The sequence below is a fragment of the Prionailurus viverrinus genome, chromosome A1 (assembly GCF_022837055.1).
Source record: "Prionailurus viverrinus isolate Anna chromosome A1, UM_Priviv_1.0, whole genome shotgun sequence".
Lineage (NCBI taxonomy): Eukaryota > Metazoa > Chordata > Mammalia > Carnivora > Felidae > Prionailurus > Prionailurus viverrinus.
The window spans coordinates 200481613-200769970 of NC_062561.1; the positions used below are offsets into that span (position 1 = coordinate 200481613).

General features: G+C 37.8%; 3 protein-coding genes, 1 long non-coding RNA gene and 1 pseudogene across 7 annotated transcripts; 2 read left to right on the forward strand and 3 right to left on the reverse strand.

The window, feature by feature from the left end:
• Positions 1 to 3142: 3142 nt before the first annotated feature.
• LOC125173011 (40S ribosomal protein S29-like) lies at positions 3143 to 3318 on the reverse strand. Its single transcript, XM_047871749.1, has one exon. It carries the CDS (start codon positions 3316 to 3318, stop codon positions 3148 to 3150), a length of 171 nt encoding a protein of 56 aa, XP_047727705.1. The 3' UTR covers positions 3143 to 3147.
• A 21472-nt stretch (positions 3319 to 24790) lies between these two features.
• Positions 24791 to 138087, reverse strand: NDUFS4 (NADH:ubiquinone oxidoreductase subunit S4). 2 transcript variants are annotated; one of them, XM_047867389.1, is made up of 5 exons: positions 137968 to 138087; positions 97829 to 97907; positions 60460 to 60632; positions 46471 to 46544; positions 24791 to 25008 (listed from the first exon to the last, which is right to left on the reverse strand). In XM_047867389.1, exons 1-5 carry the CDS (start codon positions 138063 to 138065, stop codon positions 24905 to 24907), a joined length of 528 nt encoding a protein of 175 aa, XP_047723345.1. In that variant the 5' UTR covers positions 138066 to 138087; the 3' UTR covers positions 24791 to 24904. The 2 variants fall into 2 exon arrangements, with proteins under 2 accessions (XP_047723345.1, XP_047723354.1); XM_047867398.1 differs by lacking the exon at positions 137968 to 138087 and adding an exon at positions 127339 to 127373.
• LOC125170712 (uncharacterized) lies at positions 49649 to 64924 on the forward strand. Its single transcript, XR_007154076.1, has 3 exons — positions 49649 to 49945; positions 61369 to 61412; positions 64180 to 64924. It is a non-coding gene; the product is annotated as an uncharacterized LOC125170712 (long non-coding RNA).
• Positions 72706 to 73052, forward strand: LOC125172898 (prefoldin subunit 6-like; annotated as a pseudogene).
• Positions 138088 to 195690: 57603 nt separating the features above from the next.
• On the reverse strand, positions 195691 to 202534 carry FST (follistatin). Of its 3 annotated transcripts, none has more exons than XM_047878346.1 (6): positions 202015 to 202534; positions 199950 to 200141; positions 199299 to 199517; positions 198738 to 198962; positions 197842 to 198069; positions 195691 to 196880 (listed from the first exon to the last, which is right to left on the reverse strand). In XM_047878346.1, the coding sequence occupies exons 1-6, from the start codon at positions 202097 to 202099 to the stop codon at positions 196798 to 196800; spliced, it is 1032 nt and encodes a 343-aa protein (XP_047734302.1). In that variant the 5' UTR covers positions 202100 to 202534; the 3' UTR covers positions 195691 to 196797. The 3 variants fall into 3 exon arrangements, with proteins under 3 accessions (XP_047734302.1, XP_047734312.1, XP_047734293.1); XM_047878356.1 differs by having other exon boundaries at positions 195691 to 197144; positions 197842 to 198072; positions 202015 to 202526; XM_047878337.1 differs by having other exon boundaries at positions 197842 to 198072; positions 202015 to 202525.
• Between the last annotated feature and the right edge of the window lie 85824 nt (positions 202535 to 288358).

Consider the following 288358-nt stretch of genomic DNA (forward strand, 5'->3'; position numbering starts at 1 on the left):
GCTTGAACTCATCAACAGTGAGATCATGACCTAAGCTGAAGTCAGACGCTCAACTGAGCCACCCAGGCACCCCTGTTTCTCTAGAGCTTTCAGTGCACTTTTGCTAGTTGAAGTCTGCCTTCAACTAAAATTATACTGTTTCACATACAGGGCAGATAGTTTATAATAGAATATTCATAATGTCTCCCTCCTGTGCCTTATTAACATTGCCGTCATTCATTTCATTCATCTATGTGTCATAACCTCCCAGTGCATTGTTACTATTTATTATAGCTTTAAACAGTTATCTTTTAGATCAAATAAGAAAAGAAAAATATTCCTGGAGGCATCACGATCCTGGACTTTAGCCTGTACTACAAAGCTGTAATCATCAAAACAGTATGGTATTGGCACAAAAACAGACACATAGACCAGTGGAGTACTGTAGAAAACCCAGAATTCGAACAATAAATGTATGGCCAACTAATCTTTGACAAAGTAGGTATCTAATGGAAAAAAGGCAGTCTTCTTAGCAAATGATGCTGGGAGAACTGGACAGCAACATGCAGAAGAATGAACCTGGACCACTTTCTTACACCATACACAAAAATAAACTCAAAATGGATGAAAGACCTAAATGTGAGACAGGAAATCATCAAAACCCTAGAGGAGAAAACAGGGAACAACAACAACCTCTTTGACCTCAGCCACAGCAACTTCTTACTTCACATGTCTCTGAAGGCAAGGGAAATAAAAGTAAATATGAACTACTGGGGACCTCTTCAAGATTAAAAAACTTCTGCACAGTGAAGGAAATAGTCAACAAAACTAAAAGCAACTGACAGAATGGGTGAAAATATTTGCAAGTGACATATCGGATAAAGGGTTATAGATCCAAAATCTATAAAGAACTTACCAAACTCAACAGCCAAAAAAACAAATAATCCAATGAAGAAATGGGCAGAAGACATGAATAGACACTTTTCCAAACAAGATATCTGGCTGGCCAACCGACACATGAAAAAATGTTCAACATCACTGATCATTGAGGAAATGAAAACCAAAACCACATTGAGATACCACTTCATACCAGTCAGAGTGGCTAAAATTAACAACTCAGGAAACAACAGCTATTGGCAAGGATGTGGAGAAATGGGTACTCTCTTGCACTATTGGTGGGAATGCAAACTAGTGCAGCCACTCTGGAAAACAGTGTGGAGGTTCCTCAAAAATTAAAAATAGAATTATCCTATGACCCAGCAATAGCACTACTAGGACCTTATCCAAAGGATATAGGAGTGCTGATTCATAGGGGCACATGTACCCCAATGTTTATAGCAGTGCTTTCAACAGCAACCAAATTATGGAAAAAAGCCCAATGTCCATCAACTGATGAATGGATAAAGAGGATGTGGTCTATATATACAGTGTAATACTACTTGGCAATGAGGAAGAATGAAATCTTGCCATTTGCAACGATGTGGGTAGGACTGAAAGATATTATTCTAAAGTGAAATAACTCAGAGAAAGATCTCATATGTTTTCACTCATATGTGGAATTTGAGAAATTTAACAGAAGACCATGGGGGAAGGGAAGGGGAAAAATAGTTTCAAGAAGAAAGGGAGGCAAACCATAAGAGACTCTTAAATACAGAGAATAAACTTAGGATTGATGCGGGAGTGGGGGTGGGGGGAGGGAAATGGGTGATGGATATTGAGGAGAGCACTTGTTGGGATGAGCACTGGATGTTGCATGTAAGCAATGAATCATGGGAATCTACTCCCAAAGCCAAGAGCACACTGTATACACTGTATGTTAGCTAACTTGACAAAAAATTATATTAAAAAAAGAAAGAGAGAAACATCCAATTTTGTTTTGCTTTAATCCTTCTATGATACTCTTCTGCTTCTCTGATGTTTCTCTGATATTTATATATATGCCAAATGGTCACCACAATAAGTCCAGTTAAATTTCATTACCATACATAGTTACAATATTTTTCTCATGATGAGAACTTTTAAGATCTACTCTCTTAGTAACTTTCAAACATGTAATACAGTTTTATTAACTATAGTCACCATAATGTACATGACATCCCTATGACTATTTTATAACTGGAAGTTTGTAACTTTTGAAGCTATTCACCCATTTCACCCACCTCTAACCCCTTGCCACTGGAAACCAATTTGTTTTCTGTATCTATGAGCTTGTTTTGTTTGTTGGTTTGTTAGAAACCACCTATAAGTAAGATCGTACAGTATTTGACTTCTTTAAGTTAGTGTAATGGCCTTGAGGTCTATCCACATTGTTGCAAATGGCAAGATGTCATTTTTTATGCCTGAATAATAATCCATTGTGTATATATAACACAGTTTCTTATCCATTATACATTGATGGACACTTAGGTTGTTTTTGTATCTTGGCTATTGTAAATAATGCTGCAGTGAACATGGGGATACATATATCTTTTCAACTGTTTTTTATTCATTGGATAAATACCCAGAAGTATAATTGCTAGATCATATGTTAGTAGTACTTTTATTTTTTTGAGGAACTTCCATGCTTGTTCTCCATAGTGCTATACTGAAACACATTCCTACCAACAGTGCACAAAGATTCCCTTTTCTCCACATCTTCGCCAACATTTGTTATTTCTTGTCTTTTTGATAGTAGACATTCTAGCAGGTGTGAGATGATAGCTCTTTGTGGTTTTGGTTTTCATTCCCCTGGTAATTAGTGATGTTAAGCATCTGTTCACCTACCTGTTAGCCATCAATATAGCATCTTTGGAAAAAATATCTAACTCAGATTCTCTGCCCATTTTTTTAATTGAAGTATTTTTATTTTATGTACAATGAGTTGGGATTAAGGTAACTTATCCCAACTGCAGTTAAGGTAGGTATCTTGGATTACCCATTCAAGAAAGTTCAGGGGCACCTGGGTGGCGCAGTCGGTTGGGCGTCCGACTTCAGCCAGGTCATGATCTCGCGGTCCGTGAGTTCGAGCCCCGCGTCAGGCTCTGGGCTGATGGCTCGGAGCCTGGAGCCTGTTTCCGATTCTGTGTCTCCCTCTCTCTCTGCCCCTCTCCCGTTCATGCTCTGTCTCTCTCTGTCCCAAAAATAAATAAAAAACATTGAAAAAAAATTAAAAAAAAAAAGAAAGTTCACTTAATCCAACTTAATGAAGCCTATAGCCTTCATGTATTGACAGAAACACTGGCAGCACATGTTAAGGCCATATTTCTGGATCAAACCATGCTGGTTTGAGCAGACAAGACAAGAAGAAGAATCCTGGCCAAATTTCCTTGGATGGCTACAGCAGAGCTGCTGGTGACCCATCTTGCTTTCTTGGATGCAGTGAAACAAAAGGGGTCTCTGCCCATTTTTTAATTGGAATTTTTCCCTACTGAGTTGTATGCCTTCTTTATATATTTTGGATAGTAGTAGCTCCTTTTCAGACATATGATTTGGAAATATTTCCTCACAGTTAGTAGATTGTGTTTTCATTTTGTTGGTGGTTTCCTTACTGTACGGAACATTTTTAGTTTGATGTAGTTACATCATTTATTTTTGCTTTTCTAGCATTTGCTTTTGGTGTCAGACTGAAAAGTAATGCCTTTTGGGGCACCTGGTTGCCTCAATTGGTTAACTGTCCAACTCTTGGTTTCTGCTCAGGTCATGATCTCACATTTTGTGGGATCAAGCTCCTCACTGAGCTCCATGCTGACAGCACAGAGCCTGCTTGGGATTCTCTCTCTCCCTCTTTCTCTGCTTCTCTCCTGTTCATGCGTGCTCTCTCAAATTAAAAAAAAAAAAAAAAAAAGTAACGACTTTTGCCAAGACTGATGTCAAGGAGCTTACTATGTTTTCATCTAGGAGTTTTATGGTTTCAGGTGTTGTGTTCAAGTCTTTAATCCACTTTGAGTTAATTTTTTATGTGCCAAAAGATGGTGGTCCAGGTTTATTCTTTTGCATGTGGCTGTCCCGTTTTCCCAACACCGTTAATTGAAGAGACCATCCTTTTTTGATTGTGTGTTCTTGGCTTTGTTGTAAATTAACCATATTTACATGGGTTTATTTCTTGCCTCTCTATTTTGTTCCATTGATCTACGTGTCTGTTTTTACACCAATACCATTTGTTTTGCTTACTATAGCCTTGAAATATAATTTGAAATCAGGGAGCATGATGTCTCCAGGTGTGTTTTTCTTTCTCAAGAATGGTTGGCTCTGTGGGGTCTTTTGTTTTTTCATATAAATTTTAGGACTCTTTGTTTTATTTGGGAAAGCTGCATTTGAAATGTTGGTAGGAATTGAATTGAATTTGTAGATTGCTTTACATAGTGATGACATTTTAATAATATTAATTCCTCCAGTTCAGAAACATGGAATATCTTTCCATTTATTTTTGCCTTCTTCAATTTCTTTCATCAGTGTCTTAGTTTTCAGTGTATAAGTCTTTCACCTTCTTGGTTTAATTTACTTTTAGGTATTTTATTGTTTCTGATGTAATTGTAAAATTAATATCTTGATTTCTCTTTCTGATGGTTGTTAGTGTAGAGAAATGCAATGAAGTTTTGCAAATTGATTTTGTATCCTGAAACTTCACCAAATTCATTTATTGGTTCTAACACTTTTTCATGGAGTATGCAGGGTTTTCTATATATAATATCAACACTAGGACTTCCAAAACAATATTAGTAACAGTGGTGAGAATGGGCATCTTTGTCTTAATCTTACAGGAAAAACTTTAAGCTTTTTGCCATTGAGTATAATGTTAGTGTGGGCTTGTCTTATATGGACCTAACTATGTTGAGATAAGTTTTTCCTCTTTTACTTTTTCCCTACTGAGGGATACCCACTTTTCCTCTTTATTAAAGTATAGTTGGGGGGTGGGGATCATAGCTTATACACAATGTCACATTAGTTTCAGGTATACAATGTAGCAATTCAAGAATTTTGTCCATCATGCTATGCTCACAAGTGTAGCTACCATTTGTCAGCATACAACATTATTACAATACTTGACTGTATTCCCTTTCATTCCTATGATTTATTAATTTCATAACTGGAAGTCTGTACCTTTAGCTCCCCTTCACCCATTTTGCCCATCTCCTCACCCCCTCCCCTCTGAAAATCACCAGTTCTCTGTATTTGGGATCTATTTCTGCTTTTTGTTCATTTTGGTTTTTTGTTTTTGTTTTTTTGTTGTTTTCAGATTCCACATATAAGTGAAACCATATGGTATTTGTCTTTCTCTAAATGACTTATTTCACTTAGCATAATACCCTCTAGTCCATCCATGTTGTTGCAAATGGTTAAGATTTCATTCTTTTTTTATGGCTGAACAGTATTCCATTGTGTGTGTGTATATGTTATACACATACACATACATATGTACATATATATGTATACATGTATGTACATATGTACATATATACATGTGTGTATATATACATACACACACACATCACATCTTTATGTCCTTTGTCCATTTGTCTATCTATGGACACATAGGTTGCTTCTGTATCTTGGCTATTGCAAATAAAACTGCAATAAATATGGGGTGCATATATCATTTCAAATTATTGCTTTCATTTTCTTTGGGTAAGTACCACATGAATTACTGAATCATATGGTATTTCTATTTTTAATTTTTTGAAGTACTCCATACTATTTTCATAATGGCTACACCAACACATTCCCACTACCAGTACATGAGGGTTCCTTTTCTTCACATCCCCACCAACACTTGCTTTTGTCTTTTTTAAGTTTATTTATTTGTTTTGAGAGAAAGCATGAGCATGTGCATGAGTGGGAGGGGGCAGAGAGAATCCCAAGCAGGCTCGGCACTGTCAGTGTGGAGCCTGACATGGGGCTCAAACTCACAAACTGAGAGATCATGACCTGAGCAGAAACCAAGAGTCAGATGCTTAACTGACTGAGCTACCCAGGTGCCCCTCCCAACACTATTTTTTGAAAGATTGTCTTTTCTCCATTGCATATCCTTGCCTCCTCTGTCATAGATTAATTGACCATATAAGCATGGGTTTATTTCAGGGCTCCCTGTTCTTTTCTATTGATTTGTGTGTCTATTTTTTGTGCCAGTACCATACCGTTTTGATCAATGATAGCTATGTAGTACATCTTGAAATCAGGGACGGTGATATCTCCAGCTTTGCTCTTCTTTCTCAAGATTGCTCTGGCTATTTGATTCTTTGGCGGTTCTATATAAATATTAAGATTATGTGTTCTAGTTCTGTGAAAAATGCTATTGATGTTTTGATAGAGATTTCATTGAATTTGGGATTGTTTAGGGTAGTTTTCATATTGTAACAATATTCTTCCAAAAATGAGCATGATATATCTTTCCATTTGTTTATGTCATCTTCAATTTCTTTCATCAATGTTTTATAGTTTTTTGAATACAGATCTTTCACCTCCTTGGTTAAGTTTATTCCTAGATACTTTATTCTTTTTGGTGCATCTGTAAAAGGAATCATTTTCTTAATTTCTCTTTCTGCTATTTTATTGTATAGAAATGTAATAGGTTTCCACGTATTAATTTTATATTCTGAAACTTTAATTAATTCATTTATTCTAATAGTTTTTGGTGGAGTCTAGGATTTTCTCTATATAGTATTCTAGCATCTGCAAATAGTGACAGTTTTACTTTTTCCTTACAAATTTGGATACCTTTTGTTTCTATTTCTTGTTTTATTGCTGTGGCTAGGACTTCCAGTAGTATATTGATCAAAAGTGGTGAAAGTGGGCATCTTTGTCTTGTTCCTGATCTTAGAGGAAAAGCTTTCCATCTTTACCCATTGAGTACTTTGGGTTTTTATCATAAATGGATGTTGAATTTTGTCAAAGGCTTTTCCTGCTTCTATTGAGATGATTGCATATATTTTACCTTCATTTTGTTTATATGGTTATCACATTGATTTAGGGATGTTGAAACATCCGTGCATCCTTGCAATAAATCCCACTTGATAATGGTGTATGATCCTATTAATGTATTGTTGGATTCAGTTTGCTAAGATTTTGTTAAGAAATCTTGTATCTATGTTCATCAGAGGTATTGGCCTATATATAATATTCTTTTCTTGTGGTGTTTTGTCTAGTTTTGGAATCAGGGTAATGATGGCCTTATAAAATGACTTTGGAAGTGTTCCATCCTCTTCCATATTTTGGAAAAGCTTGAGAATGATTAGTTTTAATTCTTTTGAATCTTTGGAAGACTTCACCAGTAAAGCCATCTAATCCTGAACTTTAATTTGTTCGAAGGTTTTTGATTCCTGATTCAATCTCCTTACTAGTAATCAAACCAGTCAGTTTTTCTATTTTTTATGATTCACTCTTGATAGGTTGTATGTTTCTAAAAATCTACTTCTTCTAGGTTGTCAAATTTGTTGGCATATAGAGTTTGTAGTAGTCTCTTCTGATCCTTTGTATTTCTACTGAAGCAGCTATAATGTCTCTTTCATTTTTCATTTTATTTATATGCCTTCTCTTTTTTTCCCCTGGTGAATGTAGATAAAGTTTGTCAATTCTCTGTATCTTTTCAAATATCCAAATGTTTTCAAATATCCAAATATTCATTCATCTTTTCTATTGTCGGTTCAGTCTCTATTTCATTCATTTTTATTTTGATCTTTTTTATTTCCTCTTATTCTACTTTAAATTGGCTCTTTTTCTAGTTCCTTAAGGTATAAAGTTAGGGGGTAAGTTTATTTGGAGATTTTTCTTGTTTCCTGATGTAGACATTTATTGATAGAAACTTCCTTCTTAGAACTACTGTTGCTGCATATCATAACTTTTGGTATATTCTTTCCATTTACCTTTGTGTCTAGATATTTTTTCATTTCTCTTCTGATTTCTTCTTCGACCCATTGATTATTCAGTAGCTTATTGCTTAATCTCCACATTTTTATAAATTTTCTAGTTTTCTTCTTATAATTAATTTATATTTCCATACACAGGAGTCAGAAAAGTGCTTGATATGACTTCAGTCTTCTTAAATTTATTAAGACTTGTTTTTGTGGACTAATATATGATTTCTCCAGAAGAATGTTCATTGTGCACTTGAGAAGAATTTGTACTCTGTTGCTTTTGGATGGAAAGTCCTTGTATATCTCTTTCAAATCCATCTGGTCTAATGTGTCATTTAAGGCCAATGTTTTCTTAGTGATTTTGTCTGGATGATCTATCTATTGATGTCACTGGGGTATCAAATTTCGCTACTATTATTGTATTGCTTTCTAGTTCTACCTTTACATCTGTTAATATTTACTTTATATATCCATATGCTTCTATGTTGGGTGCATGAATAATTACAAATGTTATATCCTCTTGTTGGATTGATCCCTTTATCATTATGTAGTACCCTTTGTCTCTTACTATGATCTTTGTTTTAAAGTCTGATAAGTCTACCTTTCCCCACTTTCTTTGATCTCCATTTGCATGGAATATCTTTTTCTACCCTTTTACTTTGTATGTCTTTAGATCTGAAATGAGTCTTTTGTAGGCAGCATATAAATGGGTCTTTTTCTTTTTTAATCCTTTCAGCCACTGTATGTCTTTTGTTTGGAGAAATTAGTCCATTTAAATTTAAAGTAATAATTGATAAATATGTACTTATTCACGTTTTGTTGTTTTCTAGCTGTTTTATACTTCCTCTGTGCCTTTTTCTCTTGCTCTGTGCCTTTATAGTTGGATGACTTTCTTCAGTGGTATCTTAGAGTCCTCTCTGTTTTGTGTATCTACTATAGGTTTTTGTTTGTGGTTACTGTAAGGCTTACATATAACAACTTATAACAATTTACTTTAATCTGATAAAAACTTAAGTTTGAATGAATTCTAAAGTTCTACATTTTTACTCCCCCCCCTCCACCAATGTTTTATTTTCTGCCGTCACATTTTACATCTCTTTATCTTGTGTACCCCTTAATATTATAATTATGTTTACAACTTTTGTCTTTTAACCTTAATACTAGCTTTATAAGTGATTACTCTGCCATCTTTGCTATATATTTACCTTTACAAGTAAAACTTACACTTTTATGTTTTCCTGTTATAAATTAGTGCCTTTTATTTCGGTTTAGAGAATTACATTTAATATTTCTTGTGAGGCTTAGCTTTTGCTCGTTTGGAAATTTCTTTATCTCTTCTTCAATTGTGAGTGACAATTTTTCCAGTTAGAGTATTCTTGTTTGAAAGTATTTTTCTTTCAGCACTATGAATATAGCATACTATTCTGTTATGTTTCTGCCAAAAAAATATGATTGTCTTGTGAGGTTCCCTTGTACATAACAAGTTGCTTGTCTCTTGTGGCTTTGAAGATTCTTTTCTTGTCTTTGACATTCTAATTATAATGTATCTTGGTGTGGGTCTCTGGGTTCATTTTATTTGTAACTCTCTGGTCTTCCTGGATCTAAATGTCTGTTTCCTTTTTCAGATTAGGATAGTTTTCAGTAATTATTTCTTTAAATAAGTTTTCTGCCCCTTTCTCTATTCTTCTTCTTTTGGGAGCCCTATTTTGTGAATATTAGTCTGTTTGGTGTTATCCTATAAATACGTTAACTATCTTCATTTTTTAAAATTTATTTTTCCTTCCCTGATTGGATAAATTCTACTGTTTGTCTTCGAAGTCATTGATTCTCTCTTCTGCTTTATCTAGTCTGCCATTGAGTACCTCTAGTGTATTTTTTTTCTAGTGTATTTTTCAGTTCAGTCATTATATTTTCATCATCTTGATTTTTAAAATTTTTTTAAGGTTTGTTTATTTTTGAGAGAAAGAGAGAGAGAGAATGGGGGAGGGGCAGAGAGAGAGGGAGACACAGAATCTGAAGCAGGCTCCAGGCTCTGGGCTGTCAGCCTGGGGCTTGAACTCAGGAACTGTGAGATCATGACCTGAGCTGATTAACCAACTGAGCCACCCAGGCACCCCCAGACTATTTTATTTTTAATGGCTCCAAATAGATAAGGTTGTTCCTGAACTTTTTTTTTTTTTGTATGATCTACATTTTGACATTTGGCTTTTGTTGTTTTCTTCTTTAGAATTCTCTCCATATACCTCTTTGAGTGGTATAATCTAAAGCAGAATGAAATGTGTATGTTCTTCTTTGGAAGTTTAACTGAAGCAATTCTTCAATTTATCCTTTGTTTAATACACAATGAAATTGCATTATGTACTCCCCAAGGTGCTTCCGTATCGTTACATGTTTACTTATTTCATATTGAGCTATGGTCCTCTCTGATCCTTCTCCTTCTTACCACTGACAATTTTCTTCTTTCTTATGTAATGTTCAATCATTCCCTGTCTTACATTTGTATAATTTATAATCCCCAAATGTACTGCATTGTGTGTCCTTAGATGAATTGTCATTTGTAAGAAAGACTAAAGCATCCTTTAACTATGGCATATATTGCTTTAGATTCACATGGAAATCCCTAAGACTCATTTGTTTTACATCTCTAAGATGTTTTCCCCCATTTAATGATTGTAAACTGGTATCAAGACCAGTTTTGTTTGGTTTTCATTTGTAGGCTTTACTTGAAATCGTATTAACACTTTCAGATTGGCTGGCTCATGTTTTGTCAATTATTCTCATAATTCCATGAAAATCATTTATTTAGGACATCATTCTCCTCACAGGCCCAGAGTGCAGGAGACCAGGAGGCAGGACTGCCACCACCTTGATTTCAAAGGGCAGTACCAATGCCTAGTGAAACTATAGGAATAGTCATCTAGCAGAGTCGTGGGGAATAACCTCCACACTGTGGAGAAACATAGCACGGGCATAACCACTGCAAAGAGCAACAGGTGGGCATGATCTCTGAACGTGGGGGTAATGTTGCCATACCAGTAGATCTGGAATATAGGACCTCCACCCCAGTGGGTCTAGAGGGTAAAACATGAAGCCAAAGTAAATTATTCTTAAGCCTTAAGGTTTAACATTTCCCTTGTTAGGTTTTGGACTTACTTGGGACCCAGGTAAGCTCTTTTATCTTTCCTATTTCTTTCTTTTGGAGTAAAATGTCTGTCCTGTGCCTGTGCCTGTATTTTGGAAACATAGAACTTGTTTGGTTTCACAGGTCTACAGGTAGAAGGAAATTTGCCTCAGGATGAATGATACCTTTAATCTCACTCCTATTTGGTTTAGATGTAGATGAGACTTTAGAGGTGATGAGGAAACAGCTTAAGGCTTCAGGGTTGTGGGATGGAATGAATGTATTTTGCATACAAGAAAGGCATAAAAGTGTGGTGGTGGAGTGTTAAGGAATGAATGTTTGTGTTTGTGAATGTTTGTGTTCTCCCCACCCAAATTTATATATTGAAATTCTAACTCCCAACACGATGGTATTAGGAGGTCATTGGAAGGCAATTAGGTCATGAGCTGTCATGAATGGGATCTGTAAACTTATAAGAGCCTGGAGAGCTGTCTCATCCCTTCTGACATATGAGGATATAGCAAAAAAACAACTGTCTATGAACTCTAAAGTAGGCCGGCGCTCACCAGAACCCAACCACGCTGGCACCTTGATCTCAGACTTCCAGCCTCCAGAACTACAAGAAATATATGTTTATAAGCCATTTATTCTGTGGTAGTTTGCTATACCCATCTGAACTGGCAAAGGAATATAGTATATAAACTCCTGACATCAATTAATCAGAGACTACAATGCAGCCATTCATGGAATCTATCACTGTTAAAGAAAAATGATGTTCTGAAAAGATGCTCAATGTCACTCATCATCAGGGAAATACAAATGAAAACCACACTGAGATACCACCTCACAACAGTCAGAGTGGCTAAAATTAACAACTCACGAAACAACAGATGTAAAGGATGTGAAGAAAGGGGAACCCTCTTGCACTGTTGGTGGGAATGCAAACTGGTGCAGCTGCTCTGACATACAGTGGGGTGGTTCCTCAAAAAATTAAAAACAGAACTACCCTATGACCCAGCAATAGCACTACTAGGAATGTATCCAAAGGATACAGGAGTGCTGATTCATAGGGGCACATGTACCCCAATATTTATAGCAGTGCTATCAACATCAGCCAAATTATGGAAAGAGCCTAAATGTCCACCAACTGATGAATGGATAAAGACGTGGTGTGTGTGTGTGTGTGTGTGTATACGCACACACACACACACACACACACACACACACACACAATGGAATGCTACTTGGCAGTGAGAAAGAATGAAATCATGCCATTTGCAGCAACGTGGATGGAACTAGAAGGTATTATGTTAAGTGAAATAACTCAATCAGAGAAAAACAGGTATCATATGTTTTCACTCATATGTGGAACTTGAGAAATGTAATGGAAGACAGTGGAAGAAGGGAAGGGGAAAAAATAGTTACAAACAGAGAGGGAGGAAGGCAAACCATAAGAGACTCTCAAATACAGAGAACAAGCTGAGGGTTGATTGGCAGGGTGGGTAGAGGGGAAAATGAGTGATGGGCATTGAGGAGGGCACTTGTTGGGATGAGCACTGGGTGTTGTATGTAAGTGATGAAGCACAGGAATTTACCCTCAAAACCAAGAGCACACTTTACACACTGTATGTTAGCCAATTTGACAATAAATTGTATTTAAAAAAAAGAGAAATGATGCTCATACTGAAGACATGATGGTTTAAAACTATAAAGATAGACTCAGTTCCACCTTGTGACTATCTTCTTTGGCTTTAGACAGAATATAATTTCCTTCATGTATACATACTTTGTTATTATAAGGATTATAAAATCTCCATATTCAAGCTCTTGAAGTTTTAGGAGTTGATAATTATGTATTGATAATGAAAAATGTCAGCAGATATTACATTGTAACCTATTGGCAGTTTTCTCTAGGGATTTCACATAAGAGTAAATTTGAGTTAGATATTAACAAATCTAACTATCTCATATCATTCCGTATCCATATATTATTTCATTGATTTTCCATAAAACCATTTAATTGAAGTATAATTGACTTACAGTTTATATTATTTTCAGGTGTACTAGTGATTTGACATTTATACATTATGGAATGCTTATCATGATATGTGTAGTTATCATATAAAGTTATTACAATATTATTGACTATATTCCCTGTATTATTGACTATATTCAAGTATCCATAACAGGTCAGCTAAGTCCTATTTATTAATTATAAACACAATTTTAAAAGTTAAACTGTATATTATTAAGTCCTACTCCTACCTGTAGGCATCCTGATCCTCCTTTATCTTTCTCCCATTATGATTAAGGTTAAAAAAAAGTACTTAAATACAAACTCTAGAAGGCACACATAAATTTAGCCTAATGCCTGGCCACAAATGAATGATGTGAATTTTCATGAAGGAGAGTGCTCAACATTTATGAAGTATCTATGAGTGCTTATTTATTCAATTTCATTTGATAACACCTAAAGTGTAGAGGTCAAGTATAAGTGTCACATCTGACTTTTGATCTAAAGATTGTCTTAAGAATACCGTGCTTTTTGTTTTCCTCCAAAGGGATACAAAAACTGATAAATTTATTTATTTATTTACTTGTTAATTTTTTACTGATTTTTAATTGAAGTATACTTGACTTATAGTTTATATTATTTTCAGGTGTACTAGTGATTTGACATTGATACATTATGGAATGCTTATCAGGATATGTGTAGTTATACAAACTTATTACAGTATTATTGACTATATTCCCTGTGCTGCACTTTATATCCCCATGACCTATTCATTCTATAACTGGATGTTTGTACCTCTGAATCCTCTTCAACTATTTTGCCCATCCTCCCTCCCTCCCTTTTGTGTGACAACCACCCGTTTGTTCTATGTATTGAGTCTATTTCTGTTTTCTTTTGTTCATTTGTTGTTTTAGATTTAGTGAAATTACATGGTATTTTCTTTTCTGTCCTATTTCATTTAGTATAATGAAATGAACCCTCTAGGTTCATCCATGTTGCTGCAAATGGCAAGATTTCATTTTTTTTTTTTTATGGCTAATATTCCATTGCATACATATACACCACATCTTGTTTATCCATTCATTATCCATCAGTGGACACTTAGGTTGCTTCCATATCTTGGCTATTGTAAAGAATGCTGCAATAAACATAGAGGTGCATATGTATTTTTGAATTATTGTTTTTACTTTCTTTGGGTAAATACCTGGAAGTGAAATGACTAGATTGAGTGGTATTTCTAATTTTACTTTTTTGAGGAACCTCCATACCGTTTTTATAGTGACTGTACCAACTTACAGTCTCACCAACAGTGTAGTTCCCTTTTCTCCACAACCTTGCTAACACTTGTTATCTCTTGTTTTTTTGATACCAGCCATATTGGCAGGTGTGAGGTGATGTGTCATTGTGGTTTTGATTTGCATTTCCATGAGGATTCCTGATGTTGAGCATGTTTTTCATGTGTCTGTTGGCTATCCGTATGTCTTCCTTGGAAAAATGTCTATTTAGGTCCTCTGCCCAATTGTATCCGGTTGTTTTGATTTGTTTTTTTTGGCATTGAGTTGTATTAGTTCTTTATATGCTTTGGATATTAACCCCTTACTGCATATATCATTGGCAAATATTTTCCCTTATCGAAGTATTTTGCCTTTTTTGTTTTGTTGATCCTTTCCTTTGCGGTGTAGAGGCTTTATAATTTGGTATAGTCATTATTTATGTTTGCTTTTCTTGTCTTTGCTTTTGTTTTCAGATGTGAAAAGTCACTGCCAAGACTGATATCAAGGAGGTAACTGTCCTGTGTTTTCTTCTAGGCTTTATGGTTTCAGATCTCACATTTATGTCCTCAATTCATTTAGAGTTTATTTTTGTGTCTGGTGGCAGTAAGAAAGCAATCCAGTTTACATGTGGCTGTTCAGTTTTCCCAACACCATTTATTGAAGAGATGGTCTTTTCCCCATTTTATATTCCTGCCTCCTTTGTTACAGATTAATTGGCCATATAAGCATGGGTTTATTTCTGGGTTCCCTATTCTGTTCTATTGATCTTTGTCTATTTTTGTGCCAATACCATACTTTTTTGATTATTATACTTTTGTAGACTAGTTTGAACTCTGAAATTGTGATACCTCCAGCCTTGTTCTTCTTTCTCAAGATTGCTTTGGCTTTTTGAGCTCTTTTGTGATTCTATACGAATTTTAGGATTATTTGTTCTGGTCCTGTGAAAAACGCTGTTGGCATTTTGATAGAGATTTCATTGAATTTGTTATTGCGTAGGGTAGTATGAGCATTTTAACAATATTCTTCCAAAACTTGAGCATGATATATCTTTCCATTTGTTTGTGTCATCTTCAATTTCTTTCATCAATGTGTTTCACCTCCTTGGTTAAATATATTCCTAGGTATTTTATTCCTTTTCAATGAAATTGTAAATGGGATTGTTTTCTCAATTTCTCTTTTTATTTCATTATTAGTATATAGGAACACAATAGGAGCGCCTGGCTGGCCCATTTGGTAGACATGTAACTCTTGATCTCAGGGTTGTAAGTTTGAGCCCCATGATGGGCATAGACTTTACTTAAAAAAATCTTAAAAATGCAATGGATTTCTGTATATTATTTTTTTGTATTCATTTATAAGTTTTAATCTATATATTTTGGTGGAGTCTTTAGGATTTTATACATAGTATCATGTCATCTGTAAATGTATAGTGGCATTTTTACCGCTTCCGCTTACCATTTGGATGCCTTTTCTTGGCTTAAGCGGGCCAAACTTTATCACAGTCTGATAAAAATGGGCATGTGACCATTCTAGGGAACTGTTCAAAAGGAGAGGCCTTATGAAGTGTCATTGTGATAAAACTGGTTTTATAAACTTGTATAAGATACTCCCTATCCTGCAAGTTTCAATTAGATCTATTATCTTTGAAGGTCCTTCTAAAATGTAATCATTCATGTACCTACCGATAACTACATAGTGCCAAACAAACCGGTCAGAGAGATTGACCATTTAAGGAGTGAGGTAGTTCTAGGACACTTTTCATGGCTTTTCCCATGTTTTGGATTATCTGAGTGGGGCCTAAATGTAATCACAATGTCCTTACAAAAGAGAGGCAGAAGGAAATTTGACCTAAGGGTAAGAAGGTAATAGGGCAACAAAAGCAAAATATCCTTGGCTTCGAAAATGGAGGAAGGGGCTATAAGTCAAGAAAGGGAGCTCTAGAACTAGAAAAGGCTAGGAAATGGATTCTCCTCTAGATCTTGTGTAGAGTGTCCTGCCAACACCCTATTTTTGGCCCAGCAAAACTGATTTTGGAGTTCTGATCTCTAAAACTACAGAATAACTGTGTGTTATTTTCAGCCACCATGTTTGTGGCAATTTGATATAGCAACCATAAGAAACTAATACAAAACTAAATAGCCTTCTACTGATTTGCAGAACCACATTATCCTTATGAAATTGCATCTAATTTTATTCAATTTCCTTTTCTGATATTCTAGTAATCTTGCTCCTAAGCACCTAGCAACCTACAAAGAAGTATGCAGCGTGTTAGCTTTATTAGACATCCCGTTTCATTATAAAACAAAACAAAATCCTACATTGGCCTCCTCTATTCCTTGTTTGCCACATCTTCCTTTTTGCTTACCAAAAATATTTTTCCCAAGGGATTGTCCTTGACTTCTCACTCTTCCTCATAATCCTATACTTGTCATTCTATTCATTGCCATAGCTTGATTACGTACAGCAAATTCTCTAGGCCCATCTGTTGATCTCCAGACCTACATTTCTAATGGTCTGCTGTAAATCTTCAGCGGGGTAGCTCATTGGCATCCAGCATTCAACATAACTAGAAATGAATTCATCATCCCGTGATAGATTTATAAACAGAAAACCAAATCACACCAGGAAATGAATGTTTCATCAAATAAGGCATGTTAAGAATTTTGTTTTGTTTTGTTTTACACAATAATGGAAAACTAGAGAAGTATCTGATTTGGGGGGTTTTGCAGATGTCAATTTTGAGTAATATTTTTCAGCATTTCTTCACTTTGCTTTGTTCCAACCTAGTTATGGTGCAAATGACTGCAGGAATGGAAAATCTGAGTTTTAGACTATACTGTATTTAAATTGTAACAATACAGTTTTCTCAAGTTTCAAAAACTTTGTATATGCTTGCTTTTCTATTATCAAATGCTCACAGATCATGAACTTCACCCAGTGATGCTTTGACATCATACTGAGGTTTGTTTTCATGTCTAAATCAACTTTACTGAGGTATAATTTACATACACTAAGATGTACTTATTTTAAGTATAGAACTAACGGAGCACTTTCTAAGGTATAGTAAGGAAAAATCAAAATAAAAAAGAGTACATATGCTCCCTTTTGTGTAAGAAAGGAAAATATAAATATGTATATATCTTTGCTTTTGCAAAATGAAACATAGGAAGGATAAATCAGAAAATAAAATTGGTTAAACTGCATAGAGTAGGTGAGATGGGACTCCTTGGAGTACAACTTTTTTTTTTTTATTTAATGTTTATTGCTGAGAGAAAGACAGAATGTGAATGGGGAGGGGTAGAGAGAGAGGGAGATAAAGAATTCGAAGCAGGCTCCAGGCTCTGAGCTGTTAGAACACGACTCAGGCTCAAAACCCATGAACCATGAGTTCATGACCTAAGCCGAAGTCAGATGCTTAACTGACTGAGCCACGCAGGGCCCCAGAGTACAACTTTTTAATACAGTTTCGATTTTTGAACACGTTATACTTTTAAATATTAAAAAAATTTTTTTAAATGTTTATTCATTTTTAAGAGAGACAGAGCATGAGTGGGGGAAGGGCAGAAAGAGGGAGACACAGAATCTGAAGCAGGCTCTGGGCTCTGAGCTGTCAGCACAGAGCCCGACGTGGGGCTTGAACTCACGAACTGCAAGATCATGACCTGAGCTAGAGTCTGATGCTTAACCGACAGTCACTCAGGCACCCCGTAATTTTACATATTTTTTAAAAATCACCAAGAAAAAACACATAGATGAATGCAAAGGAACAAATGAACCTAATTGTACATGAAAATTGACAATGTGAACATTTAATTCAAGTAACTTGGGACACAGTACTCTCTGTGTGAGTTTTTATCTGAAGACAAGAATTGTGAAGAAATCTTGAACTTTAACTGGTAGCTTGTTACTGGTGGTATTAGTGATTTTAAACCAGTTTTGAGTGTATTGTAGAGTAAATGAATAATGCATTGATGTTAGGTAGCAGGATTCTCGTTGTGAGAGAAGGGTGATAAAACACGAAATGGGGTATGGGGTGCAGAAGAGCAACTCTGAGCAACTAGAATGAAATTGGAGATTGTGTGTGTGGGGGGGCGGTGGTTGGACAGTGATCTTATGTGCCACCAAAAGTGATTCTTTGAGAGTATAAAATCATTACTGATGTTAAGTATGATCACTTAGTTAAAGTGGTACATACCAGACTTCTTCATCATAATTGTTTTTTGTAGGCTTCATGCCCAGAGCAAAGCCCAACATGGGGCTTGAACTCATGACCCTGATATCAAGACCTGAGCTGGAATCAAGAGTCACTTAACTGACTGAGCTATACAGGCACCCCCATAAAAGTACTTTTATCTCTTTTGGCTAGTAAGTCATTTATGGATTGATTTTTGAGACTGCATAAATTCTGTTTTCCAACAAAGTTTCACCAGATTGTTTTGGCATTCTTTGGATTGTTACCAAAATGTTTAACTTGAACCTTTCATGAGGAAACAATGAGAGAAATCCAAATTGTGAAACACTATGAAATCACTGGCCTGAAATCTTTAAAATTGCCCAGTGTCGTGAAAGAAACAGTTCAGCAGGTGAACTGTTCATGATTAAAGTAGAGTACATTTGGGGCTCCTGGGTGGCTCAGCTGGTTGAGTGACCTACTTCAGCTCAGGTCATGAGCTCACGATTTGTGAGTTCGAGCCCTGCATCAGGCTCTGTGCTAACAGCTCAGAGCGTGGAGCCTGCTTCAGATTCTGCATCTCTCCCTCTCTCTGCCCCTCCCCCGCTCATGCTCTCTCTCTCTCTCTCTCTCTCTCAATAAAACGTTAAAAAAATTAAAAAAAGAAAAAAGCAAATTCAATGCAAGATTATTGATTGGATCCAGATTTTAAGAAAATCAGTGCAAAAAACAATATTGGAGCAACCTCGCTAGATCAGAAAGAATATTGTTCCATTGTATCAGTGTTTAAATTTTTTTTATTGTGATAATGCTATTATGGTATACAGAAGAATGATGTCTTTTTTCAGGAGGGACACACCCTTAAGTATTTAGAGGTGACATCATGATGTATGCATCTTAGTTTTAAATGAAACTTATGTGGTGGAAGGGAAGGAAAATACATGTGACAGAACGGCTTAAAAAATATTAGAGTCTTAAACTTAAAAAAAAAAAGCATTTAAAAATAACTCTTTGGGGCACCTGGCTGGCCTTAGTCAGTGGAGCATGTGACTCTTGATCTCGGGGTTGTTGGTTTGAACCCCACATTGGGTACAGAGATTACTGAAAAATAAAATCTTTAAAAAGAATAACTCATTAGTGCCTGGTGCAATTTTTAGATGGGTGTAAACAACATCGATACAAGCAGCTATTGACTAGAATCCCAATAAATACCCACTAACAATTTCAAAGACGTATCAAGTGAAAACCAGGAGAGTAGATGTATGTATGGTTTGTATTCAGAATCCTCTAAATAATCAAACTGACCGTTGTTTATTCAGTTTTCTCAGGAATGAGTGAGCCTTTGTGGAAGACAAACTATAATTCTTACTCTTCTAGACATTTACAGTATGACTGGAGAGATAAGTTAGATTTATAAAAATACAAAAGATAAATATTAGAAAAATCTAAACGTTAAAAAACAAAGTTAAATTGTCCATTAGGTATCATGTTATAGAAAAATGTCATGGGAAAACATACACTCAATTAAAAAGTGTTCAATACTAAATTTTGTTTTAGAAAACATATGTACAGGGGTGCCTGGGTGGCTCAGTCAGTTAAGCGTCCAACTGTTGATTTGGCTCAGGTCACGATCTCATGGTTAGTGAGATTGAGCCCTGCATGGGGCTCTGTGCTGACAGTATGGAGCCTGCTTGGGGTTCTCTGTCTCCCTCACTTTCTGCCCCTCTCCTGCTCACATGCATGCTCTCTCTCAAAATAAATATTTTATTTAAAAAATATGTGTACATTGATATTGTAATTTGTTTTCTAAAAAGAACATGTGTATGTAGGGAATAGAAAAAATACATGCACACCAATTGTATTACAATGGCCATCTTGGAATGGGAGGAATTTGTGATTATACTCATCTTTGAATTCTATATAGATCAAGTATTTTTTTAAATTTTTTTAATGTTTACTTATTGAGAGAGAGAGAACAAGATGGGGAGGGGCAGAGAGACTGAGGGAGACACAGAATCTGAAGCAGGGTCCAGGCTCTGATCTGTCAGCACAGAGCCCAAGCAGGGCTTGAACTCACGAACTGGGAAATCATGACCTGAGCCAAAATCAGACGTTTAACTGAGCCACCCAGGTGCCTCTAGATCAAGTATTTTTGCAACACTTTTGTAATCAGAGTACAAATATTTTATTTTTTATTAAAAAAAAATTTTTTTTAACGTTTATTCATCTTTGAGAGAGCATGAGCAGGGAAGGGGCAGAGAGAGGGAGACACAGAATCCAAAGCAGGCTCCAGGCTCCGAGCAGTCAGCACAGAGCCTGGAGCCAGCTTCCAATTCTGTGTCTTCCTCTCTCTCTGCCCCTCCCTGCTCATGCTCTGGCTCTGGCTTTGTCTCAAAAATAAATAAAACATTAAAAAAAAAAAAAGAATTCTAATACACAGTTTAAAGTACACAGCAATATATGCTAAGCACCAAACTGTCCTGTCAGTTCTGTCAGAACGTCATAGGGCTGGAGCACTGAAAGACCTCTTCCTTCAAGATACAGAACTCCCACACAATGTTGTAGTTTCCTGTATACGACAAAGTGCTCTTTGGCCATTGTGAATATATCATTTGATGTTCACCTATCCCATTAGATAAATTCCTCCATTTTGGAGATGAGGAAACAGGAGATTTAGAGAAACTTAATTAACTTTATAGGGATCACTGAGTGAGTGGTTGAACCATAATTCAATCTTTACTCATTCAAAATGACTAGCGTTGCTGGCAGAATAGAAGCTCCCACGTTAGGTCCACAAGTAATAGGAGAGCAGGGACCTTGTCAGACTTGTTCCACTGTGACCCCAGGGTGTAACATAGTATATAATGTAGTACATATGTTATGTTAATGAATAGGTCACTTCTTTGTCACTACAGTTTACAACTAAAAACTAGATAAACTGCGTTTCAAATTCAGTCAATAAAGGCAATAGCTTGGTATCTACAATTGAAATGATAACGCCAAAATTTTTACATTAAAATAGTGTGAAAAAGTAAGACAAATTTGCGGCAATAGTATACTTTAGTAGGACTATCATTGGTAGAGTGTTTTTTATAAATTTTCTTTTACATACAGGTTTACTTAACATAAAACATATACTATAAAAACGAGGGCTGTCTGGGTTATTCTTTCTTTTCAGATCTGTCATACCCCAAAGGAAAAAAAAATATATTAAAAAACAACAAATGGGGCCCCTTGATGCTAGTCTTACAGAAATAAATTATAAATTATACTAAATATGATTATAAAAGTCACTGCATGGGCAGCACCTATATAGGATAATGAGAAAGATGGAAACAACCTAGAAGCAGAGGCTCACTGATTTATTATGTAAAAGGGACCAGATATTGCAAGAGAAAAGAACAATACTGAATTTTTTTAGCCAATTCATGAGGTTGCCTAGGAAGTTAGTTCTACTAGAGTTAACAGTCTAGTGCTGTATTTGTTAAAAGCCAAAGTTAAGGTGGAATGCTGTATCTTTTTTTGAAGAAAATTTGCCTGTATTGCCTTATTGTATGGGATCAAAGTAGGTTTATTTTACTGAAATTTAAACTTATATTCATTGAAGTATATGTGGGTTTTTTTGTTTTTTTGAGAGAGAGAGAGAGAGAGAGAGAGAGAGAGAGAGAGAGAGAGGCAGGCTAGGGGAGAAAGAGTGTCTCAAGCAGGCTCCACACTCAGCACAGAGCCCAGTGCAGGGCTCAATCCCATGATGCTGGGGATCATGACCTGAGCCGAAAATAAAAGCTGGACACTCAACCAACCGAGCCACCCAGGTGCCCTCTATGGAATTTCTTCACAGCCATACTGTAACATTTTGCAGAGTTTATAGCTCCCTTGAAATAAAATTCTAATTAAAATCACATTAAAATATATTTCAAGCTTAAAATTACAAGATCTGAATTGTAATGTATATTTATGTCTATTTGATTATACAAATAATACAACCTTATGGTAATACATTTCAAAGTTGAAAGACCCAAGACTCGACTCTCCCACAATCAGTGGTAAAATCACATTACTGCTTTCTTACGTGTTTTTCCCAAAACATTCTAGGTACACAGATGTAATAAGTACCTGCTGCTGCACGCCCTCTGATGTTATCTACTATTGCTATTTTTTTTCTACTTAGCAATATATCTTTAACAACATTCCAAACACATAGATTTTTTTTTTTTTTTTAGTATTTATTTTGAGAGAGAAAGTGTGCATGAGCCGGGGAGGGGTGGAGAGGGGAGGGAAAGAATCCCAAGCAGGCTTTGCACTGAGACCAACATGGGACTCATGATCACAAGATCACAATCTGAGCTGACATCCAGTGGGATACTTGACTGAGCCACCCAGGCGCCCATCTTGTTTCTAATAGCTGCATAATATCCCACCTATCTCAATTCCTCTTTTAATAAACATTTAGATTATTCCAGCTTATTAGTTATTAGAAACCATTCTGTAGTATCTTTGTACAGTCACTTCTGTGTATATCCATGGGCTATTTGTCTAGATGAGGCTTTTTAGAATTAAATGGAATATACAGGGGGTGCCTGGGTGGCTCTGCTAGTTAAGTGTCCAGCTCTTAATATTGGCTCAAGTTATGATCTCCTGGTTTGTGAGTTCGAGTGCCACACTGACCATGTGGAGCCTGCTTGGGATTCTCTCTCTCTCTCTCTCTCTCTCTCTCTCTCTCTCTCCCTGCTCTTCCCCTACATGTGCACATGCACTCTCTCAAAATAAATAAAAATGGAATATACAGTTAACATTTTGGAAAGAGATTGCCATTATGGCTCGTCAAAAGAAGATTGTACAAATTTATACTTTGATGTGTCTTCTTTGCTGGGCTAGGTCAATGTGGTATTAGTGTTTTAAGAAATATAATCATGAGAAAGTACATAATTAGTATATAACTTTCAAAACATCAAAGAATTTGGGGCGCCTGGGTGGCTCAGTCAGTTGAGTGGCCCACTTCGGCTCAGGTCATGATCTCGCAGTCCGTGAGTTCAAGCCCCGCATCAGGCTCTGTGCTGACAGCTCGGAGCCTGTAGCCTGCTTCAGATTCTGTGTCTCCCTCTCTCTCTGGCCCTCCCCCGTTCATGCTATGTCTCTCTCTGTCTCAAAAATAAATAAACATTAAAAAAAAATTTTTTTAAAAATCAAAGAATTTATTAGCAACCCAAAAAAATCATCTGCCACTGATCATATTTCTTTATAACTAAAGTAATTAAAAGTATGGGATGTGAAGACAGATATGGGTTCAAGTCCCAGCTTTGGCATTTAGGACCTGTGTAATTTTGAGTAGGTTATTTAGTCCTTTAAGCCTTGATTTAGGTCTTTGCAAAATGGGGGAAATAATAGTGCCTAACAGAATTATGATAAAGATTAGTGTAGAAACTGTTTAACGAAGAGACTGACAGGAGTATGTGCTTGATAACTCACAATGGATGACCTAAATGATTTAACACATAGCATCTATTTACTTCTATTTTATAAAACCAATAGTGAATACAAAAAGATGTCCATCAATGAACTGATTATTTTCTTGGAGTCTTTGAATTCTTAAGAATATAAAATCTTCATCTGAACCCCTCACAGTCATGAACGTGAAATCCTGGGCAGAGTTTAGTATGTAACACAATTCATTTGGATTCAAACTTCGAGATATAAAGTTCTAATTAAAGAAGAACTTCAGTAATGAGATTTATCAACTGCAATGTAATCTTGAATTTCTCTAACCTAAGATAAAACAAGGGAATTTCTAAGACAGCATTATAATGATGATGGCTGGTAATTTATAAACAATTTTTCAGGGGAGCCTGGGTGGCTCAGTTGAGTGTCCGACTTGAGCTCAGGTCATGACCTCAGGTTCACAGGTTCGAGACCTACATTGGACTCTGTGCTGATAGCTGAGAGTCTGGAGCCTGCTTCTGATTCTGTGTCTCTCTCTGCCCCTTCCTGTTTGCGGTCTCTCAAAAATAAATAAACATTAAAATAATTTTTAACTATTTAATTCTATTTTATAAAATTTTATTTATTTTTGACAGAGTGTGAGTGAGCAAGAGGCAGAGAGTGTGGAGCCTGGAGCAGGGCTTGAACTCACAAACTGTGAGATCATGACCTGAGCTGAAGTCGGATGATTAACCAACTGAGCCACCCAGGAGACCATTATAAGCACTATTAACTTGAGAATGGCTATAAAGAACCAAGTGTAAAACTCAAATTTTGCTGTTGATTTCAAGCATTCTTTTTAATAGATGTTAAATACTGAAATTACCTAGAAGTATGATCACCTCAAATCTCCACTATATATAGGAAATATATTCACTTTGAGACTTAAAACAAACATTTAAAATAGACACCACAAAATGTATCTGTGATTAAAGGTCGAATTTATTAGGAGATTAAGAAATGTATTATACATGGACTATAAATACTGCACAGCTGACTTTATTCACAGTCAAGCACAGAAATATAGTCAGTGCCAACCTATTTTGTGGATACTCTTGTTCTTTTGTTCCAAGAAAAATTTGCACCGTAAGACTTGGACTTGGGTTTTGGAACCTTCTTCTCTTCAATGTCATAGCTCCACCCTAGAAAACAAAAACAAACCCACAGAAACAATTAAAGAGGATACCTCAAGAGCACAGCAAGCAGAAGCTAACTTTCATAAATTTAATGTTTATTTATCAGGAGTGCAGTTCAGCAACCTGAAATAAACTTAGTAATGTGTTCCCTTATAATCCTGTGCGATAAGAGGGTCCAATATATTGTCTGAAGATGATTTACCATATCTCAAAAGTGTGACCCATGATTTGACTTCTCCTTGCTCAATATTCCTAATTCAATTATCAATGGTTACATATTCGCATAAAATTTTACATTTCTCCAACATTTAAGTCATTTAACATGTGACTTAATAGCTGCAGTAGGGAGCATTAAACAATATAACCTGTTTCACTGTTTTCTAAAAACTAGTGCCTTTACAACAGTTTGGATCTCACTGGAAGCAATACAGGAAACATAGTTATATACTTATTTATACAAATGACATAGTTGTAGCAGACCATAAAAGATTACTTGGTTCAGCTCTCTGGACTTTGACAGGCTACTGATTAAATACAAAAAAAATTTCAGCATTTGCTTCAAGTGCTATCTATTTAGAATCCCAGGGACATACTTGATAACAATGCACAATTTCTGCCCTCACCAAAGGCCCATTGGATCAGAATCTCTGGTAGGGGGCTGGGACTGTTTACTTCCATGTTTTCTGCTGTAAGTCCAATTCTTCAGTTCTTCTAAGGTATGGAGAACAACTATTCAACATGCTCCTTCTTGAAGATGTAATTAAGTCATCTTTCTATTCCCTAGTCTGAGAAACCTCTTTTACTTCATAAGATTCATTTTCCATACCTGTAATTTATTCTATCTGAGGGCTTTTTTCAAATAACTCCTCTTGAAACATGTGATCCATGGCTGAATCATGTAGCCATGTATAAAATGCCCAAACTGAATAATACAGGTCTAATTAAGTAAACTTCTTGATCTTGTGAGTCATGAGTTCTAGTGCCTCTTGGTGAGTATAGAATTTGCTGCCACAAAGCTTTCATTCAATAGCCCCTTAGAATGCAATTTTGCCACAAAAGTGAAGCCTATGAAAATCAAGTCATCAAAGTATATTACTACTATTGTCTATTTCAGTGTCCAAAAAGAGGAAATAATTAATAATTCCACTGCTAGAACTCCATCTTCCATGAAAGTCTACGTGCTATGAGGAAACTGAGAAGCAGGAAAGCAAATGTAACAAATGGTTTAAAAATACAAATGAGGGGCACCTGGGTGGCTCAAGTCAGTTGAGCATCTATCTGACTCTTGATTTCAGCTCACATCATGATCCCAGGGTCGTAGGGCTGGTAGTTGTGCTGTGCGCTGAGCATGGAGCCTGCTTAAGATTTCCCTCCCTCCCTCCCTCCATCTACCCCCCCCCCCCCCGCCCCGCCTCTTGCCCCCTTCCCTGCTTTTGCTCTCTCTTTAAAAATACAAATACAAATGAAACCTCAAAATCCAGGACACAAAATATTGATTCACTTGCTTAAACGTAACCTTACTTTCATAGGGTAAAGTTTTGAGTACTTTTTAATGTACTAAAACTGGAAAAAAAAAAATCAAAGCTAGGTCTTACTTTAAGAGGATCTGAACATTAACAAGTAGCTATTTGCATTTCAAAAAATGTACTAAGGGGCCTAAGAATAGTACCTACCTCATACGTTGTCATGAGGTTTAAACAAACTTACTCATGTGAAGTGCTCAGAAAACACCTGGCCCTTAATCATTTACTGATTCTATGAAAAAGGTACTTTTCTAAAACTTTTATATGAATTAATATTAAGTCCTTTATATAACTGAGGAAACTGAGGCACAGAGTGGTTAGGTAACCAGCACAAGCTCACTCAGGAAGGGACAGAATGAAGATTTGAACAAAGACAACCTGATTCTGGAGCCTGTGCCGTAACTAATACTGTGTCTCTTGTGTTTACAGCAAGCACATGATAAATGTTCAGCTATTCTTTCTCTCTCAGATTTACCTGCCAGTTTGTAGCTACACATTTTTTAAAAAAAATTTTTTTTTTAACGTTTATTTATTTTTGGGACAGAGAGAGACAGAGTATGAATGTGGGAGGGGCAGAGAGAGAGGGAGACACAGAATTGGAAACAGGCTCCAGGCTCTGAGCCATCAGCCCAGAGCCTGACGCAGGGCTCGAACTCCCGGACCGCGAGATCGTGACCTGGCTGAAGTCGGACGCTTAACCGACTGCGCCACCCAGGCGCCCTAGCTACACATTTTTTATATGAAGTATTAATGTAAATAAAACTTTCATCACACTGGAACCTAATAATTTTGAATTAACTATAGAAAGGAATTTTGTAAGCAAATTAATACTGTAAACTGAGCATAACTTTAACATTATAAATTTCTCAAGCACCTCCTACATTAGCTAGCAAATGATGCTGTGAACTATAAAAAATACTCAATTCAATAAAGCAGGTATAATGATATTTACTCATTTGCTATTCATTTAATGATTGCATACTCTGTGTCAGGGACTGTTTAGACACCAAAGGTAAAGCAGTGAATAAACTCCCAAACTTCTTTAAGTTAGTAGAAGAGAAATTAATAAATGCACAGTATATTAGGTGCTAATACAGTAATAACTAAGATAAAAAAATACATATTATATGCTAACAAGCACTAAAGAGAAAACACTTTAGAGAGGGTGGACAGGGAAGACCTCCCTCCTTGAGAAGGTCACATGTGACTGAAGACCTGAAGGAGGTCAGAGAGTAAGACAGGTGGAGGTCTGGGAAAGAGCTTGCAGGCAAAAAGAACAAGTACAAAGGCCTGGAGGCAGGAGTGAGTGTCCCTGGTATTCAAAATCCTGTGCTAAGTGCTTTCAATGTATTTTTATAGAGTTTTAAAACTGAGATCATAGGTTGCTTGGCTTATGGATTAGGCATTATATATACACCCCGATTTTGTATTTAATCATGAGGAAAAATAAAACACAGGGAAGACAAATAAGCAGCATAAAGCCACACGGCTAAGTGGCAAAGCCAGAGTTTTCACTGAGGTTGACTTTAAAACTATGCACCCAACCACCTCATAAACAAAACCTTTTCTTTAGAAGCATCTTATAATTGCAATTTTTATCTATTTCACACCCATTTCCTTTCAATCTTTGTGATTTTGTGATATTTTTCCCCCTTGATTTTTAGAAATGTGTTGAAAAGACTGTTTCAAGAATGCCTGGAAAGTCTATGTCCCTCATACATGTCCCTCCATAGCCACCCAAGTTGTGGAGAAAGGAAAAGGTTTCTAGAGAATTGTCTGGTTATATGGACTGTTGGTAAGTCACCTACCCAAGGCCTCCATGATCTCTTCTTGCCAAGTGATGGGTGAGAGTCCCTATGCTCCCTACTCTGTCCCCCTCCCCACCGCCTCTTCCCAACACACTCTCCAGTCCAATAAAGACATTATACACGGACAGATACCTGATAATTACGCTCTCATTTACATGGTTAATCTTTCAACCTTCAGGGAGAAAAAAATTTTTTTAATGCATCAGAATGCAGACATAGCTCTATTATCTGTTTCATTCATGGAGTCTCAAAATGCTGTTAGGGTCACTGCAATGTGAGAAGACTGGGATTTTGTACACATGAAAGAACAACTGGTTTGGGTTTTCTCCTGGTAACTAAGGAGTGACCTGGCTCTTAGAAACTGTGAGCCAGATTATAGTTGCTGTTGATGGTGATAACAACAATAAATAGAAGTATCATTATAGGGATTGGAATGTGGATGGGCAAAACACCCTGGGAAAACAAACAAAAACACACATGGAAGAAACCAGCATTTGCTAACAGTGTCCATCTCTATGTTATTACTCTACCACAGCCACCTGTGATGTTAGGCTATATAGGGGAAAAAGTCTATTCTCACATTTTTCTGGGGAAGTAATTTTGTTCTCAAAGATGCACAAGCAACTAAGCTTCTCTGATTAAGTAAAAGGAAAGGGTTGGAGGAAATCTAATGATAACTCACAAGAGACTGAAACTCAAGTAAGAGTCTACATAAATCTCCTTTTGGATTTTCTATCCATCATGGAGAAGATATAGATCTGATGCTGTGATGAAAATTTGCTCTTTTTTGGGGAACTGTATCAAGAGTCTGACCACATTTCCAAGCATCCTTCTCCCAAGTGTTTACCTTATAATGCCTGGATCAACAAATTTACTGGTTCCACTATACTTCATATGAGAATCTTCCCCAAGTTATTTATTATAATATTGTGATAATATGAAGGCTACTGGAGCAAGCAGTAAGCCTTAGCTTAAAAGATAACCATAAGAATAGCACCACACTTGAAATGGCATTAAACATTTGTACTTAATGGGTAAGGTACATGAATTATGCTCCTTTTCTACCTCCTTTTTGAAAGTTCTTGAAAAGAAAGAACAACAAAAAGAACATAATATAACTTGCAAGAAACAGAACGTAAAAATTTAAGAATGGAATTTTATTTGTGAAATGTTTAAATTTCTGTAGGAATTTGCTTTTCAACACTCATTTTTTTTTTTTAAAGAACTCAAACTTGAGTTTCTGAATGAGATCATGGAAGTGAAAACACCTGCACTATCTGAAGAATGCTTATTCAAAATGAAGATGTAGTCTATCTATGACAGTGGTCCCAATATGTTGTTCCATTAGGACACTGAAAACCACTCCTTACTCTTCCCAGCTGTGCAACAGATGATCAAAGCAACTGAGTCCAAAGCAGCTGCCCCAGGGATGGGGTAAGCTCCTAGGGCTGCTGTCACTTCCCACTGAGGAGAGCAGCCATATGGCACGGATTAACCACAAATCCAACCACCAGCACCTAAATGATGAGAAGCTGACTCCCTTTGCTGTTTCACACACTGGAATGCTTTCACAAAGATATTTTCATCTTTAAGCCCTAGTATCAGAGAAGTACCTCTGGCAAATACTCTAGTAAACATAAAATGTGACCTGTAATATCTCATGCTTAATTTCTTTTTTGGAAATATGCCCACTTATTTTGTTGATCTCCAGGCAGTGGTTGGGATACTCTACTTCCTATGATATGAATGTTTGGGGTAATCTTTCAAATGTACCTAAAAAAGCCCAAGGCCCCAAACTCAAAAACCAACCACATAAGGCCTCTGAACAAAACCAGACCACAACAATTAACTTGTGAATTCTATGTATGAGACATAAAAATTCCATTCAGTTTTATTTACAGAACCATTTTATTTATGGTCCAGTAATGCAAACTATTCATCGGTGCTTTTATTGCTTGTGAAATATGTTACCTCTAATAACTTTGGTTCAAGCCCTATAAAATGTCTTTCACCTGTAACAATCTAATCTCAAACCCTGACATTAGTTCGGAAGTGAACAGTTTAATGATTTTTCCTACTGTCCATTTGTGTGCAAAGCAAGAAGCACAACATAATTTGGCACAAACTGACATAACTGGCGGTCATTGCTAACAGAGGCATGGGATGAGAATAGCAAAGGCTTTGGGAAGCCAAAGAAGGTATGTTGATACTTGGAAGGTTTCAAAGTTCCTCACCAGGCTATGTACCCATATTATGCCTGAGTAAAAGCAAAGCATAAACTTTTCAAATATAATTTAAAAGAGGAGGGGGTTGATAGCCTTTGAGGAATTTCACTTTAAAAGTCCCTCTACTTTGAAATTCCCTAGTACCTAATAAGTATTTGGGGGGTGGGGGAGTTCAGATTAATTTGAAAGTATCTTAGATCTTCTTTTAGAAAATATCATGGAGGAGAAATAACGTTGGGATACACTAGCAAAGCAATTCTGTCCACAAAAATTATATGAACTTATTTAAACAAGCAAATAAGGTAAAAATGTGAGGCACCTGAAATATTTATTAGATTAGTAACACCCTACACCTGCCACAGCTGCAACACCTCAAAATAAAATCCCACCTTTGATGTGATAGTCAATGACCCCCTTAAATTTTATCTTTTCAAATAATATAGTTGCTCTACAGTATTATTTTTATTTCCAAAGCAGTAATTGGAACCACATTATTCAGAATTTGCCACAAAACAAACTGGTTTGTGTTCCAAAAGTACATGTGAAAATCAGTCATTAGAAATTGAGAACACATTTTTTCTAGAAAAAGAAACTATATAACAGTGGTAAATGTCCAAAAATCAATGAGATGTTAATGTAATTGGTTTGGGTATGGTCTGTGCATAGGAATTTCCAAATCCCATATTACACTAGGCACCTCACTAAGCCACCATGTATATATAACACGACTGCCAAGAGAAAAATTATTTCAGACCTCCAACAGGAAATCTAAGTATCTCTCCCTCACCCCCTCTAACATGTCTATCTTTGTCTCTCAGGTGCCTCAACAGGTCAGGAGTCAAGCCGAATACTTCCCAGGCTACAAGACAGCCAGTACCTACGACTGGGGACTGAGAAGAAAGAGTTATGTAGGAAAAAACTGGGCTTCACCAGAAAATAATGTAGTATCTATAGTATACCAGATCTCAGCCCTGATCATGGTCTTTGAGTTATTCTGAAACCCTGTAAAATGTAGGTACAAACAGTCCTCATAATTTGTGGATTCTGTATTTGTGAACTTGCCTACTCACTAAAATTTACTTGTAACCCCCAAATCAATATTCATGATGCTTTCATGGTCATTAGTGACATGCACAGACCTTTAAAATTAGATTCACCCAACATACATGTTTCCAGCTGAGGTCAAGTAAGGTAATGTTCTGTGCCTTCTTGTTTCCAACCTCATATTGTAAACAAGTGTCCTTTTCGTGTTCTATTTACAGCCACATTGTTTGTATTTTTTTCCTTGAGGATTTTGCTGTTTAAAATGGCCCCACAAGTATAGTGCTTCAGTGCTTTCTAGTGTTCCTAAGCACAAAAAGGTTCTGATATGCCAGTATGTGTATCGGGTAAGCTTCACTCAGGCATAAGTTACAAGTGCTGTTGGCTATGAGTTCAAATGTTCATGAATCAACAATATACATTAAATTAGGTGTTTTTAAACATCTGAATGGAATCACATTTTAAAAAGGTTACATATTGCTTGGCTAACAAAGTAGTGCGATCAGGGGCTTGCAGGAATTTAACTTTGTATTTTCCTAGGAGCAGTATTTCCGTATTTGCTAATTTAGTGTTTGTTGGGACTTTATAGATCATAACTATCATGAATAATGAGAACCAACTGTAATAGATACATAAATTCTGTCTGGTGACTCCACCCTACCCCCTCTGAAAAAAAAAAGTCTGTTTCCATTTGTAATTCATCTCAAATTTCCTTTATATAAATTTGTGCCATATTGATTTTTCCTTTGAATTGGTTACAATATCTGCCTGGCTCCCTTATTTCATACTAAAATAAATTTAAATGAATTTAAATAAATTTTAAAAATGTTCATTTATATCTATATTAGAGTCATGATTTTATCTTTTCCAGGAAATTCTTTTAACAATTTTGGAGGTCCCATTGAGACACCTAATAATAGATCCACCAACCAAAACACCAGAAGTTGCGTGCCTTATTTTAAGCGCAGGTATGTCTTTTCTTGGTAAATACAAGAGAACTTTGCTGACTCTCCATTTTTCTAATTTTAACTTTGCTCTCTACTATGTTTGGAAATTGGTTTTATGGTCTAATTATTTGATGATTCCCTTAAGTGAATTAATGGCTTTAGAGATCTATTCTCATTTTATTTATTTATTTGTTTGTTTGTTTATGAGCTTGCAAGCATGAGTGGGAGGGGCAGAGACAGAGGAGACAGAGAATCCCAAGCAGGTTCCCTCCCCTCTGTCAGCAGAGACCCATGTCAGTCAAGAATTGAAGAACCAAGAGATCCTGACCTGAGCCAAAATCAAGAGTAGAAAGTTTGAGTGAGCCACCTAGGTGCTCCTCTATTCTCATTTTAAATAGGGGGAGAAAAGACAGAAAATCTGGTTTGTTGGTCTTTGAGGTTTATTTGACTCAAACAAATGAAGAATTTACACTCACTTAGAAGAGAACAGCTCTTTAGTATGGACTAGTGAATTTCATAATTCTGTTAACTGTTAAACCACGACTGAAATTTTAGAACTGAAGTTGTAAGCTCTCTGTGACTATTAGTCTGTCTACATGTCTATTAATTCAGAAGGGCCTTTACCTCTCATATGTGTGGGTAATGTTTTTCTACCTCTACATGATATTAATGAATTAGATTACAAAAATCTCTTTTAGAGGCTCTGTTCTGATTGGCTTATAAAGAAAAATAAGTGCTTGTATAAGTATTCCTAAAAATCTTGGAGCACCTGGGTGGCTCAGTCAGTTAAGCTTCCGACTTTGGCTCAGGTCATGACCTCATGGTTGCTGAGTAGTTCCTGACTTCGAGCCCAGCATCAGGCTCTCTGCTGTCAGTGCAGAGTTCACTTCTGGATCCTCTACCTGTCCCCACCCCTCTGCCCCTCCCCTGCTTGCTCTCTCTCTCTCTCTCTCAAGAACAAAAATAAAAGAATTCTTAAAATTCTTAGAAAACAAGGAAATTCAACTTCTAAATAGTCTTAATGTGCTAGATTTTAAAAAGTTTTCTCTCCCCCCCCCCCCCCCCAATTTATGTGAAAGAGAGAGACCACATGCAGCACAGAGAGAGGGAGAAAAAGAATCCCAAGCAGGCTCCATCCACAACATCAGCACAGAGCCCAACTGAGGGCTCAAACTCCTGAGCTGTGAGACTGTGACTTGAGCTGAAATCAAGAGTTGGATGCTTAACTGACTGGGCCACCCAGGTGCCCCTGAAGACCTAAGGAACGTTTGTTTAAGAATTCAAGTTTAGATTAACATAGGTGAATCTGGGGTGCCTGACTGGCTTGGTTGGAAGAGCGTGCCAGCCTCGATCTCTGGGTTGTGAGTTTCAGCCCCATGTTGGGTGTAGAGAATAAAAATAAATTAAAAAAATATATATATTGATGAATCTTTGGCAAACAAGACAAATTTAATAATTTTGATTTAATAAAAGAAGCTATGTTTTAATAGTGTTAAATACAACACATAGATCTTTATTCTACCTCGATATATTCTTTGTGAGCTTATATAAATTTACTGATCGAATAAGCTAGTATTACTTCTGCTTAATGTTTATTATCCTAAAACATATAAATCTGTGTTTATCCAAAATGATTCATTATTCTGGTAATTTTAACAGTAATAGTTTTGTAGTATGTCACATTGAAACTTAACTTCCAGGGGCACCTAGGTGGCTCGTTGTTATGTGAATTTCTACGTTTTGCTAGTTTACGAAAATATTGGTGTGTAACAGTTTTCAATGATCTCTCAGTTTTCTCTATGAAATCCAAGTAACTTTCATTAAAAGATACAATTAATATACATGAATCAAATTCTACTAGAGCGGTAGTGGCAGAGTTGCAACTTGGTATGCAAGGTAATGAGATGTGTTTCTATTTACCAATGGAAAAAGAGAACAGTTAGTATAGAGGCTGCTTTTAGGCAACCAACTTGAACACTGGAAACCTGATCAAGGCAAAACGGCCCACAGTTACCACAGGGCTGAATGCAAACAGGCTCCCTAAGTGACCCACATCTAAATAGCCACAAGCCCTAACTGACCAATTACAACCAGGCACAGTTCTGAAGATTACCAAAAAAGGGAAAATTCTATATTCCTTCACTCTGTCTTGTAACTGTGGCCCCTCACCACCACCGCCTAGGAGACAGTCTCTCCTTCGATGTCCTGCCTGCTGCTCCCTTGAAGTGTATTCAATAAACTTCTGTTCTGCCTTGGGTGAATTCTTACACTGCTTGCACCACTGGCCTCTGCCTAATTGGGTTGCCCCACATTTGATGACCTCCCCATCTGATCCGGTCCCCTCACAGTTAGGTCCTAAAGTAAATAACTGTTCCAGAATCAGAAAGAAAATGGTGAAGGACATAACCTGAATGAATACAGAAAGTTATATAAGATTTGTAAAAAAACCAAAAAACAAAAAAAACCCCACTTTTATTTGCCTTACATGTCTAAAAAATAAGTCTGAAAGCTATGAAACGTTTACAATCTTCACAAAGTTTGCTAAGTTTTGGTAGGCTTATTTCACTAGTTCACTGTTCCCTGCCTCAACATGAAGGGTTAATTCTTTTGTCTCATCTGCCTAGATTTCAAAGGTTCTGTGGTTTACCACAATAACCTTATATGTTTTACACATATGAACCCTATATGCTTTACGTCCTTGATGACTTCTGTGAGAGCTCAGGTTTTTTACAGCTACGTTACCTTTTATGTTTGTAAGTTTTTTTTTTTTAATGTTTATTTACTTTTGAGAGAGAGAGCGCGCGCGCATGAGTGGGGAGGAGCAGCGAAAGAGAGGGAAACACAGAATCTGAAGCAGGCTCCAGGCTCTGAGTTGTCAGCACAGAGCCCAACCTGGGGCTTGAACCCACCAACCAGGAGATGGTGACCTGAGCTGAAGTCAGATGCCTAACCGACTGAGCCACCCAGCGCGCTTATGTTTGTAAGTTTTATCCTCACTATGAAGTAAGCAGCCAAGTACTGTTTGTCTGGCACCCGTGATCCTATTCCTATCCTAAGTGTGCAAATCTACAGACATTTTGTTTTTTGCCTCCTCAAAATAAAAAAGCCTAAATGTAAACTAAAACATTCAGATTATCTTTGTACCTAAAACTATCTTTGAGATTCCCAGAGGGCCTCTGGAAGATCACAAAGATGTATTCTTTCAACCTTGTGAAAAGAGAGGAAATAACTAGGTTTATTTGACACGTTATTATTGATGAGTAGCATTACAAGAATTATCAAGTCAGAAGAGATGCTGAACCCTCCTGAGGTTAAATGTGTATGGGTAAAATATTATTAAATATAAATATTTCACAAATTTATGCTATATGCTAAGTATAGGTTCTCAGTGCCCTCACTGTCCATGCTGTTACTTATCAGACACAATTTCAGTTTTCTTTAAAAATAGCAACTTGTGGAGGCGGGGGGGGGGGGGGGGGGGGGGGGGGGGGGGGGGTGAGAGCACATGGTGGCTTAGTCGGCTAAGCATCCCACTTAGGCCCAGGTCATGACCTTGCAGTTCATGAGTTCGAGACCCACATCAGGGTCTGGTGCTGACAGCTCAGAGCCTGGATGGAGCCCTGCTTCCTATTCTGTGTCTCCCTCTATGCCCCTGCCCCACTGACACTCTGTCTCTCAAAAATAAACATTAAAGAAATAATAATAACAACTTTGTTGTATCTTCCTTAGTTTGGAAATCCTATCTCCTAAGGTTAGTATATGTAAATCAGAATCCTCTCACTTATCAATGGTGTTTTATTAATACACAAATGCTTAGGACCTACCCCAGACTTACTGAATCTCTTTACTTGATTTTCTTGATATACTTTTGGTATATTCTTACTATAATGTTTGGTGCATTCAGGAAATATATCTCAGGATTATTATATTTCTCTGGAAGTATTATGTTCATCCATTTTTATAAATTAGATGCACATTCACTGTCTTCTTTGAAAAGAGTCTTTAATATTGTTTACAGATATTTTGTCTACAACATTTTTGGTATGACTTTAAGTTGCATTATCCTTGTTACAAATATTTCACTTCTGAAATTTACCAGTAATGTTAACTACGGCCATCTTAAGTCTTTTATCATTTATGGATAGATTGTTTTGTTTTACTCTGATGCTTCCCTGAAAGCTCCCGAAATCAGTTACAGGCCTGAGTGCTTTGTCTTCAACAAGAGAGACTGCCTCAGAGCTCTGTGAAGGACTGTTATTCCTGGCTTTAGGCTTCTGATGGCATAAATAATTGTAAGACCAGACCAGTGGACTAAGTCAACATTTCCAGAACTCTAGTTGAGCACCAGATAGATTAATGATCCAGTGAAACAAAAATTAACTATATAGGACTGAATGCACTGATAGGCCTAAAATGTTCTATTTTCTGGACATTTAAGGAAGTCCTTTCCCTTTCTTCTGAGGTATCTACAATTTAGTAGACTCTGTTTTGTAAACTAAAATTTATATCATTCTTAAATGACAGGAGTCTCCCTGAATGACCCCCTACAGAATTTGGGAACTCTTATTAAATATTCTTATATTCATGGTAATACAGTTATTTGTACATGTTCAATATGTCCTTTTTATTAGAACATTAGTGTAAACAATGGTTATGCAATGAAGGTTTTACCTCGATCGACATATTTGACAATGATGCTCATTTAATCAGATATGACCAGACACTTTAAAAGAACTAAAGTTGACTTTATGAGGCCAATGCTTACAAACTCCTTCCAGGAAAAGTGGCCTGGCACCAGGCTTACAAAGTTCCCCAAGGTAGTAAAGAACCTTATTCTGAGGACCCTAGGATATTTTGGGGACCTTGAGAAGGGAGAAAGAATTTGCCTAAATTAATAGGCATCACACAGAAGAAATCTGGTTGCTAGTTATTGGCTGTGAAAAGTCTAATCTGAGATTCCTTATGAAAAATTTCACAGCAAAGCAAACTTACAAAAGCTTACATGGTAAAGAGCAGAACTGCTGCCCCCAAAAATGCCTTTTTGGCATAAGGATTATTTTGAGCTTGTTATTTTTCAGAAGCAGTAAAATCTCTGAAAATGAAGAAATTGGCCTTTTGTGAGGGACATTTACATTTATAAGGGAAATCTCCATTTGTAAAGGTGCCTCCCACTCAGTACTAGGAAGAGGAGGAGGACTAAAACTTGGGAAACTCACCAATGGAGAAGTCTTGAAATTAAATCTGCATAACAATTAAACCCTTGTTTATGGTGCTTTGCCTGATAACCTCCAAACTCACTCTCCCTAGCACCGCCCCCCCCCCCAATCTTTTGTCTTTAGCTGGAGATAATACTTAAGGTGGTGGCAATGGCCATTTTGGAATTACTCAGTGTTCCTGGGTATATAGGAGGTATAAATGTTATTAAACTTGTTTGTTAATCTTTTCATTATGGGGGGGGGGGGGCGGAGTCTCAACCAAGAACCTAGAAAGTTAGAGGGAAAATTATGTTTCCTCTCCTACTGTGGCAAATTAGGCATTCTTGCTACACATAAATAAATAATCAGGTCATTTATTAGCCCAACATTTTGTGATCATAATCTTTCTTTATACTTTTTTTAATCGTAAAAGGGGAAGAGTGGAAACAAATTCTGTTTCAGTAGAAAATGGCATTATCTATAGCATGCCCTCCCTACCCCTTCCAGGTTAACAGATTCCAGCTTAATTCCTTGTCTTTCGGCTATTTTATTTCTTTTTAAATTGTATGATAGATATGCAAATTATGTCCTGTGTCCTACTGGTGGTGATTTAATTAACTCCCCTCCCCCACAAAACCTCCATCTGTCTCTATTTGCATTCCTTTTTTCTACATACTTTGTGCTGTTTTGACTTTTTGAACTGGTTATAACATCTATCTACTTCCTTTATATCACATGATAAAATGAATCCTTTAACAAGAACTTTTGTATCTGTAGGAGTCATGATTCCTAGCTTTCAAAACAAAGGCATCTTTTAACAGATGTGTGGATGTGAGGTTGAGAGAGACCCTCATTCGAAGGTTTAAGTTAGGTGGAAGTCCAGACTTTGCTGATGGGGTCTACTTCTGGGATAATTCTAAATCCTACCTCCTTATTTTCCTGAATCAAGGGCTCGACCTGTCTACTTCCTCCCCTGTTCTACCTTCTATTACTTTGGAGGCAGCTTTTCCTCTCCAACAGACCCACTGTGGACAGAATGCAGTTTCACAGTTTATCCTCTATCCTCCTGCTCCTGAAAGAAACCCTCCACTATTTTGAGAATTTCAAAGAGTTTTTATAGCTAACAACAATGAGAAAAACACAGGGGGTAAAATGGCCTACCAGAGGAAAGTCACAAAGTTTCAAATCAGATCAAACAGGGAAAAGGCCATTTCTGGTTTTCATTAGCATGTAAATGGTAGTAGATCCTAGTCTTCGACCATTTTTCCACAACTATCTTACTCCTCCTCTCACTGTGATGGATGCAGCTTCCTTCTCCTCCCCGCCTTCAACCACCTCAGGAAACACCAGGAAAAGACAAAAGCCACAATGGGTGAGAAAGGTGGGTCTTTTCAGTACACAAAGAACTAAAGTAAGGTTCATCTACATTTCAGAGGAAACCCCAGATACTCTTTTCTCTTTTTACAAAGAAAGGTTATCTTTGAAGAGTTCCTCTGGAGTATTTGCTGAGCTCAAAGAGGAGACCTTCAGGATGAGGCCCTGGGGTTAAACCCAAGACACCCAGGGTATTTATATTTCCTTTACTTAGTGTGTATGTTGCGGGAGGTTGAGAAGTAAGATTTGGCAAAGGGGAAGGTAAGGAGAAGAGGGGAAGCCACAGGGAGAATAGTATTCGGTCTCTTCTCCTTTCCCACTCCCTAATTCCACAGAACTTTGAAGAAGTGAGGTATGGTAAGAAGAGAGACCTAAGCAAAACAGAAGCGGGGGTCGGGGGGTGGTAGTTATAGGAGTTATTAAAAGCAGGAAGAAGAGAGCTTCTTTTAGTCTCAGAAGTATATTCTTATATAAAAAGATGAACCTGCACAATACCTTATTTGGTTAAGAAACTGAAAATAGGCGATTAATGGGATTTTGTGGTATACTCTTGGTCTCTCTTAGCTACTTTATTTCATCATTATATTATGTGTAACATAAGATTTCCACTTATCCTTCATACTGGGTAAGAGTAAAGAATAGAACTATATTTCTTCAATATAAAATGTGAAATCCTCAAAGTTGGATAAGGTTTTCTTATTTCTTATATTAACTACAGAATATAAGTAAAATATTTAGAATCTGTATACTGATGTGGAGAACAAGGCAAAAGAAAAAAAATTACAATTCCTTAAAACTTACAACCCACTGACAAGTACTTGGGACAGGCAGGGTGACCTTCCTCCAGGAACTCAACTGCCTTAATGTTAATACTTTGCTAGAAACAAAAGGCAACCTTAGCTTGACATTACCCCGACCTCCAGGATACTGTAAAAATCTCTTTGGAAACTTCCTTTATCTCTATAACCCCAAGATATATGTTAGCAATCATCCTCCAAGCATAAGGCCTACTGATACACGTCTGAAGGGTCTCAAGGCTTAAGTTTTTACTAGACAATAGTAAATGACCTTTTCCTAACAGCAGCCCCTCAAGGTCTTCGAAATCTTGTTTCCAAATTCCTCAGAGGCTTATGCTATCCTGAGCCCCCTCCCAACTTGAAAGTGCAGCTATTTCTGCCCATGGGTCCCTATTTCCCTGCTTTAATAAAACCACCTTTTTGCACCAAAGACATCAAGAATCTTTGATTATTCGTTCCCGAACCCCAATATTTTCACATCATATAACAATGTATATTCTGTATACTGCTAAATACTATAGATTAGTGCTGTCCAATAGAAACAATGTAAATCACATATAATTTTTTTTGAACACCAGAACTTTAATGATTGTAAGGAGTGATAAAATTTGATACAGGTTATAATGACATTATATTTGATTTTTCAAGGTTAGTGAAATTATACCTACATTAATAATTCTGAATGTCCTATAGGTACATTAGGAAGTATCTAAAATAAGGCAAATATAATGGAGTTTAATTAACAAGTTCTCAACTATTATGATAGCTTTCAGAATAGCAAAGTCTGTAATTGACCAAGTTGAATGAACATTTCCTTTTTGTATTTATATATAAGAGATACAAAAGAAAATAATATACATTTCCTGCGTATATCTATCTATAAGCCTCCCATATAAGACTTCTGTAGATAATCCTGCCTGATTGTCCACTACACCCATGCTTATCTCAAGCTACAAGGCTCTGCATAATGACTCTTGTCTACCCCCTACGTCTCATTTCCTGGAATTCATGTCCTCTCTCTGCCCTAGCTGATTCTTCTAGCTCCTTGATGCACTCTTTTCTACCTCAGAACAGATTATTTCTCTCCTGCTCTAGATCCTACTTTTCCAAATCTTACGCCTGAAAGGCCATTCAGGGAAGTCTCATCATTCTTTTTCTTTTTCTTTAAATCATCATTGATTTTTGCTGTCCATGTTTTCAGAGCTTCCTTCCTTCTTTGGTGCCTAAACTGGGTTCCATGGAGAGAGAGAGAAAAGTACCTGTTCAACAAGTCTGTCACACTTTGAATCCTGGTAGGTATATTGTGCCTCTGATCTGGAAGACAGAACTTCAGTAGTTCTAATAACTTTTGACGCTTAACCAAGAGGGCTCAAGCCCAGTCCATATGGCAGAAATGTAAATGGATGCATATGGTTGGTATATCACTTCCTGTATCATCCTCTTTTTATTTTCCACAGATGAATTTTCTCATTGAAAGCACCTTCTGAATCTGGCTACGAAACAAAAACTTCTGAGCATATGAATGAAGTTCTGTATTTTCTGGGGACTAAACATGGATTTTCTGTAGTAGCTAATGAACACTATTTTATCATTCCAGATTTTGCTGAATCTAATCACCTAAGCAATATTCACAGTCCTTTAAGAAGCCAACATTGACAAAACATTGGAGCTGATGTGAGTTTTGGATTATTCTTCCTTTTTTACTAGCTCATGTTTATAGTCACTCCAATAGGATAGGGATGCAAACATATAAACAGGTTATCTGGTTGAATCACATATATTCTAAAATTTTCAGTTTGTTTATAATCTTTACACCCAATGCAGGGCTTGAACTCATGAGCCCGAGATCAACAGCTGCATGTTCTTCTGACTGAGCCAGCCAGGTGCCCCAGTATAACTTTAAGCTTTCTAGTAGCCACTTTAACAAATGACTAAAGAAATAGTAGGAAAAAAAAAAAAAAAAAAGAAAGAGGTAGAATTTATTTCAATCCTCTTTTCCTACCCCAATACATAATCAATATAAAAACTTAGATATTAACACCAAGTCTTTGAAATACAGGGAATATTTTACACTTACAGCACATTTTAATTTGCACAAGACACATTTCAAGTGCTATACAGACACATGTGGCTACCATATTGGACAGTGCTGACCTAATGATTAAGATCTACTAGCAGCATAGTATAAAAAATACTGCACTTGAAATTTAGGAACTCGGGCTCTATCAGTTAAGAGCTATGTGATTGATCTTGGTCTTGTTTTATTAACTTCTAGGCCTCTATATCCTTAAAAAAGATTTTAGAACAAATAACATACACCTTGGAAAACACCTCTAACATTATGAAATCATCATCTTAAGTACACTGGGATATACTTAAGTTTATCCATTAATAAACTCAGGATAAGCTCCAAATTAGAAAAACATTGTATTTTACCAACACATCAGAATATAAGAGATTGTTAATCATTCTACTACAATTTCCTTTCTCCAGATTTCTAGTTACAGGGAATTAATTATAATAAAAGGCATAATAAGTAGCCAAATAAAAGTGATTTACAGAAAAGTTAAAACATGATTTGGAGAACAATTTATAAGACATCCAAATGTATAGTTCAAACTCACCAATATTTATTGAGCACATTAAAAGATGAGTGGAACTGGATGTTTTTTCCCATGTAGGTGCTTATAATCCAGGATAAAATATTAAGTTTGATAAAATATTAACAGTCTGAGTACAAGGACAGGTCTTATTTAACTACTGATCCCCAGACCAGCCACCAGTGCCAGCAACAATAGTGTGTGATGGAATGCAACACAAAAAATACAAAACAGTACTATAAAAGCTGTAAGAAAGGAATAAATCATTGTGGGAGTTAAAAGGAAGAGAGAAAGTGTATCCAGTAGGGGGTGGGAGATGGAGGTGGGAAAGGAAAATAAGAAAAGGGACCGAGAAAGAGTTAATGTTTAAACTATATTTTGAAGGTTAGATCCCAGTTCTTGACAGCAATAAGTATGAGAAAGGGAACAGCATGAGTCAGGTTATAGATGAGAGAAAGGATCTAGCAAGCCTGGTGATAAGGGCAGAAAGAAGAATTGGGACACAGTAAAAGAAAGCTAGGTCAGTGCTCCAGTGATGTTAGTGCTTACATTGTGAACTTTATCAGTTGAGAAGCATATTTCTTAAGCACAGGCCCTACACGATGTCTGAATAAAGAATATTTTGGATTTAGAAAACGTCACAGAGGAAAGGGTGTTGGTATTCAGACAGTGTGTGTGTGTGTAATGGTTTGGACCATGGGTCAATAACTATTTTCTGCAAATGGCCAAAAACAAAATATTTCTAGACTTTGGGGGCCATATGGTCTCTATTACAACTCTTTAACTTTACTATTGCAGCTGAAGAGCAGTTAAAGACAATACATAAATGAATGACTACGACTGTGTTCAAATAAAACTTGCTCATTCACTTATAGGTATTATGACCTTGTTAGCTAACGTTACTTAATGTCTCTAAAACCTCAGTTTCCTTGATCTACAAAATGGGGATAATAACTGTTCATGCTTCATAGAGTTGCGTGAGGATCAAATGAGAAGGATGAAAAGCACTAAGCATAGTGACAAACGCATGCCTTATTAGCTTTTGTGATGATGATACTCATTACCTGAGTCTGAAATATAATTAGAAGGCATTAAAAATGGTTTCTAGGAAGCAAATGAATCTGGAAATCTTGTTCCTCACTGTACTCATTCTCTACAATACAATCTTTTACGTCAAAGACATTGATGGTCATGACTTTTCTTAAAACCATTTAAAAGTAAGGGAAACAAAACTAAGAATGGGATGAAGGGTATAGGTTGTTCATTTTTGGAATAGTCCCCGAGTATATAAACTAACCTCCTATTTCCAGATATGCCCAAAAGGCAAACATTTAATAGGATACACTTTGCCAGGTTTTTTTTGTTTATTCATATCAACAAAAACACATTTTCCCCCTAGAGCATATAATGAATAAGGTACTGGGCTAAAAAGTAAAGAGCCATAACCTTATGTCTATAGGCTTTGTGCATTACCCATCCAACTTCTCATTTCAAAGATGAAGATATATGTTTATCAAAAGTATAGTGAAACATGACTTGCTCAAGATCTCCTGTGAAGCTGACAGTTATGGAATGAGAATCCTAATTACCAGCCTCTTAATCCAATATTCTTTACATATTAGTGCTTCTAAACCATTTCTTCTTAATGTTGTTACTAACCAGAACATTGGTTCACCCAACCTTCACCAGCATTAGTTCACAATGGAATGATGTTAGGTGTGGGAGGAGAGGGGATCCATTTGTATGTCCCCACCATTATCCACCCACCCAAGAGAGGCAAATCAGAATGGGTAAGATGTGGGTAATTTGGGATTCTGTACCGTTTCAATGATTTGCTGCCTCAATAACTAGAGAAATAGGACTTTATAAAATCTCTTTACATGATATATAATGCTGAATGTTCAATAAATGAGACAGATCACAAGTACTACAGTGAATTCAAGGGATAATCAGTGAGAACTCTCTCAGATGAGTAGAAAGATGTATTTTAGAAAGTCAATTAATTTTACCACATATCACATGTCCATTATATAGGTTTTGTGCTAGGTGCTGAGGACAAAGCAGTGACTGAGACAGATAGAATTCCTACTACCTTGTAGGTTAAAATTCCTGACCCACTATTAGTCTACAGTATTATAAGATACTCTCCATTAAACTTTTTTAAGTTAACACTGTTTACTGACTTTGATAATGTTCCTCAGTTTTCTTTCCCAGGGAGGTAGAAATCAAAGTGGGAAAGCACCTGATTTCAACAGCAGCAGCTAGTTCACACCTGCAATTCACATGACAACTGTAGTCATGCAGTCCTGGTGACCACTTAGACATTAACCAGAGATTTAACAATTTAATTAGATTTCCTGTTATTAAACTCACATTACAGACCTCAAATGAATAATTTTCAAGGTGTCAGACATGAAATATGGTAGGCTGCAAAGATGGAAAACATTAATAGAACTGCTTTTGATAAGCTATATTACAGTTTAATTAAAAAGCAATTTAATTTAAATCAAAATAATATCTTAAAGACTATGACCACCATGAGAATAATTATGTAATTAAGAAATTTGGAAATTGCCAAGAACATGTTAATAAGGAGCTTCATTTACAAATTTTTTTTTTAAGTTTTAAAAAGCCTACTACAAAGTCTAAGATAAACTTATGTACAATTATAACTTAACTATGTTCTAAGCACTTCTATTAATGAAGGCAATCCTCAATTCCCACTGTACATAGGAGAAAATGGAAGCACAAGACATACAAATAATAGGACACCAACATGAATCCAAAGGCCAGGCAGTTTGGCTTCACACTCTTAATCATAAGCTACATAATACTAAGGGTAAAGTGAATATTTTAGATAATAATATATGTCAAATATGTTACAGAACACTAATAATCTTTTACATTGATCTACTGCGTTATAGTAACAATATACTTAAACAGACATGATCTCATTCAAATAGACAGTTTAGATTCAAATTCAGTTTGACCAACTGGAACGAAAGAATGCATTAGGTACAAATATATAGTAGTGCTTTTAAATCCAAAGGAGACAAACAGAAATATCAGATGGAGAGAGGTAAGGGTCAGAACTAATAAGATACAAAGTAACTATTAGGTAAAAGGTACCGGACTAGGTACACTATGACTTAACGTTTTCTCATGGTTGAAGTCATGGTACTTAAGTCCATTATGAAATTAATCCAAATCATATAGCTTCAGAGTAGCATAACAAGGATCAGAATTCAGACTGGACTGACTCCCATACTGACCACCATGTTGCATGGCTTAACAGAAAACGAGGAGAAAAGAATTGGCATTTTCATTGATAGCAATAGCAACATAAAGAAATTTTAGGTGGCTACCTCAAAAACTAATACGGTCTTAGGCTGCATTAATCTAATATTAGAGTTCAGATTATGCTTGGTACTATCCCCACCATATCTAGAAAAGTGGCAAACATCTAGGCTTACATGAAATTTTATAGAGAATAAGGTAATGATAACTATTTTTCAAATAATGGAAGAGCTGTTAGGCAGAATTATAGATTTGAGATTTTGGCTCAAAGTAATAAAGAAAATAAAAAACAGAGGTATCAACTGGGACAGGCTATCTTATGAGATGTTCAATGAGTTCAAAAACCAAACGTTAGTAATTCTGCAGAGGGAGCCATAAACAAGGTAGGAGTAGGAGAAATAGTTTTTCTCCCTGCTTCTATTTCAAATTAGGGAAGTTTGGCTTTTATGTGTTATGTGGGCATTCTATTTTAGATTTTTTTACATGGGGGAGGTGTTTTGATGGTGTAAAAAATCTAAAAACCACGGGATTAGACAGACCTACTACAAGATTTCTTTCAACTCAAATTCTGTATTCCTGACTGATTTTGATTAAGGTCAAAAACATAAAATCTTACTTTCATTTTATTTGTCAAAGCAAAACAAATATAACCTAAACATACCATTTTTTTCTGCAAAGGCAGCTGCATCTTCTTTAGTACTGAAGGTCAGAACCATGTTGGACAAGGGATCAGCCCTGTAAGAGACCATTTTTTTTCCAGGATTTAACATTAAATATATATTTTAAAATATATATGTAAAATCAACTAAAATGTTTAGAAAATAAACAGCTGCTGTATGAGATAAGTATACTACTGATGAAACACCTTGTTTCAAACAGTCTCTTTAAAACTTAACTCTTTGAATGTCATCTTTTCCTGTGTTAAACTGAGATTTTCTAACCTGTATTGTCAAATTAAAAAATTTGTAACTGCAAGGGTGCCTGGGTGGCTCAGTCGGTTAAGCGTTTGACTTTGGCCTCAGGTCATGATCTCATGCTTCATGGGTTTGAGGCCCCTCTTGGGCTCTGTGCTGACAGCTCAGAGCCTGGAGCCTGCATCATATTTTATGCCTCCTTCTCTCTCTGTCCTTCCCCACTTGCACTCTCTCTCTCTCTCAAATATAAATAAAACATTAAAAAAAATTAGTAACTGCAAAGACATTCAGCAATTTTTTTACTCCTTAATAAAATCATTTATTCAACTCTTCAAAAAAAATAGAAATGAATTAAAAAAAAACAAGAGAATTCTTAAACTGACCTTATAAATTTATTACCAAGAAAATTACTGGTGAGTGCAACTGTAAGTACTACTATTACCCCCCCCCCCCCAATAGATGGCAACAACACCCACTCTTCTAATGAACCTTCTATCATTATGGGCAATAAGCATATGGCCACATGACAAAATAAAGCTCCAAGAATTGACATCTAATTGAGTTCCTCAATCTAAGAAAGGGTAATATTTACAAATCTACACAGACTCTTCACAAGCTGCCATACATATAACTTCAGAAATATCAGTTTTATTAGTACATTTATAAAAAGGTAGAACACTGTTTGCTACAAATGTTTATTATGAATCTCTCAATGGTGAATATAGCATTCCGTGAAACATCGTGTAGAAATGTGGAACGGGCACCTGGGTAGCTCAGCCGTTTGAGCATCTGACTCTTGATCTTGGCTCAGATCATGGTTTCTTGGTTCGTGGGATCGAGACTCACATTGTGCTCTGGAAGCATAGAGCCTGCTTGGGATTCTTTCTTCCTCCCTCCCTCCCTCTACCCCTCTTATGTGCATGCCCAATGTCTCTCTCTCTAAAAATAAATAAATATACTTTAAAAATGTGGAAGTAAAAAATAAGATTTAGGAAGTAATATGGATAGTGGGAAGGTATGAGATATACACTGAAGAGAATATATGGGAAGCAGCCCTCAATGAAATGAAGATTCACAAATTGCTGAAGTTGCAGTCATCCACTATGGTTACTGTTCTGGGGCTCCTTATGAGATCCTATGATATGTATTCTTACCATACCACTTCCCCCACCTTGTAAGCAAAAGAACTTCATGTTAGTTAGCCATATTAGCACCAATAATGAATAATAATTTTATATCGATCCCTCCTCTTCAAAGCACATATGATTTCTCAGTTGATAGTTTAGAGAAACTATACTGAGAACAAAAGGGTCAACAAAGGGTGCCTGGGTAGCTTAGTCAGTTAAGCGTCTGACTCTAATTTCAGCTCAGGTCATGATCTCATGATTTGTGAGTTCGAGCCCCATGACAGGCTCTACGCTGACAGTGCAGAGCCTGTTTGAGATTCTTCCCCGCTCACTCTCTCACAAGATAAACTTTTAAAAAATACAATTGTCCCGGGGTGCGTGGGTGGCTCAGTCAGTTGAGCACCTGACTTTGGCTTAAGTCATGATCTCACTGCTGGTGGGTTTGAGCCCCCCACATTGGGCTCTGTGCTGACAACTCAGAGCCTAGAGCCTGCTTCAAATTCTCTTGTCTCCTTCTCTCTGCCTCTCTCTCTCTCTCTCTCTCTCTCTCTCAAAAATAAACATTAAAAAAAAATAAAAGAAACATCCTCTATTAAAAATAAATGGTCAACATAAATATGATCCAGTAATTTGGTGAGTGTTGTCATTCATGTCAGCTTAGCTGAGAATAGGAAACAAAACAAACTGTAGGAAAAACTCAGGAGCCAGGAGCTCTCCTTTCTGCAAAGGTGGTACAGCTTTTATTCTTCTCACTTTATTTATGAAGAATTACACACGTAGGTTAACAGTAACAACTTGTATCAGTTTCCATCCTTTTCCTTCTCTGTCTACTATGTTGCGCAATTCTTCTCTAAGTATGTTGCCACCACCAGTCACACCACCAGTCACCCTTTCTCCTTCCTCAAACTTCCGATTCTTTCCTAACTAATCTTTCTGCCTCCTTTCCTGACTCCAATCTACCCTTCATCTTGTTGCCAGATTAATTTTCCTAAAGTTCAACTCTCAAACTCATTGTCCAACTTTAAAATTTAAAATAGTTCCCACTGTCTACCAAATTAATTTCAAAATCTCCTACACTTTGGCACTCAAGCCCTTCTACAATATGATCAAAACCCACACTTTCCAGTCTTCTTCTTAATTATTTCCCTTGAAAGTAACAAACAGTTCAAACAGATTGCTAAGTGTTCCTCTGAAGGCAACCTATACGTTCCCACCAGCTGAATCTGTTCCTTCCACTAGGAATACAGAGGGAGACAAGAACACATCAGCATATCAAAGTCCATCCCAACCATCTCTCGGTCTGCAATGAATACCAATCTTTTACATGAAGTCTTTTACAGTTTACCCTCCTCCATCTATAAATAATCTCTTTTTAATCTTTACCAAATATAATCTGTACTTCTATACTTATTTTAAGTTATTTTTTGAGAGAGAAAGAGGGAAAGAGAATCCCAAGCAGGCTTGAATGCGGGCTTGAACCCACAAATTGTGAGAGCATGACCTGAGCTGAATTCGGATGCTTAACTGACTGAGCCACTCAGGTGCCCCTGTACTCCTATTTTTAAACTTGATTTGCTCAATTCCCAATTACTGAGGTTCCAATTTGGATAATGGCAGATTTACCTGTCATTAAAATCAGACTTACCTGCCTAACAATTACATAATTATAAACTATGGACAAAACAAAATGAAAAACCAACTGTTTGAAGGGAACAGAGTGACCAAAAGCAGGAAAGAAAATGAATTGAACATTGGAAAGAAGGGAAACACAAGGGTTTAGATAAGTTGATACTGTTTTTTCCTTAAAGGTACTCTCTGGTGTAGATAGCTAGGACCATCAAGAAGTCAAGCAGAAAGCCAGTCTTATTAGCACAAGGAATCTGGAGAGAGTGTTTAGGATTGCCAGAGCTGCTGGCAAGTTAGGGGAAGAAACAGTGAAAAGGAATCTGAAGAGGAGGGAAATTCTGAACTGCACACAAATGGACAAGACTCTCAACAACTGAGAAGGCTGAAACAACTAAGCAGAGGTTTCAACTGCTGTTTACTTGCTACAGGGAAGACTAAGTCTGGAGTCCCACAGACTTAGAAGGACTTGGTAAGTACTTCGTACTTTCCAACAAAACCTCAAAAGAGCCATGCCTTTTTATTTTCTAACACTGTGTTCTAGGGCTAAGACCAGAGTAAAATTGAAACAGACCCACCCTAACAAAGCAAAACATATATCCTCCATAAATTCAAGGTAATCTATCAGTCACTGCACTGTCTGCTAAAACAAAACTTATCTCATAACCAGCGTCATTAACTGAATAGGCATAAGGATAGAGAATTAAAGAATGGTACTGAATAGAAATTCATTTGATCAGGGGTCAATCAGCATATTAATATGAAGTCATAGGTTCACCAAGAGATATGTATAAGAATCTTCATTTTAAGTATTATAATAACCCCCAATTGAAAATTGTTATAAAAGATAGCAGGCCCAAAATGGAGTCATTTGTGTTTAGCAAATCAAAACTTCATAGCTAATTGCAATTTCAATCTCTCTCAAGAATGTAATCTTAAAATAGTCAATCTGGAATAACAATCAGAGAGATGAGGAAATCTGCTGTTTCCTTATCCTTGCCTCCTATATTTTGCACAGCATTTTGAAGCTTCTTTGTATATGCTAGATGGAATGCTGCTGGATTCATGAATAACTGAATACAAGCCAATTTGATCTTTAAATTTACTCAGTTGAATTTTGTTTTTAACAGATTTGGTGGCAGCTATGGGATATGAAGCAAACTTCTGATGGCATTTAGGGACAATGAGAAACAGGGGAAGTACCCACGAATCCTTTTGAATTCTTGGTCTTTTTCACTTTTTTTTTTTTTTTTGAGATAGAGAGAGGGTGGAAGTGAGTAAGGGGCAGAGAGAGAGAAGTACAGCTCACCCCAAGTGGGGCTCAAGCTCACCCAATGTGGGACTTGAACTCATGAACTGTGAGATCATGACCTGAGCCAAAATTAGATGCTTAACGACTGAGTCACTCAGGCACCCTTTTTTTCCACCATTTCTAAGAGTCATGGGTAAGTTCCTGATTCTGATCTCTGCTCTCTTTGCGTCAAGCTCCAAACCTAATTGGCTTACCAGTAAGTTCCATGGGAGCTGCTGGTAGTTCAGGCCACAATTCTGGTTTAACTGTCTGAAACCCCAGGGTCCTTAATTCTGTCCCAAGACCTATGGGGGAACTGTCAATGGCAGTTGCAGTTTCCCACTGATGTGGAGCCTCCAGTACCCATTTGTCGGTGTCTGCTCGTTCAATCCTTTCCCCAGTCCAAGGTTTCATGATAGAAATTACTGGCGGTGCACACAGGACTATCCCATGGCCAGAGCACAGTACTATCTCTTGGTTATTGCCAATATAGTAAGGTATACATGTTTGATTGTCTTGTTTTGTGTAAAGGTTAATGTTAATGGGGATGATGGAAGCCAAAAAGCTGCAAAAATTGGTGGGAACATGTTAGGCACTTAAAAGCTGTTAGAGCAATCGCCACCTAACTCAGAGATCCCCATGTTAGTATAAGTCGGCTACAGAATGGATTAGATTGACACTAAGTCACTGTCAACCTCAAGAACATTTCTGTGCAATGAGGTATACTGCAAAACACCATAAAACCCCCAATGCAGCAGCACATCCCTTACAAGTATCCCTTTCAGTTTGGTTCTGAGAGACCCAAAGGCTTAGCTAGAATAACAACAAAAGGGAAGGGATCCTTAAATTCTAAAAAGTTAAGCATGCCACCTTCTGACACACCTGCATATTTTGTCTCAGAAGCTATAAATATCTACAAGATTGTCAAAATGTTATTAGAGACAACCTAGAATTAATTACAATGGCCATTATGGGGAATGTTACAATTAGATGAGATCATTCATTTAAGAAATGTACTTGAAAACAAGGGTTCCTAAACTGAACAAACAGAATGAGATATCTATTTTAATTGGTATTCAGAAGGTTCCAAAATGCATCAAGATTCCAAAAATGCTTCATTAAAAAAATGAAGCAAAAGACTAATGAAAAATTAAAGACACAAGAGGTACTTAAAAAAAAGACAATAAAACTCCTACTGCTCACCTCAAATCTTCCTTTCCCTGCGTACTCAACACTCTACTAATCCTGTATCTGAACTGCCTTTCCACTCTGAAGAGAATATTAAAAGGTTATCTTTTACAATAAAAACACCTGAGGTTGTGGGGTGACTCTCTTTCACTCATTGGTCAAAGACTAAATTAAAACCATAGTTAAAAGAATTTTAACTATGGACGATCCCCAAAAGTTTTCTGAAGAAGTTATTAGAGCCAGGTTGCCAGATCTTGTCCTCTTGTGCACATGTTGGTGGGACCTGGTAAAGCCCAAAAATGGATGCAGGAAGCAAGATGGTATAACCCCAAGGATGATATCCAAGATCCTTAACCTTCAATCTGGTCCCCTCCTGGACTGGAAAAGGTTCACAGAACAGCAACCAATCTTTAAAAGCCATTCCTAGTGTCCCCCTCTTCAAACATGTACATTTATTTATTATTTGTATATTGTTCAAACATGCAAACAAACAAAGATGAATCTGTTACAGACTTTAAGCCCACTTGGAAGCTTTCTTCCTACAGCATTCTGGGGCTCCAGAATAAGAATAAGGTCACCCAACTTGCTCTAGCTGCTCTATTTGTCAATGGAGTATCTCCTGAGATTAGTGAATTGATAAACAGAAAACAGGATGGAGACAACTGACTGACTGAACCTGTGACCATAGCTGAGCACTTTGAAGGAACTTTGAAACAAGACCACAAACAAAAGTCTGCCAAGATACTGGCCATAGAGATATAATAACTCCAAGGCCAGGCACCTAAAATAACACCTAGGTCCCCCACATGATACCCCCCCCACTAGGGGTCCACAATCAAACCATGGCCCAAGTGTTGATGTTTCATTTGTAATCAAACGGGACAATGGAAAAAATGTGTCTTCAAAGGTCCTATGTAAATCTGTGAACATCAACTCAGTGAAGTAGATGTCTCCTCCAGAAAAGTAAAAAGCTTTAGCCATCTGAACAAGTAACCTTAACCTATACCATCTACGAGAAAAACAACTTAGATCCAACTTCTTTTATAACTAGTGAGTTGTGTATTACTGTACCTGATTGACGGCTGTAATTTATTTTTCTTCGAAGTTTATTTATTTGAGAGAGAGAGAGGTAAACCGAGAATCCCAAGCAGGTGCCATGCTCAGTGCAGAGACAGACACAGAGCTAAATCTCAGGAACTGTAAGATCATGAGCTGAGATGAAATCAAGAGTCGGATGCTTAACTGACTGAGCCACTCATGTACCCCTGTGCAAGTAATTTTAAAATAGAAGTTAGAAGTTCTACATTTACATCTGTCTGTATGTCTATGTGTCAAAATATATGTGTTACAGATAGGTGGATTTTTTAAAATCTCTTAATGGTATTGGTAAAATTAATTTGTAAAAGAGTTCTATTTAATTGGCTTGAAGAAAATTAAGCACCTCTATAAATTAAGGCATTCGTAAAATTCTCAACTATACAATAGAAACTCAAATGCTTTTCAGACTCATGTGATCTGTGAAAATATTCAGTATCAAAGCCAATTTAAGTTTGTTGGCTTAATTAAAATAGGCATGTCTTTAGAATTATCAATAGTGAATATAATGCAGACATACAACTTTTATTAACTTGGGTTTACTAGTCCACGTTCACATTATCTGTTACAAAACTTATCAGCAAGAAAAATAACTTGGGATGATGAAATTTCAGAAGTGATCTAAACAAAATTTTTAAGAACAAGTGAATTACAGAGATGTAAGCAGGATAAAGATTTTTAGATGAAATTTTTTAAGTTTCCCAAATCTTTTTGGTAACCCGAAACCTTAAAGTTTTGCTAAGTTAAATGATGGTGAATCATTACATATCTAGATCATTTGCAAATAAGATAAAATACTGAAACATTTAATTACTGAATATAGGTTTATCTACTTTACCTTCCTTTTATAGAGGAACTCAAGGTTTTTGGATGTATTAGTAAATATGTTTTGTGCCTGAGAAATTTACTATGAGAAAACATGTGTTCCCAGATATAACAAAATTATGTCTGCCAATCTACAGAATGCTAGTGTAAGAGACAGTTCATAACTATTTGTTTACTTCCTTATTTTCATTAAAAAATAAGAGTTTTAGGGGTACCTGGCTGGCTCAGTCAGTAGAGAATTCAACTCTTGATCTCAGAGTCATGAGTTCAAGTCCCACATTGGACATGGAGCCTACATAACTTTTTTAAAGGTTTTTAGGGTTAAAAATTCTAACATATGTAATTAATGCCACTAAGGTTTGTGGAAGAAAAAGAATCTTTGGACGAGTATTAGGCATGGTCAAGACTGGCTAAGATTAGAATAAATTTCAGTGAACAAGTAAGCTAGTAAGATTAGAATGTGGTTTTTCTCTCTGTTAAAAGGACAAAATTTTCTTGGGACTGTTGGTCTGCTTTTGATAAGAGATAGTAAAAAAAATTATTATTCCTTTACCGTTTTGACTAATCTGCCTAGAAATCAAAGATTTTGTCTTGTCAAAATAATTTCCTGTGTTTCATGTTGTTTTTTTATCACACCTTTAGTTACTTAAATTTAATTACTTCCCTATTTAAAAAGTTAAGCTTATTGTTTTACAATAATCTAACTTTTTTTAAAGTAGGCTCCATGCCGCAACATGGGGCATGAACCCTGAGATCAAGAGTCATGTTCTACCAACTGAGCCAGTCAGGTGCCCCCTAATTTAACATTTTGTATTTGCTCTCAGAGTCTTTAATTGTCCCTATGGTTAACTGGATAACTAAGTATTATTTCACACTAACCTACGATCCAACTTGACCAAGTGTTTTTTAACCCTTGATATTTTTTATCAACTTTCCAAAATTCAAACTCCAAATGAAGTATTTTTGACCTTGAACTAACTTTAAGATTTTTCTAGAGGGTCTCCAAAAATTGCAAAAGATTTGTATTCTCTTCTTATAAAAAGGGAGATGTTAAACTAGTTAGGCTTATTTGATATGTTAGGTGACAGGAGAAGCCATGTCAGATAAAATAATATTAAGCCTTCTTTATGTAATTTATATAGGTATGTACTATAAGTTTTCTAAAATTTCTAGAAATCTGATGTCCTGGTGTAATGTTATCATTCATAATTCTACTTCTCTTAAAATGTTGTGTAACACAATAACCAAATTTCCTTGTCAATTCCATTTACAGAGATACGTTGTTTTACTCTGATGCTTCAGTGTTCCTAAGAAAGTGCTACCATTTTCAAGGAGATTCATGGAAAGGATTTTGACAAGTACAGGTTTCTTTTTTTTTAAAGATTTTTATTTTTTTAAGTAATTTCTATACCCAATGTGGGGCTCAAACTTACAACCCTGGGATCCAGAATTGTATGCTCTACCAACTGAGCCAGCCAGGCGCCCTGACAAGTACAGGTTTCTCATAACTAAGATCATAAAACTAAACTGGGTAGGAATTTCCAGAACTATTAGAAAAAAATGGATTCAAGAATTAATAACATGGTGGGTGCTGGCTGGCTCAGTCAGAGCATGCAACCCCTTGATCTTGGGGTTGTGAATTTGAGCCCCACATTGGGTGTAGAGCCTACTTAAAAAAAAAATAAAGGATTAGTAACATGGAACTGAGTGGACTGATAAAAATTATAATTTATAGAACTTCTTATCTGAAAGACTGCTGGTTCTTTAATGTTTTGTTTTTCCAGACTTTGCAAACTTTTTCTCTTAAGCTATTAATGATTTACAACAATTTGGTTAAGTATACCTTTGTAAACAAAGATGAAACTCTGAAGTATTCTTTTCATAGCAATATAGCTAGTTATTTACAGAACTTCAATAAAAGTCCTTGGGGCACCTAGGTAGCTCAATATGTTAAACGTCAGATTTTGGCTCCAGTCATGATCTCACAGTTTGTGAGTATGAGCCCCACACTGGGCTCTGTGCTGTCAGCATGGAGTCTGCTTTGGATACTCTGTCCCTCCCTGGCTTTCTCTCAAAAATAAACACTACAAAAAATTTTTTAAAAATCTGTTCTCCTTATAACAAGACACAATTGGAAACACTGGCTATATCACCAAGGCCTTTTTTAAAATTTTAATGTGTATTTATGATTTTGAGAGAGAGACAGATATGAGTGGGGGAGGGGAAGAGAGAGAGAGGGAGACACAGAATCCAAAGCAGGCTCCAGACTCTGAGCTTTCAGCTCAGAGCCCAACACAGGACTTGAACTCACAAACTGCAAGATCACGACCTGAGCCAGTCGGATGCTTAACTGACTGAGCCACCCAGGCGCCCCTACCAAGGCTTTGATAGGAATGATTTTGCAGGTAAAATCTGATGGCCAGTCCCTTGGAAGCTTTTCACAGTTCGAGATTCCTTATGAAATGTTTCAGCAAAGCAGTGTTCAAAAAAAACTCATATGGTAAGTCACTATTCTCACTGCACTTATGTAAACAATCAGGCCAAGTTTACTGCCGATTAGTTTTACTGTGTTTATCTTTGGTTTTTAAAAAAAATGGAGTTAATTGTAGAGCATAATGTTTGTACCTTTTTAAATGCTGGATCCTAGCCCTATGAACTATTTTTGAGGTTTTGTTGTATTCCTATAAACTAGACTGGATCCTAAATTTTTCTAGTTTCATCAATTATCTGGCTACAACTCTCCAAATTAATATTTTCCATTTTCCCTCACACTTGGAATCACTGAGAACAAAGACTGCCTTTGAATCTCCTCAGAAAGGGCTCTACTCGTTCCTCCTCACCACCTAGATGGAGCCGAACTTCAAGGACTAGAATCTCAGGCACATATTTCACAGCTGAAAAAGGCTTTGCCTAAGATCTAATAATGTGCAAAAGCTGGAAACCTTCAAATCAGATTGAAGAAGAGAAGTAGGTGACAATGATGTAGATTACTTCCTCCCAAGATCCCAGATCAAGACTTCATACGTTAGCTAAAACCTTCTCTTCTTGTCATCAAAAACTCTGGTCTATATATTAGAGAGCCCTTGGTCCATTTCCCTGTCTTTAGTTAATAACCTCAAAACTTGGGGAACTTTGCATCTAGGTTCTCTATAAAGAAAGGAATACCAGGGCGCCTGGGTGGCTCAGTCGTTTGAGCATCCAACTTTGGCTCAGGTCATGATCTCGCGGTCTGTGAGTTCGAGTCCCGCATCGGGCTCTGTGCTGACAGCTCAGAGCCTGGAGCCTGCTTCGGATTCTCTCTCTCTCTCTCTCTCTCTCTCTCTCTCTCTCTCTGCCCCTCCCCCACTCGTGCTCTGTCTCTTTGTCAAAAATAAATGTTAAAAAAATAAAAGAAAAAGAAAGGAATACAAGGAAAGGGTAACCAAAATAAAACTGCCTGTGTAGTCTACAGGCCATTAAAATATAACTGGCTTCCATGGCTGTCACTTTCCAGTCTGGAGCCACAGATTAAAATGAGAATTACTGGGAGGCATTCAGGATTCACTTCCTTTGGCAGGCAGGGCTCTAATTCCCTGGTCAATACCACCTGCTGTGGATTACTTCTGGGGAAGCTGAAACTAGTTACATAAGATCACCTAGAAAGCCACTTGGCATAAAACGGTTGACTCTTTCCATGGAGTCTTTGACTGAATTGATTTTGATTGGTTTGCATCTTGGAGACCATGGTTCTAAAGTCCCATCCAAACACTGGGAATTGTCTTGTTTATTATAATCATACTAATCCTTCCTGGAATGATGTATCCTCTCAAAAACTTTAAATGCATGTTCCTATCCTCTACCCAACAAGCAAATAATCTTCCTAAGACTGAAAGGAACCAAAAGGGGGCACCTGGGTGGCTCAGTCAGTTAAGCGTCCAACTTCGGCTCAGGTCATGATCTCATGTTCCATGAGTTTGAGCCCCACATCAAGCTCTGTGCTGACAGCTCAGAGCCTAAAGCCTGCTTCAGATTCTGTGTCTCCCTCTCTCTCTGCCCATCCCCAGCTCATGTTCTTACTCTTAAAAATAAATAAACATAAAATAAATTAAAAACAAAAACCAAAAAAACAAAAAGAATGACCAACTTAAAAAAATTAAGAACCTGGGGCACCTGGGTGGCTCATTTGGTTGAGCATCCGACTTCAGCTCAGGTCAAGACCTCATGGTTCATGAGTTCAAGCCCCGCATTCGGCTCTGCGTTGACAGTGCAGAGCCTGCTTGGGATTCTGTCTCTCTTTCTCCCCCTACCCCGCTTGCTCTCTCTCTCAAAATAAATCAATTTAAAAAAATAAAAAAAAAAAAATTAAGAACCTGAAGCTGTGGTCTGTCACAGACACTAAGACCTGTGAATACCACCCAAAGGATTAACAAAAGCTGTGAGAGGGGCACCTGGGTGTTTCAGTCGGTTAAGCATCAGACTCTTGATTTCAGCTCAGGTGATGATCTCTTGGTTTGTGAGATCGAGCCCCAAGTCAGACTCTGAACTAACAGTGTGGAGCCTGCTTGGGATTCTCTCTCTGCTTCTATGCCTCTCCCTGGCTCCTGCTCTTTCTCTCAAAATAAATAAACATTTAAAAAAAGAAAAAGCTGGGAGAACTTCAAAGTGGTAGCTGGGAGTGATGCTAATGCCTTTAATTTTGATGTTATCTCTCAGTTATGCTGAGAGTCTGATTTAATTTTTTAAAAAATCAAAATAGGCTCAAAATGGAGTCATTTGCGCTAAGCCTCACATCGACAAAGCAAGACTGCATACCTAACTGTAATTTCAACCTCTCCCAGAAATGTAACCTTAAACTAGTCAATTCTAGAATTTCCCCATCAGCAATAGTGAGGTAATCCACCCAATAGACCAGACCCCCTTCTGTCTGCAGAGAAGAGGTAATCCATACTTTCCCTATCTCTGACCATTCTGCCAATTAAAGCCTTCCATTTTGGGGGTGCCTGGATGGCTCAGTCGGTAGACTATGTGACTTCTGATCTCAGGGTTGTGAGTTCAAGTCCCACGCTGGATGCGAGATTAAAAATAAAATCTTAAGAAAAAAAAAAAAAGTCTTCCATTTTGTATAGTTCTTTAGAGTTCCTTTCTATTAGCTAGATGGGATGCTACCTGATTCATATATCACTGAATAAAGCCTATTTGATCTTTAAATTTATTAATAAAACTACGCAAATACCATTAATAAATAGTGCAATGGATGAATCTTGCAAATAGAGGAAAACATTAAAATCTCATGTGACTTAAAGAGTAATCACAGCATTTAAAACACTGAATACGGACACCTAAAAAACTGCCTATATATCATCTTGTCAAATAAAATATAATTGTATTTAAACTGCACATGGCAGACATTTTTAACAAAAACTCCCCCAGGTACATTGTAAGAAAAGATGTTAAATATCAGACTTTTTTACAGTTAGACATAATTTAAACTGATAACCACCTTCAACTAAAGACTGGACACATAAAATGCTCTAGGAGTCTCAATAAGATTGACAATTTTCTAGCTTATCTGGCTGTTTTCTCTAGGAGCAGCAACAAACAGCAGCTTTTATTCAATTAGAGGCAGTCCTGCCATTTAACATTTGAGTTTTATTCCACCACAGAGATTTACGTTACTGACTTCATTGGTGCCACCGAATTTACAACCACTTTATTCCAATGCACTATAAATTTGTTAATCACAAGATCTCAGGAACTTGCAAGTTTCCCTCAAAATAGCTAATTTCTTTTTTTTTCATTAATGCTTATTTATTTTTGAGAGAGAGAGACAGAGCATGAGCAGGGAAGGGGCAGAGACAGAGGGAGACACAGAATCTGAAGCAGGCTCCAGGCTCTGAGCTGTCAGCACAGAGCCCGACATGGGCTCCAACTCATGAACTGTGAAATCATGACCTGAGCCAAAATTACACTCTTAACCGACTGAGCCACCCAGTCGCCCCTAATTTCTTTCTTTTCTTAAAAAAAAAATCTATTTACTTATTTTGAGAGAGAGCATGTACAAGTGGTGGAGGGAATGAAACAGAATCCCAAGCAGCCTCTGCACTGTTAGCACAGAACCTGACTAGGGGTCTAAGCTCACTAACCATGAAATCATGAACTGAGCTGAAACCAGGAGTCAGACGCTTAACCGACTGAGCCACCCAAGCACCCCATAATACCTAATTTCTAAACTCACTCTTCTCCTTACAAACAACAACAAAAAATAATTTATACGTAAACAAAAGTGTCATTAAATTATTAACACTATTCACACAGTGTATCTTAAACAGCTTGGGACCATGCTAACAATGCTTAGCGTCAGCCATTTTTATCCAGTAAATAGTTCTCTGAAAAGACTGTTTCTTTGATTTTTGTGCTGGGCCACCCTTACATGAGCATTAAATACATATTCATGTAAATATAATATATAGGTCTATCACAACATTATACCTACAAAAATGGTCTCAAAAAGTATTGTCAACATATTGGATTTACAATTTAACATATTTAAAAGGAAAACCCACACAGAAAAAGCAGAAACAATATTTAAATTAAACCAAAGTACTCACGTTGATGCCCAACCCATCAAAGGATTTTCCCATCGCTCCCTGGTATCAAACTCCATCTTCCATTTCTTTGTGTTGTTTACTCCAGACTGCATGTTATTGCGAGCAGGAACAAAGATCCTGACTTTTCTAGTTTTGATATGCTCTACTGGAACGCCAGTTAAAGTAGTGATATCCTACAGAAAAAGAAGCAAACACATTTCTAACCGCTCACATACACTCTGATGTACTTTTGCTGCTTTTTATGTTCATGCAATTCTATTCAGACTTATAAACTGGGGTTTTTAGCTTTCTGACTTCACTACTCTGCTTTTACCATATAAACTGCTATTTTAATATCTGGAAAAGGTATACTGGGAGGAGTGTTAGGGTACAGTGGGAAAGGGTTCATGAAAAAAAAATTAGGTCCCTTTTGTCCAATAAAGCATTGATAATTTCTGAAGAGTTTGCTGGTAGAAGAGCCTATAGACTCTTATTTCATGAGCAGGTGTAACTAGTAAGCAGAGAAAGAATGTGAATGGGTATTAAAATTAAGGGGAGGGGCATTTCAGTGGCTCAATTAGTTAGGCATCCGACCTCAGACCTCAGCTCAAGTCAAGATCTCAGTTTGGTCTGTGAGTTCAAGCCCTGCATCTGGCTTGCTGCTGTCAGCACAGAAACCGCTTCAGATCCTCTGTCCTCTTCTCTCTCTGTGCCTCCCACGCACGTGTGCTCTCTCTCAAAATACATATATTTTTTAAAAAGTAAGGGCATATAAAAAGTTACTTTTAAATAGAAAAAAAAATCTATTATCAGTGGTTTCTGTATCAAACTGCTTACAAGAAGTCATTTCCTTCAGGGGAAGGCCTAAACCTTTTGTTAAATAAAATCAATTATAAACTTTAATTAGCATTTTGATTTATCTCCTTTTAGTGAAATCTACTGAAAAGAACCCACACCAAATTTATTCTGCAAAGGTAAGCCATAAAAGTTACAGTTTTTGCAGAAATGTGATATGAAAACAATGGTAACTTTCTTGATTCTCTTTTTTTTTTTTAAATAATTTTAACAAATGCTCAAAGTGATAAATGCCTACAATTTTGATGCCCCAGATTAGACATATTTGTCAAACATAGTAGCAGTCTGGACACAAACAATAAAGTAATTCAGAGTTTAAGTCTCCTTTCAGTAATGGTAGAATATTTGATCAAAGTAAGATCATATCAGGGTTAATCATATTCTTACAAATGAAGCATTTTAAAACCATGGTTCACTTACTAAATTTTTAAAAACTGGTTAAAAACAACAGAGTTAACATGAAAAAAATCACCAAACTTGTGAAAACTAGAAAATTTTGTGAATTTCTATTTCATTGTAACATATCCCCTAAAGAAGACTAATGTTAATTTATAGTTCCACTCTAAACAATGCTATGGACCAAATAATTACTGTCAACACTTAGTGTGGCAACATATACTGGGAAAATACTAAGCGCATTTCTGACTTCACTAGTCTTCCTACTCACAGATTAAGAAAACACTGTTTAAAGTTATTTTAGCTGGCAACCAATCTTCTGCTTAACACAATACCTTTCCACCTGCACCGATAAGTAGGTGTGGTTACTTTGTCACAGCTTGTCTGTTTGGAGAAACTATCAAAATAATCCATATAAATATTTACACAAATACGCACTTCTAGTATGTGCCTACATTTAAAAAGTTTCTTAAATAAAATAAATGCAATTGGTTCATAATTTCTAAATGTATGAATATAAGTTTTAATTGGTAATTTTTAATCGCCAAGTTTAATTTCAAAGGAATTTCATGTTTTATGACATTTGTTCACTTTCTGAAGCATATTTCTCTACTCAAGAGCTTAAAAGAGACTCCTGGGAAGTCCTCATTGCTTATTTCTTTTGAATTCACTATAGCACTTGTAATCTGTCATATTATTATTTAATATTACATATCTTTATATTAAAGTCCTATTTCCTCAGCTAGAGTTTAAGTGGTATATAAATAAACAATACAAGTGTGTTACAAAATTACAGGGCGAGGCACCATTTCCAAATTCCACAGCAAACCCTCCATAAAAGTTCATAAAAAATAGAACTATAAGTTAGCTACTCTTTGCGACTTACAGGAAAGGAGACATTAAACACTTATAATACCATTTAGCTCAGGAAGATGAGATTATAGGGAACAGATTTACTTTTTCTTTACCTTCTACATTGTGATGTATATATATGACAAAGTAATAGAAAATAAAACTTTTTAAAAAAAGAAACAGCATTTCTTGATTTGTACTATTAAAATAGAAGGGGACAGAATGATTTTTTAGGATGGAAAATCTCTTTTAGTGGCTAAAATGTTACGGAGCTCTTTCTATTTTGAACAACTACCAGTGCTTCCATAGCTTCTCCAAGTATGACATTTTTTTAATTGATCTCATCCCCCAATTTAAAGTTGGCATTGGCACAAAAAAGTTTCTGAATTTTGAAGCCCAAGTTGTTCTGACAAAGTCCCTGCTCTTGCCTGCAGAAGACATGTAAGGTGCCGCAGCAGAGTTGAGCTGCTGCCAAAGACCGAGAATGAAAAGGCTTGGCATCTCTCACATACTTGACACCTAAAGGGCACAGAAGCTCTAAAATTCCTAGTCCCTGTAGGCACACTCTCAGTCTAGACAAACTGATTTCTCACACTTTTAAAATGCATTACGACACTATTGTTATCATTTCATCCACACGGCTTCAGCTAGTGACAGAAGAACCTGTCCTTTAAGCCACATTTCAATGGACTAAAAGCTCCCACTCCAAGATTCCATTAAAACAATGTAATACTTGAAAAGAACTATGAAGCACTATGTTGAAATCTTCACTTGTGTCTTGAATTCTTTGCTCTCCCTCAAAATAAATAAATAAAACATCTGCAAACTAAACTACATTGAACTAAAGACATTATGTCTAGATTTCTATTTCTGTATTGCAGTATTGGATCACCGGTGGTTTTCTAAAAAGAAAACCCTACTTATCCAAATACTTTGCTGATGTCAATATTGCCTTTAATAGATTTCTCATTTTATTGGCAAAATACGTATTTATAAATAACAATTCATAATTTTCTATGACTACAAAAAAGCTACATCACATTGGATGAGAAGCCTTCAAGTTTTTACCTAAAGAAACTCAACACTCACTAGCTAATAATTATGTATAAATTCTCATAAATCAAGTTATCCTTTAGATAATATACACTAATTTTCTGAGTTTTAAAACTTTTAATTTTTAAACAGTTGAGTCAAGCATAAAACCTGTATTCCAATTATTAAATAATGTTACTATCTTAATAAAATTTCACAAACACCAATCATATGTACCATAATGCGATCTTAAGAAACGTGACTAATGATTCATAGACTGAAGGGCATTCAGATAAATATTTGCTCCTGAAAAGATGCACCTCACAGTTCCAAAGTTCCTCTCTTTCAGCACCATCTCCTCCACAGTCTTAAATTCTGGAAGAGCTTACAGCTGACCTTCTATCTCACAAGTCTACTTAAACGGAAGAGGAATTTAAAAAATCATTAAGAAAGTATATGCCAGTAGATGTAAATGAACTTTATTCTTTCAAATACCAGTTTCCATTATAAAATATTTGTTTTCCATATAAAAACTGTATGATTCGGTTATCAACTGTCCCCATTTATGTTGTGTGAATTCAACTTTTTTTTTTTTTTTTAACAAAGGAAGCAGGGAACAAGCAATGGGAAGTTGGTGTCAAAATGCAGAAAAACCTCCCAGCAAGCTTCTTGCAACCACCCAGGATTTAGAGTCTTGCTGGTCGCTCTCTTTTCAATACCAGAATTTCACACATTTCAATGACTATTATGACTTCAAAGAATCAAATTTTCATCATTGTCCGTCATCTGCCGGTTGATTTGTATAAAGGAGTTCTTCTGCATGCACTCCAAACAAAAGCCTCCTTACTTTTGTGGTTATATATCAAGTTTAAAAGTTTTGTTTGTGACAGTTGTGTCTTTGGTAAATTAGGGTAACACTGAAGGAGTGCAGCTGCTCTGCAGGAACCTCCTTTCTGGCACCATTTCACTTAAATAAAAACTGAATAATTAGCTTCTGCCTTTATTAAACCACAAAAATGCCACTGGCCTTAGTAATTACTTCCAGTTGCCCCACCCACTTAACCTTAATAGTTTACACTTGTCATAAGGAGAAATAAATGAAAAAGGTTTTCACCACTTTGGTGAATTTTTGACAGATCTCCCAGCACATCCAGAAGAGCCAAAATTTTAACCAGGTTTCTGGGTAATAAGGTCAATAAATTGCATGTATGGATCGATGTTGAAAAGTTTTAATAGAGCACATGCTGGAACATTAAGTACAAATACTGCTTATAGAAACTTGTTCTACTGCAAGCTTTTAGTTACCAATTATGTATTTAAATTTATTCTAGGGCTAAAACTGATCTAAATTTGAAGACTGCGTTTATATTCTACTTCAACCATGAAAGATGTTAAAAAAAAATCTGTAATAAAAACTTCCTTTCAAGTACCCTACAGATACTTTGCACAAGAAACTCACTAAGTGGTCTCATAAATAATGAAGGACAGTTTACAAAATAAATTTTATAGTTTGAACAATATAAAGAGTTGACAGCATAACTATAGGTATTTACTTATCATGGAAGAACTTTAAGCACTTCTAAAAAGTCAGTGGTCATCAAAATTCAGATACAAATAAAAACTGTAAAAATACATTAGAGGTGTGCTAGTAGAACTGACTTTTGTTTGTCTGTTAAAGCAACACATTGATGTGGGAATCCAACCAGGTAATGAAACAAGTATTGGAATGCAACATTACATTCTGTATACTGGGCAAGGCTATCACGGAACCAAAAGTTCAGTTTTAAATAAAATGCTAAGATAGAAACAGTAACACGCAAATGACTCTGAAAATCATGTAACACATAATCAAACTAAGAATTACACATAAGTATCAATCCCTAACTATTTTCATTACTCCTAGCTCTTTGTGAACAGGAGCAATGGTTAAAAGCAAAGGGCTGAGTCAAACTGGGTTAGAAGAATACCAAATCACAACTTTGGGCAAATAAACTTCTTTTCATTCACCATCTATAAAATTAACTAAATGAAGTAAAATGAGGACTAATGTATATAAAGTGCTTACCTTAGACAATAAAAAGAATGTATCTCATTTACTCAACGTATTTTTTGGCACCTACTATGTATTAGTTACTAGACATAATGCTCAAAACAGTACAGACATCATCTCTGTCTCATAAAAAGTAATATTGAACTTTTTAAAAAGAACGGAGTGAATAAGTAATGGGAAGCTGGTGTTAAGATACAGAAAATCTCCCATCTTCCTTGAAAAACGAGTTAGTAATCAAAATACAACAAAGGGTTTTGTAATTAGAGTCCATAAGCTGCTTCAAGTTTGAAGGAGAGAAAAATGTAGCTTTTTAAAAACAAGGGCTGAAGGTCCCATTTGTTGTACACATCAAAAACACTGAGTAAAATATGTTAAATGCGTTGTGTTAAGTATGAAAACACATACTGATAAGCCTACAACATTCATGAAACTGAAAGAATAAGATATAATTTACTTTATTTCAACTCAAAATGAAAGATCCTATTATGCCAAGTTATCCATGCCAGAGGCTGCAGGGGATATAAAGACAAAATTTTATTCCTGAATAAGTTTACAATTTGTGCACCCATGGTAGGGGTGATGCGTGGCAGAAATAACTAAATAATCACAATGGAAAATACAATATTGGTTAAGAGAAAGCAAGTAGGATTCAGATAAATCTGGAGGAACCCAAGGACCACCATTTGCTACCTATGCAGTACTGACGAGTTGCTTAAACTCTATGTCCATTTCCTCCTTTAAAAACTGTATCACAGAAGCTATGTAATAGCACTGTTTGGTAGGATTAAATAAAAAAAAATTAATCAAATTTTAAAGGTGAAAGAGTATCAGAAAATATCTGACCAAAGAGGGACAGAGACGATGATTCCTTCAAGATACTTAAGATTTTAACGATACTGGTAAACACTTAATAATATTAAAGAGAAATTTATAAAAATATATCCATATGGTTAACACCCTAGCAACCGTTTTCTTAACTGTTTTACCTACCAATAAATATCCATATACAATTCCACTTTACATAGTTATAATAATACAGTTATTTTGCATTGATTCTTTTGACCTAGTTTTCATATTTGTTTTAATCCTTATTAGTAGTCTATTTAAAAAAAATTAATGCTTATTTATTTTTGAGAGACAGGCAGAGTGTAAGCGGGGGAGGGACAGAGCGAGAGGAAGACAGAATCCAAAGCAGGCTCCAGGCTCTGAGCTGTCAGCACAGAGCTCAATGCAGAGCTCGAACTCACAAGCTGTGAGATCATGACCTGAGCCGGTCAGACGCCCAACCGACTGAGCCACCCAGGTGCCCCATAATCCTCATTAATAGTCTATTAAGTTAATATGTCACAATGTCTTAGCCAATTCTGTCAATGAGCCCTCTTACTAAACTACAGACGCCAATGGTTAAAACCAGAAATAGACAAGACTGCTTAACTCACACTCTAACTAAAACGTATTGTGGTTATTTCTTACTGCACTTTCTTGAGGCATTGACGAAGACATTTTGCAATGACTAAACATTCCAACTGCCAGACCAGAAAGGCTCGAATAGTAAATGAGTGTCTAGAAGACCATACCCTACACATCCCCTTCTCAGACCATGATCATGGGCTAAACACATACTGAATTCCACCTGTGATCAAGAGCTCTCTGCTTGCTTTCTTGCATGGACCACCCCCCACCACAAACTTTCCCTATAAAACTCCAGGTATCCATCTTGCCAGCAGAGAGGTAGGTTGTTAAGGCTTGAACCTGCCACCTCCAATGGCTGCTGGCCCCTGAAATAAATTTCTCCCTTTCTTTTTTCCAAACCCTTATCTCTTGAGTTATTGGCTTCTCTTGCAACAAGTTTGTTCAGCAACAGTGTTGGCAAACGCAGCCAGGAGCTATGGTTCCAATTTGTCCAGCCCCCTCAGGAATCTCCTGGGATGGAGCAGTTGGCTGAGGCAGTGCACCAGGACTCACCCATTCATTTCCTGAGCTAGTGGCCATGATAGATCGATCAGCAATCTCTCATTATTGAAAAATCACACTGTCTTGTTATTATTGCTTTTCCAGTATACTGCAATGAAAATCCCTGTAACCTAATTCCTTTAATCACAACTGAGGGTAGAACTGATAAAGTCCAAGGTTATAAGAATGTTCATGGTCCGTAATATGTCATCAAATTGCTTTCCAAAACTGTGGTCAAATTTTGTATTGCCACCAAAAGGGAAGCCAACTTCCATTTATCCTCTCAAGGCACAGGTATATATTAATTGGCTTGGATTTATTTAGTGTGCGTTCTTCCACGCAAAACTACAGAAGATGAGTTTGGTTTTTGACTTGTAAAAACATACCAAAAATTTAACAAATTTTCCTCAAAAATGACCTAAATGATGTTATATTACTTTATAAGAGCAGCTACCAAAAGAAACCGCCATGAAAAGGTTAACACTCATCTAAAATCTAATTAACTGCCCAAAATATAACTCTGAAACATCACACAATCTCTTTGTAATTGTAGGGGCCAAGGGTAGGCAACACCAATATGGGTCAATTTGGCATGGACATCATTTTGAACTAAAAGCAATCAAAACCCAGCACATTCAGGAAAAGCTCTTTACCTCTAACTGCCTATTTGTACTAACTGCCTATTAACTACCTATTTGTACTAACTGCCTATTTGTACCAGAAAGAGAGCTACTAACAGAGATTCCTCTTTACCTAAGAAATGTATCTATATAATAAGGCAACTCTTGTTTTTTTAAACATCTCCTCTTACCTTCCTGCTAACAGTCTTTCTTCCCTTTGTATCCTCAGATTCCCACCCTCTCTTTAGCTCAAAGAGGCATCATGTTGCTCAACTGTCTTTGGAACTCCAAGGCTATGTGAACTGCCAAATGTACACCATGAAATGTTATTGTCTCCTGTTAATCTGTCTCATGTCAACTTGGTTCTTGGTCCATCCAGAGGGACCTTGAAGGGCAAAATAAATTGTTCCTTCTCAACACAATGGTGTGCGGATAGCAAATATTTTCAGATTTGTTCTGTATATAGTTAATTTTGTAGTACATGATTTAACATATGGCATAGCCAAATCAAGTCTACTAATCAGCTTTTTTATGAGAGAATGCTACAATTTTTTAAAAATGCTAAAACTTTCCCCCCCCTCAAATCAGGAAAATTCACTGGGAGACTTCATTTTTATACAAGGAAACACACAAAACAATCTTTGGTTTCTATTAATTTTGAAACAACTGAAAGTTACTAAAAAAAAAACCAAAAAAAAAACATGCCTCACAAATTAAATGATCAATATTGTGTCAGTGAAAACCAACATGCTTCTCTGAATCATTTTGAAAGTTACTAAGCTAATAATTTTAAGAAGAAAGCTATAATAATAACGATCAACTTTGTAACAGTTAAGGCAACTTTTTTTTTTCTTTTTAATCCAATACTCCAGAAGTTTTGGGATTTTTAAATCACTAGGTCATGTAGCTATCAGGCATGTAGGAGCTTTTTCAGAAGGCGAAATAAAAGGACAAAAAAGTGTGGCCACAGAGCACTTGGAATAGTCTGAAAAGATCCAATTTTTTAATCCAACAGTCCTCCTCATACCCTGGTAATAAATTAAAAGGCTGACATACACACAACATACGTTAAGAACTATGAAAACAAAAGCCATAGCAGCAAAGAACCAAATATCAAATAATTGTTGAAAAAATATCAAAGCAAAGGAACAGAAGGTAAATTAACTTCTTAAAATCAAGAAATAGTTTAAGCAATAAATGAAATTAATTAAATCTGCAAAGGAGGCTGGAGGTAATAAAAAATAACAGATCCAAAGCTAAATGGTTTTTTTTTAAGATTTTTTAAAGATTTATTTATTTTTTAACATTTATTTATTTTTGGGACAGAGAGAGACAGAGCATGAACAGGGGAGGGGCAGAGAGAGAGGGAGACACAGAATCGGAAAAAGGCTCCAGACTCTGAGCCATCAGCCCAGAGCCCGACGCGGGGCTCGAACTCACGGACCGCGAGATCGTGACCTGGCTGAAGTCGGACGCTTAACCGACTGCGCCACCCAGGCGCCCCAAAGATTTATTTATTTTTGAGAGAGAGAATGCAAATGGAGAAGAGGCAGGGTTGGGGCGAGTAACAGAAGATCTGAAGCAGGCTCTGCATTGACAGCAGTGGCAAGCTTGATGAGGGGCTCGAACTCACTAGCCATGAGATCACGACCTGAGCTGCAGTCAGGCACTTAACCAACTGAGCCACCCAGAAGCCCCTAAATGCTTCTGTTTAACAAAGCAATATTCAAGAGGCAAAGATGTGAAGATCAAACTAGACTGTGAGGAGGCACATTAAGATGTGTAAGACAATTCCTTGTTAATTTAGAATAAAAGTGAAATTACCCAACAGAAGTCTCCTTTCTGACTCAGGAATTGACAGTCAGTTAGCTGAAAGTACTAGTGACGACAGGGGACCACCTAAGTAAGTAAATATACACACACGTGTGCATGCATGTGCACACATATACATTCACACCTTATACATTGTATTTTAACTTAAAAAGCATACATGTACACTCTTCTAATAATCTGATAATAGGGCCAGTATTTTTTCTTTGAGTATGGGTCCAATGATTAGAATTCTAAGTGTCGTTTCTTTGACAAGTTACCAGGAAAATAAGTTAATTTATTAGTTTGGGGGTTTTTAAATGTGAAGTTAGAATGCAAAGACATTTGGGAAACAGAGTCCAAAATCTGTCTAGAATTTTATGATTTCCTTTTTACATTATAATCTTTTGTAATTGTTTCACCTCCACCTAATTTGACAGAATTCATTAAAAATTCACCATCATCAGGGTGCCTGCGTGGCTCAGTCGTTAAGCATCGGACTTCTGCTCAGGTCATGATCTCACAGTTCATGAGTTCGAGCCCCACATCAGGCTCTGTGCTGACAGCTCAGAGTCTGGAGCCTGCTTCAGATTCTGTGTTTCCCTCTCTCTCTGCCCCACCCCTGCTTGTGCTGTGTCTCTGTCTCCCAAAAATGAATAAATGTTTTAAAAAAACTTTTTTTAAAGAAATGCACCATTATCGTCTTTTCTTTTCTTTTTTTTAAATGTTTATTTATTTTTTGAGAGAGAGAGTGTGTGTGAACAAGTGGGCAGGTGCAGACAGAGAGGGAGATAGAGAATCCCAAGCAGACTCCATGCAGTCAGCACAGAGCCCGATGTACGGCTCAAACTCATGAACCATGAAATCATGACCTGAGCCAAAATCAAGAAATCAAGAGCCAGATGTTTAACCAACTGAGCCAGCCACACAGGTGCCCCTCCATTATATTGCCTTTTCAAAGTATTCAACAGAACTGTCACAGAAAGAACTCTTTGTCCCCTATATAGCAATCAGATCATAGTATTCAATTAAATTATATAATCACAATTTCAAGGAAAACTAGCATAGAAACTTATGGAAACAAACACAACTGGGTCTTGGTAAGCATGACTCAATTACTGTGAGCTGAAGTCTGGCTGTATACTAAAATGAAACCTAAATTCAGCCACAGTATGTAGTGTGTTGGGGTGTCATTAAACATGTTCTATGTTCTATAGAAAGAATTGAGAGAATCAGTACCTGAACAAACTGTTAAAGGTAGTTTAAAAAAAAGTACAGGTTCATTAACAAAGCCATTATTGTAAAAGAATCATCACAATGTAGTATGTAAAAGGACTTTCACTGCCATCCATGATGGAATTAAGTGTTACCAGACTACTGCCCTTGACATATAAAACTGGGAAAGTTACTTTAAGCACTATTTTCAGATACTGGACAACTGGATGGTAGGCAGAATCATAGTGTAATCCCTGGAAGGAGAATTCATGATGTAGTCCTTAACTATCTCAGCTTTATGCCTGGAAGCACACTGCAGACCATGGCGAAGCCTAAGCACAACACAGTAGTTAGTATCAGAGCAGAGAAAGTAGGATTTAGGAGCTTAGGGTTGCTGAGGTAACAAACCTTTTTGAGGCAGAGTTCTGAAAAGGAGCAATTACCCAAGATAAATAAAAGGCATCCAAATTCTAAATAAAGTAAAATTATCTCTGTTCATAGATTTATAGGACTCCATACACACTCACAAAACCTGTTAGAGCTAATGAACAAGTTCAGCAAAGTACCAAGATACACACACACACACACACACACACACAAGCACCCCAGTTGTGTGGTTTTTTTTAACTTTTTTTTTTTTTTAATGTTTAGGTATTTTTAAGAGAAAGCACAAGCAAGGAAGGGGCGGTGGGGGGGGGGGGGGGGGTGGTCACAGGATCCGAAGCAGGCTCTGTGCTATAGCAGAGAGCCCAATGTGGGACTCAAAACTCACTAACCACAAGATCAAGACTTGAACAGAAGTTGGATGTTTAACCAACTGACACACCCATGCGCCCCCCAGTTTTGTTTCTCAATGCTAGCAATAAAGAATATGAAAAGAAAATTAAAAAAACAATTCCAATTACAATAGTATTAAAAAGAATAAAATACCTGGGAATAAACCAAGAAGGTGAAAGACATGTACACTGAAAACTACAAAACACTGTTTAAAGAAATTAGACAACACAAAAATAAATGGAAAGACATTTCGTGTTCATGGACTGCCATGTCTTAATATTGTTCAGATGACAACATTACCCAATCAACCTACAGATTTAATGCAAACTCTATCAAAATCTGTTATGTTTTCTGCAGAAACAAAAATTCATCACAAAATTCATATGGAATTGTGGCCTCAAAACAAATCTTGAAAAAGAAGAACAAGGAGGACTCAAATATCTTGATTTCAAAACTTATGTAAAGCTATAGCATTTGAAATAGTGTGGTACTGGTATAAGGACAGATACAGGGCAATGAAATAGAACAGACAGCCCCAAAATAAACTCTTGCATATATAGTCAACTGATTTTCAACAAGAGGCCAAGACTGGTATACTTCAATTAATAGTGAAGGGAGAATGTCAGGCAGAAAGGCGAGTTCAGGAACCTTCCAGAGTATGAGACCCAGAGCCCCTCTCCCAACTCCATGCAGGCCTTCATCCCTGCCATGGCTAAACGAATCCACAAGAAGCTACAGGGAGAAGTGGAGATATCAGCAGCTACAGAAGGACCTGAGTTAAATCCATGTCTGGGCAGCAGAAGCCTGAGGTGCAACTAATAAAAATAATATCTTTAAGGAGGAATTGGCCCTGCTGGTTCAGTCCAACACGGTCTTTAAATTTCTGGGTCCTGTGCTGGTCAAAGAGGAGACGGGAGAAGCTTGGGCCACACAGTGGGAAAGAGGCTGGACTATATCAGAGCTGAAATTAAGCAATACAAATCCCAGCTCTGGGATCCTGAACAGCAGACCGCGCTACAGAGAAGACCCTGGCTCAGGTGCAGCAGGAGTTGTAGTGGGCCCAAGTGGCCACGGCAAGGGCTTCTAGGAAGGACTAACCAGGTGTGGGGAGCAGGGGAGGAGAGGAAATGAGGCAGCTCTAGGGTCTATACTGTAGCTAACAAAATGTGAAAACACCTGTTTTCTGACCAGTCACTTCTGTCATAATTGTCTCCATCCATTCCCTGGGCCCTGTCCACTTTATATATACACCACCTACATTACTCCATCAGGTCAAAATTCTTGGAACTGGAACCTCTCTGTGGCAGAGTAATCCTTCTTTCTTTATTGAGACTGAAATTAAATGTCTCAAACCTACTTCTTGTCTGTATGTGCAACCCTTAATTCTCCCTTATCTTGGCTGGCAACACCTCTATAGGAAACATGAGAAAGGCATTTACAACACAATTGTTGGGAAGGTTAGATGGGGGGAAAATAAAAGTACCAAAACCATTCAATGAAGAGAGCATATCCAAAGCCAAGGAAACTGCATATCCAAATGCCTATGAATGAAATTGGAATCTTACCTTATAGCAAATACAAAAGTTAACTCAAAATGGACCAAAGACCTAAATGTAAGAGCTAAAACTATAATACTCCTAAGAAAACACTGGGGAGTGGGGAGGGGGGTTGGCGCACCTGGGTGGTACAGTCCGTTGAGCAACTGACTTGGGCTCAGGTCATGATCTCATGGTTTGTGAGTTTAGAGACCCGCGCCAGGCTCTGTGCTGACACATCAGAGCTGGAGCCTGCTTCGGATTTTGTGACTCCCTCTCTCTGTCTCCCCCTCCTCTCCCCCCACCGCAAGCGGGCTGTCTCTCAAAAATAAACAAACATTAAAAAAATTTAAAAAACAAAAAGAAAGAAAGAAAACACAACACTGGGGGGAAATTCCATGACACTGAATTTAAGGAGAACTTCCTGGATATGACAACGAAAGCATGTGCAACAAAAGCAAAATAAACTGGATTTCATCAAAATAAAAACATGTGTGCACAGGACATATATCTGATAAGGGATTAATATTCAGAATATATTTATTTAAAAAAGACAACAAAAAACAATCCAAATAAAAAATGTGAACAATACTTGAATATTCAAGATATTCAAATGGACAACGTGCACATAAAAAGATGCTCCGTATCGCTAGTCATTAAGAAAATGCAAATGACACCCTCAATGAGAGACCACTTCACACCCATCAGGATGGCTATTATACAAAACACAGAAAGTAAGTGTTGATGAGGATGTGAAGAAATTGAAACACTTATGCACTGCTGGTGGGAATGTGAAAATGGTACAGGCACTGTGGAAAACAGTATGGCAGTTCTTCAAAAGTTAAACATAGAATTATCATATAATCCAACCATTACACTTCCAGGCATATACCCAAAACAACTGAAAGCAGGGACTGGAACAAATATTTGTGCATCCATGTTCACAGCAGCATTATTCACAACAGCCAAAAGGTAGAAAGAACCCAAATTGTCCACCAACAGATGAATGAATAAACAAAATGTAGTATATATATATACACAATGCAACTTAGATAATCTTAAAAAGAAGTAAAATCCTGACACATTATAAGAATTATGTAAAAATTAAGCCAGTAACAAAGGGACAAATATTGCATGAATCTACTCATAAGAAGAACGAATAATAGGCAAATTCATAGAAACAGAAGGCCTAATAAAGGTTACCAGAGATTTGGGGAAGTGGGTAATGGGGAGTTAATGTTTAATGGATTCAGAGTTTCTGTTTGAGACCATGAAAAAGTTCTAGAAATGGACACTGGTGATGGCTGCACAACATTGTAAATAAGCTTAAGGCCACTGAAGTGTACACTTAAAAATGGCTAAGTTGGTGAATTTTGTGTTATGTGTATTTACCACAATTTTTAAAAAATGGAATGGCATCTTTAAAGTGTTAAAAACCTTCAACCTAGTATTCTATAACCAGTGAAAAGGTTGTTATGAGCAGAATGTCTGTAACATTCAGTGTCCCTCTGCCCCACAAACCCATGTATTGAAGGCTTAACCCCAAATAGGATGGCATTTGGAAACATGATGGGCCTTTGAGAAGTAATTAGAGTTCGATGAATCAAGATGTGGGGTTCTTATAAAGGGATTAGTGCCTATATAAGAAGAGACACCTGAGCACTTGTTTACTCATGCCTGCCTGCACACTCACATTTGCTCTCGTTCTCTCTGTTCGCCATGTGAAGACAAGGTGAGAAGGCAGCCATCTACAAGCCTGGGAGATCATCCTAACAGGAAACCAACATGCTGGCATTTGAATCTTATATTTCTAGCCTCACAAACTATGAGAAAATAAATTTGTTATAGACACCACTCAGTCTATGGTGTTATGGCAGCCTGAGCTAAAGCAAAGTCTTTCAAAAGCAGAGGCAAAATGAAAGCATTTCCATATACACAAACACTAAGACATTTTGTCCCAACAGATGTGCACTATAAGATATGTTAAAATGAAGTTCTTCAGGATGAAAGAGATACCAGATGGAAATCTGTTATCTATATGGAGGAATGAAGAACACCAAAAATGGTAAATCAGTGGGTAAATATAAAAGATTTTTCTCCTTGTTTCTTAATTTCTTTAAAGATGACTAATTGTTTAAAGCAATATTAATAATTTACTATGAGGCTTATATTGGGAAGTAAAATGTATGTCAACATTAACACAAAGGACTAGTGTAACAGATGGAAGCACTGTTTCAAGGTTATATGTAAAGTGATATGTTACTAGTTCATAGCAGAATATAAAACCTTAAGAATGCATACTATAATACCTAAAGGACTCACTAAAAAAAGAGGTAGAGATAAAACATCAATAGGAGAGATGAAATGGGTTTTTAAAAATGTATTCAATCTAAAATCATGATGACAAAGGTAGTAAAGGAGAGAAGAAAAAAGGAAGAGAAAGGAGAAGGCAAAAGGAAGGGAGGGAAATCAAATGGGAATTAAAAAGTAGAAATTACACATTAACAGAGATAATATTAAATTAACAAAATGAAAGATAAAAATTATAAGATCAACTCAATACATGCAAAAAAAGCATCTGACAAAATTTAACATCTATTTATGATAAAAACTCAACAAAGTGCATTTAGAGGGAATGTGCCTCAACATAATAAAAGCCATGTGACAAGCCCACAGTCAACATACTCAATGGTGGAAAGCTGAAAGCTTTTCCTTTAAGATCAGACACAAGACAAAGATGCCCACTCTTGCCACTTCTGTTCAACATTAATCTGGGAAGTCCTAGCCAGAGCAATTAGGCAAGAAAAAGCTATAAAAGGCATCCAAATTGAAAAGGAAGAAATAACATGGTCACTCTTTAGATGACGTGGTATTATATGTACAGAAAACCCAAAAGATCCCATCAAAAAATATTAGAACTAGGGGTGCCTGGGTGGCTCAGTTGGTTTAGTGTCGGACTTCGGCTCAAGCCATGATCTTATGCTTTGTGAATTCGAACCCCACTGTGCTGACAGCTTGCTCAGAGCCTGGAGACTGCTTCAGATTCTGTGTCTCCTTCTGTCTCTGCACCTCCCCCACTCAGGATCTCGATCTCTCTCTCTCTCTCTCTCTCTCTCTCTCTGCCCCTCCTCCATTCGTGATATCTCTCTCTCTCAAAAATAAATGTTTAAAACAATATATATTAGAACTAAAAATGATTTTAACAAAGGTGCAGGATACAAAACCAACACACAAAAACCTGCTGCATTTCTTTTCTTTTTTTATAAATTAAAAAAATGTTTTTACTTTTTTTTTTTTTTTTTTTTTTTTGAGAGAGAGAGAGAGCACAAGCAGGGAAAGGTCAAAGAAATGGAGACACAGAATCCAAAGTAGGCTTCAGGCTCCAAGCTGTCAGCACAGAGTTCAATTAGGGGCTCAAACCCACAACCCATGAGACCCTGACCTGAGCTGAAGTCAGACGTTTAACTGATTGAGCGACCAGACACCCCAAACCTGCTGCATTTCTACACACTAATAATAAGCTATCAGAAAGAGAAATTAAGAATACAATCTCATTTAAAATAGCATTAAAAAGAAAATTATCTAGGAATATATTTAACCAAGGATGTAAACGTGTATAATGAAAACTATGGGACATTGATAAAAGAAAATGAAGACAGAAATAAATGGAAAGACATTCCATGCTCATGGACTGGAAGAATATTGTTAAAATGTCCACACCATTCAAAGTAATTTATGGATTCAATGCAACTCCTATCAACATTCCAATGGCAGTTTTCTCAAATAGAACAAACAGTCCTAAAAAAGACTCCAAATAGCCAACCATTCTTGAAAAAGAACAAAGTTAAAGGAATCATGCACCCTGACTTTAAACTATATTACAAAGCTACAGTAATCAAAACAGCAACAGCACTGGCATAAAAATTGACATATAGACCAATGTCACAGAATAGAGTCCAGAAATAAACCCATGCATACATGGTCAATTAATTTTCAACAGAGTCAAAAATACACAATGGAGAAAAGACAATTTCTTGAATAAAAGGTGTTGGGAAAACTAGACGACCACATGAAAAAGAATGAAACTGACTATGATCTTATGCCATACACAGAATTATCTCAAAATGGATTAAAGATATGAACATAAGACCTGAGACCATAAAACTTCTAGAAGAAAATACAGACAGTAAGCTCCCTGATATCAGTCTTGGCAATGACTCTTCAGATTTAAAAGTAAAAGTAAATAACAGGACTATATCAAATTATAAACTTTCTACACAGCAAAGAAAACCATCAACAAAATGAAAAAGGCAGCCTACTGAATGAGAGAATACATTTGGAAATCATATATCTGATTAAGAGGCTAATATCCAAAAAATTTAAAGAATGTATACAACTCAATAGCAAAAACAAAAAAACAAACAAAAATCTGGCTAAAAAATTGGAAGAAGAACTGAATAGACATTTTTCCAAAGAAGACATACAGATGACCAAAAGGTACATGAAAAGATGTTCAACATCATCAGTGATCAGGGATTTTAAATGTAAATCAAATGACAATGATCTATCACCTCACACCTGTTAAAATGGCTACTATCAAAAAGACCAGAAATAACAAGTGTGGTAGGGGTGTGGAGAAAAGGGAACACCTGTGTTACTGTTCGTGGAAATGTAAACTACAGTGCAGTCACTGTAGAAAACAGCATGGAAGGTCCTCAAAAAGTTAAAAATAAAACTACTATTTATTTAAAAATAAAACTATCGGCAATTCTACTTCTGGGTATGTATCTGAAGAAAACAAAAACACTAATTTAAAAAGATATATGCACCCCCATGTTCATTGTAGCATTATTTATAATAGCCAAGATATAAAAACAACCTAAGTGTCCACCAATGGATGAATGAGTAAAGAATTTGTGGTATGTATGTATGATTTGTATATACACATATAGGTGTGTGTGTGTATATATATATATTAACATGTATATATATTTAATGGAATATTATTCAGCTATAGAAAAGAATGAGATCTTTCCATTAACAACAAAATGGATGGACCTCACATGAATTGTGCTAAGTGAAATAAGTCAGAGAAAGACAAATACTGCATGATCTCTCTTATGTGTGGAATCTAAAAAAAAAAAAAAAAAAAAAGGCAAAACACACACACAAAAAAACAGAAAACACCAAGCCCATAGATACAGAGAACAGATTGGTGACTGTCGGAGATGGGGGGCTAGAGTGAAAGAAATGGGTGAAGTTGAAAGAAAGAAAGAAAGGAAATAAAGAAAGAGGCAGGGAGGACAGAAGGAAGGGGAAAAAAGTCAAATGGGAATTAAAAGGCAGAGACAAACTAGGTAAAATAAAAGCAAGACCCAAATATATGTATGTGCAAGGGACAAACTTAAAACATGAGCTCACAAACAGGTTAAAAGAGTGAAACATGATGCACCATGCAAAACTAAGAAGAAAGGAGCAGCTGTTTAATGTCACCCACGTAGACCTCAGAATAAGGATTAGCACCAGGAAAAGGGGGACCTTACATACCGATAAAAACATCAATTTGTTAAGCACACATAACACTCTTCAGTGTTTATACATTCAACGTTTATGCATCTAACAGTAGAGCTTCAAAATAAGTGAAGCAAAAAAGTGAACTACTAACATAAGAAACAGACAAATTAAAGTTTGAGATGTTAACACTACTCTCAGTAATGGACAAAAGATGTAAACAAAATTATTAGGCAGAATGAAGAAAATCTGAACTCTATATACCAACATAAAACTTAACTGAAATTTATGGAACACCAAACCCCAAAACTAGAAAATGCACATTCTTTCCAAGTATACATGGGAACATTAAGACAGATGACATTCTGAGCTATTAAAAAAAAAAAAGTCTTAAGAAATTTCAAAACTGAATTCAGAGTGTGTTTCTGACTACAATAAATTAAATAAAAAATCAATATTAACATAGTTCACCAAATAAATGACAAAGTAAGTACTGTAGACATTTTTTAAAGGATTAGCTTGCATTGTTCTAGAAAGGCATTATAACAAGAATAAGAAAGAATACAGACTGGGGCGCCTAGGTGGCGCAGTCGGTTAAGCGTCCGACTTCAGCCAGGTCACGATCTCGCGGTGCGTGAGTTCGAGCCCCGCGTCAGGCTCTGGGCTGATGGCTCAGAGCCTGGAGCCTGTTTCCGATTCTGTGTCTCCCTCTCTCTCTGCCCCTCCCCCATTCATGCTCTGTCTCTCTCTGTCCCAAAAATAAATAAACGTTGAAAAAAAAAATTAAAAAAAAAAAAAAAAGAAAGAATACAGACTGACATGTAAGATATGGAGAATGCTTCATAACTTCCTCAGATACAGTCTTTATATAACAAACTGTTATAATGCATTATAAAATAACAGTAGTAATAGTACTAATTGCTATGCATTTTACGTATATTTATGATAGAAATCTCATCAACCTGAATATCATGAATTAATAGTACAATGATAGCTAACTTCATAATGTTGATCCTCAGGATGTACTAAGCTTTGAAGTACTTTCAATGCATTTAAATATTTTAAATGCATTAAAATATTAAAGGTGTTTTTACTGTTTTCTACTTCTTGTATGTATTCCACTTCTTAGAATTTGTTATACCCATGTGTCAGACTCTGAAAGGCATTCACAGAACTGGACCATGTATGCTTAAAAAAAAAAAAAAAAAAAAAAGGCTATGAAGAGCCACACCTCTAAAATTATATAGAGTTAATTAGTAACCTCTAGAAGTATCCTGTATTATCTTTAGGTATCAAAAAATATTTGAAATATTAATATTAACCCCTTTGATCTAGTAATTCAACTATAGAATCAATCCTAAAATAAAGATGCTATCAAAGATTAGACTTAGGTATAAAGTTGTTCATTCTAGCATTGTATGTAATTGTGAAAAATTTTAAATAATGCGAAGTATAACAATAGGTATGATTATAGTATAGCCATACAATGGGAGACTATACATCCATTTACAATTATGCTTTTGAATAATATTGATTGACAGAGACAGAAGGAGCATAAGTAGGGAAGAGGGGCACTGGGAGAGGGAGAATGAATCTTAAGCAGGCTCTATGCTAAGTGCAGAATCCAATGGGGGGCTTGATCCCATGATACCGGGATCATAACCTGAGTTGAAATCAAGTGTTTGATACTCAAGTGACTGAGCCACACAGGCACCGTAGTGCTTTTGAATACTTTTAAAGATATTCAAAATATAATGCAAATACAGTATGCATTAATGAAAAAAAATAGTACATCAAATTATGAAGCATGATGTGTTCTATATAAATATGGTTGGTGTGTTTAAATATTCATAGAAAAATGAAGTAATATCACCAAGACTCAAAGATGATTTTAATTTTCTTTGTACTTTTATACTTCCAAGTTAATGTTTCTATAATGTGCATATTTTACAGTTAAAATCAGTAAAGTTTTAAAATTACATATAGTTTAATAACTGAATAGAACGTATAATGAATTAAGGCCTTCAGAAACTTCTTTGGAGTAATACAGTTTAAAGTTCCCATTAAAAACTGGTTATAGGGGTGCCTGGGTGGCTCCACGGTTGCGCATCAGATTCTTGATTTCAGCTCAGGTCATGATCTTAGCATCACGTGATCAAGCCCATTTCGCTCAGGTTATGATCTCCCAGTTTGTGAGTTCAAGATCCACAAGGAGGCCCACATCAGGCTCCTTGCCGGTGCTAACCTTGCGAAGCCTGCTTGGGATTCTCTCTCTCTCTGCCCCTCCTGTATGCACTCTCTCCCTCAAAATAAATAAACTTAAAAAAAAATAGGTTATAAGTGACTAAAGAAATTTCTCATTGAAACGATAATTGTATAGACTGTCAAACGATTGTCAGAAACTAATGAGGTAGTAATATCAAAGATGATTTAGTAAAATGCAAAAGGCTGTTAGAAATAGATGTTACATAACAAAAATCATTAACTACACACATACATACATACATACACAAACGAACACCTCTAATATATTAACATAAGACCATTGTAACTGAGGTCAATATTTTGCTCCAAAATCCCCTAGTGTCTGAATAGAAATGTGACTCATAATAGTAGTTTTCTCAATTACTTCAGATTCAGTTAAGGATAACAAACATCATTCCAGTTTGCTTCTCTCTTCAGACAATTCCACATAGGAAAAAAGGGGGGGGGGGGGGAGGAAAAGAGCTTTTATTGAATGATGAAGTAAGTAAAATATTATATCTCCTCTCATTTAATGTATTCTCAAACTAACTTGCAAAACAAATCTGAAAAGTCATTTTCATTTTATAAGGACAAGGAAGTTAAATAACTTGCTCAAAGTCTTACAGCTTAAAGAAGGGATTTAAAAAACCTAATGCTGTAGCTATAAAATCAGTCCATACTCTTTCTAGTATCCCAAAGTCTCTCACTAGGGTGAAAATTTCAAGTAATATAATGTACAAATCATGGCGTTTCTTTTTCCAATTAGTAAATGTCTTCAAAAGTCCTATATATTCTCAAGGGGGGAAATAAGGCAATGAGGAAAGAAAAGCTATTAGAGGGTAGGGGTCATCTCTGTCTCTCCTCTCTAGGTCTGACATAGCTTTCCCAGGATTTTGAGAGAAGGGAGAAGTAGTAAAGAAAGAATTGGGGCGCCTGGGTGGCGCAGTCGGTTAAGCGTCCGACTTCAGCCAGGTCACGATCTCGCGGTCCGTGAGTTCGAGCCCCGCGTCGGGCTCTGGGCTGATGGCTCAGAGCCTGGAGCCTGTTTCCGATTCTGTGTCTCCCTCTCTCTCTGCCCCTCCCCCGTTCATGCTCTGTCTCTCTCTGTCCCAAAAATAAATAAACGTTGAAAAAAAAAAAAATTAAAAAAAAAAAAAAGAAAGAATAAAAAGGACAAAAGTAACAGAAATGTGGAAAAATGAAGAGAAAGGGAGGAAGAACAAGAGTAAAAGAGACAAAGGGGTAGGAAAAGGAAAGGAATGATGAAGTCCTTTATAGTTTTATAAAGGCTGCTGAAAGGGGAAACTGACAGGGGTGAAGGGGAAACCAAGCAGCCAGAAAAAGATGACTGTCAGATTCATAGTCAGCAAAAGATGAACACAGAGTTACAAAGACAGAGGGAAATAGTTATACAAACACTGGAGAGAGAGAGAGAGAGACAAATCTCAAAAAAGCAGACAGAAAGAGGGAGAAAGGAATGGCAGAAAGAAGTCAAAATTAAAATGAAGACAGACAACCATCTCCACCTGCCCATGCCACCAGCTGAAGCAAGGAACAGAAACTTAAATGTATTTGGGGCTTTGTCAGCACCTACTTGGTGGACAGCAGCTCAGTTCATTTATTTTCCTTCACAGTGATGACGGTTCTCTACCCTCCCCTTTTGGGGGTGGAGTGGGGCGAGTGTGGGAAGACCAGGGAGAGTGGTGAATTAGAGGAATGAGATGAATTTATTATTTCAGGTCCCAATATGATCTTTAACAAAAAGCATTTCAAATTCAGAAGATACAGAATACAAGAATCAAGCATCAATGAATTGTTATACCATATGTAAAATCTAAAATGTAAAGACAAAAACCAGGATCTTTTGTTTTTTAAATGCTTATCTATCTAATGAGAGAGACAGAGAGATGGGGGCGGGGGGGGGGGGGGCAGAGACAGAGAGGGAGAAAGAGAATCCCAAGCAGGCTTCATGCTGTCAGTGTACCGAGGCTTGACCCCATGGACCCAAGAGATCATAACCTGAGCCAAGATCAAGCATCAGATGCCCAACTGACTGAGCCACCCAGGCACCCCAATCAGGATCTTTTTTTAAATGGCTGTTCAAAATCTAATCACTTGTAGAAAACTTTAGGAAAGTTTTATTCACTTAGGAGTGAATAAAAAAGGCAACAAACTAACCACTTCCTTTGAGCTTCTTTCAAGTGACCTTTAACCATAAAAGCCAAGTAATTCCCAAGCTCTTTTGATCAGTAAATCAGATAAAATCACTTTCCTACTTAAAACCCTATAATGACTTCCCATTATAATTAAGATAAAAATAAAATTCAAACTTCTTACCATGAACATAAAAATTGTACCTGATGCAGTCCCTGCCTACCTCTTTTACCTCATTGAGTTTAATTCTTCCCCTTTTCATTATGTCACAGCTCTCCTTCTCTTGACTACTACCAGCTGGTTTACACTTCAGGACATTAGCTTCTTCCTCTCCCTGGTAGGTTCTTGGATTCTCACATAGCTGGCTCCTTTTCATCATTCAGATTTTAGTTCATATATCATACCTTCTCAAAGTGGCTTGCTTTGATTGCCCTACAAATAACCCCTTTTTTGCCCATCCACTCCCCAGTTACTCTCTATCCCATCACCTTTCATTTTTTTCTGTAACATTCATTAATCTATGAAAGTACCTTAATTATTTAGAAAGCTGGCATATGCTTATACATAAGAATATAAGCTCTAAGGGCAACAATGTTGTTCCATATTTATGGCTAAATGCTCAAACTACATAGGTGCTCAACAGTGGTGCTATATATATATATATGCATATATATATACACTTAAAAAATGGATTAAACAAATAAAAAAGTACAGTAAGATTTTGTATTATAAGAGACAAGTAAAAATAAATCCCTTGCAGAATCTTCACAAATAACTACAGATTGTCATAGTTGAAAACTCGTAGCCCTAGAATAGTTTTATCTCTAAACACTCTAGGCATAGGCCATGTCAGCCATATTTGAATGTTTAATACATCATAATGCTTACTAAACTAGGAACTTATTTTAATTTCTCGGATGTCAAATTTCAAACTACTCAATTAGGCTTAAAAATCTTTTATTTTTTTTAATGTATATTTATTTTTGAGGACAGAGAGAGACAGAGGATGAACAGCGGAGGTGCAGACAGAGAGGGAGACACAGAATCCGAAGCAGGCTCCAGGCTCTGAGCTATCAGCACAGAGCCCAACACGGGGCTCAAACTCATGAGCTGTGATAGTGACTTGAGCTGAAGTCAGATGCTTAACTGACTGAGCCACCCAGGCACCCCTTAAAAATCTTTTTAATTGACAGACTTTAACTATAATAATATATGCTTAGTAGTCATTGTAATAGATACAAATCTGTACACTAATCAGATCCTCAGTTCTTAAAATTACATTAGTGTTCTCGGCCCAACATATGTCGTATATGTTGTTTAGAGAAAGCCAAGATCATTTCTTCCACATATTCTAGTGGAAGCATTAAAATAAAAAAAAAACACTCAATTATTAATATGTGATATACTCTACACTGACAGAAGTATTAAACATGAAACAGGAATGGAACAAAAAGCTTATTTATATATTCTTGAAAAGTGTGCCTTATGAAGCAGAGTTTTGTGAAAACAGTACACTACATACAGTTAAGGGTTCCATATCACTACCCTTTTTTAAATGTCCTCATCTCATAAAACATGAATGATATTTGCAAGCTTGCAAGTGGTATTTTGAAGAGTTAGAATTAGTACAGACTAAGTCACATAAAATTAGAAAGCCTGAACACAGAAACAGAATCAAAGTTTGCTAGTCTCAAATTCTGAGGTCTGCATTCTCCTTCCCTTTGCTCTGTTTCTCGCAATACATGATTTAAAGAGGAAAAAAAAAAGTGTCACCAAAAGATACTACTATTTTTTTCACTTCCTCTCACCCCTGCCTTCTTTAAGAACTTACTGTAAGATGATGAACATGAGGCTTTAACAAGTTTAAAGCAGATATTTGGATGAATTCTTAAGTTTTGAAATTATCTGGTAGGTAGGCCAATTAAAAAAACAGTAACTAAAAAACAAAATACTCTTTCTGCTACCAAAGAAACAACCACCAAGCAACCCGCCTATATTCAAACACAGGATATAAAACATCATATATCTACATATTCTGACATAAACACTGATGATTCTTTTCAATTATATTCAAAGGAATAAAATTAGACAAGCAATTTCCAAGGAGATAACATACAGTTTATGCACCTTTAATTCATTAAAGAAAAATAGGTAATTTTCACATATAAATTATATAATCTCTAAAATATGACCCCAAAAATCTTAATTAAAATCCAAACAAATAAAATATTATCAATTCTACTTTATTGAGAGCCAGAGCTCCTACATAATAACATGCAAGAATTTTAAATTCGTGAAAGCAAGTGTCAAGTACTACACAAAATTTCCATACACAGCAGGTAGTAAAGCAAGAAAAGAACTGACACAGTTACTCTCCTTAAAAGAGACATACAATGGAGAACTGTTATACAGCGTTAGCATACTACAGATCTATGCATTAAAGATGTTGTGGCTATTAACAGTTTAAACCTTTACTGTATTTTGCTAATTGGTACATAGAACTTTAAAGCTTTTGAAAGATAAAACATTCCAGTCATTTCAATTCTCCAGCATTGTTCAAGTATTCCAAGTAGGAACAAAGAGGAAAATAAATCAGCTTTAATTGCTGAAGAATCACAGATAATAGAGATGGCTGAATACTGTAGAGGAAAGATCTTTTGTTCCTTAAACAATTTTAATAAAGATCATTCTCTATTTTAAATTTAAATGGTTCCTGTCTGCATATAAAAACTACTATTAACATCCATTTCCTCTGTAAGTACTTAATAAGTACAAGTTTCATATAGCTTGATAATATAATATCTGAAAGTAACTTATTTTAATTGGGAGTATATTTTAGACAACAAAGTTCTGTACTTAATATAATTTTATTTAAAATAACCATATAAATGATCTGACTTGTTTTAATCAATATTCAATATTAAATGTAAGAGTTAACTGAAGTTGTTTTAAAATTAATGATATTATTAATGAGTAGAAATATTTTCATTTTAAATGATCAATGTATTCTATTTAAATTTCCAGTAATTTAAGAGCATGTTTTATCTATCAACATAAAACTAAGCCATTTTAATATTAGTCCACATACTAAGGTATATATGTCATGCAATATGAATACTAAATGTGGTTTAATAGCCTTCTAAACATTTAAGCAATCATTTACGTGATTAATATTCTTGGTACAAAGTACATTCACTGATTAACCTATCCCAAAAGTGTAGGAACAACATTTACTTCTAAGCCATACCAAATCTTAACATTTTTCATTACTTGAGTTTTTCATATTTTTCAAAATTAGTATCTTTTCCCCTCCCTTTCTTCTCTCTCTCTCCCTCTCTCTTTCACACACACACACACACACACACACACACACGCACGCGCGCGCGCGCGCACACACACACACACAGTATTTGAAAAAAGGCAAACTAAAGAATGGCTATTTCACTATAAAATTTACACTTCCAAAATCATTAGTCATTACTTCTTTAAAATTTTAAGCAATAATATTGCTACAATTTTAAAGGCTATTCACCAATCTTTTTCAGTAGCTCATGGATAGTGTGAAACCACAGAGAGAAGTACATTGTAAAAAAAAACAACACTATAGTTGTTTTTAAAACATAAAACTATATTGCAAACTAACATATATATTTAGTCAGTGCTTTTTCTCTTTTTATTTTAATAGTCTCATCTAAATACAAAAATATAAATAAGCATCTGTAGACTAACAAACATGAAGAAACATTACTCCATATTTAGTGAAAGTCTTAAAGAAAAAAAACCTCACATGCTAAACTGCCACCATGGAAGGTTCTCAAAGGCTGCTATTCTTTGATGTAAAATGAAATACTACTTAGTGAATAAAACATAAAAAACTCCTGTCTACCCTTCAAAGAGACATATCCTTTGACCCAGTGCTTCAGACTAAAGCCTTGAAATTTTTGCACAAGAATGCTGCGTGAGGAAAGTCCAGACAAAACAGACACTTGAGATGCTAGAAGGCTGTATAACCCCAATTGCAGACACTAGTCCTTCCAATAATCTAGCAGAGATAGCGCTGCCATGCACCAGAAGTAATCTCACCAAAAGAAAACTGACCTCCCCCACCCCAACCAAAAAAGCAAGCAGTCAAAGCAAATGTAAGCCTTTAACTTAGGTTTATCTTTTTGTGCAGGTCACCTCTTAATGACTCATTTTTATTTCAAGTTTGCAGACTTATAAGAAGTTTTCATCTATAAACTGTTAGTACATCAGGAGGTGAAAACAACATAAAACAAATACTTGTGTAGCAAACATAATTGTTTTATTTCTGAAGGCTTGAAAAATCACTCATTTTTACAAATTTCTTAGAGCGAGTTCAAGCAACGAAAAAATTTCAAACCTATTAAAGTGACAAAAAATTCTATTAAATAGCTTGTTGCTGTTTGCAGACATTCTAAAACGGCAATATTATCATGCAGTTGATTGAGTGTGCTGCTAATACCATGTGCTTAATCAAATAGCAATTACATATTGCAAATATCAGCAAGTAACAAAGCTTTAACTGCTGTGTTATTGCTCTTTGGAAGAAACCCTCAGGTAGTAAAACAACAAACTGGTAACATTCAAACAGTGACTCTACATGCACGTGTTATTTTTAAAGATATAAATACAGACTACTTAAAATTTCTAAAACATTAGGATTTTACATTAATAGTGTGTATTGTAATTTATCAAGTAAAAGCTTAGAAATGACAGCCATCCTCCTCACCCCACCGATTTGAGGCTGTATTATAGACTGCTAAATAAAGTTTCCTTTTTCATATGCATTTGTGTTGAGGATGCATGTATAACTAACCATAATACCTTTGTAAGATTTAAAACAGGTGGTGCTTAATAGGTTTTAACCAAAATAAGCATCTAAAAGAAAACAAGCCACTCAAATTTATACATGTGCCTGGCACACTAAGTGCCCAATAAGTATTTATTGAATAAAGAAATGAAAACTGAAGGAAAGGTGGCAGCCAACATAATTTTACAGAATATACTAATGTACAAGCTATTAAAGGTCATTTCACTTCTATTAATAAATTGAAATAATTCTTACATATTATGAAAGTATTTTCTTTCTGTATTAAAATTTTAACTATAGAAGTAGGTAGTTAATACAATTCTGACAACCAGGAATTAGTATTTAAAAGAGGTAATACTTGGCAATCAAAAAGAATGAAATCTTGCCATTTGCAACTACGTGGATGGAACTAGAGGGTATTATGTTAAGTGAAATTAGTCAGAGAAAAACAAATATCATATGACTTCACTCATATGAGGACTTTAAGACACAGAACAGATGAACACAAGGGAAGGGAAGCAAAAATAATATAAAAACAGGGACGGGGACAAAACATAAGAGACTCTTAAATATGGAGAACAAACAGAGGGCTGCTGGAGGGGTGGTGGGAGGGGGGATGGGCTATAAATGGGTAAGGAGCATTATGGTATCTACCCTTGAAACCACTGTTGCACTATATGCTAAGTAACTTGGATGTAAATTTAAAAAAATAAAAAAATCAGAATTATCTGGGGAAAAAATTAAAAGAGGTAACGAAAAGTAATAAAAATAATAAACAAAAAATACACCTATGAAGGCTTAATGTATGCTTTGGTTATTTTGTGAGGGAGCACCTCCTCAAAATCTTTAGAGTACTGAAAATTTAACTTCTTTTTTATACTCCAAGTAAATACAGAAAGACACCACGTTGATGGGACTTGGGTTTTCATCAAATGTAATGAAAGGAGATGGGAGGTGAGGTGGCATAAAACACTAAAAGCCATTCTCTTAATAAAGCACAAAGGCAAAGACACTCTCCCCCAACCTCCATGGCACAGCAACTCCTGCAACAAAAACGAAGGGTCAAACAACCATGCGCAAGCTTTCCTTATTATTTGTAGGAAGTATCTCATATTTGGAAATAATAATGATGCAACCCAGAAAAAGGCTTTTTTTTTTTTTTAAACAGTGTGCTTCTACATAAATTGACAAGATTATTTTTAAATGCTGTCATCTACTCTTCTTATATTTAAATTTTTACTAATTCATTTATTAGTAAATGAAAAAGATAACAGTTTATACACAACGAACAAGAAAGACATTCTTAAGATTGACTGATTAGAAACTTACCATGTGCCCTGGTATAAAATTTATTATTAACAGTAATCCAGGAATTACAACTTCATTCTCTGAAGATTTGTCTCTAATGATGGCAACACTGTGTAGTTGTAAAATTACTGAATACATTCTTTACATTAGAAAATGCCACTTTCCCCTCTACTTTCTATGTCTTAAAAAAAAAATAGGAAACATGTTATCAATATACAATTGATGCCCAGAATAAAACACTTTATTAAATTCTGCCTGGCAGATGTGATAGCAAAAAAAAGAAGAAAGAAAAAAATTAAGCTTCACTTGGGAACATGCTGTTTGAGCTCATCTAAGAATATTAGTTGAAAATAAAAACAGCATATATTTAAGATGAAAGAAATATGACTTGATAACAGTACAAATAAAAAAGGATCTGAGTTTTAGTTCTCCATGAAATCCACATTAAGGAAGAAGTATGAGAACCTAAATTTTGAGTTTCCTTACTAGAACTGCTAAGACTAAAAGGAATAGGGATAATCCCTGCCATACCTTGCACCATACATCTGGAGTATCATAAGAAATCTTGGCAGCAACATTTAAAAGGGATTCGGTCAAACTGGAAAGTAATCAAGATGATGAATTAACTGGAACTCATGTGAAAGGAATCAAAGCCCTCGGGATGTTTAACCCAGAAAAGACTTAGGATATGATTATTTTGGTCTCAGGACTCCTTTATATATTTAAAATTACTGAGACCCCAACGAGGTCTCACTTATGTGAAATGTAACTAGATATTCACCATAAAAAAAATTAAAATGGAGGGGCACCTGGGTGGCTCAGTCGGTTGGGTATCGGAGGTCGGCTCACGTCGGCTCACGTCTGATCTCTCTGTTTGTGGGTTCAAGCCCAGCAGTGGGCTCTGGGCTGACAGCTCGAAGCCTAGAGCCCGCTTCAGATTCTGTGTGTCCCTCTCTCTCTGACCCTCCTCTACTCAGGCTCTGTGTTGTCTCTCTCAAAAATGAATAAACATTAAAAAAAAAAGTTTTTTAATTAAAATGGAGAAAAATAGGGGCGCCTGGGTGGCTCAGTAGGTTAAGCGGCCGACTTTGGCTCAGGTCATGATCTCGCGGTCCATGAGTTTGAGCCCCGTGTCGGGTTCTGTGCTGACAGCTCAGAGCCTGGAGCCTGTTTCAGATTCTGTGTCTCCCTCTCTCTGACCCTCCCTGTTCATGCTCTGTCTCTCCCTGTCTCAAAAATAAATAAAATGTTAAAAAAATAAATAAATAAAATGGAGAAAAATATATACTTAATTTAAAATAAACTGAATACATACTTACATAAATAACATTATAATTATAATGAAAAATAACTACCTTTTCAAAAACTAAGAGTTGCAATGATTTGCATTTTTTAAAATCTCTAATATCCAGCTTAATAAAAGACAGCTAAATTCTAACATCTGCTCCTAATTGAAACTGTTGCGCTAAGTTTTCTTGGTTTCAATAAATGAAGAAAATTTATCCTCAAATATGTAATTAGAAAAGCGAGCAATAGGGGCGCCTGGGTGGCGCAGTCGGTTAGGCGTCCGACTTCAGCCAGGTCACGATCTCGCGGTCCGTGAGTTCGAGCCCCGCGTCAGGCTCTGGGCTGATGGCTCGGAGCCTGGAGCCTGTTTCCGATTCTGTGTCTCCCTCTCTCTCTGCCCCTCCCCCGTTCATGCTCTGTCTCTCTCTGTCCCAAAAATAAAATAAAAACGTTGAAGAAAAAATTTAAAAAAAAAAAAAAAAAAAAAAAGAAAAGCGAGCAATATTTTAATAGCTTTAATATTTTTTCACTTAGTTACATTAAATTCATTATTCTTTCCTGCACTTTACATGAAACTTTTACCCACACATGATTTTATAAAATCATACACTGGCCATATGGAAAATACTATTTCATAGAAGTATGCAGATCTTCCAAATGTTAGCATATTTCATTACACAATATTTTAAAAATCACATTCATTAACACTACCACCAATCCTATTAGAACACTCTTTAAGTAATGGAAAGATGTCAAGCTCAATCAGATCAGTGGCAGAATCAAGTTCTACAAAAATTCTAATTTTCACTTGAAAGCTTGAAGTTTATCATGGGCAACACTTTGTTGAAGTTAACTTTTGAGAAAATGTCTGCCATGTACTGAAGACTAAAAAACCATAGTTCATCTGTTGCTGTTTTTTTACTTAAAAGGTGTTCCATGAAAAAAAGTGGCTAGGTTCAGTTTGCAAAAGCAACTCAACCATACAGGTGCTTTGCCTTGAGACAACTTAGGTATACAGCAGAAGTGTTTTATGCGTATGACTTGTTTTGTTACATGGAACATAAAAAGATGTGTATGTAAAAGAAAAAAAAGAGCTGCATTTGCAGCATTGAAATTTTTTAATTAAAAATTTTTGCTGATTAATCAAGGACATTAAGTCAAACTAGTTTTTTTTTTAATCTCGAATGCAAGAAAGGGAATAAAATGACTAGTACCACAGATGTAACACAACTGCTTCTGTATCTTAAGTGTCAGTGTCAACACAGTGAAAAGGGAAAATATAATCTTTGTATAGTTATAAAAATAGTTTGATTTGTGGACTCTTAAGGGTCTTGGGCTACTCCCCATCCCCACCCTGCCCAGACCACTCTTTGAGAACCACAGATTTAGGATGGCCAGAGCTGTTTTCATGTATACAGAAGGCTGTCATGTAAAAAAAATGGCATGTCCTATATAATAGGGCAGACCTTGAACCAATGGATATTAGTTAGAAGTATATTAGGACCAAATTAAGAAACACTCTTTCTCTGTTTTAAAAAACTGAGATGGGGCACCTGGGTGGCTCAGTCGGTTAAACGTCCAACTTCGGCTCAGGTCACCATCTCACAGTTCATGAGTTTGAGCCCCACGTCGGGCTCTGTGCTGACAGCTCAGAGCCTGGAGCCTGCTTCAGTTTCTGTGTTTCCCCCTCTCTCTGCCCCTCCTCCGCTTGTGAGCACAAGTGTGCTCTCTCTTTCTCTACTCAAAAATAAATATTTTTTTAAAAAACTGAGATACAATTTATAAACAATAAAATTAATCCTTTAAAGTGTTCAGTTACACGGTTTTTTTTAAACAAATGAATATAAATAAGGATTTTTTAAAAAGAACACCATAATCAACATATAGAATAGTTACATCACCCCATTCAAATTTCCTAATGCCCTTTTTAATGTATTCCTCCTCCAACACCCAACCTTGACAACCAATGATCAATTTTTTGTCCCTATTTTGTCAAATAAATGGAATCACACAGTAGGCAGCCTGTGAGTCTGGCTCCTTTTACTTAACATAATGCACTAAAGATTCACCCACATTTGCTACTAATTGGTGAGTAAAAGTCTATTGTATAGGTATACTGAAGTATAGTTGGGGTGTTTCTAGTTGTTGGAATTATAAATAAAGCTATTAAAAACATTTGCATGAAGGATTTTATACGAACATAAGATTTCATTTCACTTGAATAAACACTGAGAAGTGGGACTGCTGGGTTATATGATAAGTATATATTTAACTTTGTAAGAAACTACCACACTGTTTTCCAAAACGGCTGTACCATTTTGCATTCCCACCAGCACTGCATGCGAGTTCCAGTAGCTTTGCATCCTTGCTAGCACTTGGTATGGTCAATTTTTTTAAGCCATTCAATGTATACTGTATGGTGTATATCACGGTATAGTGGTATCTCACTGTAGTTTTTTTTTTTTTTTTAATGTTTTGTTTATTTATTTATCTTAGAGAGAGAGACAGAAGCAGAGAGAAAGGGAGACAGAGAATCCCAAGCAGGCTCTGCTCGTTCAGCATGGAGCCTGACACAGGGCTCAAACTCACCAACCATGAGATCCTGTAGTTGTAAGTGTTGTTTAGTGTCTGGATACAACTCCTCTATCAGGTATTTTTGTAAATATTTTCTCCTAGTCTGTGCCTTGTCTTTTCTGTCTCTTAACAATGTCTTTCAAAGAGCAGAAATTTCTAATTGTAAGGAAACACAACTTCATAATTTTTTTAAAAATGGACTTAGTTTGTATCTATAAAATATATGCCTAACACAAAGTTATAGAGAGCTTCTCCTACATTGTTTTCTAGAAGTTTTAAAATTTCTAGTTTTACATTTAGAACTATGAGTTTACATTTAGAAGTTTGAGTTACTTTTTGCATATGGTACACAGTATAGATGAAGGTTTTTGTTTTGTTTTGCATTTGGGTATACAATTGTTCCATCTTCATTTGTTGTAAAGACTATTTTTTCTCAGTAATAAATCGCTTTCTAATAATTATGGCTGATGAGTAATATAAAGAGTAACCTCAAAAGAAATGAGAACCAGTTAACTGGAAATTTTTAAAACAGAAGTTTGAGAACAAGTTGTTTGGTCTAATAAAAAGGACAGAAGATTAAATTATCTTTCCAAATCTCACTCTATGAAGTTACCCAAGAAGGCAGTCTTGGGGAAAGTTTACAAGTCTTCCTTCATGTTCCCAACCCTTACCCTCCAACAGTTCAGCTTTTATCTAGTTAATTACTTACTGGATTTCCCCATACAATTTATCTTGAATAAAAGGTTGAACAATCTTTCAAACGAGAAATAATTGGATTCAGTAATAAAACTAGGTAACATTTAAAGTTATCCTCTGGTTTTAAATTCCCAGGATCCATTTTACAATAACCACAAAAATTTATCCTCAACTAAGCTTAGTCCATATGCTAAAGCCCTCAGCTATAACAGGTTATCACCTGTATTAATTTTAATACATTATATAAGAATATCCAATAGAAATCATGATAATGGCCAATTAGCTTACCTTACATTAAGATTTTAGCTTTCATCCAATTTCGGGTACAAATATAACAGTAATCTTGTGTTGAGCAGTTAATGAAGATGGTATACTTAGCTAATAAATTGGTTTACATTACATATCATGTTAAAATGCTGCTTCCACATCTCCTTCTAAAATACTTACATTTACTTAACATTTTTGAAATATTTTTATCACTAATGTTAATATACAGAGGATCCCCCACCCCCATACCACCCTATCTACAGTTTTGCTTTCTGCAGTTTCAGTTACCTACAGTCAACCACAGTCCGAAAGCTAGTGATTCTCGGGGCACCTGGGTGGCTCAGTGAGTTAAGCATCTGACTCGGTTTCGGCTGAGGTCATGCTTCACAGTTCCTGAGATTGAGACCTGCATGCGACTCTGTGCTGACAGCACGGATCCTGCTTGGGACTCTCTCTCTCCCCCTCTCTCTGCCCCTCCTCTGCTTGTACTAACATAAAAGAAGAAGAAAGAAGAAGAAAGCTAGTGATTGTCCTTCTAACATATCTAAAGGTCAATGTTAGCCAAATGCTACATCACAAAGCCTGTATCATTCACCTGACTTCATCTCACCACGTAAGCATTTTGTCATCTCACATCATCACAAGAGAGAGAGACATTCACAAAACTTTTATTAGTATATTGTTACAATTGTTCTATTTTATTATTGTTGTTGTTAATTTCTTACTGTGCCTAATTTGTAAGTTAAACTTTATCATAGGTATGTATGTATAGGAAAAACATAGCATATATAGCATATATGGTATTATCCATAGTTTCAGGCATGTACTGTGGGTCTTGGAATGAATCCTTCTTATTCAAAATGCATATATAATCAAGTCCAATTGCTCAATATTTCTGGAAGTACCCTTCAGTCAGTGGTCATGTCATTATTCTATCAACTGAAACATCTAGTAATGTGTAGGAACAAGAAGACTGAAACCCCTATCAGCGTTATGCTACCTATTTGAGTATTTAATACAGCATTTTATTTTTTTTTAAAATTTTTTTTTTTCAACGTTTATTTATTTTTGGGACAGAGAGAGACAGAGCATGAACGGGGGAGGGGCAGAGAGAGAGGGAGACACAGAATCGGAAACAGGCTCCAGGCTCCGAGCCATCAGCCCAGAGCCTGACGCGGGGCTCGAACTCACGGACCGCGAGATCGTGACCTGGCTGAAGTCGGACGCTTAACCGACTGCGCCACCCAGGCGCCCCAATACAGCATTTTAATATAAACCTAAATCAATGGCTAAACCTCAGGTTTGAAAATTACCTATAGGTTTGAATTATCTGTTCAAATATTACTTCAATAGCTATGAATAATTTATGTGTAAGACTTGAATTGATTTCAGCTGGAATACCATACTGACATTTCCACTAATACACTTCAAGACATAACAAAGCTGAGAAAAATCTACACAGGGCAACAAGATTCACTGAAAGTATGCAACTGATATGAGATAAAAAATGCAAAACTCAAAGCGGTCTGTAAACCTCTCTGGTAGGATTCACAGCATCTTGTTTAGAACAACAGGTTGCTACCTCACTTACTCATTCTTCAAACTAGAAAGAAGAGAACTCAGAAGCATTACTAATAAACTCTATAAAACTTGAAAATTTATTATAGAGAGTAAACCCCATAATATTAGAACAAGAAGCCAGTCTCTTGGTGCTTAGAAGATAGTCATTGGAAAAATTCAAGCAGTACCGTCGTTAATTAATGAACCCATGACATGGGTAATTCATCCTCCTCTCACACATACCTCTCTCACTTCTTTTATACTTGACTAAGCAAGTGGTGTTCGACTAATATTTGAAGAATAAGTAGATGGCCCCTGGTTGAAGAACTAAGGATTGGTGAAAAGCATCTAGGCAGAATGAACTGGAATGTGAATGCCCCACAACAGGAAAACAAGTTCCAGGCTTGGTGTGGCTAGAGCAGAGTATAAAAGACAGTGGTACAAAATAAACCTCGAGGGGAAGGCAGGCCTTAAATCATGCAAGACCTCAAGAACCATGTAAGGATTTTAATGTTAACTTCTAGGTCAGTAAGAAAACCAATGGATTTTACACACAAGAAGTGACAAAAACAGCAGTTAAAAAAGTCTGTTCTGATGATCCTTTGGAAAATGAATTAAAGGAAGATTGAAATATCTATAGAGATCAATTTAAAAACTACTGTAGCAATCTAAGTGAAAGATGCTGGCCTAGACCAGGATGATGGCAATGTCAGCAAGCAGATAGAGACAGTTTAAAGATAAAACCAACCAGCCTTAAGCCTGACATGTGAGTTTTCCAAACTATCCGTCCCTTGTCTGTTAACTCATTTGTTTATGTATCTGTTAATATCTCTAATGGTATAAATGGTGTTTAGATCATTTTTAAGTGTGACCTATTATTTAAATTATGCTGGGGTGCCTGGGTGGCTCAGTCTGTTAAGCAGCTCAGGTCATGGTCTCACAATCATGAGATCAAGCCCTAAGTCGGACTCCGCACTGATCATGGAACCTGCCTGGGACTCTCTCTGCCCTTACTCTGCTCCGGTGCATGCTCGCTCGCTCGCTCTCTCTCTCTCTCTCTCTTTCAAAATAAACGTTTAAAAAAATGAAAAATTAAATTTTGCTTACTGAGTGATAAAAGAATGTACAATTGGAGGAAAAGTAGTTAAGAAAGATACCCACACATTTGATAATGGTAAACCAGATAAAAAATGAGAAGTATGCTTACACTATTACACATTTTTATAAGTCTTAGAGACTTTACAAAATGTATGCTATTTTACAATATAGGTATAAACAAGAAGTTGTATCTAAAGTAACAGCACACATTGAAAAATTTTACAAGTGACAGTTACCAAAATTCTATCTGCTACTGATTAACAGAGTATTATTTGTTGCTAGTTGTAACCTCTCAGGCATAATGTAGAAATGCATTTGTGTGTACATATATACATATAATAACAATACAATAACTGGTCCCATAAAAACCCAATATACTTAATTTTAGGTACCACCTGGTGTCTTACAATTTAAACAGGAGTGTAGCTGAGAAAATAAAAATTACATATTCATTCATATGTATACTCAATTTGTATTTGTTAAATTAAAATGTTCTGATTGCTACTTATAAACACCACAAAAATGAAGCCTTTTGCCATTTTAACCTCTTAATATCTTTATATGACTTAATATTTGTGTATTACACTTAACACAAATTGTCTTTATCTTTTTGTGATGAAAATTTCTTCTTAAAATTTACACACAATCTAGAAATTTAAATTCAAATCATTTTCCTAGAAGAACCCAGAACACGATACTGAAAAGCTGTTATACAAAAATAACCCTGAAGGCAGAATCACAGCCATGTACAGTAGAAAATTCTTACCAATTTTTCATCAACTGTTATGAGCTGTGCGTCTCGAGCTGGGTCCTGTGCCAGCCTCCATGTGGAAGTGCTTAATGACCTGCAGTGCAAGACTTTAAGTTAAAAAATGATCCATGCAATGAGAAAAGAGAGGCAGAAAAATCTTACATAAACAAGCTACTAACAATATCTATCTTACAAAACAAAAAGAACAGAAAGAAAGAGAAGGCACAAAAATCCTTTCCTCCCCAATTAGTTCTATCTGCTGAGTTTCTGGCAGACTCACTTAGGAGTTCACAACAGGCTGCACTTTATGTCAGTCTATAGACTGTCTGTCACAGAAAGGCTGTCAGTGACAAGTACTGAACACTGTGAGTCTACAGTAGCTGGTTTGTCACTACCAGGAAGAAAAATGCAAAGCTGTATCAACTCTTCTGGAATACTGATTCTTAAATGATGGCATCAGAAAGAAAAAGAAAAATCTCAATCATATTCTTAATGGCCTAAAGTAACTGTAAAATTATATCATGTTAACAAATAAAAAGTTTCTTCATTTTAATTTCAAAACAAAAGTAATTTAAATAGAAATGATTTGTATGATCATGTTAACTAACAGTTTGGTTTATTAGTTAACTAGTTATTAGTCTAGTCCCATATCCCATTCACAGAACTGAAGAAAGTCTAAATAGTTAAAATAGAAATATTAACTCAGAAATATAATGGGCACCAAATCTAATTCCTTTATATTAGCATCATCCCAACCTCACCTGAAAGAAATTACTTAAAACTAACAGGTTTTTTTAATTTCATGTACACACTGTAGTTTATACTAATGAATGTCAGAGCTGTCACTGATTGTGACAAGTTAGCATTTGAGATTTTTCCAAAATATTAAGCCATCCAATGTAGATTTCTTTTTCGAAAGTTAGCACCTACAATTGTGACTCAAACTTCAAAACCAATAGAATATACAGTATTGAGTTCTTTCTGTTTTAAGTAAAGTATAATCACCATAATTCATATTATGTGAATTATATTATGTGAAATATAATTAGCACTTTCAAAAATCTATTTACTCTGGGAGCAGGGGGAACAGCTGGGACTGGATTTCAGCTCAGGTCATGATCTCATGGTCATAAGATCTAGCCCCGCTGGGTGTGGAGCCTGACTGGGATTCTCTCTTTCCCTCTCTATCTGCCCCTCCCCTGTATGCAACTCTCTCTCTCAAGGAAAAAAAAAATCTATTTACTCTGGAAATTGTTAAGAGAATAACATGACAATAAAAACATTCTGAATCCTTTTAACTAAATCTATATATTGTAAGAAAAAAATTAAGGGCACCCAGGTGGCTCAGTCAGTTAAGCATCCAACTCCTTGATTTCAGCTCAAGTCATGATCATTAATTTTAATAAAGTCCAGCTCATCTATTTTTTCTTTCATGGATTTTGCTTTTAGTGCTGTATTTAAAAACTCAAAAGCAAACCAAGGTACCTAGAGTTTTATGTTATCTTCTAGAAGCTTGATAGTTATGCTTCTTCCATGTAGGTCTATGATCCATTTGAGCTAATTTTTGTGAATGGTGTAAGGTCAGTGGGTAGATTACGTGGACATGTTGCAGTTCCACTTAACAAAAAGATTATTTTTTTCCTTTGGATTGTCTTTGCTCCTATCTCAAAGATCAGTAATCTATTTGTGTTGAAATGCTGAAATTTGTGTTATCAATTCTATCCATTGATTTATTGGTCTATTCTTCACCAGTTCCACACTGTCTTGATCACTAAAGTCAGGATCAGACCTATAACTTTGTTATTCTTCTTCACTATTACACTGAATATTTGAGGTCTTTTGTCTTTCTATATAAGCTTAGAATCAGTTTCTTGACATTCACAATACAGCTTGCTGAGGTTTTGACTGAGATTGTGCTGAATCCACCAATTAAGTTGGGAAGAACTGGCATCTTAACATTATTGAGTCTTCCTGTCCATATATATTTACTAAGATCTTTGATTTCTTTGGTTGGAGTTTTGTAATTTTCCTCACATAGATCTTGCAAATACTGTTTTTATTACTTTAAAATATACTCTTCAACAAGCTTTAATGGTGAAAAGATAAAAAGAAACCAGTTGCATTGGAAAATATCTAAATAAGAATAGACATTACTGATTCAAAGTACTAACACTATTCTCCCTTTGAAACAAATTAACTTTATCAACTAAGAATAGTAAAATTCCCATAACCCTTGTAGCACTTTGAAAACATGGTTCCTGAGGTGCCTGGGTGGCTCAGTGGGTTAAGCATCAGACACTTGATTTTGGCTAAAGTCATGCTCTCATGGCTCTTGGGACAGAGCCCCAGTTGGTTAGCACAGAGCCTCCCTGGGATTTTCTCTCTCTCCCCCTCTGTCTCTTCCCAGCTCGTGTGTGCACATACAAGCTCTCTCTCAAAATAAATAAATGAACGAACAAATGAATGAACGAACGAAAGACAACACGACTCCAAATTTCTTTGACTCTCCTCTCTCCCACCAAGAGCTGCAGGTTCCCTATTCCTAGAATCTGAACCCTGTGACTGCTTGATCAATATAATACAGAAGTGAAAATATGTGTGTTTCCAGACCCAGGCCTTAAAAAACTAGTAGTTTTCACTTCCTGTCTCTTACAACATGGCTTCTTGGGATATTCACTCTTGGAACCCACCCATCATGTTGTAAGGAAGTCCAAGGTGCCCACAGAGAGATCCACGTCAGGAAAAATCAATAATCAATGTCACTTTGCCAGCTATGTGAATGATCCTCTAGCCCAATTTGAGAATCCTAGCAGACACCACATGGAACACAGACAAACATGCCTGCCAAACCCTGCCTAAAATGCAGATTTGTGAGCAAAACAAGTGACTGTTTTTGTTTTAAGCAACTGAGTATTGGGATAGTTTGTGTCCAACTATAGAGAATGAAAACATCCCTACAAATAATTGAAGATGATGTTATAAACATTAAAATTAAACCAGTAACTTCAAAAGATCAGAAATGATCTGTTCAACTTCTAGACAAAGTTAAATTCTTAATCTTATAGAAATTATTAAGGAGGCAAATCCTTAACCTTCTGAATAAACCAATTTTTAATTGTCAATTTACTGGAAATTGAATTAATCCAAATTCACATTAAATCAGAAAGTGTTCAGTTCCATAAAGAAGTATTAAATCGTAAGAAAATGTTACTAAGAATTCTAACTGAAACATTAAAATAAAAATGTGTACACATTTTCTATGTCACAATAATTATCTCAGATTTCAAATATGTTGGCATTTGGGTCAATCACCTTCAAGTTAATGATCTTGAAGCTTTTCAAGATCTTGAGAATCAATAGCGAAAACTTAAACTGTCATCATATTGTACTCACTAGACAGAAGCAAGCAAGAACTAACTGTTAATGGAAAAAATAAAGATGAAGGGTCAAGCAACCATTTTAATATTCTCGGAAAACATGTGGAGTGAAAGGAAAATCAAGGATACTACAAATGCTCTGGTTAAGTTCAGTGGAAGTAACAGTGAAAATAGTTTATAATCTACTCATAAATAAGTTCCTCGATTCTAATTCAGATTTGTCACAAAATTTCCAATCTTTACCTACAGGACTTAATATTATCTTAAAGTGTTCCGCTGGTCAGGTGAGCAAAAATTAATTATCTCCTTCTCCTGCTTACAGTTATCTTTTTTCCCATTCTTCTAAGTCAGGTGGAACTTGGAGCACAGACTAATAGCAGTTGTGCCTCTGGATACAACTCAAGCCAAAAACTCAAACTAATCCTTTGAGAGTCATCTAACAGATGAAGGAAAGATTTGTGCAAGAAGGATAAGGGTAATTATGCTTACATAACAGACTTTGGAATGAAACTGAGGAGTAAAAGGAGAATGTGGGCAAGGTTTTGGAGGATGATAATGAAGAAACTGGAGGGCATGATAGAAAATGTAAAAAGAAATAAATATACCCAAGTTTATAACAACACGTTATCAAAATAAATATAAATGAGGTAAAAATAAAGAGAATAAGAAACATAGATGTCATAGTGATAAAAGTAATTATATTACAAAACACAATTAATATATGAAAAGTTCACATTTAAGAAGGTCAAATCCTTGAGCTATACTGGCCAATAAAGAGTAATTCTACTGGTTTAAAATGCATTAAAGGAAGAAATTTAGTTGCTGTACTTTAGAATGTCTTGTAAATAATTGGAAGCAAATTCACCATAAAGATGTCAATTATTAATCTACAAGTTAAATATAATAATTCTAACCAAATTTTTATGTAATTAGATGATTCTCATTGGGAAGAAACAATTCACAAAAATAACTAAGAATGTTTTGAAAAACAACTAGAAGGTAGGATATGCCTTGCCAACTAATATGCTACAGTAATTAAAATATGGTAGTAGCACTGGCACAGACACGTATCATATAAACAGTACAGATCAGAGTACAAAAACAGGTAATATAGATTTGTAAATCTATTATACAATTAAAGTGCAATTTCATATTAGTGGTTAAAGGATGGACTATTTAATAAATATTACTGAAACAACTGGCTAGCCTTTCACGGAAGAAAAATGTTTGAATCCTGTATAGTTAAATCATCTATCAAAGAATTCCAAATGGATTCTGTCTCCGTGTCCCTCCCTCCCTCTCTCTCTTTCTCTCTCTCTCTCTCTGTCTCTCTCTCTCTCTCACACACACACACACACACACACACACACACACAGTTTTGGATATAAATTACTGAAATCAAATATACTGGATGGAAAAGTTTTCTTAACTAATACACATGGCACAGTACCTACAAACCATGAAAAGAAAAATAACTTCAGAACAACAGAAGGTACTATGAACTAAAATAAAGGAAATATCAGAAATAATAAATACAACATACAAAGCAGATAAAACACTAATATCTAGAATATATAAAGGACTCTTAGAAAACAAGGCAAAAACCACCCCTCAAAAAAAGAGAAAGAAAGCAAAAAATATATACATGGTAGATATTAACACTAACTGTATCAATAATCACTTTAGGAATGGTATAAATATACCAACTGAAAGAGGAAATGTGACAGAGTGGATTAAAAAAACCAAGAACCAACTATATGTTGCCTAAGGGAAACCCATTTTAAATACAGAGACACAGACAGATTAAAAGTAAAGAGATGGATGGGGCACCTGAGTGGCTCAATCGGATAAGCATCCAACTTTTGATTTTGGCTCAGGTCATGATCTAAGGGTTCATGGGATCAAGCCCTGAGTCAGGCTCTGTGCTGACAGGACGGAGTCTTCTTGGGATTCTCTCTCTCCCCCCTCCCACCTTCTGCCCCTCCCCTGCTCTCTTTATCTCAAAATAAATATATTTCTTAAGTTGAAGAGATGGAGAAAGACATACCATGCTAACAGTAATCAAATCTTACTGCAATAGCAATATTAATCTCAGACAAACTAGACTTCAGAACAAGGAAAATTATCAGGAATAGGGGCATGTGGCTGACTTAATTGGTAAAGACTCTTGATCTCAGGGCCATGAGTTGAGCCTCACATGGAGTGTAGAGATTACTTTAAAAAAATTATCAGGAATAAAAAGGGGTGTTATATCATAAGAAAGGGTCAATTTTCTAAGACGACATTAACATTCCTTAAAGTATATATGCCTAAGAGCATATCAAAACATATGCTGCAAAAATCCAAAGAGCTACAAGGAGAAACAGACAAATTCCTTACTGTAGTTGGAAACTTCAACACTCTTCTAACAGTAACTGACAGAGCCAGCCAGCAGAATATCAGTAAGGATACAGTTGAACTGAAGAGCACCATCAATCAAATGGATTTAATTGACATTTACAGAATACTTCATCCAACAACAGCAGCATACACATCCTTCTAAGCTCACATGGAACATTCACCAAGATAGGCCACATTCTGAGCCATAAAACACACCTTAACAAATTTAAAAGAGAAATCACACAATGTATGCCAGTAGTCAAAAACGGAGTTAAACTAGAAACCAATAACAGAAAACTGGAAAATCCTCATTATTTGGAGATTAAATAATACACCTCTAAATAAATTATGGGTCAAAGAAGTCTCAGAGAAATTTTAAAATATTTTGAACTAAATGAAAATGAAAATACAGCTTTTCAAAATCTGTGGGATGCAGCAAATGGGGTGTTTAGAAACTTACAACATTGAACACATACATTACAAAAAAGTCAAAATTCCATAATCCAAGTTTTTAAGAAAAAGAACTAGAAAAGTACAACATAAAACTAAGGCAAACAGAAGAAAAAATAACAAAAATTACAGCAGAAATCAATGAAATTATAAACAGGAAGTTGGTTAAAAAAAAAAATCAACAAAACCAAAACCTGTTCTTTGAAAAGATCAGAGGAACTGATAAGTCTCTGGCCAGGCTAACCAAGAAAAAAGAGAGAAGACAAAAGTTACCAGTATCAAAAACAAAAGAGGTGTCATCACTATTGACACCACAGATATTAAAGAGACCATAAAAAATAGGGGCACCTGGGTGGCTCAGTTGGGGCGCCTGGATGGCTCAGTTGGTTAAGTGTCCAACTTCAGCTCAGGTCATGATCTCACAGTTCATGGGTTGAGCACCATGTCAGGCTCTGTGCTGATAGCTCAGAGCCTAGGGCCTGCTTCTGATTTTGTGTCTCCCTCTCTCTCTGCTCCTCCCCCACTCATGCTCCGTGTGTCTGTCTGTCTGTCTGTCTGTCTCTCTCTCTGTCTCAAAAATAAACATTAGGGGCGCCTGGGTGGCTCAGTCGGTTAAGTGTCCGACTTCGGCTCAGGCCAGGATCTCGTGGTTCGTGAGTTCAAACCCCGCGTCAGGCTCTGTGCTGATGGCTCAGAGCCTGGAGCCTGTTTCAGATTCTGTGTCTCCCTCTCTCTCTGCCCCTCCCCCATTCATGCTGTCTCTCTCTGTTCCAAAAATAAATAAACGTTAAAAAAAATAAAAAAATAATAAAAAATTTTAAAAATAAACATTAAAAAAATTAAAAATAAAGGGATAATAAAAAATATTATAAATACCTCTGTGCCCAAAAATGTAATAACTTAGATGAAATAAACTAATTATTTGAAAAACACAAACTACTAAAACTCACACAAGGAGACATAACCTGACTAGGCCTATAGCTGTTAAAGAAATTGAATCAGTAATTAATGACATTCAAAAAAAAAAAAGCAAACACCAGGCCTAGACAGTGCTCTTCTCTACAACCTTTTCCAGAAAACAAAAGCAAGGGAACATGTTTTAACTTATTCTATGAGATCACCATTATCTTAATACCAACACAAAGGGGGAAAGACACACACACACACATTAAAAAAAGGAAAACTATAGACCATGATCTCTTATGAACACATATGCAAAAATCCTCAACAAAATATTCACACACTGAATCCAACAATGTATAAAAAGATTTATATATCATGACCAAATGGGATTTATTCCAGGTATGCAAGACTGGATCAGTATTTGAAAATCAACTGATGTAATCCAGTACATCAACATGCTAAAAAAGAAAAATCATGTGATCATACTGTCACATAAAAGACATCTGACAAAATCCAACACCCATGCATACTACAAACTCTCATCAAACTAGGAACAGAGGGGGAACTTCCAAAACTCATAAAGAACACATACATGAAATCTACAACTAACATACTTAAAGGTAACTATTCTCAAGACTGGGAAAAAGGCAGGATATCCCGTCTCGCTACTCCTATTTAACACTGGATTGGAAGTCTTAGCTAATGGCAATAAGACAAGAAAATGAAATAGTAAGTATACATATTGGGATACAAAATATAACACTGTCCTAGTTTACAGAGGACAACGTTGTCTATAAAGAAAAATCCCAAAGAATTATCAAAAAACAACCTAGAGCTAAAAAGTAATTAAATATCAATTTGTGGGATATGTTAATACATAAAACCAACTGCCTTCTTATACAACTAGCAATGAATAACTGGAATTTGATATTTAAAATGCAATACATTTGCATTAGCATCAAAAAATAAATATTTAGGGGTAAATCTAACAAAATACATATAAGATCTATATGAATAAAACCAGAAAACTGATAAAAGATCACAACATATCTAAATAAATGAAGGTACATTCCATGTTCATGGATAGGAAGACTCAATACTGTTAAGGCATCAATTCTCCCCAACTTGATGTATACATCCAACACAACAAATCAAAATTCCATCAAGTTATTTCATGGGTATTGGCAAGCGAATTCTTCTTTTTTTTTTTTTTTTAAATTTTTTTTCAACGTTTATTTATTTTTGGGACAGAGAGAGACAGAGCATGAACGGGGGAGGGGCAGAGAGAGAGGGAGACACAGAATCGGAAATAGGGTCCAGGCTCTGAGCCATCAGCCCAGAGCCCGACGCGGGGCTCGAACTCACGGACCGCGAGATCGTGACCTGGCTGAAGTCGGACGCTTAACCGACTGCGCCACCCAGGCGCCCCGGCAAGCGAATTCTAAATTCATGTGGAAAGAAAGACAAAAGACACAGGACACCTGGATGACTTAGTCGGTTAAGCATCTGACTTCGGCTCAGGTCATGATCTCATGACTTGTGGGTTCGAGCCCATGTCAGGCTCTGTGCTGACAGCTCTGAACCTGAAGCCTGCTTTGGATTCTATGTATCCCTCTCTTTCTCTCTGCCCTCCCCCACTCGTGCTCACGTGCACAAACACGCTCTCTCTCTCTCAAAAATAAACATTTTTTAAAAATCCTTTTTTAAAAAGAAAGACAAAAGACCCCAAATAGTCCACATAATACTGAAAAAGAATAACAAAGTAAGAGGACTAAACACTGATTTCAGATTCATTACACACATCACTAATCAAGATAGCATGGCACTGGCAGAAGAATAAGCAAATAGATCAATAGAACATACCAACAGGTAGCCCAGAAATAGACTACTCTAATATAATCAACCACTTTGAGATAGGAGCAAAGACAATCCAATGGAAAAAGGGTAATCTTTCTATTAAGTGGAACTGCAACATATCCACATACAGAAAAAGTTATCCACCCACTAACCTTACACTGTTCACAAAAATTAACTGAAACTGGATCATAGACCTAAATGGAAGAAGCAAAACTATCAAGCTTCTAGAAGTTAACATAGAACTCTAGGCACCTTGGTTTGCTTTTGAGTTTTTAGATACAGCACTAAAAGCAAAATCCATGAAAGAAAAAATAGATGAGTTGGACTTTTTAAAAATTAACAGCTTCTGCTCTAGAAAAGATGCTTTAAGACAATAAAAAGACAAGCACAGACTGGAAGAAAGTATTTGTAAAACACATATCTGATGAAGAATTTGAATCTAAAACATACAAAGGGGTGCCTGGGTGGCTCCATTGGATTGAGCATCCAACTTTGGCTCAGGTCATTATCTCAGTTTGTGGGTTTGAGCCCCGCATCAGGCTTTGTGCTGACAGCATAAACCCTGGAGCCTGCTTCAGATTGTGTCTCCCTCTCTCTCAGCCCCTCCCCCACTCATGCTCTGTCTCTGTCAAAAATAAACATTAAACATACAAAGAACTCTCCAAATTCAACAAAAAAAAATGGTCCAGTTTTAAAGTATGCAAAAGATCTGAATAGATACCTCACCAAAGAAGATATATAGATGGCAAATAATCATATGAAAAGTTGTTCAACATATTTCATTAGGGAACTGAATTCAAACAATGAGATGCCACTCTGCACCTATTAGAATGGCTAAAATCCAAAAAACTGACAACACCCAAATACTGACAAGCATGTGGAGCAACAAGAAGTCTCATTCATGCTAGTGGGAATGCAAACGGCACAGCCACTTTATAGCACAGTTTGGCAGTTTCTTACAAAACTTAACATACAATCCAGCAACTGTGCTATGAGTTATTTACCCAATTGAAATGAAAGCATATGTCTACACAAAAAATCTGCACAAGAATTATTTATCACAGCTTTATTCATTATTGCCAAAAACTGAAAGTAACCAAGATGTCCTTCTATAGGTCAACTGGTAAACTGTGGTGGAGCCATACAATGGAATAGAATTCAGTGAGAAAAAGAAATTGGCTGGAGAAAGTATTTGCAAATTACACATCTGACAAGGGATATCCAGAATATAGGGGCACCTGGGTGGCTTAGTCGGTTAAGCGATCAACTTTGGCTCAGGTCGTGATCTCAAAGTTCGTGGGTTTAAGCACAGAGCCTGTTTCAGCTCCTCTGTCTCTCTCTGCCTCTCTCTCTCAAAAATAAACATTTAAAATATTTTTTTAAATGAGAAAATGACTTAACAGACATTTCTCAAAGGGAGATACACAAAAGGCCAATAAACATATGAACCACTGTTCAACACATCACTAATTATCAGGGAAATGCAAGTCAAAACCAAAAGATACATCATACTCATTAGAAAGGGGAAGGAAGGAAGGAAGGAAGGAAGGAAGGAGGAAGGGAGGGAGGAAGGAGCAAGTGCTAGCAAGGATGTGGAGAAAATGGAACCACTGGTGGGAATGTACAATAGTGTAGATGCTATGGAAAACAGTATGACAATTCATAAAAAAAAAAAATTAGAAATACAATTACCAAATGATCTAGCAATTCTACTTCTGGATATATATTTAGAAGAACTGAAAGCAGAATCTGACTAGATATCTGTTCACCAATGTCTAGAGCAGCATTATTCACATTAGCCAAAAGGCAGAAGAAACCCACAGATGAGATGAATGGATTAAAAATAATTTAGTGTAGGGGTGCCTAGGTGGCTTAGTTGGTTAAATGTCCAACTCTTTTCTTTTTTAAATGTTTATTTTTGAGAGAGAGTGAGAGAGAGAGAGAGAGAGAGAGAGAGAGAGAGAGACTGAGAGAGAGAATGAGCGGGGGAGGAGCGAAGAGAAAGGAAGACACAGAATGTGAAATAGGCTCCAGGCTCTGAGCTGTCAGCACAGAGCCTGACGTGGGGCTCAAACCCACAAACCGTTGAGATCATGATGTGAGCCAAAGTCAGACGTTTAACCAACTGAGCTGCCCAGGCACCCCTTAAGTGTCCAACTCTTGATTTCAGCTCAGGTCATGATCTCATGGTCAGCCCCCCCACTGGGCTCTGTGCTGACAGGACAGAGCCTGCTTGGGATTCTCTCTCTCCCTCTTTCTCTGCCCTTCCCCTGCGCACATGCTCACTCTCACTCTCATAAAGTAAATATTAAAAAAATAATTTAGTATATACATACAACAAAATACTCTTAAAAAGAAAGGATATTCTGACACATGCTACAACACAGAGGAACCCTGAAGAAAGGGTTATATCACATGCTAGGTGATATAAGCCAGTCACAAAAGGACAGTGTATGATTCCACTCAATATGAAGTACGTAGAGTAGTGAAATTCATAAAAACAAAAAGTAGAATGGTGGTTGCCAGGGACTGGGAGGAGAGGAGAATTGATAGTTATTGTTTAATGGGTACAGAGTTTTAGTTTTAGAAGTTGAAAAAAGGTTCTGGAGGTGATGGTAGTGATGGTTGCACAACAATATGAATGTACTTATGTCACTGAACTACACTTAAAAATGGTTAAAATGGTAAATTTTGTATTATGTAAATTTTACAATTTTTAAAAATATATGCCTTGTAAAGAAACTGTTTACCTTGTTTACACCACTAATAAAGAGGAATACACCCATACAAGTTTGTCAAAGCTACTGATTTATAGCTTTGCCTAGAGAAAGCTTCTTCACATATGTACGTAGGTCTATATGTAATCAATGTCTTCACACATTTTTATTTAAGTTTTTATTTATTATTTTGAGAGAGAGAGAGAGAGAGAGAGAGCGAGCGAGCAGGGAAAGGACAGAGAGAGAGGGAGAGGCAGAGAGTTCCAAGCAGGCTCCCCAGCACAGAGTCTGACGTAGGGCTCGAACTCATGAACTGTGATCATGATCTGAGCCGAAACCTAGAGCTGGATGTTCAACTGACTGAGCCACCCAGGCACACCAATCTCTTCACAAATTTTTAGAAGATCAAATTGAAGATGTTGAACTTCAATATGATTACTCATCTGTACTGCCTCAGGTAGCATATTTTCCAAAAAAATATGCATGTCTGGAGGTGCCTGGGTGGCTCAGTTGGTTAAGCGTTCAACTTCAGCTCAGGTCATGGTCTCGCGGTGAGTTCGAGCCCCACCTTGGGCACTGTGCTGACAGCTGGGAGTCTGGAGCCTGCTTCAGGTTCTGTGTCTCCTCCTCTCTCTGCCCCTCTCCTGCTCATGCTCTGTCTCTCAATAACATTAAAAATTTTTTCAAAAAAATATGCATGTCAAGTGCACGTCTATGTAACATGAAATAAATGATACTTTATTAACATACTAATACCAATTACCACCCTAGTGATTTTTCAGACCATTGCTTTGGCACCATTATTCAACACATGTTTTTCATAATAATAATTGATACTTTTCATGTTATCAATAGTTAGAGCAAATCTTCTTTAATATATCAATGATTATAAAGAACAAAACACAAGGAAAAGCAAGCCCAGGATGAACAAACTGACTACTCTAGTCAAGTAACTATTGGACATTTTCAATGAGGTTACCTACCTCATTTACCTTTTAGCATCAAGAGCCTTAATTCATGACAGTAGTTCTTACTTCAGAGGTACTATCTTTAACAAACAAACAAAACAAAACGAAAAAAGATTCTACTAATCAACCACACAAAATTCTCTATGTTCCTCACAAAGCTTATGTGTGAACCGTTACAGTTGTGCCCAGTATTCTAGTTCTCATTCCATGCATATGGCAAGATTACACTTCACCACCATCTCTAAAGTTAGGTGTGGGCATGTGACTCATTTCAGCCAATGAAAGAAAAGGAAGTGGCACTATTTAGTAGCTTTAAAAGTCAGTGCATAATTGCCTATCTCTTTTCCCCTGTCAGAGAAACCAATTGCCTTTTTTCCTCTGTCAGAGAAAACAACAGTGGTCAGTGAGGACAAACAGTGGAGAAGTAGAGCTTCTGGCTGTCCCACTAGGGATATGAAACATGAACAATAAATAAATCTGTTAGTTTTAGCCACAGATATTGTGGGGTTTGGTATCTTAACTGATATAGCTTGATAAGTAATTCTCTTTTCAAGTACTTCTCTAGGGAATGCCATATGAGAACTTAAGTTGTATAATGCCTGTTTCACATTGACTGTTTGAGGTTGGAAGTATTACACATTGAGAGTTTACTATTTTCAAGTGAATCAAGATGTCACTTTTAAAAAGCACATTTTTGGTCTTTAAGGGCCATGTGATTTATTTTCTTATAGGTTCAAAGGAAAAAAAAACAGATCAAAAAGCCAAGAGACAATTTGCTTCACACCAGCTTTAATGCTACTGTTTCATCTTGGACAGCTTATCTAATTTAAAAAAAAAAAAAAAGCAATGTATTTTATCCTCATTTATCTTCACTTTGAAGTATTCCAACTTGTCGCTTATTTGCTCCAGTTTAGGAATCTTTTGGTTTAAAACTTCTAACTGCCATAAAACCATTGGGATTATGTTTGAATCATAAATATATTTTAAAATAAAATTCCATCACAGAAAATGTGCTGAAATTATAAGACATGAAAACTGAACAGACTAGCACTCATCATCTAGCAATAATCCATCAAAGAGAAAGCTAGTTGGTAGGTGCTGCTTACTCTTCAATTCATAGATAAAGTATCTGTCCTTTAGCAAACCTAGCACTCTTGGGCACGCAATTTCTTAAAGTCAATGATTACATGATTGAGAGTAATTACAAATACATTTAGAAGAAAAAAATCACTAACGTTATTTTTTTTTTAACTTCATGACACAATTGGGAAAACAGCCATGTAGTAACTTCTGTATCAGTCAGACCCATGTTAAAATTTCAGATCTGCCACTTAAGAGCAATATGATCTTGAACAAATTACTTCACAACTCTGCACTTCAATCTCCTCATCTGCAAAAATAAGGATAATAATAACTCACAGAATGAGTGGCAGAATTACACAGACTGTTAAGTAACGGGCATGGAGTGTGGGGTGTACAGAAATGTTCACTTCTTCCCCCCATTAACAACATTATCAGCTCATTTAGGGGCAAGAGAGAAAAGGGAACCCTATAAAAGATTGACAAACACATCTTTTCCAGATTTTCTCTAAAGAATGTAAACAGCTAACTTTCCTTTTTCTGTCCAATTCACTATAAAGTACTACCAAATCCACTCCTGTCCTTATTCCCTCCCACCTTGACCAATAAAACAATCACTTAATTGGTGTCCCTGATTCTAGTCTTATCATCTTTAAAGGCATCTTCCACATCACCAAGTAATTACAACCAATCATTCCACTCCACTACTTAAAATCCTTCATTGGCTGGTGGTAATTTATCTTAAAATATGGATGGAGTACTGTGATATATATAATTTACTTTCAAATAGCTTAGGTAAAAAAGGAATATACGTGTATGTCCATTTTGCTCATATACATACATATGCATATATAGTCATATATGTAAATTTTATACATATAATACATAAATGCAAAATGAGCAAAAAACAGCAAAATATTAACAATGATAAACCTAAGTGGTGGGTTTATGGATTCATTGTAGTCTAACTTTTTTGTATAAGATTTTAATAAAAACTTGAAAACCTGAGAGGTGCCTGGCTGGCTCAGTCAGTGGAGCATGCAACTCTTGATCTCAGGGTTGTAGGTTCAAACCCCATGCTGTGGGTAAAGATTATTTAAAAAAATAAAACCTTATAAAAAGTTGAAAAAGCAAAATGAAAAATATTATTAGTATGCTTTATTTATGGAAAAATGGAAAGAGTAAAAATGTATTTACTTGAATATGCACAAACTCCAAGCATAGGAAATTATTAACAGTGATTTCTTGGTGGGTGGGGAAAGCAGTGGGAAATGAGCAAACAGGAAACAGAGATGAGAAAGACTCATACAATTTACATACACAGAATTCTATGACTGCATTATCTCTTTAAAATATTACACTGAAAAGTAATGTTGACCATAGTTTTACACACTGCATACTGTGAGGATTAAGTGAGACAATGTATATAAAGCTTTAGTAAGTGCTTGGCACTTGGTCAAGGCTCAGTAAATGTTAGCTAGTCCGGCTGTTGAAGAAAAAATAAATCTTCAGTATTAATAGTACCATCTAATATGTACCAGTTAATTTTAATCTACACCCTCAGATGGTTAGTTGTGCTCTCCAGAAATGACTACTTATGAATATGAATTCCAAATCACCACTACCAACATTTATATCGAAGGATTTTTTTGATTGGTCAAAGGCAAGACTGAAATTATTTTTCCTTGATGAAATGACTGGAATTTGAAATATATGACTGCTAGGAAAACCACGTGGGCACCACTAAGAAAGTTTAACAATTTAGCAAGCTCAGCAGCCTAGACTTTTCGAACAACACTCAGTACCATTTGGGCCCAGGATCTCCCACTTCAAAGAAGCCACTGTTGTCTAACATGACCATTCTTGCTATCAGACTACTGCTACTGTTTATCTTTTAGTGAACCAAGTCTCTCATCACAGAGTCTTCATGGAGGACCCTGCTATCTGACTTGACAGCACACCATTCTGCCACCCACACCACAGGCCCAAAATGGAGTCATTTATGCTGGGGCCAAGTCACCAAACTGGGGCTTAATATCCAACTAATTGCAGTTTCAGCCTCCCCCAGAAATGTGGTTTTAAACAGTCGGGAATTTACTGGTCAGCACCAATGAGGTAATATGGGCCTGTCTCAATTCCCCAAAGGAAGATGAGATAATCAACCTAATAAGACCCTCTCCCCACTCCAAGGTAGGTGACCTTACCCCAAAAAATCCTTTCTTCTGTTTATTTTTTTTTAATTTTTTAATGCTTATTTACTTTTGAGAGAGAGACAGAGTATGAGCAGGGGAGGGGCAGAGAAAGAAAGAGACACAGAATCTGAAGCAGGCTCCAGGCTCTGAGCCCGACGCAGGGCTCGAACCCACGAACTGTGAGATCATGACCTGAGCCAAAGTCGCATGCTCAACCAACTGAGCCACCCAGGCGTCCCATCCTTTCTTCTGTTTGTAACTTCCTTGTCCTGCTTTTAAAAACCTTTGCCTTTCTGTACTCTCTGGAGCACCTTTCTAGACAGCATGCTGACCAATCCATGAATAAACCCAATTAGATCTTTAAAATTTACTTGGTTGAATTTTTGTTAACAATTCCTATCATCAGAAGTCGGTACCATCTACCTTTAGTGAACCAAGGCATCCCCTCATAGAGCTAATAAGAAGATTAAATGAGGTATAAATGATAATAAGCACTTAACACAGTTTTTAATCTATTCCAAGTAAAATTACCAGCAATCATTATTACTTTGAGAAACTAAAGTTGTTAAATCAACAATTCCATTTAGAAGTTTTAAGTTTTTATTAGATTAACCCTAGAATTCATACCAATTCTAAGACATGGATTCAACTACAAAAAAAATTTCACATTAAAAACAAAAAAATTTCAGATTAAAAACAATTGGGGGCACCTGGGTGGCTCAGCCAATTAAGTGTCTGACTTCAGCTCAGGTCATGATCCCACAGTTTGTGAATGTGAACCACACACCAGGCTCTCTGCTGTCAGCACAGAGCCCATCGGGATACTCTGTCCCCCTTTCTCCTTGCCCCTCCCCCACCTCAAAAACATTTTTTTAAAAAAAAGCTTTAAAAATAACTAAACAACAATTCATTTCCCAAAATAGCTATAGTAGATGTTTGCTACCTGTGTGACCTATTTTAGGGCATTTTTTTGACATCAGGCACAAATCAAAGAAAGATTTAGTGGGGTGCCTGAGTGGCTCAGTTGGTTAAGCAGCCAACTCTTGACTTCCGTTCAGCTCAGGATCTCACAGTTGGTGAGTTCAAGCCCCACATCAGGCTCTGTGCTGACACTGGGGAGTCTGCTTGGGATTCTCTCTTCCTCTCTCCCTGCCTCTCTCCACCTCATGCTTTCTCAAAATAAATAAACGTTAAAAAAAGGAAAGATTTAGTAATAAATTACTATATCTAAAGATGAGTTAATAAAAGAAAAACTGAAAATATTCTGTACTAGTTTAGCAAAGCAGTGCCACTTTGAAATACAGTATTATTTTTAAAATAATGTATGTCTGTAAAGTCAATTTGTTTAAACAAATTCAAATAGAATCTAAAAAAACCAAAAGTGTAAAATACAATCTAGACTTACCACTTCATAAACATAACACAACAATATATATGCACAAGAGCACAAAAAGCTACATAAAAACAAAGGCGCACACACACACACAGAAAACTTCATAGTGGTTAGCTTAATAAAGAAAATAGGCTGTTATTATTCAACTAATAGTTTTATAGGCACTGATACCATTGAAAAAAAAAAAAAACAACAATCACTGTAAAATTTATCCAAATCCAGTCAGTAAAACTGCAGACTGATAATCCTGAACAAAGTAATTAAAAATTGCACTGACTTCAGAAAATTACTTAGCTAAACACCTAAGTCTATTGTCAGGTGTATATACAATTTGATTTCAATCACAAAACTAATATAATCAATAAGAAAATGAGATGTGAAACCAGTACTTTTTCCTTTGACCTTTCATAATTACATTCCATCTTTTAAAAATATTCACCTAAAGAAGATTTTGTTTTGAAATATAATTGACATAAATAGCATATTAGTTTCAGGTATACAACATAATGATTCACTATTTGTATATATTATGAAATGATAATCACAGTGAGTCTAGTTAAGATCCATCACCACACACAGTTAAATTTTTTTGTGATGAGAACTTTCAAGACCTACTCTTTTAGCAACTTTCAAATATGTAATACAGTGTTATTAACTGTAGTCACTATGCTATACCTTAAAAAGATGCTTTGACTTTACATTTTCTTGATGAATATCCAGTCAATAAAATATTCTTTGAAGAAAAATCTAATGATCTGGCAAGAGCTAATACTTCAAATACAAAGTAGTATATCTATGTTCAAAAAGCCCAGATGAACTCTGTTGACCATATATTTAAGAATGTAGGGATGCCTGGCTGGCTTAGTTGGTAGAGTGTGCAACTCTTGATCTCAGGGTTGTGAGTTCAAGCCCCACATTAGGTGTAGAGATTACTTAAAAATAAAATCTTGAAAGAAAGAAAGAAAGAAAGAAAGAAAGAAAGAAAGAGAAAAAGAAAGAAAGAAAGCCAAAATTCTAATTCTTATTCTCAATTAATCAAAAATGATGATGATTAATTAAAACATCTATGTTGGGGCACCTGCCTGGCTCAGTTAGTAGAGCATGCAACTCTTGACCTTGAGGTTACAAGTTTGAGCTCCACATTGGGCACAGAAAAAATAAAATCTTGAAAGAGAGAGACACAGACAGACAGGAAGGGAAGAAAGGGAAAGAGAAAAAGAAACAAACATCTATGTCTTATGCACAATGCTAGACTCTGTAGCTAGCTTTAAAATTTTTATTGGATAAAGGCAGACATATATATAAACAACAATATCAATGTCACTGCTTTGAATGCTAGTAGCAATTTCTATGATAATGGTACATATTAGGTGCTTTTCCATTTATGGAAGAACAACTGTATTGGGCACTGGGAAGTACTGTGGCAGATGGCAGGACTATCAAGTAAAACTTCCTTAACGATGTTGCCACAGGGCGCGTGGGTGGCTCAGTTGGTTAAGCATCAACTTTGGCTCAGGTCATGATCTCATGGTTCATGGGTTCACACCCCACATTGGGCTCTGCACTGACAGTGTAGAGCCTGCTTGGAATTCTCTCTCCCTCTCTCTCTGCCCCTCTCCAGCTTGCTCTCTACCTCAAAATCAGTAAATTCAAAAAAAAAAAGTTTAAACATCACTTTCTCTATGGAGCATCTTTTGAATTTACAAGCTTAGACTATAATACTAATTTTATGTGGTTTTAGAGTACTCTGTTTTTAACTTTTACTTTTTCTAGTGCTTGTTATGCTTCATTGTGATTGCTTATTTCCTTGTCTCTGCTTCCCACTTCTCAGTTCTTTGAGAGCAGGAACTGTTTCTTTTTCACTTTTGTGTTTCACAGCATTACACAATCTTCAGCAAAGAAAAGATACTCAGTAAATACCTATGGGCTCATTTGATTATGGAATTGTATAAACATTTAAAAATATTGCATAGCAGCCATTTCCTTAAGCAGGATAGCATTTCAGATTTTTGTTTTCCTCATGAACCAACTCTTCAGAGTTTTAAATGTAGCCATCATGGTCAGTGACATCATAGATTACTGAAAAGTGATGACTTACAGGTTAATGACACATCCTCCTCTTCCACTTCTCGAATAATAGTATCACAGACTTTATCTTATGGCAACGTTTACTAAAATGTGTAAGGAGAATTTTGTCAGAAAGACAGCTTTCATTGCAACTTGAGTTTTCACTAGGACTCCAAAATTTTTCATCAAAGCAAGAATAGAAAAGATGAACATATATTGCACATATAAATACTGCCAAGAGTATTTTTTTCTGTAATAAATAGCTACACAGCTATTATACTATAGATTTTGGAATTGCTGAATGCTCAAAATGCTCAAAATGCAGAATACACCCTGACTTTTAAGAATGAGAATTACACATTCTGCTGTTACAGCCCACATTAAACAAACCACATAATTTTACTTAATTTGTTCAGTTCTATTTGTTTTAGAAATAAAATCAATTAAAAAATGGAATCTATTAGGGTTTAAGGCATTTTGGAATATTGTAGATATTGTTAAATTTTATTTAATTTACTGGGAGGGAGTTGGGAGAAGGCAAAATATGAAGCAATGGTGGAAAAATAAATATTTGGGGGGAAAGAATTCATGATTTTTCAACTAAAATTTGAACTGTTTTGTGGTACTATATATAATTTTAAAATAAATTATATGCATGTTTGCCAAGATTGTACCACACATAATAGGCACTTAATGGGAATGAATCAAAGTAATATGCTAAACATTTTTTATTTTTTTTAATTTTTTTTTTTAAATTTTTTTTTTCAACGTTTAGTTATTTTTTTTTGGGACAGAGAGAGACAGAGCATGAACGGGGGAGGGGCAAAGAGAGAGGGAGACACAGAATCGGAAACAGGCTCCAGGCTCTGAGCCATCAGCCCAGAGCCTGACGCGGGGCTCGAACTCGCGGACTGAGAGATCGTGACCTGGCTGAAGTCCGACGCTCAGCCAACTGCGCCACCCAGGCGCCCCGCTAAACATTTTTTAATTCCCTTTTCAATCCTGCAGCATTGAATGCTTGGTGAAAACAAAAGTATCTGGACAGTACAGGCAACGTTTTGAGTTTTTTCTTTTTTTTAGGTTTATTTATTTTGAGAGAGAGAGAGAACGAACGAGTGTGGGAAGGCCAGAGGGAGAGGGAGGAGACAACAATACATGGGTTTCTAGCTAGGTAACTGGCAAGTTACTGGTAACAGGAACTAAGGGAGAAAAAGAATGGAGTGGTAGAGGATATGATCATAATCAAATTGTTTCAGATATACTGTGATTGAGAGGCCTGTAAAAAATCCAAGTGGAGACATCCAAGTAGAGATCTAAGGGTCTAGAAGTCCAGAATTCAAGAAAAGGATGCAGAGTTACATCTCAAAGGAAAGTAGGTCCAAAAGTCAGTGTGTTAGGCAAAAACTACAAAGAATGAAAATTATCTTTGGAAATCCTTTAGGAAGCCCCTTACCAGTAAAGATATACCATCTCTTTTTTTTGTTCTTTTTTTTTTTTTTTAAATTTTTATTCACTTTTTGAGAGACTGAGAGAGACAGAGAGCAAGCAGGGGAGGGGCAGAGAGTGAGGGAGACACAGAATCTAAAGCAGGCTCCAGGCTCTGAGCTGTCAGCACAGAGCCCGATGCGGGGCTCAAATCCACAAACTGCGAGATGACCTGAGCCGAGGTCGGCTGCTTGCTTAACTGACTGAGCCATCCTGGTGCCCCATACCATCTCTTAATAAGCCAGTCATCTCGCACCGGAACAACTGCTGTTTCTTGGTTGAGTACTAAATAATAACTAAGTAGAATAATAAGAGAATTCAGTTGAATTTTTAAATGTTTTTAAACATCTTTTACCCTTTTTAAGTTGTGTGCTGACTGGCTTGAGTGAAAAGTATATATTATAGCAAATGAACCATATACATTTAGGCTTGAGTACAAATAGATGGTAACTGAAGTCATGGTAGATAATGAGATACAAGGAAAGCATATTAGTTTTCTACTGCCGCTGTAACAAATTACCACAAACTTAGTGGATTAAAACAACATAAATTTATTTTCTTACAGTTCTAGAGGTCAGAAGTCCAAAATGAGTCTCACAGGCTAATAATGTGTCAAGCAAGACTGGTTCCTTCTGGAAGCTCCAAGAGAGAATCTGTTCCTAATCTTTTTTAGCTTTTAGAGGCTGGTGGCATTCCTTAGCATACGGTCACATCGCTCCAGTCTCTGCTTCCATGGTGACATTTGCTTTTCCTCTGACTCATAATACATCCTTCCTAATAAGACCACTGTGATTACATCGGGCCTGTCAGGATTACCTCCCATCTCAATATCCTCAACTTAATCCTATCTGCAGAGTCCCTTTTGCCACCTAAGGTAACATTCACAGGCTCTGAGGATTAGAACATTGGATATATTTGGGAAGAAGGAGACAACTATTCAGCCTACCACAGAGAGAATGCAAATAACGGTATTGGTAATTCTCTAGTTCTTATACTGGATGGTGGGTCCACATGAATTCACTTTGTCAGTATGCTTCCTAAAATATGTATGTTACATATATTCAAGTGTACACAAAATATTATATAATGTAAAACATTTTTAAAAGAATAAAGAGCTATTAAATCAAATGAGAAATATTGACAGCTCAAGGAATGGGCAAAAGATGATGGGGCACTCAAAGGGAACTGAGAAGGAGAAAAGCCAAAGTATAAGTCAAAGGAAGAATCTTTCAATTACAAGAAAGTCATCTTTTGGGACTGCAAAGGTCACATAAGATAAGGATTGAGAAGAGTTTATTAATTTAGCAACAGGGTCACTGTCGACCTTGATGAAAGCTATTTCAGTGGAATGGTGGATGCCAAAAATAGATTGCATTGAGCTGAGGAGTGCATGGGAGGTCACAATCTGGAAAAAGCCAGGTGCAGATAATTCTTTCATATACACATGAATAAAATACTGTAAATAAACAAACAAAATCCAAGTTGCTCTCATAATTCAGGAAGAAGAACTAGAATCTAGGTAAGATTTATGAAAGGAAAAAAAGAAAGGTGAGAAAGGAAAGAACAAAAAGGAAAAGAAAGAAGCCACAAAACAAAGAATAGGGCACCTGGATGGCTCAGTCGATTAGGGGTCCAACTCTTGTTTTTGGCTCAGGTCATGATCTCATGGTTCCTGAGTTTGAGCACCACCCTGGGGCTCTGTGCTGACAGTGCAGAGCCTGCTTGGGATTATATATATATATATATATATATATATATATATATATATATATATAACTTGAAAAGAGAGATTATGATATCCACTTTACAAAACAGAAAACAGGCACAAAGAAGGCACAGAGCTAGGAAGTGACATAGGTAGGTAGGACTCAAATATAGGTGGATCTGACCAAAATGTGTGCTCCTAACTGCTGTTGGACAGAGATGGTAGACTGGACTGATACATGAAGTAAAGTAGTTCAAGTATGAAGCTAAGAATACAGCCTGACAGCATGGTTAATATCAGGAGTTAATATGTCTATCTCTGGAAAGCAGTTTTTCCTGAAGCTTGGGTCAAGGACACTAGTAAGACATTGTTAAGGGGACTGGCCAAATTAACACTTTGAACTTGAAGTTGAAAGTTTAAATTTGAGACCAAAATAAAAATCTGAGCCCTAATAAGGGATCACTTATCAGCATTAACTAAGATGTATTTAAACCATGAACTCATCAGCAACAGAACAACCATGTTTTAAGTCTTAAGGGAAGAAGAAACTGAAATTTCTAAAATGACCTCAAATGCATGTTGTATCCATTCCAGTACCAGCTATGCACTAAAGTGGTACGCTTTACCACATTAAAACCACTTTATCACATTTAAAGTGAACCACATTAATAAAATGGAAGACAAGGAGCGCCTAGCTAGTTCAGTCAGCGGAGCGTGCGACTCGATCTCGGGATTGCAGGTTCAAGCTCAATATAGAGAATACTTACAAATAAAATCTTTTTTTAAATTTATTTTTAACATTTATTTATTTTTGAGAGACAGAGAGAGACAGAGCATGAGCAGGGGAGGAGCTGCAGCAGGCTCCAGGCTCTGAGCTGTCAGCACAGATCCTGACATGGGGCTCAAACTCACAGACTGTGAGATCATGACCTGAGCCAGTCAGATGCTTGACTGAGCCACACAGGCACCCAAAAATAAAATCTTAAAAAATAAGAAGATGGAAGACCAGGCTACCACCATATTAACAGTCAAAGATGACAGTGGGACAGGAGCAAGAGCCTAAAACGCAGCTGTAGAAAAAATAATTTAACTATCTTAGAATTATTCAGCAGTATCAGTGAAGAGAAAATAATCCAGAGAATGAGATTAGGAAGGTTACCAGCCACTAAACTTATCTGTTAACATTCTCAAATTCAAAGAAAAATCTGTAAATTGACCTTTGTTTACTGGGGTATTATACACAATCTCTGGTCAACTACCTGGTACATAGTACGGAAGTATTCTGCCATTATGAATTATTTATTTTATAAAGTTTATTTATTTAGAGTGAGAGAACATGTACAAGTTGGAGAAGAGGAAAGGACAGAGAGAGAGAAGAGAGAGAATCCCAAGCAGGCTCTATGCTGTCAGCACAGAGCCCAATGTGGGGCTCAATCCCATGAACCATGAGATCATGACCTGAACCAAAATCAAGAGTCGGTCGCTCAACCCACTGAGCCACCCAGGAACCCCCATCATGAATTCTTTAAACATGAAATTTTACAGAAGAAACCATCCCTTTCCTAGAGACTTCTATTACTATTTAGTTAAGTAAGTTGTAAGACCTCAGTTTCCCAATCCTTTGTCATCTCCTTCAGAGTACCGGTGAATAAAGCAAATTCCAATAAATGTGAGTTATTTACAACCCTAGCAATCGATTAAACTATAATTGTCAATAGACCATCTAAGATGAAATCATTCAGGGGTGCTTGGGTGGCTTAATCCAGTTAAGCATCCGTCCAACTCCAGCTCAGGTCACAATCTCGCAATTCGTGAGTTCCAGCCCCACATCAGGCTCTCTGCTGTCAGCGCAGAGCCCACTTTGGACCCTCTCTCCCCCTCTTTCTCTGCCTCTCCCCCACTCTGCCCCTCCTGCCTTGTGCTCTCTCTCAAAAATAAAAATTTAAAAAGAAAAAGAAAATGAGATCATTGTCATGAGATGAAATAACATACAGAAAGCAATTACCTCAGTGTCTAAGTGCTCAGTACATAATAGCTAATAGAATTATTAGCACCCTCTCCAAAAAAATCAGTTATAGAGACCCTTGAGTTATAATGAAGCCTGTAACCAACACCTTTGGTGCTCATGTCACCCCTCTGGCCAATTTGTCACTTGCCACCATTACAGACCTTCAGACTCAGGTTATGCACCAACATTCCATCTCAAGTGAACCAGCCCATTATGTATGCCTCAGGTCTTCAGGAGCACAGGTATAGCTCAAAGAACAGAAAAGTCTATACTTTCAACCACAGGAGAATGAAAAATAGTGGATAAATGTTCAAACCTTCCATCTTTCAAATGGACAACACTGAGAGGCATTCTGTATACTTCTTAGGAGGTTCCAGTGGAACTGAGTTTCTAGTGCTTACAGCAGCAATCTCAGCATCATACTTTTTCCTTCCTTGTCTAGAAATTCCTCATTTCTAGTTCCTGGGTCAACTCAAATAAATCATCTACACTCTACTTTAAGAAATGCCAATCTAAGATAAAGCCCAATCACAAGACCCAAAAGATGATCATCTAGACTTTGCTTGAATAGTTCTATCCTACACATTCATCCTTAAAGCAGATGTTCCAAGGAACACCAAGACAGATGTTTCTAGTAAAGCCTGTAAAAATGCAGCCTTTTGAAAGTAGAAAAAAATGCAAATATTTGCTGAATGAGTGAATAAACTTTAGCAAGCAAAATCCCAGAGTTCATTAGGAAAAAAGGTAAGTCAGCCCACACAGTATACACAAACATTATTTGTTCCTCAAAAATCCCTAAAGAGATCTTGATATAAAATACTATTCTTAATTTTTGTTTGAGAAGGCCTACCTTTCATTACACCTGACTTCCAGAGTTCCCATGTATGCATATGACACAGCAATATAAGCAGAATTACTATGACTATACAATGACCACATATTATAGTAAACCCTTAGTCTAATGTGACTCACTGATTATTCCCTAAGATTTTTAAAACCTGGTACCAGGGGCGCCTGGGTGGCTCAGTCAGTTTAGCGTCTGACTTTAGCTCAGGTCACGATCTCATGGTTCATGGGTTCAAGCCCCACATCAGGCACTATGCTGACAGCTCAGAGCCTGGAGCCTGCTTCAGATTCTGTGTTTCTCTCTCTCTGCCCCTCCCCTGTTCAGGCTTTCTCTCTCTTGAAAATGAATAAATGTTAAAATCAATCAATCAATCAATCAATATTACTTTAAAAAATAAGATAGATAGATAGGTAGGTAGATAAATAAATAAATAAATAAATAAATAAATAAATAAATAAATAAATAAAACCCGGTACCAAAGAAAAGGATTTTCAGTCCCTCCCTGGTGATAAAGATATGGGATATAAGTCTAAAAAAACCTTTCATTAGCTGTATCTGCCACATAGGGAAAAACAATCTCAAGTAGTAGCTGTCACTCAGAGAATGACAGAGACAAATTAGAAAGAGAGCCTGGTCCCTGTCTAGCTCTGGTCCCTGGGACCATTTAGCTGTAGCCTTACCTTTTCCTTTGCTTGATAATATAAACCAATTCCCTCTTCTTGACTAAGCCAAGTCATTTGAGTTTCTAGGTTTCTGTCACTGGTAACTGAGAAAGGTCTAACACAAGAGCTAGTATAAACATAGTATAAGATCTAATACTCTCTATGGAAGGGCTAGAAAGTATGAGATCCATGAATCCCCTAAAAATAAAACTCTGATTTTGTATATAAGAGTACATATTCTAGAGAGAAAATACTAAAATTTCCATCAGAATAAATCTCTGACTACCATATCCTCTAAAGTTTAGATTTATTAGTTGATGGTCTAAGCCAGTAACTTAATGTATATTTCTGACCATTTATATGGGCAACAAACATCCACCTTTTATTAAATACCATGATTTTCAACCACGGGCACATATATTTTGAAATCCTCTCTCTACTTCTAAGATTCTGGTATGTTGTTAATCCCTCCCTTCCTCCTCCAACAGCTGAGAATCAATGGTTTACAATCTGTATGAAGAACTTTTTTGAGTCATTTTTACATCTTTTAAATCTATTCAGATATGCTAAAATGCAAGAAATACTACAATTGACTTTAAAAAATAATTCATCCTAAGATGGTTGGTCCTGGTAAGATGTAGTAAGCACACTCCACCCTGTCTCTTCCACTAAATGTAACCATAAACTCAGGACAGGATACACAGAACAGCTTCTTGCTAAAAAGCAAACAGCAGACAGATCAAGGAAGTGAAATACCACTCAACCAGAAGTGAATTTATTTCTTTTTCTCCAGTATCCCCTGCCTGAATTTCATGTAGCCAGAAACCCAGGAGTGAGCATTCCTCCAGACGAATCACTCTGGCCCAAAGATCTACAAAGGAAACTAACAGAAATGTGTAAGTATGGAAACTACCCATGTTTTTCCCCGTTTCTGTTCTCCCATGCACCATGCACAAGCTATAGGCAATCCTGTGGTCACATGGAAACCTGAGAGAGCCATCACTTCAGTTACTAAAGCTGTGATTCTAAAACACAAAAACAAAACAAAACAAAAAACAGGACCAACACCTATTACAGTTTTTGTTTTTTTCTAGTTTCTCTGTCTCTCCATCTCTTAGCCCGACTACAGAGCAGGGTAAGAAGAGTCACAAATTTCTGGATGGAAACTGAAAAGGGAAACCCAGGGAACTGGATTTTCAGAACATAATGCAATTAAACTCAAAATTAGTTAATAGGAAAATGAGAGGAAAATCTCCAAATACTTGGAAATTAAACAAAACTCCTCTAAATAATTTATGCATCAAAGACGAAATCTCGGGGCACTTGGGTGGCTCACTAAATTCGGCAACCAACTCTTGATTTCAGCTCTGGTCATGATCTCACAGTTGGTGAGATGGAGCCCTATGTTGGGCTCTGTGCTGAGAGCGTGAAGCCTGCTTGGGATTCTCACTCCCTGTCTCTCTCTGCCCCTCCCCAGCTCTCTCTCTAAATAAACATTAAAAAGGGGGGGGGGGGCACCTGGGTGGCTCAGTCAGTTAAGCCTCTGACTTTGGCTCAGGTCATGATCTTGCGGTTCATGGGTTCAAGCCCCGCATCAGGCTCTCTGCTGACAGCTCAGAGCCTGAAACCTGCTTCAGATTCTGTGTCTCCCCTCTCTCTCTGCTCCTCCCCTGCTCATGCTCTGTCTCTCTCTCAATGAGAGGAAGTCTCATTGAACATCCACTCATGATAAAAACTTTAGCCAACTAGTAGTAGAAGGAAACTTCCTCAACCTTAGCTAACACTCTACTTAATGGTGAAAACCTAAATGCTTCAAAGCCTGGTAAATGGGAATAATGTCTAATGTCACCATTCTGTTTTAACATCCTTTGGGAAAATGAAAAGAAACAAAAGGCACAGAGACTGAAACAAAAGAAATAAACCAACCCTAGTCACAGACTGCATGATCATCTACTTTTAAAAATCCCAAAGAATTTACAAAATACATATAGGACAAGTAAATTTAGCAAGGTTGTAGGATAAAAAGTCGTAACACAAAATGGATCTTTTTTTTTCTTTTTTTTTTTTTTTTTTTAAGTAAGCTCTACGTTCAACATGGGGCTTGAACTCAAGACCTCAAGGGCAAGAGTCACAGGTTCCACCCACTGAGCCAGCCAGGAGCCCCCAAATCAATCCTATTTCTATATACAATTAGAAACTGAAAATTTTAAGGGTGCCTGGGTGACTGAGTAGGTTGAGCATCTGACTCTTGATTTTGGCTCAGGTCATGATCTCACAGTTTGTGGGTTCGAGCCCCGCATCAGGCTCTGTGCTGACGACTCAGAGCCTAGAGCCTGCTTCAGATTCGGTCTCCATCTCTCTCTGCCCCTTCTCTGCTCACGTGCTCTCTCTCTCAAAAATAAACATTAAAATATTTTTTTAATAAAAATAAAAAATAAAATCCAGATGAAAAGGCAAAGAAACTAGAATAGTTAAAAATTTTTTGAAAAAAAAGAATGAAACTGGGGCGCCTGGGTGGCGCAGTCGGTTAAGCGTCCGACTTCAGCCAGGTCACGATCTTGCGGTCCGTGAGTTCCAGCCCCGTGTTGGGCTCTGGGCTGATGGCTCAGAGCCTGGAGCCTGTTTCCGATTCTGTGTCTCCCTCTCTCTCTCTGCCCCTCCCCCGTTCATGCTCTGTCTCTCTCTGTCCCAAAAATAAATAAACGTTGGAAAAAAAAAATTAAAAAAAAAAAAAAAAAAAAAGAATGAAACTGAAGAATCACAATCACTCAATTTTAATACACATTTACTCTGAAGCTATAGTAATCAAAACTGTGTGGTAGTGGCAAAGGGATTTAGATCAATGCAACACAATAAAAAATACAAAAACAGACCCAGACAGATATAACCAAATGATTGCTGACAAAGGTACAAAATCAATTCAATGGAAAAAGAGTGGTCTTTTTTTTTTTTTTAATGTTTATTTATTTTTGAGAGAGACAGAGCGCGGGCAGGGAAGGGGCAGGGAGACACAGAATCTGAAGCAGGATCCAGACTCTGAGCTGTCAGCACAGAGCCCGACATGGGGCTTAAAGCCACAAACTGTGAGATCATGATCTGAGCCAGAGTTGGATGCTCAACCGAGACACCCAGGCACTCCTGAAAACAAATGGTCTTTAGGGGAGCCTGGCTCACTCAATCGGTAGAGCACACAACTCTTCATCTTGGGGTTGTAAATTCATCAGTTGTAGAGATTACTTAAAAATAACGCCTTAAAAAAACAGGAAAAGATAGTCTTCACAGTAAACACAAAATGGTGTTGAACAAGTGTATACTCACATGCAAAAAAAATTAACCTCAAATTAAATCTCACACTTCATACAAAATTCACTCAAAATGGATCTGAATGTAAAATATTAAACTTCAAAACTTTGAGAATACAAAAAAATCTTCAACCTGCGGTTGCTCCCAAACATACAGCTGCAAACTCAGGAAACTCAGGAAACGGATAAGCCCTGGAGCTTCAACAGCCTTCTGTTCCTTCCAGGGAATCCTGAGGGGCCTGGACAAATCAGAGGTATTGCTAATTGGTTATGTTGACACTATTAGCAAACAAATTGGGATAAACTCGACAAGAGAAGCCAATAACTCTACAGACAAGGGTTTGGAAAAGAGAAAGGGAGACATTTATTTCAGCAGCCATGGGAGATGGCAGGCTTGAGCCTTAACAATCTACCTCTACCAGCAAGGTGGACACCTAGAGTTTTGAAGAGAGAGTTCAGAGGAGTAAGTTCAAGAGAGGCAAAGAGTGTGTGACTATGAGTAGGGGTGAGTATGTGTTTAGCCTATGATCATGGGCTAGAAGGGGATGGGTGAGGTGTGGTCTTCTAGGCATTCCACCGCTATCTGGGCTCTTCTGGTCTGGTGGTTGGAATGTTTAGGTCATTGCAAAATTCTTTGTCAAGGCCTCAAGAAAGTACAATAAGAAGTAACTGTTGGGGTCTATAGTTGAGCAAGAGGGCTCGCTGACAGGGTTCAGCAGAGTTCTTTGGACAACAAGAGTACTATCCATTAAAAAAAAAGACTGGTAAGTTGGACTTTAAATAAATTAAAACTTTTACTCTGTAAAAGATACAGTTAAAAGAAGAAAAGCTACAGATTGGGAGAAAATATTTACAAACCACATATATGACAAAAGACTTATATCCAGAATAGTTTAAGAACTCTCAGAGCTCAACAATAAAAAAACAAACAGCCCAATTAAAAAATAGGCAAAATATATAAACAAACACTTCCCCAAAGTTCAACATCATTAGCCATTAGGGAAACAGATATAAACCACAATGAGTTAGCCATCATGGAAACACAAATAAAAACCACCGGATACCACTTCACACTCACTAGGATGGTTATAATAAAGAAGACAATAACAAGTGTCAGCAAGGTTGTGAAGATACTGAACCCTCATTTACTCTTGATGGGAATGTAAAATGGTGCAGCCACTTTGGAAAAAGAGTCTGGCAGTTAATCAAAAGACTAAACAGAGAGTTACAACATTATCCAGCAATTCAACTCTTCTGTATATCCCCAAAAGAATAAAAACATATGTATAACAAAAACTTATACACAAATGTTTCATAGGTCATTACTCATTAATAATCAAAAGTGGAAACCACCCCAATGCCCATCAACTAATGGATAAATAAAATGTGGTATGTCCATACAATGGAATATTATTTATCAATAAACAGGAATAAAGTATTGATTGATGCCACAACTTGGATAAACCTTGAAAACATTATGCTAAGTAAAAGAAGCTAGTCACAAAAGATCATATGTGATTGCATTTGTGTGAAATGTCCAGAGCTGGCAAATCTACAGACACGGAAAGTAGATTCTTTGTTGCCTAAGACTGGGGGAAAGGGAGAAACAGAAGTAAAAGCTAGTGGGCACAGAGTTTCTTTTGGGGGTCATAAAAATGTTCTACAATTGGCTATGAATGGTTGTACAACACTGTGAATATACTAACAACCATCAAATTTTACTTTATGTGAGTGAATTTTATGGAATATAAGTTATATCTCAATGAAATTGTTATTTAAAAAACCACAAACTTGGGTAGCTTAGTTGGTTAAGTGTCCAACTTCAGCTCAGGTCATGATCTCACAGTTCGTGAGTTCAAGCTCCGGAGCAGACAGCACAGAGCCTGCTTAGGATCCTCTGTCACCCTCTCTCTTCCCCTCCCCTGCTCACTTTCTTTCTCAAAAATAAACATTAAAAAAAAAAAAAAAGAGCCACAATGAAATATCATTATACATCTATTAAAATGGCTAAATTAAAAAATCCTGACAATATCACTGTTAATAAGACACAGAGTGACAAAACTTTCATACATTGCTAGTGAAAAAGGAAAATGATACAACCACTATGGAAAATGGTTTATTAGTATCTTATAAAATTAAACAAATACTACCAATGACCCAGGAATCTCCCTCCCGGGTAGCTACTCTAGAAAAATGAAATCATGTTCATACAACTCCTGTACACAAATATTTACTATAGTGGCTCTACTTATAAGTATTAAAAACCAAAAATAAGGACATTTGGTCCTTCAAGGGGTGAATGGATAAATTGTGTGGTACATCCACAAAATATGTACCACTTAGCCATAAAAAAGAATAAACTATAGATACACACAACAACTCAGGTAATCTCAAAGGCATTATGTTGAGTGAAAGACACCAATCTTCACAAGATTGTATACTGCCTGGTTCCACTTATATTATATTCTCAAAACTACAAAACTATGGAGATGAAGAAAAGATAACTTACTGCCAGGGTCTAGAGTCAGGAGGGATAACATGAGGGAGTCTTTCAGGGTGATGGAGTCTTTCAGGGTGATGAATTCTTTCAATATTCTGTATCCTGACTACTGTGGTGATTACACAAATCTATACATGTATTAAATTCTAAAAACTGTTCACCAAAAGGAAAAAGTGAATTTTTCTTTATAATTTTAAAAATAAAAATTTTTAAATTCCAACTTAAAGTCAACTTTTCTCTTTAATTCAATTTCAACTCACTAAGTTATCACCTCTGGTAATTTCATTTAGTTAACAGTATACAGCTCAAAGAAAGATACTGGCAAAATGGAATATATCCTAAGGAGTACCAAGAGGTAGTAAATCATTAAGAAATCTGGTAATAAATTAATAAAGGGTAAAAAAACAAAACAACACACAATATATGCTAAGTCTAGAGCATACACTTAAAGGGGAGAATGAGTAATGACAAATATCTTAAATTATCTGAAAGGCTGACATATGCATGGGGTTAGAATTTTTCTACACAGTATTAAAGGGAATATCACTTACCAACGAATCTAAAAGTAGAACATTTTCTAGGGTTACCAGAAATTTACCATTTATTCCTCAAGTGTTAGATAATCAAGAAACAGGAAATTCTAGAGATTCCTGCATACACAAGAGGTCAGGCAGGAATATCCTAGAGTTTTCTCCCAACTCAAACACTGTATGAATCTAATGACTATTACTTCTAGCGTTAACCTAGCAAAGTAAAAGGTACTGAACATCTAAAAAGGTAACCCTTCCTGCCAAAATATCACCTTTCATTGCATAAAGGTAAATATTACAAGGTAAAAATTTGAGTTCCAATAAATACATACAAAATCTTACAAAATAAATACAAAATCTTAACAAAAGCCATATTGAGATCCATTTTATTTTCCCAAATCTTATTTATACTAAGGATATTAAAATTAAACTCAAATTATTAATGCCTAATTAAATCTAATTTCATTAGACTTAAAAGACAAAAGTTATAAATATAAATTTCATGCAAATTTCTGTAAGTATATTGAAGAAATCTCCTGAAAAAGAAGTGCTCTTTCCACACAAAAAGTGGTAGTCCTCAAAAGAGCCAAAACATCTGTATTCACTTTAAAGCTCATCAAGACAGACTGACATTTTTAGGAGAAGCATATGGCTTGCTGAACAGTCATCTAGAACAGGATCTTTTGTCTAGTAAACCCTATTCAAGGACCATTTACTTATGTATAGAGTGGCTGAATAAAGGAAAGAACATATTTTCGAGTCCTAGAAAACACAAAGAAATAAACTCTTCATCTAGCTTTGTTAAGGATACAGCAAAACATATTACAAAGCAGCCAGATTTTTACTCTGAGACTGTGCCCTCAACATCTGAAACAATTCTAAGAAATCACTGAAACAAAAGAACTCTAGAAAAGCATGCAACTTTCTTAGAGAACTATATCCAGCCAAAGACCACCTCCCTAAAAAAGGCATTTCCATTTTAAAGGATAAAACACTTTCTTCTTAAAACTTTGAAGGGCAGAGTTCAACAGCTGCGCTATATTAAACCTGAGCTCTTCCAAAAGGAAGAACAAGAGTCTCTAGAGAGCGAGTAACATGGCCTGCTTTCTCCAAAATTACCAAAATGCCTGCTCTCCCTCAAAGGAAAATTTCTCCAAGAAACAGCTTCCATCCAGTGCATGGGTGAAAAGCATAAAGCTTAATTTAGATTAGGGAAATGTGCAAAGATGGAAGAATTTTTGTTTGTTTCTGGAAATCTCCACCCGACCCCCAAGGAAAAATGCATTTTGAAGTCTTTTCATGATATAGCATGGAAACTATTTTAAAACACACAAACGGTAATTTTCAGACCTAGCTTCCCATCAGAATCACCAGAGTCAAGCCTCAAGTTAAACTTACTGAACTAATACATATTGGGGCCAAGGCATCTGAATTTTTTATGCACACAACAGGTGATTCTGATGTACAGCAAGGGTTTTAAAAAACCACTAAACTGGAGCATGATCCCATAAAGGAAAAAAATTAAGTCAATGCAAAAAGGTCACATTTGAGCAACTAACTAGTTCTAAAGAACCTAATGTTGTATTCACCTATCAAAATAAGACAAAAGAAAGAAAATTTGAAACAGGAATTCTGAATTGCTCTCATGCCACTACATAAAAGGCAAAAGAATTAGAATAGTTTGCTAAAATATAAAAATATTTAGATGAAAGTCACTGTCAAGAATCTGGCCACTCCAAAATTCAGGTACAATAAAGTTCCATCAGGGTCTTTGGACACTGCAAACTAAAAAAGAAAAGTTATAATAGTAGCTCATGTATTATATGTAATTATCTGTGAACCTTAAAAAAGCTTAAGGTTTTAATCGCAACAAAGTAAATTTCAGCCATCATCAGAGCTTCATTAAGCCTACTTTATTTTACTCAAATCCTAACAGGTTTACTTGGTTGGTATTCAAACTCATGATAAATGAAAAAGGGTAGTGAAACTGCTAAAGAGAGGCAGACCAGTCAAGGAAGGACACAAAAACACTATTAAAAAGCAGACAAAGAACTCAGAAAGTATAGCAGACACTTGATAGTTTTTAAAGGCATCAGAATACAATAACTTTTTCCTAATGATCACTGGAGTAAGAAAAAAAGAAAAATATATTCCATTTACCTTGTTTAAAACATGTATTACTTGCATTTTGTTTAAGGGGTAAGAAAGTATCATAATCAAGTCACATATACAAAGTTTCTCAGCAAAAATAATTACCAAACTTAGGGGGAAAAATCCTTATTACAAAAAAAAGAAAACAAATTCCTCATTTGGAGACTGTCACTGTACAAAAAGGAACAGTGAAAGTAAAGAGCATCAGATAGTTTCTCAAATACAGACATCCTGCTAAAAGAAAAACAGAGAAGACACTGAGGTTTTACTCTTAGCAGACATACTTCTCATTAGTAAAGTCAACATGTTCCTTGGCTGCTAAACCAGACTATTTCCTAGCAATGTAAATTTTAAAATGTTTCCTCATCTGAAAAATGAGAAAAATAACACCTAAGTTCATAGGGTCACTGTGAGAAATATGTAAGATAATGCAGGTAAAGTCACTGGCTAATACACAGTGGCTAATACACAATGAGAAATAAAGGTCACCTATTATTAATTTGTGCTCAGAACAAATACTATAAAAATGATTCTCAACTTTAGACAACCAAGGGATATATTTTAGAAGCTTTTCCATGTGAAATAGTCTTGTTCTATATTCACCCATGCCTAGAAACTTCTTCAAACATGTCTAACAAAGGAACCAAGTTGCATCTTCTTTCTCCATTAAGCTCAATGTATCATTAATTTTTAAAAACTTCCTGTAAAATAACTTCCAGAAGGCAAGTCTGATAATCACATTTAGTTACTATTATGCCAAGAAAGTTATCATGTTCCATGAACACCCTTTCCCAAATAAATTCATTTCTACCTCTTTATAAAATTAGAGTACAAAAGAGTCAGGACACTTGTCAAAAGAAATTTCTGAGTACAAAAAAAATCTATTCATAAGTCAACTTCAGTCCAGATGTTAATAGAGTTTCAGGTCAATATTTTAATCTCAGACCACTGCAAGTAATTAGAAAAGAATATATGTAGTAGATATTTTATATTCACACTTATGTAGGTTAGTATTTGGCTTTCACTGATGAAGCTATTAACAGAAATACCACCTGTGGCTTCCTGCTTTTCCTCACAATCACACATCTCTAAATACGTATTTACTCACGTACGTGATCAACGTTTACTATTATTTGTGAACCATTACACTAGGTGCCATCAAGTATACAAAAATAAATAAAAATTTTTTCCAGCCCTCCAAAAGCCAGTGACCTCACTGATAACATTAGTCCATGTGCTAAAACCTGCTCATTTGCATGCAGGCGTGTGTGTGTAAAAAAGGTCAATATAGGTTATGTTGAGGCAACCAAAAATTCAAACATTTTTGTAACTCACAACGAAGATTTCTTTTTATTTTTTTAACGTTTATTTATGTTTGACAGAGAGAGAGAGAGAGAGAGAGATGGACAGAGAGAGAGAGAGAGAGAGAGAGAGAGCGAGCGAGCATGAGTGGGGGAGGGACAGAGAGAGAGGGAGACACAGAATCGGAAGCAGCCTCCAGGCTCCGAGCTATCAGCACAGAGCCCGACGCGGGGCTTGAACCCATGAACTGTGAGATCATGACCTGAGTTGAAGTTGGATGCTTAACCGACCGAGCCACCCAGGCGTCCCAAAGATTTATTTCTTAGTCACTTTATATTTTATACAACCTGTAAGAATCAGCTTCTAGCTTTGCTCCATGTGATCTTCATTCCAGGATCTAGACTAAAAGAAAAAAATCCCACCTAAAATGTCTATCCTATAGGCGAAGGGAAAAGGGACATGGCAAAACATGGGACAGCTCTTAAAGCTTCTGCTTGACATGGCATATTGTTGCCAGTAACATTTCATTGGCCAAAACAAATCACTTGACTAATGGAACAGCAATGTATAATCTTGTCACAGAAAACGGACGCAAATATTTTCAACAATACTACCACCTACCACAATATCTATCACCAAGATTAATGAAAAGAAAAATACTCAGGCTATTCAAACCAATAATAAAGTAGTGTTTACTTAGGTAAAGTTTACTATGTGCCAGACACTATTCTAATATTCATTAGTATTAAAATATTTAATTCTCCTAAGAACTCAACAAAGATCTCTACTACTGCTGAAACCTCATGAACCATTATGGGTATTTCTTAATGAGAAAAATAAGCAAAAGAATTAAACCTATTAAAGGGTATTTTAGAAATATTTCAAGCTCACTAAACTTGGCTTTGATATATTTCAAAGACAGCAAAAGTAGCTGCTTTTCAGAGAGGAATTTATCCACCTTATCTGAAGTAGAAGCCAATAACTGGCTTTAAATGTCCTAAATGTTTCTCAAATTTGGGCTCAGTTTCCCAGTAAGGTGTAATATACACAGAACCCTTGTCAACCTTAGGACTGTCAACTTCAGCACATCTTACTCACTGAAGGTTCCTGGCTTATCTAATGCTGAAAAAAGAAATAGTGTGACACAATAGAGCCAGAGATTGAAACACAAAATAAGGCTCACAAAAAAGATCCAGACATGGGGCACCTGGGTGTCTCAGGTGGTTAAGCATCCGACTCTTGACTTTGGCTCAGGCTCAGGGCATGATCTAATGGTTCATGAGTTTGAGCCCTGCGATGGGCTCTGTGCTGACAGTGTGGAGCCTGCTTAGGATTTTCTCTCTCTCCTTCTCTCTCTCTCTGCCCCTCCCCAGCTCGTGCTCTCACTCTCAAAATAAATAAATAAACTTAAAAAAAAAAAAAGTCTATACGCTTAGTCCTCACCACAGTCATTAATTAAGACCCTATGCAGACCCTAAGGAACTGTGTTTGAGGTAAACACAAGATTCAGTTCAAATTGAAAAGTGATGAAACTAGGGCTAGGCAATACACAAATGGGTTAAAAAAACAAAACAGAACAAAAAACACTGTATCAAACATGGAGTCCAGGGGCGCCTGGGTGGCGCAGTCGGTTAAGCGTCCGACTTCAGCCAGGTCACGATCTCGCGGTCCGTGAGTTCGAGCCCCGCGTCAGGCTCTGGGCTGATGGCTCAGAGCCTGGAGCCTGTTTCCGATTCTGTGTCTCCCTCTCTCTCTGCCCCTCCCCCGTTCATGCTCTGTCTCTCTCTGTCTCAAAAATAAATAAATGTTGAAACATGGAGTCCAAAGTATTGCTATTTTGAAAGAGCACCACTTTATCTAGCTTTTAGATTAAAATCCTAAATAGTTAAACTCACCCTGGGCAACTCTGTCAGAAAGTCAGGGAAAATAAGAATAAATGTGGGCCATTTATCCGGTTTTTCCCCCTTCTCATTCAGTCCAGAGAAATGAGAAGCACATGGAAACTGAGACTCACTCTGGAACATGAGCTCAGGAACCAGATCAACGGAATCATCTACACTGTTTAAACAATTTTTCTCCTTGTGTGTATGTTGTTGGGCTTTTTTGGTTTACTCTGGTTTTGTACTAATACACTGTAATTTCATACAAGTTAATGTAACAGCTTCTTTCCTTCTACTCACACTTTCTTCAGTATTTGTTCACTACTCCCTCCTTACCAACTGCCTTACTGATTCTACCCTTCATTTTATTCAAGTGATCTGAAAGGTTACATTATTTGCAAATGTTTTCTAAGCATTACAATAAAATGAATTATAGATTTAGATTACCCTATTAATTGGTACTCTCTCCACACACAACCTTTTCAGATCCTCATTACCTTCAAAACATAATGGAAAGACAATGCTTAAAGGATGAAAAGCCAATAATAGGTAAGAGAGAAGGGCCATAAATTTCCCTCAAGGGGAGATGAACATCACTAGTTCTCTGGACAAAAAAATGTGTTACAGAAAGCAAATAAATGGGGGCACCTGGCTAGCTCAGTCAGTACAGCATGCGACTCCTGGTCTCAGGATTGTGAGTTCCAGCCCCACACTGGGTGTAGAGATTACTTAAAAAATAAAATTTTTAAAAGGCAAATAAATGTGTCATTTGACTTGTGGTTAAAATTTGTTTTCTTTGTCTTTTACGTTTTTTAAAGTGTGAAACAAAGATCACTTTACATAATTTAATATTTTATTTTCAAATCTCTAACACATTTGCAAACAGAAACTCTTCAAATTTGCGTAAGTAGTACTAGTTATCATCAGTTTCTAAAATCCAGTATCTTAACTTCAACTACAATAACTGCTGACAAAATGGCTGACTCAGATATAGAATTTAGTTAGATACACAGTCATGTCTTAATTAGCCACGCACCAGTGTCCCCTTCAACTCTGTTTTGAGTTCTAGGGCTACTGTGAATACATTTTTACTTGGGAATGCAAAATTATTCTCCATAATGTCTAGGAGAACAAGAACTAACTTGGATCACCTCTCTTACAGCCCTAAGTCAACCAGTCGGGTATTTTATTTAGAGAAACACTTCCCATTCTTCAAGTCTTCATATGTACAATAGTTCACTACAATTTTTTTTTTACCTTTCCCCAATCTTAGCATCGTTATTTTTCAACAATTCTATATTATGTATGTATCCACTATTGCCTTCAAAGCTTTTCATAAGCCACTGACCCTATTCAGGACATTCTTCTCCCCCCCGCCCCAACACACCAAAACCTTAATAAAATTTACCTCACAAATCCTTTCTAATTAACTCTAGTTCTAACGCTCGGGATTCCCTTTATATTTAACACTAAATTAATTAGTATTTGACTAGACCCTCAATTTTTAACCACCCCCATCTGTCCCTGCAGTCTTCCCGTGTTATTCTAAGCACTCAGTGTAGTCTCCAGAGCATGCAAAAGGCATTCAATACATGCCCTGATTTATAATGGGCAGCGAAATAGCGATAAAACATAATGCTTTGCAGATAAACACACTACCGTGTTTACATGCTATTGTGTTAGTACCACAGTCAGGAAAATTCGCGTTAAGAGGGAAATCGAGGATTAATGCAGTCAGGAAAAAAAGCACCATCACAAAAACGCTCAAAGCAAAACAACAGCAACAATCTCTGAATTATTGTGAAGCTTTAATAAAATTCTTGATAGGAAGCCTCCCGGCATTACCACCAGCCTTTTAGAAATTACCTTCCAATATTACTAGCAATGGTATGTTCACTAACATTGAATTCCAACCAAGCAGGCTGATGAATAAAACAATCTTTCTGTTCAGAAACCCACTAATACCACTTAAAGCCATGTAAGGGAAAGAGGGATTTAACCCCAACAAGGCCTGGAGTGATGGACAAACAGGTGAAAAACGGAGGGGGTGCGTAAAGTGGGGAGAAAGACCAGTGAGACTCCTCCCCTTCTCTGGGGGCTAGGGCTCGGCTCGCAGCCCTGGAGACAACCCCACCCCACAGACCCTCTCTCACAGCAATAGTCCCAAAGTTTCCAAGAAACCAGAGGTCCTCCTCCCCTCATCCCCGCATTCACACCCCCACTCGCCTGGCCAGTGCCCCTGAAAAGCAGCTAGTCCCAAATCCAACCGCCCTCTCCGGAGGAAAGGGTCAGCAGAGAACGCTTTCCCAGAGGCCTTCTCCGGAACCCAGCCAGCAGAGACCTCCCCAAAAGTGGAGAGACCCCAGAAGCTTGAAGAAGAAGCCTGACAATCCTGTTACCTGGTAGGAACCCTGGAAGCGGAAATGGCCGCTACAGCCACTGCCCTTTTCCCCCACAACATTTGCCTCAGCGCCACTGACATTGAGACCGCCGCCATCTTGCTGCAGGCAAACGCCAGAACGGATCACCGGAAGGGACAAACTTCCTTCGTTCTCAAGCTTCTGGGGCTCCATCGTAATGAAGTGGGCTTTTGTTAATTTCATTTTTGTTTGGCGTTTTGTTAAATGCTGGAGTTCAGAAAAGAGGTAATAGGTTTGATTGAAAGAGATAAGAAGGAAAATGAATGGAAGAAAATGCAGCAGTGCATTCTGTAAATATTACCTCCACAAATTGTAATCCTTGTTTGTTGCTAGGACTGGTTGTTTACTGGTTATTCAATGAAAAGAACCCTCCCCCCCCCCCCCCCCACACACACATACACACACAGAAACGCAAAAAACATGGAAATTTTAAACACCTGCAACTCATAATTTTTTCAAAGGGCTGAGCATATTTAGGGCTGAGCCCACTGGAAGAGCCAGAGGGCTCTTTGGGTTCTTGAGAACCTAAAGTAGTACTTTTCCAAAGTGTTGCCAGATTCAGTATGCAAGCCCTCAGGAAAGGGCTGTATTTAGTTTGATGTTGTCTAGTTGTAACGATCATATTTTCCAGTTTGGACACATGGCCCGGAAAAGGATTATTTTTTTGACATGTAGGTTCATATGAAAAACTAATAGAACACAATATTTGAAACCCCCTGCCTTCCCAGTAAATTCTGATTGTGAGATCATAATACGTACACACCAAGAATATTATTAATGCTTCATGTATATAAAACAAAAATTATCTTTGGGGACAAGTGTTGGAAACATCCTTGTATTGTAAGCTACTGACCTTAAAAACGATTAACTGAATTATTGAAAATAAAAGGTTAGTTTGTGGGGTTTTGTTTTTAAAGAGATTTTTTTTTTTTAAGATTCCTGCTTTTAACGTTAAGCCTTTGGAAACATAACATGTATTAAAAGAAGAGGATTAACAGGAAGATGGGGGATAACTTGGTTCTGCATTATGACAAATTAAAAGAAAATACATAAGGAAAGAAGGAAAAGAAAGAGATTCAACACTGTAGCACCTTACACCTAGCTCTAAGGAGAGAAAGCCATGTCAAGGGAAAAGGGAAATGAACAGAAAGATGAAGGAAGGCAAAGGAGAAATGTCTCAGAGGGAATTTTCTTTTAAAGTTTTTATTTTGAAACAATTATAGATTTCACAAGAAGTTGCAAAAATAGTACAGATTTTTCAGCCAGTTTCTCCCATGGATTGTATCTTCCATAACTCTAGTACATACAAAGCCAAGAGACTGACATTGATGTAAAATGGTGGGATAGTCCTGTATCATTCTATCACATGTGTTAATTCATGACACCACTACCACAATCAAGATTCAGAATTATTTCAAAAGCACAAAGATCTCCAGAGTGCTACCATTTTATAGTAACTCCCAAGTTACAACTCTTGGTCATCGTTCAGTTGGCCTTTGAACAATGCAGGGGCTCAGGGGACCTGCACAGTTGAAAGTCCACATACAATTTTTGACTCCTCAAAGCTCAACTACTAATAGCCTACTATTGATCAGAAGACTTACCAATGACATAAACAATGAACACATATTTTGTATAGTTTATACTGTATTGTTACAATAAAGTAAGCTGGAGAAAAAAATATTATTAAGAACTCCTTGTGAGTTTGAGCCCTATGTTAGCTATAGAATTTACTTAAAAAAATAGTTTGTTTTAAAAGGAAAAAATAAAATCATTAGGAAGAGAAAATTCACTTACAGTACTGTACTTATTGAAAAAAAGTTCATATATAAGTGGACCTGCATAGTTCAAACCCATGTTGTTCAAAGTTCAACGGTACTGTTTCCGTTCTTATAATTTGACATTTCAAGTACGTTACATAAATTGACTCATGTAGTATATGACTTTTTGAGATTGGCTTCTTACACTCATCATAATGCCCTTGAGAACCATTCAAATTAATGCATATATGAACAGTCCATTTCTTTTTATTGCTGAGTAACATTCCTGGTGTATTAGGACCCTCCAGAAAAGCAAATACAGTAAGATAAATGTATGAGCATACTTATCTGTTTAACCATTCACCTATTGTAAAAATTTTTGTTGTTTTCTGTTTTGGGCTATTAAAAATAAAACTGCAGGGTACCTGGGTGGCTCAATCAGTTAAACATCAGACTCTTGGGGGCTGCTCAGGTCATGACCTCATGGTTGTGAGATCAAGCCCCACACTGGGCTCCATGCTGAGCATGGAGTCTGCTTAGGATTCTCTCTCTCCCTCTCTTTATGCCCCTCCCCTGCTCATGCACATACGCCTGTGCAGGAGCACACTTGCTCTCTCCCTCAAAACAATATACATTTTAAAAATAAATAAAACTGCTATGAATACTCATTTTTTGGTGTAGGCATAAATTTTCACTTCTCTGGGATAAGTGTTCAAAAGCATGATGCTGGGTCATGTGATACATGTATATTTGTTTTTTTAGGAAACTACTTAATGATTTTTCAAAGCAGTTATACCATTTTACATTCCTACTAGCAATATATGAGAACCAGTTTCTCTTTATCCTCACCAGCATTTGCTATTTCACTATTTCTTATTTTATCTCGGCTAACATTAGTAGTAGGTATGTCATGATATCTCATCATGGACTTAGTTTACACTCCCCTAATGGCTAATAATATCAAATATCTTTTCATGTGCTTATTTGCCATCTGTGTATTCTATTCAGTTAAATGCCTCATGTCTTTTGCTCATTTTCTAATTGCATTTTTGTTTTTGCCTGTTATATTTTAAGAGGTCTTTATATATTCCAAATATGAGTCTTTTATCAGATATGTGGTCTGCAAATATTTTCTCCTGTCTGTAGCTTGTCTTTTCATCCTCTTAACAGGGTCTGTTGCTCAGTAAATGTATTGAATTTTGGTGAAGTCCAGATTAGTCATTTTTTAATTCATGAATTTTGCTTTTGGTGTCATGTCCTCGTACTATTCACCAAGTCTATGTCCTAAACATTTTCTCCTATGTTTTCTTCTAAAGGTTTTTTTAGTTTTACCTTTTATGGTTAAGTCTATGGCCTTTTTTTTGAGTTGCATATTTAGTCAATAAGGTGTGAGGCTTAGGTCAAGTTTCAATTTTTTTACCTGTGGGTATCCAATTGCTCCAGCACTCTGCATTAAAAAGACTATCTTAGGGCGCCTGGGTGGCTCAGTCGGTTGAGCATCCGACTTCAGCTCAGGTCGCAATCTCATGGTCCGTGAGTTCGAGCCCCGCGTCGGGCTCTGGGCTGACGGCTCAGAGCCTGGAGCCTGCTCCGATTCTGTGCCTCCCTCTCTCTCTGCCCCTCCCCCATTCATGCTCTGTCTCTCTCTGTCTCAAAAATAAATAAACGTTAAAAAGACTATCTTTCTTCCATTGAATTGTTTTTGTACCTTTATCAAAAAATCAATTTGGCCATACTGTATCTGGGTTCTCTATTTCAAAGGGAATTTTAAGCCCTCGGGTGGTTTTGATGTTGGGTTAAATTTTAAGAAACATGTTTTCATTTTTAAGAAGTAACTTATGATCTGTCCCAATGTTCATCAGGGCAACTTACCGTAGCCCTGCTCCTAGTCCCATTGACCAAAACTCAACTTCTCCACCTACCAGCTATTCTAGTCTCTTCCTTCTGTGAATTTGGAATCTCAAGGGAAGACTTCACTGGTCTGTTTTCCTTTCTACACAGCCTTTGATCCAAAATCAGCATTGCCAACAATACATTCCCGTAGAACCTCTGATTCCTTGATCTTCTGTTGGATTCCCTCCACTGCCCATACCTGAAGTCCTTGCTAACCTCACGTATAATATATAGGCCTAAGAATTGAACAGAATTAACATGCCATGTGCACTTATTTATTTATTTATTTACTTACTTACTTACTTACAATTTCACCTAAACTATAGAGTCTACCACTAAGCTTAATAAAATGTCTAGGTCTAAAAAAAAAAAATTTTTTTTTCTGAATATTTCAATAGAAGTATTTAAAATACTTTTTGTTTGCATTTCATGCATGGTAACCAAAATCCTCCTGAGCAGCTCATCATTATTAAACAAAATAGCAATCTCAGACACTTATTCTACTGCTAATTAGTACTCACCATGTAACCTTATCTGACCCCTCAGTAGTTTGGCATAGCTTTTAATTCACTGAGTATCTTTAACCTCATTTCCCAAGTGGTATTCTAAGGAACACTAATTGTGAGAGACTTTAACTGGTGCTCCTAAAAATTGATTCCATACTACTAATATTCCAGACTTGGGGTAATTTTTTTCCTTCCAGCTCTATTGAGATTTACCTGGCATAATATTTGGTAAGTTCAAAGTGTAAAACATGATGGTTTGATATATGCATATATTGCAAATTGTTATCACAGTAAGGTTAGTTAATACATCCACCACATCGCATAGTTACCTTTGTGTGTATGGAGAGAATTTTTGAGGTCTACTCTCAGCAAATTTCAAGGATATAATGCAGCAATATTTTAACCATAGTCACCATGCTGTACATTAAATTCCTGGAACTTATCTATAGTATAACTGGAAGTTTGTGCTCTTTGATTACTTTTACCCATCCCTCCCCCATCATTTCCCCACCTCTAACACCCCCGCCTCACCTTGGAAATCACCTATCTTCTTTATTTCTAAGAGTTCAGTTTTTCAGATTCCACATGTAAGTTAAAATCCGCCGTTTGTCTTTCTCTGTCTGACATTTAATTTAGCATAATGTCCTTCAGTTTCATCCATTTTGTCACAAATGGCAGGATATCCAACTTTTAAGTGTCTGGATAATATTCCATTGTGTGTGTGTGGGTGTGTGGGTGTGTGTGTATTCTTTATTCATTTGTCACTGGACACTGGTTATTTCCATGTGTTGGCTGTTGGAAATAATCCTTCAATGAAGTTGAGGGTGCAGATATCTCTCAAAGATACTGATTTCATTTACCTCAGATATATGCCCAGAAATGGAATTGCCGAATCATATGGTAAGCTTGGAGTAAGTCTTTTTTTTTTTTAAGTCACAATCGCATTTATTTATTTGTTTGTTTGTTTGTTTGTTTGTTTTAAAGCAAGCTCTATACCCAACATGGGGCTTGAACTCACAACCCTGAGATCAAGAGTCACATGTTCCACTGACTGAGCCAGCCCTGTGCTCCATCTTGGAGTGTTTCTTAATTCTTCTTTCTTTTACCTTCCACTTCCAATCTTTAACATGTGTACAGGGATGCCTGGCTAGCTTGGTTGGAAGAGCATGTGACCCTTTAAAAAACATTTTTTTTAATGTTTATTTATTTTTGAGAGAGAGACAGAGACAGAGCATGAGCAAGGGAGGGGCAGAGAGAGGAGGCACAGAGTCTGAAGTAGGCTCCAGGCTCTGAGCTGCCAGCACAGAGCCTGATGCAGGACTCAACTCGTGAGAAGAGCATGTGACTCTTGATCTCAGTATCATGAGTTCGAGCCCCATGATGGGTATAGAGATTATTTTTTAAAAAATAAACAAACTGGGGAGCCTGGGTGGCTCAGTCAGTTAAGCATCCAACTCTTGCTCTCAGCTCAGGTCATCATCTCATGGTTTGTGACGTCGAGCCCCATGGCAGGCTCGGTGCTGGTGGAGTGGAGACTGCTTGGGTTCTGCCTCTCCTTCTCTCTGCCCCTCACCTGCTTGTGCTCTCTCTCTCTCTCTCTCTCTCTAAATAGATAAGCTTTTAAACAAACAAACAAACTTGGGGCACCTGGGTGGCTCAGTCAGTTAAGCATCCAACTCTTTTTTTTTTTTCTGAAGAGAATTTTATTATAAGAAGTCAACATCCAACTCTTGATTTCACCATTCATGGGTTTGAGCCCTGTGTTGGGCTTTGTGCTGGCAGTGGGGAGCCTGCTTGGGATTCTCTGTCTCCCTCTCCCTCTGTCCCTCCCCGACTAGCTCTCTCTCAAAAATAAATAAATATTTAAATAAAGAAGCTTTTTTAAAAGTTATGTTCAGATATTTATTTATTTATTTAGAGAGAGAGAGAGAGACAGAGTGTGAGCAGGGGAGGGGCAGAGAGAGAGGGAGACACAGAATCTGAAGCAGGTTCCAGGCTCTGAGCTGTCAGCCCAGCTCCAACCCATAAGCCATGACATCATGACCTGAGCTGAAGTCGGATGCTTAACTGACTGAGCCACCCAGGCATCCCAATAAATAAGCTTTTTAAAAAAGTGTTCAGAATGTGACCATTTTCCCTACCTCTCCTATTGCCACTCTGATCCAAGCCACCATCACCTGTGAAATGGATTCTTGAAATAGGCTTCTAATAGCTTCCAGGTAGCGATCAAAGCAATTGAAACAAAAGTCAGGCCACGCCTTTCTTCAAAACCGTAGAGGGACTTTCTGTGTCATTCGTAGTAAAAGCCCAAGATCTTATTATTATAACATATAAAGCCCTGTACAATAGGCACTCTAAAGGCCCTCTGACCTACCGTCCATCCCTTTACTCACTGCGTTCTAGACGCACTGGCATCTTTGGTATCCCTGCAGCATGCCAGGCACACTTCTATCTCAAGGCTTTTGTGCTTGCTTTCCCCTGTGTCTGGAATACTCCTCTGTCTCCATCTCTGTCTCTTTCCCATGTGTATATCTGTCCATCTCTCTGTCTGTCTGTCTCTCTCACCTCCTTCAGGTCTTTGCTCACATGTTACTTTCTCAGTCAGGTCCTTCCTGACTACTTTATCTAAAATTTTGACACTAGCCCCTATATCTTCCTTGCTTTATTTTTCCTCCTTAGCATTTTTTTGTAAGTTTAGTATTTTATGAACTTCCTTTGGTAAATATAAATTATAAGGTGGAAAAATCCCCCAGTAAATAAGGACAATCTCCCTCCAGCTATGAACATAAACTTTATTTTCACAGTAATGTGTCCAGGAACAATTGTTCTAATTATGCAATAAATATGGATCAAATGAAATAATTTGTACTTAACTTACAAAATTAGTAAACTGTGCAATTTTTAAAAAATGTTTATTTTTGGGGCGCCTTGGTGGCTCAGTCAGTTAAGGGTCCGACTTCGGCTCAGGTCATGATCTCGCGGTCCGTGAGTTTGAGCCCCCCGTCGGGCTCTGTGCTGACAGCTCAGAGCCTGGAGCCTGTTTCAGATTCTGTGTCTCCCTCTGTCTCTGCCCCTCCCCTGTTCATGCTTGTCTCTCTCTGTCTCAAAAATAAATAAGTGTTAAAAAAAATAAAAAATAAATAAAAAATAAAAAATAAAATAAAAAATGTTTATTTTTGAGAGAAAGATAGAGTCAGAGTGCAAGCAGAGAAGGGGCAGAGAGAGACGGAGACACAGAATCTGAAGCAGGCTCCAGGCTCTGAGCTGCCATCACAAAGCCTGACAATGGGGCTTGGACCCACGAACCGTGAGATCATGACCTGAGCTGAAGTTGGATGCTTAACCAACTGAGTCACCCAGGAGCCCCAGTAACCTGTATAATTTTTTATCTTATTTTCACCTGGAGATCTGCACTGGTCCCTACTGGGTTCCCATAATCATTCTGGCTTCCAATTTGTACTCCACTTTGGAAATGAACACATGATCATGTCACCTATATGAATCCCTTCCAATGGCTTACCATTTCCCTCAGAATAAAATCCCTTATCCTGATCTGACAGGCTCCACATGGTTTGTCCTCCACCTTCACCACTGTCTTTCTGTCCTGCCCCAGAGCCTTTTGCAGATTGTTGCCAACTGGAGTGTTCTTCCTTGCCTTTTCTCTAGTCATCCTCTTTGTTCAGATCATAGCTAGAGAGTCACTCCCTGTGGTAGAAACTGTAGGTATCTTATTGACATATCCCACCTTTCCCTTCCTTTCTGGCAGAGCCTGACTCCTCCTACAAAGACTAAAATAATATAGGATAGTTGCTTTCCCATGCTCTTTCAAGCAACATATGGACATGCCCAAGGCCAAGGGGATCTGAAATTCCTTGTGGGAAAACAAGTTTCTGAAAAAAGGAGACACACAAAGAGAAATACCTCTTTTCCTGCCTTTGGATGCAATTGTATGAGGACATAATGCCTAGGGAACAAGCATAAAAATCTACCCACCAAGAAAGAATGGAATAGCAGAGAGAGGGAAAGAGGAAAGAGCCTAGGGTTTTAATGGCATTATGGAGCTTCTGAATCACCCCTAATCAAAATACCTCCTACTTCTTGTTGTATGAAATAAGTGTTTTAACTGTTTAAACTTTCAGCTGTTAAATATCTTACAGCTGAAAACATCTTTATTGATCCTCTTACACAAGGAATGCTTCTCTGACTTCCCTGACCACTCCAACTCCTCTTCTTGTAAACCCACCTAGCACCATATCTTTCTCCTTCAGAGTACCTCCCATGTTTCTGTCTTTTTTTGGTTTTTTTTAAGTTTTTATTTGTTTATTTATTTATTTTGAGAGAGAGAGAGAGAGAGCAGGAGGGGCAGAGAGAGAGAGAGGGAGAGAGAGAGGGAGAGAGAGAGAATGCCCAATGTGGGGCTCAAACTCACAAACTGTGAGATGGTGACCTGAGCTGAAACCAAGAGTCAGTCACTCAACTGACTAAGCCACCCAGGCAACCCCTCCCATGCTACAGTATTAATGCAGTGTAATGATCTCTTTCTCCAGAATGTAAAGCAAGTTCTATGTGGACAAGGATCATACCTGTTTTTACTGATAATTTTCCCAGCACCTAGCCAAGGCCCTGACACATAATAGGCACCAAAGAATGCATAGAATGAATGAATTAGTGAATGAATGAATGAATAAATGAATGAAGCTAACTGGAACTGTAAAAATGTGGGAAATGGGGGCGTACATTTTCTCTTTGTTATTTTTGCTTAGACAAAGGTTGTACAAATTATTTTTAATGTGATTGTTCTCTCACAAATCTTATTGGTTTCTAATATTTCATCTTTGATCAAATGCCATTTCCTGAAGATGGTGGTAGGATGTTGGGGGTTGAGGCCCATGTTGTTGGCAAGAGGCCTGAAACCATAAATCTACCTTTTACTAGGCTTGCGTTAAAAAAAGAGTTTAATAACCCCTTTCATTTCCTTATTTCTCACATTTCAAATACAGGATAGAGGCCTGAAATGAAACACAAATAATTTGCTGTGTGCATATATTGTTTTTTTCAATTGCACCCAATCTATAGATTCTACCACTAGGATTAATAGATGTCTAGGTCTAAATACCATTTTATTATTTCATATAGAAGTATTAAAATGTGAACTGATTTTACTTTTTGCTTGAATTTCAAGCATGGTGGCCAAAAGAAACATTTAGTTTAGACTTTCTGATGGCATGTGAAATTTACAGTGGATCTGAAGTTGTCTGGTTTTAATTTTTTCCCCTTGCACATGGGTCTTCAATAAAGCATCCAGAAGAAAATAAATTAAAACCAGACATTTCTATCAGAGGTTTCACATGCAATCGCTACAGACATGAAAAAAATTCCACCATCACTTATTGGCTACAAACTAATATTTTAAATCACATCTTATTTTTCACTGCTAATTTAATTGAAAACCTTGCATTAATACCTTATCTTCTTAGAAAATTATCATGACATCTGGCAGGACTGTTGAGGCTTTGGCAACAAACGAAATAATTTCTACCTAGAGTGAAGAACTGCCACTTGAAATTATTTTTGAAAAACAAAGGGTACAGACAATCAAAATTCCTAAGAACTCATTTTCCCACATACATATGATCACATGCCCCATCACAGTCTGGAGTTCCAATCCTAAATTTTCAACTGTTTATAGGTCATTCTCAAACTTAACATGTAAAGAAAACCAAACTAATTGTATTCCTTCCTTTTCTCTTACCCAAAGCATATCTATTCTTCCCATGCAGTATTGTCTATCTTGGCAAAATACCACCATCTTTCTTCCAATATGTGATGTTATCAACTGTAAAATACATCATTATTTTCTATACTGTTAACTACAGAAAAATGGAGCCATTAAACCATGACACATTACCAACTGTATTATATTACTGATTTCAGAGAGGCAAAATGTGGGAAAATGCACATTTTAGAAGCAAAGAGATACAACAATTGCCTAATCTAATCTATTTTCTCCCCTTTGTTCTTAATACTAGAAACCCATTATTTACTGGTCTCTAGAAAAAAAGACCTTATTTTTCAGCCTTTGCATTGCTAAAATAGCCATGCAACAAGTTCTGGCCAATTAAACGTAATTGGATCATGTGACAACTTCTGGGAAATTTCCTTTAAACATAGACAGCAGTTGTACTTCCTTTCCTCCCCCTTCTCTTTACTTACTTCGATCATCTTCCTACCTCAGTACACATGTGAAGACTCAGATCATAAAGTCAAGATCTCTATGATGAGCAAATAATGAGGTAGAAGGAGACTAGATACTCCAACCATCCTTTGATTCCATAAGACCTGCCGATCCACTGATTCTGCCACCATTTCTCTGGTCTTCACTTCCTTGATGAAGGCTCTCCCCACCTTATTCAGATTAAATTCCCTGGCCAATTATCATGTTCATTTTCTTGCTTACACTCACAACTCCCTTGCCCCTCTCTCAGTATTTTTGTACTCAGCAAAACTGCCACCTAAGTCAAGTCCAACTCTCTTTCTATCCTGCACCCACACCCATGCAGCTGAACATGACTGGGGAAAAGCACAAAACCATACTGATTTCTCTCTCTTGACCACAAACCTCCAATTGACCCTTAACACTATTTGACAATCATATTATACTTTCCTATATTCTAGATTCATACGTTCCTAACCTTGTTCATTCTCCCATTTTAGTAAATGACTCTTTCATACCTTCTCTCTCCTCAAACTTCTATTACCTCTTCTCCTATTCTTTTTTTAAGACTTTTTCTTTTTCTTTTTATTTGAGAGAGAGAGAGAGAGAGAGAGAGAGAGAGAGAGAGAATCTCAAGCAGACTCTATGCTCAGCTCAGAGCCTGAGGCAGGGCTGGATGCCACAACCCTGGGATCATGACCTGAGACGAAATCAAGAGTCGGATGCCCTACCAACTGAGCCACCCAGCAGCCCCTATTCTTTTCAGCTTTATTTTTTATTACACAGCCCCAAGATCAAGAGTCCCATGCTCTACCAAGTAAGTCCATCAGGCACCCTTATCCTCACTTCTTCCTGATGACTTTCCTACTTCACTGAGAAAATTGAATTAATCGGAAGAAGACTTCTTTGGACACCCACCACCATATCACTTACCAGCAGCGACACTTATATATTACTCTGACTTCCCCCAGTTACCACAGATGAACTATTCATGCCCTTATATAAAGCAAATCTCTCCACTAGTGTACCAAGTCCCATCCCATCTAGAACCATCTGCTTGAGAACATTGTTCCAGTAATTCCGCTCCTTCTTTTCTATACCGGAAATATTTCACCATTTCATGAAACATTCTTCTCAGTTTATAAGCATGCTGTCCTTTCTCCCATTTTATTTTATTCTTTTTAAAAGTTTATTATTATTATTATTATTATTATTATTATTATTTTTAGTAATCTCTATACCCAATGTGGGCTCTTCTGACTGAGTCAGCCTTTCTCCCATTTAAAAAAATAAAACTTATCTTGACTCAATTTATGACACCAACTACTGCCCCGTTTCTTTGCAGCAACAATCCTCTGAAGAGTTGTCTGTATACACTGTCTCCAATTTTCCCATTCTTTGTTCAACTCACATGGGCATTCTTTCTCTCCCACCTCTTCACTGAAACTGCTCTTTCAAGGTCACCAATGTTCATGTTGCTAAAGCCAGTGATCATTTCTCAGACTTCATGTTATTTGACCTATTATTTGGCACAATTGATTACTCAGTGCTTAATACACCCAGTTCACTTGGTTTTCTGGAACACCTTACTGTCCTGGTTTTCCTCTACTTCATTTCTATGCCCCTTCTCAAACTCTAGTGCTGGTTCCTCCTTCTTTCCCAAACTTGTTAATGTTGGAGTGCCCCAAGACTCAACCTTCAGACTTCTTTTTATCTCCCTTAACAACTTCATTCAGTCTCATGGCTTTTAAGTTTATTTATTTACTTTGAGAGAGAAAGAGTGTGCACAAGCAGGGGAGGGGCAGAGAGAAAGGAAGAGAGAGAGAATGCCAAGCAGGCTCCCACTCCACCCTGAGCCTGATATGGGGCTTGATTTCACAACAGCAAGATCATGACCTGAGCTGAAATCAAGAGTCATATGCTTAACCTCAGTCTCATGGCTTTAAAATATCATCTATCTACCAACAGCAATCAAACCTTTATCTCTAGCTGAGTGTTTTCTCATGAATTGAAGACTTGTATTTCCACTTATTTACTTAATTTCCTCACTTGAATATTTAATAGATATCACAAATTTATCATGTCCAAAACCGAATTTCTGATCTCCCCAAAATCTGTTTAACCTATAGACTTCTCCATCTTAACTTTGTCATTTCAGTTGTTCAAGGTAACAAAACTTTAGATTCCCCCTTCTCTCAGGAATGCTAGTTCTGAAACATGTTAGGATGTTTCTGAAAACAATTCCATACTATAGAGTGGGCACAAAAAGTCCCTATACATAAGATTCTACAACAGTCAAAGGCCTAAAAACAGCTACCAGAAACTTCTTTAGTGACTTTCAACCACTAGCACTGAATGATGTCCAGATGAACATAAGGAAAAAAAATTGTGCAGATATTAGAGGAGCAAATGCAGGTAACTCCTCACTACCATGCTTTCAGACTTTAACCACTTTGTACATCCCTAGCTAGAGATTCACGACATCATTGGAGTCTTCCTTAACTCCTCTCTTTCTCTCTCACCCCAATAAATTCCTTTGGCTCTGCTTTCAAAGTATAACTCTACTATGACCACTTCTCATAACCTCTACTGCAAGATCCAAGCTACAATCATCTCTTGCCTAGAATGCTGTTAGCTTCTTTTAATATGTCTCCCTTCTTTGTCTTTGTCCCCTACACTGTATTCTCAACACAGCTGCCACAATGGTCCTTTTTAAATACAAGGCAATTCATGTCACCCCCTTGCTCAGAACCCTCCAATGGGTCCTTACATTAGAGATGATCTGGTTCTACTACCTGTCTTACCTTATCTGCTATTCTTTCTTTCCTCACTCTGGTTTCTTCAGCATGCCAGGCATTTTCTCACCTTAGGGCCTTTGCATTGATTGTTCCCTCTGCCTGCAATACACTCCCCCCCCCCGCCCCCACCACTGACCCCCCAGATATCAACATGGCTAACTCCTTCCTGTGATAGGTCTTTGATCAAATGTCACCTTTTCAATGAAGACTTCCCCTGACATACATACCAGTCAATGTCCTGCCGGTAAAACAGAAACTACCATTCCAAACAGAAGAAATTTAATTCGGGGAATTGTTTACACAGGTGATAGAATTGCTGAAGAGCCAAACAAGGGAGATCATGAAGCAACTCAGATATCAGAATCATCAGGAGCTGCTGTCACCTCTGGGGCTAAGCACCACAGGAAATAAATGGTTTTCTCAAAGGTCCAAAGTGGGGGCAATCCAGTGGGATCTGAACCCAGAGCAAGGGATGCTGAGCAGGAGCTGGCACCAGGGAAGGAGAAGCAATCCAATAAGAATGGGAATAGAATCATGGAAGAAGTGCCAGAGATCACGTCCCATGCTGGAGAGGGGGGCAGATAAATATCTCAACTTGCCCTCCAGTCTGCCAGTTGTCTCCCATTAACTGAACCCACCTAAAAGCCTGAAGTCAAGAGAACCTGGAAGATGTTGTTCCTTATGAAATGGTAGAGCAGGTAAGTCAGAGAAGGAATCTAAGAGAAGCTGGTGAAAATTCAGCATACCGCCCTATCTAAAATTGCAAGATCCCAAACCCCACATCTACCACATACTACCAGTAGCCTTTACCCTGATCTATTTTCCTATCTATCCGAATTCCTGGTTATAAGCAACAAAAAGCCTATTGTGATTATAAAAAAAAGAAGTTTGAATGAAAACATCGAGTAGCAAATAGAATCACAGAAAGTCGGAAGAACTGAGCTCAACTAAAAAGGGGCAGTAACATGGGAAGCTAGACAGAAAGCAGGGACAAATCTAAAGCATGCTACAGAAACTTGCTGTGTTAAACATAGATCCACAGTTGCCTTGTGTGTCACCAGACACTAGACTCCACTACTGGAACCATGACAACTCTGTCCATGAAAACTGGGTATCACTGCTGCCACTACTGCCATCTGTCTCCATAATAGGTTCTCTGCTGCCCTGGGCCCTCAGGATCAACTCCCTATTCAAAATCCATGGCAAATACGTCTGAATGCCTGAGTCTGGATATGCACATGCTTGTATCCTAGTTGCATAGCAGGCTGGGAAAGCGTACATGTTATTTTTAGGTTTCCTGGTGAGAAGCGGTCTACACTTCTCATCAATATTTATAAGGTGGTAATTTCCAAACATGCAAAGGGGATTTACATGCTAAGCAGCCAAAAAATTACAAATGTTCATGGTATATTTGTATATATCCAAAAGTCTGTAACTTTTTTCTCTTGGATACCCTTTACACTATCTCATCCTTTTAGAAAAGTACAATGCCACCTTCAAGACTCAGCTTAACAGTTCTTTCATTTAATGTCCTTCCCACCCCACCACGGGTATCTATCTATCCATCAGTCTTTCCTTTCTACCACTACTGCATTTTATACAAATTTCTATTAAAAATAAAAGAGTAAATCTTATATGCCTACTCTGTGCTCAATAATGTGCTAAGTGCTTTACATGTTTCACTGAATCTTTTTTTTTTATTTTTTAATTTATTTTGGGAGAGAGAGAGAGAGTAAGTAGGGGAGGGGCAGAGAGAGAGAGGAGAGAGAGAATCCCAAACAGGCTCCACGCTGACAGCAAAGAGCCTAACATACCTGACCTGAGCTGAAACCAGGAGTTGGACGCTTAACTGACTGAGCCACCAAGGCGCCCCATTCACTGAATCTTTAATCATCCCTACAATGTGAGTACTAATGTTTTCTTTGTGTTGCATATGAATATTGTACTTGTACAGAAGACAAAGTAACTTGAACAAGCTGATTACTGCTAGATACTGACAAAAACAAAATATGAAGCCCAGTCCATCACATCCCAGAATCCATATTTTTAACCATATGAGAGATACACAGCTTTTAAAATATTTGTATGTGTGTATGTATACAATGTGTATACACACACATAGAACCGAGAATGGAAAATGTTGATAATCATTGACACTGGTTAATGAGTATTTATGGGTTTATTATACTATTCTCGTATGTTTTAAATATTAAAATCTGGGGCGCCTGGGTGGTTCAGTCTGTTAAGCTTCTGACTCTTGGTTTTGGCTCAGGTCATGATCTCATGGTTCATGGATTTGAGCCCTGCGTTGGGCTCTGCGCTGACAGTGTGGAGCCTGCTTGGGATTCTCTCTCTTTCTCTGTCCCTCCCCAGGTGTCTCTCTTTCTCTCTCTCAAAAAATAAACTTTATTAAAAAAATTAAAGTTAAAATTAAAACTCATATGCACACATGTCCTAAACATTTTTTTTTACTGAAGTATTTTAAGACAAATCTTGGGACCTCCTGGGTGGCTTAGTTGGTTAATCGTCTGACTTCAGCTCAGGTCATGATCTCACTGTTGATGGGTTCAAGCCTTGCGTTGGGCTTGTGCTGACAGCTCAGAGCCTGGAGCCTGCTTCAGATTCTGTGTCTCCCTCTCTTTCTCTGTCCCCCTCCCACTCACACTCTGTCTCTCTCTTTCAAAAATAAATAAACATTAAAAAAGAATTTTTTAAAAAAAGACAAACCTGGGACATCATATATTTAACTCATTAATGAGCAGAAGTTCATAGAATTCATTCTAGGATCCCACGATTAAAATAACTCAGTTATGCTCAGTTCCTACGGAGTTGTTTCCCAGTACCAACTTGTACCCAGTACAAGGAAGCAGACTGGCCCATCTTGGGTTAGATCTCCACTCCTGCCAGTCAACTGTACTAGGTGGCAGAACTCCATGGACTAGGTATGGCTGCCTTTGCCCACCCTTCAGAAAAAAACAAATTCTAAGGAAACTGTGTGACCCAGGTAGATATCCCAACTTTTGCCTAAGAGATGTAGGTTTTATTTTTCTCCTGAACCCATAAAAGAAAATAAAGACTTTAAAATGTTTTTTGATGATGAACACAATTGGGTTTATTGAGAAACAAGACTGACCTGTAGCTATTTGTAGATCAGATAACATTTGTCTCTGGTACATTTATTTTCCTTTTATTAGTTAAGATGATGCCAATGGCTTCAACCAATAAACCCTAAATTTTTAGTGTCTTAGCAAAGGAAGAGTTTATTTCTCACATGTCACTAACATAAAGTGTTCCCAGTCAGGCCAGGGACCCAGGCTGTATCCTCCTCAAGGACCTTGGAGAACTTTGCGCTTAGTAAGTAGATAAGAAAAGATACCAGACTGATGACGTGAAAAGGTTTTAATCTCTCAGACTTGGAAGTGACCCACATCACTTCTATCCACATTCCAAGGTCCATAATTCAGTCATATACTCATACTTAACTACAAGAGGAATTCTGGGGAAAGTAGTCTATCTATGTGCTTTGAAGGAAAAGGATATGGACTTTGGTTAACACATGATGGTCTCTGCCACAGTTTACTCTTCTGGTTACTAAGTATCTCTTTTCTCTTTTTTCCTTATACAAAGAAGACACTCATACCCTTCCCGAGGAAAACAAAACGAAACAAAAAAGTTTCATGCAGACAGTGCATCCCGATGAAGTTGATATTGATGTACGAACATGTAGCCTACCAACATGAACTAAAAAGACGAGTTTTATGTCCCCCGCTGCCATCATCCTATACATTCAAATTACGATGGTGGAATAGGGACAGATAACTGCAATCAACATTCCTATTCAGGAAAGGAAAGGATTAGAGATACACAGCAATCTTTGCAATTTTGCAACTTTGAAGTTTTGTTGAGCAGACATTATGAAAGTCCTTACCTTGATTAAATCCTGATTCTTCTCTCTAGTAGAAAGTCCCTTGTCTATTGTTCTCATTTTTTACTGCTTGCTCCTGATGTGCAAGTTTGGGCTTGTAACTGTGTTAATAGTTCAATTCCTTCAAAATCACAGTACATTTCTGATTTATGTTCTTTTCAGTCAGTTCCATGTGTCAGTAGCCGCACCTAAAGGTCCTTTCTAGACCTAACTCTCAAGCCTCATTTATTTTTTGCTTCCTTGCCTCTTGTAGTAAATAGTGTTCCAGTTAAATGCAGCTACTGAGTGCCCCTCACTGATTTCTTGCAAGGCAGAGATGAGATGTCCCACGGAGCTCTTTCCCAATTATACAATTGTTAGCAGATAAATAAATGGTTGTGTTTTAATCTACTAAATTGGGGGGTTGTTTGTGAAACAGCAATAGATAATTGTAATTGGCCAACTACCTTCAGGGCACCTGGACTTTGACTAGGAAGGCCACACCTATAATCTGATTTTTGCCTCAGAATGAGTTGTAGTAATACTATTAATATTTAGGCAGAAACAACAGATGTAAACTATGACTATCCTGAGCAAACTAGAACACAGCAGTTGTTTTATAGCCTTTTGTTACTCAAAACCTTTTTTTCTTTCAGTCTTCGTTCCTTTTCCAAAGAGTTTAGAAGTAGCTGACTTTTGCGATTTTTACAGGAACTAAGTTTCTGGCCTCTATCCTCTTTCATTTCCGTTTACAAACTGATTCTTTTCTGAGTACATTGGTTTCTTGTGATAGCTTGCTGAACGTAGTCGCCATTACTTTCCCATCACTTCTGCTGGTGCTAAAGATTCAGAGGTTATATGGTCTTCTTTCAAGCTATCACTGGAGATAGTTTGGTCATGTGTTTTGTAACACATGTTACATAACATGTGTTATGTATGTTACATATGTTATGTAACATAATTCTCTGTGTCCAGCCCCCGATAACAGTTTCCTCACTATGTGATGTTCAACCACTAAGGCAATTCACAAATTTTCAATTGTTAATTTTGGCTGTATCCCACTCCCAATACTAAATGTGCAATGGCTCAACAATAATCAAAGTTTATTTCTCACTCACGTAAAGCCCCAAATGTGTATTCCTCGATGGGGGGCCGTTCTCCTCTTTGCAGTGTTTCTGGAATAGAGGCTAGTTCTGTCTTGTGGCTCTGCCCTTTTGATGGTAAGTTTTCAAAGTCGCCATGTTCAGAGTCAGGCTGGCAGATGGAGAAACGGCAGAAAAGATCATATGCAGGCGACTTTTATGGGCCAGGCCTGGCAACGAAGCACATCCTATTGGCTAAATACGTCCTATTAGCTGACACTCAGTCACATAATTATACCTAACTGCAAGGAAGGCAGGGAAGGATCAATGGTCTAGCTGTGTGCCCAGGGGAAAAAAAGAAAGGAAAAAAAAAAAAAAGGAAGAAGAAACAAGTTTTCTGAAAAGCCAGCCAATCTGCAACACTAGGTCCCAGAAGTAACAAGATATTCTTAGTTTTCAGTTATTCACTCATTAGAAATAAAGGCAAATTTGTGGATAATATAAATGTCGGTAATCTAAAAAGCATTGTTCATCAAAACTTTGATAGGTATTTTCTCTCCGCATTTGAATATGTATGTGACTGGTATTCTTGGAATATCCCTCTCACCAAATAACATGCATTATATAGATCTCATTCCTGTAAGGCTGAGCAACTGATAGGTTTGTAATTCAGTCACCCCTCACCAGCTCTTCCTCTGGTAACACTGGCAGACTAATCTAAAGTGTATCACTTCCTGAATCTTCTTTGGAACGAAATGTTCTATTCCAATAAACTTCCCTGTTGGTTTGCTGGCTAAATGTAAAGGAAAAATAAAACATACTTACTAGTGAGTATAGAATCAGATATTATCTGGTCCACTTTCTTTAATTTTCAATACTATGGGTGCTGGTCATTAACAGGCACAAAAAGGATATATTCAAGATATGCAAAAGAAATCAGTGCTGGGTAATAAAGAGTTCACTATACAAAAAAGAAAGAAAGAAGGAAAGAAAGAAAGAGAAAGAAAGGGAAGGGCTATAAACATTTTTATAGTTAATTCAGTTTTGAAAACTTGCTTTCAAAGTGTAATTGTCACTGCTCTGTGTAGAACGTTTAAAAATGAGGAACATGATAAAAGCTGCCAAAGGTTTTTCCAAACAGATTAGATTTGTCTTTTTAAACTCTTCAAACCTAATCACGAGAGAAGCTAGCAATTTTATTTGCCGAGCCTTCTTTTTTTTTCTCACTGCTCAGGAGTTCCACTAAAACTGTACCTCTTTTCGGGCATTAAAGGAGTGAGCAAAAAGAGCCAATAGATTATATTACCAGAAGGAATATTAATTTCTGGAAGACATCAAGATTCCAAAGCTTGCCTTGAAATCATCAGTTAGTCACGTGGCCCAATGGCAACAATTGAGGAAAGCAGGATGGAGCTATCCCATGCCACTAAAAGGCTTAGCATACTAATGGCCCTTTGACACTAGCAGCCATTCAGAAATCAGACTTTGTCATGCTGAAGAATAGACCACTCACCCCCAACAGGAAGCATTGGAGAGGCAAACGTGACAGTAATTCCCTGTCAGATAAAACTGAGGTATTGTTTTGGATTCCATCATATGTGACAAGAATGACCCAGTCATAAATTTAAAATATTCTTTCTTTACCTGTTAGCCACTCTATGTTAGAGCTAAGTATCTGTGACAGGTTAAGGTTAACAGTTTTGAGAATCTAGGTGTTTTTGAACAGGTCGTGAAGATTGGGATACGGCTACCTGCTGTATTTTGATAATCTAAATATTGTTAAAGATTACAGCTACCTAAGGAAAACTGATCAAGATTCAAAGTGTTTTCTACCTTTCCTTAGCTAATAGAAGCTGGAAGGTAGTGTGAGAAAATAAAGCCAAGTGGGAAATAATCTGCTTTAGAGTTATTTTTCTCCGTATTTATGCAGCTTTAAATGACCTTGTATTAACATGCAACAAAACACTTGAAACAATTCAGTGGAAAGGCAGCATAAAAACCCAGTAATAGTCCATGGAAACTTGGGGAGGTGGGGAACTCACACATTAACACATCAAAACTAATTTGAAGAGGATTTAATTGATCCGTGGGCTGTCAAAAGAAGACTTCGGCTGGTAAATTACAAGTGGTTGTCTGCTCATTACCTTTTTTCTTTTAAAAACAGGGAGATATAACCAGTGTTTTATCTGTTTATATTTATTTATTATTTCCCACTTTCTGTATTCGGTACCTTATTTTGTCCAATTATCTTGTGTTTGAATCATTTTTCAAAGGGGGAAATATTTATTTCAGGGAGATTATCTCTTGTTCCATGAAAGAGGAAAAAACAGGTTCAAATCAGGGAGACTTCATCAAAGAGACTTGTAATCCCTATTGTGTCTGTGTATTCTTCCCATCGGTTTAGAGAATGTGATAAATATCTCTTTGAATCAAGCGTTGGCATTTACTTTTTCAGGCTCCAACAATTTAAATGTGGTGCAAAAATAGGATATTCAGATACAGTAATTTACTACATTGAGTTGCTTTTTTAGTGTGAAACACTACTTTTGGTTCTTTTTTAAAATGTCCCTTTTTGCTGGAAGTAGATTAATTTTTCTTCTATAATTTTAATTTTATAACACCATGTTTTGGGGGGAAAAAGAAAAATAAAATAAGATCATTCTTTGTGACCTAACACATTTCACTGAACCCAAAAATGAATAATTGCAAAAGAAAGACAAGCCTTTTAAAGTTTCATTTAGCACTGAAAACCTTCCCCAGATCCTCAGCTCCAGCTACCTTCTCTTGCAAAAAGAGCAAAAAGATGGGTTATTTCAGAGTTTTTGAGCAGCAACTAGTTTGTAGAACTATAGAACTTAGTTCTCTTGATTGCTCAGTTATCAAAAATTTTAAAACGATTAATTTTTTAAATTGTAATTTGGTTGTCCTGACCCTCTTGCCAAGTTTCCACATGGTTTTAATTTAATGTTCCCCAACGGGTATCTTTATTACTCCATGCTTCCCTCTTATTGAGATATACAGGGTTATTAGGTTTTTATTTTCTAAACAAAAAGACTGATATCAGTCATGAATAGGTTGGAAATTATTAAATGCTTTATTGAAAGTTTTTCTTTTCTTAATTTCAAAGACTGTGAGGGCAGTTTTCTCAGCAGGGGAGGGAAATGTATACTTTGAAGGATAACATTATCTGGAGGATAGATACATGTTATGAATTTTGTTTTATTGTTCTGGAAGAGAGGGAAAAACACCTTATTTTAAAATTAAATTTGATATTGTGGGTGATTTATGAAATCTGGGGCTTATTCATTTTCTAGTAAGCATCCGTAAACATTTAAAATTGTACAAAACATTTGTAATAAAGGTATAATATTGTGAAAATACCTATAAGATTACTACATACATAAAGTCTTTTGAAATAAAAAAAAATTATTTCAGCTTTATCCCTGATTTTTTGATGTGCTGAAACGAATTCTTAGTAACTATGTTTTGCTTACCTTACCAGTCCATACCTTTTAAAATATTGCCCTACCACACCTTTAAAAATATTACTTTCTTTTTTGGGACTTGAATGTTAAAGAGAACTGGTGAAATGAACAGTATTTTAAAAACTATGATCGAAGGCATTCTATGACATTCTATCACATGTTTTCCTTGCCTCTTCTGCGATCTCCATCAGGTGCTGAGACACCCCGGGCAAAGCCGGAGCCTCATTTCCCAAGAGCGACTGGTCTCAGCGATACTGATGACGACTGACTACACTTTCCAGCCGGACTTTCTTCTCTACTGGGAGGTTTTATTTACTCCACCCGCTCAGCCCACCAGGCACTCAAACCACAAGAAAAACGTGGCCAATTTCTCTTTGGAGCATCAGTTTTGCGCTAGCATAAGGATGTTTAAACCTCATTTTGCATTAAAATGACAGATATCTTATGGAATACAATGCAAAACTCTCATAATGTTTTAATTCAAACATGAGACTTTGAAGAAATTTCAGGATTATGAGGGCCTTGCAGATTTTTTCTGCAGCTAGGGTGCTTAAGTAGAAAAGTGTGAGAAATAGTGAATTAACACACAGAAAGGTGTAATCTTTTTTTTGTTTTCTTTCCCTAGCTTTATAGTAGTTCGCGTACATACACCATTATCTTCAGTGGGTTTTCCTTATCCAAATTCTTCTATCTCTAAAAAACCCCAAGCTCTGAAGCCAGGGCTTTTTAACAAAAGAAGACCTGGAACAGCAGCATGAATTCCACTGAAATCCAAAATGAATGGTATTTCAAGGATATTGCAGTACTGAGTCACATGTAGGGGAGTAATATTGTTGTTACTATTTTTCTCCTTTTAAAAAAGGAAAATGTTTTCATACTTCTAAATATATTTATTTATTTGGAAAAAATAAACAATATTGAAAAAGAAAAAGACGGAACTAAAATTCACCCCAGGTTCTTATCAACCTGAAATTAATGCTGCTCATTGAACAAAATATTTATTCAATGCTCACTGTATGGCAGAGACATCTTTCTACACACACACACACACACACACACACACACACAAATTTTATGTAAACAAGGACATACCATACATGCTGTTCTAGTACTCGCTTTTTTATAATAGAAAGATGTCACAGACAACAAATATACCTATATCATCATTTTTAATAGTTGTCTAGTATTTCTTTTTGCAGTGCTAGGCCACTTAACCATTGCTGTTATGGCCTTTCTCAATGTCTTATCCCCACACCAATCTTTGGAGACTGAAGCTTTCTCAAGTTTACTCCAAACATAAGTATTTCTGACATTTCATGATTTTTTGACTGCAAACTGCAAAAGACAGTCCTTGTACATATTTATGAGTTTATGTATTCATATATGAATGTATGTTTACAATATGTATATATGCTTGACATATGTATTGCCATATTTATTTTTAAGTCTTACTCTTGATGTAAAATTATCCTCTCCACAGGTTATGATAAGAAAACAAATATCTTTAGCAATTCCATCAGATAATAGGTTATTTGCAAATCAAGCCTGCATAAGGTCTCTACTTATGACACAGTCATTTCCTTTGCAAGTTGTCTTTCCGAACTGTAACCACTGTCTTGATGATGAATACACCTAACTGGATCTTAATTCTCAGAAAAAAATGCACAACTTCAGCATGTCTTCCTTGGTTATTCTTGTCCCTTTCTTTGTGCTTCATCTTCTCATGGAGTTAATCACCCAAACTGAATTTCCTCTGGGGAAACTGTATGCACATTTTCTGCATAATCTCTTGAGGTTAAAGGCTTTGAGGATCTTTGTACATAATGGAAGAGGAGAGTCCTTTGACTACAATTGTCTTAATCCTTAAGATGTTTTGTGTGGAGTGAATGGGGAAGCCATCATTTCTTCTAAGGCTTCCTGGGACAGAATCTGCAAGATATTTGCTTCTTGGTGATTTTATTGAGTAATGCATTGAATAGATGAAGTTAATAATTACTAAATAAGCACATGCTAAATAAGTTCTCTGTAACTATATTTTAAGGTTAATTGGTACCCTCAGGTTATATCTAATTATATGTGACAACATTTCATAATGAAAAAGGCATTTGTCTTGTTGAACTGAGCATTTTCTTCAATTGATGATGCAGGTTGAACAACATTACTCCTGGCTGGGTTTGGCACATTAAAAAATTTTCTTATTGTAGGGAGAATTTTATTTTTTCCACCATATTTTACATAGAGACAGGCTTTTGCTTAGTAATTATTTTGTTCCTAATATCTTGATCTTAAACCAGAGTTCATACGGAAGTCTCTTAGAAATAGAATTATAAAATTATTTCATGCTGTATGTAGCTAGATTTAACACAGAGTCAAAGGAACAGTCTCTCCTTTGTTTCTTTAATTGTTCCCAAAAGAAAATTCATAGACTCACATCTCTCCTCCTGTTACTTAACCTGCAGAACATTGTCAAATATAATTGATATATTTAAGAACTTGGAAGCCCAATGGAGATATTGGATTTCTCTTTCTAGAATACATTTTTTTTTAAAGAGACTTTTATATTTCTCTAGAGTGCAGCAGCTTGCCTTTAGGTAATAAAATGAACAAGACTTCTTGAGTTTGCTTTAGCCTCATAACAGGGTGATCCTAGCAGACCATATCAGCTTTACTTATCTCTCTCTTATTTTTAATTTTCTCCGGAGGTAGATGAACCCCAGCACATTAAACAGGGGATTACTCAAAAATCCCAGAAGTTTGATTTCCAGAATCTATTTTTTTAGTCTGTCTTGCTTTGGTTGTGGAAATATAGACAAATAGGATTTGAAATATTTTGGAAAGTAATTCGTAAATCTTCTATGGCTTAGTCATGTATTTCTTCATTGTGAGTCAAACTCCAATCTACATTTCCTAGGATTGAACCTGAAAATAAACTTAAATGATTCTGAAAGTAATGCATGCTCTTCATAAAATATTTTTAAGACATAGACAAGTATGAATAACTATGTCCATAACATAACCATCCAGAGATAACCATGATAGGCATTTTGATGCATTTTTCCTAGTCTTTTCTCCACATGTAAATAAATTTTTATACATATATATGTGAACCTTCTGTTTGTCCATATTTACATATATTTGTTTAAGATAGATTCTGGATGTGAGATTACTAGATAAGAGAATGAACTTTTTTAAAGATTTTATTTTTAAGTAACCTCTATACCCAACATGGGGCTCAAACTTACAACCCTGAGATTAAGAGTCACATGCTTTATCGACCAAGCCAGCCAGGCTCCTGGAGAATGAATATTTTTTGTGGTCTTAAGTCCTATCACATTGTTCAGAACAGATTTGTGGCAATTTATAGCTTCACCAGCTGTGAATGTGTATGCCCTCTGTTTTTTGGGTCACTTGCTTACATTGAATATTCATTCTGATTAAAGCTAATTTGGTAGGAACAGTGGGCTGAATGGTGGCCCCCCAAAAGATAAATCTACATCTTAATATCCAGACTCTGTGAATATTACCTTATGTGGCAAAAGATGAAATCAACGATTTTGAGAGGAGGATTTATTCTGGATTAGCCAGGTGGGCCATAAGTGGTATCTTACACATTTGTATAAGGGAGAGGCAGAGGAAATTTTGAGGCAGACACAGAGAAAAGAAGACAACGTGAAGATAGAGGCAGAGATTGGAGATTGTGATGGGAACACAACCCAGGGATGCCATAGAGAAGTCCCCAGATGATGGAAGATGTAAGGAACAGATTTTCCTCAAAGCTCCTGAAGGGAAGTGGCCTTGCCAACACCTTGATTTTGAACTTCTGGCCTACAGAATTGTGAGAGAATAAATTTCTATTGTTTTAAGCCACTAGGTTCTAGTGATTTGTTATAGCAGTCACAGGAAATGAATACAACAGGTAAAAATCATATTTCAGTGTTGATTTCATTTGCATTTCCCTCACCAGAGACATATTTTATTTTTTAATTTTTTAAATTTAAAAAAATTTTTAAAGTAATCTCTGCACTCAACATGGGGTTCAAACTCATGACCCCAAGATCAAAAGTCACATGCTCTACTGACTGAGCCAGCCAGGCACCCCAAGACATGACTGTTTTAAATTTTATTTATTTAATGAATAATAAGACCAGATGAAAATGGGACATAAAACAGAAAAGAGAGAAACCAGTTGGAGGCTACGGCAGTATTTTAGAAGAGAAAAACACCATGGCTTGAAATAAGATAGTGGAGTAAGGATGAATAAAACAGACTGGGGAGAGAGCTGAAGTTTAAAAAAGTAAGACCTAGGGGCACCTGGCTGGCTCAGTGGGTAGACCATGTGATTCTTGATCTCAGCGTCATGAATTTGAAACCCATGTAGGGCATGGAGCCTACTTAAAATAAAAAATAAAATAAAATAAAATAAAAATAAAAAGACAAGACCTAGTGATTGATTACACAAGACTATGAAGAGGGAGAAGATGAGGAGAAAGAACAACTAAGTGGGTGATTATGCCATTTACTGAGATAGAAAATATGGAAGAAGAGAAGCAGATTTGGAGGAAAAATAAAGAATTCAGTTAGAATGGCTTAAGGTGCCCTGTGAGACATGCATGTGAACATGTCCAAGGGGTTGCTGGCTATAGGTCTAGAGCTCAGGACAGAGATCTTGGCTAAAGCCATACACTTGTAAGTCATCAGCATTTTGAAGCTATCCACATGTGTGAGACTTTTCTAGATAGAGTGCTCAGGGTACAAAACAAACAAGGCTTGGGACAAAACAGTGAGGAACAGCATAGGAGGGATGGTCAGAGAAAATCTTAAGCTGGGAGAGTAAGAGGGGGCAAAACTGAGAAGAATGTTTTTTAAGGACAGAGTAATCAATCAACATCATTAGGCTGACAGAGGCCAGCTTGCAGTATCTTCAGAATATGCTTCAGCTTTCAGACTGAGACCAAGCCTGCAGCCAATGATGGAGCATGACAAGCGCATCAAGTAAGTCAGGGCATTTCTGCCTAGCACAGGGCTTTTTCAAGGAGCAATGTTTGCTCCAGCGCTTACTGTTGAATTGACTGAGAATTTTTCAGATTTGCACCACCATCTGAATGCATTCCATGCCCATATCCTGCTTTTTCCCCCTTTCATAATTCACAGGCACTATTCCCATATAAACCTCTTGCACTCTTCACTCTGCCCACCTTTGACACGTGATCTTGCAAAAATTTCTGTGGAATTAGAGGAATTCAAGGAAGCTGAAGAGTAAATGCACAGTAAAGTTCAAGACCTTTAATGGTGAAGAGGGAGAGGATAGAAACTGGAGAGGGTACTTGAGCCAATAGGGACTTTCTCCTTAAGATGGCGCAGGCATGACATTTTTCAATCTACTGAGTTAGGAATGAATGGAAAGAAAGTGTGATAGCCCAAGATCCCTGAGAAAAGTGAAAGGATGGAATCCTGAACATAGCTGGAGGAATTCAGCTGAGACAGAAGGAGAAATCTCTCCTCCATAGTGGGAGGAGGAAAGAAAGGAAGGACGTGTAAGCTTACAGATGCTGTACCATAGCGGGTGAGACCATCTGCTGAGAAGGAGGAAAGAGATGATAGAGTACATGTTCAAGGACAGCATAGAGGGTTCATTGTAGCTATTTTACAGGATGGTTAACAGTGAAGCGCTAGAAGCTTTCCAATTTATGCACGGACTAGACAGAAGTATTCATGATTGCCAGTTGTAGCAGTTACGGTTCTCAGCAGGAGACAGATGATACACTCAAATTGGAATATTGAGAAGAGAAAGTAACAAAGGAATATTTGTAACGGTTTAGGCAGCAAATAAGGGAAACAGTAAGATAGAGTGCAACACTCCAGGCTGGTAACCCAGAGCACTGCTATCAGTCCCTGGACTAAAGTGGGAAAAAGAGGAAACAATGACTAGAACTCAGAGACTTAAAAAGCTTCATGGAGAGGCTAGTTTTTAGGAGCAGGGACTTTTTTTTTAAATATTTATTTATTTATTTTAGAGAGAGCGCAGGGGAGGGGCAAAGAGAGATGGAGACAATCCCAAGCAGACCCTGTACTGTCAGCACAGAGCCCGATGTGGGACTTAATCCTACAAACCATGAGATCATGACCTGAGCCGAAATCAAGAGTCTGATGCTTACTTCACCGACTGAGCCACCCAGGCACTCTTAGGAGCAGGGACTTTTGGTAGGATAGGAGACCCAGCAATTCATAGGGACCCACAAGTAGGGAGGTGGGAGAAAAACACTTAGATCTCACTCTCCTTAATCCCTTCCATCTGTTTGTTGGTTACTTTACCAGAATCCAGAAGGCAAAGGAATCTGTGTTGTGGTTCCTAACAGATCAGCCTCCTGGAGACAGATCAGGGTGGAGAAAGGTGAATCTGGAGAATTATGACATGCCCTACATTAAAATGTACCATAAAGCTACCAATAAAAAAAAAAAAAGTACATTATCGGCTCATGAATAGGTTTATAGAAAACCCTGTTGTGTCTAAAAATAGGACAAAGCATATACACATGTATTTATTATACAGTAAAGGTGATTTCAAGACAGTGGAACAAAAGGTGAATTATTCACCAAGTGATATTTTATTTTATTTTATTTTATTTTTGAGACAGAGAAACAGAGCATGAGTGGGGGAGGGGCAAAGAGAGAGGGAGACACAGAATCTGAAGCGGTCTCCAGTCTCTGAGCTGTCAGCACAGAGTCCTACACAGGGTTCGAATCCACCAACCGTGAGATCATGATCTGAACCGATGTTGGACACTTAACCAACGGAGCCACCCAGGAGCACCACCACCCCCCCCCCGCTTTTTTTTTATGTCCAAGTGATATTTTAACAGTTGGTTAGTGATTTAGAAAAGATAAGTTGAATCCCTACTTTTAGATCCCTATAAACTTAAAGATAAATCAATGATTTAAATGTAAAAGAACTTGAAGAACAAGATGAGGAATGAAAGGAAAAAAAAAAGAACTTAAATAAAATATGAGGGTACATATTTATGTTTCATTGGTCAGAAATTATCACAGAAACTAGAAGCTGCATTAAATTTTAAAACATCTTTATGGTAAAGAATACCATAAACAAGCCAAAAGATGAATAAAAAATAGGAAAAGTTCACAACTCATGTTAAAAGATTAATAGCCATAATGTACAAATGAATAAATCTATAAAAAATAACAATTCAATAGAAAAAAATCAGTAATAGGTTTTAATAAGCCAGTGATACATGAGAAAACATTTTTGGTAGGGGCACTTGGGTGACTCAGTCAGTTGAGCATCCAACTTCCACTCAGGTCATGATCTGAGTTAGAGCCCCACATCAGGCTCGCAGAGTGAGTTAGAGCCCCAGAGTGAGTTAGAGCCCTACATCGGGTTCCGCAGCTGTCAGTGCAAAGCCTGCTTCAGATCTGTCCCTCTCTCTGATCCTCCCCCACTAGCGCTTGCTCACTTTCTATCTCTCTTAAAATAAACACTTAAAAAATAATAAAAAATAAATGCTTGTTCATTTTTGAAAGAGAGAGCATGGGCAGGGGAGGGGCAGATAAGAGGGAGACAGAAGATCTGAAGCATGAAGCAGGCTCTGCACTGACAGCAGAGAGCCAGATGCTGGGCTGGAATTCACAATGCCCACCACCCCCCCAACCTCCCCAGATCATGACCTGAGCTGAAGTCGGATGCTTAACCAACTGAGCCACCCAGGCGCCCCATGAAAATGAATAAACATTTAAGACAAAAAAGAAAAAAACACAATTTGGTACATAAAAATGACAATACACTCAGCTTCATTAATAATCAAAGTCATGTAACTAAAAACAATTGTGAAATATAATTTCCACATCTATAAAGTTTTAAAAGATTGAAATGACTCCCTGTTGTAGGACGTGAAGGAAAACAGACCCTCTAATTCATGGGAATACATAAATCAATACAATTTTCCTTTAAGGCAAATTGACACAATGTATCAAAATATGAAATGTATATAGCTTTTGACCCACCAATCTTCTAGAATTTATTCCAAGGGGTAATTGTACAAGTGCATAATGATATATCTATTAGAATGTTCTGGCTTTGTTTTTTTCTTTTTCTTTTCTTTTCTTTTCTTTCTTTCTTTTTTTTTTTTTTAGTCTCTTTCCAATCCATTAATATGGAACTGGACAAGAAAACTAGCATACAATTCCACAGTGGAATACTCTGTAGCCATTAAAGTTAATATGTTTCTATATTAATTCATGTGAAAATATATCCAAAGCTTCTATCAGTGAAAAAGACAGTGCATATAGAATAATTCCATTTATTTAAAATTGATTATTAAGCATACTACTCTGGAATCGTAATGTCTAGAAAGATATTCACAAAATTGTTAGCAGCAGTTATCATTAGGTGTTGGTATTTGGGCTGCTTTTTCGTATTTGGCTTTTCTGTTCTCATTAAATTTCTAAAATGAAATATGTGTAATTTTACCATATATATGGCTAAGGTTATTTTTAACATATAATAAAGGAAGGAATGAAATTGCTTATGTGAAAACTAGAAGCAATTATTATGTAGAAAATATAGAATTTCAGGAAATACTAACAGTCTAGGCAAAATGGAAATCACCCACTTATGTCACCAACATTAGTGATGATACAGTATTTTCTGGTAGAGCTTAGTGCCTCTATAGTCTATTTTCTGAAAATTCTCCTTTGAGGGGTGCCTGGCCGGCTCAGTCAGAAGAGCATGTGAATCTTGATCTCAGGGTCATGAGTTCAAGTCCCATGTTGGTGTAGAGATTATTTAAACAAATTTTCTTTTAAAAACTTAAAAAAAATTATCCTTTGAATATCAAGAACCAACCTCATGAACTCAGATTACAGATTTTATAACCCATAGTATAAAGAATGAGGAAAACATGAGGGATGGAAATTAACTATCAGACAGGAAGAGGAAAGAAAGTTTTATATGATGGGAGAAAAGGAGACAGGTTTTGAAGGAACGCAACCAGAGAGATAAGAAGCATAATTGGACTCCTAAAGAGGGATTTGCTGAGTCAACATTCTGGGCCTTGGGTGGGTGTGGCAAGATGATGGAAACCCAGATAGCTTGAGGAGGAATCTGGACCTCCAGACTTATAGTCTGACTTATGGCTTTATCTATCATTGCTCTGGAATGTCAAATCAGTAAGGTCCTGGGAAGTTACCCACAGCCTATGGCCTTCACATGCTACTTAGCAATATGATGCAGAGATGCTCAAAGATCGTAAGAATTCTACACTCAATTCCAAAGTGGGTGTGTGTGGGAGGAGTTCTCTACATCACCGAGCAAGAAATTCTCAGACACCAGCCGGGTGTCCTACAATTCAACTCAATTCTGACACTATCTACTACCCGGAGATTAGTGTTAGATTCCACAGGCTAAGAGTTCAGTCCTACAAGACTACCCTCCCCCCAATTCTCTTACTCCCCAACCTCTACCCATTTCAGATGCCAATGGAAAGTCCAGGTTGTTACTTGTGCTTCTGACCAGATGACCATACATGAGAGATTCCCATGACACCCTCCTTGGGTTTAATGAATTTGCTAGAGCGGCTCACAAAACTCAGAAGAACATTTTACTTACTGGACATTTTACTTACCTGGAAACACTCCAAATCTTGTCCTTTGGTCCTTTTATGGAGGCTTCATTACACAGGCAAGATTGATTAAATCATTAGCATTGATGATTGATTCAACCTCCAGCCCCTATCCCCTCCCCAGAGGGCTGATGAGGGCAGAACTGAAAGTTCCAACCCTCTAATCACAGGGTTGGTACTCTTGCAACCAGCCCCCATCCTTAGGTGAGGTGCCAAAGTTACCTCATTAACATAATAAGAGACACCTGTATCTGCTCTCATCACAGGAAATTCCAAGGGTTTTAGAAGCTCTGTGCCAGAAATGGGGACAGAGATCAAATATATATGTCTTATTATAAATCCCAATATCACAGACTGACAGATCAAAGTGGTTGGGCCTGAGAAAAGAAAGCTGGAGTTGGGGAGACTTACAACCCGAAGCCATGATGGGGATGGTAGTCATTAGTAGTAGTCAACATGAAGGCCCAGAGACTCTTCAGCAGATGCCCGTGCCCACTGCTAAGGAAACAAGTTAATCACACTGCATTGGAGAGAGAATACCTAGAGCAGTGCTGTCCAATGAAATATAATGCAAGCTATGAATATAATTTAAAAATTTTCTGGTAGCTACATTGAAAAGGTAAAAAAAAAAAAAAAGGATGAAATCAGAGCAGCTGTGTGGCTCGATCGGTTGAGTGCCCACTCTTGGTGTCAGCTCAGATATGGTCTTATGGTTCATGAGTTCAAGCCCCACGTCTGGCTCTGCACTGACAGTACAGACAGAGCCTGCTCAGGATTCTTTCTCTGCCCCTCCCCCATTTGTGCTTGTGTGTGCTCTGTCTCTCAAACTAAATAAGTTAAAAAAAAATTTTTTTTAAGATGAAATTAATTTTTAATACTTTCACACAGGGGTACCTGGCTGGCTCAGTCAGTACAGCGTGTGACTCCTGATCTCAGGGTTGTGAGTTCGAGACCCATGTTGGGCCTAGAGCATACTTTAAAAAAAAAAAAAAAAGTTAACATACAGTTGACTCTTGCACAACATGGGTTTGAACTGTGTAGGTCAAATTATATAAGATTTAAAAAAAATAAATACAGCATAGTGTTACAAATGTATTGTCTCTTCCTTTTCTTCAATTTTTCTTTTCTCTAGCTTACTTTGTTGTAAGAATACAGTATATGATGCATATAGCCTACAAAAAATGTGTTAATCCACTGTTTATGTTATAGGTAAGGCTTCTGGTCAGCAGTAATCTATTAATAGTTCAGTGGTGGGGGAGAAGGAGTCAAAGTTATATTAGGATTTTCAATTGTGCAGGGGTCAGCACTCCTAAGCCTTGTTTGGTCAAAAGTCAACTGTATCTTATTTAATCCAACAAATCCAAAATATTTTCATTTCGACTTTTAATCAACATAAAAATGAGATACTTTATTTATATACATTTTTTTTCCATACTAAGCCTTTGAAAGTCAGTGTGTATTTCACATTTACAGCATATCTGAATTTGGTCTTGCCACATTTCAAGTGCTCAGTGGCCATTTGTGGCTGGGGACCACTGTACTGGACAGCACGGATACAGAGAACAGCAGGCCCTTCTCTTTCCCACCATCATAAACACACAAGCCTCCTTCTCTTCTCAGACCATCTTGGCAAGGAAGAGAGATGAGGGGACCCTTCCAACAGTAAGAAATGTTTTTGATAGGGAGTTAAAATTATGGATTATGGATTAAAAGCCTTTTTTAATGTTAATTTATTTTTGAGAGAGAGAGAGAGCAGGTGGGAGGAGCAGAGAGGGAAGGAGTTGGGGGGTCCAAAGCAGGCTTTCTGCTGACAGCAGAGAGCCTGATGCGAACCTGATGTGGAGCTCAAACTCAGGAACTGCAAGATCCTGACCTGAGCCAAAGTCGGCCGCTTAACTGACTGAGTCACCCAGGCACCCTGGATTAGGAGACTTTTAACAAGAGAAACAGTTAATTTTAACTAGACACTAAGTTTTTCTTCAATGATCAGTGGTAGTGAGGACTGAAGGACAAGATGAGATCATTTAAAATAAAGAAATTATCATTTTTTGTACATCTAATGAATACTGGGTACATTTCAACCCATATTACCAAAGATGGAGAACTGTTTTTTCTACTATGAGGGAACCTAGCCATTTCTAAGCATATTGATGAAATAAGACACCATTCATCACGTTGTTTTTAGGCATAGTTCTTCAAAAGTTAAGGCAGTATTGCTTGAACCCTCCAGATGCTTGTAATCTAAAGCCAAGGCTACCTATAATGGTAGTCACTGCAAACAAGTTATGATAATTGGGAACGGGGTTTCTTGTGGGACATGAGATTTGTAACTTAGTCTCAAACAACATGTCAGCACTAGTGCAGTTCTTTAGAAAAACTCCAAGCCTTGGGCCACCTGGGTGGCTCAGCCTGTTAAGCATCTGACTTCTGCTCAGGTCATGATCTCACCATCCATGAGTTCAAGCCCAGAGTCAGGCTCTGTGCTGACAGCTCAGAGCCTGGAGCCTGCTTCAAATTCTGTGTCTCCCGCTCTCTCTGTCCTCCCCCCATTCTCTCTCTCTCTCTCTCTCTCTCAAAAATAAACATTAAGAAAAAAAAGTTCTAAGCCTCTTCTCTAAGCTGTTTTCATTACTGTGTTGCACCTCCCAGGTTGGCTCTCATTTTTCTCCTTTGTTTTGTTTTTTACTCGTTTCTTGGAGTTTATTTTCCGCTTGGTTTAAGGCACACCGTTGCAGGGTGTCAGGGAGGCTTGCATGGGGCCTGGATAGTAAAGAGCAGGATTCTCTCTTTTTGGTGTTTTGCTGTTTTGATATAAAAGAACCCAACTGCATCTGCTTGCTGAAGCCTACCTAGTAAGCAGGGAGAGGACAGAACGGGAAGGGAGGGGTTCTAATGAGCTCAGCGCCTTCTGAAGTCTGGTGGCTGGGGGGGGCCACCCAGGACTGGGGCCGGTGAGGCTTTGCCAGGCTGACCGCCAGGCTGCTTCCTCATGGCTTCCAGAGCCAAGCCACAGGTGATGGTGCTGCTGGAGGTCTGGGGGAGATTCCAAGCATTCATTCTGGGGACCCCAACATGGTAGCCACAAACTGGAGAGTGGACTTCCCGAAAAAGCAGCTTGCTCACCAGTGACCTGGATCGGCCTTGGGGAGACCAGGGCGGTGAGAGATGGCTTCCCCAGGATGCTCTGCTCCTCTGCAGAAGCTGTTCATGAAAGTGGAACCCAGGCGGCGCCGGTGACAGTCGTGGGTGGCCATGAGCGAGCCGAACCGGTGGAGGGGAGGGCTGCCAAGCTGTCGCTTGCGGGCTGGTGGAAACCTGAGCGGCGGCCCCTCGCGGGCTTAGGCACATGATCACGGGTGGAGGGGACCCGGACCCTAGACAGCGGAGCCCATTTGCAGAGGGGACCACAGAAGGCCTCTCCACTGCCCGGATGTGCAAAGGCTCTGCCTTTACTTTTGATGTTCCCCTATCTAGAATACCTTCATCCTCAGTTCTGAACCTGATTATGTCCAAATTTCATGAGCTGATGTAAGTCGTGTCCTCATTGTCGACTGTGTCTGGGCTTGCTCAGTTTAAATAAAACTTACTGTGTGGTTCACATTACATGGCTTAGCTCCTAATTATATATTCTTTAGTATTTTTTTCCAGTTATTCCCTTTGAAAATTTCTTATCTCACCAGTGAACTCCCACTGTACTCATGGGAAGAAACTTTTATTTCTTTTATAAACCTGATGCATTCAGAGAAGTGCTGGGCTTGAGACTAATCCTCAAAAAAATACTTGTTGCTTGAATGGAATCAACCAAGTCGTCTGTGATGATTCCATTTGAAAATTTGAAAACACATTTTATTTATTTTTTTGAGACAGAGAGAGACAGAGTGCGATCTGGGGAGGGGCAGAGAGAGAGAGGGAGACAGAGAATCTGGAGCAGGCTTCTGGCTCCAGGCTGTCAGCACAGAGCCTGATGCGGGGCTCGAACCCACGAACCGTGAGATCATGACCTGAGTCGAAGTCGGACGCTTAACTGACTGAGCCACCCAGGCGCCCCCCCCCCCCGTTTGAAAATTAACATAGCCAAATGAAGTCATTCTAATGTAGTCATACTCTGTTAGCTCATGGATGCATTTATGGAAAGGGGAGTGCTAACTGCAAGCAGAGAATTACACACAATTACATTGTGTGCAGTGTATTGACAGCTTCGATTCTACTCTCCCTGAATATTCTGAGTTGAAGAATGTTCCCGGCCGTGTATCCTCCCAACCCCTGTTCATCAAGCTGTTGGTCATTTCTTCTTAGCTGAGGTCCTTAGACCTCACTCAGTCCTTAGTGAGGACCGAGGGTGGTCACCATCCATCCCTAAATGGCTCTGCTTTTTGCCATGTATTTCTTCCGCTAGTTCCTAGTAGGTACTCATCCTTCTCAAGCATTTGAACATCCAAAATGACTCATGAGGGGCACATTTGGGACATTCTCAGTTCTCCCATTTGCAATGAACGCGAGCTGAAACTATTCACCAAAACATGAAATAATGGCTTTCTCCCACTTTCTAAAAAGTTTTTAAGTAATCTGTATACCCAAAATGGGGTTCCATCTCACCACCCCTAGACCAAGGATCACATGTTCTTCTGACTGAACCAGCCAAGCGCTCCCTCCCACTTTTTGGACTTCACTGTTACTGTGCTCAAGAAACAGATTCGCAGGGCACCTGGGTGGCTCAGTCAGTTAAGCATCTGACTTCAGTTCAGGTCACGAGGCTCAGGTCATGATCTCGGCATTGGTGAGTTCGAGCTCTGCATTGGTTGAGCTGGAGCCATGCTTTGGGTGAGCCCTACTTCTCCCTCTCTCTGCCCCTCACTCTCAAAAAAAAAAAAAAAGTAAAAAGAAAACATTGGCATGCCCACTGAAATGAAGGCAAAGTCAGTAAGGTGTATGATGATGTATTACAAATTGACTCATCATGAGGAAAATCCCTACCAAAGAAGTATTCCGTGTGTGTTTTGCACATACACATACTGACATACAGGTTTTTAATATGAAATACTTCAGAAACGGCAGCACTGTAATACGTCAGTGCTATTCAAAGCGGTGCTCAAGGAAAAATGCTTCTAGCACTCTGGGGAGTGATTGCACTCCTTCTGGCACATTGTTAGATAATAAAGATATCTAAATAAGGTTATAGCCTCAGTTCTGATTTTGGATGATTTTACAAAACCTTGAGCTTATCATTTGTTTTTAATCATAGCCCTTTAACATGTGTCAGGCACATGGCTTTTTTGCTCGTTTCCTTATCTAGAGAATTTTGATATTGATATTCTGTCAGTTAAATCATCTTTATGCTGTTCATTTGTGTGTGTGTGCTGGAGTAATAATTCTTTGACCAGAAAGGTTTTTGGACCTTTGTTGAGAAATTCAGTTTATTTTTTTTAATTTTTATTAAAAAAATTTTTTTTTAATGTTTTTATTTATTTTTGAGACAGAGAGAGACCGAGCATGAGCAGGGGAAGGGCAGAGAGAGGGGGAGACACAGAATCTGAAACGGGCTCCAGGCTCTGAGCTGTCAGCACAGAGCCCGACTCGGGGCTCGAAGTCACGGAGCGTGAGGCAACCGACTGAGCCACCCAAGCGCCCCGAGAAATTCAGCTTAAAGGGCATTGTACCTGGTCAAAGACTTAGACTACTTTAGTAATTATGATTTCTACTTCTCAGATGCTTTAAGGAATGACTTAAGCTGAATAATTTTTTTAAGTGGGTTCAACTAATGGGAGTAATGTGGGTTAGTGGATTAGGCAGGTAGATGGCAAATCTTTGGAGTGAAGAAATCTAGATACAGAAACCTACGTAATGATCAATTATGCTAAAACTGGGTGTAGCTATTCATTCCAAAAATATCTAGTGAGAGTTTACGATGTGCCAGGCACTGTTTTAGGTGTTGGGTGAACTGTGATGAACAAGACAGGCATTGTTCTTGAACTTGGGAGTTTAGAATCTAGCAGATACTAATATATTGAATAGAATGGTTGAGATGAACTTCTTAGTCTTAGCTTAGGTGACTAGAGTTTTGCTGGTACATGCAATGTTCCTTAGAGTGATGGCAAATAAAACATTGATTTACTTTCCTTTTTCATATTTCATTTGAAAGGAAATCAAGTTTTAGGTCAGGTATATTACATACTGCATCCCATAATATTTAGCTTCACAACAAAGGAAGTATGAAATCTCAAGTTCTTGGCTGGTTTGGTGTTTAAAGTACAGACTGGTGTCTTGAAGGTTTGTTTAGATTTCTTTTCAGTCTAAATAATGTTTTATAATGGACACTTCTTTTTTTTAAGCTGTTAAAATTAGGCTGGGGGAAAGTGCATACTCTTTTTTTTATATCTCATCCTTCACACATTTCTCAGAACATCAGAAAAATATTTAAGTATTGAAAAAATATGGGGTGTTTTTTAAAATTATTTTTTAAGTCTTTAAAAACATTTTTTAAATGTTTATTGATTTTGGAGAGAGAGACAGAGTACCAGCGGGTGAGGGGCAGAGAGAGAGGAAGACACAGAATCTGAAACAGGCTCCAGGCTCTGAGCTGTCAGCACAGAGCCCGACACGGGGCTCGAACCCACCGACCACTACATCATGACCTGAGCCGAAGCTGGATGCTCAACAGATTCAGCCACCCAGGCACCCCTATTTTTTTTAAGTCTTCATTCTTTGACTGAGACCCTTGGAAAACTAAAGTATTAAGACTAGAGTTAACTATGATGTTGAGGAAAGATGTTATATGCTTACAGCAAATAGATAACAAGTATCTCACAAAAACATTGCTAGTTTTATAATCTTTTTTAATAATTCAGATAAAACTCTATAGATATGACCTTCATTTGAATCTGAAGCATGTTACAAATCAGCACAGAGAGGAGAAATTCAAATAAATGTAAACATTTGGAAATTTAAGAATAAAAAATTCTCCTGTTTGCAGAAAACAGCCATTGCTTTGAAGTCTTTTTTTTTCTTAGCAAGAGAGAGAGCATGAGCAAGGGAGAGGGGCAGAGGGAGAGAGAATCTTTTTTTTTTTTAAGTTTATTTATTTATTTTTGAGAGAGACAGCATGAGTGGGGTAGGGGCAGAGAGAGAGGGAGAGAGAGTGAATCCTAAGCAGGCTCTGCACTGTCAGCACAGAGCCTGAGGTGGGTCTTGAACTCGCAAAACTGTGAGATCATGACCTGAACCAAAACTGAGAGTTGGACACTTAACCAACTGAGCCACCTGGCACCCCAAGGGAGAGACAATCTTAAGCAGGCTCTAAGCTCAGTGTGGAGCCTGACATGGGGCTTGATTCCACAACCCTGGGATCATGACCTGAACCAAAACCAAGAGTCAAACATTCAAACAACTGAGTCACCTGATGCCCCTGAAGTTTTTTTTTTTTTTAAGCAATGATATAAGTAGAATCAAATATTTTAAAAATGAAGAAACCAAATGGAATTAACATTAGTAAGTGTATAATAAAAAATAAACAGACATCAATTGTCTTTGCCAAGGGGGATCTGAGTCTAATAAGCAATGCTCTCCAGTCAATGGAAATGAAATGGTGCAAGTCACAATCGAGATGTAGAAAGAAAATACAAATGAAAATAAGGGAACTTATAAGAAAGATAGTTACCTTATTTCTACTTTCTCTAAAGAGAACACCAAAGAAATTACCAGATTATGGTCGGCATGGGAAGCAGCAATCCCTGTACAAGCAGAATTGAAGAAGACTGCAAAGTTTCCTCAAATAACCATAAATACAGCCAACAATGGTTGCATGTGTATTGAAGCCAATGCCCAGAATTTACCTCCCCTAGGCTAAGTCACTTTCATCCTTAACTGAGACAGTTCTCTCTGGCCTCCTCTACCTATTCCCATCCTTTCTCTTTCCTCCTCCTCCTCCTTCCTCCCCAATTCTTCTTCCTCAATTCTGCTGACAGTAGAATTTTTGAAAATCAAAATCTGATGATATCCTTGCCCTAACCAACTTCTTTGACTTCCAACTGGATAGAATTTTGGATAGAATTTGAAATCCTACGAATTTCTGCATATTTTGGTTCTTGCTCACCTCTTCAGCCTTATTTTCTACTTTCTTAGCCTCCCTCACAGAATTTCAAACTCAATGTCGTATTTGCCGTTTCTCAAATAAACCAAGCTCTTTGATCCCTCAGAGGATTATCAGCACCAGCTGTTTCTTTCTGTCTGAGAAGGTCTTCATCACCAGCCCCGTCCCAACCCAAGCCACCACTACTGGCTGGTTTCTCCTCAAACCCCAAGTCTCAGTCTAGGTTAGGTATATTTTGCCTTTACACATATTCCTTGTATAAGTAAAATTATTCAAACCAATACTAATTTAAATACAAATGTGATGAATGGTTTATTGCCTATGTTTCTCACTCAATTTTAAGGTCCATGAGGGCAGGGACTGTGTTTATATTGTTTCTTACTACATTCTGTATGCCTGGCATTGTGCTTGACTCATAGCTGGTGCTTAATAAATATCTCTGGAATGAATAAGGTTATAATGTAGATATGACAGAGCTCAATGGGAAACCTTGTTGTTGCCTCTATTTTTGCCTTGAACTAGGACTCAGCTTTTTGTTTCCTCTAAAAACTTTAAATTGCCTAAGATGTGTGCCTGACTGGCTCAGTCATAGACTGTGTGACTCTTGATCTAGGAGTTGTGAGTTCAAGCCACTGAAGAAAGTGAATGATGTAGATTTTACTGAATACTTTTTTTGAGAGCTGAAGAAGAGAAAGATCACATATCTCACAGTAAAGCTTAATTGAAAATCCCTATTAGGAGGTGCCTGGGTAGCTCAGTCTCATGATTTCAGTTCAGGTTATGATCTCACAGTTCGTGCGATCAAGCCCTGTGTTGGGCTCTATGCTGACAGTGTGGAGCCTACTTTGAATTCTCTCTCTCTCCCTCTCTCCCTCAAAATAAATAAACATTAAAAAAAAAAAGATAATTCCTATTAGACATTTCCATTCTTCCCCTCAAGGTTCCTTTTTAGCTTGTTGTCTTACCTTTGACCTTCCAAGCAGCCTGTTCTGCTTCCTAGTCTCCTAGCCTTCGCCACTCTGATTTCACCATGCCAATGAGGGGCTTTCTCTATTTCTTTTCTAATGTGGAATATTTTAGCTTCCCTCCTCGTATTAGCTTGCTAGAACTGCTATAACAAAGTACCATAAACAGGGTGCTTTAAAGAAGAGAAATTTATTGTCTCATAGTTCTAGAGACTAGAACTCCAAGATCAATGTATCAGCAGGACTGATTCCTTCTCAGGTCTGTGAGGGTAAATCTGTCCCAGTCCTCTTGTCTAGTTCCTGGTGGTTTTGCTAGCAATCTTTGGCATTCTATGGCTTGTAGAAGAATCACCATGGTCTCAGCTTTCATCACATGGCCTTCTTGTGTGCATCTGCATCCAAATTTCCCCTTTTTGTAAGGACACAATTGGATTAGAGTCCACCCTAAATGGCCACATCTCAACTAATTACACTTGCAATGACTGTATTTCCAAATAAAGTCACATTCTGATGCATTGGGAGAAGGACTACAGCACATTGTTTCAACTTATACCAATTCTCCTACTCATCTTTTTCCATATGGAAAAGACTCTTAGACTAAGTCTATCTTCCTAAGAAAAGGGTTGGAGGATGTTTATAGCAGCGCTTTCAACAAGAGCTAAATTATGGAAAGAGACTAAATGTCCATCACCTGATGAATGGATAAGGAACATATGGTTTATATATACAATGGAATACCACTTGGCAATGAGAAAGAATGAAATCACGCCATTTGCAGCAACGTGGATGATACTGGAAGGTATTATGCTGAAATAAGTGAAATAAGTCAGTCAGAGAAGGACAGATATCATATGTTTTCACTCATATGTGGATCTTGAGAAACTTAACAGAAGATCATGGGGGAAGGGAAGGGGAAAAATAGTTACAGAGAGGGAGGGAGGCAAACCATAATGGACTCTTAAATAGAAAGAACAAGCTGAGGGTGGATGGGGGGAGGGGAAAATGGGTGATGGGCATTGAGGAGGGCACTTGTTGGGATGAGCACTGGGTGTTGTATGTAAGTGATGAACCACGGGAATCTACCCCAAAAACCAAGAGCACACTTTACACACTGTATGTTAGCCCTTTTGACAATAAATTATATTTAAAAAAAATTTTTTTTTTTTTAGCATTTTGTTTATTTTTGAGACAGGGAGAGACAGAGCATGAACGGAGGAGGGTCAGAGAGAGAGGGAAACACAGACTGAAACAGGCTCCAGGCTCTGAGCTGTCAATACAGAGCCCGACACGGGGCTCGAACTCACGGACCGTGAGATCATGACCCGAGCCGAAGTCGGACGCTTAACTGACTGAGCCACCCAGGCGCCCCGACAATAAATTATATTTTTAAAAAAAGAAAAAGAAAGAAAGAAAAGGGTTGGAGGGAATTACAGGTAAGGGGAATTGTTAGTAGCAAATACATTTTGTCTGATCAAAATAATTTCCTCTTACAAGTGGCTGAAAAAGAAGCTAGTCAAGCTTTTCTACAGATTTATCTTTCAAAACTGTAGATCAAGTGACACCATTCTCTTGCTCAAAGACTGAAGGTAGGCAACATCTTGTCTTTCTTGGTGACCATTGCATCTCTAGCACCTGGCTTACTGCCAGTCACATAGTAGATATATATTGAATACAATTGTAGAACTTTAATGACTGCTTTTCACTTTCAGAACAAAGACCAAATTGCTAACCTTCAGCCATTTGACTCAACTTATCTTTATAGCTTATCTATTACTCTACCCCTTTGAACCATATACCTTTAGCTATCAAAACCATTCTGTTGTGGTTCTTTGAGTACACTCTCCACTTTCATCCACATTCTTTAATTCAGACTTTCCCCTTTGCCTGGAATGTGTTTCTACCTTCTAGCTAGCCAGCCTTTAAGGCCCAGATCAGACTGTCCCGTCTCTTCAGATAAGTCTTTTTCCTGTAGGCAGAATTAATCTCTTTTTCAGATAGCCTCATAACACTTTGTAAACTTTGGACAATAGAACTCATGGTAGAATTATTTAGAATTGTGTCTACCTCCCTCCCAAGTAGATTAGAATTCTTATAGGATCAAGGACATATCCTATTCATGTTGTTATCTTTCACAAAGCCAGAACACTCCTTTGTACTGTAGATATCAACCAATTTTAATTAGTGAGTATTATTATTATTATTATTTTAAGTAAACTGTATGCTCAACCTGGAGCTCGAACTCACGACCCCAAGAGCTAGAGTTACAAGCACTACCAACTGAGCTAGCCAGGTATCCCATAATTTGTGAATTTTAAATTATAAGACATGGGGGGCTATAAAACTAGCCCCTAGGCTAGTTTTTAAATTTTTTTTCCAGTAGAATAACTCCTTCATAATCATGTTTTTTAGCCTTGCCTATAAAATTTTATAATAACAAAAAAGTTACTATCAATTCAATATTTTATTTTATTTTAAAGTTTATTATTTTTTGAGACAACATGCATGCGTACATGCACAAGGATTAGCAGGGGGAGGGGCAGAGAGAGAAGGAGAGAAAGGATCCCAAGCAGGTTCCAAGTAGTTAGCATGGAGCTGGAGTCTATGTGGGGTTGGAACTCATGAACTGTGAGATCATGACCTGAGCCGATGTTAAAAGTCAGATGTTTCACCGACTGATCCACCCAAGTGCTCCTAAATTCAGTAGTTTAAAATAAATTTGTGTTCTACTTATCACCAAACATCTACAGACATAGGAAAATATGGCTGTTCACATTTTACCAGACATATTTCAAAGTTTGATGTGTACATGGGTTTGTAGACCCTTGCAAACTTAGTAGCTTACAAACTGCAAATACTTTTCTAGGAAATAAAGGCCCGTTGAAAGTTTTTGATTAGGTAATGACAAAAGAAAGTGAAACCACACAAAAATGAGATACATTTATTTCAAAATACTCTGTCTTAAGGTTGCCTGGGTGGCTCAGTTGGTGAAGCGTCTGACTTCAGCTCAGGCCACGATCCCGTGGTTTGTGAGTTCAAGTCCCGCATCAAACTCTGTGCTGACAGTGCAGAGCCTGCTTCAGATTCTCTGTCTTCCTCTCTTTCTGCCCCTCCTCCCCTCATCAAAAATAAATAAAACTCTCTCAAAAAGAAATAAACATTAAAAAAAATACTCGGCCTTGGGGCGCCTGGGTGGCTCAGTTGGTTAAGCGGCCGACTTCGGTTCAGGTCATGATCTCGCGGTCGGTGAGTTTGAGCCCCGCATCAAGCTCTGTGCTGACAGCTCAGAGCCTGGAGCCTGTTTCAGATTCTGTGTCTCCCTCTCTCTCTGATCCTCCCCTGTTCATGCTCTGTCTCTCTGTCTCAAAAATACATAAACGTTAAAAAAAATTAAAAAAAAATACTCGGCCTTGCATTCATATCTTTAGTCATTCAATGAATATTTGTTCAGTATCTAGTATGTGCTAGCCAGCATTCTTGGTGCTGGGCATACAGGAGGGACCAGGTGGAGGTAGTGAGAGGTGATTGGATACTGGATACGTTTTGAAAGTGGAGTCAACAGGATTATGGGTAGATTAGATGGAGTGGGTGAAAGAAAAGAGTCAGTGATGACTCCAAGGCTTCTGACTGGAGCAGTTGGAAGAACAGAGTTGCTATTTGCTGGACTAGAGAAGACTGTTGGAAGGGAGGTTTGGGGATGGAGCTAATCAGGAATTTGGTTTTGAATGTATTCAATTTGAGATGACTATGAGTCAAGCGAAGATGTCTGTAGATATACGCTAACGTAGGTACCTCCTCAGTAAATATAAACACAATTAGAGGTGTGTTAGAGTTGGCTCACACCAGCTCCTGAGAGGGGATCATTACATTTTCAGGAATTTGGTGAGCTAGTTGTTCAAGTTTAAGAAGCTGTTATTCAAAGTTAAGCTATATAAATGTATAAAGTGTATTAAATAAATTATAGTAAAACACAATTAATGAATTAATTCACTAATTATTTTGATTAAGAGAGAAAGTAATAGCAGGGTCAAGGCAATGAGAGAGGGAGAGAGAGAATCCTAAGCAGACTCCACACCATCAGCACAGAGCCTGATGTGGGGCTTGAACTCACGAACCAAACCGTGAGATCATGACCTGAGCTGAAATTAAGAGTTGGACATTCAATTGACTGAATCAGCCAGACACCCTAGTAGTAAAATTTTAAAACTGATCACTTCCTAATTATTTTAATGCTGTGTATGATGATGAGGTTAAATCTTTTGTATCTATTCAGAGAGTCTGGGTTTAGTGACATTGCATTGGTAGCAAGAAATTAACATGATACTAAATGCCACAACTCAGGCCTTTTTCTCCCTGGAGAGCTGATTGTTAAATCACACTTACCAGCACAACACTGAAAAATCCTCAGTGGAAACAAATTGTCTCTTAACCTTTATATAACCTTCTATCATCATCATCATCATCATCATCACCATCATCATTATCACATTTGTTTATATCTTTCCTGCTATATATGTGAAAACAAAGCAACAAACCAAAAAAGTGGACAGAAAATAAAGGGTTGGTGAGTAGCTAGCATAGGGCATCCAAAACAAGAAGGGTCTTACAAAGTAGACCAAGTTGTGGTATGTCTATGCAACTTAACACTTCGTCTTTAAATCTTTTTTGTTTATTTCTGAGAGACAGAGAGACAGAGCATGAGGGAGGGAGGGACAGAGAGAGACCCAGAATCTGAAGCAGGCTCTAGGCTCTGAACTGTTAGCACAGAGCCCAATGTGGGGCTGGAACCCATGAACTGTGAGATCATGACCTGAGCCAAAGTCTAACACCGAATCAACTGAGTTACCCAGGTGCCCCAGCACTTCGTCTTTAAAAAAAAAAAAAAAAAAATCAGCCAGCTCAATACCAATGGGGTACAGTCTACAGGATATAAACAGTGAACAAAATACACAATAGAATTTATAGTATGATACTATTTATGCAAAACAAAACAAAAATACAGGTACATGCTGTTTATGCAGTAAATATGTCTCTTTTTTTTTTTAAGTTCCTTTATTTATTTTGAGAGAGAGACAGAGGAAACAGGGGAGAGTCAGAGAGCAAGGGAGAGAGAGAGAATCCCAAGCAAGCTCTGCGCTGTCCGCACAGAGCCCCCGATGTGGGACTTGAACTCATGAACCTCAAGATCATAACGAGCCAAAACAGAGTTGGACGCTTAGCCAACTGAGCCACCCAGGCGCCCCTATGCAGTGAATATTTCTGAAAAGTATACAGAAAACTGATAACATTAGTTGCTTCAGAAGAGGGGAACTTGGTGACCAGGGTATACAGGTGGGAGAGAAACATACTTTCCCTAAACATCTTTTTATTCCCTTTGAATTTCATAGCACATGTATGCATTTCCTATTCAAATCAAACATGGCTTTAAAAAAGTTCTTACATGGTTTTAACAACATGACGTGTAAATAACACAGTTTAGGGAGGGAAGAGGAGGAAAGCTCTTCCACTTTAAATTTGTACAAATTTTGCCTCATTTAAACTCAGTTGTGATTCCTTATACACATCTGTTAACATGATATACATCTTCTAAATATAAATGTTAATTTTTTGGTTAACAATCTTAACCTAGAATCTTAAATCTATGTTAAGCTCAAAGCATGTTTAAGTATGCTTACTCTAAGAAACTGTATATTAGGTGTGCCTGGGTGGCTCAGTCAGTTGGGCGTCCCCTCTCAATTTAGGTTCAGGTCATGATCCCAGGATTGTGGGATTGAGGCCCGTGTCCAGCTCTGTGCTGAGTGTGGAGCCTGCTTAAGATTCCTCCCCTCCCCCTCTCTCCCCCTCTGCCCCACTCATATGCTCTCTCTTTCTAAGAAAGAAAAAGAAACTGTATATGTTAGAATACTTGTTATATAAAATTACATTTACTCAAAGTAATAAATATGTTTGTCTTACAATGTTAATATACTTATCTTCTTATGATAATGAACGCATTGATATGATCTTACTGGTCTTACTGTAACTATCCTCTCCATTATGTAAATAGGATAAATTCCCTTGTTAATTATAAAATGCAGCAGATTCTGAGTCTAGACTTTTCTCCTCAGTTGTGCAAAGAAATAAACAGTGCTTATAGCGGACTCATTATCAAACACACAATAGAAAAACTTGTGCTTTCAAGCAAATTGGTACTGTGGTCCTGGAGACGAGTCTGAGCGGGGTGGGGGGGGGGTTGGGGGGGTGGAATAGATTGCTTTAGTTCCCAAACTGGAGTGTGTTAATATAACGAGTAAACGGGCCACAATAAATGTCTGTTTTGGTTTGTGGTGGAAGCTGCCTGTCTTTGCTGCTAAGTCCCAATCTAAGAGCATGAAAGTACTGTGTTCACTAAATTAAGCACAAAAAACTAAATGCACATTCAGGTATCTTGGGTAAGGATCCAAAGATTAGAAGCAGGGTCAGCAAAAGCAGGGGTTTTTTTTTTCCTGTTTTTTAAAATTTATTTATTTATTTTGAGAGAGACAGAGAGAGCGTGAGTGGGGGAGGGGCAGATAGAGAGGGAGAATCCCAAGCAGGCTCTGTGGGGTCAGCACAGAGCCCCACACAGGGCTCGAATTCATGAAACTGCGAGTTCATTACCTGAGCCAATATCAAGAGTTGGATGCTTAACTGACTGAGCCACCCAGGGGGTCCCAAAAGCAGTGTTTTTTTAATTGTGTGAAATGAGGTGGATCAAACTGAGAAGCAGTCACACCAGGCTGTGGTAGAGAAATTGTTTTCTTCCTCAGTGTCTTCTCCTTCCTTTTCCTGTATGAATTTAAGATTGATTAACCAAAAATCGGGTCTGAAAAGGAAGTCTTAGATCTGTGTTAGTCAGGGTCCTGGCAAGAAGAGAGACTTCACCCCAGATAAGTTTTGTCAGAATGTATGTTCAGGACAGGACTTTGGTATGGGAAGAGGTAAGGGAGGAAACAAGCTATGTGAAGCACTTAGAAAGCCCTTACTTTCCCCACAGAAGGGACAAGGGAAGGAAGTAGAGTTTCTGGAACTCAAAGAGAGCTGGGAAAGTGTAGATAGGGCTGCCCTGCTTCTAGTGGATAGTCATGGAGGGAAGCGGCTACAGCCAGAGAGTTGATGCTGAAACGAGGAAGGAGCAAGGAATAAATAACCCCCATCTGTCTCCCATCCTCTGCTCTCTTCTCAGGTTCTGGCTAAACTTAGAGGAAAACCAGCTCCCAAAGTGGGTATGAGAGATACAGTCCACAGGGTTCAACTTTCCAGGGCACAGAGCAGGAGAGAAGAGAATGAAGAGTGGATGGGGTAAAGAAGTGTAACAGAATAATTAGCACAGTCAATTTTCTGCAAAAATTCAAACGTGGAGCAAGATATGTGTTTCTCTGACAAGTAAGCTATTAGTAACCTTGGTTCGTGTAAACCCCAACCAGCTTTGGGTGATTATGGAAATCCTATATGCCAGGCAGATGCCCCCTTTTTTTAATGTATTATTTTTAAAAAATTAATCTCTATGCTCAATGTGGAGCTCAAATTCCCAACCCCAAGATCAAGAGTCACATGCTGTACTGATTGAGCCACCCAGGAGCCCCATAAGGGATCCCTATGTGATTTGAGGTAGGGTTTTGAGGAAAGATTCTCTCTGGATATCTGTTCATTATATATGCATATGCATCATTGCCATAGGATGTTGCATATCATATGTAGGGATATATAATTAATATTCTAGATAAACAACCAAGTGCTTGCATAAATTCTCAAGTTTTTTTTTTGCCCAGAGGAATTGAATGATCACATTAAAATCTGGAGAGAGAAAAAAAACAAAACGCACATCCAACTTTAAATAAAGAATGAGAATCTGAGTAAGATTGAAGAATTTTGTGAAAGATCATATTCAGGAGAAAAGAGATAGTTAATTCTTTCCTTCTTCCACATGCCGAAAAGGAAAGCTGCAATTTCAAAACTGTAATTTGTGAAAAATAATTTAAATTAAGGAAAATCAGCATTTGGATGGTAAGGTCTAATTTTGTATTTAGTTTTTTTTTTCTTTTTTCAATTTTTCTACTTAGTTTCCTTTTTTTTGTTAAGATTTTTTTTTCATGTTTATTTAATTATTCTGAGAGAGAGAGGGAGAGAGAGAGACAGAGCACAAGCAGGGGAGGGGTGGAGAGAGAGAGAGGGAGAGAGAATCCCAAGCAGGCTCTGCACCACCAGCACAGAGCCTGATATGGGGCTCGAACTCATGAACCCGGAGATCATGACCTGAGTGGAAACCAAGATTCGGACACTTAACTGATTTAGTCACCCAAGTACCCCTCTACTTAGTTTCGATGTGGAAAGTTAAAGCATATTTATTTTGGATGTGAACATTTTTCTTAAAGAAGGAATAATTTGCTCTTATCAGAAAGAATTGTGGTGTATAAATATAGTTGCCAAAAAAAGTTGCAAACTTTTCATTTCCAAGATGCAGTACAAGTAAAAATAAAATATTGCAAAAGATTAAACTGTTCTATATGAATAATTATTTTTTCCAGTGATACTTTACATCGAAAACAGAAAGAAATAACTTCTGTCCTGGCAGCACACCAATAAGAAGCACAACATAAGGGGCGCCTGGGTGGCTTGGTCGGTTGGGCGGGCCTGGTCGGTTGGGCGGCCGACTTCGGCTCAGGTCATGATCTTGCGGTCCGAGAGTTCGAGCCCCACGTCGGGCTCTGGGCTGACAGCTCAGAGCCTGGAGCCTGTTTCGGATTCTGTGTCTCCCTCTCCCTCTGCCCCTCCCCTGTTCATGCTCTGTCTCTCTCTGTCCCAAAGATAAATAAACGTAAAAAAAAAAAAAAGAAAAAGAAGCACAACATAATTAATGCTTTCAGACTATTTGACCATGTTAATAGCCAGGTGGGACCAAAATTATTCTCTTTTTTGGTAAAGTTTTTATATGAATTTGGTTATTGTTCTTTTAATTTGATGTTGAATGCTTTTAGTACAAAGTGGTATATATTAGGACTGGGATTTTTACCATTTTCCTAATCTGAGAATTTTCTTAGCAATATTAAAAGAAATGTACACTGGTAAAGTAAATCTTTTTCTCCCCATAGAATTCTGACTCCTTTCCCCACCTTCTCTCTATTACTGGCGTAGTTATTATAGTCACAAAATGGTATGAAATTGTGACATATTTTTAATTCATGAAGATATTTAGTTTTTCTCCCGCTGAATATAAAAGGACTAAATTGTCTACATTTCTAATTTCAATGCTTGACTTATATTTATCACCTTCAAAACTGGTATTTAAGAGAATAGAAATGTAGAGTAAATATCGTATAGAGTACACAACTAGAATGTGCTAAAATGTAATGATGTGTGTCTCTTTATAAACTGTAAAACTGAAGCAATTTTCAAGTGAAGTGGAACTATGAAATTCTTCCATTTAAATGATCTGGGTAATCAAAACAAACAAACAAACAAACAAAGGAACAAACCGCTTTACTAAGGATAAAATTCACCTACCCAGGCAATGTATCTATTTAAAGTCTACAATTCAGGGGCACCTGGGTGGCTCAGTGAATTAAGCCTCTGACTCTTGATTTCAGCTCGGATTATGATCTCACAGTTTGTAAGCTTGAGCACCAAGTTGGGCACTGCGCTGATAACATGGAACTTGCTTGAGAGTCTCTCTGCCCCTCCCCCACTCACTTTCTTTCTGTCTCTCTCAAAATACATAAATAAACTTAAAAAAAAAAGTGTACAATTCATTGGTGTTCCTATATTCACAGAGCTGTGCAACCAGCACTGCAATCAATTTTAGAACATATTCATCCTCTGAAAAAGAAATCCCATATCCGTCAGCAGTCACCCCAATTTCATACTCTTCCTTCAGCCTCTGGCAACTACTAATATTTCTGTCTGTACAGATTTGTCTATTCTGGACATCTTGGCAAATTTTTAAAGGTGCAATATTTCTCTAACAAATTCTGAATTATTGATTATCTATTTTTATTTATTTATTACATATTGATATAAATTTATCTATAGTTTCCTCCTCATTAACTATTGAAGTTTTGCATTAATTTAATAGGTCATATATAAGATTTTTGAAAAGCTTATAGTTGATCCCAAAATTGCTGTCATAAAATATAAATAAATGGCCCCTGTGGGTTTTTGTTGAGATGTAATATTGGCCCATAAAATCTAGAACCTTCCAGGAGAATTTTAAACAGATAATCAAGGAAGTAAAGCAACTTTTAAAATGTTATATTAGCCTATATTCATTCCTTCTGCTCCTGGATATTGGTGAAGGAAAATATTTATATATATTTTTAATAATGTTTATTTATATTTAAGAGAGAGAGTGCGAGTGCCCGCACATGTGTGGAGGGGAGGGGCAGAGAGAGAGGGGGACAGAGGATCTGAAGCAGGCTCCACGCTGACAGCAGACAGCCCTATGCAGAGCTTGAACTCACAAAACGAACCAGGAGATCATGATCTGAGCTGAAGTCGGAGGCTTAAGTGACTGAGCCACCCAGGTGCCCCAGGGAAATATTTATTTTAACCTGTTCTTTTTGTTTTGTTACCTGGATCTTTGGCCCATGTTATCAGCACTAAAGATCTGACTTTCCCATATAAGGGTCTTTGCTAATGTCAGAACGTTCTTAGTTTTATTTATTTATTTATTTATTTTGGAAAGCCTAGCCAAAGCTAAAGGTTTTTTTACCTATGTGTTTGTGCAGGTATGTATATCTTTGAATGAGGCAAGATTTCCTAATTATATTATTTCAATTTTCTATCACTTTATTTATTTATTTATTTATTTTAAGTAAGCTTTATGCCCAACATGGGGCTTGAACCCATAAACCCGAGATCAAGAGTCACATGCTCTACAAATGGAGCCAGCCTGGCGTCCCTCTATAACCTTAGTTTTAAAAAGTTTATGAAGCATATTTATAGGCTCAGGTTAATAAAACCACTGTAGAGGGAGAAATTAAAAACTATGCAGGAAAAGCTGCTAACTGAATTTCTGGAGGAGATTGGGAGGGGGTGTGGTGGAAACACAGATTCGAAAATGAGATTCTCTGGATTGGAGGGAAGACAATTAGAAATGGTTTGGAATCAGGCAGACTCCTGGGTCATGCTGGTGGACGTGGAGGAAGCTGAGGTAATTCTTTCCTACAGCAGCAATTTTCTAGTTATGCAGATGAGATACTGAAAGTGGGGAGAACGGGAGTGGATATGTTGTTTGAGCACAGTGGTGAGGGTTTGGAAATGCCACAAAAGGGAATGGGAAAGAGACATGTATATGAAATATTGTTTTGGAGGCTAAAGAACCCCATTTCAAATTAGATCCCATACTTGTGTAGGGGCACTAATTTGTACTTTTTGAGCATTTCATTCCTTGCTCAGCAGCATAAGCATAAGTGTGAAGAAGGTGATTTCACTGATCCATAGTTAGGATTTTAGCCAGAGGACGTAGGTAAATGGGCTGGAATTCACAGAACCATGGTTCTGGAAGAGAATCATTGAGGTATTTGAAGTAGGAAACAATACGAGACTAGGAGGGAGTAAAATGGCAGGGAATAGAAACAGAGGTCATTCTACTCTTGGTTCAGGCTAGGAACCTTGAGACATTGCATCTGGATGTGTCCATCCGAGGATGTCACTTAAACTGTTTCAAGCTTGTATGTCTATTGCATCTAGTTGCTTAGATCTCCCTGTTCTTAGAAGAGGTGGGCCAGATGAGTAGCAGTTTTTGCTTTCTGATCCATGGATGAAACTGAAGTACTACTTGAAGAAGATGATGCAGAACTTCTGGAAGTTGCCAGCAAGTGCCCGGGAAGGGAAATGGACCCAATGTCAATTTAAGGGAGGATCAGGATTGGAAAGTCAATACTATTCATTCAAAATTCAAGTCTCTAGGGGTGCCTGACTGGCTCAGTCAGTAAGGCATGTGACTCTTGATCTCAGGGTTGTGAGTTCAAGCCCCATGCTGAGCATGGAAATTTCTTAAAAAAAAAAAATTCAAGTATCTCCTGATAAACTTATTCCTTAACACATCTTGCTGGAAGGGATGGTGGAGACAAGTCCACAACTCTTAGCCAGCTCAGCTTAAGCCTCACTGGAAAGACCTCCCTTAATATAGTGAAGGATGAGAATATTAGGAAAAATGGACCTTGTGAATGTCTATGGCTAAGTCCTTTTATCACTAGTAGGCGCACTCCTGCAGAAGAAGGCCACATTATGCGTGAGAATCCTGGTCAGGTCAGCCTGGGGGAACAGGGCTGATCATGGCTTCCCTGGAGTTCTACCAGAGACCCATTACACATGGGTTTTCTGGCTGCCTTTGGACCTTCAGGTAGCCAGGGCTTACTTGGAACTTGAAATGATTCTGGGGCAGTAGTTCTCAAACTTCAAGATGATAAAGAATCACCTGAAGAGCTTGTTAAAAAGTGTAGATTCTTAGACTCTAACTTCAGTGAATTTGGTTCAGTGGTTTTGGGGCAGCCTCTGGGAACTTGTATTTGTAATGAGTTCCCAAGAAATGTTGATGCTGCTTGTCCAGGCACTACACCATTTATGTAGCACCAATTATGTTTGGGAATTTTATTGGCTGGATTCTGGTTACACATATCCAATGAATAAATTGCCCTAAGTCTATTTTGATGATGTCTCCTGGGTTTCTGATCCTGCAGAAGACTCTACCTTAGGAATTCTAGGTATTACTGGCCTTTTGAGTGATCTAATCCTCTGTTACCTATTGTCATTGGGCCACAGATCCCAAAAGATCTCAAGAAACTATAGAGACTGGATTTTATGGGTTGTATCATGACCGTGAAATTGTCCCATGAATTTTTTTGGTGCTGAAAAAGACAGCGATCTATCAAGATTTTTTCTTCAAACTTTCAAACTAGAAAAATCTAAAGCTCCCTCTTCCTCACCAGGATTGTAACGTTTCCTCTTTTTGCTTGCCTCAAACTCCTTTTTTTTTTATTAAAAGTTTTTTTTTGTTTCTTAATGTTTATTTATTTTTGAGAGAGAGAGCAGGGGAGGGCCAGAGAGAGGGAGACAGAGGATCTGAAGCCGGTTCTTGCTGTCAGTGCAGAGCCCGATGCAGAGCTCAAACCCCATGATTCATGGGATCATGACCTGAGTCAAAGTCAGAAGCTCAACCGACTGAGCCACCCAGGCACCCCTGCTTGCCTCAAATTCTTGAGAAAAGCTTATACTCATCCTTTAGCCAGAAACCTGAGTCCTTAGGAAATGAATACAAGAGACTTTTGGTGGGAGTGTATCTGGCTTCCAACAGTACCAGTTGGTTCCTGGGCCATATTCTTAAAATAGAAAAATGACCAATTACAGCTTTGCCAAAACTACATTTGGTGTAATCCAGAGAATATGTTTTTAAGTGTCTGAAGGACTCAGCCACAGGAATCTTGATGGTACCAGCCAAGATATCTGAGGTCCAAGGATGGCAAAACCCAGGGACCATTTAGTACTCATGGGGGATTCCAGCTAAATAGAAGCTGGGATTTGGACATGTCTGGGCAGGTCTGCTGAATATGCAGGGCAGGCATGCCTGGAGTCTATTTACATGACAACTTTTGGCTGAAGAATGAGTGTACCCTGATCTGAATGGAAAGTGTAATGGGAAGAACAGAAATGTGTCTGTCTTAGGACTCAGGTTTTGATAAATGTTCTTTAAGAAATGAGTTTATTAATTAAATAATATATCATCTTTTTATTTCTTGGAATTACACAATTTACATTAGGATTTTTGATAGTTTGAAAATAGTTTATTGCTATCTTTAGGAGACTATAGGTAGGGTAGGCAATCATATCAAAATGAAAGAAGATTGATTTAATTTAGTTTACTACCTGGGATTAAATTGGGTGTGTGAGCAAAAGGACAAAAGATATACATATTTTGTGGCTTTGGAAATATTGGTGGATTAGTGAAACTTTAAAAATTTCTATAGGAAATAGTGTATTTAAACTTGCTATTTTCAACTGTATACTCCTTCTACACCACCTAGAACTTTGTGAATTTTGTTAAATATTAACATGGCTGAAGTACTTTAAAATTATATTTACCTTTAAAAGGTTTATTTTACATTTATTTATTTTTGAGAGACAGTGACAGAGCATAAGTGGGGGAGGGGCAGAGAGAGACTGGGACACAGAATCCAAAGCAGGCTCCAAGCTGTGCACAGAGCCTGACACAGGGCTCAAACTCACAAACCGTGAGATCATGACCTGAGCTAAAGTCAGACGCCCAACTGACTGAGCCACCCAGGAGCCCCTATTTACCTTTAATTTAAAAACTGTTCACAATTGTGCTTCTGGTCTTGATTAGTGCTATTCCTCATTCATTGCATTTTTAAGATAGAGTTTGGTTGATGAGCCACAGTTCCATCTTTGCTTTTCTTTAATTAGTAAGAATTATTATAATCTTAGAGAACGCTGATTGACTGACTTTTTAATGTGTCAGACACCCATCTAAGCACTTTACACATCGTATCTCATTTAAGCCTCACAGCATTATTATGAGGGAGACACTTTAATTATCCTGACTACATACATGGGGAAACTGAGGCACAGAAAGATTAAATTACTTGTCTAAATAACAGCTAGCAAGCAGTGGAGAAAACCAGGGCTTAGAGTGTTTGCGGTGTTTTAGCAAAGGTACTAACGACTCTAAATTTTAAGATCATTACAGAAAAGAAAAGGCTGTTTCTCAGTTTCGGTATGGTTTAGGTGCCAGGAACTCTCTCATTGCCAATTTTGATTCTTCAGGTAGCCTTGGTAAAGTCACTGGAATTATTTTCCAGAGACTTTTGTTCATACAAATGATTTTTTAAATGACTCTGAGCTGTCATTTGCTTTCCTAGAGAATGAGAGAAGCAATGTACTATGCACCTCTCCTTCTTAAGAATGATTTTAGATTTTTAAACTTTTTATTTGCATATAAGTTCAAACTTACAGAAAAGTTGCAAAAATAAAGATAGCATTAAAAATACCCATATACCTTTTACTCAAATTCTCTTTACTGTTTACATTTTACTCTAATTCTTTCCATTTGTGTGCTTTCTCTGAATACATATGGGGAAAAAACTAAAAAGTTATTTTTTTTCCTTTTAAATCATTTAAGGGTTAGTTACATACTTTGTGGTCCTTTCTCCTTAATACCTTGATGTGTATTTCCCGCATATAGGGATAATCTCTTTTGTGACCACATTATAGTAATAAATTTTAGTAAATTCAACATTGATTCAATACTTTAATCTATGAACAGTATTCCAATTTGTCAATTGGCCCATTAACATTATTTATAGCATTTTCCTCCTTGGGTACAGGATCCAGTCCAAGGTCAGTTACTGCATTTAGCTGTCATATTTGAGAATAACTCTAATTATGCCAGATTTTATTTTTATCATATTCTAGAAACCATCTCCACACAGCATATAAAAATCTTAATTTAGGATGACAGCTGATGAAAATTAGACTTCTGATAGATTTTTTTTGCTATTACTTGATATTTTAGAATCCCTAATGATGATTAGGATGTAGTCATACTAATTAAAGCTAGTTTTAATGAGTTAACTAGCTACTAGCAACTGTTTCTATTATATTGTATGCCTAAGCTAAAGAAAATTAGATTTTTTTTAGACATTTTGAATCATAGTTGAAATTCTAACAATAGCTTAATGATATTGATCTAATTTTAAGTTTAGAAGAGACTTCTATTTTTTTGGTACTAATTAGCTTAATACAGGATTACTGAAAAATAGGAAACTCCAAGAAGGAAAATGTGATACTGTCTAGTGTCTGAAAGGAATGATTGATGCTAACAAATATAAAATATAAATTTTAAATAATCAGGATATTGTTTAAAAGGCAAGCTGTTGACTTTATCACTCCCCCTTGCTAAGACACACATTGGTGCCTGTTAAATCTGACATTTTTACTCTGATCATCAATGGCAGCTTTAAAGCGTCTGTAGTATCCCAGGACAAAGTAACAAATCAACTCCAGGAAGGGCTGTGAAACTGTATCTGCAGCTCTTTCCTTTCCCAAAAGCCCATCCCCAGTGGCATGCCAGTAGCTTCTGGGCACTGGAGAAGTTATGACCCTGTCTTCGCTGGGGTTAATGGCAGCCTGTTGGTCTTCTGCACCTCCCTTTCACCTTTCCCTGGGAAACTGGGGCTGGAGGCTAACAAACCCTACAGGTTCCCAGTCATTATATAAACTGCCTACCCAAAAGGCCCTTCCGCCTCCACCAAATTTGGTGACCACAGTTGAGAGCCAAGAGTCTCCTATAATCATTTTTAATAGTTATATTAAGGAGGGTTTTCACAAAAGGAACATTTAAAAAAAATTTTTGTTTTTAATTTTTATTTATTTTTGAGAGAGAGACAGAGCACAAGCAGGGTAGGGGTAGAGAGAGACGGAAACACAGAATCCAAAGTTGGCTCCGGGCTCCAAGCTGTCAGCACAGAGCCCAACACAGGGCTCGAAACCACGAGCTGGGAGATCATGACCTGAGCCAAAGTTGGACGCTTAACAGATTGAGCCACCCAGGCACCCTAAAAGATCCAAAATTAAAAGGATCTTGGGTCATGGTTTTTGAAAGAAAGATCGTTATCTACTTGTTGAGCAATGTTGGCAATATTGACTGTTCTTTGCTCTTTCCCTCCCACAGACCCAGTCCTCACTTCTTTGCATCTTGCATTCCTTTGATATTTTTAATATACTTAGGCAATGAATTAGCACTCAATGGATTGAAAAATTGTATTACCTTGCTATGTATTATGTGTAAGGACCACCAATTGATGCCAGTATGGAATCTTAGGCTCTAATAGTGGGACTCGTCTGTCTTAAAGTAACCTGCAAAATATTGACACACGGTCGAGTGTCATCAATCCTGATGAACCATGCATGTGGTTGTGGAAATCCACCTCTGCCTCATCCTCACCCCGAGTCCCAAGAACTCCAACACTAATGCCTAGTTCTGTCGTTGATATTCTGATTTCTAGAATGTGCTTGTCAAATATTAGGCTATTTTCATTTTTCCTTGGGATGCACTTTGTTTTTTAAAGATCTATGATCCATTTTATTTAGATGAAGGAAGATAAAGAAAGGGTTCCCCTGCTATGGAGAAGACCATATAAATGGACAGGCAAGATGATGGTGCTTTTAGGTATGTAGTCACTCCTGTCAAGGGGTTGCTGGACCTCAGATCCCTTTATGTGTCAGACTCCACTGAGGTGATTTGCAATTTACCTTGCTTTGCAGCTTCTATTGTCCTGGCTCACTCTATTTCTTAGCAAATATATCATATGCACTTTAATGTCTCTAACATCAACAATTGAGACCATTGGCTTTTTAAAATTTTTTTATTTTTTCACTCATCATTTATTTACAAATACACATTATAACTTTTATATACATTGCACATTTACATGGTAGAAAAGTACAAAACTATATATTTAAATGAATTTATATTTAACTTGCCATGTTTGAAAATATAAAATTGCATCAGAAAAAAGTATTATGAAAAGCAAGAAACTTGAACTGATAAAGCTTTGATATAACTTTTAGCGACACGTTGTTTGAAAAGGAACTAATTTAAAAGGTACAGCAGAGTAGCTTACAGGAAACACCTAACAAAAGGTTGAATGTATAGCATTCCCTTCCTTCAGTCTCCGGATACCCATATCAATTTCTTTGGATTTGTAACATCTTAAAAGTACATTATTAGAATTCTAACATTTCTATCACCCCTTCTCTCCCAAATCATGACAAGAGAACTGAACTAGGAGTTTCCTCAAAGATGTATCCTCTGTACCTTCTATTTGAGTCAGTTATAATGCCTTTTGGTCAGTCAAGATTCCTTGTAAACAAAACCCGAGGGATCATGTATGTACAGAACAGGCAGCAGAGAATCCAATAAATAAAAAACATGACAGAAACTGACATGCAAGTTTGTTAAAGTGGAAAAGAGTCTAACAACAGTGAGATGAAGGGAGACAGATGAGTGAGTGAATAGTAAGGAATGGACTTAAATGGTTTACAAGGAAAAAAAAAAGCTTTTACTTTACAAGCAAGAGACCTCACAATAAATAACAACTGCTCTTCCTTTCACGAATAAATTTCTTCAAAAACAAGGTGTACAGTCAACCAGACATTTTATGTATAAATTATAAAACATGACACAGTATAAATAAATGTCTACAAGTCTCAACTATGGGCCTCATCCAGTAGACCTCACAATGACTGCCTCTCCGTGTCCAATGAGTAACAAGGTGGCCTGGGAGAGAGCTCTAGGACAAACGTCCTTTATGTATAGTTTTCCCCCCAAATAAATAAGCATACACTTATTTACAGTATGGACAATATATTTTTTCTTTTCTTTTCTTTTTTTTTTTTTTTTTTTTTTTTTTTTGCCCAAAGGCTATATCAACACTGAACATTGGTGGAGGGTTTACCACTCTAGAATGGAAGATATAGGAAAGCTGTAGTCCTGGTCTTCATCTTCCTCTTCCTCCTCGGTGTCTTCCGAAATGGCTAGATGGGGGAATACAGGGGAGCTGTTGTTTAAATATGGACAACAACAGCGCAGAAGCAGCTCAGTGTATGTTTTCAAAGCCCTCTGAGACAGCCATATTACAGCGTTGCATTTTTATGTGACTTGCAGTGAGATGCTTTGTTTTTGGCATCTGCTGTTATGCAATAAGTTTAAAAAACATTTTTTTTTTAAACATTATCTATGAAGTCAAAAACTGCAGAAAGTTCTGAAGAATCAATGGCTCAGGTTTTACGGGCAGATTCCTGAAATTAGATAAAAAGCGCTCGTGTTCTAGGTATAACTGCTTTGGGTCCTTAATTCAGAGTTAGTAGAGGCAACTGCGAAAAGCAGCAGCCCATGTGTGATAATATACAGCTGTCTTTGAAAAAGAAAAAAAAAAACAAAAAACTTTTGAAGCAGTTAGTTTAGATTCAAGTGTTAATAAAGCAAACGGCCAAGCACATTACTACAGCAAAAGAATTAAGGGCAAATGACTAGAGCTAGGTTTTTAGAGGCAAGCCCGTTGATGATCATTGGACAAGTCCTAACGCCGGGAAACATTCCAGGGAATTTTTCTGTGGACCACTGGATTGTTGGTGAAATTTAGCAGCTACCTAATTAAAATTTTTTTTTAACGTTTATTTTTGAGAGACAGAGACAGAGTGTGAGCTGGGGAGGGGCAGAGAGTGAGGGAGACACAGATTCGGAAGCAGGCTCCAGGCTCTGAGCTGTTAGAGCCCCATGAAGGGCTCGAACCCACGAACCCATGAGCTGTGAGATCATGACCTGAGCCAAAGTCAGTCTCTTAACCGACTGAGCCACCCAGGTGCCCCTAGCAGCTACCCAATTTAAACAGAAATGGGCTTATATTGGAAGGTTTTCGTGCTTTTGAGGTCTCCGTTCCCTAGGGCTTGCCTGGGAAGGCCTCACATTGCGGCAAAGGTAAGAAACTGTACTTACAGTTGCAAGATCCGGAGTGCTTGACTTCCAGCAGCACACCTGAGGAACAGGCAGCCTCCTTCATGGCACACTCACTGGCGTAAGTGGCATTGTCACTGGCACAGACAGGCTCCTCGGACTTACTCTCGGGGCACAGCTCATCGCAGAGGGAACACCGGCCTCTGCCAACCTTGAAATCCCATAAACACTTTTTTCCACCAGTGCACTGGATATCTTCACAGGACTTTGCTTCTAGGATATAATACACCTGTGATGAGTAAATTGCTTTCCCTCCTCTCCCTGTTTTTCCCTTTCTTTAGTCCTCTGTCAGTAAAGACAAACATATAGCTTATGATTTACTAACAGGATAGTGGAGATCTCATGCAAAAATGCTTGATAATAAAACTGAAACTTAAACACACACAGTCCCTACACTCCCTACTAGTACACAAAAATAGTATTTTGGGGGAACAGGTTATCACAGTATCCTGGAGTTAAATAAGGATTTCATTATTTCCCTCAAGTGAAATCTTTTGAAAAATAAAGAATTCCATCAGTATTAGAATCTGATAACAGATTTTCAGTAACTGTTAAGCAATTATTTCTTGCTTACAGCAAGTCTAGCACCTAAAAATGTGTAAAATTGAGTGAATTCTAAGTTTTCCAAGACAGAAAGTTGTTTCCCATTTCTTGCTGGCATTTCAATATATATGCCAATGCTTCCAGAAGATAACTGTTTCCTTGAGGAATGCTGTGGTTACCACAGTTTACCCAAACTGGAGACTAGTTCCCCCTTTGGTGAAACTATGCATTATGGGGCGAATTTAGGCTTATTTGATTGACCTCACAGCTTTACCAGTAGAACTAGCCTTTCTGACCATGTTTCCACTTTTCCTTCCTTAATCCAGAATACCTACTGATACACTTTCCCTCATAGGCTAATCCAATCGATCTGCCCAGTAGGCAGGTAGCCTTCCTCAGGTGACAGGCACTGGAGTAGGTCACACCATCATTCCCACAGAGATACTGTTCAGAGGAGGTGGGCTCTGGGCAAATCCGGTTACACGTCACACAGTAAGCATTGTTAGTCTGGTCCACCACGCATGTGGAGCTGCCTGGACAGAAAACATCCCGACATGTCTCTGAAATAAAGAAGGAAAGAAATACACATTAATAATAGGCACTTCCTGGCTGTTCGGGAGTGAGCATTTGATATTATCAAGGAAATCATAAAAGGAAGCACCCAGCTTTTCAACAAGCACTTTGGGAACCCAGTGGTTTCAAGAGAAAATCTATGACCCTAGGTTGGTCCCATCTGAGTTCTTAAGAAGTCTTCAGAACATTAAAAAAGTCTGCTTTGTTTTGCATCATCATCATTATTAGGCTCTTAGGGTGGACAATACCACACCCCAGGGGTCTTCCAGTGGGACCACCTCAGGTGGAAAGCTGGAGGGGGGGGGGAACCAGGGAGGACCTACTTTTACATTTGCCCTGGTACTGGACTTCCAGTTCCGGCTGCTCTTTACATCTGGCCTTGAGGAGTGCACATTCGTTGCGGTAGGTTTTCCCATCCAGCCCGCAGACTGGCCCTTTCCAGGTGATGTTGGAACAGTCTGGGGCGCAGACGCAGCGGGGTTTGTTCTTCTTGTTCATTCGGCATTTTTTCCCGGGTCCACAGTCCACGTTCTCACATGTTTCTAAGGGTTGGAAAGAGGGATGGATCAAAGCCAGGGCCAGGCAGTATGCAAGTCAGCCAGGAGGGCTGTGGAGGCCTTGCAGGACCCACCCTGTGGCCAAGAGTTCCTGCCAGAGGGGTCCAGCTCTCTCCTAGTAGTTGAGGAGGGGGTGGGGATGGGGGTGGGGTCAGTGGTCGGCACCCTATACTCAAATCTCTCTCAAAGAGTGCGCGTTGGTTGGCTCCACCACCACACTTGGCCAGTTAAGTCCAGGAACCTCTGGCAACCATGTTTTGCCGGCAGTGTGTACCAGGCAAGATTCAACCCGAAAGTCTTACCGGGACTGCGGGAAGATAGAGGGAACCCTCGAACGCACCCCAGCTGGGCAACGGGGAAGGTGAGGATAAGACGCCCTCTACTGAGGGCCTGGAAGCTGGGGAGGAAGAGTCCTACCTTTACAGGGGATGCAGTTGGGGGCGCCCCCGTTGAAAATCATCCACTTGAAGAGCGTGTTGTCATTTACATCCTCCTCGGTCCACGAGGTGCTCAGGCGGCCGGTGCTGCAGCACTCCTCCTTGCTCAGTTCGGTCTTGTACAGGACCTGGCAGCGGCCGTTCTTCGCTTGGCGGAGCCAGCAATTCCCAGCTGCGAGGAGACAGGGGTGGGGAGGTGGGTGAGCGAGAGGAGAGGCGGAGTAGGGGGAGGGAGGGGGCGAGGTGGCGAGCTTGCGAGGGAAGGAGGAGACCCAGCGGGGATGGGGCGGGAGTGACTGTGGAGGAGTAGAGAGACATGGGAGAGAAAAGCAGAAAATAAATGGAAGGGAGTGAAGGGGTGGGGAAAGGGGGGCGGGGGAGACGGTTGAAGAGGTGGGGGGTGGGTGAGGGGGGAGGAGAGCGAGAAGCCAGAGCGCCCCAGCCATATCAATGTCAGTTACCAGTGACCCAGACACAACACGTGCAGCTTGCATTGACTTTTACTAGACTGTTTACTTTTATTCGTCCCATTTCATAACCTGCAGCGACTCGAAGAGCAGATTAAAGAACCTGACAAAAACAGGATGCGACGGATGTTTTTACATGTTGGTTTCATGTAGGCGGTACGAGAATTATTTGTGACAGAGGTTAAGAGAGTAGGAGAACTTGAGAGAGAGAGAGAGAGACCGACACAGACACACACAACAGGAGCAGATCAAGCAAAAGGCACTTGTGAAAAATGAAAGCAAAAAAGCAGCCGGGCCCTGCCCGGAGCTGCCCCGCGCGGCCTCGAGGCGCAGCCCGCCCGCCCGGCCCGTTTTGCAATCCGCCAGACCCAGAGGACGCCCGCGGCCACCGCGGTCTTTCGAAATCTCCGAGGGCAGCTTTTCTCGGCGCCCACGTCCGCGGCACCCAGGCAGCGCCTCGCCCCGAAAGGTGAGGGCGGCGAGGGGGCAGTGCCCAGGGGGACAGCTCACAACACACTCAAAACGGTAACGCTCAAGAGGGAAAGTTACACATCTGTCTCCAGAAAAGTGTAGAGGAAAAAAGAACAGGGGACGGGGCGGCTTCCTACTATTTCACGGCAACATATACCTAGCTCATACCTACCGAGAGAAATCTTTGCAAGTACTTTCCCCTCCCCCCCCCCCCCCCCCCCCCCCCCCCGCCTTCCCAGGTTCGCGTTTGGGTCAGGAAGTCTTCTTAGGAACCGTCAATACAATTTGAACAATCATTGGACCGCAAGCTGCTATTATTATTATTTTTAAAAATTGTGTCCGAAGACTCACTGCAATAAATTTGATTAAAAAAAAAAAACCCAAACTTTAGAAATTTGCTCTTAATGCATCTCAGAAATTAAAGAAGTTGTGAGGTCCTTCCTCGCTGTTCTCCATAAAGTTAGTCGGAGGAATGAGGCACAGAGAAAAAAAAAATTGTGAACTACTCAAAACACTCCGGGGTAATTTTTTTTTTTTTTTTTTGCGGGGTTGGGGGGAAGGGGTTGGAAGAAGCATCCACTAGGCAGAAAACTATTTCACTCTAAAATTTTCAGCACCCACATCTCCAAGTTTGGGCAAAGTTGCTGAAACCACGTCCCCCGGCCACTGAAGAAATTTCAGTATCTACCCCCATCCCCCAGTCATTTTTTAAAGTATCCAAAAGATGTGGGAGGGAAAGAGGTTACAGTGCAAATGGATCGACTGAAATCTCCAGGCTACTGATGCCTGTCCCCTTCTTCAGAGCCAAAATAGGGGAGATAACATCTAAACTCATTCTGTCCAGAACTTGGAGCATCTAACCCTAACTACTGAGAGAGGCTCCAGCTTACTCCCTTTCCTTTTAAAGGATAACCGCGCTCCCAACTCGGCTGGCAGTCCGAAAGTGTCACTGCCTTCAGTTTTCCCACTCCACTCCATCCCGGAGTCGCTAAGTTGGTCCAAAATCTTCCGAGAGCAGCGTTGCTTAGAACAGACCCGGTGCAGACGACAGTAAAGTACAAACCCCTGCCCGCAGCCGAGCCTCCCAGCGCATCTCCCCTCGCTTACCCTGGGCGCTGCGGTCCTCCATGAACTGGCAGAGCAGCAGCAGCAGGAGGCACAGCCCGCCGGGCTGGTGCCTGGGACCGACCATCGTGGGGGCAGACGCGGGGCGAGGAGTGCGGCGGCGCGGGGAGCGGGCGCGGCGGCGGGTGGCTCGGGCGAGCGGCGCGCGTCGCAAAGGCGAGCGGCGGAGGGCGCAGCGATCCCGGCGCAGCCCCGCGCTCGCCGCCGGCCGCCCGCGCGATTCAATGGACGTCAGAAGCCGGGCGCAGCCGCGCTTTAAATCTAGACGGGGGTCTCCGCGGTTTGCGGTGGGCGGTCTCCCAGTGTGTGGGGCAGTGGGAGGGCGGCCGCGAGCAAGGGTGTGCGCGGCTCCTTGGGGGTGGGGAGCTTTTAAAAGTTCAGTGTGAATCAGGTGACATTTCCCACCTTCTGGAAACCCTTCCCAATTATCTGTTGGAGGTGCCCGAAATCAAAGCGGCAGGAGGGGAATCGCCGAGTTCTTATTTGCGTAGGAGGGAGAGGGAGGGGGAAGGCGGCCGGGCGGGGGGTGGGGGCGACGCTTCGGGGGTGGGGAGTGGGGAAGAACACCCACTTCAAGTCCTGCACGCCGCCGCTCGCAGGCAACGCCGGCGCGTCCGGGGTGGCGTGTCTGTGTGAGTGTGAGTGTGTGTGTGAGAGAGAGAGAGAGAGAGAGAGAGAGAGAGAGAGAGAGAGAGAGTGTGTGTGTGTGTGTGTGTGTGTGTGTGTGTGTATATGCAGGGGGGCGCGGTGGGGGCGCTGGAGGAGGAGGAGGCGGCGGCTGCGGCGGCGGCGGCGGGCGGAACGGAGCTGTGGTGGTGGTGGTGGGGGGGAACCCGGGAGTTTGTCTCTCCTCCCGCTCCTCCGCTCCAGAAAGACTTTGCAAACGCCCAGAGAGCCCGGAGCTGCTGAAATACCCGGGTGGCGGCCGGATCGGAGCGCGCTGGCCCCGCCGCTCCGCCGGGGCGCGCGGCAGTTTTAGGCCCCCGCAGCCTGGGCGCGGGACCGGCGAGGTTTTGTGTCTGGGTCTGTGCGTGCTTGACTGTGCGGCCACCCCCCGTCCGGAGTCGGGGCTAAGAACCCCAGCGCCGGCGCCTTCCACCTTGGCTGAGCCGGGCCGAGACGCGGCCCTCGGTCTCGACGAGTCACAAGCAAACAAAAATGTTTAACACCTCGGGCCCGGCCTCCCCCCCGTCACAGTCTCGCCCTCTCCCTTTCTTTTCTCCCCTTTCACTTCGCGGCGTCTGGAGTCGGAGCCTGGAGCGGGGGCGCCGACGTAGGCGGTCTGCCCCCCCTCCCCGGCTCGGAGACTCCCCAGTTTCTGTCCTGTGTGCCTGTCTGTCTCTCTCAGTCTCCTTCTCAGCTCGCTCGCTCTCCCTCTCTCTCTCTCCCTCTCTCTGTCTCTCTCTCTCTCTTTCTCTCTCTGTCTCTCTCGGTTCGCGGAATAAAAAAGATTGCAACATCGATAATGAACTTCTGTAGCCTCAGTTTATTAAGCACAGTGCCTGGCATTCTTCGCTGAAAGTTGGCGGGTCTCTCATTTATAACATTTTTGGCACTGCTGAATGAAACTGAGGAGGCGATATTTCCTTTTATATAAAACGATTACTTCACGGAAAATGCTATATTGTTTATTCCAAAGCTGCCTTTTAAATTTCCATTCTTTTCGCTTCTGGAGCCCGAAGGACAACAGACAGCGAAGTATGCAGACAAAATTCTTGGACATTCGCAGGTCACTGGGATTTGTTCTTCCACGGATTTCAAATCCGCCCCTCTTCGCCCTCCCTCAAGCCTCCCCCCGCCAGACTGCCCCCCCATTCCTGCTTTCGCCCTCCCCCCACCTAACATCACCCCCCCCTTTCCACAACTGCAAATAACTCAGTGATAACAGATTTTTTTCCACCAACTGCAGGAGATAGTGCTAATCTTTTAATAAAAGATCCCATTACAATGGGATCTGTCTGGACAGACTATAATAGATCCCGAAATACAGCCGTGCTAATATTAGAAGACAGTTGTTTGGGTGCCTCTCAGACGGGCCCAAGCCCCCCTTTGAAAGTGGGCATGAATCACAAAGCCCCGCGGCCGCCGCACCTGCACCGCGCGCATTCGGTGCAGCAGGCTGGTAAAAACGGGTGACCTCGCCGCTGCTTTTCGCTTTATAATTACCGTCCTGAGGACGGGAGAGGAGGGGTGCGGGCGGTCTGGGAGTGGGGGGCTGGCTTTCTGCTGACTTCAGACGGCTCTGGGGTCTCCACATCCTTCTTAATATTTCCAGATTTATTCTTTCTCTCTCTCTCCTCCCTCTTCTCTCTTTCCCTCCCGTCCGCCCACTCCTTCTCTTTTCTCTTTCCCTCCCTCGTCCCCGAGTCTGCTCAAACTCCCCCCTCCCCTCTTTCTTTCCCGTCTTCCTTTCTTTCTTCCCTCCAACGCAGCATTAATGTAGAGTTGTTTAGTGCCCTCTAATGGCAGACGACATTAACAATTAATAGCAAACTGTCCCCATTGCGGGAGCTGCCCCTCAATGGCAGAGTTCCAAAGTTGAATTTATTTCTTCTTTATTCAGGGAGGTGGATATAGTGCTTATATATAGCAAAGTGCTGGAGGGAAACTTTGCTTCCTTCCCTTCAAGTCTTTTTTCCCAAGGATAACAACCGGAAGAAAGGGGAAAGCTAACAATTACTGTTATTTGACTTTTGTGTGTGTGTAAAAATTTGTCTTAATAGCAGCAAGAGACACAGCTTTTGTTTTAGCTAGGTTTATCAAACCATGTATCTAGAATTGGAAAATAAGTTAGATATTCTAAATACATAAAAGATCTTGGATGGTGGATGGTTGCATCTTATGGCATTGCTTTACCAATAGCCATTGAAAAATTTTAAGACCCAAAAGTAATTATACGAATTTGTATTTGTCCCCTGTTTAAAGACATTTATTGTTCCCAAATCTACTCTAGTCTCTTAAAGCTTGGAAAATCTAATTGCAGTTAGATTTTATAGCCTAGGACCATACAAAACATTAAAATGTTACTTGTGGTTGGCCATATATGAAGTCATCTTGCTTAGAGGGGTATAAGATAACATTTCAATCCATGGTTTATTTTCCCCATCCTTTTGGAAAGGTGATTCTAGAGACCATCATTTCTTCATTTTTATAACATATAGCAATGAAAATGGTGATGTAGCTTGCATGTTCTTATTAGATTTAACTTGTTCAATTACATGTACATATACAGTATGTTAATATAAAGAGAGCATAACAGTTATATGCAATATGGCTTTTTGGGGGGGATCTATGTGACTAAATAAAACTTGTAATAGAGTCAGTTTTGGGGGGTTTAATAAAAATATTTATCTGGATTTTTGAGCAAAAGTATTTGGTTTATGTAGGTAGTTAATTTATACATAGACAACTGGTGTAGTAAACACTTTCTAAATTCATTTAATCCAAGGTGTGTCTACACAATTCTGTATGATGGGTAAGAAGTAAAAATTCTGTTTCCATTTTCTTTTTTGTCTACGTAATGCCAAATACTCGGACTGGTCATTTGACAAAATCAAGTGCATTGACTAGTTGCTTTGGCATCATGTAATTGTCTAGGCTGGCCAAAACAGACACAGGAGCTCTCCTTGTAAAAAAAAAGAAAAAAAGGAAAAAAATGTCACCTCTCATAAGAGTGCTCCAGTACTAGAGGCAGACCCAATACAGGATTACTTCTCGCCCCAGTGAGGGTGGCCCTGCAGGTCAGGGTTGAGGTCACTAGCAAACACACTGTGGAAAACACAAATGCTGTGTTGCTTTTGCCCTTGTGAATAAGCAGCTTGGTGTTTGTTTAATGATACAAGCTCATCCTGTTTTTCAGCTGCACCTTGGATAGTATTGATCTGTTTGGGAGAATGTCTGCTCTGAATCGGCACAGATCAGTCATCAGAACTCTTGTTGGTCTGAGTTATCTTCTGGCCAATTCAAGGAAATGAGACATAGGTCAATACTGGTTCCATATGGGCCTCCTATGGGCATCAACAAGAGACCCATCCAATTTCTGTGGTATGAAATGCTATCACACCTGTTCAATGCCATCACAGAAAAACAGCTGCTATTTTTTTTTTTTGCTGTTTTATCTCCTGTAAATGTTAAATATTGGGTTTGTGGATGTCTAAATGTCAAGGGGACATTTTAAAATAAAAATGCCTTCTTTCATTTTTGTTGTATGCCTCTAAGTTTGACTTCTTATTTTTTTCCTTTCTGCTCTGCCAAAAAAGTAAATGTAAATTATGAGAAACACAATAGGACCACTTTGTAACTGACTTTCTGGGCAGCACACAAAAAGACTGCTGTTCTCTGATTGTTTTTTTGTCAGCTTCAAAAGCTGTCTTCCTTCTGAAGTTTATAAATTTAAAATATTAGAGTTTAGCAAATGATTCAATCTAGCTCTGAAGATATCTACTTGAAATCATATGATTGTTGTTTGAGACCAGAACTGACCTGGTTAAATTTCAATCTCTAATAAGGGAATATGTATGGAGGGGGTGGGATGAAGTTATGTATGGAAAATTTGAAAGTCATAAACTGTGTAGCTTTTATTTTTTGCCTTAAAGTTAAGTGTTCAATTTTTTGAAATTAGGTGTTTTGCAAAATGAATATTAAAATTTCAAATGCAAATAAATAATCTTGTAGAATTTAAACACTTGATAAGTAGGCTGAAGTGATTTTAAAATCAGATTTTGTTCTTCTAGGTACATAAACATCTACTTAATGCGTCATGGTTTGAAATTGTGCAACTTCATAGGCTAGAATGAGGATTTGAGGTAGGGTGGGGGATAATAGTTCTGTATTAGCTGAATTGTTGCAGAACTAAAAAGTTAAGAAATGTGAGTACATAAAAGCAATGTTCATCCAAGATGTCCAAACCAATTGATTAAGTTTTTTAAAAAGTCGTTAGAATATGTTTTTAATACAGTGCTGAGAAAATAATTGATTACCTGAACTTTTCTCTTTTCACTATTGCTTTGATGTTATGTAGAGCCAGTCATCATGGACATCTCGTTCTTTCTGATACTACCTGTCTCTGTATAACATTTTTTTTAAAGATTTTTTTTTTGCAAGTAATCTCTATACCCAACATGGAGCCTGAACTCACAACCCTGAGATCAAGAGTTGCAAACTCTACCCACTAAGCCAGCCAGACACCCCTTTGTATGACATTTTTTTAAAAGTTTATTTGTTTATTTTGAGAGAGAAAGAGAGAGAAAGTGAGGGAGTGCATGCATGGGTGAGGGAGGGGCAGAGAGAAAAGGAGAGAGAGAATCCCAAGCAGGCTCTGCAGTGTCAGCACAGAGACCCATGTGGGGCTTGAACTGACCAACCATGAGATCATGACCTGAACTGAGATCAAGAGTCATGCTTAACCAAATGAGCCACCCAAGAGCCCCTGGCACTTTAAAAGAATTTTTTTTAATGTTTATTTATTTTTGAGAGAAAGAGAGAGAATCAGAAGCATGCTCCAGGCTCTGAGCTGTCAGCACAGAGCCTGACATGGGGCTTGAACCCATGAACTGTGAGATCATGACCTGAACCAAAGTTGGACACATAAATGACTGAGCCACCCAGGCGTGTCCCCAGCACTTTATTTTTAAAGATTTAAAAAATTTTTATATTATTTTTATTTAAACATTTTTAAAAAAAGATTTTGTTTATATTTTTGAGAGACAGCATGACTGAGGGGAGGTGCAGTGGGGGACAGAGAGAGAGAGAGAGAGAGAGAGAGAGAGAGAATCCCAAGTAGGCTCCATGCTCAGTGTGGAACCCAACATGGGGCTTGATCCCATGACCTTGAGATCATGACCTGAGCCAAAATCAAGAGTCCAACACTTAACTGACTGAGCTACCCAGGGGCCCCTAATGTTTAGCACTTTTAACCCCTGATATCATTTACAGGGGACGAGGAGAGCAAATCAGTACTTGCTGTTTTGTTTTCTTACTTTATGATTGAAACAATGTATCAATCAAAGTAGGAGCCACTTTCCTGGATTCTTCATTGGCTGAGGGTGAGTTGGCATGCTGTAGTTATGTATATTTTGGTTTCTGTTACCTCATTTAAGTTTCCATAGAGTGGCAGTGGTTTGCACATTTAATAATTAGGTGTTTTTTTTTTTTTATAAATGTCTTTGTTTCTTTTTTTTTTTTAAAGTTTATTCCTCCATCCTGAGAGATAGATAGATAGATAGATAGAGCAGGGGAGGGGCAGAGAGAGAGAGAGAGAGAGAATCCCAAGCAGGCTCTGCACAGTGTGTAGCCTGATGTGGGGCCTGAACCCATAAACTGTGAGACCATGACCTGAGCCAAAACCAAGAGTTGGATGCTCAACCGACTAAGCCACCCAGGCGCCCCAATAATTAGGGTTTTTTAAAGTGTTTTCCTATTTAATATTGCAGTCAGTAGTTGATGATTGCTGTCTGATCATCCATGTTGTCATCTCTGCTCATTTTTTATTTAACATGAATCCTATCTCATTTCCAATGTCAAATTTGCCCCAAAAGTAAAATATTATGTTTATGAAAGGTCCAGAGTTCACAAGGCAGTTTATACATGACTTTAGACATCTTATTGCGTCTTTATATAAATTTTTAGTTAGTCATCTTTCCTCAAAGGGGAATTAATTCCAAATCCATTTTGTGTTTTGCCTTTGCACCTTTATAAAAAATGAAATGATCTCATATGTGTAGATCTATTTCTGCGCTCTTTATTCTGTTCCATTGATCTGTTTGTTGATTTTATGGCATACCACATTGTCTTGATTATTGTGACTTTATATTAAGTAATGAAGTCAGGTAGTATGGTTCCTCCAACTTTGTTTTTTTTTTCAAGATTGCTTTGGATATTCTGGCTACATTTTCATATATATTTTAGAATCTGCTTGTTGAATTCTACAAAAGCTTGATGGAATTATGACGGGGATACATCAATTTGGGGAGAAATGAAATTTTAACAATATTGAGTCTTCAAAACCATGAGCATGGTATATCTTTCCATTTACTTATGTTTTCTTTCATTTCTTTCAACTATGATTTGTAGATCTGTTTTGTATTTTGGCTGTCATTGAAAAACATGCTGAAGGATGATAAATGCAGTTTTCAGCTCTTCCCCTCAAAATAGCTCAATGGGTTACAAAGATTTTCTGGTGCAGGCTTATGCTTGTCTCATTTCCTAAAGTTGATTGTCTATGACCAGTCAAAAATGTATCTAGCATACTTCCCAGGAGTGGTATGCTAACTCATTAAAATCTGTTGCATGGATTCTTTTAGTGTTTCTCTTAGATTATAGTCACTTCTTTAAATGACCAATTTCTGTCACAATGACATTTACACTTAAAGAGTGTTAGAAATCAAGGTGCCTGGGTGGCTCTGTGGTTAAGCGTCTGTCTTCGGCTTAGGTCACGATCTCATGGGTTTGTGAGTTCAAGCTCCACATCGGGCTCTGTGTTGCCAGCCTGGAGCCTGGAGCCTGCTTCAGATTCTATTCTCCCTGTGTCTCTGCCCCTCCCCTGCTCTTGCTCTGTCTCTCAAAAATAAATAAAACATTAAAAAAATGAGTGTTAAAAATGATCCTCTAATGGTTAGTGTTTTGTTGACTATTATTTTATCATTTTTATGCGAAAAGACTCAAAGTATCGTTATTCTTAAGTTTAAGCAGTGGAAACATGCAATTGCCATTGAGCCAACATTTGGGTAGCAGTGACTTTCTGCCTTTATTTTTTTACTGGAGCGTTATGGCATCTTTTCATTTGTCATTGCTCTCCCTGATTCATTCATCCTCCCCATAGTTTCCTTTCCTCTTAGATCTCATTTTCCACCCACCAGAAGAAGTAGTACTATAACCTAAAATTGTACCTTTTGCAGCATGTATTGGTTTATTTTTTTTCATGTAAATGTTACATTTAAAAGTAAACTATACTTTGTATTGTTTATCCAACCGTACTATTAAATATTTAACAATGGGTTGAGGTCAAATGGTGATGACACAACATGTGGAAATACGGGACAGATGATGCATTAAGTGTTGAAATAAATTATTTCAACACATGGCGAGACTTGCTATTTTTTGGATTAGAATATGAATATATATATTATGAACATTTGTAAAGGAATGACTTAGAGACAGTCTTGGTCAATGTGTGCTTAATAATCTCCCACCAATGGCCACTCTTTAGCAATATAAAATTGTTAGTATGTAAAGGAGACTCATTTATTTGGTTTTCCAATACATGAGATAAATGATTATTCTGAACTGGTCTCATGCATTTTCCTTGCAAATAAGGATATGAAAATCATCAACAGGAACCATGTGTTAATGGCTCACATGCTGGGCAGATGGAAACACAGTGTAGAAGAACCATTTAGTTGAGATCATTTTGGCCTCAAGACTTCTAATCTTTGCTTTAGCAGAAAACATTGCTTTGGCCAGCCAGATGACACAACCATCACACTGTCAACATTTTCATTTTTGCCAGAGCACCAGATTTCCTGAAGAAATGTTTAGGCAGTGATTCCTAACTTTTTCTTATTCATAGTCCCTCTGAGAAGCTATTGGAAGATATGAACCATCTCCCCAGAACAGTGCACAGACACAAACACATATACACCCACCCAAAATTTTGCCTTCATTTTTAAGGGAGCCATAAACATTTAAAAGTCCATGCATAGATCCTCTAGGGTTCCATGAACTCCAGATCACAAACCCTGATTTTGAAAGATTCAACTGCTAAATGGGCTGATTATTCTGCCAGTATACCCTAATCAGTCTACTTGCTTTTCAAGAACACTTCAGACCTCAGTCAGTGTGCCTTCTCTGGAACAATTCCATGTATTAGAGTGTCTTACAAAATTAACCAATGTCACCATTATAGCAACTGTCTTGAGAGAGTTCAAAACAGACACACATACTCCAAAATACATCTATTATTTCGTTCTTTAATAATATCTATTAAGTGCCTATTCCATGCCAGGCACGTGCAATATATCATCTCGATTTTCTTAACTATCTGTTCAGATATATATATATATATATTTTTCAACACTGTGCTATGAGACTCATTCATACTGTTGTGTGTAACAGTTTATACTTTTTCATTAAATGAATGTATCACCATTTATTCATTCTGTTCTTGAAGTTCATTTGAGTTGATTCAGTTTTGACTATTATGATAATGTTGATATAAATATTCTTGTACTATATTTGGTGCACATATAAACACTGAAGTATATACAGTTAGGTCTATGCCTAGGAGTGCATTGTTGAGTCAGAGGTTCATCCATGTTGTTGTGAGCCAGTAGTTTATTCCTTTTTATTGCTAAACAGTATTCCTTTTTTGTGAAAATACTGCAATTTGTTCACTTTTTGGTGGACATTTGAGTCATTTCCACTTTGGGACTATTGCAAATAAAACTATGAATATTCATCTTTTTGTGAACATATATTTTCACTTCTCTTGGGTGGCTGTGGAATATCTAGGAGTGAAATTGCTGGATCATAAAATAAGCATGTAGTTAACTTTATAAGAAACTGTCAAATGTTTTCTAAAGTAGCTATGCTATTTTATACTCTTACCAGAAAAGTAGGAAGATTTTAGTTGCTGTGCCTCCCCACCAATATCCTCAGTTTTCCCAGTTTTAAACATTTGAGTGAGTGTGAAATGATATATCATTGTGGGTTTTTTTACATTTAAAAAAATGTTTATTGATTTATTTTGAGGGAGAAAGAGTGTGTGCATGAGCAGTGGAGGGGCAAAGAGAGAGGGAGAGAGTGAATCTCAAGCAGGCTTTCTGCTGTCAGTGCAGAGCCCAATACGGGGCTCAGTCTCATGACTGTGAGATCATGACTTGAGCTGAAATCAAGAATTGGATGCTTAACCAACTGGGCCACTTAGGCTCCCCAACATTTTGGTTTTACTTTGAATTTCCCTAAATGACTAGGTGAGTACCTTTTTATGTGTTTACCGGCCACTTACATCAATTCTGTTGTAAAATTTCTGCCCAAGTGTTTTGCCCATATATTTTATACCAGGTAGGTATTATTATCACCGTTTCCTAGATCCCTCCAGAAAACATAAAAAAAGGCTGAGTCAGGAAAACTCTATAGCCCAGCATTTAGGGAGGGATTGTTACTGTAGGATTTCCAAGGAGTAATGAGAAAAAGAAATTGCTCTGTGATTACTACTGTATTCTAAGCAATTTAACATAATTTTACAGATAATTTTTTTATACCTAGATTACTCATAAAATCTGCACTTGAAGCACACGAAATATGTTAACAAAAATAGCCCCAAACCTTTTTGTGGCTTAGTTTCCAATATAATTTCAACACATATTTATTAAATATCTGTTATATTCTCCAGATCCTGTGATGCAGATAGAGGAGCAAATATGATAAATCTAGTTGCAGCTTTCTTGGAATTTTGGAATAACAGAAAAGGCAGATATTAAATCAGTATGTGTAATAAATTGTGAAGAAGATGGCAGGGAAGATCTTCCTGATGAAGTGACATTTAGCTGAGACCTTACATTTGAGGAGGGGTTGGCCAGGAGAAGGTGGTGCTTGAGGGAGATAGTGGAATAATATTTGTAAAGTTCAGGAGGAAAGAGAGGAATCATTTGAAGAACTAAAAGAAATTTGGTGGTGACCAAAGCACATACTTTGAGAGGAAGAGTGGAAATTGAGGAGATGGAAGAAGTTGATGGCACAGATTACGTAAACTATTGTAAAACTTTGGGTTTATTGGTTTTCCAGAGGAAATCTATGGGAATATTTTAAGTAAGGAATATTTAAGTAAGTGCCATTTTTCACTTAAAAATGCTCTCTCTGTATGAACTATAGAGATAGATTTAGAAGGCACTAGCCATGGAGAAAGGCCACCTTTTAGAATGACATTTCAGTAGCAGAACTCTATCAGGTGGTGAGACTTGGGTTAAAGACAAAGATTCATGACATGATTAAAAGGTAGAATCCATAGGTTCTATTGATTGACTGAATGTGGGGGATAAAAGAAAAGGAGGAGACAAGGATGACTCTTGGGTTTCCAGTATGAATAAATGAATGAGTGGTGGTATCATTTCCAGAGATAGATGATAATGGAGAAGGGGCAGGTTTTTATTTGGTACTGTGTTTAAGGATCCTATGGGACTCAAGAAATTTTGAATGCTCTAGATTGCCAAGCTTATCTTTTTTTTTTAAGTTTATTTATTTTGAGAGAGAGAAAGAGAAAGCACAAACAGAGGAGGGACAGAGAGAGACAGAGAGAGGGGATGCAGAATCCCAAGCAAGATCTGCTCTGTCAGTGCTGAGCCCAATGTGGTGCTTGACCCCACAAACCATGAGATCATGACCTGAGCTGAAACCAAGTGTTGAATGCCTAGCTGACTGAGCCACCCAAATGCCCCGCCAAGCTTATCTTTATGAATAAATCTATTATGGGTAACAAAGATTAGTTTTCTTTTCTCACCCTGGAAACAGCCAGATCTACTTAGATATGACTAATTACAACCAAGAATACAAAGCATTTTGGGATGAACTAACCAAACAAATGAATGAGAATGGGTGGTTGTTTCATAGACCAATACCCAAGAAAATACATATTCCCCTTTGCACTTTTTTTAAAAACCATTTTTAAAAAATGTTTATTTATTTTTGAGAGAAAGAGAGTGCAAGCAGGGGAGGGGCAGAGAGAGAGCGGGAGAGAGAATTCCAAGCACGGTTCCCACTGTCATCACAGAGCCCAATGTGGGGCTTTATCCCACGACCCTGGGATCATGACCTGAGCTAAAATCGAGAGTTGGATGCTCAACTGAATGAGCCAGCCAGCCCCTCCCCCAAACGCCCACCTCTTTGCACTTTTTAAGTACTAACTTTAAAGGGTAGCAGCAACTCAAGATACAAGACTTATACAAGGATAGGATGAAAGGGGACCAAGCACCCTCTCAAGATATACAACTGTGTGGGAATCTTTGTCCTGTGTAAAGTGATCTCAGTCTCCAGTAGGCATTACCATCTCAGATGCAGTGCCTGGAGTAGGGATGTAGAGAATGGAAGATGAGAAATCCATCTCCAGCTATCTCTGACATTTATTCACACATTAAACAGTATTTGTTGTGTGTAAAGAATTAACTGAGTATAATTGAGTACCATTGACAGTGAAATCATTAGATGTATGATTGATGGGGAATTGACATTTATATGGTGCCCAGGAAATCAGACAAGTTCCTAATTTAAGAGAGAAACCACAGCAGAATGGAGGATCAGGCTGCTGTCATCCAAATCCCCTTGTGAATCTTTGTATCACAAAGGTAGGGCAATCAGCTATAGGTGTATCCTGATGTAATGGAATGCAAAGAAATAACATCACCTATGTTGAATTATAGTCCAAAATGTGTAAATAAAATGTGATCAAGATATTGGCTCTAAATCATCATTTATAGGAGATTCAGGAGCTAGAAGAACTATACCTCCAGGATACTATCAAATTCAGAAGGTGAGTCGTTCTACAGAACAACTGACATGATATCAATAATGGAAGATTACAGATAAATACCCCTCTTCCATCCCCCAGATAGCTGGTCCTGAGAAAGATTTCAGATTATTCTGTGGGACTGAGCAACTAGTCACAGTAAAGGTGATGTCAGCTGGATAATGCATCTTTGTATAAACTCTCCTTTCCCTCTCTCTTCTATCCCTCACTATTCACTCCTGAACCACACTCTCCACTAAAGACCTTGGACTTAAGCCTTCTTTCAGGTTTTGCTTTCTAGGGGACCCACACTAAAACTGAGAACAAGTGAAACACTGCTAACAGGTTTAAGGAACCAATGAGGCCATTAGATTATATAGTATTTTTTAATGTATTCAACTTTTTGGCTTAGTTTGGATGATGTTTACACATATACACTTCCTAAGATTATAGGACAAAGATGACAACTAGGTAAATTTGATTTAACGAGAGCTGAAAAGGATTCTAAGGCTATAAACAATTAGCAATATCTATTTTGGCTACCGCATGGAAGTGTGTCATTTACCCATGTTTGCCATCCTTAGACTAAAAGATAAAGGTGATTAAGGTGTCATACAAATCCACTGGGATGAGAGGTAATTACATACACTGAGAGAGGGGGGAAAGGGTCACTGTTTTCAGGTGATATAGACAGTGTTTAATGGGCACTTTCCCCCACAGCCTCTTTGACCCCATCATCTAATGTTCTTTATTTCTCCACAATCTTACTGGTTTCCAAACATGCTCCTCTCCTACAATCTTTACATTTGTTGCTCCTTCTACCTTTTACTGTAGAGATGTGCATGGCTTGCTCCCTTACTCCCTTCTGGTTTTTGCTCAAATATTAGGGAGGATATCTATCTATCTATGATATATAACAAAAGTTGATGATAAATTATATGTATTTATAAGCAGGGCTATTGATTATTTTGAAACCTAGTTTATACTGCAGAGGCAGAATAAATGCTTATGTTTTCCTCCTTTACATTTTTTTCAAAGTAAGGTGTTGGTCAAATGGCTATTTCAAGTGATGTTGATGATTTCAGGTTTCTTTTTTGAATTTTTTTTTCTTTCTAAAAGATTAGTTCTCAAAGAATATATTTATGAGCTCATGAATAGTCATAGATTTGGTGATTTTCCATCGACTACAATCATTGTTTTTTTACAGCTTAAGTCATCATAATTTTGGTCAGTGGAAGTCCCTTCAAGGTAGGTAGTCTCTGTTTCCTTTTCATGCAATCCTATTAATCTTGAAAAATTTATTTGCTTTATGGCACACATTGTCCTAGACCTTATATCTTTGCTGCTGTGTAGGCATGGAATCAGTCTTTCTTTAAGGAGCCCTGTTTTGTTTTTTAAATATATTTATTAATTATTTTTTAAATTTACATCCAAGTTAGTTAGCATATGGTGCAATAATGATTTCAAGAGTAGAATCCAGTGATTCACCCCCTATGTATAACACTCAGGGCTCATCCCAAAAGTCTTCTTTAATGCCCCTTGCCCATTTAGCCCATGACCCCACTCACACTCCCTCCAGCAATGCTCAGTTTGTTGTCTGTATTTAAAAGTTTCTTATGTTTTGTCCCCCTCCTTGTTTTTATACTGTTTTTACTTCCCTTCCCTTATGTTCTGTTTGTTTTGTTTTAAATCGATAACGTTACTAGGGGTGAAAATCTGGGTGCTAGATGTGCTCATTGCTATGACAGTGACATTGGAAAATTTCTAGGAGATTTCAATGGATAGAGCTAGAGAAAAAAATTTGTAAGTTAAAAGAATACCTTTATTTTGATATTTCCTATGCAGTTTTAAAAAAATAATGGTTTCATTGTGGTATAATTCACTTATCATGAAATTCACTGTCAAAGGGTACAGTTTTGTGGTTTGTAGAATATTCACAAATGTTACTATCATCTAATTCCCAAATGTTTTTATTACTCTAAGAAGAAACTCTGTACCCATTAGCAGTCACTCTTTTTCGTCTTTTCCCCTGGCCCTTGGCAATAAGTATTCTGCTTACTGTCTCTGTGGATTTGCCTATTCTAGACATTTCATGTAAATGGAGTCATACTATAGCCTTTTGTATCTAGATTCTTTTACTTAGCATAATGTTTTCAAGATTCATCCATATTGTAGCCTGTACTGGTATTCCATTACTTTTTTTATGGTTGAATAATATGTCATTGTGTGGATATGCCATATTTTGCTTTTCTATGCATCAGTTGATAGACATTTGGGTTGTTTCTGCTTTTTAGCTGTTACTTCTATGAACATACTCATACAAGTTTTTGTGTGACACATGTTTTCATTTATCTTGAGTTTATATATCTTGGAGTGGAATTACTGGATCATACGATAACATTATGCTTAACTTTTAAGATGCTACCAAATCATTTTCCAAACAGTATTTTTTTAATGTTTGTTTATTTGTTCTGAGAGAGAGATTGGCAGAGAGAGAGGGAGAGAGAGAACCCCAAACAGGCTCAGTGCTGTCAGCGCAGAGCCTGACCCAGGGACTCAAACTCACCAACGGTGAAAATCATGACCTGAGCCGAAATCAAGAGCCCGACGTTCAACCAACTGAGCCCCCGAGTATTTTGGAAACTGTTCATACCACTTTATATTCCACCAGCCACGTATGAATGTCCCAATTTCTCTACATGTTCCCCAACATTTGTTATTAACTGTCTTTTGGAATATAGCCATCTTAATAAGTGTGAAGTAATATCTATGTCCCCCCTCCCCTCAATAATAAATTCCTTTTGAAGCTAAAGTCATGTAAAGAGATTTTGTAGTGAGGAAACAAATGACAGCAATCTAGAAATTTCAAAGTAAAACAATTTAAATGCACAAGAGTGAACTTTGGTACTGGTGGATGCAGCTGGGAAAAGTAGCTTGTAGAACTTGCAGCACAGCATAAATAATCCATTTCAGGAAGAAATATATTTTTCAGGTACAGTGAAAAGCTGTGAGATTACAAGAGGGTAACCTCCTATCAATACAGAAATATCCAAGTCTTGCAACTAAAGCATTGGAAGAATGAGTGGATAGGTTGGGAGGGGGTGATTTCTGAAGTTGAAGGTCATTTGGTTTCGTGTCCTGCTTTCTCATCTTTGTGACTTTGATTTACATTTTCTCATTCAGTTTTCAAATTACATTACATTAGCGGTGCTTGGGTGGTTTAGTCTGACTTTGACTTGGGTCATGATCTCACGGTTTGTGGGTTTGAGCCCTGTATCCAGCTCTGTGCTGTTAGTGGGAAGCCCACTTGGGATCCCCTGTCCCCTTCTTTCTTTGCCCCTCCTCAACTCATGCTCTCTCTCAAAAAAATTAACATTAAAAATTACATTACATTAATTTATTATTTTGTAAATTTTAACTTAAATTTTTATCTTAAAATGTTCATGGTACCATGAAAATCTTGATTCTTTATATTGTTAATAAATCACTTATCTTCCATTTCCTATGTTATAAAAAGTTTCCAAAGTCTTACTTTTTTATGTTACAAAAGATTCTAAAACCTTTTTTAAGAAAAGTTTTCAGGGCACTTGGGTGGTTCAGTTGGTTAAGTGTCTGACTTCAGCTCAGATCATGATCTCACAGCTGGTTGGTTTGAGCCCCACATCGGGCTCTGTGCTGATAGCTCGGAGCCTGGAGCCTGCTTTGGGTTCTGTGTCTCCCTCTCTCTCTCTCTGTCCCTCCCCCTGCTCACGCTCTGTCTCTCTCTCCTTCAAAAATAAATAGACATTAAAAATAAATCAATCAATGTTTCTTTTAGAATCGGTTCTTAGATTTTGGCCTTTTTTGTTGTGGAGAGAAAGTTCTTTTTCACCAGGCTAGATCTGGAAAAGAGAAAGGAGAATTTACTGAAGCAGAAACACAGGAGAAGGGTAATGGTATATCTTGGTAGTTTTAAGCAAAACACATTTTTCCCCCTCAGTACAAAATAATATGTTTTACGGCAGAACATGTGGAAATACAGTAAAGGAGAAAATTAAAATCATATGTTTCCTTACCACCCAGAGATACTGATTATTAATGCTTTGGTGTATGTTCATCCAGAGTTTTTCCAAGTATAAAAGCAATAATTCAGAGCATCACCAATACCAGTCCAATCAGGCAGGCAGAACTTTGCCAACAAAGATCTAGGCATTCTGGAAATACTTCTAACTTCCCAAGATTCCTATCAATATGCAAGGTCTAGCTCTGAGAAGGAAGGCTGGCAGGAAGTAGTGTTCAGGGAAGGTTCTCAGCCTGCAGATTGAGTTTTGAGCAGGGTTCCAGGTCTGTCTATCAACAAAGAAAATATGGAGGACAGGATGGAAGGCTCATGGGTCTGAGGAAACTGATCTATTGCCAAGCTCTACAAGAATGGTAGGGTTATGGCTTCTATGTGCATCTTTTTCCTGATAGGGCTATCTCAGGAAAGCAGACAGACTTGGCCTCTACCCATGGAGCTCATCAGAGGTTCCAACCTTGGATTCTGAGGAAGAGAGACAGGCAACTAAAACAAAGGCTAACATTGTGCGGTTGAAAATGAGTATTTCTAATTATATTACACATTTTCTGGAAAAAAAATCTTTAAAAGTATGTACTAACATGGTGACTTTTTTCATCTCAAGCTATTAGTGGGCTTAGTTGAGTATGTTAATGACTATTTTTAATGGTAGAAGCAGAAAATTGCATTGTGTTATGGGAAGCAATTGGAGATATTTGAGGAATGTGTGTTCTTGTTGCCCTTATAATAGCTAAAGAGCTTTTAGGTTTCAGCCAAAGTGTCCCCCCTCCCCCCCCCCCCTCCGCCCCAGAAAATTCTAATAAGATGCAAGCTATACATCAGTGGAGGGCCTGGTCCAGTGGTGGGTGTTCAATAAATATTAAACACCAACAACAATCGTTGAAGTTTCCTATGTTATGTCTGCTCCAGAAAGGACTTCTTTAGCAGAACTATGGATTATGGATAGCCTGGAACTGCAAGAAAGAGAGACATAGAAACTTTGCCCACAGCCTAATCCCACACACCAATGTGTCAGAACAAAAGATTAGTATATGGCAGTAACTCCCGCAGTCCTCCTGACACACTGAGCTGCCTTTTCTTGCTATTGGCCTTTTATGAATAAGCAGTTGAATCAGCCTGTGATAAGGCAACTGAGAAGTGCTGGCATTTTGAAAGGGATAACCTGTGAATATGGTCTTGGGTTTTACTTACATATTTACATCTCCCCAGGTCTAGCTGCAACTTGAGAAGAAGTTGGAAATAAGGAGATAAGTATTCTTTGGCCCAAATGAAGGGCAGAAGTCAGTCTCCCTTCTGATCTGCAGTCTGGATCTCATATCTGCCAGTTGAATCTCTATTGCATGCAGGACAAGTGCAGATTGTGCAACAGAGGGCCCCTGTGTGCATCTGACAGGAGAAGTTTGTTCCGAGTGTCATAGTGTTGCTTTCATCTTGATAGACTAGCACAGTCTGGGTGAAATGGTTGGGGGAGGGTGCTGGGGCAAAGAAAAACGCTCAGGTAGCTGAACAATGAAAGCTTACATGCTACGTGGACAGAAATGAAAGGAAGCACACAGATGGCTCAGTGAAACCACTGGTTAGCTGCAGCAATTGAGAAAGTGGAGTGGGGATTTCAGGAAAAAGAACATTTGTGAAGGCTGAAAACAATCAAGGGGATCAGGAACATGTACTGGAAAAGTGATGGGAAATACAGTAATGTGTCCATTAACCACAGCACCATCACCATCAATCATCTTTAGTCCATGATGAAAATTCAACTCTAGAGAGACCTGTCTTGGCTTGTGTCTATACTTCATGTTGAAGTATTTATTTTTGTTCTTAGTATTAGAAGATGCTGCCACTGACAGCATTACTATTCATGTGTGTGAATGGGGCTCAAAGCCGCTCCATTAATGACACATAGTCACATCTTGTCTAAGTACACATGTAGACAGTCTGTCTATCACTAGCGGTGGCTTTGCCTCTTCACCTGTGGGGCTGCATGAAATCTTGGTTGACAAAAGCTTCTGTACGTTTGAAGTGTGCGGCATCATTTATCTGTTGCCTGCTATGGCTCCCGGGAGTTGGAGGATATTCGGCATCGCTAACTGTTGAACTTCTACACATTCTTCCCACTTCTCTTTTGTTGACCCTGCTTCTAATCAAGCTTCTTTGGCTTGTGGTGGGTGCAGCTGCTGTGGTTAATGCATATGTCCAGGGACAGAGATTCAATGAGCACAGCTTAGACCCTGATGGAGTGACTACATTCTGGATCTTTGTTTTTGGCACTCATGTATTTCCACTGATGTTAATTACGTCCCGTGAGTAATGCTGTGGAGATTGCTGGGGGAAACAAGTGAGAGTCCAAGTTACTGCCCTTCCTTTGGAGGGATGCTTACTGTGCACAGGTTTACTTTAGTTGACAGCTTGGTGCCATGCCTTGGTCCTTTTGAGGTGATGTCTACAGAAAGGAATTTTTTGAAGGTGTCTTTTTTTGTTTTTTTTTTTTTTTTGTTTTTTTTTTAAAGGCTACCCATGCATCTCTGAAAAAGTTGCCTAGGAGATGAAATTTGCATTTAATTCTTCCAGTGGATTTCTGGAAGTTTCCTTCATGAGGATGGTAACATCACCTCAGGCTTCAGATTGCATTTTTACATTGGTATAATTTTGCATCATCTAGGACAAAATTCCATGGAATTGAATGTATTTTCTTGCACATTGGGTTTAGAAGTATAGTCACTGAATATATAGAAGTTCCTGAATGCACCAATGTTGTATGATACTGCCTTCTGTGCTGGCTTGATATTTAAGAGGATGCTGGGCATAGTCTGATTCTGGCTTTTAGAAACGTGGTTTTGTCTAGCACACTGCACAAATAGATGTACCCAAATTCAACTGGTGGTGGAGAGCAGATTTCATAGCTGGTGTAAAGTCTGCCACCAAATCTAACATGCTGGCTTCATTATTATTTTAGGAGTTTAGGGAAATTTTCTTGTCAGGATACCTACTTGTTAAGAATCTGGTGTAAGAATCCGAGTTAGGCTAACAGAATACCTTGAACCGATAGTATCAAAGATATTGAAATAAAGTGGGTCAGGATTAAGTTTAAGAATTAAGTTCTGCGATTTTTTAGGATCATCTCTGATACCACAGAACTTGGTCCTCTTGCTTCACTGAGGAAAAGAACATGTCTATAAGACAGATGTGACATTTAGATATTTGTTTTCTTTACCATATTCCATATTCTGCTTTAAATGAACTGTAATTTTTAATTGAAACTGTAAGTTTCCATATAGGTTTATATGGCTTGGTCAAAATAAAAATAAAAGAGATGAAGTATAGATAAAGGAAGATTTCTATTATTTATTAAGTAGAGTGGTTGATATGGGTGTAAAAATTAGAAAAAGTATATATTGAATAAATATGAAACATTCAATGTATATAGAAATGAAATGTCTTATACATTTTGCAATAAATTGCAATATTAGGAAATTAAAGAAGGATATGCCTCCCTACTTTTAGGTATTATTTGAATTTTTGTAATCAATATATTAATTTGGTAAAGAAAAAATACATACGTTTATAAATTATCTTTGGTTATCTTTGAGGAAACCCCAAGCCCTATATAAAGTGAAGCAGCATTTTTTATGGATGCTCAGGTGCCTAAGGATAAAAGACACTTTTAGGCAGACTCTTGGTCAGATGAGAGAACCCTGAGTATTGGGGTTCATCAATCCTCGGAAATACAATTGAAGAGTATAAACACTAAGAGTTAACATGTTTAAATAAAAAATGAAGGTTGCCTATGCTCACAAATATGTGGCTATTCATTTTATTATACACATCTATTGTGACTCATGCCTTTGACCCACAAGGAAACAAAAGAAGACATAGATGTGATCTCATCCCTTAAGGATTATCTAATTAAGGTAGAGAGCACAGACCTGAACAGCAATGGACTTCTCCCAAAGCAACCTAAAGCCCAGTGCATAACAATGTGGTGAACATGATACACATAATTCAAAGGAATTCAAGATAGGAAAGCACTTGGTGTGGATCTGTTAGCTTTATTAATCATGGTCATCACGTTTCCAAGAAAGGATCATTTGAAATCAACAAATCTAATTAAAAAAATAAACATAAAGATGAATAAATCATAGTGTTCCCCAGAAGATTATAATTTTTATAGTCTCTAGAGATAAAATGCTATGGGAGGATGGAGGGATCAGTAATTAATTTTTCTGAAGACTTTCAAGTGTCATAACATATGGAAAAGACCTCAAAAGATGGGAATTACTTTATTACGAGAAGAATGGCTACGTGAATATTCCGGGCAAAAGCACAATAATAAGCAGTATAAATGTATGAAGAGCACTGGATTGCGGCGTAGGTCGTTGATTGGAGTTTGGGAAGATTAAATCGTGCAGGTACTAGAATGACATATTAAGACATTTAGACTCAGATCCTTAAAGTCATTAAGGCCATGAAACACGACTACATCTGTAATGGTTACTATGAAGTACATACAAAAATTGTAAATCGCAAATTAAAACAACAGTTCCGGCAGGCGCAGGCGCAGTCCTGCCTCAAGGTACAGGATGCGCGCGCAGCGTTTTTGGCCGCCGCGGAAGTTGCCGAAGGGCTACTGAGAAAGACGCTTCTCGGTCAGGATGGAATTTCCAGCCCTGTAAATCTGAGGGCCAGACCATGACCTGGTCAAACACGATCACCTTCTGTCTAGACTGGCAAAAGTATTGAAGCAGCATTCAAATTCCAGCCCCATTGCGGAACTTTGCCTTCGGAGATGGTGGAGCGTCCCAGACCTTTGTCACACTGCTTGAGTCATCTTTCGAGGCTCAAGGAGAGAGCTTAACGCTATTTCTGAAATTTCCAACAAGACGATGAAATGGACCAGCTCTGTCACCGTTCTTCCATCATCCCTCTTTTGAGACAGTGACAGTTCTGAATCTGAAGATACCTTCTTCAGTCCCTGTGGGACACACCGAGAGATTCCTCTGGGAGCAGACTCCCCAACTCGAAAAGCAGCCTGCAGATGAGCAGGCGAAGCCCCTCAGACGCAGAACAGGAGCCTGATGACCACCTGGTTTGAGGCTTTGCCTATCGGGATGGTGCTGATGGAGAAGAGTGGACAGCACTGGAAGCTGGGATTCCTCCAGACCGGGTGACTAGGGCATTGTCTATAAAGGTACACGCCGTTCACAGGTGAGCCAGGCCATCTCCGAGTTAGGGCAAAGCGAGGAGAACCCCCTTTTGAGAATAGGTAAGGAAGCCATAGCCCAGCTGCAGACCAGCCCCTGGACAGTTTTCTCTTAGACTGCAGGCAAATCTCTCCACCTACAGGGGTAATTAAGACACAATTAATATAACATAGAATTCACCATTTTACAGTGTACAATTCAGTGGGCTTTAGTATATTCATAATGTTGTGTAACCATCACGGATATCTAATTCCAGAGCATTTCCAACCCTGTACCTTTTAGTAGTCAGTTCCTAGTCTCTCTTCTCTCCAACCCTAGGCAACCACTAATCTACTTTTTGTTTCTATGGATTTGCCGATTCTGGACGTATTATGTAAATGGAATCATACGATGATAAAAAAAAAAAAAAAGGCAAAACAAAACAAACAGAAAAAAAAGCCCAGTTAAAGAAAGCCTATGGAATAAACTCATAGCTTCTCAAACAGTTGCTGTTGACATTTCAGGCATGCCTATTTAATCACACCGCAGATCATTCTGACCAAAAGACATTACACAGTTTTTGGCACGCCAAACCCTTTCCTATATAATGCTGAAACCATAAATCTGAAAAATAATAGTTTAAATAGTAGTTTTATTTACAGTCACAGCTTTTTGCTAAATGTACAAAAAAGAAAACCCCCAAAAGAAACATAAAAACGAAACAAAAGGCATAAGGAACAAGAAGTTCGCGATTTTACATAAAAGCTTTTGCTGGCTTCTATTATTATTATTATTATTATTATTATTATTACTACTACTACTACTACTACTACTACCAGTTGCTCCTTAGCTTTTATTGAGTTCCTGCTAATGGGTTATATATCTATCTTTTGAAAATGTTTTACTCTAGAGAGAACACTAAAATGTAAAGATCTACCTTTTAAACAAACGTTTAAATGTATAATATAGTTGACTATAGGCACAATGTTGTACAGCAGATCTCTAGAGCTTTTTTGTTTTGCTTGATGAAACTTTATGCCAGTTGATTAGTAACTCCCTATTTCCTCCTCCCTACCATCTTCTGGCAAACACCATTCTGCTCTTTGATTCTATGAATTTGACTCTTTTAGATCCTATGTAAATGGATTCATGTAGTATGTGTCTTTCTGTGGCCTTATTATATTTAGTATAATGTCCTCAAAGTTAATGTTGCTGCATATTGCAGAATTTCCTTTTTTTTTTAAAGGCTGAATAGTATTCCGTTGTGTGTATATATACATATATATACTATAGTTTCTTTGTCCATTCATCTGACATTTAGGTTGTTTCTACATCTTGGCTATTGTAAACAGTGCTGCAATGAACATAAGCGTGCTAATATTTCCTTGAGATCCTGATTTCAATTTTTTTGGATAAATACCCAGAGGTGGGATTACTGCATCATATGGTAGTTCTGTTTTAATTTTTTTGAGGAACTTCTGTACTGTTTTCCATAGTGGCTGCACCAATTTTGCATTTCCCCCAGCAGTGTACAAGGATTCCACTTTCTCCACATCCTTGCCAGTACTTGTTATCTTTCATTTTTTCTGATAATAGCCATCCTGACAGGTGTGATGTTGTATCTCATTATGGCTTTGATTTGCATTTTCCTGACCATTAGTGACAGTGAGCATTTGTCATATACCTATTGGCTATTTGTAGGCCTTCTTTGAAGAAATAATGATGCAAGCTCTTATCCCATTTTTAAGTTGGGTTATTAGTTCTTTTTTTACTATTGAGTTGTGAAAATTCCTTATATATTTTTGTTATTAGCCCCTTATCAGCTTGATAGTTTGCACATGTTTTCTCTCATCCTATATGTTGTCTTTTTATTCTATTGATTGTTTTCTTTGTTGTGCAAAGGCTTTTTAGTTTGATGTAGTCCCATTTATTTATTTATTTATGCCTGTGCTTTTGGTGTCAAATCATTGCCAAGACCAATGTCATAAAGCTTTTCCTTTATGTTTTTTTCTAGGGGTTCTACAGTTTCAGGTCTTACATTTAAGTCTTTATTTTGAGTTGATATTTTGTGTATGGTATAAGATAAGGATCCAGTTTCATTCTTTTGCATGTGGATATCTAGTTTTCCCAACAACACTTGTTGAAAGACTGTTCTTTCCCCTTTATGTATTCTTGGCACTCATGTTGCATATCAGTGGACAATATATGCATGGATTTATTTCTGAATTCTTTTGTCTATTCTGTCGGTCTGTATGTCTGTCTTTATGATGATACCATTACTGTACTTTATAATGTATTTTGAAATCAGGAAGTGTGATACCTCCAGCTTTGTTGTTTTTTCTCAAGATTCATTTGGCTATTTGTGGTCTTGTGTGGTTCCATATGAATTGTAGAATTGTTTTTCTATTTCTGTAACAACTGACATTGGAAGGGCGTCTGGGTGGCTCAGTCGGTTAAGTGTCCAACCTCGGCTCAGGTCATGATCTCATGGTTTGTGAGTTCAAGCCCTGCGTTGGGCTCTGTGTTGACAGCTCAGAGCCTAGAGCCTGTTTCATATTCTGTCTCTGTCTCCCTGCCTCTCCCCTACTTGCTCTCTGTCTCTCTCTCAAATATAAAAAATAAAACATAAAAAGAAACTGACATTGGGATTTTGATAAGAATTACATAGAATCTATAGATCGCTTTGAATAGTTTGGACATTTTGACAATATTAGAGTAAGTAAAGTAAGTCCATATACTATTCCAAATGCTTTACCTATAGTACTATTTAAAATTTTTTCTAATTCTAATTTTTACTTTTTAAATAAACTGTTTATTGTAGAGTAGTTAAGATCTACATAAAAGTCACAAAGATAGTACAAAAAGTTCCACTTACCTGACATTTAATTTCCTCTATTATTAACATCTTAACATTAGTATGGTGCATTTGTCACAGTTAATGAATCAATATTGATATGTTATTATTAACAAAAGTCCATACTTTATTTGAATTGCCTTAGTTTTTTTAAAAAAAAATTAAGTTTATTTATTTATTTTTGAGAGAGAGAATAAGTGGGGGAAGGACAGAAAGGGAAGAAGAGAGAATCCCAAGCAGGCTCCACACTGTCAGTGAGGGGCCCAACACAGGGCTCAAACTCAAAACCATGAGATCATGACCTGAGCTGAAGAATCAGATGCTTAACCAACTGAGCCACCCAGGGGCCCCTGAATTTCCTTAGTTTTTATATAATTTCTTTTTTCTATTCTAGTACCCACCCAGGATACCACAATACGTTTAGTCATCACATTTCCTTAGGCTGCTCTTGGCTCTGACGATTTATGGTAGTGTTCTTAATCATCACAATAATTCCATGTGGTAGGACTGTTATTCATTTATTTTTTTTTACAGATAAGAAAGCTGAGGCTAGGGTCATACGGTAAAGGGAGCCAACTCTGGAAATGTGGGCCAGAGCCCTGACTCTGAACCACTGCACTGCTCTGCACTACTTCTAACATTAGCTACTCAGTACAAGGTAAATAAATGTACAGCTGCACACCTAGATCATGATATAAGGCAGCATGTGATAAGTACTTCGCAGCCCCCAAAGGTAAAGGTTATTTCTGGTTTGTAGGAGTAGTGGAATTTGAGAAAGATTTTAACAATGAGATGATATTTGAGCTAGGTGCTGAGAATTGGGAGGAATAATTATATAATATTTTATAGTTCTTTTTAAATATGTTAGAATCCCTATTCTAATTTGTTTTTTTAAAAATGTTTATTTATTTATTTATTTTTGAGAGAGAGAGAGCTTGTGAGCAGGGGAGGGGTAAGAGAGAGAGAGGGACAGGAGACAGAGAATCCCAAGCAGTCTCTGGCTGTCAGTGCAGAGTCTGATGCGAGGCTGGAAATCACAAGCCATGTGATCATGACCTGAACCGAAATCAAGAGTCAGATGTTTAACTTACTAAGCCATCCAGGTGCCCCCTAGTTCATTTTTGCAGCATCTCCAGGGATAGATGGATGGATTTCTCCTGGAGCGAATGGCTTGAAGATGAGAAGTTTTAGGTCATGGTTTGATAAACTTTCAATATCTAAACAAAGTCATGTTATAGAATTTCACCTCTAAAAGGATAAAATTTAAAAAAATATGTTTTTTAACCTATGAATACTTAGTCTTAGAATTAGTTTGATCACATTCCCAAAATCCCAACCAATTGAAGATGAAGATGAGGTCAATTTTGTTTGATTAATGCATTGTTGATTCTTTTACACCATTTTGGCACTAGAAAGTATTGAATAAATATTTGTTGAATGAGTGAATGAACCTGATTCAATTCAGAGAGATGTTGGAAGATTTCTTGGTAATAACAGTTAGCAGGTGGAGGCTACTCACAGTTTCCCTTCTCAGATGAAAACACTGTTAGAGAATCCCAGCATCTTTTATGACTTGTACATATTCAGATTCTGTGGAGTCTCTAAAAGGGAGTAACAGAGAAGTTCTAGAGAGTCTTTACCCTTTTGCTCTTCCCACAGCTTTCCCAACTAGAAGCCTAACTCTCTGAATTTGTAAAAATTCATTCTCAGGATGTTCTAACAATATGTTCTATTAATAACTTTTCTAAAAGGTAAGAGGTAGGTCTTAGAATATAAAGGTTATTTATTTGAAATGAACTCTACTGAGCAATTATTTTTAAATGATAACTAGTAGCCTTACTTTGTATAAATTAACTGTGTTCACATGGGGTGGTAACAAGTGATTCATGATTGGTTTTATAAAGTACACTTTTAAAGAAAGTGCATTCTGGTTCAGAGGAGAATGTGATAGGAATGTCATATACTTGATCTTTAGAGGTTTTGGGAAAATAAACAAAATTTCCAAATTTGGAAATGGTAATTTGATCAATGACAGGTAGGATTGAAAATATGCCCTATGGAATTATGACCCCTCCCCTCTGCCATCCCTTCCCCAACTAAAGGGATATGTTTAAAAAAGAACAATTAGCCAACTGAAAGTAGTCTTGGCTGATTAAATCTAATGGGGCACGAACCTGGAAAACTGCCCTCTAGTGGAGTTTATTGAAATTTAGGCCTAGAGGGTTCTAATAGAGATTTGTCTTACAGTCAAGGGTTCGATAAAATTCCGTATCTTTTCTCAGATTTCTCTAAAGCAGTGATGGAAATGGCAGAAAGAATAGGGGTGCCTAGGTGGCTCACTTTGTTGAGTGTCCAACTTCAGCTCAGATCATGACCTAGAGCTGTGAGTTTGAACTGTGAGATCAAGCGCCCATCAGGCTTGTAGCTGTCAGTGCAGAGCCTGCTTCAGATCATCTGTCCCCCTCTCCACTCTGCCCCTCCTCTGCTCTCTCTCTCAAAAATAAATAAACTTAAAGAAAAAGTAGAAAGAGTAAAGGTCAAATGTGACCCATAGAATATGCATTTAACATTTTATTATTCTTTCTTTTTGGTTATCAGCTCATGTTGGTTAAGACCTATGTTATACAAGTGGTTATAAATGTGTAAAAAAGATGTTATAACTCAAAATAAAATTAATAAAATAGAAAAAGGTGTAGGTAATTAATCTTATGAAGAATAGAGGTATGGTCATTTACTATGTGGTGACTGGTTTTGATGTTTGATTTTGTCTGTAGTTGTCTAGACTACTTTGGACAGAATCTCAGGGTGGGGAGATGAATAAACCATAGTGATTCTTTTACCCAGTGAAGTTCTAGAATCTCTGAAATGATACAATGAGAGCCCTCTGAGAACAAAACCCTTTAGAATACAGGATAGGCACCTGAGGAGGACAAAAGAATATTCCGTGATAAAGGAGAGCAGAGATTGGGTAAATGGGGGATATCAAGCTGAACTTCAGGCTTTTCATGATTCTCCCCAAGGTCAGTCCCTAGAAGAGTTAGTGTTATTATGGTTAATGACTCTATGACTAGTTTCCCTCATCAAGAAAATGAGAGACATGAAAACCTTTTGGAAATGGCAGTACTAGCCCATTAGAATGCATTGAAAAACAAAGAATTCTCAGAGATAAACTCTCTTAACTGAGCTTAACTCTCTTAACTAGGGGTTTCATTTGTGCTCGCTCTAGTGACATGTGGTGTAGATCCAGATATGTCCTGTGCCTTGTGATTGCAGTCTTTCTTTTGAAAACAGTTGCTGACAATCTGTCACTCCTTTGTTAGGGCTCAGTCCGTTTGAAAATGCTGGGTATCAGCTGCTGTTGCTGTAGGTCCATTTCTGTTTTCCAGCAGGTGGGTGTGTCTGTTTCTTTCCTTTCATCTCCATCCAGGCTTTCTTCTTTCAGACACTTTCCGGTTTGTCAAGCCAAGTATGCCTGTCATGTTGGAACCCAGCCCTGGGACACTCACCAACTTCTCTTTGTGTTAGTATCTCTCTTGACTATGTTTCCACTCTTCCTTATCTTCCTAAAGCCTACCAGTCCATTCATGTGGTCACCTACATGTCCTATTCTCCTTAATGTGGGTGCTCAAAAACTGCCAGTTACCCTTGTAACCTCACCTCCTCTGTGTTTTCACTTCATTTAGACTTGCCTTGTGCTTTTCCACTGGGTCACTTTGGCCATTCCCTTTCTTTTCTTCTTCCTATTGTTTTCTGCATCAAGTCATACCAAGCCCTTCAACAGCTTCTCTGAACTGAAACTTTAGAGTTCAGTAGAAGACAGTAGGTTTCAGGCAGGCTGGGATTGGAATCTTACTTATTAGTAGCCCTGAAAATACTCATTCTGTCATAGAGTTGTAAAAAAATGGATTAGATAATATGGAAATATGCCAAGCACAACCCCCATAACCATAGATGTTCAACACAGAGTGGCTATTATTATTCATATTATTTTTGCATGAAAATGTTCCATGATACTATAGCCCACAATGCTTTTCTGCCTTTGTATTTGTGTGGATTGGATTTAGGGTTCCAAGAGAGGTGGGAGATTAAGATACAGTCCTTACTCATGTGACCCTAGAATAAGGGGACCATGAGCAAGAAGAGGAGCTGTGATCTATAAATATGCTATCCACTGCCTACTGAGGAGGGCGTTTCTCTCAGGATCAGGCCCCTAGTGATCTTTACCTGAGTGTTGAAGTGGTTCCCTCTTTGAGCCCAAACCATCCCCAGAGACATTTTCTTGCTGGAAGGCACATGGTTCCTTCAGTTCCACTTTGTTGGTTTAAAGCTTTGAAGTCTCAATTGGACCAGCTCAGAATGTCCTACCTGGTGGGACCATGGAGCCTCTACCATATTATGGGTTTTTGCTATGTCTTGGACCTGATGCCAACATAATTCTCCAGCTTTCTGATATGCTATTCCATTGCTGCTAATTTCTGCTGTTCTGCACAAGAATTCTCTAGATTGAGGAGTCTGTTGATAATTATGCTCCTGGTTTGTTAATTTCTTTTTTTTTTTTTTATTTTCTTTTTTTTTTTTAACATTTATTTATTTTTGAGACAGAGAGCATGAACAGGGGAGGGTCAGAGAAAGAGGGAGACACAGAATCTGAAACAGGCTTCAGGCTCTGAGCTGTCAGCACAGCCCGATGCGGGGCTCAAACCCACGGACCATGAGATCATGACCTGAGCCGAAGTCGGACGCTTAACCACTGAGCCACCCAGGCGCCCCTGTTAATTTCTGAGATCCCCCAGGAATGAACTTCTGGTATAGTCTACTCTTCCCTTTTCAACTTCCAAACTATAACATGAGCATAAATACTTACAATTATGAATCTCTGATTGGTGTCACCCTACAAGCCACAGCCTCTCACAGATGTTCTAATCCAGGGGTTCTCAAAGTGTTACCATACAGGGGAGCTTTTTCCATGAAATTCTTCTATATCCTACCTTTCACACTCTCTCTGTTAAAGGTTACTATTGGGAACCCCAATAGACTTTAAGAATGTTGAGAAGGAACACAGATTGATTAGAACTCTGATAGAGTGAGAAAAAAGTTTCTTATTTTTCCAGTTTTGTTGAGATATAATTGACATATAATGTTGTATAAACTTAAGGTGTACAAAATGATGATTTGATACTTGTAAATATTATGAAATGATTGTCAGAGTAAGGTTAGTTAACACCTACATCACCTCACATAAATACCTTTGTGTGTGTGTATGTTGTGAGAACATTTAAAATTTAGTCTCTTAGCAACTTTTAGATATATAATACAGTATTATTATTATAGTTATATATTAACTGTAGTCACCATGCTGTACATTAGATCCACAGAACTTATTAATCTTATACCTGGAAGTTTTTACCCTTTGATGAACATCTCCCTATCTCCCCAACTCCCATCTCCTGATAACCACAATTCTACTCTCTGTTTCTATGACTTTGGCTTTTTAAATATTTCACATATAAGTGATATATGCCATTTGACATTCTATGTCTGACTTATTTCACTTAGCATAATGCCCTCAAGTTTTATCCATGTTGTTAGAAATGGCAAAATATCCTTTTTTTCTCCTCATGGCTCAATAATATTCTATTGTATGTATATATTCCACATTTTCTATATCCATTCATCTGTAGATAGACACTTAAATTGTTTCTATGTCTTGGTTTGTTCTAAATAATGCTGCAGTGAACATGAGAGTGCAGATACCTATTCAAGATCCTGATTTCATTTCCTTTGGTTATGTACTCAGAGGTGTTATTACTGGATCATATGGTCATTCTATTTTCAATTTTTTGAGGAACCTTCATACTGTTTTCCATAGTGGCTGCACCAATTTACATTCCCACCAACAGTGCACAAAAGTCCCTTTGTCTTCACATCTCTTCGGTATTGTTATCTATCGTTTTAGTAATAGCCATTCTAACCGTTGTGAAGTGACATATCCTTATGGTTTTGATTTGCATTTCTCTTGTGATTAATGGTGTTGAGCATCTTTTCATGTATTTTTTGGCCATTTGTATGTTTTCATTGGAAAAATGTCTATTCAGATCCTCTGCTCATTTTTTTTTTTATGAAATTTATTGACAAATTGGTTTCCATACAACACCCAGTGCTCATCCCAAAAGGTGCCCTCCTCAATACCCATCACCCACCCTCTCCTCCCTCCCACCCCCCATCAACCCTCAGTTTGTTCTCAGTTTTTAACAGTCTCTTATGCTTTGGCTCTCTCCCATTCTAACCTCTTTTTTTTTTTTTCCTTCCCCTCCCCCATGGGTTCCTGTTAAGTTTCTCAGGATCCACATAAGAGTGAAACCATATGGTATCTGTCTTTCTCTGTATGGCTTATTTCACTTAGCATCACACTCTCCAGTTCCATCCACGTTGCTACAAAAGGCCATATTTCATTTTTTCTCATTGCCACGTAATATTCCATTGTGTATATAAACCACAATTTCTTTATCCATTCATCAGTTGATGGACATTTAGGCTCTTTCCATAGTTTGGCTATTGTTGAGAGTGCTGCTATGAACATTGGGGTACAAGTGGCCCTATGCATCAGTACTCCTGTATCCCTTGGATAAATTCCTAGCAGTGCTATTGCTGGGTCATAGGGTAGGTCTATTTTTAATTTTCTGAGGAACCTCCACACTGCTTTCCAGAGCGGCTGCACCAATTTGCATTCCCACCAACAGTGCAAGAGGGTTCCCGTTTCTCCACATCCTCTCCAGCATCTATAGTCTCCTGATTTGTTCATTTTGGCCACTCTGACTGGCGTGAGGTGATACCTGAGTGTGGTTTTGATTTGTATTTCCCTGATAAGGAGCGACGCTGAACATCTTTTCATGTGCCTGTTGGCCATCCGGATGTCTTCTTTAGAGAAGTGTCTATTCATGTTTTCTGCCCATTTCTTCACTGGGTTATTTGTTTTTCGGGTGTGGAGTTTGGTGAGCTCTTTATAGATTTTGGATACTAGCCCTTTGTCCGATATGTCATTTGCGAATATCTTTTCCCATTCTGTTGGTTGCCTTTTAGTTTTGTTGGTTGTTTCCTTTGCTGTGCAGAAGCTTTTTATCTTCATAAGGTCCCAGTAATTCACTTTTGCTTTTAATTCCCTTGCCTTTGGGGATGTGTCGAGTAAGAGATTGCTCCGGCTGAGGTCAGAGAGGTCTTTTCCTGCTTTCTCCTCTAAGGTTTTGATGGTTTCCTGTCTCACATTCAGGTCCTTTATCCATTTTGAGTTTATTTTGTGAATGGTGTGAGAAAGTGGTCTAGTTTCAACCTTCTGCATGTTGCTGTCCAGTTCTCCCAGCACCATTTGTTAAAGAGGCTGTCTTTTTTCCATTGGATGTTCTTTCCTGCTTTGTCAAAGATGAGTTGGCCATACGTTTGTGGGTCTAGTTCTGGGGTTTCTATTCTATTCCATTGGTCTATGTGTCTGTTTTTGGGCCACCTCTGCTCATTTTTTAATTGGACTGTTTGTTTTTTTGCTGTTGAGTTGTATGAGTTCCTTATGTATTTTGGATATTAACTCCTTGTTAGATAGATGGTTTACAACTATTTTCTCTCATTTCATAGATTACCTTTTCATTTTGTTGATTGTTTCTTTTCCTATTCAGAAGCTTTTTAGTTTGATGTAGTCCCATTTGTTGAAATAAATCCATGCATACCCTGGACATATTGCAGGTTTGGTTACAGACTATCCCAATAAAGTGAATATTGCAGTAAAGTGAGTCAAATGAATTTTTTGGTTTCTCAGTGCCTATAAAAGTTATGTTTACACTATACTATAGTCTATTAAATGTGATAGCATTATGTTTAAAGAATGTATACATCTTAGTTAAAAATACTTTATTGCTAAAGAATGCTAACCATCATCTGAGCTTTCAGGGAGTCTTAATCTTTTTGTTGGTAGAGGGTGTTGTCTCAGTGTGGGTGGCTGCTAACTGATCAGGCTGCTGGCTGCTGAAGGTTGGGGGTGGCCATGGCAATTGCTTAAAATAAGACAACAATGGAGTTTAACTCATTGATTGACTCTTCCTTTCATGAATGATTTCTTTGTAGCATGTGATGCTGTTTGATAGCATTTCACTCATAGAACTTCTTTCAAAATTGGAGTCAGTCTTCTCAAACTCTGCCATTGATTTATCAACTAAGTTTATGTTCTAAATCCTTTGTTGTCATTTCAACAATCTTTATAGCATCTTCCAGGAGTAGATTCCATCTCAAGAAACTACTTTCTTTGCTCATCCATGAGAAGCAATTCCTCATCTCTAAAAGTTTTATTATGAGATGGCAGTCACATCCTCAGGCTCCATTTCTAATTCTAATTCTTTTGCTATTTCCACCACACCTGCACTTACTTTCTTCTCTGAAGTCTTGAATTTCTCAAAATCATCCATGAGGGTTGGGATCAACTTCTTTTAAACTCCTGTTATTTTTATCTCTTTCTATGAATCATCTTAGTGGCATCTAGAATGGTGGTCAATCCTTTCTAGAAGGTTTTCACTTTACTCTGCCCAGATTCATTAGAGGAATCACTATCTATGGCAACTATAGCCTTACAAAGCGTATTTATTTATTTTTTTAATTTTTTAAATGTTTATTTAGTTTTAATGTTTATTTTTGAGAGAGAGAGAGAGAGAGAGAGCACAAGTTGGGGAGGGGCAGAGAGAGAGGGAGACACAGAATCTGAAGCAGGCTCCAGGCTCTGAGCCATCAGCACAGAGCGTGATGTGGGGCTCGAACCCACAAACCCTGAGATCATGACCTGAGCTGAAGTCAGTCGCTCAACTGACTGAGCCACCCAGGCACCCCTCTTTTTTTTTCATGTTTATTTATTTGAGAGAGAGAGAGAGAGAGAGAGAGAGAGAGAGAGAGAGAACACAAGCAGGGGAGGGGCAGAGACAGAGGGAGTCACAGAATCCGAAGCAACCTCCAGGTTCTGAACTGTCAGCACAGAGACCACTGTGGGGCTTGAACTCTTGAACCATGAGATCATGACCTGAGTTGGAGTCGGACACTTAACCAACTGAGCCACCCAGGCACCCTCAAAGTGTATTTCTTAACTAAGAAGACTTGAGAGACAAAATTATTCCTTCATCCATGGGCTGTAAAATGGATGTTGTGTTAGCAGGTATGAAAGCAACATTAATCTTACTGTACATCTCCATCAGAGCTCTTGGATGACTAGGTGCATTGTCAGTGAATAGTAATATTTTGAAAGGAATCATTTTATTTGAGCAGTAAGTCTCAACAGGGGACTTAAAACATTCAGTAAACTTTGCTGTAAACAGATGTGCTGTCATCCAGGCTTTGTTGTTCTGTTTATAGAGCACAGGCAGTAAATTTACCATAATTCTTAAGGGCTCTAGGAGTTTTGGAATGGTAAATGAACACTGGCTTCAATGTAAACTCACCAGTTGCATTAGCCCCTAACAAGAAAGTCAGCCTGTCATTTGAAGCTGTGAAGCCAGGCATTGACTTCTCCCCTCTCATTAGATGAGTCCTAGATGGCATCTTCTTCCATTAAAGTCTGTTTTGTCTGTGTTGGAAATCTGTTGTTCGTTGTATTCACCTTCATTAATGATCTTAGCTAGATTCTCTGGATAACTTGCTACAGCTCATACATCAGCACTTGCTGCTTTACCTTGCACTTCTATGTGATGGAGGTGGCTTTTCCCTTTAACCCTGATGAAACAACCTCTGCTAGCTTCAGACTTTTCTTTTGCAGGTTTTCCCCTCTGTCAACCTTCATAGAATTGAAGAGAGTTAGGGCTTTGTTCTGTATTAGGCTTTGGTTTAAGGAAATGTGTGGCTGGTTTGATCTTCTATCCAGACCGCTAAAACTTTCTCCATATCAGCAATAAGGCTGTTTTACTTTCTTATTTGTGTGTTCACTGGAGTAGCACTTTTATCTTTTATTACTATTTTAAAAGTTTATTTATTCATTTTGAGAGAGAGAATGTGTGAGCAGGGGAGGGGCACAGAGAAGGGAGAGAAAGAATTCCCTGCAGGCTCTGTGCTGTCAGTGCCTGGAGCCTGATGTGGGGTTCCATCTCATGAACCGACCTGTGAGATCATGACCTGAGCCAAGATCAAGAGTCAGATGCTTAGCTGATTGAGCCACCCAGGGGCCCCATGGAGTAGCACTTTTAATTCTGTTTAAGAACTTTTGCTTTGCAGATCAACTGTTATAAGAGCCTATGTTTTGGCCTATATGAGCTTTCAACATGCTTTCTTCACTAAGCTTAATCATTTCTAGCTTTTGATTTAAACTAAGAGCCATCTAGGTGGTTCAGTTGGTTGAACATCCAAATCTTGATTTTGGCTCAGGTCATGATCTCACAGTTCGTGGGATCGAGCCTTGTGTTGGGCTCTGTGCTGACAGCGTAGAGCCTGCTTGGGAATCTGTCTCCTCCTCTCTCAGCCCCTTCCCCTGTCTTTCTCTCTCTCAAAAAAAAAAAAAAAAAAAAAAAAAGAAAAGAAAAGAAAGTAAGAGGCATGTGGCATGTGACTGTTTTACTTGAACATGTAGAGGCCATTGTAGGGTTATTAACTGACCTAATTTCAATATTGTTATGTCTTAGGAAATAGGAGTGCCTGAAGAGAGAGAGAGAGAGAGAGAGAGAGAGAGAGAGAGAGAGAGAGAGAGAGAGGAATGGGGAGCAGCTGGTTGCTGGCGCAATCAGAACACACACGTTTATTGATTAAGTCTGCTGTCTTTTCTGGGCATGGTTTGTGGCATCCCAAATAATTACAATATTTACATCAAAGCTCACTGCAAGAATCACCAAAACATGACATGGAGACAAGAAATGAGAAAATGCTGTTGGAAAAATGGTGCCAATAGACTTGCTTGACACAGAGTTGCCACAGACCTTCAATTTGTAAAAAAACACAGTATCTGTGAAGTGCAGTAAAGTGGAACACAATAAAATGAGGCGCCTGTGCAGTTAACCAATATATGACTAGGGAGCCAGGAATACTCAGGGGGTAGGGATAGTCTCTTCAATAAATGGTGTTGGGAAAACTAGATAATTACATGCAGAAGAATGATATTGGATTCCTATTTTCTACCACTCACAAAAATTAACTTGAAATGGATTAAAGACTTAAAGCATAAGATCTGAAACCATAAAAGTCCTAAAAAAATGGGGGAAAAGCTCCTTGACATTGGTCTTGGCAATGATAATTTGGATGTGACACCAAAAGCATAGGCAAAAAGAGCAAAAATAAGAAAAATATTTCTTTTTTTAATGTTTATTTATTTCTTTTGAGAGAGACAGTGAGTGAGCAGGAGAGGTGCAGAGAGAGGGGGAGAGAGAGAATTCTAAGCAGGCTCTACACTGTCAGTGCAGAGCCCAATGTGGGGCTTGAACCCATGAACTGTGAGATCATGACCTGAACTGAAATCAAGAGAAGGATGCTCAAACGACTGAGCCACCCAGGTGCCCTGAGAAAAAAAATTTCTTAAACACTAAGTTATCTGTCAGAATAGACAATATAGGCCTTTTCTTTCTGCTTCTTACTCCTCTCCCAACATTACAGTTATATAGATAAAATATATCTGAAAAATAATTAACCAACCAACTAACCAAAAAAAAAAAAAACCAAAACAAAAAACCTCTCCCCCAAATCTCTGAATCTTTCCAAAAGCCAGTTTTTCCCCCACCCCTTTCCTTCCAGATTCTGTTCACCAATTTTGGACTATGTTTACCTTCAACTTCCTTTTTATGTCACCTTTCCCATCACTGACAGCTCTGTCCCTGTTTCTGGCCACTTCCCAAACTTCAATCTCCTCAGGATCCTCAAGCAGTTATTGTTTGTGCTTCATTTGATGCTGCTGCTTAGTAGATGTGTGTGTGTGTGTGTGTGTGTGTGTGTGTGTGTGTGTGTGTGTTTAATTAGTAAGACTGTTTGCTTCTTGACGGTACTATAGGTTATACCCTCTAGAGAAGCTAGAATAATGACTTCCAAAAAGCATCTGCTCAATAAAAACATATTGTCTGGTTATTGATTTTTGCCTTAGTTATGCTTCACAATTTTCCTGCTTCCCAGTCCTGCTTCTGGCCAACGTGGGATTATGTATGGCACCTGGAGACAAAGATGGCTTGGAGAACTAAAACCTAGAGATAATCCTATAAGCTCATTTAGAACAAAGGTTTAATTATCCCCCTATCAACTGAGCCTTTTATGTGAGCTGAGTTGCAATAAGCAACAAATTGGTGAGTTTCATTTGCTCTGCTTACTTTGGCTACTGTGAATAGCGTAAGGAACACAAGTCAGAGTGAAGGAGAAGCAAAGAACCTGCACAGGACAGGTAGCTTTTGTTTAGCCATGTTGGCCAAAGAGCAACACGTGTGAGGTGTATCATTGAATATGTATTTGACCTTTCTGTGTGGGGAAACAAGCATCGAGCAATTTGTTTCATGATAGGCTAGAACTAGCCTGGGAATGTTACTTTCTTTCTTTCTTCTTCTTCTTTTAAATGTTTATTACTTTTGAGAGAGAGAGAGAGAGAGAGAGAGAGAGAGAGAGAGAGAGAGAGAACGTAGGGGAGGGGCAGAGAGAAAGGGAGACAGAGGAGTTGAAGCAGGCTCCGCACTGACAGCAGTGAGCCTGATGTGGGGCTTCAACTCAGGAACCATGAGATCATGACCTGAGCCGAAGTCAGATGCTTAACCAACCAACGGAGCCACCCAGGTGCCCTGGGGAAATGTTACTTTCTAACACCTAATTTTCCTCATGTATAATCCAAAGGCTAAGTGGTGCTATCCCTGGCAATGGAGATGGCCAAGTGCCAGTGTGGGGAATAGAAATAAGAAAGAGTGTGACTGTTTACTGCTGCCATATGGGTGTGCTCTTTCTTCTTTCTCCTGTGTCCTTACTACTTTCTAACCCCTGATGGTCAATAGCCAGAGGAAGCTGGTGACCAGTGGTAAAACCTGTTGGCATGCTGAATGGGTATCAGCTCTACTAGGAACTTCTTCAATCCATCTACCTCTTTTCATCTCTACCACTACCTCCTTAGCAGTGGATTTATATTCAAAATATTTAATAGGTGGCACAAGGCACTGACCTATCAGAATGGAAGCTGGTTTTAAGCAATCAAAATAGTTATACTGTCAGTTCTTTAATTTGGAATCTAAGGTCCAATTGCCTCTGGCCTGGACCCTGTAAGGGCCTCCTAACACTGCAGTGGACCCTAATTCATTGCACAATAGCCAGAGTAGTCTTTTCAAGTGCAAATCTTATCTGGTCATCTCTCTCCTCTCACTTCCTAAAAGTCTTCCATGGCCCTCCATAGCTCTTAGGATAAAGATAACCTCCTTAATATGGTCTTTAAAGCCTCACATGATTTGTCACCTGTCTGTCTGTAATATAATTGATAGCTTATTTTCCACACAAAACTGTAAACTCTATGAGAGTAGGGACCATATTTGCTTTTTCCTCACAAGTGTTGTCCCAGCTACTACATAGTACAGTACCTTGCACAAAGCAGGAGCTCATTAAATATTCCTTGAATGAATAAATAAATCATGAAACCATCCAACTTTTCCAACATGTATCTTCATATGTAGTCCAGGATTTTTTGTACGTATGTGTGAATGTGTGTGTGTGTGTGTGTGTGTGTGTGTGTGTGTGTGTGTGGTGTGTGTGTGTGTGTGTGTGTGTGTGTGTGTGTGTGTTTAAATGTCTATTTATTTTTGAGGGGAGGGGGAGAGTGCAAGGGGGGAGGGAGACAGGATCCAAAGCAGGCTTTGTGGCTCAACCTCACAAACTGGGAAATCATGACCTGAACTGAGTCAGATGCTTAACTCACAGAGCCACCCAGGTGCCCCTGAATATGTTTTTAATAAATAGTATTATAGAGGATTCTTGTTCATATTTCTTATATTGTTGAACTGCAATAGTATTTTCCTAGTGATGGATGTTGGACATGGGAGAGCTATTCTAGTCTGCCCTCTTCTGCCACACCCCCAACTAAATAGTCCTGTGGCACTATAGTTCTATTTCCCAAAGATTCTCCCAATATTCCCCTTCTCTTCAGCCCTTCGCTATTCTCTGGTCCAGGTCTCATCATTTCTTACAGTTACTTTCAACCTGATCTCCCTACTTGCTTTCTTATTCCCCTTTAGTGACTAGATGTCTAAAATCCAAATCTAGTCATGAATTCTCTTGCCTTAAAATTCTTCAAGGTACCCTACAGAGGATCAAGTTATAGCACAACATATAAAACCCTTTGTAATTTGGGACTTCTCTATGCTTTGAGATATTGTTCATTTAATAAATAGTTATTGAACACCTACTATATGACGGGATCTTTTGGAAACATAGTGAATGAGGTTGTACTTTCTTTGCCCTTATTGATAATACTCTCTACTGGCAGGTTCACCCTTTGAAACAACCATATATAGCTAATATTTGTAGTTTCTCAATTTGCGGTTTCTGCTACATCCTCATATTTCTTTTTTTTTATATCATTTATTGTCAAATTGGTTTCCATACAACACCCAGTCCTCATCCCAACAGGTGCCTTCCTCAATGCCCATCGCCCACTTTCCCCTCTCCCCCACCCCCCATCAACCCTCAGTTTGTTCTCAGTGTTTAAGAGTCTCTTATGATTTGCCTCCTTCCCCCTCTGTAACTCCCCCCCCCCACTTCCTCTCTCCCCTGATCTTCTGTTAAGTTTCTCAGGATCCACATAAGAGTGAAAATATAGGGCATCTGTCTTTCTCTGCCTGACTTATTTCACTTAGCATAATACTCACTAGTTCCATCCATGTTGCTACAAATGGCCAGATTTCATTCTTTCTCATTGCCAAGTGGTATTCCATTGTATATATAAACCACATCTTCTTTATCCATTTGTCAGTTGATGGACAGTTAGGCTCTTTCCATAATTTGGCTATTGTTGAAAGTGCTGCTATAAACATTGGGGTACAAGTGCCCCTATGCATCAGTACTCCTGTATCCCTTGGGTAAATTCCTAGCAGTGCTATTGCTGGGTCATAAGGTAGGTCTATTTTTAATTTTTTGAGGAACCTCCACACTGTTTTCCAGAGCGGCTGCACCAGTTTGCATTCCCACCAACAGTGCAAGAGGGTTCCCGTTTCTCCACATCCTCGCCAGCATCTATAGTCTCCTGATTTGTTCATTTTAGTCATTCTGACTGGCATGAGGTGGTATCTCAGTGTGGTTTTGATTTGTATCTCCCTTTTGAGGAGTGATGTTGAGCATCTTTTCATGTGCCTTTTGGCCATCTGGAACATCCTCATATTTCTTTATCGTGGCTTGGGTGCCCCTTCTGTTCCTCACCTTTACTCACATCTACCTGAAAAATTCCTATTTATTTTTCAGGGCTTAATTTAAGAACCATTTTTTCTTGTGACACTTTGTCTAATTTCTTTTTGTCCCCCAGGTTTTACTGTTCTTTCCATACTCTATCAGAGTATTGGTTACATTGTATTTCTTTAGCTTTCTCCACACTAGTCTATAAATGCCACATCACATGATATTTTGTTTTAGTCATCATCATCTCTCCAGAGAATAGAAGGGTACCTGTTAGGTGGAAGTTAATAGTTTGTTGACTGAGAAAATGTTTCCTTGGAATGTGGGACCCAAGAAGATATGGTATATATTATGGGTCCTTCTGTGCCAAACAGATTCAAGTTACTAAGAAATCATAATTTATTGGTATATTTTAAAACTTAGTATATTTTAAAATATAAGGCTCCATTTTATTCAGTATTCTTTGTTTAAATGGAATCCAGTTGTAAACTGACCTCTTATAAAGCTTATTATAAACTATGATAATTAACTTGCATAACTTGAATGATACACACAAAACTCTGACAAATCTCATTAGTAAAAATTTTTGTTTGACCCTTTCCTACTTTGGTTTATGATTGATTTACTGGTAAATGTTGATATTACCCCTTATTCAATTTGTCAGATTTTATTCCTATTGATGGGGATAGAAATTTTAGTAAGTCATTTTTAAGCTAGGTCTGTCAGTCATCTCTTTTTCCCTGGACACATATTTTTTTTTTTTTCCTTCAACGTTTTTATTTATTTTTGGGACAGAGAGAGACAGAGCATGAACGGGGGAGGGGCAGAGAGAGAGGGAGACACAGAATCGGAAACAGGCTCCAGGCTCTGAGCCATCAGCCCAGAGCCCGACGAGGGGCTCGAACTCACAGACCGCGAGGTCGTGACCTGGCTGAAGTCGGACGCTCAACCGACTGCGCCACCCAGGCGCCCCCTGGACACATATTTTTATTTCCGTCTCTTGGTTATCCTTCAGCATAAAGTCAACGTTAAGTACTTTCTGTGACAACAGACCCTGGTTAGAGCTCTCTGGGGTCCAGGGATTCTAGTGGAAGGTTTTCTGAGATGGGACTACTAGGGATTAATCTTGTCAATGAACAATTATTTATTAAGCATGTGCTCTGTGCCCATCTCTCTAGTAAGGTACAATTATTTCTGTTCTATTCTCCACCATATTTCCAATATCTAGTAAATGCTTGATGAATATTTTTTTAATGAATAACATTTGGAAAATATGGATTCTGTTTATGGAGGGGTTGGGAAGAAGAGAGGGAGAGGATTATCCATTATGCTCCTGTGAGATGCCGGGCCCTGTGTTCACACTTGCCACACATTATGAGTTTTACAAGAACTCTTCGACGTGGATGTGCTTATTTTCTTTTTCTTTTTTTTTTTTTTTAAATTTTTTTTTTCAACGTTTATTTATTTTTGGGACAGAGAGAGACAGAGCATGAACGGGGGAGGGGCAGAGAGAGAGGGAGACACAGAATCGGAAACAGGCTCCAGGCTCCGAGCCATCAGCCCAGAGCCTGACGTGGGGCTCGAACTCACGGACCGCGAGATCGTGACCTGGCTGAAGTCGGTCGCTTAACCAACTGCGCCACCCAGGCGCCCCTATTTTTCATTTATCCCTTGTTTTCCCAGTTACAGAGCTAAGGGGTAAAATATGAATCATATAAACAGTATCATTGTATTCTTAGTTCTGTACTTAAACTGCCTCTCTTGACAGACTTTAGTTCTTCCAACCCCCCCCCCGCCCCAGTTTTATGGAAAATGGGGGTATCCCCTAGTACTCATGAAAATCATCTTGCATTTGCCACTGCCCTTCCATTTGCCACATTGTGTCTACCATTTTCTCCTTCCTCCCCGCAACCAGTCTACTGCTGTGGATGTTTACACCTCCCCATGTCTCTAGGGGTTGGGCTTGCAATACTCTATGGCACTGAGGCTATTCCATTGTCACATCATGACCTGGTTTGTCCACAGATGCAACAGTGCCATTGATCTTTGAGAAAAACAACTGGGTGTCTAGATTATCTCTCTCCAGCAGAGGATAAGGCCTCTGGAGGGAAGGGCTGATTTAGAGCACGGCACTCATCTGATGTGCTCTTACATGTGGTTTGGAAATCAGAGGCATGGAAATTACTGCTGTGCTGCTAGTAGAGGGAGTGTAGCTGGAGCTTCGGGAGAGAGTTCACTGTCTGGCTCAGTGTTTTCTGTTAAGATAAGTCTTCCAACTCTTCAGGAGTAGGAGAGAGGTAAGAGAGATTTGGGATCTGATGGAAAATGCCCCTGCGGGAACATGCAGTATGTTCTTATTTGTAAATAACCACCAAGGTAGAAAGTATGGCAGGAACAAAAAAATTTACCTGCTAGATACTGTTAGCCTTTTTCTCTTTCTCTGCCTTTGAAGGGAAAAGAGTTTTTTGTTTCTTTGTTTGTTTTTGCTTCAATTGTCCCAGGAACTGGGGTTTTGTTCTGATTAATGTCTGGGGTGTACTATTTGAAGGAGCCCCAAAGTCTAAATTGATATCCAAGACACAGGGCAGAGAGCTATTCAGGAAGAAGAAGGGACCTGAGAGAAATAAAGCAGGAGTACAGGCTAGAGTTGTAAGGGTAGAGAAGATAAGTGAGAGGAAGAGAGAAGAGTGATTACTGAGCAGCTGTGATGAAGACAAGAGACAATGATGTGAAAAAAGGATCTTAAGGATATTTGCTGTCTCTTTGAAAAATCTCAGTAAAAATTTAAGATATTTTAAAGTATATCTTTGAGTTTTGGACTTCTGTTTCTGTTGGATACAGTACTAAGACTGGTCATGAGAACGGTTCAGCTTTCTTTCACCATCTTACTGGGGAGCCACAATGAAGCCATTAAACCACTGGCAAACAGAACGATGGACTGTGAGGTACAGACAATATGTATTTCCAGAGACCAGACAAAGCAGGAATTAATATGGACTGTGGTTGTTGGTGAAGGTTTCAAAGAGTTTAATGGAACATAGCTGGGAGTCAGATCTCAAGAAATGGACAGGATTTGCACAGATAGAGAGAAGGAAGGCCATTTTTAGCTAGTGGCAGTACACCTAAGTAAAGGCAGAAAGTATGAATGAGCATTGTATCTAAGAGGGGCTGGTCAAAAGTTCAGCCTAAGAGGAAGAGAAACGAGCAATGAGTAGTAATTAGGAATTTGAATGTATCAGTAAAGTGGGGTCAGGTTATGGAGGGTTTTAGAGATTATACCAAGGAGGCTGTATGAAATTTATAAAGGATAACATGTATTCTGTAGAGTGATGAAAACAAGTTTTAAAAAGACTCATCTGGAGAAACTGATTGAAGTGGAGGGAGCCTAGAGACTTTTTTTTTTTTTTTAATTTTTTTTTTCAACGTTTATTTTATTTTTGGGACAGAGAGAGACAGAGCATGAACGGGGGAGGGGCAGAGAGAGAGGGAGACACAGAATCGGAAACAGGCTCCAGGCTCTGAGCCATCAGCCCAGAGCCTGACGCGGGGCTCGAACTCAGGGACCGCGAGATCGTGACCTGGCTGAAGTCGGACGCTTAACCGACTGCGCCACCCAGGCGCCCCAGAGACTTTTTGTTTTAAATCCATGTGTGTGTTAGGCATTTAGGGTTTAGATTTAGTGGATAGGAAATGTAAAAAAGACAAATCATAGGACTTGCAACTAATTAGATGTTCAGGACAGATGAGAGATCAGATTCAAATATAATTCTAATTTTTTTGGTCTAGAGGTTTTGAATAATTATGGCTTCATTCTTTCATTTATCCACTTATTTTTTTCACTTATTGAACAAATATTTATTGAGTACCTACCATATTTTTCATACTGGGATACAGTGAACAAAAACATTGAAAACATTTTGACTTTATGGAGCTTACATTCAAGAGAGGGAGACACATAATAAAAATGTAAAAAGTAAAACATATTGCATATGAGCTGGTGGTAAGTTCTTTAAAGAAAAATGAAGCAGAGAAGGAGAATGGGTTGCGATTAGGTAAAGAGGTTACAATAATAAGTAATTGAAGTGGGGGGTGTTGGAAAAAGAACTAGTTGTCAGGGAAATATGGGATTTGGACACTACAGTGGCATTATTTTCTGAGAAATGTAGGCAAATAATTCTTATGAGAAATTAGGATTGGGAATGTATATTGGGGAGTCACCAGCATAACTCTAGTAATTGAAGCTTTTATTTAACCCTTAAAGACGTAGGAATTGATGAAAGCCTGAGGTCTTAACCTTGGGAGCTGGGTTAAGGAGGAGTTGTCAACACAGAGCATGATGCAGGGCTCAGACTCACGGATTGCGAGATCATGACCTGAGCCAAAGTTGGAAGCTTAACTGACTGAGCCACCCAGGCACCCCTTCTCTGGCAATATCTTAAGATAGTTTCTACAAGTATCTGGAAGCTTGCTGATTGAAAGAGCAAAGAACCAACTTTGTTGCCCAGAAATGAATAACCAAAGTAAAATTTATTTTTCTCACCACACCAAATGAGCCATTAAAATTACAGTGCCCCAAATAATGAGTACCTTATGAGTACCAAAGACTTTGTAGAAGTGTTTATTTCACAACGAATGCATCTACTCACCCTGTGTAAAGCTGTTGTGTCCCTCTATTGCCACAGCCCCTGATCTTGAGGTTTTATACTCTAGCACGAACAAGACCAGTGTGGCAGGGCATGAAGGCCCTTTAGACAGGGAAAAACCAGTAAGCAAATATAATACATGAAACGAAAAGTAAACAAATAGATGACTAATACTGTGATCTGGAGGGAATGGCTTATTAATTAGGCAATGGCTTCTCATCATTTTACAAGGCAACGTTACTAATCCCTTCTCATAAAGTCAGGGTTGCTGATGTACCTGATATTTGTTTTTTCCACATTAGAATCCTTTTCTTCTTCATTTAAAAGGGTTACTAAGCTAGACAAATGAAGCAAAGAATGCTCTGAGACTCTGTGGGATTGAACCATGAGTCTTGGTCTATGAATCGTAAAGGCATCCTCTGCTGACACTCTTGTGTGAACTTGCAGGCTGGTATGATAAACAATGGTGAAGCAACAAGAACATAACTCAGGAGACTTGAAGTGATTATGACCCACATCTCACATTACAGAAACTTAAATATCAATGATCTCTTGTAACTCAGTATGTATTCGTCTGCAATGGAAATTTAATAAGAAAGACATGAATACCATTCAATATTGGCCAAAAGCCCCTAAGACACTAGCTTAAAAAGTTAATTTCTCTTTGTTCTATTTTTCTCTTTGTTACCTCTTTGTTCTATTTATTAACCTGTAGGGAAATTATGGCAATGACTGCAACAAAAATGTCTCCTCTTATAATAAATAATGCCCCGTGAAATCCTTAGAGGCTAAACATATTTGTTTCTATTCTTAAGTTACACAGACCATCTTTCAGTAATGGAAAGAAATAAACGATCATCTTTAGTTTTGATGTTCGTGAATTATGAGTCATCCCCATTTTGGGAACCTATAATTGTTAAATAGTGTTATCCTTGACTTACAAGCTCAGGTTTTGCTATTGGAAGCAAGTGCTTCCATTCCCACATTCCTCTCTGCTCTTTTCTTTATACAGTTCAGGACTAAAAGGAGTAAACATTTTAAACTTGAACATTTTTAATTTTTGCTTTTCTGTGGATAGTAAGCATGATATTACCATTCTTGATGTAATAATGACAGATGTTTGAAGACAATGTGACCTTGTTGATTTTAGTTGCCTGTTTTTTTTGTTTTTTTTTTTTTTTTGGTCAGACTAGATATTTCTGTTTAACTAAAGTTGATTCACTTTTGTATTTTTTTGTTGTTTCCTTGGTTGTGAAAAAGGAATACTTACTTTTATAAAGCATTTAAAAATATTAAAAAATTAACATATATCAACTCAATACCAGTCTTAGTATAAGATTTAAAATAGCTTAAATACTGTTTTAGATACAGAGTTCTGTAAAGTCAAGGAAACAGTAGTTAAATTGATTTTCATAATCCTTCTTCCATCAGATCATCTGGAATATATTAAACACATCTTCCCTTTACCTTACCGTAAAATCTAAGGGGAAATAAATATTTTTACAGAAGCGAATCATTCATATTTGAAGTTAGTGAAATTGAGGGCACATTCAGATTTCTTTCTTTGTTAAAGTAACTCCAAAGATACTTTAAAGCATGGTTTAGTCTGGCCAAATAAAAAGAGAAATTGGGACCAAGATTCAAGAAAAGTATGTGTAGTGTACAATATCTGTGTTGGGATATGCTTTGAAAGACTGAAAAAACTTTACATACATTTTAACATATCACATATCTTTACATATTATTAACATCTTAAAAAGCTGGACATAAAATGAAATGTGTAAAAGCCAACATTATGTCATGAAGAGCAGAAAAGAGAAGAAGCAGACATTACAAACTTTCTTGTATGCTTTATACCAAAATTCTTAAAAAAAAAAACAACTAGATGTGGCTTGCAGCCATAGGTGTAAAATAGATTATAAATTAATTTGGAAGCAGGTGTTTCCATGGTTGTGGGAAAAACAATGCCAACTGAACATTTCCATAGCATTAAAAGAGCAGACTGTGGCTATGCTTACAACAGGCAAGAAAGAGAAATAAGATCATAATGCTGGAACATATTCCTCACTTTCTGAAACAAAACCTGGAGCCATAAATGCTGCAGCTGGAAGAGTTTTGTAGGAGTTTTGATCTTGGTGGGCGAATTCGGCATTAACATCTTTAACTCAGATGCATAACTTGCAGTAAAATCCATATCCATAAGGTATTTTCTATTCCCAACTGTGAAGTTTCTGTTCTTTCTTTTTCTTTTAAAAGGAAATAAACAAAGACCAAAAATTATTGTATTTGTTAAACTTCAACTTATCATTTCTTGGAGCAAGTAAAGTTGCAAAACAGAAATTCTCAAGCTAGCCATATACATAGTTATGGTATTATTATACTTTATACTCACTGGCACAGAATCCTCTTCCATTAGTGGGCTGTGTTGAAGAATAGCGATGTCTGTGCTTCCATGGGCAATATTTTCCTCTGATAAGAGTTGTGTTTCTATTTGGATATAGACTCAATATACTAGTTTTCCTACACCCAATTCTAGCCATTCCCCTCCCCCAATTCTAGCAATTCCCCTCCCCATCTTATTTTCATTTTAGAACAAGGAAAAAATCCAACATAGGACTCATCTGTCATTTTATTCCCTGGCCTTTGCTGAATGACAACTGTGACGTCTTTTCTACCCTACTCTCCATAGAACTTGGACATGTTATTATATACAAATTAAAATGAAAAAACTACCTGGTCCTCCAAGTGGCTACTTGCTTGACTGTCAATGAGATTGTAATATAGTACACTTGGCTTCATAATTTAAAATTTAATACAATTTAATATAAATTATATAATATAAACTTATATTACATTTAATATATAATATATGTAATATAAAATATAATTTAATATATACTTTATATAATTTACATATAATTATAAATATAATTTAATATATATTTGATAAATACTAAGGATGTAAACAAATAAATACAAATGGTTGGTCTTGTTATGGTTTAGTGGTAACTTCAATCTCTGCTTGTATTTTTATTAACTTAAAACTGCTAGGCAAAAAAATAAATGAATCATATATCAAACAATTATTTCCCACCATCCTCCTCAAATTGAGTAATCATCTACTGAATTGCCTGGTTATTTAGGTTGGGTTGAATCATATGGCGTTGTTATTTCCACAGGACAAAAACAATTGAATGTTAGCAATGTCATATGGTTCAGCTTAATAGATTCAGTTTCAGTCACCAATCACTATTCAGTATTTCCTTTTGCTGGTTCTAAAAATATTTATATCAGAAATCTTTCCCCTTTGCACTTCCATTGGAGGGATTCAGCTTTGTCCCACTAATTTACCATGTGCCCTTGTTTTCTCTTCAAGGGGCACATTTTCTCTGCCTTCATATTCTTTTCCTTCTATTGTTTCTGGGGAGAGAGTAGGAGAGAGACCAATAGAGAGAGGGAGAATAGAGAAGGAGAACAGTGGCACATGATCCTGCCCCACGAAACTGTTCCCAAATTCTCACAAAGGTGTTAGGAGTAGGTTTTAGTAGAAACCAGTAAATATACTGGGCTTCCTGCCTAGTCTAGTGTGGGAGTATAGAAGCAGAAGCCCAAGGAAACCAGTCTGAAGCACTCACAAGAATCACAAGGAGGACTGCTTTTCACAGTCCTATAGAATTTGGCTTTCTCCAAGTTTAAATACATCTCTAAGTTCCCTATTTGACATCTGTTTCATTTTGGAAGTCCTGTCCAGTATCATTGAATTAGGGGCAGACCTGAACCAAGAGTACAGCCTTAAATTGACGTCTAAACTGTAGGGTGCATTGTATAGGGAGATTAGGGGTTTGTTGGGTTGGCTAAAATTTTGATGATTTTGGAGATTCCATTTAAATTTAGAGCAAAGTTGTGGAAACCATTCTGAGATAAGCAATATAACCTTCAGGAAAAGTACGCTGTTTAATATTGGCTATTTCGGAAAGAAGCCAGGTATATGCTGAATTACAAACAAGATGGGTGGTAACTTCTGTCAGTATAAGAGACATAAGAACATACATAGGACTTCCTGGTATGCAGTGTGGTTTTGTTAATGGAGAAAAGAGACATTTTGTGGCAAACTTCTACCAGCAGGAAAAACCATTGCTGTTCCAGGAATCAAGTTCAGGAAATATGAAAGAAGCCAGAGAGGTCGACTACTCCAGCACCATGAACAAAGGTGCTCATATGAACACTTAACATTTTTTGTATGTTGATGAGGCCCTAGAAGGAAAAGCTGCAGAGAGTGGGGTGCCCATTTAACAATATCCCTTACAGGGTGGTCTCTGACTCTGAGGGTGAAGAAAATGTGGCATACGGTTTAGATTGGGAATTTTACCACCTTCCTGGGGCTCCCTTAAGCGTGGCGCTGTTGACTGTATTAACAATAGTGCTGCATTCATAGACTTCTTTCACCTTTGCTACCAGAAGGGGCCTTGTGTGATTGGGCTGAGTGGGAGAGACCCCTCAAGTTAATGAAGAGGTGAAGCCAGAAAAGGATTCCAACAGGATCTTAAGAGACTGGAAACTGGACTTTCTCCTCTAAGGCCAGAGGAGAAGAATGGAGGATGCTGAGGCTTGGAGTGAAGAAGGTCTGTGCTACTGAGGGAAACTGTGAGCCAGGTAATCAACATGCTTTGTCTTCTCCTCACCTTTTCCTCTGGGGGAGAACTTGGTAAAGTCATAAAGGCTGCTAATATTCCCCTTCTCACCTTCACTTAGGGGAAACTTTAATAAGATGGAGAAAAGTACATTCACTAGAATTCATTTAGATGGGTAAACGTCCCATTTAGGGAAAGTGCTTGGGGTGTATAAAAGGAGATTCCAGGGATATGGATGGAACTCTTTTGAGCTAGACAAGCAAAGAACTTGCTCACTTCTTAGAGGGGAGGAAAGGAAAGACTGGTACTGATGGACTCCCTGCCAATGACAGAGGGTCACATGTTGTATAATGCAGTTTCTTCATGACTTTAAATTTGTAATCAAGGTAATAAATTCGAGAAACGCTTGAGCATTAACAGATTTTTGGTGGAAGCCAATGAAGAGGTTCCGTGTGGAATCAGTGGGAATATATATGGATGAAGCCAGAGAGAAGGAGAGGAACTTGGACATTACCCAGAATTCTGCACTTTCATAGTCTGTATAATTGACAGCCAGGTTTAACCAGATCTGTGATAGATGTGTGTGTGTGTGGTCACCTAGCTGAGTAAAAGGAGTCATGTCTTCCTGGGAATCTTCCTGCTCCAGGACTGTATGTTTCCATGGCAGCACTTTATGCACAATATTATAATTACAATCCTTTCAACTTTTTTTTCCCCAGACACAGATATCTCTAATCCACCAAGCTATCACTGTTCCCCCCATTCAAAGGCTCCCTTCTCTTTCTGTTTCCATAGGAAGTTCATGTAGATGAGGCAAAATTCTTTCAAATAATTTTAACCTTGTCCCCATCAGATGGTTCTAATAAGACCAGAAAAAAAAGGGAGCAGGGAATCCCCTTGTAAGTTCCATGTGACTGCCATACTCATTTCTGCCTTACATTTTTATCTTTGCCTGCCTAAATGCCTTTCTTACATTCAAATCTTATCTATCCTTCAAGGCCTACCTAAAGGCACACCTCTGCCTGAACTTTTTTCTTCCAGTTCTTGCTGATCTGCTTCTCAGCATTTTTCCTGTCTCTAACTCCACTGCACTCTTCTTTGAGGATGAAGCATGCTTCATACTTCTGGAACCTCCACTGTACCTAGCACAATGCTGAGTGCAAAGTAAGCATTTCATTTAAACATGTATTGCTAGCTATGTGCAAGTACCATCTACTGATTAAAAATGTAAGCCCCTAGAGGGCGGGGCCTAGCGCTTGCAGGTGTTTTTTGTGTTTATTTTTTTGTTTGTTGTTGTTTCACAGAGCTTTATATATTTTGGTCTATTTGACTATATTGAACAATGAGGACCGTGAAAGTACTGGAAACCTCATTAAAACTCTCCATGGGACGCATGCTTGCTCTGATAATTTATGATGGATATGAAATAGCAATGAACTGTTTTGTAGCTGTACTCTCAGTGGCCAAGCATGCCAGGAGAACAATTATTACAATTATTACCTACTGAGATTTTAACTGATTTTCCTTTGTGCAAATATTTTTGTAAGGCTTCTTAAAGGACCCAATATTTTGACTTTGCATTCATCTGCACTGAATAATGAATTATTATTACTAGAAAAGAGACAAGAGCAAAGCATAAGTGGAAAATTAGCAACCATTGGTCCATAGTAAGACTGGAAAATGGAATTAAGCCAGAGTCTCTTTCCTCACTTAAAGAGCTCATACCTTCCTTAAAGCCTTGTGTTATTAATAATAATAATAAAAAACGTTGTCAGCTACTTGGATCCAGAGAGCATTCCAAGACTAACAGAAATGGTTTCAGGGAGCCAAGTGTTCAGGGTTTGCATAATTGCTAAACACTATACTTCTCAACTTTCATAAGATAAACCCATCTTCAAAATTTATTTATGAGATGAATAATTGAGCCTGAAGATTTGATTCTGACATTTCCTGTCCTTATTATAGACCTCTGAAGAGTTGTCTTAATCATGTTTTCAGTGGTGTCCAAGAATGACATTCTTCTGATGATTTTTAAGCAGAAACCACATACATTTTTTCAGCATTAAGTGATAGACTCAATTTTGGTGACCATTTCCTTTGGGGCATGCAGTTTTGCCTCTTTCACTTGTGGAGTAGGTCCTACTGGAATGGAGGGGTCACACCCTTCCCCCAGTTTTCCTCCATGCCATCAATTCTGTAGAAGATTTGACTTCATGAAAAGCCTTTCTGTGTCATAGACAAAGGATATTCTTTTTCATCCCTGGAAAAGTTCTCTTTCCCAGGGAGTCACATAGAGAAAGGTTGGGTGAGGCAGGAATGAACTGACTCATTGATGTATCTCCCATGAACTCTTTGGATTGCTTTAGAGGGATGAAGTTGAGCAGTGGAACCACTGTCTAAATTCCAAGGCAGGGAACTGGCTTAAGAACAACAAACACAATTTGGGCCTGCATAAAATAGAGGGCTTTCTAGGGGATCAGAAAAAACCTGTTTTGCACAGGTGCTACTCTAATTGTGATCCAGAGTTATGGAGAATTTCACAGTGAGCTGCAGTTCCTGCATTGTGACCACAGCTGTTATAATTCAAGCCCCTCCCCACCCCGTGTGGTGGTCTTGCATTGTTACATAGGTCCATAATAGGATGCACATAGAGACATAAAACAAGATATCAAGGCTGTGTCTGGTTCCGGTGAGCGGGGGTGGCTTTGCTCCCACAGTTAGCTTTTGTTTAATAGGGCTTTGGAGAGGCAAATATACAAATTGAAAATTTCTTCCAGTATATAGAACCACTTGTTTTAGTGGTTACCAAGTAAAGATTGCACATGCTTTTATTTTAAGTTAAAGTAGAAGGCAAAATTAAAAAGAACTCTAGTGTTCCAGAGACTAACACCCAGGTCAACAGGTTGTAAGTGTCTGTTACCAGTGTTTTTTGGTATTATTGCCCTTAAAAGGTGGTTAGGTTCTGGTTGTTAGTAAGTCTTTTGTATGCAAAATGTTATCCACTGTATTTGATTCTGGGGGTAAGAATAGAAAGTGTCCATTTGTTTTCATTAATGGATTCACTTGATTGAGCACTGGTCATTTAGTGGTCTGCGTTTAAACTGGTGAGTATGGGTTTCCTTGGGGGTTGTTATCCTGTACAGCGTTGGCACAATATTTTGAAACATGGGGCTCAACGGACTAGGTCAGTTTTTAAGATTGTATGTTTGGTTTGCTGCACTTCTGGGATGAGGAAATAAAGTACTTCATTTCTGTGAAATTAATTTAAAAAATAACAACAAATCACTTTTCCTTGTTATTTGGAACTCCTTTTTGAACTATCAGTGTGATTGCTTTTTAATTTTGAAAGTTTTGTCGCCTTATTCTAGGTGACATATCTCCAGTCTTAAACGATCTTGGGTGTTCCTACCTCCCCAACTTTCTACAGGACTTTTCTTGTGTCACTCGACGCAATATAAATTGCTTTGCTATCACTTTCTCACATAGCCATATTTCAGTGCTTTTTCCTTCCTGCTCCCATAACACCATATGTATTTTTTTGGTAAAGGGATTCTAAATTATTCAAAGGTTAAGGACTGTGGCATACTTATCTTTGTATCTCTGTTAATCTGAATGCATTTATTAACTCAAGATTATTCCCCATCTCTTCTTTCACAAACCTTTGTTTCTTTTCTTAATATGCTCTTTTGTCATCCCATTGAGAGATATACTTTGTTAATAACTTTAGTGAAGTGGTCCTCAAGCTTAGGATCACATGGAGAGCTTTATAAAAGCACTGATACCTGGGTCCCTTAGGAATTTTGATTTGATTGGTTTGTAGTGTGGCCCTGGGTTTTGCGGTTTTATAAAAGCTCCCTAGGTGATTCTAATATCCAGTCAAGGTTAAGGGGCACTGCTCTAGTGCCCTATTTCAGACATGAGTTTATTTGGCTTTGTACTCTCCGCAAATATGTAACTCTTTAATTTTGATGATGATGATGTTGTTGTTGATGGTGATGACCATAACAACCACTGAAAGTTATTGAGTACTTCTTATATGCTAGGCACTAAACACTTTACAAGTTATTTTACTTTCCCAAAAATAATAAGAGGTAAGAAATGGTATTACTCCCATTTTACAGAAGAAGAAATCTAGGCATAGGGAGGTTAAGTAAATCATATGAAGTTACATAGCTAGTAAATGACAGAGCTGAGATTGACACCCAGGCAGGCTAACTTCAGAGCCCACATTCCAAACCACAACATTTTGCTGTTGTCTGTCACACCTTCTTCTTGGGACAGTGACCTCTGATTAATGGGGATTTCCGATTATCAGAAAAAAAATTGCTAGGCAGTCACATAGCATTTCCCCTGGTGCCTTCATCTGTACAGCTCTGTACTGAGTGGTATGATAAGGAAGAAATGTCTTCTAAAGAGAGAACAGATCAAAATATACAATAAAACATGCCATAGAGCCATGGAAAAATCGAATCCGGTGTTCTTGACCATGGCACTTTTGACCAGTAGCAACCCCTTTTCCAGATGTGACAATAAAAAATATTTCCAGACATTGCCAAATGTCCCCTCATTGAGAATCACTACTCTAATCAAACAGTCTTCAAGCTAGTAATAGTAATTAAACTTAAAGTAATAAGATGTTTTGATTGATAGTGACACTTTTTTCAAAACAAACATAATTTATTTATTCAAATGAATGTTTCTATCCAAGTAATCAATCAACTTGGAACTCTGATTTATTCCAACAATATATTTAGAGCCATGTCTGGTGAGCAAGGTATGTTGATAAACTGTAGATTTTAACGACATGGTCTTTTCTTGTATGACTCCTAAACTGTCTTTAACAACCATTCAACAAGAAGGGTTCAAACTAATGTCTGATTAGTGATGTTCTTTGCAGAAGCCCTTACAGAATTTCTCTTCTGAAGTACAGTAATATATAACAATACTTTATAATGCTTATTTTTGATCAAAAGTAAACTTCCATTTTCTAAGAACCACATATCATGGATGTACGAAGAGTTTTCATGGGTGAGCAGGCCCTACTACTAGAGAAGCCTTCTGAAGGAAGTTAGATTTTTCGTTTTAAAAGAATTTTATTTATTAGTAACTTCTGCACCCAACATGGGGCTTGAACTCACAACCCTGAGATCAGGAGTTGTGTGCTCTTCTGACTGAGCCAACTAGACATTCCCTGAGGGAGTTAGTTTTGAAAGAGGGAAAAGCCAAGGACTGGCTGAGAAAAGTTGGGAAGCAGTGCAGGTGCTAATAATAATAATAACAATAATTTGTGTAAAGCTTGGAGGTGGGAGGGAGTTACTCATGAATTAGGGATGGTGAGCAGGTGCACTTAACTAGATTGGAGAGTCTGAGTCTAGGACTATAGGTCTCAATCCTCACCATTTGGCAGCCTCATCTGAGAAGTTTAAAAAAACCATAGTTGCCTCAGTCCTATGTAATTCTCTCTGGAGGTGGTGCCTGGAGCCTCTGTGTTTTGTTTTGAAAATCTTCTCAAGACATCTTAATGCATAGAGATGTTTGCGAATCAATTAAATAAGACGTAAACTTGGTTGAGTAAAGGTAGCCTGCAATCCATGTTTTCCATGACTCACACAGCAATAGTAGGCCAGGTCAGGCTTCTGAGCAGGGGAACAATAACCTCCTGCGGTTTTGTAGGTACCAAGATGATAATACTGATCTAATATTAGAGAATCCAAAAAAGGTTAAATAACTTGTCTTAGTTCATCTGGTCAGTAAGTGCAAAGCTAAGGAATAATTCCCAAGTCTTTGATTTCAGGTCAGTGTTTATGCACTGGGGCAGACTGGAGAAAGAATTAAGAAATTTGTTGGACAGCTGGAGTGGGAGAGAAGTTAGAATAATATGGAAGGTGTCTGTATGTTGAGAGGGCCTTAGCAGGAGGGAAAGAAACTGAAAACTGAACACCTGCCATGCACCAGGCTATATCTCATTTAATCTTAGCAATATCTTGACAGGGTAGTAGTGGCACATACGGGGGGCTGAGGCCCAGAATGGTCACTAACTTGCCCTATGTCACATGGACAGAAAGTGAGGTATGGACTTACACCTATATCTGCTGGCTCCAGAGCTCATGCTCTTTTTACTACCTCATTTGGTCTTTTATCTGAGAGCAGCGGTTCTTTACTGAGCACATTTTCCCCTGCAGGGACATCTGGCAATGTCTGGAGATGTTTTGGGTTGTCACAATTTCAAGATAGGTTGGGACTGCTACTGCTGTCTAGTGGGGTGAGGCCAGCAACGCTGCTCAACAATGCACAGAACAGCCATAAGGAATTATCCACCTCAAAATGGTGCTAGTGTTGAGGTTGGGAAAACTTGACCTAGAAGCATGGTAGTAGCTTAGGAATTTGGAAATGAAGGACAACTTTATGGGTGAGGTGATGAAGTAAGTGGCTCCAAACATTCATGTATTAGTCAGGTGTCCAGTTAAGTCTATGTTTCATCTCCTTCCACCTGAGAGTTATTTGAGGCTGACATGTTGCTGACTACCTTGTAATGTGGTAACTGACCTCATGCCTTAACTGTGCTTCTCTACACAAGCCTTTCTTCAATACCCCAGATGGATTTACCGTAAGAATAGGCTTTTTGCCAGTTTCGAATCACCTGTTAGGATGAGGAGGCTTTTTATCCCCATTCTTTCTTTTTTCTCTTGGTTATATATTATTATTATTATTATTATTATTATTATTATTGTTATTGTTATTTATGGCCCATTGAATTCTTGGCAGATCTGTTAGACATTTGCTTCTAGTTTCTAATTTTGGGCCTTTTGTTTGAGGGAGGTGGATCCTTGTTTACTAGGACCTGAGTGGAGACGCCTAAGCCCAGGGGCCACAATGAGGTAGCCATTTTTAGTTACTTTCCACCTGGGCTGAATATGAGCCAGAAGATAAGAGGCAAAACATATCCCATTATCAGGCCCCTAAGCCATTGACTGCCCTGATTTCTCTCACGGATATTCTTGTTTCAATGCCAGTAAGCCCACATACTCTGTTTGTGGTGGCTTGGAGCCAAAATCCAGGTGTGATATTCCAAAGCATTCTTGTAGAGGAGTTTTCAGCTGGTATTTTGTTTGCCTGCATTTTTGGCCAGTCTCAATCCTTTGGGAGCCAAAAGCTTACAGAACTGTAACATTTCTAGCTCTTACCATACCTGTCTATAAAATATGCATGAATACAGACTTTACACAATGTGTCTGTAGCCTTCGGTGACCCCTTCCTTGCCTTTCTCTTTCTTCAGGAAATTCCAAGAGGCTGTAGAAACACCTCCTATCTAGCTAGTATTCATTGGAAATCTGGTACCCTCACAAAGTGCCCTGAGCACCCTGGCATGAAAAAAAGGCACTTTTTAAAATCAAGGTGTGTTATTCCTAGTTCTTAGAGGAAGAACCATTCTCAAATGTTCATCCTAAGACAGCCCTGGAGGAAAAATCATAATAAGTATACTAGCCATAAATAAATGTTACCACTCTATTCGTTGTAGGAAAAGACATAAAAATAATCTAGATTTGGATTTTGATGGGTTTGGCTTTGGGAATCATAGTCATTCCCTAAACCTCCCCTGCTTTGGCTTCTTTGGGGCCGTTGTGTTGTTCCTCTCATTTGGGGGCTCACATGTGTGTGTTCTGGCTGGCTCTGTGATTTCCTCCTGCGGTCACCTCTGCCTCTGCTCTAGGCCTTATTATCTCTGGTGTCTGTCTTGGCCTCTGTTTGTAGGGCAGTGGGGCACGTGGAGGGAGACGAGTCAGTAGACAGAGACTTATGGTGGAGGGTCTGCAGACAAGTTAGGTTCCTATTACTTTTTATTGTTGACGTGTAGACTCTCCCAATCTTATTTCTGTTATCTGTAAAATGGGAAAAATGCTCTGTTATTTCTTCACCCTACACATTAATTGAGAGGACTTTGCCTTGTTCATTAAATCTAGGACAATTCCTGGTGTCTAGTAGCCACACAATAAATATGTGTTGAATGTATAGATAAACATCATGTAAAAGTCTCCAATTCTAAATGAATTTAAGGTACAGCCTTTTGGGAGAGGATGTTGTACTTTAAATTAGTCTGTTTTTAGTACACAGAAGATAAAATAAAAATTTTGACATTATTTCTGCCCTGACTTGCTTCTGGCCCTGGGCCATGCAACTATCGGAAGAGCACAAGGAATGAGATTATCATAGATCTTTTGATATCAGTACTGAGGGGCCTTTCAGAGCGTCAGTATGATTTTAGTGGAAAAATGCTTTTTACTGTTTATTGTGTACTTTTTAAAGGAAAATGATTGTATAGAATCTTCATCTAGATTTTTTGCGCCTCAGTTTTTAAGATTCACATGAAGAAGAAAACTAGATATAGGATATGGGATCTAAGTCCACTGCATTGTATATTTCCTGGAGACTTTGAAGCAGGGAGTACCCTGGCCTCACCCTGCACCTCAGGGAGAGTGAAGGCATCTACAGTCTGTGCGTGAGTCTTGATTCATAAGCATGATATACACACCTTTGGGCTTGCGTGTGTATGTGTGTGCACGCGCGCACACGCACACACACGTACACACACACATAATTAGGACAGGGGCAGCTCATTCAATGACTAAACTTGATGCTGACAAGTGCAACTTTAGCTAAGATTCTTTGTTGCACTACTGAACTTTAGAGAGCTAGAGCTTGCATATGTTTTTGTTTACTCAGTGGTAATTTTTCTTTTTTGAACATCCTTGTGATCAGAAATTGAAATGTTAGGATATCTTCTGCCATTGGTAATCTGCCTGGTCTTTTAGCTAAAAACCTCAGGACTACTTGAAACTTAGGATTTTTAGATTTATGTTTTAGAGATTTTAGATTTTATACTGTAGATTTTTTTTTAAATAAAGGCAATAAGGTACATTTACTGTTATGTGACACCCTCATCAGGGTCTGGACTATTATCCACAGTCAATCAAGTTTGTGTAATAAAATGCATATTTATACGGAGAGAGACAAATGAAGACTGTGAATAGCCTCATGGAAAGTCAAGTCAGATTTGGCCAACAAATGAGTTTAGGTGAAGTCAGGTTTTGCACTTGAATTTAGGAAAAATGCCTTTTGATTTTTAGAAAATTTTAGATATTTGGGCTATGAAAAAAGTATTGTAGACTATTATTAAATAGCTTTATTTTTTAGAATTCCATTAAGAGAGAAACTTTATTTTATCCAGAGCCTTGTGGAGGAAGGTAGGTGGCTTGCCTTGAAGTCTATTCTCCTCCATAGAAAGTCTGCAGTGTTTCTGCTCACAGTCATTTGAAAATAAGCTCAATGTATTTCCTGGTGCGCGCTGTTAAAATGGCTTGGATTCCACTAGAGGGCAGTTGGTCCTTATCTCAGTGGACTTTATGGTCACCAGATTGTCATCGCCTAATTAGGTAATTTTTGCCACTGACCACCACTCATTTCTGTTTCTGTTCTGCACCTCTCTGTCTTACTTGGCACCACCCACACATCTATATGTCCGTGATGTCCTTGCTTACATTTCCAGCCTATACTGCTTTTCTGAGCTCCTTCTTAGTATCTGTAGTTGGTTGTTTTAAAGAACATTCATTTAATCTGGACATATCGAAGATCAACCTCAAGAACTCTATTGACTGTTCTCTACCCCCAATTCTCTTTTTCTTGTGCTCCTTGGTTCAGGGAAAATCACCACTATCTATTTGCTTATGCAAGCCTTGGAACCTAGGCTTTGTCCTTGACACTCCCTTTTCTTATATAGTTCCAAATCCTTTCTGTTTTATTTTCCAAAAACTTCTCATTGTCTGCCTACTTTTCTATGTCTCCTAGCTATCACATTCTTTTGCTTTGTTACTAGCCACCTAACTGGTCTCCTACCTCTAGCATGGCTCTCTGCCTTATACCAAATTTCTCTCATGCCTCTGCTTCTCTTACTACCAACTCTAGACCTTTCAATCACTTTCAGCTTCTATGCTCACACCTGTAAATCTCTATCCACCATGAATTACTGTTTTTTAAGCATGTGAATGCCCAATGAACTACGGAAGATGGTAGTAAGACCCAAGGTCTTCATAATGTGGTGGACTATCATTCATTTACCATTCTTCTATTAGTGGATATTAAGAGACATATAACGGTTTCTACATTTTATTTCAATTATAAACCATGCTTTATTGAACCACCTACTTTGGTGCACATATTGAGTTTTTCTCTGTATGGAGTCCTGAAAGTGGAATTGCTAGATCAAAGAATTTGCACATTTTACATTTTGATAGATACTGTCAAATTGAGTCAATATATACTGTTTGAGAATGCTTGTTTCTACTTGTCAAGACCTAGTATTTAAATAATTATTTAAATTAAATGTCACCTGATGGATGAAAATATTTCATTATTGTTTTGGTTTGTAATTTTCTGAATAAAACATGGAGGGGAATCTGTGTTTTTAGTGGAGATCTATCTATCTATCTCTTATCTTTAGCCCTTTTTTAAAAACTTTTTTTTTAATTTAGAAAAGCTCTTCATAGTCATTTGTTTAATCAACAAGCACTAATAACCACTGACATTGTGTAGGCATAATGCTAGGTATTGGGATTTCAGAGAACACAATACAATATACAATATATAGTACCTGCCCTCTTAAGAGTGGTCTGATTGGTGGGAATGAAGACTTGTAGAGAAAATAAATGCCATAAGATGTTACAGCTGTTAGATGAATTAGCTCCTTAATACAGGGTTGTGTGGCACTTGCTTATCAGTCACCTGAGAGGGAGAAAAATTGAAAATGGCATAACATTTCATCTCTCTAGTAATTTATTGCTCTATCCTTAAATGTAACTGTTTACATATTTAAGTCAGTAATTATTGCTTATGCTACTATTTCCTAAGGTTATAGAACTAATCATAAAGACTCTTTGAGGTAATTTAGCATTTTAATATAAAATGGTTTTTTACTCTATCTTTAATTGTAGTGATGCTCCCACTCAACTAGATCAGAGACCTTTGACAGCTTCCGTGACCTTCCACTGCACACATTTAAGCGGGCATATTCAGACACACACAGATAGAATTACACAAACACAGCTGAGCCAACTGGTATTATGAGAAAGGACTAGACCGAATGCTAGTGACTAGGTTGTTATTTGGGTGAAGAGGATCCTCCAGCTGTGGAGACCCACATACATGAGAACTCTATTTGCCAGTTAAAACAAAGCTGATTTAATACATCAGTGAGGCAGTTTATTAAGCACTATAGAAATCTGAGTGAGTTAGTAGGATAGTAGGTGACTTACTTATGTCTAGGAAGAGGGTTGATTATAAAATAGAAAATTTAAAAACTCATTTTGTTTGTCTATACACTAATGATGAAACAGCAGAAAGAGAAATTAAGAAAACTCATTTATAATTGCATCAAAAATAATAAAATACCTAAACATTTTTTAAAATTTATTCCGAGAGGGAGAGAGGAAGAGTGCACCTGCACGAGTAGAAGAGCAGAGAGAGAAAGGGAGAGAGAGAATTCCAAGCAGGTTCTGTGCTGTCAGCCCCTGATGTGGGGCTCAAACTCACGAATCGTGAGATCATGACCTGAGCTGAAATCAAGAGTTGGACGCTTAACCGACTGAGCCACCCAGGAGCCCCCTTAGGAATAAACTTAACCAAACAGACGAAAGATGTAAATTCTGAAAACTATAAAACTTTCTTGGTGAAAGAAATTGAAGATGACACAAACAAATGGAAAGACATTCCATACTCATGGATTGGAAGAACAAATATTGGTAAAATGCCTATACTACCCAAAGCAATTTACAGATTTAATGCAATCCCTATCAAAATCCCAACAGCATTTTTCATAGAACTAGAACAAACAATCCTAAAATTTTTGTGGAATCCCAAAAGACCCTGAATAACCAAAGCAATCTTGAAAAAGAAAAACAAAACTGGAGGTATCACAATTCCAGACTTCAAGTTATATTACAAAGCTGTAGTAGTCAAAACAGTAAAATCGTATGGTGCTCACACAAAAATAGACACATACATCAGTGGAACAGAATAGAAAGCCCAGAAATAAACCACAGTTATATGGTCAAATAAATCTTTGGCAAAGGAGACAAGAATATCCAATGGGAAAAGACAGTCTCTACAACGAATGGTGTTGGGAAAACTGGACCACTTTCTTACACCATACACAAAAATGAACTCAAAATGGATTAAAGACCTACATGTAAAATCTGAAACCATACAAAACCTGGAAGAGAGCATAGGCAGTAATGTCTCTGATTGACCATAACAATATCTTTCTAGATATGTCTCCTAAGGCAATGGAAACAAAAGTAAAAATAAAATGTTGGGACAACATAAAAATAAAAAGCTTCTGTACAGCAAAAGAAACCACCAACAAAACTAAAAGATAACCTATTGAATGGGAGAAGATATTTACAAGTGACATATCTAATAAAGGGTTAATATCCAAAATATATAAAAACTTGTATAACTCAACACCAAAAAAAAAAAAATAATCTAATTAAAAATGAGCAGAGGATATGAACAGACATTTCTCCAAAGAAGACATAGAGATGACCAACAGACACATGAAAAGATGTTCAGCATCACTTATCATCAGGGAAATGCAAATCAAAACCACAATGAGAGGGGTGCCCGGGTCTCTCAGTCGGTTAAGTGTCCGACTCTTGATCTCAGCTCAGGTCATGATCTCATAGTTTGTGAGATCAAGTCCTGCACCAGGTTCTGTGCTGACATTGTGGGGCCTGCTTGGGATTCTGTCTCTCACTTTCTCTCCCTCTCCCTCACTTGTGCTTGTGCTCTCTCTCTCTCTGTCTTTCTCAAAATAAATAAATAAATGAAAAACATAATGAGATATCACCTTGCACCTGTCAGAATGGTTAAAATAAAAAACTCAGGAAAAAGTGTTGGTGAAGATGTGGAAAAAAAGGAACCCTCTTACATTGTTGGTAGGAATGCACACTGGTGTAGCGACTGTGGAAGATTGTATGAAGGTTCTGCAAAAAATTAAAAGTAGAACTATGCTATGATCCAGTAATTGCATTACTGGGTTTTTACCCAAAGAATTCAAAAACACTAATTCAAAGGGATGTATGCACCCCTATGTTATTGCAGCATTATTTACAATAGCTAAATTATGGAAGCAGCCAAGTGTTCATAGACAGATGAATGGATAAAGAAGGATATGGATAAATGAACGTGATATATGTACACAATGGAATATTATTCAGCCATAAAAATGAATGAAATCTTGCCATTTTCAACAACATGGGTAGAGCTAGAGACTATAATGCAAAATGAAATAAGTCAGGCAGAGAAAGACAAATACCATATGATTTCACTCATGTGGAATTTAAGAAAAAAAATGAGCAAAGAAAAAAAAGAGTCAAACCAAGAGACAGACTCTTAACTGTAGAGAACAAACAGATGGCTACCAGAGGGGGGTTGGGTGGGGCGATGGGTGAAATAGATGGAGATTAAGAATTACACTTGTCTTGATGAGCACTGAGTAATATATGAAACTGTTGAATCACTGTATTGTACACAAGAAACAAAACTAATACTGTATGTTAACTATACTGAAGCTAAAAAAAAAAAACAAAACTCCTCTTATTGGTACAAAAGTCGCTGACAATTATTCTCTTCTTAAAGCAGAAGGCAAAAAGGGTGGTTCAGATTTGCTGAGAATGAGCTCACTGTGAATTTAGGTTGGCAGAAGAGTAGGTAGTCTTATTTCTTTTTAAGTATACTCCCAGTTTAACAGACTAGAAAGGAGGTATGGAGTGGGCAGGATTATTGGTCAGGTCATTACAATGAAGTGCATGATGCCCTCCTCCAGGCTCTATAACTGTGGTAAGAACCCTCAAAAATGGTGAGGGTAGGGAGGAGGGAGTCAGAAGGATGATAAAACTGTGAAATGTGATAGTACATGCAATAGCTTATAAACTGTGAGGTTTATAGGTATAATTTTCTGTAAAAATATAAATCCCCACCACCAGCATAGAATGTCACTTATAGAATGGGTTTATAAGCAGCAATCTGGTTGGAAAAGAACACGGTTCAAAGTTGTGTTTGCATAGCAAACACCTTGTTTTTGTTTAGATTGTGTGTGGGTTGGTAGGAAAGGTAGGAGTGTAGATTATGGGTCACTACAACACCACATGCATCCCCAAGAGATCCTATGGCACCACCACTGAACCTCACAAATATTTTGTCAAGATAGACACTGAAAACAGAGATAAACTCTGACCGCCATCTTGTGGAGGGATCTACCATTACCAAGTCAGATTGAGTGTGAGGTGTTAGCGGGGGATGGGCTGAGAGGGAGATGAAAGCCCCAGGCATATGTTTTTTCTCCCTTGAGGATTCTGGTAAGGACTATAGGTGAGATAAAACCACTCAGATAACAAAATTTGCCACCTGGCAGGAGAGCTGTATTACCTGAGCCTGTAGAGGAGTCTTTCCTTAAACTGATTTAGAGTTTCTATAGCATGGAGGATGTGGAATAGCTTCAAGGGAGTATTTGTCATTCTTTATCTCCTTGTTTCCAGATCCCTAGCTTGGAAAGGTATTTTACTCACATTCTTCAGGGTTCCAAGAGCTTACTGAACAACAGACACTCAATATTTATTCTTCAGTATTATTCTATTATATGCCACACCAGAGCACATTTGTTTTCACAACATTTAATTAGATTTCCCGGAAATGGAAAAGCCATTTGCCTTTTTATGGATTTACTATCAGTCTGAAACCTAAGAACCTTTCCAATATTTTAATACAAACCAGTCATACTGACTTAAATTAAAGGAATGTGTTCAAAGTAGGAATAACACTGATAAAAGAGGCTTTTGATATGTCCCGGATAGCACCCAGCCTGACAGGATGACATTTTGGTGAAAGTGAGTAAGACATGGTATCAAAGGGAGACTTTTCTTTCTTGAAATATTTAAAACATAGTTTGCTTTTCACTTGGCACAACAACAACAACAACAACAAAAGAAACCACGTGGCCATTTTTCACTTTGCAAAGCATTCTTTACAGATGCCTGTCTAGTTGTTCTTGGATGGCTTCAGGGCACTGACACCGCATTCATCTTTTGAAAGTTCTCTACCAGGTCCAAGTGGATGTTGTTGATCCCAGGAATGGGTGAGGCACATCATGCCTTTCAAAGGTTCAGCATTTTATTTGTCTGTAATGTAGCATGCTCACGAACATATCTGGCTGAAGATTGTGTCTTTCACTGTATCTAGAACCTCATAGGACAAGAGCATTCTATGTTTCTAATGTAGATTTGGCAGCAGTACCTGGTGCAATGCTTACTTAGCACATAATAGGTGCTGAATGAATGCTCCAAGACAGAAGGGTCTAGCTATTATCTGCAAGCCTAGAAATCTACTGACATTCTTTTTTTTAAAATAAAAGATTTATTTATTTTGAGAAAGAAAGAGAGAGTATATATGCACATTAGCAGAGGAGGAGCAGAGAGAGAGGGAGAATGTCCCAAGCAGGCTCCATGCTCAGCACAGAGTCCAACACAGGGCTTAATCTCACCACCATGAGATTATGACCTGAGCCCAAATTAAGAGTCAGATGCTTAACTGACTGAGCCACCCCGGTGCCCCATGAAATTCTTGAATAGATGTCTACAACAAACCCCTCTCCTAAAAAATGGCCCCAACTGCTCTTTGCCATTTGGGACTGGATAATTCTTTGTTGTGGGGGGCTGTCTTGTGCATTGTAGATTTAACAGTATCCCTGGCCTCTACCCACTAGATGCCAGTAGCATCCCTCAGTTTTGGAAACCAAAAATGTTTTCAGACATTGACAAATGTCCCTTGGGGTGCAAAAGTCACTCCCAGTTGCTAATCACTGCCCTAAACTAAGTGTGATTGTGTGGAGCAGATCTAGCTCTAGGCATGAGTTGAGTCAGCAGTAGTAAATAATGAAATATGATAGGAGCACCCTGGCAATGCCTTTTTGACCAATAATACCTTTTCTGCCCTCAGCATCCTCTAGGAAAGCTGATCATAAACATCATAGCTGGGATAGTTACAGAATGTTAAGAGCAAATGACTGAACAATCAGCTAGGGAAATGGTTCATTTTTGATTTAAAGAAAAAGACAGTCATTCAGGAGTCATGCAGTCACTTTTAGAAAGCTGGTGTCCAAGAGGTGATGTGGTGTAATGGGAACAAAAATGGAAAGGAAGTCAGGAGACTTGCATTTTAATCTTGGCTCCGCTATTGACCAGCTGTGTCTTGTAGGGGACTTCTCTTCAGTTTGGCTGATAACAAGGGGGATGAACTAAGTGACCCATAAGGGCCTTCCTAACATTGGTGTGTGAAGAAATTACAGATTTGTTTATCTAATGAATAGCCTTTTATTACCTATTTTTACAGAGGAGGAGCAAGGCTTTGAAGGAATGCAGTGCAGGAATCAGAAAGGTGATTAGAAGTATGGGAAGATAAGTAACCGGGTTTAGGGAATGACAAAGTCTAAGATAAGGGAAATGGAATTTGTGCTAAAGAGAAATCAGAATGTACAAGGAAAACACAAAAAGCATTCAGTTTTGCTGTTTTGTGTATAAGTGTGTGTGTGTGCAAGTGTGCACATGTGCACATGTGCATGCAGGTTGGTGGTGGGGGTGCTGAATCAGCCACAGCTAGCAGGCTAGTTAGCTTCCCTTATAGCTCCTTAGGGAAGAGGGTTTACTCAGGAGAACAGTCTCTCTTGCCAAATATGAAAACCACCATCATAGGTTACTGAAAGCAATGGGCGCTATTGCATGTATATGGAAGCTCTCACTGGAGCATTCAATGGATTCAACTGCATTACCTTATTTTGCAGATGCACATGTCAAAACAGTCCATAAATATTATGTTTAATGGAAACCAATGTCATGATTCATTGACTAAAAAAAGTAAAATTGCCTGAAAGATTCCAATATTCAATAACACAGAAACCAGGGTACGACAAACCTGGCTGGAATTTGGATGTTTGAAGAGTTTTTCAGCCATTTTGGGTTTGATGAAAGAGCAAGCTCATTTTATGAAGCAGTCTTAACCTTACTTTCTAAATATGATGTGTATTTGAAGGGAAATTCAACCCATATGTTTTTGATTAATTTTACTTAAATCATCAAAATATTATTTCTTAAGGGTTGTTTGATGTCTAAGAAGTATTTAAGCCCTTTGAATAATTTTTAAAATATATATATATATTTTCTCTTTAAAGCAGGAAATCACTTTTTAAAGAGTTTAGGTGGGTTTGGACACAAATGAGATTCAGACTTGAAATCCTGACCCTGTAAGATTAGGGAAAGTTTGAAACTTGCCAAAATAGACTCTCCCATTCCTCCCTAAAAATCAGTACCTTCTGATACTATATTGTCAGCAGAAATATTTGGGTATTGTCCAACAAAGTAAAATATTTTGTTATAGCTTTCTCCCAGTCTATAGGGTTCATAACCTCAGTAAACTTTGATTCCCCTCTCTCTCCTTTACATCAGGTAAGTTACTAAGTTCTGTAGCTCTTTCAATCTGTCTCTTCCTCTTGCTTTTCATTGTCTTAACCCTTTTCAGGCTTTTATCATGCCAGGCCTAGATCACAGCATTTACCATCTGGCTCGTGCCTTTCCCTTTCTAGTCTCTCTGAGCTCCAATCAAATGTGTATGTTGTTGGGGTGCCAGGGTGGCCCAGTTGGTTAAATGTCCAACTCTTGATTTGGGCTCAGGTCATGATCTCAAGGTTGTGAGATTGGGCTCTGCACTGGGCATAGAGCCTGTTTCAGGTTCTCTCTCTTCCTGTTCCTCTGCCCCTCCTTGCTCTCTCTCTCTCTCTCTCTCTCTCTCTCTCAAAAAAAAAGTGTATGTTGTTGCCTTTTAATCCTTACTCAAATCCTCACTAAACTCATTATTTTTTCTAAATGTTTTATTTATTTTTGAGACAGAGAGAGAGAACGAGTAGGGTAGGGGCAGAGAGAGAGAGGGGGACAGAGGATCTAAAGTGGGCTCTGCACTGAATCTGATGTGGGACTCGAACTCACAAACTGTGAGATCATGACCTGAGCCACAGTCAGACGCTTAACCGACTGAGCCACCCAGGTACCCCAGTCATCATCACTCTTCTATTAAATAACCTCCAGTGGTTCCTAAAGCCCATGAATCCTTTAGTTTGCATTCACTGGTTCTCAGCATTCTTTGGCCCTTGCATACCTTTTTAAACGTATCAGCCTTTGCTGACCAGTGGAAAATCTCTTCTCAGAGTGGCTTGGTTGCTTTGCCAGAAACAATACGTGTACTTAGGTCTGAGATGCCCTTTTTCCTCTTTCTCCTACTCATTCAGTGTGAGGGCTAACCTCAGTCTCACTTCCTTTCTGATGATTAGTACCCATGCTATCACTCTCTCCTTAGAGTTCTTGCATCACTCTCTCACCTTGCCTCTCTGAGTTTGTGCCTGATCTTATGCTGCTGTAGAGAATCCCTTTACTTCACAGATGTCTATGTCTTGCCTCCATATCTGGACTGTAGACTTAGTTCTGTAGCATTGGTTCTTCAAGTGTAGTCCCTGGACCATACAATCAGCAACATCTGAGAATTTGTCAGAACTATAATTTTTTAGGTCTCGACCCAAAGTTGCTGAATCAGAAATTTCAAGTGTGGGGCCCAGCACTCTGTATGTTAACAAGCCTTCCATATGATTTGGATGCATGTTCACATTTGAGAACCACTGTTGTAAAGAAAAAGACAAATCTTACGTTTCTTTGTATCTTCCACAATGCCAGGGAAAAGCTGAAACAAAGTTATTAAAATTCTAGATAACTTGAATTTTAAAACAATCTCTCAAAGACATGCAAAGAAGAGAATGAAAACGCTTTCAAAAGTTTGTTATGAAATTTTAAGAAATAAAAAGCTACTATTTCTTACTGATTGCTATGAGGATTAGATGGATTGCTAGTTTATTAATAATTCTCTTAAGGAGAGTTTCTTAATTTTCCCCTTCTTAAGGATTTGAGTGTTGTTCAGCACTGAGTAATCAGATGATAGAATTCAGCACATTATGTTTTTCTAACATTCTTGAAACTCTAAATCTGTAGTGTATAGATGATATTTTTCTTCGGAGGTTGTGTGTTTGGTGGTCGTTTGTGAGCCTGGAGAATAATTTCCTTCTATTTCCTATTAAAATCCTTTATGATAGCTTAGAACTCTCATGCAGTGATGAATGTTGCTACAGAATAAAAAAAATAATGATATACAGAGAAATCAACCCTTTGCATATATCTATACACAATAGAGAAAAGTAAATTTAACTTATCATTTTTTAAGAAATATAAATATTGCATTCTTCTCTATTCTTTCCAATCAAATTGTACACGTCACCACAGTTTACAGGCTTCAGTGCTGAGATTAGCTTTGACCCTGTCATATCTTTTCTGTACTTTCCAGGAAAGCTTATAGTCAGTGATGAACCCTGTAAAGTCCCTGGGTCTGGCAGGTTTGCCTGTTGGGCAGGCTTACAGTTGTCCTAAGCCAATTGACGATACCTGTACATTTGAGCCCAGGAAGATGACAGGGGATCCATGGGTCTTCCTTAAATTCCATTGGTAACAACCTGTGAGCCTGGTTTTTGTTTAGAGGCAACAACAAGTTAGTCACCATAGAATTAAAGGTAAAGTTTGTGCTTTGGTATCAGACAAACCTGGATTTAAAGTTCAGCCCTATCTCTAATTAGCCATTTGCCTCTTGTTTTTTCTTTTGGAATGAGGTTTCTAATATCTATTCTGCAGGGTTGTTGAAAGAGGGTGGCTAATGCATGCAAAGTGCATGTCCAAGTTGGATGCTGATAATTACTGTTTGTAATTCTTTTATTTTTAATCTCAAAGACATAACTTGAATGAAGTCATCCCCTGTCCAGCTTTTTTAATTTCAGAGAGCTTTGCTTCTAATTGTTCTCTTTTAATGGTAACTGTGTTGCATTGATTTAAAGTGTGTTGAACAGTTTTTCTTTTGTTTTCCTTCTGCTCTTCTTTATTGAAGCTGTACCTCTTGACTTTCTGGAAAGCAGGTGGGTAACTACATCAGTGCTATCATTTATTGAGAAATCAAGTCTGTCTGGATCTTCCTTCTTTTGTTGAATTAGTATTTATTGGATGCTAACTCTCTGCCAGACTCTGAGCATACTCAAGTGTGCACAGGGATCAGAGCATTGTCTGCTTAGTTTCAGCCAAAAGTCAGAGAGCTGAAGTACAAGTTTGTGACTTCACAAGTTTGTGACTAGAATTATCCTATTATCCCTACAAACTTGGATTTAGGAGTTGTGGAAGCAGGTATATGCTTACATGGTGAGATTTTCCAGGACTTAATACAAGGACATTTCCCCATCTGTTTGTAGCATACCTGATGTTTCATCCACTAGAGTTAGTGCTTAGTTAAGGCCTTGGCTCTTTTATTCTCTAATCTGAAGGAAAATGTGAGTTAGAAGTAATAAATACTTTTTCCCTGCAGCATTCTCTGAACATATTAACAAAATTATCTTACCTGATCAGCGGAGCTACCCTTAGTAAAGAATAGGGAACTAGGAGGATAACTGTGCTAAAGATTTGCTTTGGAGGCCCATCAGGACCAGTATAGGCAGGCCATTGTGGAAGGCCTTGCACAGTTAGGGTCTGTGGTAACTTCCAAAATGGCCCCAGTGATTCTTACTTCCTGTTAGTCACACTCTTGTGTTGTCTGTACCACTTTGAATGAGGGTTTCCTTTGTAACCAATAGGACATTGTGGAAATGACTCCCAACGCTAGGTCACAAGAGACATTGAAGCTACTGCATTACTTGCTAAATCAGTCATTCTATGGAATGCCATCTATCATGTTGTGAGGTCTCTCAAGCAGCCCTGTGGAGAGGGCTTATGGTGAGGAACTGAGGCCTTCTGCCAACAATTGGCACGAATTTGCCAGGTATTTGAGTGAGCCACATTGAAAGTGGATTTTCCAGCCTTACTGAAACCTTCAGAACACTGTAACCCCAGCTGACATCTTCACTTCAACATCATGAGAGACCTGAAGGTAGAACTACTCAGCTAAACCACATCCAAATTCCTGGCCACAGAAATGATGTGAGATAATAAATACCTTTTTAAGCCACTAAGTTTTGGGGTAATTTGTTTAACAGCAATAGATAACTAATACAGGGCCCAGCATATGGTGCTAGATTCCTGGTGAAAAGAGCAAAGTTAAGGAAGCAGATATTCAAAGGGAAGATTAGAGACGTCAAAGGCAGATGCTGTTCCTACACTTCATAAAGGGAATATAGAGATGGGGCTGGGAATGGTGGTGGGGGAGAGGGAGAAAATTTAATATGTAATTATCAGAGTATGTGGAAGGAAGAAAAAAAGGCAAAAGGATAGATGTTAGTTTAGGAAGGACTCCTGAATGAAAAACTTGGAAATGGATCTATGTTTCAACACTATGGGAAGTTTTGAAAATTGAATTTTACTTGAGCAATCTTTGGATTTCATCAAACAGTAGGGTCATAGTAATATAGGTAAAAGAAGTCTCCAGAGATACACCCCCTGTACCCCCCACCCCAAGACTCTAGTTAAAGAACCAAAGACTATCTAACCTTTTAAAAGTCAACATGCCAATGAAAGCAGCAGTTTCTAAGGCTTGGCAAAAGGCTTTATATTCATTTAAACAAAAGAGACTCTTTCTAAAATTATCTCCAGCTATATGAAACTATGAATCACTTTTGTACCTCCAGGAAAGACTTAAGTGACATATGAGCATTTAGGTAAGAAGGCATTGTATTACAGATTAACATTTTTTTAAAAAAACAAATTACTTTCTTTCTACATGGTTTTTGTAACATGTCAACGTTTTATATGGTTTTAGTTGGGGAGAAGGATGAGTTTCTTTGGAAAGGGGCAAGGCAGGAAATCAGTAATGATTCATACAACTTTTTCACATGCTTCTCTGGCGAGTTTTAATCACAAATCTGGGTCCACTTGTATAACAAAAACATTAAAAGAGGGTGTTTTAAACTGCTTCTTTTTATTAATCATGTATTTAGTCTTGTAAATAATACACGCAAGGACATCCTTGTTACGTCAGTTGGAAGAGTGATTAACTAGCTGTTTAACTAGGAGACAAGAATATCTTGCAGCTTTATATGTACTTCTTAAATAGCTATGTGTTTGCTCTTGTGCTATTTGATTTAGGAAAATGCTTTAAATTTTAGAATTTCTTTAATTGATTCCTTTAAAATTTATTTATTTTGAGAGAGGTAGTATGTATGCACTCAGAGAGGGAGAAAGAGAATCCCAAGCAGGCTCCGCACTGTTGGTGCAGAGCCAGATGTGGACCTTGATCCCACGAACATGAGATCGTAACCTGAGCTGAAATCAAGAGTCGAATGCTTAACTGAGCCACCCAGATGTCCGTCTTTAATTGATTTTTAATGTTAATGACCCTTTCTATCTTACTCTACATTTCATGACAATTTTTAGGACTCTAAAGATAGTTTTCTATGCCACAATAGTCTTTTAAAAGAGGGGCACATTTATATGAAGGGAATACACTGTTATTTCTTTTTTAAAAATATTTATTTACTTTTGAGAGAGATAGAGAGAAAGAATACAAGTGTGGGAGAGGCAAAGAGAGGAGGACAGAGTATCAAGACCAGCTCTGTGCTGACAGCAGCAAGCCTGATGTGGGGTTCAAACTCATAACGGTGAGATCATGACCTGAGCCAAAATTGGATGCTCAATCGACTGAGCCACCCAAAACTTTGTTATTTCTAAGTCCCCTTGATATGGTTTTTACTTTAGTTTTCCCTTAAGTCTAACTCTTTTTCCCCTTTGTTTCTATTGGAATGAGGTAATCCTGGATTTGTAGAATCTTTGGTGTTGGAAATGACTACAACTACACAGACACAGCATAACATTTACTAAGAATAAGAGAAATGGAAATATCGGTAGTGCTGCTCACCAAGCATGTGAAAATACTTAAGTGCTCTATTTCCAGAGAGAAAAATGCCACTTAACATGTTTATTATTAATTTGGGTGACTGAAACATAGGTGCACATAAATTATGAACCAAAATTGAGGAATGGTATTTAAAAATTATGATAAGTGGGAGAAATGGTTAAGGAGGCCAGATGCATTAACAATGCAGTAATATAAGACATTTATGAATAAGGAAGTTACTTGGAGATTGACAGCTCAACAGATAAGTAGGGTAGTATGTGAATGTAGTACATACTTCAGTAGTAGCCTAGAAGTTCAAGCAGGAGTTAGAGACTCCAAACATCATTTGTTTTAAAATCACCTTAACTTTTAACAATAGCCAAATTATGGAAAGAGCCTAAATGTCCATCAACTGATGAATGGGTAAAGAAATTGTGGTTTATATACACAATGGAATACTATGTTGCAATGAGAAAGAATGAAATATGGCCTTTTGTAGCAACGTGGATGGAACTGGAGAGTGTGATGCTAAGTGAAATAAGTCATACAGAGAAAGACAGATACCATATGTTTTCATTCCTATGTGGATCCTGAGAAACTTAACAGAAGACCATGGGGTAGGGGAAGGAAAAAAAAAGGTTAGAGATGATGTTAGGTTCATTTATTAAGTCAAAATTGTAAAGAAGTTAAATATCCAACAGCAGGAGAATAGGTAAATATGTCATACTACATATGTGACAAAATTATATATATATTTTATTAAAAAATTTTAATGTTCATTTATTTTTAATGTTTATTAAATTTTATTTAATATTTATTTATTTAATGTTTATAATTTTTAATGTTTATTTATTTATTTTTAATGTTTATTTATTTATTTTCACACAGAGTGTGAACGGGGGAGGGGCAGAGAGAAGGGGAGACAGAGAATCTGAAGCAGGCTCCAGGCTCTGAGCTGTCAGCACAGAATTCACAAACTGTGAGATCATGACCTGAGCTGAAGTCAGCCGCTTAACTGACTGAGCCACCCAGGTGCTCCGTGACAAAATAATATATTGTCTTTTAAAACTATTTCTTTTTTTAATGTTTTCGTATTTATTTTATTAATATAATTTATTGTCAAATTGGCTTCCATACAACACCCAGTGCTCATCCCACCACGTGCCCTCCTCAATGCCCGTCACCCACTTTCCCCTCTTAAAACTGTTTCTTGAAAACAATTTTATGACAGACAAATGCTTAATATGATTTTAAGTGAATATAGGAGAATACAATATGATCCTGATTTTTGAAATTTTAATTCCAGTATAGTTAACATACAATGTTATATTAGTTTCAGGTGTACAATATAATGATTCAACAATTCTATACATTACCCAGTGCTCATAACAAGTGCGTTCCTTAATCCCCATCACCTAGTTCACCCATTTTCTTGCCCACATCCCCTCTGGTAACCATCAGTTTGTTCCTATAGTTAAGAGTCTGGTTTATTTCTCTCTCTCTCTTTTTTTTTTCCTTTGCTCATTTGCTTTATTTCTTAAATGCCACATATAAGTGGAATCATATGATTTTTGTCTTTCTCTGACTGACTTATTTCACTTAGCATTATTTAGCTCCATCCTCGTTGAAAAATGGCATGATTTCATTCTTTTTAATGGCTGAGTAATATTCCATTGTGTATATATATACCACATCTTTCTCTGCATTCATCTATCTATGGACATTTGGGCTGCTTCTGTAATTTGACTACTGTAACTAATGCTGCAGTAAACATAGGGGTGCATATACCCTTTTGAATTAGTGTTTTTGTATTCTTTGGGTAAATAGTAGTGTGATTACTGGATCATAGCGTGCTTCTATTTTTTTTTTAAGTTAATTTATTTTGAGATAGAGAAAGAGGGGGGCAGAGAGAGAGGCTGGCAGTGCAGAGCCTGATGTGGGGCTTGATCCCACAACCCTGGGGTCATGACCTGAGTTGAAATCAAGAGTTGGATGCTTACCTGACTAAGCCACCCAGGTGCCCTGCATACTTTTATTTTGAATTTTTTATGTAACCTCCATCCTGTCTTCCAGAGTGGCTGCACTAGTTTGCATTCCCACCAACAGTATAAGAGGGTTCTTTTTTCTCCATGTGCTTGCCAACACTTGTTTCTTGTGTGATTCTGATTTTTGTTGAAAAAACATAGTAAAAAGTGTAGAAGAAAATATACTGAAGAGAAGAATGCTAACTATTTACCAGAATCCCTTTATCTCTTCTTCTGGTATACGGCCATGCTACATTTCCCAGCCTCCCTTGTAGTTGTGTGTGACAATGTGAATAAGTTCTATCCAGTGAAATGTGAACATCAAGGATGTATTCTACTTTTAGGCTTGACTCCTAAAACTCTCCCACACATTTCTCCTGCCCTTTTTTTTTTTTTTCAAACTGTCTTCAGTTGACTGGGATGTCAATACTTAGGGTAACCTTGGAAGTCACATGTTGAAAAAGGCAAAGTAGACATCAACTTAGGTTCATGAGTGGCCAAGAAGAAGTGAGTTACCCTGCTAATCTGAGTACTCATCTAGAACTGTCAGTTGAGGGAAGAAATACATGTCTATGGTGTTCAGCTGCCATCGTGGTTCCTGATAGAAAAACAGATGTGTTTAAGTCCATGTGAAACACCTACTAGGTATTGCCAGAAACATTTAGTTGGGAGTAGACATGGTGTGTTTTATAGGAACCTAAAGACTTTCAGGGTGCTTGGGTGTCTCAGTCAGTTAAGCATCCGACTTTGGCTCAGGTCATGATCTCATGGTTTATGAGTTCGAGCCCCACATCGAGCTCAGTGCTGGCAGCTCAGAGACTAGAGCCTGCTTCGGATTCTGTGTCTCCCTCTCTTTCTGCCTCTCCCCCACTTGCACTTTGTCTGTGTCTCAAAATGAATAAATGTTAAAAAAAATTAAAGACTTTGATAAATAAATAGGAATATAAACTAATGTTTATTAAATTAACATTTTAGTTATTCAGGTTTCCCCATTTGTATGTATGTGTTGAGGTCTGAGGAAGCCTGGGCTTACATGTATTAAAAAAATTTTATACTTTAGCATATATTGCATTTCTTAATTGGGAGAGGTAGTGAAAAATACAAACATAACTGTGAAAAATGGGAAAATACAAGTAAATTAAAAAACAAGGGTCAAGGAAATCATAAATTTGTAGAAGGTAAATACCTAGTGAATATACAATGCACATGAGCCACTCTGTCCTATGTAGTTCCTGAAAAATGAGTGTAAATTAACTCTGATTTTATTATCAACCAAGTGATTAGTTAAATGATTAATACATCAATTTTTTATATGTGTAAATGCCTCCGTTGGCAATTAGTTCTGAAAGAAATTTCTCAATGGATTTTCATATAGGAAACGATGTCCTCAGCAGTATCCCTAAGAAAATATCACAAAGTCTGAGCCAGGACTACACTGAATGTTAACTAACTTTAGAATTAAAAAAAAAAAAGAGAGAGAAAATACTAGAATGGGATTCACGGTGCTGCCTCTAGATTAACTAAAAGGACAGTGAGTCAAAACAAACCTCAGGTAAAGAAAATCAAGAAGGAGAGTGGGAGGTATAGCTTGACAATAGAACATGACAGATGATGGCCGCATTGGATCAAGGACTGAAACCTGTGTCTAGAGAAATAGTTGGAATTTATATTCTTTCAATAGTATTCATTAATATCCTTGTTCTACAGAAGGCTTTTTACATGTTGGACAGTAGGTGATTTTCAGGAAACTGCTGTAAACTCTCATCTTTTTTCCATTTGCCCACATATCTGTCTGCAATAACCACTAGCTCTGCCTTTTCAGTCGTGTGGGAGTGCCTCGCACTGACAGAGTTGAACCCAGAACCATAGTTCACAGGGATCCTGGGAAATTCATTTCTGGACTTCTCCCTTGTGATAGTAAGAACATGGAGAAAGAAGCTATGATGTGGAATGGATAATGGACCATCTAGAACACTGCAGAATATTAGTGACAGATCTCCAATAGCAAGTCAACATATAAAAAACAAACCAAATTGCCAACAATAGGTAGTTACAACGTCATTTGTTTTTTAAAAAAATTTTTTATTAAATTTTCTAAATGTTTATATTTGAGAGAGAGAGAGAGAGAGAGAGAGAGAGAGAGACAGAGTGTGAGTGGGGGAGGGGCAGAGAGAGAGGGAGACACAGAATCTGAAGGAGGCTCTAGGCTCTGAGCTGGCAGCACAGAGCCTGATGCAGGGCTCGAATTCATAAACTATGAGATCATGACCTGAGCCAAAGTCAGACGCTTAACTGACTGAGTCACCCACGTGTCCCAAACATTATTTGTTTTAAAATCACCTTAGCTTTCAACAATAGCCAAATTATGGAAAGAGCCTAAATGTCCATCAACTGATGAATGGGTAAAGAAATTGTGGTTTATATACACAATGGAATACTACGTGGATATGAGAAAGAATGAAATATGGCCTTTTGTAGCAACGTGGATGGAACTGGAGAGTGTTATGCTAAGTGAAATAAGTCATACAGAGAAAGACAGATACCATATGTTTTCATTCCTGTGTGGATCCTGAGAAACTTAACAGAAGACCATGGGGGAGGGGAAGGAAAAAAAAAAGGTTAGAGAGGGAGGGAGCCAAAACATAAGAGACTCTTAAACACTGAAAACAAACTGAGGGTTGATGGGGGGTGGGAGGGAGGGATGGGTGGGTGAGGGGTATTGAGGAGGGCACCTGTTGGGATGAGCACTGGGTGTTGTATGGAAACCAATTTGACAATAAATTTCATATTAAAAAAATAAAATAAAATCACCTTAAAAACAAAATTATATATAGAAATACCTATATATAAATACAAAGGAAAAAAGATATACACAAATCTGAAAATAAATGTATGCCTGGGGGTGGGAGTAGGATTTTGTAGGAACAAGAGAACTTGTATATTGCGTTATCTGAAATCCACACATATATGGTCAATTATTTTACAACATAGGAGCCAAGAATATACAACGAGGAAAGGACAGTCTGTTCAGTAAATGGTGTTGGAAAAATTGGACAGTCACAAGCAAAAGAATAAAACTAGACCATTGTCTTATACCAAACACAAAAATTAACTCAAAATGTATAAAGACTTGAAAGTAAGACATGAAACCATAAAACTTCCAGAAGAAAATGCAGACAGTAAGCTCCTGGACTTAGATTTTAGCGACAATTTTTGAATCTGATACCAAAAGCAAAAGCAACAAAAGCAAGAATAAACAAGTGGGACTACATCAACGTAAAAAGCTTCTGCACAGCGAAGGAAACCATAAACAAAAGGAAAAGGCGACCTATTGAAAGGGAGAAAATATTTGCAAATCATGTATCTTGATAAGGGGCTAATGTTCAAAATATATAAAGAATTCATGCAACTCAATAGCAAAAATTCAAACAATCCTATTAAAAAATGGGCAGAATTTCTGGATAGACTGAAGAAGACATACAGATGGCCAACAGGTACATGAAAATAAGTTCTACATCATCAATCATCAGGGAAAAGAAAATCAAAACCACAATGAGATATCACCTCACACCTGTTAGAATGGCTCATATCAAAAAAGACTAGAAATAATGTGGGTTTGGAGAAAAGGGAACCCTTGTACACTGTTTGTGAGAACGTAAACTGATGCAGCCACTATGAAAACAGTACAGAGATTCCTCAAAAAATTAAAAACAGAACTACCATATGATTCAGAAATTCCACTTCTAGATATTTATTTAAAGAAAACAACTTAAAAAGATATATGCATTCCATGTTCATTGTAGCATTATTTATAATATCCAAGATACAGAAATGACCTGTGTCTATTGATGGATTAATGAATAAAAAATGTGGTTTATATTTCATACATATACATACATACAATGGAATAGTATTCAGCCATAAAAAATAATGAAATCTTGCCTTCTGCCACAACATGGATGGATCTTGAGGGCATTAGGTTGAGTGTAATAATTAAGAGTAAGAAAAATACCATATAATCGCTCTTATATGTAGAATCCAACAACAACAACAACAACAAAATCGAACTCATAGAGAACAGACTGGGGATTGCCAGGGGGACTGGGAAAAATGGGAGAAATTTTTGTTTTTTAGTTTATTTTTTGAAGTTTATCTTTATTTTTTTTAGCAATTTCTACACCCAATGCGGGGCTTGAGTTCACACCCCAAGACCAAGAGTTGCATGCTCTTCTGACTGAGCCAGCCAAGCACCCCTGTTTTTTAGTTTAAATAAATTGAATAATAATTTTTAGAAAGCAGATGAATTTCTGATTCTACATATCTCACCATACAATAAACATTGAACTCATGGCTCATTCACAAGCTTTTAAAATGTCAGATGCCGGCACGTCATGATCTCATGGTTTGTGGGTTTGAGCCCCAGGTCGGGCTCTGTGCTGACAGCTCAGAGCCTAGAGCCTGCTTTGGATTCTGTGTCTCCCTCTCTCTCTGCCTCTCCCCTGTTCATGCTCTCTGTCGCTTAAAAATGAATAAATGTTAAAACAATATTAAACAAAACAAAATGTCAGATGCCAAACAGGACATCTATGATTAAGAATCTGAGTCTGGAGTTGTTTACTTGAAATTGGAGTTGGAACCGATAACAGTAGATATCCAAAAGAAACAAAATTGAGTGAACGACTAAAGATAATAACTAATGCCAGGGACTTTGGCCTCAGGATCTTGGGACAGGAAATAAATCTGGCTCAGAATAATTTATACAGAGGAATTTTCTAGCTATCATATGCCATTCTTATTATTTCACTTGCTGTCCCATGTCTTTGGGAGATGGGTAACATTCAGTCAATTGATTTAAATTTATTTAGTGCTCTTTATGCTGGTTGTGATTATCCTGTTATATTTATTGAATCTTGAGAGAGGGTCATACATATTTGTGCATGTTAAAATAGCTACATGTGGAACCCCAGATCCATTAGAGCAGTTAAGTAATTTATCTCTTTCAATATATTTCATTTTAAATTGTAATGTCTGGAGCATTCTTTAAAAATATTTTTTAAATATAAATTTTTGTGTATTCTATAATTAAAAAGAAAAAATAAATGGAATTATCCTGGGATAATTAGTACCTTAACATAATAATAGCTTAAACAACTAATTTCTGTAGTGAGATATTCTGTGACCACGTTGAAGGCAGTGAATGGCGGAAAACTTGAGTTCTAGTCCAATTTCTGCATTAGCATTATGTGGTATGACTTAGGATAAGTAATTGTTTTCCCAGTTGTGAAATAAGAGTTTGGATTAGGTGATTTCTTTCTTTTTTTTTTTTTTTAATTTTTTTTTCAACGTTTTTATTTATTTTTGGGACAGAGAGAGACAGAGCATGAACGGGTGAGGGGCAGAGAGAGAGGGAGACACAGAATCGGAAACAGGCTCCAGGCTCTGAGCCATCAGCCCAGAGCCCGACACGGGGCTCGAACTCACAGAGGGCGAGATCGTGACCTGGCTGAAGTCGGACGCTCAACCGACTGCGCCACCCAGGCGCCCCTGGATTAGGTGATTTCTAAGATCCCTTTCAGCACGGACAGCCTATAATTCTAGGATTTGTTGGAGAGAAGTATTAGAAGCATGGAACAGTTCTAGGTGTGGTGGCGAGGAAAAGGCACTATGTTACTTTGTCTTTGGGAAGCAGGAGGAACTGACCAAAAGTACTAAGGATTCAGAAAATCAAAGTGCGGGCAATTGAAGGCAACTTTTGCATACATTAAAGTTTCACTGAAGTTCAGCTTTCTTCCTGTGAGACACTTGAAATTACGTAGAGATATTTGTTTTTATGTCTATGAACAGGGATTATATTCAGTTGGTTTGTAACAAAATTGCTCCGTGGGTTATTTTTGGAGGGCATCTTTCCTAATTGTTTGGGTCTATTCTGTATGGATTGTTGAATATTAATCCTAGACATACATCATCCTCCTACATCTAAAGAGGTATAGTGCTTTTTTTTTTAATTTTTTGATGTTTATTTATTTTTGAGACGATGCAAGAGACAGAGTGCAAGCGACGGAGGGGCAGACAGAGGGAGACACAGAATCTGAAGCAGGCTCCAGGCCCTGAGCTGTCAGCATAGAGCTCAACGCGGGGCTCCAACTCATGAACCGTGAGATCATGACCTGAGCCGAAGTCGGACGCTTCACCTACTGAGCCACCCAGGTGCCCCATAAAGAATTATAGTCCTTTCTTGTTTCCATTAGGAAGAACTTATATGTGAAGATAGATTTTCTGCTATTCAAGGATCCAATTTTGCACACAGGTTATGTCAGAGCTGAAAATCTATCCTCTCAGGGACTGAAAGACTGAAAGTGAAGGTGAATATCCTTCCAGTAAAAGTGAAACTAGACTTCTTATTTACACAATCCAAGGAGAGTAAATACATGAGGACCAAACATACCAATTGAAGGAAGTCTATTAGTAAAAAAGCATATTAGCAAAATTATATGTAATGATCTGAGTTTTCTATTATTTGTTGTAATAATGATGTACTTTTGTACCATTTCTTGGGCAGTATTATTAACTTTTGACATTAAATATCATATATGTCCTCAATGTTTTATGCTATATAACAGAGCCTTTTAGAGATAGTGTTCTAAAAAATTCCAAGAAACATATTTACAAAGATTGATAATCCATGCATAGGGACCAGAAAGGAAATTTGTATGTTCATGGTAGGATTAGTCAATATTATGAAGGTGTCAGTTTTTCCTGAATTGATTTAGAAAGTCAACTCAAACCTAGTCAGAATATCAGCAGGCTTTCTTTTCTCTTCTTTCCTTTCCTTTTCTTTTCTTTTCTTTTCTTTTCTTTTCTTTTCTTTTCTTTTTTCTTTGCTTTTCTCTTTTCTTTTTTCTTTTCTTTCCTTTTCTTTTCTTTTCTTTTTTCTTTTCTTTTCTTTTCTCTTTTCTCTTCTTTTCTCTTTTCTCTCTCTTCCTTCTCTTCTCTTCTTTTCTTTTCTCTTTGACAAACTGATTCTAAACTTTATGTGGAAATGCAAAGGATCTAGAAAAACAAAAAAAATTGAAAAAGAACAAAGTTGGAAGACTTACATTATCTAATTTCATAACTTATGATAAAGCCCTAGTAACCAAGAGTGTGGCATTGGTATAAAGACAAATCAATGGAACAGAATAGAAAGTTCATAAACAAACCCATGCATATATGATTAATTGATTTTCATAAAAGGTATTAGAGCAATCCAATGAGAAAAGAATGATCTTTTAAACAAATGGTGCTGGAGCAATTAGATAGCAGTATATAGAGACATGAACTTTTACCTTTACTTTACATTATATATAAAAATTAACTCAAGATGCATCGTAGACCTAAATATAAGAGCTAAAACTATAAAATTGCTAAACAAAAACATGTGAGGAAATCTTACAAAATAATACAGATGGTGAGCTTTTTGAGGCTCGTGACCCATTCCGTCATTCACCATTTATCTCTTTTTCCTCAGTACCTAGCACAGTGTCTGGCTCAGAGCCTGGAGCCTGGTTCGGATTCTGTATCCAAGGTATCCAAGGAATGCCAGAACTCAGACCTAGATTTGTTCTCTGTATTTCACATCCCTGGTACATGCTCTCAGGGTTGGCTTTCACGCCTTTCATGCTGCACAGGTGGAGAATGTGGAACTCCATAAGCCTCAGCCCCCTAGGGGATTTGCCCACAGTACTTCTGAACTGAAAGAATGGGGCACCCAGTCTTGGCCCATACTTTGGTATCTTCTCCGTTCCTAATTGATCCTACTCTAGATTGGATCTGGTGATGTGAGCTCCTTGGCCACCCAGGCTGAGACTCTGAGAAAATACAGTGAGAGGGAGTGCAGAGGTTTATCAGTGAGAAGGTGGTTCAGCCCAGGATAAGAGTTGTTCCAAAGGAGTATAGAGAAGGGCACTTAAGTCACCATAAACAAGTAAAATATTTATTTTTAAAGTATTCACAGGAAGGATGTGATGCTATTTTTATAAGAAGGGCAGACTTTGTTCATTTCCTGTTCTCTGAATTAGAGATCTCCAGTTTATTTTGCTCATAACCTAGACAAGCCCTAGAAAGAAATACCATAACTGAGAACTTCTTTGTCTTTCCTCCTTTTTAGTCTCATCATTGTGCTACCTATTTCCTAAGCACTAGTGACATCTTCATTTCAAACTTTAACTGATCTAGTCCATGGTGGAGTTAGCACTAGATCTGAGTCCTGGGGAACTGTTGTCATTCAGCAACAGAAGTCCTGGTCTCAACAGGAATATATGGTTTTAGTCTGTTAGAAGCACATGATTGGAGATTGAGGAGGGTCACCTTGGTCAGAAAAGCATAAAGAACACATCTTGTGTATCTATGAACTTCAGATCCATGCCCTCTTAGTAGTATCCTAAGCTTCACATCTTTTTTCTGGATAGATATTAATTCCCTTTCCTTGTGGTTTATATATTATTTTGTCTTATGGAAGCAGATGCTTTACTTCCAGGCATATCTTTCCTTCCTTCGTGGAGCACAAATGAGTACTGCTAAATAAATTTGCTAAATAGATTACCTTTAATTCAGGTGAAGGTTACTCTTAAAATGGGGCACCTGGGTGACTCATTTGGGTGAGCATTGACTTTGGCTTAGGTCATGATCTTGCGGTTCATGAGTTTGAGCCCCACATCAGACTCTCTGCTGTCAGCTCAGAGCCTGATTTAGATTCTCTGTCTATGTCTCTCTCTCTGCCCCTCCCCACTTGTGCATCTTTATCAAAAATAAATAAACATTAAAAGAAAAACAGATTACTCTTAAAACTAGAGGACTTCATCCAGAAGAAGGCCTGCTTCAGGATCTGCAGTTACTATGAACAGTCTCTTACCATACCTTGGTATTTGGCCAATCCCACTCCATATGCCCTAATGGTTATATATGGCAATCATATGAACAAGATTTGTGATAATCATTAGATTGTTATATTTGAAGAATCCCTGGTAACCAAGTAATTTACTCCTTTCTCCAAATGACTGCATCTATCTGCTTGGACATTGTGTAAAAACTTGTGTATATAACTTCTTTCCAGAGACTTTGTAAAAGACCCACTCTTTTTACCTCCCCTCACTACCTGCTACTCTAGATGATTTGAGAATAGCTAGCCTATGACTGAGGGGATGGTCATTGAGACAACAGTGGAAAGAACTTCTGGTTCATACTCTGGGAGTTTATGGTTTTCTACACATTTTAGAGTAGCTGCAAGAAGAGCTAGCTTTTTATTCCAGGCACAATAATGTCAATATATTTTGTAACATCTTATTTTTACCAAGAATTTTAAACTGCTTTTAACCAAAGCAGGCTTCCTGACAGGGGAGTTGACATTTATTTCCCTTTAGCCTCTGTGTGACATGTATAAAGTAGGAAAATGAACAAAAAAGTCAAGTAGAAAGGACTAGAACATCTCCAATGACCAAAAGTTGATGGATATTTCTTCTGTAGATTTCAGAGAACTAACATTTTATACTGCCACCATGTTCTTTGCTACTCCTATAACACTGAGGCTTCCATGTATGTTACTGTTCAAAATTCACTGTTTAATTTTTTTAAATTTTTATTTATTTTTGAAAGAGAGACAGAGTGCAAGCAGGGGAGGGGCAGAGAGAGAGGGAGACACAGAATTCGAAGCAGGCTCTAGGCTCTGAGCTGTCAGTACAGAGCCCAAAGCAGAGCTTGAACCCATGAACCCTGAGATCATGACCTGAGCTGAAGTTGGACACTCAACCAACTGAGCCACCCAGGCACCCCAAAAATCACTGCTTAGAGGGGTGCCTGGGTGGCTCAGTCGGTTGAGTGTCTGACTTCATCTCAGGTCATGATCTCATGGTTGGTGGATTCATGCCCCTCATCAGGCTTTGGGTTGATAACGTGGAGCCTGATTCAGATTCTCTGTCTCCCTCTTTCTCTCTGCCTCTCCCCCGCTCATGCTTTCTCTCTCTCTCAAAAATAAACATTAATTTTTTTGTTTCCGATTCTGTGTCTCCCTCTCTCTCTGCCCCTCCCCCATTCATGCTCTGTCTCTCTGTCCCAAAAATAAATAAACGTTGAAAAAAAAAAAAATTTAAAAAAAAAAAAAAAGAAGGGGCGCCTGGGTGGCGCAGTCGGTTGAGCGTCCGACTTCAGCCAGGTCACGATCTCGCGGTCCGTGAGTTCGAGCCCCGCGTCAGGCTCTGGGCTGATGGCTCGGAGCCTGGAGCCTGTTTCCGATTCTGTGTCTCCCTCTCTCTCTGCCCCTCCCCCATTCATGCTCTGTCTCTCTCTGTCCCAAAAATAAATAAACGTTGAAAAAAAAAAAATTAAAAAAAAAAAAAAAAATTAATTTTTTTAAAAAAAGGAAAAAAAAGTCACTTCTTAGAAAGCAATGTGTGCTGATAGGGTCTACTGTGAGCTACGGAAATTGCATCTGAAGGTAGCGGTGGCTTCTCTGAGCCTGACTTGTCTTCAGTATTGGAGTTTCACCTTGACTTAGTCTGCTTAGGCTACTGTAACAAAATACCATAGACTTGGCAACTTAAACAATAGACATTTATTTCAGCACAGTTCTGGAGGCTGGAAGTTCAAGATCAAGGTGCTGGCAGATTGGTCTCTGATGAGAGTCCTCTTCCTGGTTTACAGATGTCATCTTCTTGCTGTATCTTCATATGGTAGAGAGAGAGGGCTCTGGCCTTTTCCTCTTATAAGGGTACAAATCCCATTATGGGGGCTCCATTCTCATAACTTCATCTAACCCTAATTACAAAAGCAAAAACAAAAACAAAAAGCACAAAACCTAATTATGTCTCCAAGGCTTCAGCTCCAAATACCATCATATTGGGGATTAGGATTTCAACATATGAATTTTGGGGTGACACAAACATTCAATCCATAGTACACCTTTTGCCCTCAGTTTTGTGTGGGGTCTTTCTATGACCTCACTGGATGTAAAGTATAAGAACCTGAGTAAGATTTCATTTGTACTTTTTATTACTGGTCCCCAGGAACAGAGAGTCTTATGAATTTCAATTCTTATGAGTTTGCCCTCAAGGGAAAGTTATGCAATTATGATTAAAATGTAACATTCAGAGAGATCTGTGTTAAGCATTTCTCAGATTTATTGGGGTACCCTGAGTAGCACATTAGCAGGAGGAATTTTTTTTTAATTGTGTCAGGTTGGAAGGATTTTACCATTTACTTTTTGATATAAACAGATTCTATCCAGCAGTCACCAACAACTTGACCTACATTTTGTAGTACAACAAAAAATCTCAGTGAAAAATAGAAACGAGGAGTTCTGGACTTAAACCTAGAAATATTTAAGAGAGAGGTGTTTATAGGTACTTCTTTCTGTTTACCACCTTAAAATAGATGCACTACCAATGAAAGTTCTAGGATTTTATTTCAGCCCACATTTAAAATATTCTGGATAAATGCATGTGGTTTACTTTCGCAATATTTACAGAGCACAAACAGCGTTCAATATCTAGGCTTAACCTCACAATATTATGTTTTATTGAAGTAGAGTGTTGTATCCTGAGCAGGGCTGGACAGTAGGTGCGTTAATTCTATGATATTTTGTTTGAAGCCAATGCCATTAACTTTACTGAAACCCCAATCCTTATTCAATGATAATTACTTAATGGTAAGTGGTATTTATTATTCTCTTAAGTTTCTACTTTGGGTGAGGACAGATATTGTTGAATACTTTGAAAGGCTTTCAGGAAAATAAGGAAGGAGACTTCTTTTCCTTCTAATAATGCAACATTTCCAGGAATGTAGGCTATGTTCCTTAGGCCAATGATCAGGTATGCCTAGTTGTAGACAGTGATAACTTTGTTGAGCCAATTGTCTGTTGTTTATCTCAAGGCCTAGGGAAATATGCCCAGGGTGGAGGGCTGCAGGGAGTGTTTCTCCAACCTTTTCTCAGAGTAGGAAGCAATTGTGTGTTGTCTGGTACTAGCTGTAAGGCTGAGGAGACCTTGCTTTTTCATAGAGATATGTAGTCTTTCTTCATAGGATTCAAAGTCTATAATAATATTCTGTAGTGAGAAATCACAGAAAACCTTGGGGCA

What these genes read in the sequence shown, in the direction of transcription:
- LOC125173011 (XM_047871749.1), bottom strand. Translation starts at nt 3,318, where the DNA reads ATGGGTCACCAGCAGCTCTGCTGTAGCCATCCAAGGAAATTTGGCCAG.
- NDUFS4 (XM_047867389.1), bottom strand. Translation starts at nt 138,065, where the DNA reads ATGGCGGCGGTCTCAATGTCAGTGGCGCTGAGGCAAATGTTGTGGGGG. An exon ending in TAACAGTTGATGAAAAATTG is followed by an intron (nt 60,633 to 97,828) that starts GTAAGAATTTTC and finishes CTTTTTCTGTAG; the next exon opens with GATATCACTACTTTAACTGG. An exon ending in TGCCTTTGCAGAAAAAAATG is followed by an intron (nt 25,009 to 46,470) that starts GTATGTTTAGGT and finishes TTTGTTTTCTAG; the next exon opens with GGTGGAGCTATGACATTGAA.
- FST (XM_047878337.1), bottom strand. Translation starts at nt 202,099, where the DNA reads ATGGTCGGTCCCAGGCACCAGCCCGGCGGGCTGTGCCTCCTGCTGCTG. An exon ending in GGAGGACCGCAGCGCCCAGG is followed by an intron (nt 200,142 to 202,014) that starts GTAAGCGAGGGG and finishes GTCTCCTCGCAG; the next exon opens with CTGGGAATTGCTGGCTCCGC. An exon ending in CTATGAGGGAAAGTGTATCA is followed by an intron (nt 198,073 to 198,737) that starts GTAGGTATTCTG and finishes ATTATATCCTAG; the next exon opens with AAGCAAAGTCCTGTGAAGAT.